Here is a 288358-nt window from a genome sequence, read left to right on the forward strand (position 1 = left end):
GAATCCATTCTCTTTCCAAATACTCATTCTCTTTCTCACTATTTCTATTCTCTATTACATTTCCATTCTCTATTATTCACTCCTACCAAACACCCCTTATAGTGAATACTTTTTATTTGATTCTCATTATTATACATCATGAGTTAAAATCATGTACTATTCAACTAGTTATAACAGAGTTTCTTTTTTCAAAATAAAAACTTCATAATGTTTTCGTTACTTTCTTACTGCAATTTTGGAGATAATATTGATTATTACAGTACTTTTTTAATTCTGAAATGTAAATTGTGTGTTGGAGACATGTGATTTTTTCTAATAAATGTAGATACATGTATGGTCTTATATCATATATATATAAATTACACTTCGTATCACCAACCAAATGATTGTAGTCCACCTAAATTGAACTATCGATATGACCCATTATGTACAATTTTTCATGCAGATTAAATGAACATCATTTTATAGTCTTAATCTTATATAAAGACTAACCCAACTTGTAGAAAATCATTGACTTTACGCCGCATATCGAAGACGAGAATAAATATACGGTTCTGTAGAGAAGATAGCTTAACTGTTAATTTGTTACTTATATTATTCTAACTTAAGCTGGTTTATTTGGTTTTATGTACGTATAGATAACACGATCAAGCTTTTCGATTCATGGAATGTGAAGTTCAAGGGCCTTTTTCCGATGTAATCATTTATGGCAGTTAGGGTTTGTTCATTCAAAATATTTGTATTAAAACCCCTTTTGTTTAAGTATTTATCATATGGTTGTTCGTTATATTGTGTTCATGGACGGTTCTACAATGGGGCAGTGTGGGCAACTGCCCCTATTCCAATTTTGATACAATATAATTTTTTAGAGGTATATTTGTAATTTTTTTCCCAAAAATTTAAATAATTAAAAAAAATACATACAAATGTCACCATCATTGTGATAATCCTCTTATTTAGAAGTATGTTACTTATGTTGGAAGCATTAATTTTGAGATAAATCCTTTATTGTTGTAGTAAAAATTGTATATCATTGATTTCGATATATTATACATTGTTAAATAGTATAGCTGTCTGTAAAAATGTTATTTTCTTTTCAAAGTACGTACTATATAAAAGTAATCACAATATCCAGGTGAAAATTTATGTAGAGGGTTAATTGTATATCATTGATTTCGATGAACTTATTTTATGTTATTTAATATAACGCAACTTCTGGGTTACCACATGCTCCAAAATTGCAAAGACCAATGTTCATGTTAAAGATAGATGTTCCCATAACTGATACTCACCTATACTAAACTCGGTTTTCTCAACACCGATCGTTGATAATTAACTTAACTCGATGTTAAACAAATTATTTTAGGGGTTCATTTTTTCTATTAGGTGAGGGCCAATTTTTTTATAAAGATTTTTCCCCAGAGATGACTCTAATAAATATAATAAGTGACATTTAAATTTGCTCCCTCGTACAAAACGTTTTGGCTCCGTCCCTGATTGTGTTCTTGTTACTGAATCATCTCGTATCCTTTTTAGGTTATATATAAGTTTTAAATAATTTTACATGTTCTTTATCGCTTATATTTGATCATAGGTTCCAAAATGATCCATAATGTATAACTTTTCTGAATTTCAAATAAGGTTGTTTCAACTTTAGTCCGATAAACTAAATGATCACCGTTTGGTTCTTAGAGTGTATAAGAATAAGGTGGAATGAAATTTAAAACTTTTTATGTTAACCTAACATGCATGTCATAAAAAAAAAAAAAATCAAAATTGCATTTCATCAAATTAACCAAACGGCCCAGAAACTTGTGAGACAATTTTCATGAGATAGTCGTAAAGTGATCGTGTGTCTTTTGATGCATTTGGGGATTTTCACTAGAAAGGGCTTAATTAACAGACATGATTTGTCACATGACATTTGATGCGTCTTTCATTCTCCGAAACTATTAGGGCAATAGATAGTTTCAAATAACATAAATAAGAACTTGTTTGAGTTTTAACTTTTATTTAACTTAAGAAACGGATAAATATTTATAAACATGTTTTAATATGTTCCTTTACCTTATGAAATATATTACCCTTCTCCCATTTAAGTACAACTAACGCAAATAACAAAAAATACCATTGGTGGTTTATTATGAGTTACCTAGCTACATCCATATAAAAAAAAATCCTCATAATAAAATAAATTATAAAATCATTCCCTCTACTCTTACAATTATAACCTACGCTACCCGTCGCCGTTATCATACCATTGTCGTCACTACCACGACCATCGCTACCATGAGTAGTCATCGCCGCCTCCACCACTATTAGTCATCGCCGTTGCCGCTTCACCGCGCCGTTTTGCACTATTTCCCTTTACTAAAGATTGGTTTGTTCATTTTGGATTTGTATCGATGAAAGGAGACAAACACTTACTAAGAAACACTACAACACAAACACCTAATTAATAAGAAACACTATGATTTAAATTCAAGAGTAGAAAATATTCTTGGAATATAATTATCTAACATATTTAATTGTGACATCAACGTCCTATTGTTGTTGCTAGACATACCTTGAGTCCTTAATTAAGCTCTCATTTTTACACTTTCAAATATTTTCTACCAATAATCTATTACAACTTATCGGGATCTTTATTTACACAAGCAGCTCAGTTTTCCATTTTGAGTGGGCTTCTTCCTAAATAAGGTGGCGTGACATGACGTAAGTCGCTCTCTTGTGAGGAAGCCTATGCCTCTTAGCCTTGAATATTAATATTTCATATTTTAAGAAACATCGATTTCATTTATTATGAGTAAATATGTGCTTGTAAGACATAAAACTAGACAATTGATAAATGCAGTCGTTTAGTGCCGCATTTAACATAAATATAAAAAAATTATACCTTACATATCTTAAACTCACCCTTGAAGTTTATTATAAATGCATAACTGTTTAATGCAATTTAACTATTGTACTTAAAGTTGCTATTAACAAAATTCATATATCCCTAAATAGAATTATTCTAGTTACTTACACTTTTCTTATCTATTATGGTTACAACAAAACCCATAAAGAGATAACATAGACTATTTTTAAGAAGGAAGTGATATATCTACAATTACTTTTTGTCATTTACAACAATATATGCATAAAACAGTTATACACTGTGCTGTAAAATATATATAATTATTGTAAATAGTTAAAAAGTAATGTACAACATTTTTCTTTATCAAAAAAATCTAGAATGATTGACAATTACATGAAGGTACAGGTTACATAATATCGTTAATTCTTTATCTTATCTTAATATATACTATAAGACAGTTGAACTAATGACTTATTAACCAATCAAATCGTTCAATTTTATCAAATTGACTCTCGCTTATTTTATCATTTAGATAAACTATAAATTAAAAATCCTAATAATAATTATCCAAATATATTATTATATTAATATTTATAATAATTTGTAGAAAAAGTCTCATTAATTTACACTTTTTTGTTTTTCATAAAAAATTTACACTTTTTAGCCCTCAATACTTAATTTATATTTTTTTTAACCATCAACTTGAAAGGATTTAATTAAAATTTTCTTTAAAAAGTTACAAAAAGTATTTATATTAATTTTTTTTAAGTTACAATTGTCACTCAAATCAAGAATCTTAATTGTTATCAAAGAAAGTGAAAACAATCATAATTGTTATATAATTAAGTGATTGAAAATGAGTCTGCGTCATGAGCACATACGTATACTTGAATGTCAAGTACAAGATCACAAGTATAGTTATATTTTAATTCTGAATTATATTTTCATAATAATATTACATTATGAGTATAACTGATTTCAAAAACTTCTATGATATGGAAATTATTGTAGCATGTGCCTTATGGAATGACTATGTCGAACAATTCCATCAATATGTCTCAGCTAATAATGACAGTGACGAACATGCGATTATTGTACTACAACTTGCACATTATAACACTTAGAATCGTATATCTTCAAAATTATAAGATTTTATAAATTAAATGTATGAACATCTAATATTAATAATATCGTAAACTCTGTATCCAGTGTTGAACACGGGACTAAAATCTACTAATGCTACTAATCCAACTTGGAAAAAAATTATAAGTTGCCGCCTATACAAAGCAATAATTATTTTGGATAAGTCTTAATTTAGGTGATAGCGTGGAATTAGTATAAAATTAATCTCTCCAGGCTGTCAACAACTTGGGCCCCCACGAGCCCTTCCCACTAGCAACTCAATATAGTAGTTTACTGGTTTTACATCTCACCGATTGAATATTTTTCTCGTGTTAATATCAAATCCAGGTAGCACAGAAAAAGCATTTAAATATGAGACGAACATGGTTTTCGCGCGATGCGATGGCGGTGGTGAAAAAAACGGTCTAGTGATGTCAGTGATGGTACTATTGGTGGAGTGATAGTACTATTGGTGGCGGTGGTCTTAAGTGGTATAGGTTGATGTAATTGTGATAGTGAAAACTTTTAAAAGATAAAAGCTTAAAGTGTTAATTATTAAAATAAAAGTTTAAAGTGTTGATTATTAAAATAAAAGTTTAGAGTGTAAATTATAATTCATATATTTTACAGCTAACATATCCCGAGTGACAAACACTTAATTATATTGTTATACACCACCACACACAAAGTTTTTATTTACAAGACTTCAACCACGGGTGCATAATAGTTATGAACCTTCGGCAAATTATGATCAACAAGATCCATAGTTAGCATTGAAGCCCTAGCTTTAGTACTAACCGGGCTATTGAAATAATAATTATCAACCATCAACGGTTTGTTCAAAGCCATGGAAGTTGTTCGTTCGACGACTCTAAGCCATTTAGCTTCAACATAACGTTGTTTTCGCCACGGTCCTAGATGCATTTTCTTTTCCTTCATGCAACGTTTCGCGGCATTACTTAATATTTTAACTATATTTTGTAGTCTCTCAATTTTCCCGACAAACACATCGGGGAGTTTTGATACGAGATCATTGTACTCCACGCTTCCTTTCTTCATCTCGAATTGGCCCCGAAACTCTAACTCGATTATCACCCTCACTTCTCCTTTTTTGCAATTAGAATGATCGATTACGTCTACAAAAGTGTGTTCACCTATAAATAAAGAACAACAATAATTGAAACTTTAGTGAAAAAGGTAATATATAATAATAAGTTAAAAGTTAAGCTAATACTAATAAAAATCATTTTACCAAGGCCCACATTAATGGATTTAGTATGTTACTTTTACTACTTTATGAAAGAGATTTATGATCATAAATACTTTAGATATAAATATGAATCATCTTTCTTTATGATAAACTTAAATAAGGATACATGATAGATATTGATACGGATATGTGATCTCGACAATTATAAAATGGACTACTTGTTAACAAAGCTAGTATACATGATCATTTAATTAGTACATAAATATTTACCATAAAAGAAATATATTCACTAATACGCACTTTTTGGATTTTTTATGAATAAGGAACAGTAGTCATTTTTAAAGATTAATTTATCATATTGATACATATCATTTTACTATTATGTTATGTCATGAACAGCGGAATTCATTTTTTCTTTATTTGATACATAATATTAATAGTAAAGTAATTATACCCGATGGGATATCGAATGAGCTTTTCCATTTAGACTTGCAAATGGCAGAATTGTAACCGGAATCCTGTAACCGGCGACAGATTTCTGTCATTCGACAACTTCGACAGCCTGTGGATATCGGTCTCAAGCAAGAACATACATTGTTCTCGGCCGCCTCTAGTTCCGCAATTGCTTGTTTTGTTGTAGTTCTGATTTTCGATTCTAATGATGTTGTTCTATACAACGTTGTCTGCATATGATACCAACAAAATGTGCATAACATGTTAATTAGGATACAAAAAATATGTCACACCAAGTTTTTAAAAGGTCAACTAAAATGAAACTTACATGTAAATTTGTATGTTGGGTCTCCCAAAATTTAACTTTGTCCTCAATGCCTTCGGTGGCTTTTTCGATCTCATCTTCGTCTTCAAACTCTTGTTGAATTTCGGAGTAACCTTGGGATTCTAGGGACGAAAATATAGTATTTTCGTCCTCAAGAAACCCGAAGATCGAACCGGATAGTTGAATAGCCGGTTGATCATTAGGATTATTTTCGGCGTAATTGTAATTGTAACTTGGTGACAAGACACGGTGGCTCATCTGAATTCTTGTGGTGGCTTTGCCCATATTTGGACCTACCTTCACGTTTTCGATTTTTTTCTTTTTCTTTAAAAAAGTATTTTTGTTGCAATGAAAAACAATAATGAAAAAGGGTTTGTTTATATACAAAGAATGGTAAAGGGTGCGGATGATTGAAATGCCACGTGGATATATTGCCATTTGATGGTCCTCATCTTGACAGTCTAAGAGGTGGGCCCACCAGCTATGATACACGTCAGTGTTGAGTCATTAGCTTCTACAGGGGCTAGGGGATAAAGTAGAATATTCGGGAGTTTATTTTTCTATTCTTTCTAAATACCCATTCAACCTTCAGGTTTGGCAATTTTACATATCTTAGACATGAGGTTTTTGACAAGTTTTATATGCCCCCTTCAAGTGAGAAACATGTTCATCGCTTAAGCTGGTAAGCACCAATGTTTACATTGTGTCGAGCATTCGGAACATTGTAAATACACAAATAATACTGTAATATAAAAAATATGATGAGATTGAACCTAAATAAAAAGCGACTGTAACATCAATTCTTTAACACGTAAGCTTGTATATTTGTATTAGAGATAATAAGGTCATTGAACTTAAATTTATGCTCTTTAGATTTTTGTCTTTTGATTAACCTTCTATTGGACTATTTTTTAATTTTTGCCTTAAGCTTTTAGTCCAACATTTAACTTACATCATCTTTTGTCCAAAAAATCTATATGTTATTTTTCTTCTGAAAGCGGTAAAATTATTTTTAAACAATCAGAAATCTAGCATACATTAATACAATTTCGTAACAAATATATCAATTTGTATGTATATATTAAATGATGCGTAAAATCTTACAAGTATTTTAATTTGTATGGGCTTGGATAGGTATATATTGTTGGGGAAATTCGTAAATAACGAACAGATAACCGATAACCGGACATAATCAAATTCTGAAAGGCGTGTAATCACTTTCAGATTGAATCAATTTGGCGGTTCATCCAAACTATTCAATCGGATACAATTCAGATAATTTAGAATTTTCTGTGTGTTGTTATTTGAGAAAAGAACCATAAAGAAGAAAGAAGAAGAATGATCAGCAATTGTATTACGGGATGTTTTTATCATTATGTTGGCCCATAACTTCCTAAACGACACTTCATAAAAGATTTCAAAATTGCCACTTTTGGTCCCTCAAATTTAAAAAAATAAATTTTCGGATGGATTTTTACTATAGCAATTTAATGGACCCCGTCAGGAATTTTTACTATAGCAATTTCGAAACGATAGTTCATAAGGGATTTTTACTTGGACCCCGCTCCCATGGGTGTTGCCCCCAGACCCCCATACCATAGGGACAATAAATTCAAATAGGCGTGCGTTTCGCACCTTCAATCTTATATGATGTATTACTATGACGTAATTAATCAAACAAGTAAATCTAATTAAACTAAAATATCAAAGATATATTCCCTTCAATAATTATTGCATGTAGACTAGCCTTCTTTTTTCTTTTCTTTTTTCCTACTCATAAATATATGAGCATTATACGAGTATATTCTCATTTTGTCTGTATGATCGATCCGGTGAGACTACTCGTGGTATGGTACTATGGACCCCTGTGACAGCCTCATAACGAAGTAAATGAGGCTTATCTGATGAATGGTTGGTTTGGGGGTGGGGCCCAATTAATTATATCTTGTCGAGCACTTTCATGAATTTAGCGAATGGATTTAATACGCGGCGTAAAGCCAATGGTTACAAAATAAGGAAAACTATGATTAGACTATATTAGCCTTAGTCTACTTTTAGATTTACAAAACAGGATTTTTTTAAAAATTTTGTTTTCCATCGAACTATTTTTGGAGTTTACCAATAATGGTGATGACTGATGAGAGAAAAGACACCACTTTAGGAGTAGATCCATGTTCTCCACATGTTTGTAAGGGAATACATTTGAATATAAAAATAAAAAATAATTGATAAACTTAATTGACAAGTCTACAAATAAATTTATCTAGATGAAAACATATAACATGATAATTATTAAAAAAAAATAAAAATAGAATCATATTGTATCTGTAATATAACTAAAAAAAAGGGGTTGTGGGTGCACTCACATCCTTAACCTTCTCCTTTAGCATAATCTTTCATCCTTATTAATCCTTTAATTTTTTAATTTTAATCTGAATTAATTTACACTTTTTGTTTTCTATCACCAATTTATACTTTAACCCAATCTAAAACAATTAATTTACTTTGTTTTTTTCCATTACCAATTTACACTTTTACCCAATTTAAAAATAGTTAACTTACACTTTTTGATTTTACATCACCAATTTACACTTTCACCCAATTTAAAAATAATTATTTATACTCTTTGTTTTCTATCACTAATTTACACTTAAAAATAATTAATTTACTCTTTTTGGTGTTCCATCATCAATTTACAATTTCACCCCATTTAAAAATGATTAATTTATACTTTTTGTTTTCTATCACCAATTTACACTTAAAAATAATTAATTTACTCTTTTTGGTGTTTCATTATCAATTTACAATTTCACCCAAATTAAAAATGATTAATTTATATTTTTTGGTTTTATTGGTAATCTATAATATAACTCACGTACGACAATAAAAAAAAGAAGCTACGATCAACTACAAAAGGGTTTTTCTTTTTATATACTTTGCACATAATTAATCATCATTATTATTTTTTAACATTAAATTCTTATGTTATTGTTGTTATTATTATTATTCTTTTTAATTTAGTTTATTGTCGATTATAGGTTCATTATGGCTTTTTCTTCAACAACAAAAAATATGACCACATTAGTTCATCTTGAAGATCTTAAGCCAACACATGTTAACCATCATTTACGACTTCGTGTTGTGCATGTTGGACTGTTTCGGAGTGGAGCAACCCGGAGAAAATTCAAACGTTCGAGATGGTCTTTATTGATAAACTGGTATATGATGGATATATAAGGCTTTAGGTTTATGATTATCTGTATGCATAACTGTTAGTACAGTTTTGAAAACATAATAGAAAGTTCAATAAAAGAAACAAGAATTATTTATGTGTGAAAAAAACATTTATAAGAGGGAGCATAAATCTTATTGAAAAAATAATAGATATTTATATATAACTGTATTTTACAGTTTTACATTTACACTGTGATCATTTTACTTTTTTCTCCATGGATAGTTAAGATTATGAATTATAGTGATATATAAACATGTTTAATTCTTATAATTTATGTGATTTACATTTTCTTTTAAAAATTTTAATAAAATAGATCCAAACTGTTTATAGTTTTTTTTTATATTGAAAGTGAATTTTGTTTGAAATTTCGTGTCGTGATTCGACAACGAGAGGTTTAGCATACGTTGTTTTAACCGGATCCACGCTAAAGAGCTCTTTCGAAATAAAAATGCATATTTCAAATACCCAATTGGGGGGAAACTCCCTACTAATCCGTCCAAAGGCACAACGATTAATAGAGGTAACCCTGCCCTTTTAGACTTGAAACTGGGTATACTAAAGACAAGCCGTCATAAAAGGACTACCTATATCTCAAAGTTGATAGAATGAAGATTCAAACCTAAGATCTATAGATTACCAGAAAAACTCCAAACCACTTCACCGACTAGTAAAACCACTCCACCAACTATGTCACCTGAGACCTATAGTTACCTGAGACCTATATCTCAACTGTTTATAGTTTGTTCATGGCTTAAACGAGGAAAGGAATCAATCTAGGTACACGTCACATCCTATTCATTTACACTTTGAAACATATATCCTAATTATTAATACGTGGAAAATCGATTATCAAATAAACACATGTCCCAATCAATTTGGGATAAAGGAATTATTGTGTCTCACTCTTGCTCCACATTATGACAGCATTAAACGCTTGAAAACAAAAAACCTTAATTTGTACAATTATTGTTAATTTTCCCATGGTTATCACATTAAACCTAACTATATTCATTGATTAAAAATATGGGATGGATATTGAAATTAGAATGATACTCGCGTAATGTGACGGTAATGGTAGGAACAATGATCTATTGGTGGTGGCGGTGTCAAGTGGTGTAGATTGATGTAAAGATGATGTTGTAATATTTTAGAAAATAAGGGCTTAAAGTGTAAATTATTAAAATAAATGTTGAGAGTGTAAATTAGTTTATTAAGCAAATTTGGTAATTTATAAAAACTTTTTCTAAAATGGGTATTTATTAACGATAATTTAGTACTTTTGCATCTAACCATTTTCTAACACTTTCTAAAAATAGGGGGCTGATTTCTTATATAAATAAAGCAGAATTTTTATGATATCATTATTTTTTTAAAGAATGCTTATTTGTCATTATTATACTTCTAAATTAAAATTGAATCATCTAAATTTTTTTTTGAAACAACTATATGTCAATTTTCAAAAGTATTATCATCATCTTTTTTCTTCTTAGTATTATCAATCAGCACAAGTATCACCAAATAAATTAGAGTATCCTGTTTTTTATACAAAGCATTCTTTCTAAAGCTATCTTTTATATGTTATATTTTTATTTGAAAAAATAATTTTTTAATATTGTACTTTTTTTATACCAACTCTATTTTCTATTTATTTAACCATAAACTCTTTTTATTAAACGGTCTGGTTTTAATCAACAACATAAGTAACATTGATATATATATATATATATATAATTGCTTGCAAAACTTTTATTATATCAAATGGGTTAAACCCAGTATGATAGCTAGTACTTATTATAAAGGAGCATAGATATGGGATTGTCAAAATATTATACTCCGTATTAAGGTAATTGAAAGCTTTAATAAAAACAAAATAGGCCAAACAAACTTCAACTAGATGCGTAATTGCGTGATGTAGGTGGTAGGGGAGACAATAGGATAATGATAAATCAACTTAATTGATGTGTCTAAAGATCAACCGAATTATAAGATCACGACATTTGGAAAAAGCAAAGGATAAGATTAGAAAAGAGACTTAGTAGAATACACATGTCAAATTTATTAAAGTTTTAGGTTGATTTTTAGATTTTAGATATATATATATCTTTAAGATTTATTATTTTCCTTCATATATTTAGAAGATACATCATGTAAATTAATACATTAAAAATATTTTGATCGCTCAAAAAAATAAAATAAAAATATTTTGATCGAACATATTTATGTTAAATGAGTTGATTGTATATGAATTGGTTTGTTCAAATAGGAGACGAGGAGGGTCATATGTATTATAGATACTTTATCTAACTACCTTATAAATGAGAGAACAAATGTTTTAATCTTTTAAGTTTATAAGAATTTTTTATATATGAAAATATTCTATCTATTCTATTATATAAATAAAATAAAATTTTGATGACATAATTATTTTCAAAAAAAAATCTTACATGGCATCTTTAGAATTTTTTAAATAATTATTTCTTTTAATTTAATTGTTTTATGACATGTTAAGTTTTTCGCACTTAGAAATTGTGTACAAATAGTCTATATTAATAAGTGTGAAAAAAGTTACAAGTTTCATAATTAAAAGTGAGAAAAAAAATGTTTACACACTAATAAGTGTGTACAATATTAGATTTGTACATGCTTATAAATGTATAAATAATTTTTTTCGTGGGTGATTTTTACACATTGAAATGGTAATGATCATTACCATTTCTTACAATTTAAGTATGATTTCAAAAAACATATGGTACAATTATAAATTATATCCAATTTATTTTTGTAATCATAATTATGTTTCGTTATTATTATTTATTTGTATGAGTTCATTAAAAACAGTTAGACATATATAATAAACGAAATAATATGTAGAATTACCATCAATCTAGTCAACACTTTTACGTTTTTGTTTTACGTAAATACATTTTTGTCCGACTGTTGGTCACTTTTATAAAAAAAAAACAATTATAGCATGTTCACAGTCTTATGGTTCTTTAATTTTATTGTCTCTTTTTATAAATATGTAAAGTAGTGTTGTTTTTTATGTTTATCTTCTTGTATGTCATAACCTTTATATCTTTAATATACCCGAGATCACCCGGGTTTATAAGCTAGTATATGTAGTATTTTAGAATTGGAAATCTTGTTGTAAAGAGAAATGATAAATCCTCATAAAACAATAGCCTAAAAATCCTCTTAACTTTTAAATTGAGACATGTAGCAAAATCAGGGGGTGAGATTAGAAAAAAGAATTAGTTGATTACACTTGTTATATTTTAAAGTTTTTAGGAGGATTTTTATGTTATTTTTTAGGAGGATTAATCATTTTCCATTTTGTTCACATCACGATTGATCACTGGTGACTAGCGAAACCGACTATGTCAACTTGTGCGTTCAGTGGCAGAGCCAGTATTTTTAACTTGGGGTCGCCGAATAGTTTTCATGATACTAACATATGTAAAATTAAAGTACAAAATTAAATTATATGAGTACGGGATTTCCAATTGTCTTTAAACTTGAAAAATACATGAAAATAGTATTAGAAAAATAAGAATTTTATACAAATTGTGGGTTGCCATGCCAACCACCACATAGCTCCGCAGGGTGTTCCTTGAATCATATAACTTCACATGTTTTGCGAGAATATTTGTAGTCCTTTAAATGTATGGATAACATGACAACGAAAAAGGCTCGGAATCTTGGATTATTTCATTTTCGTACATGTATCATGTATGCTCACACAGTCACAAATACGCCATTAAACTGGGCCAGGCCATTTTGCACTAGACATATCTTTTTAAGGCCTAAACCTTTGATCATAGCCGATATGTTTCATAATCCAATCCATAGCCAACAACGCCTGGTAAGGAATTTGGATTGTTTGGTTCAGGCTATTTGATCTTTTAATTCTTTGATAGGTTATCTAAAAAGCAAACCCATTTTAACGTACAGACAGCGAATCAAAAACCAAATTTGGAATTGGACCAATCTAAGTTAAAACCAAAAAAAATAATAATTCAAATATGAATAAGGAAATTTATTTTCTCAATACCAAATGTGCAATATCTTCTTTTTCACATAAGTGGAGATTTTTATCGTTACTCATGTTAAGTAAAAATTCCTCGTAACTATCTAGAGTCGAATTGAAATGATTTAAGGGAAAGCTTGTGATGGTTGCAACAAGAGATAAGCATACTTAAGATGGATAGATGAGGATACTAGATAAAATTAGCTACCATTTTTGGCTTTCGAATAAATATCCTGCAGTTCAAACAATAATAAAAGATATAAACTTGCAAGTAAATCATATAAACATAACTTAAAACTATATATATATATAGTATATTATATTTGGTTTAGTTGTTTACAAAACCGAAAATAAATCATCAAATTAAGTCTTTGTTGAAAACTAAAATAAAAACCAATGTTGAAATCAATTTGGTTCAGTTTACATTGATATCGATTTAAATGAGCTAAACTCGAACATTATCCACCAATCCAACTTAACCATATTACTGAGTCATGTAACAATATATATTAATTTTTACTAAAGTGTTGATCATTGTTACCTTACCGGTCATCTTAACAATCATTCAATATTTCATCAGAGTATATTATTATGATAATATCTATCATTAAAAGAAGAAATACAACATCGCTAAGTGAAACGATAAAGGCAGAAAGCCCCGACGTTGCGCACGTAGTGAACCACGACGCTAGTCGGCATGGCCGACGTTATACCCGTGTTATCTCCTAAATGTACAGATACTTACCATTTTAGGAAATACGATTTAAGAAAAAAAGTATATATTATAATATTATGTAGACATGACATGAATGCGTCATAAAATAACATAAAGAAATCTTTAAAGAGTAAAAATGTTCCAATGAAACACCCCCATTCTCCTCCTCATTCTTCTTCTTCTTCAATCCAACCATAACCATATACATTACATACATACTGTCATTGTATATATATATATATAATATACTAGACCATTATATTATAGATTTGAATAAATTCAAACTCTGAAATCACATGAAAAAAACCAACCCCATTAGATCCGCAACATCAAAATCCAATGAAAGTGAAAACTTTTTTTTTTTTTGATTAAATATAAAAAATAAATAAATATTGAAGAAAAAAAAGAATTAGAATGACAAATGGGGTAGATGGAGGAAGATCGTCATCATCAAGTGTAGGAAGTTTAGGGTCATTGGTTGTAAGATCATCGAGTAATGGCAGTTTACAACCAAATGAGCCATTGATTTCACCACCACCAGTTTCTTCTAAGAAAGTTTTTATTGGGAATAAAGATAAAGAGTATTATAATTATTATTATTATAGCCATTATTATACTAATAGTTATAGTAATATTACTAGTAGTAATAGTTATAGTAATGTCTCATTTATTTGGAGTTGGATCTTTAAATTTGTACCTAGAAAGAAAGTTGGAATGCTGCTTTTGTCACTTGCTTCATTTGCAGCTATGTTATGGATACTTTATATTGCTAAAGGTATGCTTTTCTTTTCTATTTTATTTTAATCCAAGTTATTATATTTTACTTTACAAATATGATGAATTTTGTACTGCATTTTATGATAGGGGTATGACTGTCTAAATCTTACCTCCCCATTCACTGCATATCTTTGTGATTGAGTGTTGTTGTTGATGTTAAATTGTTTATCTATCTAATGTGTTGCTTTCTTTCATGGGATTATGTTTGTTGCACAATTTAGGAGTGATTATAAAATAGATTATGATAATGCAAATGCACACTAAAACACCCCCAAAGTTTTTTTTTTGTTCATTGTTAATGTTTTTAGGTCTTTGGTGCATTTCCTTCGAGTGTAGCTCAATGTACTCTCAAGTTTGTTTGATCTTCTAATGCATTTTGCGAAGTCAGTCTGAACATTGTCTTACCATATATTGTGTAGCTTAGTTGGTAGCGAGGATTTTCCAAACATGGTCTTGTTTCCTAGCTGGGCAGACCCTCTCCTAACGGGCCACTGAGCCAGTCTGACCATAGTCTTCCGTATATTGTCCTTATGGAAGGACATGTGGGCTGACTCAGGGTTGCCGGTTATCAACTCTTTGCTAAAAATAGGGAGTGTTTCACAGATGTGAGCTTAAAGTCATTAAACTCAATAATCAGCTTTGCATGTTAGGTTAAAAGCGATGACAAATCTTTGCTCATCAGGATGAACCATCAAAACATTATGTGAATTCCTATCTGTAGCATTAATCATATGACTGCCTTATAAACTTATTCTGCTTTGTTCAAGCTGTTACAAACTAAATCAACATGCACGTCTGAAACGCCCACGTGAATATTACTAAGTGGGCGTTTCTGAATATTACTAAGCTTCATTAATCAAACTATTTCAAAGCAGCATGAAACTACATTAAGATACACTTATAAGAAGTGTTGCAAAAAAACCAAAAGGATTAATTTAATCCTTTTGGTTTTTTTGCAACACTTCTTATAAGTGTATCTTAATGTAGTTTCATGCTGCTTTGAAATAGTTTGATTAATGAAGCTTAGTAATATTCAGAACATATCTATATGACCTTGTGCACTATGTGGGTCAACTACTTGTTCTTTGGGTTCATTTCATGTGGTTTTTACTCTAATATATTGGTTTGACGTGTATACATTTAATCAAATTTGGTATATGAGCTAAAGTTGTTTTTATTGATATCTACAACGTTAGTTTTGAGTGATCTTGAAGTTATAATGGATTACTTGTTAATGATTAAAGCATATTACTAAATTGCACCTTAAGTTAGATTCAGGACTCGGGGGTTCTGTGCCAACATCTTTTCCATCTTTATGACAATTTGTTGACCAAGGATGGAGTAAACATATGATGGAATTACCTAAACTGACCTTATGATAAAGGCTTACCAAATTTAGGGATATATATATTTTCCTCATAAATGGAATTGTATCTGCATTTTCTCAAGAACAATAGTATGTCTGCAACAAGAGTCAACGTTCACTCATGATTTGCATCAACGCGATAAAAATCATTTATGCCAGTGTCATCAGAATCTGTTACTCACGAATTTAAAACAACAATGTTGATAGATATATTCATTTTTCTTATTTATTATTAGTTCCTCTTTCGGCGTTTTTGAAGGTGAAGTTTACCAGACGAGCAATTCGTCTCTAAGATTTTCTGGATATTCACAAATTATTGATGAAAGAAGAGCTCAAAAGTTGAATTCTACTTTAATGAATGATCAAACGAGGCTCACAGTACATGATGATAACAGGATTGAACCCCACCCTCCTCCACCTCCAACCACGACCACCCACGCACCTCCGCCGCCTGTTTATTTCAGAGGATACACTCTTCCTCCTGGAAATCCTTGTGAGACCTTCACATTGCCACCTCCACCAGCAGACAAGAAAAGGACAGGCCCACGTCGTAAGTACTTTTCCCTTTTTAATCTTACTAATGTATCACTAATTCACTACTACATAATGCTGTAAATTATTTCCCCTTCTTTTTTAAACTTGAAATAGTTTCTTTATAATCTTTCAGCTTGTCCGGTGTGTTACCTGCCTGTGGAAGATGCTATAGCTTTAATGCCAACATATCCATCATATTCTCCGGTGCATAATCTAACTTACATCCATGATGAGAGTTTAATTAGAAGTGAATTTGGAGGATCGGATTTTGGTGGATATCCTTCCTTAAAGCAAAGAGCTGAATCTTATGATATAAAAGAGTCCATGGCCGTGCATTGTGGGTATGATTTTCTGCAGATTTATGGATCACAAGGGATGTTTGGATGTGTGTTATGAGAGTGGTTATTAAATGTTTGAATAATCAGTTAACCATTCCACGATGCGAATCCAATCACCCCATTAATCAGTTAACCTCACTAATCATTTCTTTTTTTTTTTTTTTTGGTGTACACTAAAAGATTTGTCAGAGGAGATAGGCCTGGGCGCAATTCAGGATATGACATTAGTGATTCAGATCTTTTTCATATGGATCAGTGTCATGGAGTGGTGGTGGCATCAGCAATATTTGGTATCACTCTATATCAATATGATACATATGTATGCGTATAGTGCACCCTTTTGAATCATGGGTTTTCCTAATGATTTAAGCTTTACAGGAGCTTATGACTTGATTCAACAACCAATGAACATTAGCGAAACTTCAAAGCAAAGTGTGTGCTTTTTCATGTTTATCGATGAAGAAACAGAAGGGTTTATGAGGAATTCAAGTTATCTGGATGATAGCAAGAAGATAGGCTTGTGGAGAGTTGTTGTTATCCACAACCCCCCATACATTGACCCAAGGCGCACCGGAAAGGTAAATAAGCGATTTTTAAGCAGAGTTTTTGTATGTTCATTCCCTTCCTTAAGTAGAGTTTAACGGATAAAGGGAATCCTTTGACCCAATCAATGCTTTCAATATGTTTTAGAGATCGCCCATTTTAGATATTATAATCTGAGAAGAACTGAAGATGAAAATGTGGGTACCATGTATATAGTCTGAGAGGAAATTAAAATGTGCATCTGGATTTACTTGATGTTGGGGGGAAATGGAGATTGGAACTAGTAAATGAAAAATAGTACAAAATAATGAAACACGAGAGTAACGGTTATATGTTAGACTATGATAACTAATATATTAAATTTTTATATATATTTTCTGAAGACATACTTTAATTGCAATATTGACTATCAGCGGATATCTGAAGTTGTCTCAACTGTAACAACAAATTGATGAAATTGGTGAATGTAAATCAGTATATTTAACAAGATCAAGTTTGTGGCAGGTTCCAAAGCTTCTATCACACAGGCTTTTCCCGAATGCTCGGTACTCTATATGGTTGGATGGAAAACTTAAGCTTGTAGTTGACCCTTATCAAATACTTGAAAGGTATTACCTTCTAATGCAATATTAATCTAATACACGCATTCTGTTAGTATCATTGGCCCACATTGCATCTATTATATTTTACTTTTTTTAGGCTTCCACACTTCATTACGGAAATATAGTAATTGCACGATATGTCATAAACTAGACCATGTTTTATGAATTGCAAATGCTTGCACACCCATCACCACCTTTAATACACCTTTGTCCCATTTGAGATCTGAATCCACAACCTTTTAGCTGTTGGGCCGCCGTGATGCTAGTCCAAAAGCCCCATATGTTAAAGTAGTTTTTCACTAATATAAACCATTATACGTACTTCCTCTCTCCGATGGTAAATCTAGGATTTTCGACCAGTGTATACACTACTATAATATATTAATTATCTACTCTACAATGGTTTTTAGGTATGCATATGCAGTTATGCATTGCTCCCCTTCCACGTGGGTCCATTTGTTAGTATTCGTGAATTGTCTCAAGTAGAGATACTGTAGCATTAGCATTTTGTGAGCTTTAGTATGGATAACTAGGTACTCTTAGTTCCAGTGTCAAGGAAATATTAATATGAAGTAGCCTAATATTTAGTACCTTAAACTATGCTGATACAACAAAATTTCTCACATTGCTTACAGGTTTTTGTGGAGAGAAAATGCCAGTTTTGCAATATCCAGGCATTATAAGCGCTTTGACGTGTTTCAAGAAGCCGAAGCTAATAAGGTGGCTGCAAAATACGACAATGCCTCCATTGATTTCCAGATTGACTTTTACAAAAAGGAGGGTTTGACCCCGTATTCAACTGCCAAGCTTCCTATTAGAAGTGGTAGGGCAATTTACTTTATTTTATATTATACTTTAAGAATTAGGAGGTGTTTGGATATGCATTTACACCACACAATAATCAGTTTGGAGTATTTGAGTAAAAGTGTTTATGATTTTTGGTTTTCTGGTTATATAGAGTCAATATGATCAGATTTGAAAAGCAGGTTTTACATGGTTATTATAGTATCTAACCTGGTTGGAATTGGCAGATGTACCGGAAGGATGTGTGGTAATAAGAGAACATGTTCCCATCTCCAATCTCTTTGCATGTCTTTGGTTTAATGAAGTTGACCGCTTTACTTCAAGAGACCAGATAAGTTTTTCCACAGTGCGGGACAAGATCAGGTCAAAGACGAATTGGACTGTAAACATGTTTTGGGATTGTGAAAGGCGAAACTTTGTACTTCAGGTATCCAGCTTTCCCCTTGTCCCTCTGTTATGCATGCTGGTTTTTCAGGTCAAAGCACTTATTTTCCAAATGCAATGTGGATATCAGTTCCCAAGTCTGGTTCAAATTTAACATGCTTTTCTTTGAAAAACTTGTAAATAACTTAATTCAAAAATCTAAATATATGTTTGCAACACTAACAAAAAATTTGTATCAAATTTATATAACCTTGAAAAATTTTCCTTCTGAGCCTGAAGTCACACTGTTCCAATTTGATACATTTTGGTATACATTTGTGATGTTCCAGGGATACCATAGAGACGTTATGGAGCATTGGGCTCCACCACCACCCCGTCCTGGCACACCTGTTATCAATTCTCGTTCTTCTCTTCTTATTGATGAACTACAAAAAAATTCCACAGTATTAAATGTAAGTAATCCAAAGAAGACACCATCAAGAAAACACCGACGAGACAAAAAATCAAGTTCTAGGGGGCACAGAAAAGTTGCTGCGGGAACAAGAAGCACCATTACGCGAAGTTAAAATTAAATGCAAGCAAAGGAAATCATTCTTACCTTCATTGTTTAATTAGAGAAGTCATTTTTGGTCTAGGAAAATCGATTGAAGATGAGAATTCTTCGTTATACATACATGTTTTCTTTTTCTTAGTTGACCAGTGACACATTTTTTTGCTGTATATACAATTTTGAAAATATTATAATAATCCGTTAATTGCACGTCTATTTCTTCCAGTTTATTGAAGCTGAGTTCTAAATTGTCTGATATGATCATGCTTTTTGAATCGTGTATACTTATGAAAATTTAGATTAAAAAGTCAGTTAAGAAACAAGGATTTTGGCATGTTTAATACGTAGAAAAGTGTTGGATATACTGATTGATCATTATTTTTTTAAGAACATAAGAAAGAAATGAAAACAAATCAAGAAAGGAAGTCAAACTTTAGAATATTAACTTTACACTTTGTATAATGATTATCATATACAATGCTAAGGTGTTTGAATGACCCTTGATTTTCATGCCTTAAAATCCATCTCTCTTTTTCTTTTCTCAATGTACCATTGTTCTCGTTATCCTTGATGCAGTGGCGGCTTAAGGTTTTTGGAGGCCTCAAACGAGATTAATTTTGGGGGCCTAGTTCATTACCATATAAACTAAAGTTAAAAAAAAAAAGTAGCTCGTCTTTTATTATTGAACTACAAGTAATAAAAAAAAATATGCAGATGTTGATGCAAAAATCAAAAAGACGTTACTGCAATGCAAATTATATAATGATACTTAATCCAAAATTCAAACACTAAATCTAATATACAAGATTTGGAGGCCTTAGAATTTAGGGGCCTAAAGCGATCGCCTACTCCCATAGTACTGTTGAGCCACCTCTGCCTTGATGAACACGACGCTCATAAACATACGAGTATTTCTCTAATGGTCAATGTGGTCATGGTGATGGTGAAAGACAGAAGCACGGTACTTGCTCGTGCTCTGATTAACTTCACATTCAATGTGCTCAAATTCAGTGCCGGCTATGAGGTGGTTCATAGGGTGCTAATAGGCCGGGCCCACTGCATCTAAGGGCCCACTACTTGCAAACCTTTCATCTATATTAAATTTTTAACTAAAGAAAGTAAAAGTTGTAGTAGATGAAAAAAAAAGATGCTTAAAAAGATGTATTTGAATTGACCTTTTTGACACTATATTTATATGGAATTCTACTTTCCTCCCTCCAGTTTACATAATATTTACATAAATTAGTACAAAATACTATAAATACTTTATTTGTTTATTCTATATCAATAGTTTATTCCGATTCTTTGTTAAGTGTATTCATTTTTATATATAACTTTTTTAACTTTGTCAATCTATATCATACGTTAATCACACATGATTAATTAGTTATACATATAAAAGAAAGATTTGTTTTTATATGTAATCTATAGCACTTTTTTGTGATACTTCATTTTGAACTTCGAAAACATTTATCGTCGTTATCGGTTCAATAATTTTGGGCCTATATTTTATGCTAGAGCCAGGCCCTGAAATTTTTTACTTTCTCTGCTCAAATTCATTACTTTGGGGTTTGTTTCACAAATACTTCCTCTTGACTTTCACCTGTCTTTGACTTTAACCAGCAACAGACCTTAAAGCTGACATCCTTGTAAGCTTGGCTACTATAATCCATGCACAGTGTACAACAACACTGCGAAATAAATTTTTGTCTGGTTGAAGCTAAAGATTATTTTTAGAAAATCAAAATCAAAATCCTCACATATACACAAACAAACATACATATATATAGTTCCAGATTTAGAAACAAAAGAAATGTAAGAATTGTAGCTTCACAAAATCAAGAATTTCAATGGGAATACCCAAATCTAAAACATGGGTTTTATTCCCCTTCATCAATCTCATTAAAATCTTTCTACTTTTCACCATTTTCATCACAAAATCAACCTCAATTCCATACTCAAAATACTGCAATAATATAGTTCAAGAAACACAAGCAACACAAACACAATTACCAACAAATAATTTCCTACAGTTAAATAAAGCTGTTTACAGCTTAGGGTTTCAAAATCCCCAATTCAATTTCAATCCCAATTCATCTCAAACTGTATCATTTACAACATTAAAAGTTTACAAAACAAAATCAGAAAATATTGTTAAAGTTGATTCCTTTCTTAATTTAAATGGCCCAGAAATTCTTGATTATTTTTCCGGGGAGATTTCACGGCGAGGGTTGCGGCTGGTTAAAGTTCGGCCACCGCGATTTATGCCTAGTCAGAATTCCGGAGCTGGGTTTCGGTTATCCGGGTTTTGGGATTCGGGTTCTGGGAAGTTATGTATGGTTGGTTCAGGATCTGTAAGTGCTTTAAATTCTGTTGATGTTGTTTTTAATTTGAATTATCCAAATTATACTGTTCTTGATACTAGTTTAATTAATGGTACATTGCAATGTGTGACGGATTCGCGGTCGGGTTTTAAGCCTGTTTCAATATTGGGTGTTTCGGGTATGGGGTATAGTTTTAGTTACATTGATAAAGAGAGTAAAGATGGTGGCTTTAGTGGTTATGATGGTATGGAGAATGTTTCTTTAAGTTTGCCTGATGCACAAATGGTTAATGGGAGTGGGATATGTTCGGTTATAACATGGGGTCTTAGGTTTGAGTTGGATTATAGTAGCTATGACTGTAAGAATGTTTCGTGTAGCTTTGGAACGGTTGGTGATGAAACGTTTCCCCGGTTTATGTCTATTAAAGTTGTGGATTGTTTGGAGGATGGGAAAGTGAGGTACATTTTGCAGTTTTCAAATTCGAGTTTTGATAAAGGGTTGTCGTTCTATCCACTTACTAGTTTGATTGCGGAAGGGAAATGGGACAAGGAGAAAAAACGGCTTGCATTGGTTGCTTGCCAATTGTTTGGTAAATGGGATCTTAGTGGGTGTTCGATTAGGGTAGCTTTTAGTTTCCCTTTGACTTTAAGTTTGAAACATAGGAGTAGTATCGTCGGGAAGATGTGGAGTACAAAAACTAAGAATCTTGGTAATGTTTCGTTTTACAGTCCAGCAAATCTAAACACGAGGCTTAAAGATTCGTCCTATGAGTATCTAGAATTTGAAAAGGTCGGAAGTTTGTGCAAAAAGAGTATCGACAGTAAAGGGAAGAAAGGGACTTACCCTGATGAGAAATCTCCAAACTTGAGATTTGACATGTTGGTGAGAAACAAGAAAGGTCAAATGGCGTATGGCTATGCATCTCCTTTGTACATAAGGGACAGATTATACTCCCCTTTTGCCAAGATTGAGTCTGAATCTGAATGGAAGCCAAGAAACGGGCATGTAAATGTTAGCTATGTTATGAGCTTCACGACCCGTGATGAATTTAAGTCTGGTGGTAAAGCTCCCGCATCCAAGATGATTGAAATATCTGCTGAAGGTGTGTTTAATACCAAAAATGGAGTTGTATGTATGCTAGGTTGTAAGCATATGCCGTACGAGAAGTTCCAGAGGAATGGTTCGTTAGATTGTGAACTTGTGATCAACGTCAACTACTCACCATTGAACGGAAAAGATGCAGGAATGGTTCATGGGACTATTCAAAGCATGAGAAAGAAATCTGACCCTCTTTACTTTGAACCTCTTGAGTTTGGTACTAGCTCCATAACAACCATCCAAGCACGGGAATCGATATGGAGAATGGATTTGGAGATAACCATGGTTCTGATCTCCAACACACTTGCCTGCATTTTTATCGGTTTGCAACTTTTTCATGCTAAGAAGAATCCTGAAATCCTTCCTTTTATATCTGTTGTCATGTTGGTTGTTCTCACTTTAGCTCATATGATACCGTTAGTACTCAATTTTGAAGCCATTTTTATGTTGAACCGAAAACAAAGTCTATTTCTTGGTACTGATCAATGGCTAGAAGTTAACGAGGTACTGGTTCGTGTCATTACAATGGTAGCCTTCCTTCTACAGTTTCGTTTGCTTCAACTCACTTGGTCATCAAGAAACGATGACTTGAGCCATCAAACCCTTTGGGTATCTGATAAAAAGGTTATTTGTGTATCGTTACCATTATATATCATCTCTGGTCTCATTGCTTGGTTAACACACTCTTTACAAAGTTCTCACACAAAAACACACTATCTTGGGCCACGACAATTTCACGCACACGAGACTTTCTGGGATGAGCTCAAATCTTATGTTGGTTTAGTTCTGGATGCATTCTTGGTACCTCAGATTATGTTCAATCTGTTCTCCGACACCCATGAAATGGCTCTTGCTCCCTCGTTTTATATTGGGTCAACCATGGTCCGTTTGTTGCCTCATGTCTATGATCTTTATAGAACACATAGTTCTTCTTGGTTTTACGACAAGATATATGCGAACCCTGGGATGGATTACTATTCAACGATGTGGGATGTTTTTATATGTTGCGGTGGAACGATTTGCGTTCTTGTAGTTTATGTGCAACAACGATTTGGAGGGCGATCCTTGTTTCCGAAAAGATTTAGGGATAGTGTTTTGTACCAGAAGGTACCTGTTACTACTAGAGAACAGCAAATTTTCTGAGCTCATTTGGCTGATGAGTATATGTTTTCATTTGGTGGTTGTAAAGAAAAGTCTTTTAGGGGTATTTGCCCAATCAGTTCATATGTGTAGTTCCTGAATTTTGCAACAATTTACAATACAAACGACAATATTATGTAGCCACTTTCAGTTATATTTTCCCTCAAAAATCATCTATAACGGAAATATTGAGCTTTGAAATTGAGATTATTTGGCAATTGGTTCATTTTGTACTAAATTCCATTTGTTGCATGACCAAATCAAAGAATGACCAATTGATAGACTCAAACGAAATTTGAACTTTGACTTGCACTTAATAATCTAGTCTTTTTTATTTTTAAGCAGCTTAATAATCTATCTGACACTTGTATTTTGCCGATAAAAAATATATAATAATAAAATAAAAAAAAATCTGACACTTAAACTTAATCTATCTGAGCCTCCAACCTGAACTTGGTTGAACTCGGTTGAGCCATGGAAAAAGGAGAGAGCATAGGAAAAATCATTGCAAGAATGAGAGTCAGGAAATTGATTGGACACGGGGCCTCCGGACTGATGTAAACACTTGAATTGTTTCATACAAACATAACCATAAAGTGTTTTCGGTTATTTGGACCCATCATTTATGAGTATTATTTTGTTTTGATTTATTGCCACCAACACAATTGAACCATCTACTTTCTCTTGCCACCTCTAACTTAAAACAACGGTTAGTTCATACTTCATAGCATGTAAAGAAAGGCAAGTACAGCCACAAAAATGTCAATGCATGTGAAAAAGAAATTACATAGCTTCTTCTACACAAATATGTACAGATTGATGTTCAATCATTGAACTGCAAAATTCTAATTCACTACTTCTAACTTCCATTAGGTCAAAAAATTTGAAGCAACGCTTTAATGATGCCCAACAACGCAGAAAAAAAAAACCCTTCTCCACTTCTTGAGTTTGTTCATCAAAAATGGGCTTACATCCAAGGATCTTTGTTGTGTGAAGACAAACTGCAACTACAACTACCAGCTTGATGGTTTCAAGAACAGTAACACCTTTGCATACTCCGCCTGAAAATAGTTTATACAAAATAATTAGATCTAATTAGAAAAGCCTTTATTGTCAAACACGTAGTTTTTCAGTCTTGAAGACCGTGGAGGCGGCTAAATGGACAGGTTGGACCAAATGTGTACCATGTCAAAGAATATATGTTTTCAGTGTGGGACAAAATGAGACGGGGAGGGTGACCAACAGACGCGTCTTGGTCTTGTCCATTTATTAGAGCCTTTAATAGATATTTCATAATGTTAAATAACAATATAGGGTTAAGATAATGAATGCATCAATACAAACTTTGGGGAACCTGAAACCCTGTCAGATAAAACACAGCCCATATCCGCTTCAAAAATTTATAAATCACGAGTTTGATATATAACTGATTACTGATGTTAATAAGAGAAGAATATAACCTCGGTATCATGACTCTGTGTTAATATTCTTCCCGGTGAGAATCCTGGAGATTTGAAGCCCTCGACTAAACCCTTCGTTAAACAACATCCTTGTTTGCATCGACTGAAATCCAGGCATCCACGATAGAAATGCAAGAGGAGCCAAAACAACCATCCCAATCAACATATCATAAAGCCGAGCCAACGACACAACTGTATCCCAAACAAGCGAGTTCTCTAGAAACGGCCTCAAAACCTGAGCAATGGATATGATACCCCATCCGGTTGGAATAAACGCCAATATACTCGAAAACAAATCCAAAACCGTTAGCTTTGTTAGCTCCAACAACAGTATTGTCACGAGGACTACCAAAAATGTCACCAGAAGTTGCACCAAGCGGTACTTGATGTGCTCCTTTGCAGCAAATTTGCCTTGAGCATACGCTATAACAATGTAAACCGATACAGCAACAATCATAAAGACCCACGAGATCAAGTACACGACAATACTCTTGCTGTTGTTTGCTATTTTAAGATGATAAACAACTCCATATTGGAAGAAGAAAAAACGAAGATCCAGTACTATTTCCAATAACTTTCCCCACAATCCAGTTGTTCTAAGATGATCTTGTTCTTCATACCACCACGTTTCCCAGCTCACATCAGCCTTTACTAATGAACCTCCATCGTAAAAAAGCCATCTCACAAACTCTTTGAAGTCGTATACAGTTTTCAACCAATCAAAACCCGAGGGGTTAAACACAAACGGGCCCATGATCCATGACACTACGAGAAACCAGCTCGATATGTTCAAAATTATGTAGATAAAATTGCTGATGGACAAAGGGGTTGTTGATGCATATACCGTCAAGATCACACCAAGCTCAATAGCCTTTACAAAATGGCTTCGAGCATATAACCTGTAATTCTCGGAAAAACTCTTGTGTTCAACGACAAACCCTCGTCCAGTGGCTCTGTACTTGGCTCCACCATGAAGAATGGTTCGCCCAAAGTAATGGCTACGGGTCCCCATTGAGAATGTGAAGAAAACTGATGCAAGTTGTAGCTGCATTGTTATGTAGTCCCACACAGCAGACAGAAAACCGTGTTCTAAGGAGTTCTCAACTATCATTGGGAGGGCTGTGAAAACCCCAATCTGGACCACGAACTGCTGGTTCAGGATTGTACCAAATGCTTTGTTGTATTTGGTGTTGTCCATGGCTGCACCCTCAACCCCACTCAATGAAAGATAAAGACGGCCCCATAAAAACGTGTACACCATCACAACCATTATCATTGTGTTGTAATAGAACCCGACGGTTGTATAGAAGAATGACAGCATACGAAAGAAATCTAGTCGATGACCTAACCGGTAAACGTCACGACTCAAAACCTGCTCGCCGTTTCCTGAAGCAACTTTGGCTTCAAACATCGAGATTTGGTTCAACCCGACATCCCTACCTTTTCCAACTTGAATATACTCGTGATGGGTCACATTACCACCCCGTAGAGTACAGTTAAAACCTGCGAATATGTCTTCACTAATATTTATAACTTTAGAAGCTTTACTAATTCCTCCCCGTGTCAAGAACCAGAACCGGTCAAAAACATCAGGGTGACCGTAGTGCATTCGCACTTTCAAAGGGTTCGCAAGAACCCTTTGACCGAGTGTCACGAAGCTCATTTCTTGAGTTGACATGAACCATGCGAGTGATGAAACTGAACCCGTGAAAATATTTTCACGAACCCCAAGAATGGTCGGCTTTCTAATTCCGTGATTGAGTTTAAATTCCTCCAAAAGATTTCTCATTTTTAACGCCTCCTCAAATGAATTGTCTTGGTTCATGTCAATGGTTTGAAGTGCATCCCCCCGTGTGAAAATAATAGCATGGTTTTGGTTTTCGGGTTTTCCTTCACCGAGCTTCATTGGACCCGGTAATTTGATTCGGTAGATCTCTTCTTCTTGCTTTAATTGACTGTTATACTTCACTAGAACCGAATAATACTCCAACTCACCCCGACCCAAATGAACTTCATCAACATATGCAACACGAAGTGCCTCGTTGTTTTTCATCAAATTTGCAATATCTTCTGCTTGTGACTCCCCTTTTTCTTTCTGGGACCCGTATTTCTGGCATGCAACAACATAGGTGAACTTCATTATCACAGCACCAAATTCCGTCATGGCTCTGTTTTGGTTTAAACTTCTTGAACCCCCAAGAGCCATAGATCCTTGCTTTATCTCCATCTCCGAAGCAGAATCAAGATATGCAAGAATCTCAAGGGCTCTATAGTAATACATCATGCCACGAACTGTCCGTGCCAATGTTTGACCACGATACGATGCCCAAGCACGAAGTTCTCGAGATCTTGTAGTGAAAATCTCTTCATCATCCTTCATTCCATCTCTACGCATTCGTTCCATAAAATTATCCCACTCATCCTCGTATATTTTCTGTAAATAAAACAATGTTGATATCCCATCATCGTTTGGTTTTCTAAGCCCTTCTTTCTTGTACAGAACATCCTCATCATAATAGGGTGTCAAAACGCAGAACGCAAACATCTTCTCCACTTGCGGGGCTCGTGGTATATTCATGAAGAGCGAATTGCTAAAAAAAGCAATCCGTCTCCGGGCCTCAATGTTCTTTGGGACATTTCGCATCGAGTCCCTAGAACTCAAAATCGTATGTAACCGTCTTAACTGTCGATAGAAAAACGCATCCTCGGGTTTTGGAAACTGAACTCTGTTCACAAAAAGTAAACCCTCCTCTGCAGTAGCTGGGTTCCTTGGGGCTAACCCTTCTTGCATTAACTGAGCAACAGGTTTCTTAGTTTTCGGGAGCTCTTTTACCATGAGCTCGTAAAGGGCTTGCAACACATCGACGAGTTTGTTCATGTTTTGATCCGGTGACATCAGAATTTCAACTAGACTTATCAACCGCGCGTGGATCCGAGGAAGTGCTTGACATTTGTAAAAGACAGTAAACTTCCCCTGCCCTACATGATGATCAATTTCACCAAATAGGTTTGAAACAATCCTGTGTTCTTCAGATTGACTTTGAATAATCTGAAGTAGCATGAACCGAATGCTGCAATAGGCTTCAATAACCGCACACCTTCTATACTCACTGTTACAAATCCTGAACCAAATCCACTTGTCTGGTGCACCGGCCTCGGCAAGTTCCCTAGCCTGGCTCAATGCTAGAAGGAGCTCGTTACACAAAAGAAAACATGGCCATCGAACAACCATTATATCCCAACAATTCTGCGGTAACTCAGTTAGCTCCACATCCCGGTCGCTGATCAAATCTTCCTCTCTCATTGTAAAGATTACTTCATTCCAAATCAAAGCAAACCGCCTCGCATCGACCTGACTGGACTCGAGTTTCTGAAAAGGTTGACCAAGCCCATACCGGAGTTTGATCCGGCGAATAGCATTTCGTAACTTCTGAACGAGATTATCTTTTGCAACCAGCGTTTGATCCTCAGGGATCAAATTAAAAGATAACGCACTACAGAAGAACTGAAAACGTAATCTGAGTTGCTCAATGTTCCGGATCTCACCCAAATGCGAGAATAAACCAATAATCGAACCAACAAAAGCCGAGATAACCGTGTACCATAACTGTGTATCCACCAAATACATTAAAACAATTGGAGTCCATACAAGAATAACTGCCATCCGGTTCCTGTTGTCAAAGAACTCACGCCAATTATAATCAATATGAATGCTCAAAAGGGCTTTTGTGGGAGCAACAAGAGGCTTAATTTGCAGAAAGTAGCTGAAGGAAAACTTTGATAGCAATATGACTATCCAAAACAGTGTATACTTAATGTTATTAACTAACCCTTCCCGCAAACCTCGTCCCACGTAGAGTCTGGAATGAAACCACCATGTTAACACATCAAAAAGTATAAAATCGGTATTTTCGATGAAATTTCTGACCCATGGCAAGGCAAAAAGGATCGTAGCCAGCACTTCAGGTACGATATAAACCAGACCCGTTTTCAAAAACACTATGATTTTATCGTTGGCTGCATCCGACCAACGCCTATCAGAATTCTTCTGAATCCAGATCTGAATGTAGAAGATTACAAACACAATCACCCATGTCAACGATACAAAGCTTTTCATTACCATTCTAAAAAGGAGCAACTTGGAATCTCGAGTAACCAGGCTATACTGCGTACCAGCATCAAGAATGGATTGACCAAAACGAAGACCGGCCCACGTTATAAAAATCGTAAGCAGTTCAACTTGCACATCACGGTCACTAATCGCTTCCCACGGATACGTAGTTTCTCTCCAAGCGACAATCATTGAGGCTTGGAAGAACAATATTAACAAAACCCATAACCGATCAAAGTTCCTAAACACATTCCAAAACGTTCTTTGCTCCACGAAGCCTGTTTTCCCAACCCGGTTAGTAACTTTCGGATCATCGATAATGAAAAAATTGCTAGAAAGATCCAATGGCCATTTAAGTTTCTTGAAGCATTTCCGACTCCAGAAAAACTCATTAATGTCGTCATAATTTCGCCAAGCCGAATGTGGTGCTTTCCCATCTCTACTTCTTTCAACCTCGTTTTTTATCGTTAGGTATATGGGTGTAATAATCTTGTTTAAAAATGCATTTTCACCAGAGATAGAGGGGTTAAAAGACCGGCCCGTGTTGGGGTCAGTGTCTCCACCAAGAACTTGGTTGAGTTCCATAGTCATATGATGGTAAATATAGCAAATGCATTCTGGGGTGAACCGGAGATTTCCGGCTTCACCCCATATCAATAGATACATAGCTACATATAAAAGTTCACGGCGGTGAGTATCCGGGTTTTGCCGGAAAAGTGGGAGGCGAACCTGAGATTTCCGGCGGAGGTAAGAGCACCAAGTCTCGTAGTTACGGAGGAGCTTACGGCGGAACTGGTTCAGCACTTTCGGGTCAAGATTGTCGGCGATGGCTGGTGGCGGAGTAAGGCGCATTTGGGCGTTTGCAAGGTGAAGAACAAGATGCTCTCTTTGGTTCCGAACATTGTCACGCTGAAACCCAAAAAAGGCACCGAGCCAATCCATAAGGTCCATTCCATCTCGCCACTCTCGAAACGGCGGTCGCCGGAGGTCACCCACGGCACGTAGAGCGGCAGCAGCGGCTCTTACTTCTGGGTACCGGAGAGAAGGGTGGTCTGAAAGTAGACTGTGAATAGGAATTATGTTGTAAGGTTCCTCTGAACCAAGTGGACGCGGCGGCGCGTGGGGAACTGCACGGCCGCGCGTGGGTACTTGTCTTTGTCTCAAATTCATCTCATTGGGATTCTAACTGGTTTCTTGATCTGGGTTTGCTCTCAAATCCACCCTGCAATACAAAATTAATCCATTTTTGAAAACAAAGCACAAACATATAAATGGTAGCAGAATCATCACTGCATTAAAGTATATACCAAGAAAAGTAAAAATGATGGTTTAAAAAAAACCAAAAAAATATAAATATAAAAACAAAAAAGTTGAAACCTTTACAAAGTTGGAGATTGCTTTTCTTTTTTAGCTTAATCACTAATCCAAAAAACACACACATACAAAAATACATAAGAATATATCTAGACAGATAGATACAGAATATTTGTTTGGTATATACTGAAAAGATTTTTGTTCATGTATATCTATATATATATAAAAAAAAAAAAGTTATATCAAAATTAAAGAAAAAGACAGTACCTTTATGAAATGATGACGATTGGAATTTCCTTTAGAGGGTTTAATTGTTGAGATATATGAAACGTGACCACAAGCTGAGAGGGGGAGAGTGGGAAGATGGAATAAGATAAGAGGGTGTGACTGTATAGTGTTTTTTTGAATGTGACCAAAATAAAGGACAAAAATTGTAACAGATATGTCACGTGCAGTGCACAATCACCGTATATTATTGTTCTGAAAGGCCGCCATTTGAGTAGGTGGTGCCGTTGTGGGATTGTGTTAATTTTTACGAGTATGTTTTCTTATTTTATTTATATTTTTTCAAATATTCGAATCTATATTGAAGTGCTTAACGTAAACTAAGGTGGTTGGGTACTTGGGGATCATATGTTTATTAAAAAAAAAATTGTATTTTTTAATTTTTTCATGTAAAGTCACCTACTCATCTTACTTTAAGAATAATGTAATATAGTTATAAGACCATTCTCATCGATAAAAATTCTGTTCGTTCAATTGTATATAATGGAATTTTTTGATGAGCCCAATCAAACATGCAGGCTGCAGCCGACTAGTTTGTGTGACCCAACATTGTTTGGTCCATTTTTTAATATAAATTTTGTTGCGGTAATACATATTGTGAGTGGCATATTTTTAATGCGCGTTACGGCGGTGAGATGGTGGGGGTGATAGCTATGTCAGAGAGTGTGATAGTCAAATGCCTACGATCTCCGCCCTCGGATTTAAAAATTCGTCGAATGTATATCGAATGACATCTCTAATTAAATAGCATGAAATTTTAAGAACACTCATACAATTTTTATAATTTATCGACGTATGATTTTGAGATAAAAGATTTTGAATGAATTGGAGGAATAAATGATTTATGTGGGAGAGAGAAAAAAGATGATTGGTTGAGATTTGAGGAGAGAGAAAGGGTATTATAGTTATTTTAGTTAAATATAAAATAGATGAAAGGGGTATTTTGGGGATGTACTTAAAATCAATATTGAAAATTTCAATTCAATGTTGAAAATCTGAAATAAATCTACTTTATAATATAGTATAGATTTATATTTGATATAGTTATTGCAAATATAAAACATTATTATTTGTTTTAAAAATAGAGTTTGGTTGGGTTGTTAATGGGGGTGTAAAAATTAATTTTAGTTGGGTTAAGTAGATATAAAAGAGAGATTATTTTTTTAAGAAATAGTATGGTTGGGTTGGGTAATAAATGGAGATAGTCTAAAGATATTACTAAAAGCATAAAACACGTTGATCATAGATGGATAACACTACCGTTTCTTTTAGCTTTAACTATACATATTATGGATTTATTTATTTTACTCTATCAAACTTTGCACGAAAAACCTAAAAAGGAAATTACGGTTATATGGATATCAAAAGACATAACACAAACAAGAGTTTTTTAGGAGTTTTAGCCTTATAAAGTGTTAAAATCTTTATATATATATATATATATATATAAAACTAGTTTTAGTTTTTATTAGAAAGAAAAAACTCCAAAATGAAACGCTACTTAAAGTAACGTTTCAGGAGCTTTAATTTTTCTATAAAACTTTTTAACCTTTAAAAGTTACACAAATATCTCTTGAAGTTGCAAATACAACTATTATACCAAACACTTAAAAAAAATAAAAGTTTTAGCTAACAGTTTTGCTTAAAAGATACAACATACCGCTACAACTAAAAGGTACAACTACACGTTACAACTATCGGTTACAATTAATTTTATCAACATACAACAAAACATCTTTCATTTTCTTCATATTATCAAATTTATGATGTTTATTTGAACAAGTATTTAAAAAAAAATCATCATCGTGTTAATTTACTGATAAAAAAAAAATAAAAAATCATGTTTCTTATCATATTTAAGTTGTGTTCTATATGCGTTTTGGCAATGGTTAGAAAAATAGTCAAGCCATACAAATGAAGCCTAATAAAACCATTACAAATAGACAACAATGACTTTCATACTAAAAAGAACCCTTGACCCAAAAGTTTAAAATTTGTTCAGTTAAAGAGCAAAAAAATTAACTTTAACTTATAACTATATGGTAGATTGAAGGTCTGAGATCCGTTGCCACTTGAACATGAATCTATCTTATTTAACTTATAATTCTTTTTAATTATTGATTATAACCTTTTTAATATTATGAAGTAATTGTAAAATTCGAATTTTGTTTTGAATGACAAAAATAATATATATTAATATATATGACAAATTAGCAAAAAAAAAAGGTACTAGTCGTCTGAATAATATAATTATAAGACTAGTCTATAGTAATTTCACAAGCCAACTAAAACTCAAAACTCTACTCGAAATATCAACTAAAATTCGAATTATTTATAATATAAACGACTGATTATATTAAAGGTGAAAAAAAAGTTTAATAAAAAACTAAGGTTTTTAACGCTTAAATGTTTTTAACCTTTATCACTATTTATGCTAATTTATACTATCAAAATCTATATTTTTATTTATAAACTTATTTAGATTAATTCTAAACCAACTTAACTACAAAGATGACTTGTTTAATCATTAATGTATCAATTACAACGTGTTTGAGTAAAAAAAAAGTAAAAATTCATGGAACATATGAAACACGAATTGTCGGCTACAACTGATGATAACACCACAAATGATTCATGGGCGACGGTGGTGAAAGGTGTCGTTGTGTATGAAGTTGATGCAACGCGACTGGTTGTGCCGCTTTTCACGTAAGACAACGGGTCGTTAAATATATAAGAAAATTAGTGGCAAATCTCTTGTTCATTATTTTCTCATTTTCCAATTCGAAATGCATCATCAAGATTCCATGGCAAATCTCTTGTTCATTATTTTCTCATTTTCCAACTTCTACTACTTTGGTTTTATTTTACGGGGAGTTTGGGATTTTGCTTAATTATAAGGGCAGTTCACTTCATGTATCTTCTTAAAAAATGTTTATTTCTATTAAAATAAGTGGTTTATTGTTGTATACCTACTTAAAAGACAATCGGTTTGGTTTAGCTAGCTTATCTTGGCTTATTTGGTTTTTTTTTTAACGATAAATTTGGCCTTAGCGGCATGACTTTTCATATATCCAACTCTAATTTCAAAAGAACTTCATATTTGGAAAACCTCTGTCTCTATTCCTGGAACATTCACTCACACCAAGATTTAAACCCAAAACCTTTTAATCCGAGACTTCACCATATACCCATCAATCTATTGATGATTTAAGTGGTTGGGGTGGGGGTGGGCTTATTTTTTAGTTTCTAAGCTTATTTATCAATGACAAGCCAATAAATAAGTAGTGAATTGAGTTTATCTATTTGGGGTGGGGGTGGACTTATATTTGAGTTTCTAAGCTTATTTATCAATGACAAGCCAATAAATAAGCAGTGAATTGAGTTTATCTATTCGAATAAGCCAACAACACCCCGTAAATGGTTTCAATAAATATGCAGTGAATTGAGTTTATCTATTCGAATAAGCCAACAACACCCCATAAATGGTTTCATACTATATATGAGATTTGATTTTAATCTACTATTTAATTTTATATTAGGATTTAGGTCTCATAAGATAATAAAATACATGAATGATTATATAAATTATTTGGGTGTTTATTATTTGCACTGAAATTTCAAATCTTGATTAATAAATGTATTCAGATATATGTCACAACCCTATAAGTTGTCACGCCCAATGCCATATTATTAGTTTACAATATTTTTATCGGTCGTATATATTTAATAATTAGGATTTAAAAATTATTTTATACAATGAACACCCAAATAACTCATTACATAACACAAATATTCGTGTATAGATTATTATATTTCGAGAACCTAAACCTTTTACGGAGTATATTATAGTTGGCAAGGTGGTCGAGTATACTAATTTTTGAAAAGTGTAGTGCTTTTTGTATTTGGAATAATTACATTAAGGGGTGTTTGGTACAATGGAATGAAAATGGTGGAAAGGGAATGAGAAAAACTTTTCATGTTTGGTTATAATGGAGAATGAGAAAGAGAATCAAGAAGTGAGAATCGATTTCATTCCCCCCATTCTCTATAAATTGTAGAGAATGGATGGGAATGATTTTTTTTGTTTTAATGATGTTATATGTATTAAATTTAATATCTATTTAAAATTTTGTATTTTTCATATATTCATTATCTGCTTGTACCAAATGACGGAATCTATCATCTTTTTAAATACTCATTCTCTTTCCAACTATATTCATTCTCTATTACATTTCTATTCTCTTTGATTCACTCTTATCAAAACCCCTTAGTTTATTGAAAGTTTATGCAATTATCTATACTACTATATAAAGATTATACACCTTTGTTGAAAAGTTAGAAAAAGAAGAGATGCAAAATGACCATTATACCCTTCATGAATTAACTTACACTATTGGTCTTTTATCTTTTAAAATATCTCATTACCCCATTAGATCAATTATCTCTACATCAGTTACATTTATATCAACCTACACCACTCGACACCGCCACCGCCACCACCACCACCACCACCACCACCAATAGTCGCGCCATCACCACTTGTTGCCGACACCACCAGACCACCGTAACCATCACCGCCGCATTGCGCGGGTACTGTGCTAGTAAAGAAAAATGTTAATAATAATTCGGCAACCCAACCCAACATGTTTGGAACTTACACGGCTTACATGTCCTTATATTTGATCTTTGGCTCTACTGTATATAGGTGTGTCGAAGGTGGGAGTATCATGGCTAAGTAGCAAACGTCATCATATTTATCGGTGTAACAGAGTTATAACGCAATGTTCCTTAAGTTATATCCTGATGAGCTTTCTCATACTCGATTGAAACTCGAAGAAGACGTGGAACAACTCAAAGTCCTTGAGAATGGTTACAAGATAAAGGTATGATTCTGTCAAAATATTTCCTTTGATGTTGACTTCTCTTGTAGAAGACAATTTGGTCTATAGACCGCAAATCTTATTCGTATTTTTGTATGTTTGCTTCTAGAATCATGCCCCATAGACACTTGGTCGTTTACCCTTTAAGTTCCACGAAATATTACCTCTTTGGTCTTTTACCCTTTACGTTTCACGAAAAATTATCTCAAATCGCGCAGTTTGAAAGTTTTCCGCAAGGTTTAGGTGTTTGTTTTTCTTGCTTAATATTAAAAAAAATTAGTGTGAACCTATAATTTCTTTTCAACATTGGTACTTTTTAAAGCACCGTCGATACGATGGTACATGTGCATATGATACTTTAGGCTTAATATCCCTTAGAAAGTAGATTGAAAATTACACCGTAGATTTTTCTACATAATTATAATCTAAAATGCAAAATAATGATCTTTAAAGTACGCTGTCTTTTGGACGTACGAATCTTATTCTCGTTATTAGGTACATATAAAAACGGTTTTTACCATTTAAAGTTAACTTCTCTGTAATTGTATGTATGTGCATGTCCAAATCAATAATCCGTGCACGCTATTTTTTTTATAGATATTTTCCATTCTTCAACAATTTCGCACACTATTTTTTTGTATGTAAGTATTTCCATTCTTGTAACAATTTTGCAAGCTAAAAATTAGGTCATCGAGGTTGATCATGATGCTCATGGCGTCGACACTCCTTATGATATCAAGAAAAATCGAATCTTTGATGCTAGAAAGATACTCGTTGTAGATTTTTTGTGGCAAGAGATTGATTGATCTTACAACGTAACTAGTACGAGTATATGTTTGGCTTCTTAGGCCAAACATACCATTATCCGAATTTGAACCTAATTAATTAATGTGAGAGTTCAAGACGGGTAATTTGTTAACGCATATACATAATGGGGGGAAAAAATACATGGTCGTGATACAAATAAAAAGAATGTAAAGTACATATTACTTTCATTGCATAAGATACAAATTATCATTATAGCAAAGTATTTGTGGATGACATGCTAAGATACAAAATCTCCATATATGGAAGGAAAATAACAATGTTATGTCCTAAACATTTCTTTGATGAACATTTGACATAATCTTAGCACTGTATATGTTACCTACTATTACATTACACTGTAAGTATTTTAGGAAGGATATTAGGTGACTAAAATGTGTAAGAAAAGGGAGATGAAATTTGCTATAATAGCTAGGCTTTAATAACAACCAGATTAAGAACATTGTTTAAGGAGTAAAGTATGAGCAAAAAGTAAATAATGACAGACACAAATCCGGCGATCAAAGCTACGGTAACATGGTTGCAAAACTTAGGAACTTGGTCACATATGGGTAGCCAACCAGCATGCGAATTCCCCTGCTTCCCCAATTGCCCTACTCCAACGGCTGCCGAGAAACTTGATATCAAAAACGACATTACAATCTACACGAAAACAACAAGTTAAGTTTATATATGATTCAACATTAAGTGGTTTGTGAAAACAAAAGGAAGAGTGTATTGAGATACCAAATCAAGAACAATAACATGACGCCCCGTCTTCCTTGGAGGAACAAAGAGTGCCCCCAAACTGTATATCGTCGTGATAATGCTAACGATCACAAAATATCTACGCAAAACGTTTTCAAATCGATCAACATTACTCCCAACAATAAAAGCATATCTCATTAGAGGAGTACTTATAGATGCACACACTAATTTGTAAAACTACCAAAGCACAAGTCCGACTTGTTTGTTGTATCAAAAAAGTTAAAATCCAACTCTCTCTAGCTAGAAAGTAATTACTATAATTAATACTTTGAGTGTCATATATAAACGTGAATTCATAGAGGCTATTCAATATAAATTTGTATTAACACTGCCAAAAAGAAGAATATGGAGACTATATGGATTTGACTTACTTGAGCGTGGGTGAGTTGTTATACTTGGCTTCAAAGGTCATGCCCAAGACTTTAGCCGAGTCGCGACTAGTGACCATTACAATAGCGGCTACAAAAGTTGCAATCATGGCTATTATCCTTAAGCAAACAATTGGGATCCATTGAGACTTGTTCATGGACCCTTTAAGCTAAATCAAGAAGATATGATGATAATACTCTAATAAATGAGAGAGAAATAGAAAGACACAGAGAGAGTTGAAATTTCACAAACTTTTATCAAACATGCATACATGATCAATGATCTTTATAATAAGGTTTGGTAGGCCACTTTAATTACAGAGTCAAAATTGTTAAATATTAAGTAATTAAGATACTATTATAAAATTATAATGTACAATTATATGTTAGCACTATTATTGTAGATTTAGAAGAAACTTACCACATGTTATGAATGGAATAAGGTAGATAACATGTTAGGCAAGGTTGGTACGTGTGTTGTTCTTTGGTCACCTAATAACTTGTTTAGTTCAAAAATATCCTCTTACTACACATACCATGTGTATTTTGAAAGAGTATAAGAGACCGACTGTAAGTTTTTTCTTTCTCGATCCTGCGTACTAGTTTAAGTTGACACTATTTCAATCATATACTATAATAGACGATGTGTCATTTGTATGAAAAAAAATATCTACAATCTCTAGCTCATACACATAAAGATATCAACACAACAATGATACAACACTAATGCCTACTTCATTTCTTAAATATATACTGTAATAACTTTTTCCATGCGCAAACAATAAATTTTCATCAAAGTAGTCACACTATTTTTTATGATATCCAAAGCTTTTAGAGCTTCACTTATGTATTAGAACTTGAAAAGAACTTTGTATATGCATAATACATCTATATGACTATTTTAAATCGTAAGAATAATATACCATTAATATTGGTTGAGAAAAACATAATGACATGTATGGTTAGGTTTTTTTTCTTTTCTTTTTTTTTAAAAAATCCTAAGATACCGTACTAAAGTTATTTATATAGTTTTAAAGTTAAGATAAGACATCTAATGTATTTTTTAAATTATGATAATGCGTATTTAAATTTTAATATTCTAAAAAGACGACATACAATATAATGGATATGTTATTTAAATATATATCATATTTTAATTTCAATTTCAATTAGAATCAATTATAAAACTTTGAAAGATCATTTCAAGAATTATTTTTTGACTTTTCCAATCACTTCATTTGTAGTAATTTTTTGTCAAAATTAAAAGTTGATAGGGTATCATAGTCTTTTTCAATCTAAACATAAAGCTAAAATTAACGTATTAAAAAGGATAAATCGATAAGAACTCCTTGATATCACGTATTACATTAGTACCTGTGAAACCCTCATGTTGAGTTTTTTAATTTGTTTTTCATTAATGGTTAGCTACCTTTTTCAGTCTTAGCCTTCAAGAAAATTGAACCGTGTCTATCAACTTAACAACTTTTAATGGCGTCATGATGACCTGTAACGTATTATAGCTATACATTGAGAAAAGTGTAGTCATGTACAAATTAACTTTAATCAATTGGTTTCAATGTGGTATTTAATTGAACTTTATGTGGGCTTATAAAAGTTGGATTAAACGATCACAATGAGTATTTTGTTAAGCCCCACTAATCTCAAATTTTGTGTAACGTTTATTCAATCTACACAATAGTCCTATAAAAAAAAATAATTTTCGTACAATATATAAATTTGATCAATTTTATTACGGGCTTCTTGGGCTTACAGCAATACAAATAATCTTTTTTTTTTTTTTTGGTTGACAATACTACCCTTAAACGCCGCCATTGTCATAACACCCCGTGATATATATCCAGCGGCTACAAAAATTTTCCCCACTTCTCTTCAGACCTTTTGCGGAGACCCAAAACACTCTCTCTGGTTTCCCTCTTCAATCGAACGAAAAAACAAGCCTTTGAGATTTAATTTTTTTATGTTAAATTAAAAACAACCATATATATAGATATAATAAAGATATAGGAATGGATTTAGAAGAAGAATATGAACAAGAAGAGCAGGAACAAGGGGGAGAGTATGATTCTGACGAAGAGGATATAACACAAGAAGACGCATGGGCGGTTATCAGTTCTTATTTTGAAGAGAAAGGACTTGTTCGTCAACAGCTTGATTCTTTCGATGAATTCATTCAGAATACTATGCAAGAAATCGTTGATGAATCTGCTGATATCGAGATCCGACCCGAATCCCAGCACAATCCGGGCCATCAACCCGATTTTGCCGAGGTGGATCTCCCCAATCCATCCTTCAAATCAATCTTTCTGTATTTATAGAATTAGGGTTTTAAAAATTAAAAATTTGCTTTTTTAGGGTTTTTAAAACTGACGTTTTGAATTGTTGGACTGGTTAGAATCTTGGAATCTGATACATTATAGATAGGGGTTTTGCGAAACGCAATTAAATAGGTGCCATAAAATCCAGGGGTGAACTTTTGATATGGAAATTACAATTTTATTATGCAGTGACATTTAGCATTTTCCTATAGATATATATATGCTAAACAGAACCAAACAGTTGGGTACATTGAACTGTATTATTATGTTTGTTAAAATAAGACTGAGGTTCTATGAGTCTTAAATACCGGTTTTAAGTAATCCCTTTAAGCAATTCTTCAGGTTCATTTTGTTTTGGTAGAGTGATGCTTAAGTGTGCCCAGCTGCTGATACTTTGTGATTTTATTGAGAAATTAAGTTGTATTTCTTCCGTTCCTATTTTCATGCTGTGTATTCGAATGATTGGGCTTCATATCACTATCTGTATATGAACATCATGTTTGGAGTTTAAAGGTCATGTTTTCAGCTTTGGGTTACAATTCTCTACAACTTGGTGGAATTTTTCACTCTTGTGGTGTCTATATTTGGAAGAAAAGTAGGTACTTCATACTTGACAAAATTGTTTAAAGTTTAAACTATTATACGCTTCTGTTTTGGAGTAGAACAGTTTGAAAATTGGTTGATTGAAATTCCTTGTGGAAATTGTAACCAGAGCTTGGTATCATGACTTTTAGGAATTAGGGTGTTGAATTTGGAGGAAATATACATATATTATATACACGTGTGGAACTTTTTTCCTAGAGTAGTTTGAGATTGTTTGGGTCTATGGAATTTCAGACTAAGAATACTTGGCAATACTTAAGGGGTGGTTGAGAGTAAAAGATTTAAAATCCCTTTTGATTTTTCCCAAAACTACATGAAGATGATTGTTTGTTTACTTTGTGGGATTTAACTCGCTCTATAAACAACCAATATTTATGTTATGTATTTCATGTATTTATGTTCAATTACTTGCAGACCATCTATAAGATCAGCTTCGGTCAGATCTATCTGAGTAAACCGATGATGACAGAGTCAGATGGTGAAACCGCCACATTGTTTCCAAAGGCAGCAAGGCTAAGGAATCTAACATACTCTGCACCGTTATATGTTGATGTAACAAAAAGGGCTATAAAGAAAGGTCATGATGGTGAAGAAGTCACTGAAACTCAAGATTTTACTAAAGTTTTCATTGGAAAGGTAGCTAAAACAAAGTTCCAGTAAATTGTTTGATGTTTTGAGGTAAAATGTGGCCTTAATCATTTTATATCAAATGTGTCAGGTTCCTATAATGCTGCGTTCAAGTTACTGTACACTCTATCAAAATTCAGAAAAGGACTTGACTGAGCTTGGAGAGTGCCCATATGATCAAGGTGGATATTTCATCATCAACGGGAGTGAAAAGGTTCTAATTGCTCAAGAGAAGATGAGCACCAACCATGTCTATGTGTTTAAGAAGAGACAACCTAACAAATATGCTTATGTGGCCGAAGTTCGTTCAATGGCAGAGTCTCAGAATAGGCCACCGAGTACCATGTTTGTTCGGATGCTTGCTCGAACTAGTGCCAAAGGGGTATACGATTTATAAATTTTTCTAATTTTCAATAGACAACTCTTGTTAGTTTTTTGTTGTTAATATGACACTTTTACTATTGCAGGGTTCTTCAGGTCAATATATCCGTGCTACACTTCCATATATCCGCACTGAGATTCCTATCATTATTGTGTTTCGAGCACTGGGATTCGTTGCTGATAAAGATATATTAGAACACATTTGTTATGATTTTGCTGATACTCAAATGATGGAGTTGCTGCGGCCTTCATTAGAAGAAGCTTTTGTGATACAAAATCAACAAGTAAGTTTCTGCATCTTTCTTTCTGTGTGAACATATATCATTTCACCGTTGCTGTTGAGTATAACTACATATAACCATAACCCCTTTTTTGCTAAATTTTCTGATAGGCTATTTTTTTTTTTTTTTGACATATAAGTGTGTTTGCATGTGGGCTATACTGTTATGAAAGTGAGTGTTTAGATGTGAATAATCAATCAATTGGGATTATCAGTTGCTTAAGCTCAGGGTACTCGGAGAGTTTTGCATTTATCTCAATAATCTGTGTACTTACAAAACTCCTTGATTGATTATCCCAATTTTTATGTCTTGAGCCTATATAGTCAGGACATTCGATCATAATCAAGTTTACCTACTACCCGTAGTTGATTATTGCAACTTCCAATTGCAATGATCAGTTGCTACAACAATTCAACATCTAAACATCACCCAAAAGTTATTAAGAATATTTGAATGCAGGAGCTGCTGCAGTTTCCAGTTATAAATGATTATTGTATATTATAGAGCCCTGAGTTAACAGCTTTTTCATTTGTAAGTTTAATAGTCAATCTCTAACCCATCTCTTACTTATCGCAGGTGGCGCTAGATTACATTGGAAAAAGAGGTGCAACTGTCGGTGTCACGAAAGAGAAGAGAATAAAGTATGATCTTTGTTTATCATATCTTAGATGAAATTGCAGCAGTTATTGCTATATACTCTTTTCAACATCTGTTGATTCACAGGTATGCACGTGATATTCTTCAAAAAGAAATGCTTCCTCATGTAGGTGTCGGAGAGTATTGTGAAACAAAGAAGGCATACTACTTCGGGTAAAATCGTATTTGTTTTTATTACGTTTTTTTTCCAGTAATCGTCTTGTTTATGTAGAGGTAATGTTTCTCAACTCTTATCAGATACATCATCCACCGTCTATTGTTATGTGCTCTTGGCCGGAGGGCCGAGGATGATAGAGATCATTATGGAAATAAGAGGCTTGATCTTGCCGGTCCTCTGCTTGGAGGCCTTTTTAGAATGGTGGATTTTGTTTTCTTTGAGACTGGGTTATCATACTAATAAGCAATTGTATTAACAACTTGTTGGCTTTTGATGCAGCTCTTTAGAAAGTTAACAAGAGATGTAAGAGGATATGTACAGAAGGTAATTACAAAGTTCAAGCTCATTAACAGCATACTGTTTAACTTTTTTAAGTGGTCAAAGAGCTTCATATTTCATGAATTTGCAGTGTGTAGACAATGGGAAGGATGTTAACCTGCAATTTGCTATTAAAGCAAAAACAATAACTAGTGGCCTTAAATATTCACTCGCTACTGGGAATTGGGGGCAAGCAAATGCTGCTGGAACAAGGGCCGGTGTTTCACAGGTTTGTTTGTTCAATTCACTTTTCCAATCACATCAATTTCATCGAAGAGTATGTTGGTTTTCTTAAGTTCTTCCTATTACATATGCTTTGTGAAATGTTCAGGTGTTAAATCGTTTGACGTATGCATCTACACTGTCACATTTACGCAGACTTAACTCTCCTATTGGGCGTGAAGGTAAATCTGTTGATTTTAATTAATGGTTTGTAATAATCTGGAATATCATAGGGTTGCTGTTTCATTTTGTTTTGTATTTAGCTTTACAGTGTTTAATTATTCAGTTGTTTTACATTTAAACAGGAAAGTTGGCAAAACCTAGACAGCTGCATAACTCACAATGGGGAATGATGTGTCCTGCAGAAACTCCCGAAGGACAGGTGCCTTTCTATAACATAAGTTTTACTTTGATACTGCACAGATTAATAACATAAGTTTCACGATGACTTACCAACTCTAATTGATCACACTAAATTATACGGTAGTAAATGCTGTGTTACGTTGCTGGATTCTATTTATTTGGTGATGGACATTATTACGGATATGCTAGCTTCTAGTTATATTCTTCACATATTTTTCACTAATTGAACAACAGAACAAGCATAATGAATTTTTTTTTATGTATTCTAGACATAAAGAGCTATAGATTGTTGTTTATGTTTTGGGACTAATGGTTGTTCTATGTGAATGTTGATAATAGGCATGTGGGCTAGTGAAAAACCTTGCATTGATGGTGTACATTACGGTCGGATCAGCCGCATATCCAATTCTTGAATTTTTAGAAGAATGGGGTACAGAAAACTTCGAGGTAAACATCATTACTTTGTTCAGAGGATTGTATATCTCAATATACTAATATTTATTGAGTATGGTTTTATCTCTGAATTAGGAAATTTCTCCTGCTGTTATCCCACAAGCTACAAAAATTTTTGTGAATGGTCTTTGGGTTGGGATCCATCGTGATCCAGACATGTTGGTTAGAACTTTGAGGAGATTAAGAAGACGGGTGAGTTTTAATAGATGTTATTACTCTTTGCCAAAGATTTGTGCATAGTTAGGTCAAGTATTCTGATGTAAATCATCTCAACTGTAGGTTGATGTGAACACTGAAGTTGGAGTTGTCCGAGATATTCGTTTGAAAGAACTTCGAATCTATACCGATTATGGTCGTTGCAGTCGTCCGCTGTTCATTGTTGAGAAGCAAAGACTACTAATAAAAAAGAAAGACATCCAAAAGCTGCAACAAAGGGTATACAAAAGTTATTTGTAAATAGAAGTTTAATTTTCTTTCCTTTTGTTATGTCTTAGATAACCTCCCCTGTGTGTGTCTATCCTTTCTCAGGAAACCCCAGAAGATGGTGGTTGGCATGATCTTGTATCAAATGGCTTTATTGAGTATATTGATACAGAAGAAGAGGAGACTACTATGATTTCCATGACCATTAATGTAAGTAGAGGGGAAAGTTTTTGACCCATTTATGTGAAAATAATTCAACTTTGGGTGGAATGGTCTGCTGGTCAAACGGCTAAATTAGCAACATTAGCTAAAATGAAAATGCAGCAAATGGTTTAATAGTCTGCTAAAAGCGTATTGAAGTCTTCATGAGCTTTTAAATTGCTTTATTTTTAAGAGAGGGAGTCGGTACCACATATTTAGTTATTGTCATCTCCCCATCTTATCCAATCTTCTAGTTAAGTATGCAATTTAGTGGACAAAATAAACTGTTCTGCCTCGAGTTTATTTGAATTTCTTGGTATCTGCGATCATATTAAGCTGCGTTTAGCGGCTGATCTTTTTCATCCTCCTTGTTAGTTAGTTCTATGTATTAAAGTGTATTTTTGATGGGCGTAGGATCTTGTAAGTGCAAGGATAAATCCGGACGAGTCTTATTCTGACACTTATACCCATTGTGAAATCCATCCATCATTGATCTTGGGTGTCTGTGCCTCCATTATACCATTTCCTGACCACAATCAGGTGAGTATTTATAGTAAAAAGATTCGTCTTTACATTGTTGCACTGACATTTATTTTGTGGAATGACTATATTTATTATTTCATGTGTGAACAGTCTCCACGTAATACATATCAGTCCGCCATGGGTAAGCAAGCGATGGGGATTTATGTCACCAACTTTCAGTTCCGCATGGTATGTAATATGTATTTCTCCACGAATTGAATTCTTGTGGTTTTTCCGTTGCTACTTATCTCACTGTTTTGTTGCAATAATGTTTGTTTTAGGATACATTGGCATACGTTCTTTACTATCCTCAGAAACCTCTTGTAACTACTCGAGCAATGGAGCACTTGCACTTCCGACAGCTCCCAGCTGGCATTGTAAGTATCTAAGTTCTTATAAGATATTATATTTTCATCTGAATAGCGTCCTTGACATCTTATATTGCTTCTTTAGAACGCAATTGTGGCAATTTCTTGTTATTCTGGATATAATCAAGAAGACTCGGTTATCATGAACCAGTCATCAATAGACCGTGGTTTCTTCAGATCACTTTTCTTCCGTTCATACAGGTGATTTGTGAATCCATTCGTCTATTCTGTTTTGTAACAGACATTCCGATGTTTTCCTCTCTAATGTTTGTATGTGTTGTACAGGGATGAAGAAAAGAAGATGGGGACACTTGTTAAAGAAGATTTTGGTAAACCTGATAGATCTAATACCATGGTAAACCTTGTGTTATCTCAGTTACTTTCAAAACCAGTTGATGGGATAAAATGAACCCAAGTATGTTAAAAATGGAAATTTGAATTACCTTTCTGTTGATAACGGGTCAAATAGGCATTAAGTTTTGTCAAGTCGCCAAACTATACTTGAACGCTTACAACCTCTGATTTGCTTTATTCTGGAAAAGTTGGATCATATTTTTAGTAAAATCATTTGTATACAATTCTTACTATATTACTAGTTCTTTATGAAATTAAGGGAAGTTGACGAGGAAAGAGTTTTTGGCTCAATTCAACCCATTTGACCTGTTACCTGAGGTGTGTTTGGCTTCTCTTCTTTTACAGGGTATGAGGCATGGTTCTTACGATAAATTGGATGATGATGGTCTAGCTCCTCCTGTGAGTGCCCATGTTGTCGTATTAGATGCGAATTTAGTTCTTATCTGCTTATTTGCAGTTGTTTTTTAAAAAGCACAATCATTGTAATATAGGGAACACGAGTTGGAGGTGAGGATGTGATAATTGGGAAAACGACGCCTATCGCTCAGGATGATGCTCAGGGGACAGCCTCACGATATACTCGCCGTGATCACAGCACAAGCTTACGTCATAGTGAAACTGGAATGGTTGATCAGGTATGCATGTCTTCTTTGCTGGTCAACTTGACATGTATCATTCTATACAAATTCTACCTGTATTGACCCTTTTCCAGTCCATCCATCTTGTCACTTTTATTGCTGATGCTAAAAGCTTGACCACAGGTATTGCTGACGACAAATGCTGACGGGTTAAGATTTGTGAAAGTGAGAGTGAGATCCGTGAGGATACCCCAAATCGGAGATAAGTTTAGTAGTAGACATGGGCAAAAGGGAACTGTGGGAATGACTTACACACAAGAAGACATGCCATGGACGGTGGAAGGCATTACCCCCGATATTATAGTCAATCCTCATGCTATTCCTTCTCGTATGACGATTGGTCAACTTATCGAGTGTATTATGGGCAAGGTTGCTGCACATATGGGCAAAGAAGGAGATGCTACTCCTTTCACAGACGTTACTGTAAGTAACTCTGTATCCTTTCTGTCTCCTGAGAATATCTGAAGTTGGGTACTGGAGTATTTGTCTTGACGTCATCTGTTATCTGGGTGTTGTTGTTTGTGTTTTTGTACTGATTATCAGATTATTTCGATTAATTTCTGTCGACTCTATAAACAGATTCTGCTCATGAAATGTCAATTTACATCCCTTTTAAGCCTAGTTTGAGGGAGGTTCACTCCCATTTAGTAAAATACCAAAATGTATATTCCATCTGTTTTTCGATCATGGCTTTTTTGCATTGTACCCATTCACTTGAGGTAATAACACTTGCCATACATTCTAAATCTGATTGTTACAACTCAAAATAGCAGAAGCACATCACAACACTAAATCTGACGTTTTTGAACCGACCTTTTTGTTACAACAGATTATCTGATTCTCATGAATGAACAACATATAATTTATTGACTGATTGGCTAATGTTGCAGGTGGATAATATCAGTAGGGCCCTTCATAAATGTGGTTACCAGATGCGTGGGTTTGAGACTATGTACAATGGCCATACAGGCCGAAGGCTTCCTGCTATGATATTTCTTGGGCCGACTTACTACCAAAGATTAAAGCATATGGTGGATGACAAGATTCATTCACGTGGACGTGGCCCAGTCCAGATCCTGACCCGGCAACCTGCTGAGGGACGGTCACGTGATGGTGGGCTCCGGTTTGGAGAGATGGAACGAGACTGTATGATTGCCCATGGTGCTGCTCATTTTCTTAAAGAAAGACTCTTCGACCAGAGCGATGCATATAGGGTTCATGTGTGTGAGCGATGTGGTTTGATCGCAATTGCTAATCTTAAAAAGAACTCTTTTGAGTGCAGAAGCTGCAAAAACAAAACTGATATCGTTCAGGTGATTGTTCTTCTTTTCTTTGATTTATGATACTCTTTTAATGTTTGGGTCAATTCGGGCTTGTTTTATCTCGGTTCAAATGAAAAGACAGACTATCTTTACAAGAAAATGAGCTCAAACAGGCCAAACCTGTCAAAGTTGCCTGGGTGTTAAAAATGCGTGAAACTTCTGGCAGCGTTAATTTAAATAATAGAAATCTTAAAAAGGTCAAACAAAAAATGTATCGTTATTCATAAGTTATACATTCTGGATCTGTGGCCCAACCCGAGTGGCTCCTTGTGCCACCTACTTGATGGAGACATGGAGTTAACACACATATAACTCAATGTCGTGTGTGTACAGGTACATATTCCATATGCATGTAAACTGCTGTTTCAAGAGCTCATGTCCATGGCAATTGCACCTAGAATGCTTACAAAAGACGTCAAACAAGCTAAAGACAGCAAGAAGAAAGGCGCTTGAGATTTTTTTTATATATCTGTTGTGTTTCTGAAAGAGCAAGAATACAAAAGCTTTGACGTGATTACGGGACCATGTATCGTTTCTTCTGTGTCACGTACTCATATAATTTTGATTTAATATTGTAATATGTGAACGTATTCATATCATACAATGCAGTTGAGTTCTATATGCGGTTGACAGATTAGTAGTAAAGTGTCCTGTAGTGCAAAAACGAGTGAAACGCTCTACGATAAACATTCTTTTACATTAGGTACCACTATGATTAGTTTTCTTCCAATTGTTTTTGATGAGAGGAAGACCTGAGCTGAAACTCGTTTCTAAAGAACATTTGGAAACCAATTATGAGATTTATCTAGCATAATCCTTTAGTCCAGTGATCCACTGATTTAATTACAGATTAATTCTTTGTTGTAAATATGTTAATTTGACATGATATCTTATTTTCTTTTGCATAATCCTTGATTGGAAACCATCGTAGAATGTGGTAAAGCCTTGTTTAGGCAGAAAGTCACAATAAAGACGCCGGTGAACTAGTGAAGAAATCACATGTAAATGTAATGTTTAAACATAATCAAAATTGAATGCATGATGAAAAGATATATTTTATGTATAAATAAAAATTAACTACCATTGTACCCGCGCAATGCAACGGTAATGACGTCGGTGTGATGGTGGTTACGGATGATGATGGTGGTGACAACGTCAAATAGTGTAGGTAATTGATGTAAAAGGGAGTAGAGATAGTTTATAGAGAAACGCTATAAGAGACTCATGGTGGGTTGGTCATTTGTGGAGGTGTTTGAATCAAGGTTGGAGAACTCGTGACTCGGACTCGACTCGGCGAGGGGGGGGAGTCGGGAGTTTTTTGGAGACTCAGACTCAACTCGGGGAGAACTCGGATTGGAATTTTACATACAAACATAAGTATTTGTGAAATTATATGTAATAGAACTTTAAAAATATTTTTCAAACTTCATAGTTTAGCATAATTGTTTAAAAACGGTAACATAATAATTCAAAACTTGAAAATTAAACGTATGATTAGTTGATAGAATCACGTTTTATCATCATTTTGTGTGTATCGAGGTATGAGAACTTGTGACTTGGACTCGACTCGGCAAACTGGGGAGTCCGGAGTTTATTTTGAGTTCTCGGCCGGCTCGGGTGAGTTTTACAACCATGGTTTTAATTCATTAAGGATAGTTTAGTCAATTCACGTGTTTCATTTTTTAGTAACTTTCAATATGGGAAAAATGTCGGTGCAATGCGTGGCAAAAACGGCAATGAGTGGTGATGGTGGCGAAGGTCAAAATATATGTCTAATAAATATTTTCGAACTTTTAAGTCAAATGTTGATGATTTGTAAGTTCTTTAAATCAAATACTCAAATGGACATTTTCTATCTTTTATAAATCTCTTTATATATCTTACATGAGGTAAAGCTATATACATTTACATTGTATTCTCGAGTTTTTTTTTAAAAAAAAAGATAAGAAAGGATAGGAAAACTTTTCTATTTTGCATTCTTGAGTTTTTTTATTAAAAGAAAGGAAAGGGGAAGAAAAGAAAACTAAGCCCTTTTTAATGTGAAAACTTTCCTCCTATTTTTGGGAGGATTTGGATGAAAAGTTTTTAAGTTATGTGTATATTTACTACTTTACCCTTTTTAACTATTGAAAACTTTATGATGAAAAGGACATAATTGTAAAGTTATAACTTTTTTCTTTTCTTTTCTTTCTAACTCAAGAATGCCTTTTTAACATATAATTTTCTTTCATTTCTTTCCTTATCCAATCTTCTCATTTCCTATCCTTTGAAAAAAAAAACCTCGAGAATACAGTGTTAAATTTTAATTAAAAATCAATGAAAATTAACATTGGATATCACTTATTTTAAGAAAAAAAAAAAGCTTAACACGACTGATAAATGGTGGTTTTGGATTCAAAATTTTTTTCTCAGTATCCTTCGACCTAAACGCGCACGATTAACAAACAGTACACCCTGATTATATAACGAACAGAAGACAAGACGTTTTTTTTATAAAAATAATTATAAAAAAAAAAAAAAGTGCACTTCAGTCCCTCTCCCTCCTACTGTAGTTGTATAATCAGACGTCCACGTCGGCGGCGTTGTATGCTGAGACGATCATCTGATGGAGAAAGAAGACGACGGAGCTCCACCAGCAGCAGCAGCTGATGAAGTAGAAGGGGAATATGAAGATGAAGAAATGATTGACTACGGTGACGATGATGACGACGACGAGTTTCCTTATCCAATATTACCTCCTACTCCCCCACTCCCTTCTTCTTCTTTCCCCAATTCACCAGGTTTCCTCTATCTTATATATTTATTAGGGTTTTAATTCTTACTCTGTCTCTCTTGTTTGTGAATTTATTTATTATATAAGTAAAGTAATAAAAATGTGCTTGAACTCAAACTTAACCTTGAAGCTCAGATTTCAATTTTTATATATTCCATGATTAGATATAAAGATGGATGATGTCCACCAACATGAAGAATCTCAGGTGCATCCTATTCCCGCACAACATTTAGTTACATCAGGTAATTTTTATTTATTTTTTCAGTATTATTATTTTACTTTTAGTGGGCAACATTCATTTCATATATTGAATCTGTTTTTAGCTTTTGAATGAGAATTTGTAAACAGATATAAACGAGAATCAACAAGATTCAGATGATGACGGACCTCCGCCCGGATGGGAATCCAAACGTCAGCCTGAACCCGAATTACAAACGGCATGTCCAACACCTCGTCAATCAGGTGACTTAGACCACTCTTTAGTATATTAACTTCAGTCTTGGTATGAATTGGGCATTGTACAAAGCGAGGAGCATACCATTATATATAGATATTGCTTCCAAATTACCCCTCATATTTAAATGTTGACTTGAGTAATAATCTACACTTGTGTAAATATGTCAAGAAAATGTTGCCTGTAAGTGCTTCTAGATCTTTAAAGTGCTCTTTTTATAACATGTGATAAGGACTAAGGTGCATGTGTCCTAACAAGTAAACATCTCACTATCTCAGATATAAAAACAGAGGATGTCCCAGAAGCTGCCAAGAATGATGAAGATCAACCACAGTCACAGGGACATCCTAGTCCAGCACCAGAACTAGACCTATCAGGTACAAAATTAATGTTTGTAACCATCATAGTAACGGTGGTTCATTTGTTCGACTGCTTGTAATACTTTATTGCTAGTTACTATTTGGATATTGAAAGAGAGTATGTATATATTTGTAATAATCATAATTAGCTTCATGATATGTAAGAATTGATGAATGAGAAAACAGATACTCAAGTGGAACAGCATGACTCCGAGGACGATGGACCTCCTCCTGGATGGGATCCTAGATGGCAGTCTGAACCCAAAACACAACCATCACGTCCAAAAACTCCTGAATCAGGTCAGTTGGAGATTCTTTCTAGTTGATAAATTTAAGCCTTTTTTTTTTACTTCTTTTTTTTTCCCAAATAAAATTAGTGTGTTTGCGTTTGTGAAGTGTAATTTAGTTATTTTGTACTTAGCATGTTTAAAGTTGTCGGAACTGTTGTCTCGAATTCCTTTCAAAAATTAAAGTGGTCTAGTTGTGGTGTGATGTATGTGTCCTAACAAGTAGATATTTTAGATATGAAGACGGAGACGAATGATGGACAACAAGATGCACAGAATGGAGATGGTCTCCCACCAGATTCTAATGCACATTATAGTCAAGTACCTGAAATAGTTTCATCAGGTATCTTTTTTACATTATTGTAGTTACCGAGTTTCATTTGAAGAACTAATCATAGTCTTTTATTGGTAGTTACCGTTTGTTTGCGTTAGAACATGTAAATAGCCATAAGTCGATAACTTTAATAACTTACATGATATTCTATAATTAGCAACCAAGAAAACAGAAATATTAGTGGACCCACAAGATTCAGAGGACGAAGGACCTCCACCCGGATGGGATTACAAATGTCAGCCCGAGTCCATGTTACAAGTGGCACATCCGACAATTCCTCAAACAGGTCAGTCAAAGAACACTTATTTCATCTAGTTTAGAAATTTTCTTACAAGAAAAATCATGAATGAATTGTACGAAACATCTATAGTCATTATTAAGAGGTATTCGATGATAAGTTAGTTTTGTTGAATCTCCATTCATTTAGATTCACTAGAGAGTAATTTGGTTAGTTTGTACATACCATATGGAAGATTGTTGGAAAACATTGTTCTAGATCCCTTTCTGATACTAGATCAGAATACATTCGTAGTGTTGAAAGGAGATTATGTAATCTCAGGTAAGGCATGTGTCCTTATGAGTATATAACTAAATATATCAGATTCAAAGATGGAGGATGTACAAGAAGATACCCAGAATAAAGATAACTCCCAACCACAACCACATACTTATGTTAGTCCAGCACCAGAGCTACTTTCATCAGGTAAATCCTTTTGTTGTTAATGTAGTAAATGAGATTCATTTGAAGTAATGATCATAACACTTTATTGCTAGTTATTGATTATGTAAATATTAATCGAAATTTCAACAACGCCTATGATATGTGAAAACTCAGATATAAAAGTTGAAGAAAAATATTCAGAAGGCAGTGGGTCACAACTCGTAGGTCCTTCTGAATACCATCCTAAACCGGAACCCGCATGTTCAACAACTCCTCCATCAGGTCAGTCAGAGAAATCTTTTATTAGTAAATCAAGTTATATATGTTTTCTTCATATTTTCTCGTTTGACAACCTTGTTAACATGTTAGACTCAAAGATGAAGGATGATCAACAAGACACACATGGAGATGATGGCCCCCCTCCAGGTTGGGAATCCACTCCTCAACAGCAATCAAAAATTTCTTCAAATCCACCATCACCATTGGTTCCTTCAGGCAAGTCTATATTCTATCACTTTACCGTTTACTTGGTGTGTGTGTGTGTGTGTGTTATAAAGAGAGTAACAGTGAATGCTGAAATACCATCAGATTAAGCCTAAACTTCAAGAGGCAACATTGATTGTCAGATGGTACATTATTAACGTTTTTTCCGAAGTGAGTTAAATGATTCGTCTGAGTGTATGAATTTGTTCATTTTAAGTTTTAATCTAATAGTATGATTAATTAATTATTTGATACATTTGAAATGTGTATATCCATTAAATGGTATTTAGATCTTATTCTTTTTGTTTAGGCTTTTTAGCATAATGAGTTAACAATTTTAGGTCCATTTATTCTTCATGGAAACAACATGTGGTCCCTTGCTCTCAATTCAGTGACCACTTTCACCTGATGTGGGTTTTTATGGAGATTTTCAGAGATCCTTCTAATGATGTCTTTTAGCTCAATTTATTCTTCGTGGCTAAACAGATATGCACATCTGTTTGTTGGTCGACTCAGTAGACAAAATATTTAATACATTCATTTAAAAGGGGTTGATGAAATAACTACTTTTGTGTACCGCATGTTGTATGACATGTTAAGTGTTGACTAGGTTATACGGATGCAAAATGAAAAATATGGACTTGGTCATTGTTTGTTTTGTTTGTTTTGTTTTTTTTAAGATTGGTTTTAAAGTGAGGCCATGGGGTTATATTTTTATAGTTTATATGGGAAAAATAAAAGCTAAAAAATTGAAATCGGTCGACTGGTGTGAATTCTGTTCGAGGTATACTCAAATGCTAACAATTTGAAAGATTAATGGATCATTATTCTAAAATATCTGTTCGAACTTAGATAATACTACATTTATGAAATGTTGAGAAAAGGACAATTTGTCCGTGGGTGAACCCATCTCGATCCAAATTAACCATATGAAGTTGTCCCCGAATATTTGCCATTTTGGCCTGAAGCTGATTTGACCCTTCCCATGCTCACTTTGCCTCGTGTTTTTTTTTTCAGATAGTCTATCTAAACATGTTCATATGCATTAGAACTAACATGTGCACATGTTTAGGTGCAGGAATTGGGTGTGACCAAAAGAATGTCAACATTATTGAAGAAAGCTCTCAACCACCTCCAAGTCAGGGGTCAATACCTCCAACTAAACCACAAATATTAGTACCAAAACCACCAAGTACGATAGATCATCATGGTGAGTATAAAATGAGTATTCTTACATTGGTCTTTTTCTTCGTGAAATGAGCTCTTTTTTAAGTGTTATAGTGATTAACTATTTCTTTATCTATTTATTGTGGGGTAAAATGATTATTTCATAGACCTTTAACTTCCACGTTGATTTAGGATTGAAAAGTAGTTTGTATGTCCAATGTGGATTTTGTGGTACAATGAAGCAACAATAGACTCCTTTTCTAAGCACAAGAGATTCCTTTGAACTAAAATCACATAAACTTTGTTTAAAAAGATAAATAAACGAAAACTTCTATTATATATGATTCATGTACTCTTATATATGATTACAGAAATGGGACAAATGGTGTGTGGTTCTTGCCGCCGGTTGCTTAGCTATCCAAGAGGTGCTCGATATGTTGAGTGTGCTTGTTGCCTGGAAGAAAATTATGTTCTTGAAGGTACATTCTTATCCCTATATGCTTATACATAATAGATCAACAATGTTCTTTTTGTATTTCTCCATTAGCGGTGGCATCTTAAACAGTATAGACTTATGCCCGCGCGAATGCGGGGGTGTAATGGTGGCGGTGGTGATGGTGGTGACGAGTGGTGGTGGCGCGGCGGTAGCGGCAGGGGCAATTGGTGGTGGTGGCGGCGGCAAGTAGTGTAGGTTATTGATGTAATGTGGTTTTGATAAATTGTTGAAGCTTAAAATTCAATATTGAAACTTAAAACTCAATTTTGAAACTCAAATGAGATTTACTGTATATGAGTAATATAGTATAGATATAGAATATAGATATTGGTTTGTTGTTTCTGTGTTTTTTCATCTTGACATTAATGTTATTTTGTAGAACACGAAGTAGGGCAACTCATATGTGGAGGTTGTAATGTGCTGCTTATGTACCCCTATGGAGCACCAAAAGTTAGATGCGCAAATTGCAGCGGCGAAACAGAAATTGGAGTATGTTTATATACCTCCGTGTTACACTTTCAGCCCTTTTTTGACCAATAGTTCTTCCTGAATGTGGCAAGGGTGGGATGGTAATTAGTAGTGGTCATAATGGGTATGTTTCATGTACAGGTTGGACTCTGTTGACCCAAAATATTTTATATTCTGGAAGTTTTAAAATTACCTATGACTTTATATTTGTGAGTAAAACCAACGAAAATGTTTTACACACCATATATACACTTTGGATGACTCTGGTTCAACCCATTTTATATGTTTCCTATATTTATTCACTTTTACATGTTTGACCAGTGAAGAAAGTATATACCCGATGACCCACTCACAGCTCACAAGTAAATTTGTTGAGATATCCACCGCTATATTTTCTCATGATCTTTCCGGTCTAATACTATGTGCCGTTAAAATCTGTTTTTTGTATTCTATTAGACACTTTACGTTCCCTGTGCATGTGCAGGATCAAAATCGGCGCCTTCCTCTCTCTGAGCACAAAAGGCGAGCCAGACAACATCTGAAGCGTGTGCAAGCGATATAAATAACAACAAAGGTTAGTTTTGACAGCGCATTCACAAAATGCATCAGTGTCACAAAGAAAATCAATTTGGATGCTTCTCGAAGCAGTATCACCAAAAACTTGTATATTGACAGTTGACTGATGCGAGAGAAAATGCTGTATTCTAGAAAAGGCTAATTACATTTGACAATTGGGCCATTTTGTAAAATATCAGATTTGTCACTTCTCAATAATTCGCCAAAGTAGAAATTTATGCGAGTTGAAAGTGACACGTTTAAAAATGTGGTCTTCAATACTTATATTTTATCTTATATTATATATTTGTAAAAAAGGGAAAATAATAATTATAGCGACGTGGAGTTCAATTGATTGTCTACAACAGAAACGAAATGAAATATGAAATCAGATTTACGCCCGGCATAAAACCATGTTTAAAATTATTATATTGCGCTAGAAGTTTAAACTTTGTTTTTAAACTTATCAGTAATTCATGTACCAACACTCATAAAAATAATACTCGTATTGCACTTGTCTATTACTCCGTATAAAGGTTTTTTAGAATTAAATTGTTTATCTTACTTTCGAATAAATACGTTTAAAATATAAGGAATGCAAAACATAACAATCTCTTTTAAACACATGTCACATTTTAAAATGTATTTATGAAGTTAGATTTATGGTTTTATAAATGTAATAATATATGTTAGACAAATCTAAATAATAATAGATGTTAGACAAATCTAAATAATAAGGAGAAATGTTAGGTAAAACATGCAGTACCTATATTAGGTAAAGTATGGAGGATTATGTAAAATTCAGGGGCTAAGTATATTTATCAAATTTAAAAGTTTAATTTGTAACTTTTTTTAAAGTGGCAGTACTTAAGCTTAGATAAAGTCTGCAGTACGGATCATCTTTCCATAATAATAATATGTTATGTATGTCAAGCCAATTATATAACGATTTCTAATGCCAGTATGCTACTATACAAGTTTGTTTAAAATTAGCGTATTTTACAAAATGTCCATACTGGCAACAGAATCCACGATTTACAATATCATAACAAATTTTTCGGCAAGTTAATAAGATGGTATCTAACATCTTTTTATTGTGACAATATTAGAATCATAAACAGAAAATAAATTAAATACAAGAGTTATAACTGGTAGTTGTAACATTTCAGCCATTAGTTTTTGTGTGGTTTACGTTTTTCAAATTTTCAGCTTGTAAGTAGTTTAAATTTTGAAACTACACGTATGGTTCACATCAATCAATCAATTACTCTATGTACTCTTGAAACTGAAATTAAGCCTAATTGCCTTTCTGAGTTAACTCGGAAGCTTCTACTTTAGATAAAAGTATGTATTTATGAGAATGCCAGCTTACATGGTTCAAAAACAATCGCTCACAGAACAAAGAATGGATAACTAAAACAACTTAAGGAGAATACAATTATTATAATTATTCATATTCATAAACTTAATGAATTTATGTGATACTAATTTGTCTTTACTAAAGAACTCATATTAGAGTTTGGATTCATACTTGTTAATTACGGAACTATAGGTTTGGGTGATGAATAATATTTTTTAAAAAGTGATCAGTTATATCTATCTCTATTCTCTAATAAAGCAAATCTCATCCCCTTATTAAATATTTCTGTCTTTGAAATACCTTATTTGTCTTTATACCATTTTGTTTTTTTTCTTTACGTAACTACCAAAAATCCCTAATAAAGTATACCGTATTCCCCACTATTACCGCCACATTGCGCAGGTACCATGCTCGTCCATTATAGTAGATGTCCAACTTTTACATTACGTTTAATAACGGATATATGCATACACTTGAAAGAAAATATCGTAATAAACTTAGTTTTTACAAGTCTTCATAATCTAATAATCTATTTATATCTATCTCTTATATTAATAAAACAAATTGTTTTCAAAAGCTATTTTTTTAAAAAAAATATGACATCATAAATTTTTGTATTTTTATTTTCTTATATTTTTTTACCCTAAACTCAATGTTTATTTTCTTTAAATACTAGCTTAGTAACCCGCGTATTACGCGGGCAGATAAAAAAATTTTACTTTAATTTACCAAAAAATGTTTGTAAAAAAATGTATATATATAAAACCCCATTCACATGTAGCAAATTAAAATATTTAAAAGTAAAAATATTTAATGAAGGAATAGAAAATCAAAATTTAATTAGATATGATGTCATAAGTTAATTAAATAAAAACAAATAATTAGTAAGAAAATATCTCACAATGACACGTAGGTTTTCCTTTAATAAAGATGACATCATCACAATTTTCTTTTATTTATATAAGAGATCTCAAACTTTCATCCTTTTTTCTTATATAAATAATTTTTAATATATATATATATAATAAGTGAATAGTCATCAACATTAACATTCAAGTTTTTTTTCTAATATTGATCCGAATTTTTCCCCCGATATTAACAGAAAGTGTTCGTGTTATAACTAAATTAACTTTAAAAACCCGGGTTTCATCAACTATATTCATTTATAAAACAAACTCTCTTTCCCCATCCTAAATTGTGAGAACCTAACATGACATATCTACCCTTCATCTTTATATATCTTTATTTTTATTTTATAGATTGTGACGAAAATGCCCTTAAAAAAAAAATTCAACCTTCGTCTTAATACATATTTATTTTTATTTTATAGATTGTACTAAAATGGCCAAAAAAAATCAACATGTATATTTCCCTCACGCATAAACACATAGCAAAAGCCTAACCCAAAATTCGTCCCCCTCCTTCCCCACTTTCATATCCCACGCAACAATTTATCACATCTCCGACCGCAACGAAATTAGTTTTACGTTAATAACCATACCATCACCGTTACCGCCGCTGCATTGCGCGAGCACCAATCTAATATTGCAAAAAAGCTCTCGGACTAACTTTTGTAGATTAATCATGAGTTATATTTATTAAAAGATTAGTAATAAGACGTTTTAAAATTAAAAAGTCAAAACTCAAACCCTTCAAAGTAAAGAAGAGGACATAAATTTAAGAAAATGATTAATACTTCTAAATATTAGTATAAAATCCTCATAATACTTTATGAGTATGACAAATCTCCTTTTTAAAGTTTTTACATATCATCGTCCAGTAAATTAAAAAAATATTTAGACTAATAAATTAAAAGAATTAATCAATCCCCATGAATTTATCTTTAATATATATTAAAAAAGAAAAATTAAATAGTAACATGAATTAATCTTTACCCTCCATTAAAATTTCATCTTTATTCTCCACCCTTAGATCATATTACTTATATCATCTTTGTCTAAATTTATTGCTTACATCATATTTGACTAAATTTTTAAAAAAGATAGTATTAGTCCTTCAACTTCAATTAATTTGCTTAAACTAAAACACAATATTAATTAAACTTTCAAACTTTTTTTCAGAATAATAATATCTATCTTCTTGTATGCTTAATAATTCGATTCTTTTTATTAAGTCTTTTCAATCGTGAGCTCATGTTACAGAAATATCTTCAAAAATATATTCAAAAATGAGAATTTGTATAGTTCAGAGATTGATATTATAAAATAATATATTTTTGTGTATGATGATTGGATAATGTTATAAAAGTTGTCACTAGAATCATGATCTCGTGTTATATACAAATTTTATATATATGTTACTTGGTGTAATTTATTCCGAGGATTGACTAATACATATTTACTTACTAATATTAAGATACAAAATATTTATAAATTTTTTTATAACTATGTTATATATATATATACACACACACACACACACTTGAAGGTGATCAAAGAAAAAATAAAATATCCGATTTGTAGTCTTTCAAAACAAATGAAGATATAGAAATGTATTTCTGTTTTTATTGTTAGTTCGTGTAATTGTTTTTATTTTATTGTTTATTCTTTCAATTATTAAAACCTTCAATGTTTATTATTATTATTATTATGTTAGGTTTTTGTTTTTTTGTTTTTGTTTTTTTTTTTATAAATGTATGTATTTTTTTATATGATTCTCATACGTTTACTGCAAGTTATAATCTAGGGGTATCTTCTAAATCCACTATGTGGGCCCCAGAGGTGAGTTTTCCCCAAGGTTTGGGGTTCGAGTCTTGGGTTTCTTATCTCAAGGTATTTTCCATGAGGAAGGGGTTGGAGGTCCAATGAATTGTTGGTTAAAATTGCCTCCAACACATTTAAATCGAAATTAACTTTACAAAAAAAAAAGTTTATCTTTTGTAACAACTACTCATATATATGTAAAAAATACAAGGAGTCAGACTCGGAAATAGGCAATAACCGCATAGGCATAGGCATCGCCATCTTTAATGGGACACGTTGTGTTCACATGTGGAGAGCTACGTCGAGCGAGCCTTCTTAGATTTGTCATTTGTTTGAGGTCTAAAAGAAGCTTCCAATACTTTATTCAATTCCTAACCAAACAAAAACAATTTTAAATTACTTGATGCATTTTTTTCTATATAGTTTTTTAATAATATAATAAGATTATTATTCTATACATATAAACTTAACACATGAGTCTACCTTATTATAGGTTAATAAATAAATACTTAGTGTAATATTAACTTTCCTTGCAAGAATAATGTTCAGCTTTTGTATCCATCAATATGATACTATGAATTAAAGTATATAACCTACTAACATTGCTGTTAGCTAATTTTGAGCATAAAAATCACGAGTCCATGTGACCTTATAGCTAGGTTTAACTTTTGACAATCATGTATTTTTCAAATACACTGTTGATTTAACAAATTTTCCATCTACTTAAAATGACAATGGTTGTCATAAAATGACAAGAGTAAGGGCGCGTTTAGTTCACAGAATATTTTTGTGAGGAATGAAATCTTGCAACGGAATTAGATTCCGAAAGAATGGAATTTGATGGAATGTTTTTTGTTTTTTTAAAATTCAAGAGAATGAAGTAATGAAATTCCATCCAATAACCCATGGATTGGAGATTCCATCATTTGATGGAATGTTTACATTCCAATGGAATGAAATTCTATCATCTTTTGACAACCAAACGTACTACGGAATGGAATTCAATTCCAATTTCATCAGTGATGGAATCTGTGAACCAAACGCGCCCTAATGTAATACGGAGTAGTATGTCATGAGATATTATTGACTTATTGTGGATTTATTCATAAAATAATGAAAGGTGATATCTTTATAATATATTTAGCCATACATAACATATACAGTCGACTCAGTAACTTTTAACTCTACTCAAAAATGTGATTTTTAACTCGTGACTCAAAATGTGACTCGACTCGTAAGAATTAAGACATTTCTAAATATTACATTAATAGTATAATTATATATATTTGATGTATTTATAAACAAAGTATAAGTTCATTATCTTAATAGATTTACCAAAGTATTGCATATTCAATAGTTTTGATTCATAAACTTACAATTTATCGTCAAATATGCAATAAAAAGATCAAAACTACATAGATAACACATAAGGTAATGTAACAATAAATATAATAGATATTATATATAACCATAGTATTAAACTACAATATTTATAAGTTTGCGATTCGTGACTCGGTCCAAATTCACACAGCGACTCGTAAGAGTATGGACAAAAACGAGTCACCTAGTGAGTCAACTCATTTTTGGTGTAAATTAACTCGACTTGTAAAAATCGACACATCACTCATAAGAGTTTAACAACTATGTATACAACATTATATTATACCATGTATGTGTGAAGCTAAAAGTGAATATTAGGTTCATCTAAGTATTGATGGAACCTATATTTGTTGAAAAGTAAATATATATACTTTGAATCCCATGATTTTTATATATTAAAAAATCAAGACGTAAAATGTTTTTAGATGGGATACAATATCATATTCACTTCTCGTACATATAAAATATATGAGTATATATGTATTGTTTCGTATAGTTAAGCTAAATACCCACACTTGGTAGACTGGGGTGACCTACAAACATCATCTTTAGGTTGGCTATTTCTTTAAAAGAGGGTGGTGTTTTGTACACAAACAACTTTTAACCGTATATCATTAAATATGTATTAATGTGGTGTTGAATATAATATTATGAAACATGTTTAATGATATATAGTTAAAAAGGTAATAGTGTATAAATCATCATCCTTTAAACAAAACATTACATGGCTATTTATATGGACAGCCTTAGAAACACATATTTTTTTTTCTCTTAAAAATGAAAGAATTTTGTTGAAAATTTAAATTTTCATAAAAATTTAAAAAGAATTTATGAATATTTAAGTTTTGTCTTCTATTAAACTTTTTTTTTATTGACATTTTTATTATTTTATGAATTTTTCTAATATTATACGGAGTACATGATAAAAAAATTAGGAAAATAATAAATCCTTCTAACTAAATAGCCTAATAATCCTCCTAATACATTAATAAGGTGATATGTGGTATCAACTCATTTTCTTTCCCAATCTTGTACCCTGATTTTTTCACATATCATCATCTCATAATTAGTAGAATTATTAGGTTATTTCGTTAGGAACTCATTTAAATATATATATATATATATATATGGGGGATGGGAATATAAGGTTGTCGGGTATCTAAGCTTAGGTGTGGAACACTCACAAATTGTTTTTTTAATCCATAAAAATCATGGGGGCCCATGCATTTATTCATTAAAGAAGAAATAATAAAATATTAGTATGTGAGGGTTTACACACCTAAGCTTAGGTGCCGGATAACCTTATATTCCCTTTTCCCTCCCTCTCTCTCTCTCTCTATATATATATATATAGATATATATAGACTTTCCTTATTTTGAGAACCATTTTTTTTACAAGAACCATGAGAACTCTCAAATTATGTATTGGATCACATGTTTTTTTTTGTTTATTCACATGTGAAATGATGTAAAAAAGTATGTTGTAGGAGAACTTTTTTAAAAAACCCTTCAAAATAGCCTTTTGTGACATTGTGAATGAATATATTCACGTTTTCGTTCACATGTGATCAAATGGGTATACATAAGGTTTTGAAAAAAACTTTCTTCTATAACATACATTTTTATAACGTTTCATATGTGAACGAATAAAAAAAACACATGATCCAATATATAATTTAAGAGTTCTTAAGGTTTTTTAAAAAAAAAGTAAGTTCTCAAAAGTCCCTATATATGTATATATATATTATAATATCTAAGAAGTGGGTGGTGTGAGTGAGGGGACCACATGAGATAATACTACTACTCGCATAATAACTCCATTCACTGTATAAAGTCTTTGTCTGTGTTTGTGTGTTGTGTTTATAAACCCATCCCCCCAACCCCAAAACCAAAACCAACAAAACAAACTTTCCAAAAATCATTCATCCCCAGTAACCTCTTCTCCTTCCACCGTGTCTGCTCTGCTGTTGAATTAAACACAACCTCTCTTTCCTTATTATTTATCATCATCATCATCATCATACATATATATCTTCCTTGATATCATTATTATTGATATATATTAATCAGGTAATTCCTCACTTTTCTTAATATTTATTGTTGTTTTTATTATTATTATTATTATTATTTCATTTGAGTAACAACGGTCTTTCAGATTTGTATTAAATATATATATGTAGCTATAGCTATGATAATATAAAATGAAATAATAAATGATGGATGAGCATCGTGTTATATCTATCATTTAAATTTAAATTAGGAGCGATATTTTATATGAGACACGTTGACACGTTGTGATGTTTATCATGAAATTGATTTCTATTAATTAAATATTACTCGTATTATTATTATTGACTCAAGGAACTAAGAATTGTCGGTGCGTTTAAAATTAGTAAATGATGATATACTACTACTACTACTTGTTTCTATGCAAGGGTGTATTAGTAAACAGAGGGTGTTTGGGATTGTGTTTTTACCTACCTAGCTATTTAAAAGTGCTTTTTTTTTTTAAAAAAAAAATAATAATTAAATTAGCTTATAAGTAATTTTATTTGTGTGCAAGACTGTTTGTCATTGCTTATCTTCTTAAAAAAATGCAATAAATTAAGCATAAACCACCAAGGGGGCTAGCTATATTCGAGGTAAACTAATATCCAAACGCTTGTATAATCAAACACCAAACCTTTAGACGCGCACTACCACACCAAACTTGTGTCTTAGTTCCTTTCCAGCTACCTTCGTGAGCCGACACATTGCACGGGTATAAGACTATTTTTAATAAGTTTGTATTTTTCTTAATATGTGACATCATAGGATTCCCTTTCCTTACTATATATATATATATATATATATATAGTATGAGCAATTTGAAGCTTTTCTATAGCGTACTTTTGTTTAGATGTTGTGTCTTACTTGTTATATAGAACCATAAGCTAGCTGCTTAGATGTTGCTCATGAAGGTTTCTAGTCATCTATCAACACGATAACAAACTTAAACTTGTAAGTAAGTAAGTAACTGCTCAGTGCCGCCTTCCGCGGGTTTTGAGCCCCAATACCTTGACGGTGTATGGGGGAGGTTAAGATGTAGGCAGACCTTACCTCTACCTAAGTAGAGAGGTTGCTTCCAGTTTCTACCTAAATGGTAGAAAAGGCCCTCCAACCTTTGCATGGGATGAGGATCGAAACCATGACCTCTGTCTCCAGAGGCAAGGATGTTTACCATTGATCTAACACGATAACAAACTTAAGCTTGTGTTTGTACTAAGCCTGAAATGATATATAGTTGTGTAGTTGACAAAAATAGCAATGAAACTTGGCCATCATGTTTTCCACTTTTCCGTGTGAACAAATGAATAGTGAGTTGTGAATATGGGTCTACCACACCTCCTCGAGCTATCCGTTTGTGAAAAAAGTTGTGGACTAAACTTAATTCAAGGGGATGATGATAGAGACCCATTGTTTGTGGAAAGTTTGCTGGTTTATTTTGTTATATTATTTACTTTAGCAAGTAAAATCCGTGTACTGATGTTGATACGTGTAATCGCTTTTTCCTCAATTTGAAGTATTGTCATGAAATTGCAAAACATCACATGCTATACAGTTGTTAAAGATACTGTAAGGACCATATAAGTTGATTTATGACATGCCACCGAACACGGTATTAGTCATGTCTATGTGTTATCGTAAGGGGAAAGCATATCAACATTCCACAAAATAGGGCCTGTCGTCCTGTTTATGATCTGAAAGATGAGATCTAGGTGCTAAGATACAGTCTTCTTTACTTGTACGTGATATTGGTTTGATGTGAGATAATTCCTTTGTATTTGCTGCTAATTTGCCAGCCATTGCACAGAGTAAAACTTTGTATAGTTATTATTCAAGAGATGGTAGTTGGAGACTCAAAAAAGAGTTCCTTATTCAATGAAAAACTTTGGCAGTTGGACTTGGGTTCCACTTAATTATTGTTTTAGTTTGATGTACCTTTCGATCTACATCGTTTGCTTGATTGCTTCTATGCACATTTGTCTTGATCTATGGAACACGTCTTCTTACCGAACATTATTTTCTTGCAGGAGTAAACAAGCTTGCAAGCTGCATCAAAATGGCAATGGAATTTGAAAACTATGTAGCCAATGAATTAAAACCTGAAAGGTCTTTGCCGTGCTTTGACTGCAGTATCTGCCTTGACTATGCTAAGGACCCTGTAGTCACTCTTTGTGGCCATCTCTATTGCTGGCCTTGTATCTACCAATGGCTATCTTCCCAGGCCGCTTCTACCGAATCAGATAACAATCCACTCTGCCCTGTTTGCAAGTCTGAAATATCTCAGACCTCAGTGGTCCCACTTTACGGACGTGGCAAGACGTTATCAGACAATGAACCTGACACCAAACCATCAAATACAGTTATCCCACCACGACCGCGTGCATCTATCGTGTCCACACCCAACCCAACCCGACAGCTTGCTTATCGCGATTCTCATCAAACACCATATGCAAGTTACAACTCTACCCCACATTTATACAGTCAGGGTATTGATAGTAATAATCAGAATGTATGGATGTATGGAGAAATGATTTATGCTCGTGTTTTTGGGAACTCACAACGCTTGTACTCATTTCCAAACTCGTACCATTTAGCTGGGAGTAACAACCCTAGATTAAGAAGGCAAGAGATGCAGTTACATAGATCTCTAAACAGATTAACCATCTTTCTTTACTGCTGCCTATTTTTGTGTCTTTTGCTCTTCTAGCTATGGGTCTTCAGGGTTAGCCTTTTGACCCATCTTGTGCAGTTTTGTATGCTTGTTTATAGCATCATGTGTACATTTGAGACTACAGATATATATTATATATATGCTTTGTATAAGCTTTGTATAAAATGAAGTTTTGCCATTATCTTTATCATCGGGAATGACTTGTGCTGCTAGGACCACGGATCTTGCATACTACATATGTACACTTTTAAAACCTCACGCATAGTTTGTGTTATTGGGCAAATCGTGATAACGTGTTTTTGTGTTAAAACTTTTATCAAAAGATTAAAAGCTTGCTATAAATTATAGCCTTGGATATTGTTATTTAATATATCGTGTCTTAATTATAACATGTTGATGACATGATTGACAATTAAGTATTCCCAACTATCAAATGCCACTTGGACACTACATGCTATAAATTCTTATGACACGAAATCATGCATTTGCTCGGCAGTGCTTTAATCAATCATTATCTTAAATCCATTTGGATGTATCAGATTCGTTTCATATGTGTGTCTGTTAAGTATAAAATATGTAAATATCAAGCAATATATTGCTTGTAAAGTTTCGATGCACATTGATTGGATCACTAGATACTATTTTCCTATAACGTGTTTGGTGCAAGATTCTCTACAACTACCTTTTATGGGGAGAGGAGTGGCAGCGGCATGAAGGCAGGGCTGCTCAACCCTTCGAGCAAACACCATCGCCATCCTTGCGGCTTGAAGGCGGGCTCGAGTTGGACGGCTAAAAAGCCAGCTGCGGCTTGGTGATATTCGAACGTTGGGGGAGCGTATGGAGTGTGGGGAATTGTGCTTTTGACGGTTGCTACATAAAAAAAAATGCTTCTCCCTAAGACTGTGAGGAATAGCCCGTTCCCTCTCTCTTTTTTCGTGCGTAACGCCCTGGAAAGCCCTCCCTCGGCCCCGGGGGGCGTTCCGCCTGTTACAAAAGTGAGCCTTTCCGATTTTGAATGCGTCGGATTGCCATGCTTTTTTTTGTTTTTTGCGTGCAAGCCCACTTGTGTCTGCCACCTTTCCTTGAGCAGGTTTGTCTTCATCCTTTGTTTCAACCTTTATTTTATTTATTTTTATTTTTTACCCTATAATATATATATATATATATAAAGAGGGGAATGCCCCTATATGGGAATGCTCTACTCCAACATAATGAGGGGAATACCCCTTATGATTAATGGTGGACACATGTCATACAAGGAGTGGCGGAGGGGCATTCCCTTAACCTCCACTTCTCTTAGTCTAAACTATTAAATTTGCAGGCGTTGTATCTGTATATATGAGATCTGTATATACAATAGGGAAGATGCAGTCAAATGCCAAACCTATTAAATTTAAAATTTTCATTTAGCTCCCTTAACTTTTACTTTTTTTACAAAAAACTTATCCTAGATTTCAAAGTTGTATTTTTATACCTTTTATTAGTATAAGTAATGTATTTTGTTTAAGATTATGTTTGTTGTTATTATCAATAAATATATATTTCTTTCAAAGTTTAGTGAAATGATATTTTTTTTATTAATTGTTTGATTAAATTAATTGTAAAAGAAAAATAAATAAATTTGGGAGGGTTGAAAAGGTGATGAATGTCATTGAACATGGTTGAGAGGATTGAAAAGAAAAACTGAGTTAAAAGTATTTGATTGGTGGAATTTGAGAGGGATGAAATTTTCAACCACACCACTCCTCTCCCCCTTAATTCTGTTAAAGTCTTAATCTTATTTACCTTGTGTCTTCATAAGGTAACACATGTATAATCAAAGGTAAAGACTAAAAGAGAAAATTAATAAATTACACTTGACATGAAACAAAAATATTAAAAATATTATAAGAAGGATGAGTTAAAAAGATTTATCATTACCCATTAAAAAATAACAACTTGGGAATGGCTAACAAAGTTTGACCGGCTTCTCAACAAACTACGTATGCTTAATTAGTATTGGTGATATGTTTTTCAAATGTTACACTTACTTAAATATGTCGGTTCGACCACCTTGGTAGGGATAGGTCTGCCTACATCATAACTTTTCCTATATACCGTCAGGTATTGAGGCTCAAAACCCACAGAAGACAATAGTGAGCAATTTCTTTCTTTCTTTCCTATGTATATGTAAGTATCTTAATCGATTGATATTTTTCACTGTTCACGTGTCCTTGCAATGTAAATGACATAAGGACTCTTGCAACGTAGTTTCACAAACCTAGTTAAAATGATGTGCTTGTATTATATTTTCTTTTCACAAGTATAAGACAACTGTATATAAAAATGAGAAGTACGATATATCTATAACAAATTTTATCATTCACAACAATGTATGTTTTATAATAGTTATAAACCGTATAGTATAACATATATATTTATTATGAATAATAAAAAAAAACTGTTAGTAGATATATCACCCCTCTGTACAAATACATGGATTTATTGCAACAGTATTATAACACAACTGTATATAAAAATACATGGATGTTGACATTCAAGTACTTAGATAAGTATGAGCCCATACTGACATAGTGACATACACAAAATGCAAAAAACACCCATCTCGTGATATGGGTGGGTGTGTATCTTCCAAGTCGTTGTATAAATTTTTGCCCCCCACTCTATTTATGGTGTATATCCATTAATTTCTATATACGTACATACATACATAAATTCAACATCTCTGTCTCTAGCCATAAACATATCACATTTTTTGATATACCTACCAAAATATATAGCTTTTAGAATAAAGTGTACAAATCTATGACACACAATTATCATAATTTTATCAAAATTTGTAATATTGCGAAGAAAATGTCAAGAGATAAAGTTGGCCGACATAAACTAATCCTCAAAAGAGTGCTAAAGGGTTCCTTCTAGCAGATTAAAAACGTGAAATTATTTTATGTTGTTTCACACAACGACCAATCATGAAAGAACAATCTTTTTACAACTTACTCTAATTATAAATTTATAATAACATGTTGCAATCGTGACAACGTAGATTGCCATATACCAATATCTATATCTATTTATACTTCTCTGTCTATATTATTATGTAAAACATCAAACTCCCTCCCCTCCTTTTCTTTCAAATTGCAAGTTTCATGTACCTAAAAAACTCACCACATTCAACATACTTATCACTTAACTTATTTGGTTTACCAAAAATAGTCTTAATGAAATACTTATAACATTAATCTCTCAACTTCTTAAATAACAAAACTAACATTTTTTAAATCAATTATCTTTACATTAATAACTTACGCCGTCTTCACACCACCGCCTGACGCCTGTCGCCGCCACCACTATCACCGCCGCATTGCGCGAACATGACTCTAGTGTTTACATAATTAAGCTCTCGATTTCTACATTTACCTATTTATACACTAGGTATAAGGATATTATGTCGCGATTAAGAATATCAAATTGCTTGACATAACAATTATCATCTCCATTTTCACTTAATTCAAGCAATAATATGGTGGATTGGTGGGATGTCCAAATCTCTATTAAGAGTGCCGGCCCACTTTCATTTAAGTAGCATAAAATCTTGGGGCCCTTGTAAACATTAGTATTAAAGCATAGCATAAATATAGTAATCCTGTCAACTATGATAGACTCGTTGTTCATCGACTATGTTGATATTGTACAAAAGAAGTATTATGTATGACCAAGCATCATCCAGAATTTGAAAATATGTTACACTTGACATATAATATCGTGTGGTTAATTCTTAAGCTGTTCTGTTGAATAGTTTACTATATCAGATTTCTAGATTGTAGTTTTATGATTGATCTAAAAATGTAATCTTATTGGATGGAAGGTCATATGTCAACCATCTCCATCCCCATCCCATTTGGTTTTATATGTATATGTTGGAATTAATAATAAAGAATGAATGGTATGTTAGGTAAAAATGTATAATACGCCTAACATTTTCTATCATATATGGTTATGGTGATGATGACAACGATGATGACACTACATACATTGTACATATATAATAATAATAATATGATACGAAATGCAATTTAAAATTGAATTTTTGAGATGGACATGTCAGCTTTCATGCCTAAAATAATATTTTGACAAAGACGTAAACATATGGAAATTGGTTAGCAATTCTTTTTGATTTGGGTGTGCTTGGGCCAATGGGCCATTAACTATTTTGGCTTTTATATACATATATGTGATTGGGGTATTTCCACATATTTTTTTTAACCATAAAAATTATAGGGGTCAAACATTTATTCAAAATATTTAAATGTTAATATGTGATAGGTTTTTCACCTAAATTTAATGTATAACAGCCTCATACTCATTTTTTTCATATATGATATACACTCGGAAGTTTTATGTGAATCTAACTATCTAGAATAGATATACATTTATATTTTTTTTTATTTAAAAGCATATTTAAATAACTTTAATCAAAAACAACAAACTTTTAATAACTGAGATTAAAATTTATCATAAAAGTTAGATTCCCTTTTACGCATGAAATACAAATTAAATTAAGGTCCACATTAGCTTTGCTTGATCTTCAAAGAAATTGAGATACCATCGTCGATTCCTTATTTTATACTCGGAAGTGTTTTTTTTTTCTTTCTTTCTAGCAGGAGGCAAACTACAATGCCTAACTGAGTCGAGCTTTTATCCCTTCGGAGATCTAGCGGTTTAAGTTTCCAAAGTCTCGATTGCGATGAAATTAAGCAATCTTCCGCACACAGTTGACGAGAAGATACCTTCCAACTCAAATACATTCAGAAATCCTTCTAATTCTTCTACATTTAGCCGTCTTTCCAAGTACTTCAAAAGTATCACTAACTTGTCCTGAAGGAGTTCCTCAGAAGGCGAGAATTGATGAGCCAATGTTGCATTCTTCAACGCTTCGACGCCTTTAGGAATCTGATCATCCTCAAAATATCCGATCATTAGACGATACCATGTATAAAAACTAGGAGAGCCCCCTTTCGCAATTCCACAGTTCAAAAAATATTCAGCCTTCTCCAAGTTGCCCAATTTAGCATAAACATCAATCATAATATTTGGTATCCGTATATCACAAGACAAATCTTTTGCTTCCCATTCTTTAAAAATCCTCTCAGCACCTTCAAAGTCATCAAATTTCAACAATGAGCTAATCATGTTTCTATATCCCGTATTATATATCTTATCATTCCCTAAAATCTTCCAAATCCTATGCACTTCATCTTTCTCTCCTATATCTGCGTACAATCTAAGCACGGAATTAAGTGTATTGTATCTACCCTTTGTTGTCTTAATGGCCATTTTTTCTACCTTTTTTAGTAATTCAAAACATTTCTCAGCCAATCCCGCTTTTGAAAGTGCATCTGCTACCATAAGATACCTGCTACAGTCCATCTCAACACGGGGATCTGCTTCAATTATCTCCAAGGTCTTATTAAATCCCTGGATATTACCATTAGCGGCATAAGCACATAGCTGAGGGGTAAATGCAAACTTGTCTCGATAAAGACCCATCTTTTCCATCTCATTAGTCAATTCATCCATCCTTTCCCAGTTTCTAAAATTGTAGTAAAGATTCAACATGATAGTGAAGGGCAAAGGAGTCTTCAGACACCCTGTTTCACGTAACTTCTGCATCAAGGCCTCAGCTTTATCGGCTGATTTTTCAAGAGAATAGATGTTAAGAAGGGTGGTATCAACCCCATAACATTTAAACTTCTGTGAGATGTTATTGTAGAATTCCTCAGCTTTCCCTAAACCATAAACTTTATAAATCAAATGCAGCCTGCTCATAATGTCACCCTTTGTAGGGGGTATATATCGTTTATCAGCCATCCACACTGATATCTGAAAAAAAGAAAAAAGAAAACTAATATGAGCAGTGTAAGTAACAAGCACGAAGTTTTTCTTCACAACATTTGAGATTTACCCTTCTGGTTACATATGTGTATATACACCTAAACAAATTAACTAAGTGCCAACATAAAAGTAACCAAAACGCTGGAAGGAAAAGAAAAACAGGTCAACTTGGCAAGGCTGTGGAGCGGTGAAGAAGCTATTTAACTACCTGAAATCTAAGTAACTAATGGAGAATAAACGAAAATGCATAAGATTACATGTAGCTACTGAGGTTAGCGTATGGCATATGTGTTTCTGTAATGCATAACATGTGGAACCGATTAATAACCACCCAAAGTGAAGCTCCTAAATATACACTAAAAGTCTGAAAACAAAAGAAGCGTTGGCAGGGTTGGCTGGACATGTTTTAGTCCATAACTCAACTTAATTGCTCACTTTTTTCATCTATAAAGAAAATGATATCCAAATTCTGACAATATCTTTGAGCCGATTACTTAGATTCAACTGTACATTGGCTACACAAATACGTATTTAAAATTACACATTTAGAAACAGTAACTAGTTTTAATGACATATACGATGGCAGCCATAAACACAAGTCAGATACTTACAACAAAAATTATAGCACGATTGCAAGGTCAAATATATATATATATATATAAATATATAAAGAGAAAGAAAACCTCAAGGGCATGTTTGAATCTTCTGTATTTGGAGAGGGTAGTAATGATACGATTAAGAGAATGCTGCTCCACTTTGTTTCCTTGCTGAACCCATTGATCCAGAATTGGTATAATGGAAATGTTGGGATCACCCACTGGCGATATTCTTTTGTATAATGTTGATGCTTCATTTTCAAATACTCGTTTCTTCTTGTTATTTTCTGTTGCAGTGGTATTAATTACTGGAGATGATGTTTGTGAATTGGGTAATACAGTTGATGATGATGATGATGAAGAAAAGGTGGTAAAAAAGTAGTGGTACTTCTTCAAGGCATTTTCACAAACACTTTGCGTGCGTGAACTTAAACAAAAAAGCCTCTTCATGTTGTACGGAAGTAATTGGAGCGGGTTTTTGTTTTTTCTTAATGGAATCAATTGGTCTGTGTAGTGATGGTGAATTTTAATTTGAAGCATTTTGTGATAAGAATATACACTTCTTGACCCAATACCTTATAATAATAATAGAAGGGTTTTGCTAAAAGAAAAAAAAGTTTAATGAAGTTGTATTAAATAGTTGTATAATTACCATAAAATTCAAGATGCGAGCTTTTGATATGAAAAAATACATTTTTTTTATGTACGTTAAGTGAAGCATTAAAAGTTTTGTTTAACATTTTTCATAATAAAGTTAAACTATCCAAAACATAATATTTTTTTTACAAGTAAAAAAAAAAACATAAGTACTATTATTCTATAAACAATGGTAGTTTTAAGTTGTATCTTTTTCCTGAAAAGCAAGACACCCAATCAGCGCTTGAAACAAAGCTATTAGGTATTTAGGTGACCTATAACAATATATAGCCTGTTAGTCCATATAGTTCGTTAAATTAGTTAATAGGAAAGTGTTTGTAACTATAACAATATGTAGCCTATTAGTTAAATTATGCTTGTCTTTGGAGACATCCATAATACGAGTAGTAAAAATCTTTTCCCTTTTTACTCTTTTAGGCTTTTTCCATAGACAAAAATCAAATAATGGATCATTGTGATGGGTATTGGGCTCACTGTCGTTGAAAGCCCATAAAGTATAATAAGAAAACAAAAAAGTACAAGCTGATTAACTAAGCGTACAGGTCCTTTCACAAAACCCTGACTCACTCATCTCAAAACCCTAATCAAAACCCCCGGATGAATTGAAGCAGCTAATTTGATTGAATTAGATCGACAATGTCAATCATGTTGGGAATGGCGAGTCGATTAAGAAAACTGCAAAACATGAAAACCACCGCCGCCGCCCTTGTATTTGAAACCACAAGAAGATCATTTGGTGATGTTGCAGTTGCTGGAAATGAAAGTAATAATATTAAGAAGAAAAAAGTATCATTGTATTCAAAAATAAGTCCACTTGGAAACCCTAATCTGGAAATGACGCCTACATTAGATGATTGGATTCAAAAAGGGAATAAGGTCCGTGAATCAGAAGTTAAACAAATTGTTCATGATCTTCGCAGGCGTAGACGCTTTCATCATGCCTTGGAGGTCTCTTTATTATTACTCCATTATTATATATTATATATATTGTATATAATTTTTACATATTGTTATTATGTTATCTATATGACCAGGGGTGGAACTGTGTGATGGGTAGCTGTAATTTTTATTTTCAAAAACGGCTGTATTCTTAATTGGTGCTACGGGTGACGTAGCTAACTTTAAAAGTTGGAAAGATTTTCTTAGCGATGAAACTTATGAAGTGGTATTTGTACAACTCGATGAGAAATGAGAACCCCAAAAAGTGCCAAGAATTCTTAGAAAGCCACTAAAAAATTGTATTAATATATTTGTTGTCATCAACTTTGCGTGGATTCACTTTGAATCCTTGTTCAGCCACTGAGCCTGACCAACTAAAAACTTGTAATTGGGTGACATGGCACCCGGTTTATAGCATACAATAACATTTTACAGTATCTGAAAGTTAGATTAGATGCACACAGTATATGCATTTAAAGTTGGATATATAGTACAGATTTTCGGCTATAGTTTGATACATTTAACTGAAATGTGGTAGATATGTTTCAAATATGTGCCTAAATAAAAATTATGTTACTTTTTGCTTCTTTTATAATTTGACTATTGTTCATGTTTTCCCCCTTTCCTGTGTGTGAACTTGAGCTAAACGAATTTGTGTATGTTTAAGTAGAATTTAGTGTTTTTATATTTATATATCTGTTGTGTTGGAGTTGATGATCATGAAGTAATGATGTGTCGGGGCTCAGTTGACAAACTAAGATTTTGTGGAGGAAACAACCAAGTGCCAACTGTTCCAACTCAAAAATGTTCGTAGTGGTTACTAAATTAACTTTGGGAAGAGACTTTCGTAGTCTTTTGGACTGTTATTGAATTTTTTTAATTTGTTACAGTGTGTTACGATAATAAGCAATGTAGTATGAAAGCGTTTGTAAGAGCAACTAACTAGAATGAAAGCGTTTGTACACTTTAACATAGTGTTAATTTACATTTTTCCTTGTAAGTACGCATCTACATATTTTAACTGTTGTTTCATGCTGTGTAGGTTTCAGAGTGGATGAACAAAAAAGGAATTTGTGCATTCACAACAACAGACCATGCGGTGCAGTTGGACCTAATTGGTAAGGTCAATGGGTTCCTCGAGGCTGAAAAATACTTCAATGGTTTAAATGACCAACATAAAACCGATAAAACATACGGTGCCCTCCTCCATTCTTATGTCCGTCAACGTGAAACTGATAAATCTCTTTCCCACTTTCAAAAAATGAAAGAAAGAGGTTTCCTATCACCGGTCGCATATAACGACATCATGCGCCTGTATATACATACAGGTAAAAGCGATAAGATTAATGATGTCTTGGAAGAGATGAAAAGGTCTGGAATCTCCCCTGACAATTTAAGCTATAGAATGTGTATAAATACCTTTGGAGATAAGATGGACATCGGGGGTATGGAAAGTATGTTAACGGATATGGAGAAAGATCCAAATATCATAATGGATTGGAACACGTATGCGGTTGTTGCAAATCATTATATTAGAGGAAAGCTAAAAGATAAAGCGATTACCGCCTTAAAGAAAGCTGAAAACCTAGTTGAGAAAGACGCGCTCGGGTACAACCATATAATTTCGTTACAAGCACAATTAGGAAACAAAGAGGATCTCCTCCGACTATGGGGACTTCAGAAGACACAGTGTAAGAGACAGATTAATCGAGATTACATCATAATGATGAAATCTTTGGTTAAGCTTGCTGAGTTTGAAGAAGCCAAAAAGCTTTTAACAGAGTGGAATTCCTCTGGAAATGTTTATGATTTTCAAGTCCCGCGTATTATCATCGATGGGTATCTTGAGAACAATTTGTGTGGCGATGCAAAGGACTTGCTTGATAACCTGCTGAAAGACGGAAAGGCGACAATGCCTGGTAGTTGGTGCTTGGTGGCCGTGGACTTGTTGAAGAATAAGGATATTGGGACATGTATCAACTGTATGGAAAGTGCATTTACTTTGCCCTTAGAGAGAAAAGATTGGAAAGTGGACTCAAAAGTTGTGGAAAAGCTGCTACACGGTGTTGGTGAGTATGCAAGCATACAAGATGCCGAATCCTTTGTGCAGAAGTTGAAGAAATTTGTGGAACTTGATAGAGGAATGTATCATGCTTTGTTGCAAGGTTATGTGTGTAGTTCTAAAGAAACAAGCAAACTTATGGAAGATATGGAAGCTTGTGGCATTGAACAAGATGCAGAAACAAAGAAGATTCTTGGCTTGTGATTTTTAAAAGTTTGCTAATGTTGCCATGGTCTTGAATGGTCAAATGACAGTTACCCCTAGGTTACAGTAGTACTTTGACATTCGAATAACAAATTTGGATCTCTTAATATAATGTCTATGTTTTTTCGCCAACTTTATATCTTTGCTATATGACTGCTTCTAGGTCGTATTCTATAGATGATTTTATGACACACTTTTGCTTTTGAATCGGTTAGAGAAATTATTGGCTTACATCAGTCCTACAGTTATTTGAGTTACTAACCTAGTAGCATGCAAAACCTTCTTTTTATAATAAAATTACATCAAATACCAAACAGGTTAATCCAGTCACCTACATTTGTGTAACATCATCTAACTTTAATTATGAAACCTTGTAGCTTTTCTAAGAAATAAAGCTTAAATCACAAGGAGTAAATGCAAGGAGTGTTCAATTCCTGTCTTGCCTCAAACTGGTGACCAATTAAGGTTCCAGATAGGGATGGCAACGGGACGGGTATTGTCGGGGATCTCAATCCCCATCCCTGTACCCAGTTTTTACTTGTAATCCCCATCCCCGTCGGGGAACTAAATTACATCCCTATACCCATCCCTATCAGGTATCGGGGATCCCCGTCGGGTATCGGGGATACCTTTTTTTGAAAGAATATGAATTTATGTTAATAAAAGATATGTAAGAGAATGTGTATTTCAACATTTTCTTTCTATGTATAAACTAATATATATGTTAAGTAATGATTAATAAAGTATAACACATCAAAAGTATTAAACAAAAGCTCTAAACTTAAAATTGATTCTAGAATATAAATAAGAACTTAAAGTGATTTTTAGAAAAATATATAGAGTATTTTCGGGTCTGGGTATGGGGGATTGACGGTTTCCCATCCCGATGAGGATTAGATTTGCATCCCCATACCCGTCCCCATCCCAGTCAAATCGGGTGCGGGTATCGGGTTCCCCAGCAGGTACGGGTAATTTTGCCATCCCTAGTTCCAGAACGTGCTTCTTTTGGATCATGACCAAGGCTTGATAAAGCACCATTCCACAGCCCTATACATCACACACAAGAACTTGCAATTTCACAAGGCCTCATAAACACACCAAAAAAAAACCATAACAATTTCAAGCTAAAGCACTGCATAAATTTACCAGAGTACACCATGAACAATGCCACAAACACCACATCAAGATTCAACAGTAGGTCAAAATTGAAAAATCCCAATCATAATGAACTCAAAGCACTGACTGGTTTATATATCAATAGTCATTAGAAAAATAACTCCACTAGAAGAAAAAAAACCTTTTACTCCGACAAGGTAGATGCAAGTTCACCATTACTTTTAAGCTCCAAAATGATATCACAACCTCCTATCAACTCGCCTTTATAATAAAGTTGAGGGAAAGTAGGCCAATTCGAAAACTTCTTCAAACCTTGCCTAACTTCTTCATCGCTCAAAATATCAAAAGAGCCAAACTTCACACCTTCGTCATTGAGGGCATTTACAACCTTTGAGCTAAAACCGCATCTTGGGGCATCTGGGCTACCTTTCATAAAGAGCATAACGGGTGTGGAATTAACTAGCTTTTTCAAGCGTTCCTCAAGAGAAATAATACCTTTTTCAACAAAAATCTTTTCGAGTTCTCCACTCTTTTGCATTTCCAAAACAATATCAGATCCACCAATGAGTTCACTTTTTATGTAAAGTTGAGGGTAACTAGACCAGTTTGAGTATACTTTTAGACCTTGCCTCACTTCCTGATCGGAGAGTATATCAAAAGTCTTGAAATCGACCTTTTCTTCTCTGAGAATTTCAACTACCTGAAGAACCACAGATATCAGTTATTATTGTGAACCAAAATACGCTTCAACAATTCATCTATATTCAAAGAGAACTAGTAATACAATAGTGTATGCACGCTTCTATTATTCATCTATACGTCACCTTTCGGCTGAAACCACATTTAGGTTCATCTGGACTTCCCTTCATAAATAGCATAACTGGAGCGGAATTGATGATACTTTCAAGGCGAGAAGTCAAGGCAGAGCTCAAACCAGTCGAATCTGTAACTCCAGCCATTTGACCATCGGATTCCGTCACATTTGACTTGCTAACATCGTTTCCAACACCATGATCGGAAAAAGCTTGTTTCAGTTCACCCCCCTCATGCATTGCGATTATAATATCAGACCCTCCAAGAAGCTCTCCATTGCAGTAAAGTTGAGGATAAGTAGGCCAATTTGAAAACTTCTTTAATCCCTCACGAACCTCATTGTCACTAAGAATATCAAAAGTCCCAAATTTAACGTTTTCGGCCTTCAAGATTTCGACGGCTTTTTTACTGAATCCACACTGGGGTGCTTCAGGAGTTCCTTTCATGAACAGCATAATGGGGTGAGCACGGGTGAGCTTTTCAAGGCGGTTTTTCATTCCATCACTAACGCCACCTGGTGGTGGAGAGAGAGTGTTCCCACTGGGAGAGTTGTCGACTTTAGCAAAATTTTGAATTGCTTCAAGAACTGAAGGTCCAGCAGCCATCCCTAGACTTGCGGGTTCTGCGGGATCCCCAGCATGGATCGATCCAGCAACCTTCGCAGCTTTATTGGCTAATTCAGATGGATATGCACCTTCCAATGTATCAACCTTCTTGCCGTTCTACAACATAAAAATATGAAAAATTTCATAACCCTAGTTTATCTCAATATTTAGAAAATCAAAGCAGCCTACTCTCTAGTGGTGTAAATTTTGACACCACAGTAACCGTCAAACAGACCAAACTCCACTCAAAGTGTCAAATTAAATAGGCCGATCAGAGTTTGGCTCAAAAGGGTCAAATTAAAAAGTTCATCTGAAAGGAAAATTTGTCAAACAGATCAAACTGCACCTGAAGTGTATATCTAATGCTTACAGTCTCCTTGATATACTACTGGCAAGTATTTTAGATATTTGTAATTTGCCTACTAATATATTCAACTAGGATTGAGATCCTCTAAAGTTCAAATGAACTTTATAGGTAAAGTTAGGGGTTTTTGACCATTGTATTAAAATCAATGGTCAAGATTAAAATATCAAGTTTAAATCTTAACCTTTAATATTAATGCAAGGGTCAAGATTCCCTTACCTTTACCTATAAAGTAACTCGAACTTTAGAGGATCTTTGTCCAAACAACTATGTGCCAATACAAACGTTCCATTAGACAAAAGGATGGAGAATATAGTTGAATCTTTAACTTAAGACAAGATAGATATATGATGAGTTGATGACTTTGTCTTAAACAACTATTCGAAGTCATTTGAAGAGTGTACATAAGGACTTTGCTTCTAAAGCTCCCGAGAAGCTTAAAAAACTATATTGGTCTCAATAATATTGTGAAAAGATAATGTTTTTCAGCAACAGTTACCTTATAGAAAGCAAAGAAAGGTACAGCAGAAACAGAATGTGCCTCAGAAATTTCTGGTTGTTCTTCAGCTTCAACCTACAATTTCATAAGCAGGAAACAAAGTAACATGAGTCTTTAACATACTAGAAGATACATAATGCACCAGGTAGCTACAAAAGAAGAGTACTTTTTGCCTACTTCTCATACAATGAGATAATATCTGTAAGTTATTCCCTAGAATTTCTAGTTTCTTCTACAATGTTAAGTAGACAAGTTTAAAGGTTAGCAACTCTTTGTCAATGATGTTCTAAATATTGCAAGGTTACATCTAAATGCCAAATAATGAAAGTTGGATTATCAAAATAACAACCTATATAAGACAATAGATTGTTGATCTAAAAGTTCCAGACTTGAGAAGTTACACCTAGCTTCGAGTCAATAACAAACAGACTTCATAAAAGGTAGCAAATATACCTTTGGCTTATAAGTGAATGTTTTATAAATTATTCATAATTTAAGACCAAGAAACACAGTATCATTTAACAAATCCATCAAGCAAGTTGATAACTAATTGCATGATTTAAATCACACCACTTCTTCCTTGACAACCAGACCCAACAAAAGCACAGCTTAATTCCATCATATACAACTCTAGTCCAAAATCACCAATGCACAGTTAACCTTTTTTATACTTTGTTTAAGAATTACTTCCTCATTAACTCAATAGAATTTATATTTTCTTGATTAAGGTGGTGTTGGATTATTTTACTTTCTGGTCTTATTGACTTACTGAAACCTCGGAAATAATAAGTTCATTTTTTCTGCGTAAATGTCAATAGTCCCAACAGAAGTCCAAGACAACTAAAACTAATTATGAAGCTATATGTAACATATTCACATGGAAAAAAAAAAGATAACATGAGTATTTAACTAACATTCAAATATCCAAAAAATCCCTAATACTCACTAACTATAAATCTTATACATAAAACACAAGCATTTCCACACGAAGAAATAAACTACAAGCCCTAGTTTCCATGTTTAGCGAAATCCAGAATATAAATAAAGAAAAATTAAACAATAAAACAAACAAACCCAATTAAAAAAAAATCAAAACTTAATAAAGATGGTAATAATAAACATACTCTTAAGAAATGGGCAAGTGGGAAATCAGTAGAAAGATGAGAAAAAACTTGATCCATGTGTTTAGAAGCTTCACACCAAGATGCCCAGAAGTGAATAATAACTGGTTTTCCTTCTTTTACAGCATCATCAACTTCTTGTTTTGACTTTACATCTTTTACTGCCATTTTTTTTTTATATCGAAAAACACTCAAGATATTCTCAAGATGATGAAAGGGGAGAGGGGGGATTTTTCAGTTTTTATAAGGGAAAATAAAACCTAAAAGAAGGTATAAAGATTGTTATACGCTACTTTTTCTTTGTTTTTGGTCGTTGATTGTATCTGGCAGCAAGATTTGTTTTTATACCGAGCTACCTACCGACCTATGTTTTAACTTTAAATAATTATTATTATTTTCAATATAAATATAAATGGAAAAATGATAAATCCTATTATTTAAACTAATTCATAGTCTAATCTACTGGACATGCTATCATTCAAAGTCACTATTATTTAAAAAGAAAAGAGATACATTTTAGTGAACAACAAATTATCATTGTCAACTAAAAATTGTGTTTTTTAAAATATATATTTTTAAATATTTGTTAGGACTTGCAATTTATCTATAAAATTTCTCCCTGTAATTATGCCTGTTTTGTTTTATTTGGGCTATCAAAAAATTATGTACACAATTGTTAATTAATTCAGTAGACGAGATGGAAAAAAAAAAGGCAAAAAATAAGAAATAATAATTACTTTCATGGTTGAAAAGAAAACCCAGACGATGGAATACAAGATAGAAAATGAAATAATTTTGACTAAAATTAACCAAGGAAAGTTTAGAAAAATTTAATATATTTTAAGGTGATTAAATTTTTTTATTTTTTAAAAAGGTGTATGTAGAGAGTTAACTACATGAAGTTGTAGGGAAGATATCCCCAATATAAATATAAATATTACTGTAAATCTGTAATGTAAAAGTAGTTGACGTAAAATGATAGAATAGATAATGAATACGGGGCACTTGTGAAATATGAGATGTGTGAAAATGTTTGATTTTATGTAAGGGTGTATAGGGTTTAGGATACATGTGTTTAGGGATGAAAATTTGGATCGAAACTCGTGACCCGACCCAGAACCGGCCCAAACGAAACGCTAACGGGTGGGTCACGGGTTGTACGGGTCGGGCCATGCCGGGTGAAGCCAAAAAACTAAAAACTGTGAAGGAAACTCGTGGCCCGCCTGAACCCGACTTGAACCGACCTGACCCGGAACTTCACGGGCCGGATCGGGTCGGGTCACGGTTCCATTTTTCATGCTTTCACGGGTCATGTCGGGTTTTATCGGGTCAGGTCGGGTTTCGACCCATGTACATCCCTACATGTGTTAAAAGATTAGGGGTAAAAAAAGTAATTTAAAGGCTAAATTGTTTTTTTAATTAGTCTTTATCTTTATTCATAGTATAGATATAGATATCCTAAATAAGTAAATATGTCGTATTTTATTTATACTCCTTCATAATACATATTACCTTTTAAAATAGATAATACAAAAAGGTAAAATACTCTTAACTTATCATTACCTCACTACTTGCTTAGATGATGTTTCGATATAATTTAATAAAATAATTTACAAATTATATTTCTCAACTTCTAAAATAATACACTACTTTTTGTTATATCATTTTCCTTAATGGTAATAACCTATATCACTCATCACCGAGAGCACCGATTGTTGCCACCACCACCCCGATGGTTGTCACTGCTAGCCATTGGCGGCGTCATCATCATCACTTCGTCTTAACACTTTGATGTTACACAACTGAAAAATAATAAGTTACAAATCAAAGTTTTTTTAAGTCTGACATAGATATAACCCGAAATACAAACTTATGTTTCAATATGTTAATATATCGGAAGATCTTTATTTGAATTCAAATACGTAAGTTGTAGTTTAAATTCAAGTTTAATACCTTTTGTGTCATTGAAAAATCAAAGTTTATTTACAGTTTTTCTTTTAAGTCAAAGTTGCTCATTTACAAATATAGAGTCATTTGATCTTGATTGAGTTCACTTGTATGACAAATTCAATTAATACATTTCACTCCACTTAATTAAACGAGCTTTCAAACAAGTTATATCTTACAGTGGAGTTTCATTTTAGCTTACAGCAAAACTTAAATCGTAGATCATGAAATCCTGTGAGTTAGATTAAGTTCAAACATTCGTAACATTCACAAATTCAATCATTTAAGTTCATATAACTTATTAATCGTTCCGTTCATTAACGGCTCATATAAATTTATCTTTCTTAGTTTATAGATATAGACTAGTCATCCAAACTTACCTTTAATCAAGGACCACCTCAATATTATATTTGGTCACATGAACCGTGACATTAAAAAATTCGTCCCATTAAATTTTTCAGAAGATATTACATTTACTTAAAAACAATAAATAAAATTTCCTTAAATTTCGGTCAGAAAAGTAGTTCACTAATGTTGATTACTGTCTTCTTTTTAAGACACAGAGAATTCCTAGATTTTTGTCCAAGCTTTCACACTCCCTTCTTTGCTACTACTCTCACACACTACTTTCACTCTCAAAAACACATACACATTATTACACACACACACATCTTGTTCTTCAAGTTCATTCATCTGTATAGTCTGCTTACATGTTGTGATGTTTAGTAAAATGAAGATGAGGGTTCCATTAGGGGCAGTCATTGGAAGATTTCCCTTTTCTTCTTCAAGTAATAATAATGGTGGCCAAGATGAAAATCTTGAAGTGGGTGATGTCATTAGGCATGATAGAAAGTGTAGAGACATACCTTTTCTTGTTCTCTTCATTGCATTTTGGATTGCTTTTATTGTTAATTCAAGTTTTGGGTTCTATAAAGGCAACCCTTTAAGGTAATACTACTATACTATCCTGTTTCTTATAAATCCAACTTCATATGTATCTGTTTGTGTATTGTTGACTTGATCAATATCATGTTTCTTGAAATCCTATTCACATTGTTGATTTATGTATCTGTGTTTATTGATTAAGGGTTCTATAAAGTTAAAATTTTGTATTTTGTCAATAAACTTGATCAAATTATGTTTCTTGAACCCCCATTTGCCATTTTGGTTTGTATATTTGTGTTTATCAGTTAAGGGTCCTATAAAGTTGTTCCCTTTATTGTAATTTGGTTATAATATTGATGTTTCTAAAAACCCCTTTTCACCCTTTTGATTTCTTGTTTGATGTGTACTAATTCTGGAGTTTAAATGAGATTAGTGCTGTTTTCATGGTAAAGAACACATGATATCCTATCTAACTCTAAAGATTTGATTTTGGTGCAGCCTGATCCGGGTAGGGTTATCCAGTTTTTTAATTAGTGTTGCTATTTTCAATCATCATACTTTCTTTTTTGACAATACAAACTATCACTCCCGTGGACATGTAAAAGAAAGTTTATAATGAGCTATTACGGTTAAAAACTAAAAAGAAATGATATTCATAATTTATCTGTTACCTTTTAATATTTTATTTATCTCAACTACTCTTTTGCTTTAGTTTACTTTAGGGTGTGTATGTGTGAAATGGAAAGCCATAAAGCTTCAAAAGAGTTAAATTACTTCAATGGCACTTCTAGTATTTATGCTTCAGACAAGAACACTAATAGGAACACAATTAACCAAAAAGTCACAGGATTTCTTTATTTAATCATAGAATAGACAAATGCATCAAGATAAGAAGCACTTCTAGATTCTAACTTTTGTTGACAATTTTAAGACACATACAAACCACCCAATGTTTATTTACCTAATGAAAGTTCCAGCATTTGAAGTTACAATATTAATAATAATCATCTGTATTGACTTGGGTGTTCACTGTTCAGTATTAATTTAGTGCGTGGTTGCTTAAGAAATGTGACTAAAAGTACAACACTTAGATTATGTGTAGAGTCTAACTTTACAATTTAGTCGAGAAAAGGAGTAGTTGACATAATGACATCTGTATGATATACGAGGACTTCAAGTCATTTAGACCAGCCAGAGGGGAAATTGAATTACTTAGATGACCTCTGATAAGAGAAAATTGTAATGCTTTTTATATAGTTTATATTAGCTGCATGACTTGTATCTTTTCAAATCAATTTGTAGGAAGTCTTAAAACTTATAAGATTAAGAAGTACAAGGAGAGCCTTCAATCAGAATTACCTTATGGAGATTTCTTTACTCGTCTGTCTTGTAAATTACAATTTACAACAAACTATTTTTTTGTCAACAGTAAGTCAAGAAGTGATTGTTTTGATTATGTTGCATTCTTATTTTGTGGGTCCTGATGATATTTATAAGTTGTGAAAAACGATGAAGATGTGACTGTTGATCCCATTTGACGATATTAGACTTAAATGTAAATTGAATCCAAATTCATGATTTCTAATTGTGTAAGTTTACTGACAAGGGACGTCCTGCTTGCTTTGACTATTCTACATTTTGCGGGGTCGGGATTATACAGTTGAGGTGGAAGATGTGAACATGGCTTCCCCTTTGGTTGCTGTATGGCAAGTCTGGGTAACCAGATAATCATATTTTATTTTTGTTTTATGCATACTAAAGTTAATGTATTCATTAGGCTTACTCATGGTTTGGACTACAAAGGGAATCTATGTGGTGACAAGAGTGGACGTCCCAATCTTCAGGGGTTGGGAGTGAGATATTGGGTGAACCCTAATCAAGTATTTGAAAGTGGCTTCAAAGATATGCATGCAGACTTGGAAGATTTTAAAAGCATTTGCTTGAAGGATTGTCCTGTGCCATCTGAAGATACTCTCAAGTGGGTGTGTAATTATCCAGAAGGTGATGATATTCGACTGTCAATGGATCAATGGGTGACTCGGGATTACGATTATTTTTCCTTTTTAACCCCTGATATGAGAAAATCTTCCCTGCAACTCCTTGGTCCATGCTATCCTGTGCTTTTTCCAAGTGTAAATGGTAAGTATCGTGTTTTGAACATATTTATAGATATTATTTAAGTGTCAAAGATGTTTAAAATAAAAAAGAAACTGGTCTAAAGTCGCTCAAAGCCTGGTACTTGTTAGATCATGTCATTCATTATCATCTATATCATTTGAGATATTCAGTTTTTCAAAAATAACAAAAGAGATTTGAAATCTGTTTGACACCACTTCTATATGAACAAACTAATAATTCAAGGCAATAAGTGGTTTGGGTCAACCCAACACGTTTCAAACAGTACCAAAGTTATCTGTTACCCAACCCATCTAACCCCACCCATTTTGCCTTATCTAATACTAGTAGTTTCTTATAGATGATGACTGTGTATGTCATCTCAATGAGTCATTTTGCGTTGTGATGTGAATAAATTCCTTACCCAATCACAGCTTCATTTCTTCTGTAGCCAAGCCAAACAAAATGAGAACATTGAACATTTTCATTGTCTTTAATGGTTGAGGAAAATAGAACATCTTATTGTGGACCCCACTTGATCCGAGGGGAATATAGATTGGATGCACAGATTACTCACTTTGTAGTTGATCATTATATCAAATGTTTGTAGTTTTGTGGAGTTGTGAGTTCATGGAACGCAAATCAAACGTATCTCTTCAACAGTGGCACCAGATGGGTGGACAAACGGTTGATGACGGCATGAATTTAGATAAAGCAGTTCACAAGTCTATTAACTCGCAGTCATCCGTCTTCAAGGTACTAGATCTGTTTCAACCAATTGCTATATAGTTAATTATCTTAGTTCAAAGGTTTGTTCCATGATGAGCTAAATACAATGCTACATATATGTTTCTGTAGCGTTATGTTGCGGATATTGGAAAAGCATGGCCAGTGCTCATTGTCTGTGGAGGGATCATACCTCTAATTATATCAGTGGTGTGGCTAGCCATGATTCAACGTCTTTTTGCTGCAATGACTTGGATAACTGTCGTCCTTTTTGATGTTCTCATTATTTCCGTCACTATGTTCTTTTATTTGAAAGGTTTGCTTCGCATCACAATTTCACTTAACCTCTTAATATACTAATTCCTTGCTAGAGTTTATATTAGTTTATTACTCCTTGTTAAAAAAAAAGAGTTTATTACTCTATCGTCGTACGTGCATAATAAGAACTGTGTTTTACCACCAGCCAAATCGTCAAAACTCTCTTTCCTAGCGATAGTTGTTTATGGAATGCACATCACAATATCATATCAAAAAGCCTTGGTGTGCTAGGTTAGTATATTTTCCTTTTTAGACTACAATAGTTGCGGTAGGGTAATGAATGTGGAGAAGAGAAGATTTCTTTTATATAATATGGAGCTAACTCCATCATTTTATGCCTAAAAGTTTCTAAACACAAAAATGTTGCAATCTGTTGTTATATAAGCATAAATAATACAGAAAACAAGAACCCGATCAAAGTTACAGAGAGGATTTTTGGTGGTTTTTCTTTTTTTTTCATATTACTTCTCTGAAAAGATAATACATCAACTTGAAATAAAAGACTTAAAACTAAAACTGACAAACCCACTACTTCAAAACTAACATAAAATACGGAAATGAAAAACTACTGCTAGACTTTGTCAACATGTAGATAAGGACATAAAGTTAGTCTAGTTTATTTTGACCACGTGACCATCAAACCAAGTTGAAGCTGTCCACCAAAAGTTTGGTTTAGAATTATATATGCAACACTCACCCCCCTAATTCTAAACCCTTCTTCTTGATCTCTTCAACTCCCAACAGTTCTCTCATCTCCATGAACTTCACCCTTGGAAGTGCCTTAGTAAGGATATTAGCTCATTGCAATTCACCACTGACATGTTCAACAGTGATTTTTCCATCTTCCACACATTCACGAATAAAGTGGTACTTCGTGTCTATGTGTTTGCTTCGACCATGAAATACCGGATTTTTCATAAGGGCAATAGCTGACTCGTTGTCTACATATAACTTGACGGGGTGAGCTTCTTCACCAGTGAGATCAGACAGTAAGCTCCTTAACCACAAGGCTTGACACGCGGACGATGTGGCTGCCATGAACTCTGCCTCACATGAGGAGAGTGCCACTGTTTTTTGCTTCTGTGATGACCATGTTACCGGGTTGCCTGAGAGGTAAAACACCATTCAGTGGTGCCCCGACGATCATTGACATCGGTTCCGTGGCTACTATCACTATAACCCACCAATTTACCATTTCCACCTTTCTTATAAATCAAACCATAGCTGAGTGAACCTTTTACATACCTGAGTATTTGTTTCACAACTTTCAAGCGAGATTCTTTAGGTGCTTGCATGAATCGACTCACCACATTAACTAAGTAAGCAAGGTCGGGCCTGGTGTGTAGTAAGTAACGAAGGCTACCCACTAAGCTTCTGTACAACTTCACATCAACCTGCTTACCATCATCATCTTTAGTCAATTGTAGCTTTGGCTCCATGGGCCACTTAGCCGGGTTGCAATCTTTCATTCCTGCAGCTGCTAGTAATTTCCTTGCATACCCAGGTTGAGAAATCGAAGTGTAGCCTGCCTCCTGTTTCACTTCTATACCCAAGTAGTAATTCAAATTACCAAGATCACTCGTTGCAAATTGCTTGTTCATTTGCTCCTTATATTGTAACACTCCTGACTCGTGAGACCCGACAACCAATAAATCATCAACATATACCCCCACGAGAATACAATTCTTTGTATTCAACTTCTTGTACACAGCTTGTTCTTGAGGGCATCTAACAAAACGCAATTCCTTTAGCGTTTTGTCTAACCGAGCATACCAGGCCCTCGGGGCTTGCTTAAGACCATAGAGTGCTCGGTTTAACTTATACACCATGTGTTCCTTCCCTTTAACAACAAAACCATCAGGTTGTGACACATAAACTTCTTCTTTCAATTCTCCATTTAGGAAGGCCGTTTTAACATCAAGATGTGACACTTTCCAACCATTCATTGCAGCAAGTGCAAGAATAACATGAACAGATTCCAACCTGGCCACTGGTGCGAAAACTTCATCATAATCGACACCTTTCTTTTGCACGTATCCTTTTGCAACCAAACGCGCTTTGTATCTTGTTACTCTTCCTTCAACATCTTTTTTAATCTTGAACAACCATTTTAGACCTATGGTGCTATGACCCGGTGGCAAATCAGTGAGCACCCATGTGTTGTTATTTTTTATAGACTCCAATTCTGCTTCCATAGCTTTTTCCCATTCTTTATTACCCACTGATCTTTATATGAATGTGGCTCCTCACCTGTTAACAATAATCTGTCTTCATTTTCAATAACATCACATCTTGAATAAACATCAGCCAATGATCTTGCCCCACGTGTAGGAGTATCATCATAACCTGATAAGTCTATTCCACTCATGCTTAAATTTTTATTTGTTGATTCACCAATAGAAGACTCATCTTTAGAGGTAGAATTTGTAGTGTAACTTGGATAGGGTGTAGGAGTTGTCACATTGATGGTTGACTGTACTTCACATGATTTTGGGGCCCCTTGAGCTTCTTCTGGAGCATTTGGGTGACCTCCATGTGATGGAGTGTCTTTTTCAAGTGGTCCAATATTATGTGGAAAAGACACAATACTCGTTGGCTCCTGATCATACACCACACGACCCCATACACCTTTTGATGTTATATTATCAACCTCATTTTTGTCATTTTTCTCCCAACTCCATTTTATTTTTTCATCACATTCAACATCCCTAACCACATGTGGTTTCTTCCTTATAGGATCATACAACCTGCAAGCTTTGCTTCCATGTTCAACACCAATATAAACCATTGGTTTACTTCTATCTGCCAACTTCTTCAAGTGAGTGCCCACTACTTTCACATATGAAACACAACCGAATACCTTCAAGTGATTAAGTTTCGGTTTTCTATTCTTCCAGCCTTCATAAGGAGTCATTCCCTTCACACCTTTTGTTGGAACCCTGTTCAAAATATATACAGCATGTCTCACCGCTTCTCCCCACAAAATATCAGGTACATCCATTGTCTTTAGGAGTGAACGAGTCACCTCCAACACAGTTCGGTTACGGCGTTCAACGACCCCATTTTGTTGAGGAGAATACGGTGCGGTAAGCTGTCTTTGAATCCCTTCTTGTTCACAGAATTTCTGAAAGTCAGCTGATGTAAATTCACCCCCTCTATCCGTTCTCAACATTTGAACCACATACTTTCTTTTCTTCTCAACTTCTTTTTTGAAATACTTAAACTTTTCAACTGCTTGATCCTTGGACTTCAACATATAAACCCACATGTATCTTGAAAAATCATCCACAACAAGCATAAAATATTGATTACCTCCTGGTGTTGTGGGTGTAATTGGCCCGCACAGATCGGCATGTACAAGTTCGAGGGGCTGACTTGCTCTCCATTGGGTTTCCGACGGGAATGGCTTTCGAACATGTTTTGATACAAGACAACCTTCACATAGCTGTTTAGGATGTTTGATATGGGGTACTCCTTCAACCAGTTTCTTTTCTACCATCGACTCTATCACCTGAAAATTAATGTGTCCTAAACGGGCATGCCATAGCCATGGTTCTTCATTCATATTCATCATCAAACAAGCGGGTTTCACAGTATGTAAAGTGATCTTGTATAGTCTATTACTTGACCTTGGTACTTTCATAATAAGTCTCCTAACATCATCATACATTCTTAGAAACCCTCCATATAAACGAATATCATAACCCATTTCTTCCATTTGACCAAGACTAATAATATTACTATGAAGTGCGGGAATAAAGTAAACATCAGGTATCATAGTTTGGCTAAATTGAGACAATATTGTGATTGTCGTGTGTATATTGATTTAGGACAGATTACAAGGGAATATAAATAAAAAAATAAGTTACACCTAGTACCCTCTAACTAATGACATATTATAACCCTAGCATAACTTGGTTAATGTACTAGTTATACAAGTGATCTGCTGACTCTAATACGCCCCCTCAAGCTGAGGTCGGGGAACGACTTGTAGCTTGGATCTGAGAAAGTTGAACCGATCAGTAGGAAGTGGTTTTGTGAATATGTCTGCGATTTGATCTGTTGTAGAAATAAACTGAACTCGTAAACCCCCCTTAGCAACCTTCTCCCGAACAAAATGATAATCAATTTCCAGGTGCTTTGTACGAGCATGAAAGACAGGATTGGAGGAGAGATAGGTTGCTCTTAAGTTATCCTACCAAAGAACCGGAAGAGAATCGGAATTAAAGCCAAGTTCTCGCATCAAGGATTCAAGCCACATGATTTCAACAACAGTGTCACCCAGCGCCTTATATTCAGATTCTGTGGATGAGTGAGAGACTGTTTTCTGTTTACGAGTCATCCAAGAGACAAAATTGCAGCCTAAGTAGATTGCAAAACCACCCGTAGATCGTCTATCAACTGGGCAGCCTGCCCAATTGGCATCAGAGAACGCAGCAAGATGATTCCAGGATGTATCAGTGAACGCATGAAGGGTGGAACTAGAATCATGTCTAATAAGTAAACCGTAGTGTATGGTGCCCTGTAGATATCGTAAGATGCGTTTGACTGCGCTCCAATGATTTTCTGTGGGAGAGTGCATAAATTGACATACCCGATTAACTGCAAATGTGATGTCTGGTCTAGAAAGAGTTGCATATTGTAACGCACCAACAACCTGACGGTATTTAGCCGGATCAGAGAATTTTGGAACTGTCATTTGGAGTGAGAACGGTTGAGCTGCTCATGGGAGACGGCACAGCTTTGGCAGCAGATAGCCCGGATCTATCAAGTACCTCGAGAAGATACTTCTGCTGCGAAAGGATAATGTCTTTTCCACGTCTAATAATCTCGAGACCTAAGAAGTAATAAAGATCTCCCATATCCTTTAAAGCAAGTTCAGAACTGAGGGCTGAAATAACATGATGAATGGCAGCGGTATTGTTCCCAGTAACAATAATGTCATCGACATAAACAAGCAAATAGAGAACCGTAGTACCATGTTTATAGATGAAAAGAGATGGATCAGTCTTCGATCCAGTAAACCCCAAGCGTTGTAAAGTAGATGAAAAACTCGTAAACCAGGCCCGGGGGGCTTGCTTAAGACCATAGAGAGATTTGTGAAGTTTGCAAACATAATCAGGATTAGTACTGTCCACAAAACCCTGTGGTTGTTTTAGATATATAGTCTCCTCTAGTTGTCCATGTAGAAATGCATTTTGGACGTCAAGTTGACGAAGTGGCCATTGACGGGTAATTAGCCAAAGAAAGAACAACTCCAATAGTTGTAGCTTTTACTACGGGGCTGAAAGTTTCCTCATAATCAATACCTGCAGTTTCAGTGTAGCCCTTAGCAACCAACCTAGCTTTATAACGAGAAGGAGCACCTGTTTTGTCTCTCTTAATCCTGTAAACCCACCTGCAATCAACAATATTAGCCCCATGAACTGAGGGAACAAGAGACCATGTACCATTGCTAACAAGAGCGGAAAACTCCTCAGCCATAGCACGACGCCATTCTTTAAATTTGTTGGCAGCGGAAAAGGTGGTAGGTTCAGTGGTAGGTGGGTCAGTGTTAGTAGGTTCAATGGGCTTGGCGGTAGTGTTAAAGGCTGAGGGATCAAATCTGGAGGTTTGTTTTGGATTTGGTCTTAGGTTAGATGGTCTCGGCCTAGGTGGTTGGGAAGGTTGGGAAGGGTTCGTTTGGTGCTCGGTTGTGGAGGGTGTAATAGTAGCAGAAGGTGTAGGATTATCCGGTTGTGTTGAGGATAGTTGAGTATGCGGCTGAAGGCCATCAGGAGGAGCAGGTTGTTCAGGAAAAGGCATAGGAGGATTATGCAAAGATGAGTAATATGGTTCAGGTGATGGTGTAGGAGAAGTGGCAAGTTTAGGTTCAAAAGGAAAAATGGTTTCATTGAAACGAACATGACGAACAACATACGTCCTGTCATGAGAGGGATCAAAACAACGATACCCATGGTGGACCGGACTATATCCAAGAAAAATACACGCAGCAGAGCAGAAATCCTTTCTGTGAGAATTGTAAGGACGTAAATATGGAAAACACTGGCATCCGAAGACTTTCAGAAAGGAGAAATCTGGAGAATGCTTGTGAATACGTTTAAACGGAGATGTAAGAGAAGCTGATGTGGACGGCATACGATTAATAAGGTATACAGCAGTGTCAAAAGCATAATGCCAGAATCTTTGAGGAACAAATGATTGAGCTAAGAGAGCGAGACCAGTCTCGACAACGTGTCGGTGCCGACGTTCAACCGTGCCATTTTGTTCACTTGTGTGAGGGTAAGATCGACGATGGATGATGCCAAGTGAAGCAAAATAGGTAGATAGATTACGAAACTCTCCACCCCAGTCAGTTTGGACACTTTTCAATTTTGTATTAAATTGACGTTCAACCATTTTGACAAATTGTTTAAATAGTAAATAGACATCAGATTTTTGTTTTAAATGAAAAATCCACATATATTTGGAATGATGATCAACACAAAGCATAAAATATCTATCACCATCAAAAGATAAAGAAGGGGCAGGACCCTAAACATCGCAATAAATCAAATCAAGGATATTATTATTATGAAAAGAGGAACTGTTTAAGGGAAGTTTTGAAGACTTCCCAAATTGACACGAAGAACAAATAGTCTTAGAAGATTTTTCTGAAACAGGTTGTAAATAACGAGATAACATAACTTGTAAAATCCGATGATGAGGATGACCTAAACGTTGATGCCAAACTGAGGCAGGAGCACGTGTGGCAGAAAAAGCAGTCTTCGGGATTGAATGAAACGAAGGAAGAGCGAGTGAGTATAGACCATCCTTACTTGGACCCGTGAGTAGGGTAGTGCGTGTAGATATGTCCTTCACACAAAAGAAATAAGGGTGAAATTCAAAGAAAACATTGTTGTCAAGGCAAAATTTTTGTACAGAAAGAAGATTATGTTTGATTCGAGGAACATGTAAGATATTAGTTAAGGAAAAGGTTTTAGAAGGGGAATATATTTTTCTGGAACCAATGTGAAGTATGGGTAAACCTTTACCGTTACCAACATGAAGAGAGTCATTGCCATGGTATGGTTCTTAGGTCCCGATGCTTGAAAGGTCCGGTGTAGCATTGTTATTTGCCCCTGTATCACAAAACCAATTGTTGTTGGAGACTTGAGACCTGTTATCTGCATAGTTGGCTTGAGGTCGGCTTTGAAGTGTGGAAGCATCCCGATTTGGGCAATCATTTGGAAGGTGGCCAATGCCACAACGATTGCAATTACCATGAACCTGATTGGTGATGGATGCCCATTCAAAAGACCCGCGACCACGCGGAGTAAATCTGTATGTTGTTTGTCTTCCACGTCCTCGAGTGTAAGAGGACCCACGGCCACGGTTTGATCGATTTGTAAACAGGGCTTGTGAAGATGTATTCGGTGTAAGAGTATAACCTAACTGAGAAGCCAATTGTTGTACGGCTAAAAGTTGAGCCGGAGATTGCTGTGATGGTGTACTTGACACATTAGATGATGGTGGATGTCTGTCAGATGGTGGTGTATGAGTGGTCGGTTGGTTTTTATGAAGCATGTAGTCGTGGTCGGATAAAAGGGCAGGTGAGGGAAATAAGATTTTCTCTCCCAAGAAGGTTTGATTTAAGCCCATTATATTCGTCCCGAAGGCCTGAGACAATAAGCATAAACAGATCACCATCGTCCATAGGTAAGATTAGTCGCATAAGCCATGGCTCGGTTGAGGTAATCTGTTGACTGTTCATCTCCTTTCATCACAATCCGCATGAGCTGGGATTTGATGGTGTATTCACGAGCATGAGTTGGTGGGGCATGGCCACGTTCAAGATTTTCCCAAAGTTCTTTCGAAGTCGTTCCATTAACATAATGGAACGATTCCTCAGAAATAGTAGAGATAAGAAGAGATCTGATGTGAGCATCATTAAGCCGCCAAGCGGTATAATTCGGGTTGGGTTGAGTTGTTGTTGGACGAGCGTTGTCACCAGAACCAGAAGCAGCAACGTTGATAGTAAACCGTGGACAAGGAATAGAGCTGTCAATGTAACCAAACATATTTGTAGTTTCAAGGAATGGTTGAAGCATTGTTTTCCGGTTGTTGTAGTTTTTGGGTTTGAGGGTGAAGGGAAATTTGTGATTCATATTGGATGTCTTTTCTTGGGATGAAAAAGCTGCTAGAAGGGCCATGTTGGAGAAGGAGGGAGCAGTGATTGGTTTGTGATCGTAGGGTGTGATCGTAGGGTTTGGAAGGGATGAGGGTGGCGGCAATTGTGTGCCTGGCTGTGATACCAAATTGAGACAATATTGTGATTGTCGTGTGTATATTGATTTAGGACAGATTACAAGGGAATATAAATAAGAAAATAAGTTACACCTAGTACCCTCTAACTAATGACATATTATAACCCTAGCATAACTTGGTTAATGTACTAGTTATACAAGTGATCTGCTGACTCTAATAGGCTACCATCTTTACATTTAAGTAGAATTGTACCTTTTCCTTCAATTTTTACTTTTGACCGGTCACCAAAACGAACCAACCCTGTCACCATCTCGTTTAACTCTGCAAATAATTCCTTTTTACCCGTCATGTACCACCCATTGCTGCTGCTTTCATGACGATCAGGAAAGACTTTTTCTTCATTTAAGAGTACCATCGGTGACTTTTCTTTTCCATGGATTGCAAACATCAACGCTGGTTCATCATCTTGATCTTCAGTGAGATGAGCCTCTTGTTCATTCTCTCTTTTGGTCCTGCATTCGTTGGCATAGTGACCATACCGATCACACTTGAGCACTTGACATCCTTTTTGTCATGTGTGTTTTTCTGATTTTGGTTACCATTATCGCGATGATAACTGCCTCTACCTCGACCACCTCTTCCACGGTATGAACCCCTTCCTCTGGATCCATTACGACCTCCCCGGTCATTAGAAAAACCACGACCCCGACCATTTCCATGGTAGTTTCTGCCATTTCCTCTATGTGGCTGATTCTCTGATCTCGTGAGCAACAAATTGTTCTCATTCGATGTACTTCCCTGTCTCAATTTTAACCGATCTTCATACACCTTCAAACGCCCTATCGCTTCATCAAACGGCATCTTATCGGTATCCGGAAACTGTTCGATAGACGCCACAAATGGAAGTAACTTGTCGGGTACGACATCAAATAATCTTCTAACAAGTGTACTATCCTCCAAAGTCTCTCCAAGACTACTGTATTTCGACTTTATGCCACTCAATTTCCCAGCAAACTCATCTATTGACTCACTGTCTTTCATCTTTAACGCGTCAAAATCACTCTTGAGCGCCGCTAATCTCGCCTTCTGGACCCGATCAGTCCCTAAAAACCTGGTCTTTAGAGACTCCCATACTTCTTTCGCCGTCTTCTTCTTCTTCGACACTTGAAGAAGAATGTCTTCCGGGATAGCCTGAATAATAAACGCCCTCGCTATTTTATTTTTCTTATCATTAACCGCCTCCCCGGCCGGTTCTATGGCTTCCCAAATCCCTTGAGCATCCATGATGGCCTCCATTTTGATGGCCCATGTCATATAATTGGCTGAATTGAGCATGGGACATTGGGACGGGAACGAAGTTTCTTTTGATGAGCTTGATGATGGATCAACCAACGACATGGTTTCGTGTTTGATTACTTTTGGCATAAACAAGATCGATAAGGCTCTCTCATACCAAGTGTTGTTATATAAGCATAAATAATACAGAAAACAAGAACCCGATCAAAGTTACAGAGAGGATTTTTGGTGGTTTTTCTTTTTTTTCATATTACTTCTCTGAAAAGATAATACATCAACTTGAAATAAAAGACTTAAAACTAAAACTGACAAACCCACTACTTCAAAACTAACATAAAATACGGAAATGAAAAACTACTGCTAGACTTTGTCAACATATAGATAAGCACATAAAGTTAGTCCAGTTTATTTTGACCACGTGACCATCAAACCAAGTTGAAGCTGTCCACCAAAAGTTTGGTTTAGAATTATATATGCAACACAATCAGCGTATAGTTAAGGTTTTAAATAACAAGTAGAACGTCGCTTAAGAACTTAAAGAACATCCGTCTTATATTTGAAATCTTGATTTTTAAACAGCTATAAATATCAAGCTGAACCTTGTTATTACTTTCATACCCTTCAGCTGGATGGATCGGAAATGATGCGATCTCCCCAATCATTGGCCAGCATGACCCGTACTATCACTTATCTGGTCGGGTATGTACTTCAAAGTTATGAATTAACCCCTGTTTTGCTTTAATACTAGTATTTTGAAGTTTCGAACTTGCATTTTGCTTCAGGAAAGAGGCCATCTTCATTTTGCTGCAGTTCTTATGACGATTATTATGGCGGTAGCCATCCTTACATCTATTGCAATTGCACGACGTATTGTTATGGCAACCTCTGTACTCAAGGCAAGCATTAGTGCTGAATGGCTACACAAAATTACCCTTGACTTCAAGAAAATTTCTAAAATATTCTTGATGTGCAGGTTGCGTCTAAGATCATTGGAGAAGTAAGGGCTTTAATTATTTTCCCAGTTATGCCATATGCCCTTCTTGCGATCTTTTATATGATTTGGATTTCTGCAACTCTTCACCTCCTTAGCTCTGGTCAAGTTATCAGAGATAGATGCAATGCCAATTGTTGTGCTTATGATCTCCAGTTGAAGCAAGTGAATTGTGAACGTTGTTGTGGACATACCATCCACTACACTCCTCATATAGGGCTTGCTATTTTATTTCACCTCTTTGGGTGGTATTGGGTCACACAATTTGTCAAGGCTTTCTCTTCAACTGTTATTGCGGGATCCGTTGCTTCTCATTATTGGTCCCGGGGTGAAGTTCTTGTAAGCCATTCTACCACTTAGCTAGTTAATCACATTTGGCATACCACTAGTCATCAGTTCATGCTTCTTTAGTAGAGCTGTAAAGGTGGCAATTGGGTAACGGGACTAGATGGTTTTGGATTGAGTTGATCTGAAACACATGGTGTCCAAATTTTAAAGGTTTTGCTATAAATAATGAGTGTCGAATGTGATTACAAATTAATCTATGCGTAAGTAAAATTACATTTGTGGTGTTTCCGTTTAGCTGCCTAATGATTGACTGACCTATTGAATAGAGTAACCGACAAATGATAAGAGTCGTAAGACTAAATGATTATGGTTCTCTCATTTATTTAGGATTAAGGTAATCACATTTAGAGAAGCATGTAACGGATTGCTAAAAGGAAAATGATTCTAGAGATAAATGTAGAATTAATTAAGATCCCTAAATTAGCTGGTTATTTGATTATGATTCTTTTATGTCTTTGTAACCACTTCGTAGATGTACATCCAAACACCCTTTGGTGGTTATGTTTTGAATACATCATATTTTATGCAACAGCTTAATGTAATTGACATCACACTATTCATGCAGCAAGAAATTTCATTCCTTCCTATATTCTCGTCGTTAAAGAGGCTTGTGCGGTATAATATTGGATCGGTTGCTATTGGTTCTCTTATAGTTTCAGTCATTGAGTCGTCAAACCGGATACTAAAGCCGCTTCGCCGGAAACTCATGGATATTGATACCAGGACTCACAATCGGGTCGGAAAAGCTTTATCTGTTTCCTCCCATTATGCCCTTATTTCAATTGAGTGGATCATCAGATCAGTGAACCACAATGCTTACATAATGGTAACCACTAACCATTTATATTTTTTCTGTCTTTCTTCCCTTTTGGGTCCCTATATCATTTTTTACAGTTTGTGGACATGATTTTGTTAATTATCTTTGGAATAGATCTGCATTCACACATGTTAATCGTATTTCGGTAGTTGGTGCTTATCTGAAAATTTCCATTCAGTTATGTTGAATATGTTATCAACATATCCTCTCTTTCACCCAAAAAAAACCTAGTCCCATAAAATGAAAATGTTAAAGAACCAAAGTTGGATAGATTTCATTAGAAAGCAATATCAGTATTTCATTAGGAGACATATCCTCCAAAAAATCTTCCTAAACTATATGGCGGAGTGACATGTGGGTTTCATTAATTCTCTTCCTCATTCACTCTCTTGATTTCTCCAAGTGTCAATATCTTGTTAGGAGAATTTTTGAGTTAGAAGGATATATTATAACTCTTTCATGAGGTGTCACTTTCTGTTTCTGGAAATCGTAGATCGTACTTCTGAAATTGAAAAGTTTTTAGACTGCCCATTTATATAGTTTTTTGAAGTTGAAAAGTAGTGTGTTTGACTTACAAACGTAAAAAAATACTCACTTTGCTTTTCATGCAGATTGCCATCACAGGTGAAAGCTTTTTTTCAGCATCTGCAATGGCGACAGAGTTAATTAAGAACAATATTCTTCGAATAGGGAAAGTGAATGTCATTGGAAATGTTATTCTTTTCCTAGGGAAGTTATGTGTTAGCCTAGCTAGTGCTTTTTTTGCATTCCTTATGTTGGAGACTCACACATATAAATCCGCACACGACAAGGTCTCCTCACCGCTGATTCCGGTGCTAGTAAGTTCTCTAACAACTCCAAGTCAAGTTTATTCCGTAAATGACCTAAGAAAATAGGACATTCTGATACAATTTATAGTAAATTAAATCATGGCCGAGGAGTTAGCTAGAGAAGCAACCAGACATTATCTTGAGAGTCTATTGTTAATGGCAAAATAGTACATATTAGCCTGAAAGTTATTCTGAAAAGGGAAATGTTTCATTTTTGATATACACCCCATTAAACTTTTAGTAACTTCACTTGATAGAGGGAATTTGGTTAACACTGTTTTTCCTGATAAGTTTATGGTTAAATGTCTCGAATATCCTCTGATAATGGCAATTTAAACCACCTAGTATCTAAAAGTATAACTTTCTCAATAAGTTATAAGTTATAGAGAATCTATAACAGAACGTAAGGACACTAGTGAGTTTCGAACAATGAACTCAAATCTCCAAGTAACAGTTCGATAAGTCGATAAATAACTATTATAAACGCGTCAAGTATTTTCTGGTTATAATAAAGTATTATAGTATATAACCTATTTACAAAAAGTGTTAATTCTTGCAAGTTTTTATAATTCCCTCTATTATAGGGTGCTGTACTGCTGTTAGTGCATTTTTAAAAGGCATAATTCTTATAAAAAGTTACTAAATAAATTATTATATCTAATAGTAACATATTAAATGCTAATTTAATATAGCCAAATATCGATGAGGCATTCATAATAGTTGGTTAGCTAAATGTTAATTGGAACTTTGATTTCAAGGTTCGAATCTCACTAGTGTCCTTACGCTCCGTAGGTTTTGACGTCTGGTTACTTTTGGTAGATCATGAAGCTTTCAGAAAAGGCAAATGACCGAACATCCTAAATTAGAAAACATTACCATTTGAACAGGTTTAATGTGCTTTTATGCGGGCATGTCTCATTAACACAACTCGTGATTCTTCAACTTGTACAGGTATGTTGGGGACTTGGTTTCGTGGTAGCAACCCTCTTTTTTGCTGTGGTAGAGGTATCGATAGATACCATCATACTTTCGTATTGTCAAGATTCTGAGGAGCATAGAGGAAGTACACAATATGCTACTCCTCTTCTCATGGAACCCCTTAGTGACCATAATGAGATGGATAGACATGACCAATGACCAAGTAATCTTCTGTTTTTGCTATAAGATGTTATCTTTGGTGATATTCACATGATTACTGTTTCAAAGTTTCTAATGAATTTCAAAATGTGTAGGTTGATGATTATGGCATTAGAACATGAGTAAGTATATCATGATTCATGAACGGTCAAGACCACATGACATGGTGATGCATGTGCATGTGTAGAGATTAGAGAAGATCACGGCATCATGCGTTAAGGTCACACAGGTTACTGAAACTTGAGGTTTCGATTATTAGGAATTACGCAGAGTTTATCTCTAGAATGTGTTGTATGTATTATAAGGTAATCATAGCTTCCATCTTGTCATTATGTATATGGATTTTGCACATTTCGCTCTAAGTTAATGCAGTTCTTGATTTAGTTGCAACTAAACAAAAAAAGGACTAACCTATCTTTAGGTGATGCGTAGAGGTGGCAAAACAGACAGGGTAGGCCAGATAATGGTTCAAAATCGATAATTACTTTTATTGTTTGAAATGGGTTGCAATGATTCAAAACCATTTCTTCTTCAAATTATTTATGTTATTTTTGAATAGAAATTATAGAGTAACATCTTAATTCGAGGATTTTAAAAAGTTTTACGAATTAAATTTTTTTATGCCAGTTAGAGATGGCACAAATTTCCCATCCATAACTAATGGGATGCAATGCAGCCATTGAATTTTCAGACAACATAGTGCAAATAGAAAAGTTGATGGGCAAAATAACATTCTTATAGAAAATTATTACATGGAGCGAAGAACAGACAAGAACTAGTTTTAATATTTCCGCACCTAGACTAGTTTTCACCTTCGACAACAGTGATGCCTGACCAGTTTGCATCGCTACCGCTACGTGGTATGCTATAGAGTCTAGTGAACAGATCCACCTGGAAAATCACAGCGGTGCTGAATCCTTCATCATCCTCTCTCACAACCCCTCGTACTTTGTTAAGTGGGTGATCAAAACTGATCAACCCTTCTTCACTCTTGAACAAACAGCCTGGAATTGGAACTTAAAGCTAACATCAAAAATGAACTCGTAATTGTCTTAAAAAGAACAAAACATATTACCTGGAGGAAAAGGTGTATATCGATCTCCACAACCTTTCCTCACTATTTTGGGGTCGTCAGAACATACTAAACTCCCATCAGCCAACACTCCCCAGTGAAGTTGTGCAGATCCATCACGGTCCTGCAACAACAATCCAATTTACCAATCCAGGCTATATTTGCATATCTAAGAGACTACTCGGCCAAATGGCCAATAGCATGTTGTGAGGGATACCATAAAGAAGAAATTACCCGAGCTAGAAAGAGTTTTGCCGCTTTAGCATCATAGAGGACGAAAGAAAACTTCCCATCAAGCTCTTTAATTACTTGATCAGCAGGATAAGGTGCTCGATCCCTTAAGACTTTATAAGCTTCGACAACAACCATGGCTTCTGTTGCTTGTCTTGAGAGCCCATACCTTCGACGTAGGTCACATGTGTTGCGTAGATAGCCGTTGAAGATGCAAAATATGTTATCTATAACAACTGACCTGATATCACCAAAACAAGAAAGTAATTAAGATAATCTCTACTTGGTTTGTACCCTATTTTTCATTTCACCGGGATGAGACTCGCAACAAGCATCTATAATTCAGCCCACACGCTCAAACGCAAATCACTGTTAAAAAATAGGTGTCCTTATAGTAATTTAGTTCATATTGGATTGGATGGGCTTTTTTTTAATTACATTTATAGCTCTATAATATATGTATGGAAGCTGGACAAGATTGTTTTGGATATTTGGATCAATATATTTTGATACGTGTATGATAGAAAGAACTAAGAAGAATTAAAGATGATATCTTTTCTGTCTAAATTTAATGCAAACATTTTATTTTACATACTTGTAAGCAAAACTTAAAGCAGCAAATTTTGCAATGAGTAGATGAATAATAATGCAAGTAATGTTCACTCCAAACAATCCACACTTCATATAGTTTCTGACTTCAATATTGATCAAACTCAGAAGTTCTAGGAATTGAACACAGGTGAAAACTGCAAATCATTAAATGGATAAACAACTCATTGTTGGCCAGAAAATTAAGATGGTACCTTGGACATGTTGCATACTCATCCTGATTAGACAAAGCCATGAAATCCCCATTACAAAACTTGTACCAAGTCGAGTCAGGCTGGTCCAACCCGAAAATAGAAGCAATCTCTTCTCTTGTTTTCAGGTCTCCACTTCCTTTGAAAGGAAGGCTCAACTCCACAGGTGGGTTAGCAATCATCTTCCCAAAAACAGCCAACATTTTTGTTTGCAAAATCTTCAAAAGATTATAATTCTAAGAAAGTATAATAATTTTACCATGCTATAAGAGGGGAACAAATATGTTGAATATTGAAGTCACTTGTTCCAAGTTTATCTGCATATAATGTCCAAATATTTAACAAACATTTGAAGGGTGTTAAGCTAGGTGGCAACTTTCTGCTTTACTTTGAGATACGTGTAATGAAAGGTGTGACATAAGATAAGAGTGCATCCAAAACAAAGTTGCCCCAGTTTCCTTATTATTTTAGTAACATAAGTATAATAGATATATATAGATATATATACACAAGACATGATATTCACTTATCAATTTATCATAGAATCCGTTAATGAATTTTTTTTATTTAGTGTTTCTAAATAGTTCCAGATTTATATGTTTGCTATTTTTTCGCGAGGGAAGTAACATTTTTGAATCAGCCATAACATATACATACATATGAATGAGTAAACTTCGTAGCACACTATCTATATTACAGAGTCTGACTTTTTCCTGTAGTACAACTGCAGAAGCTGAATATGTTCGTGGGAAAGGACCACAGATGGATATGCAGCATGATCCGCTAGGAAATATCACTATGAAGAGCTAGATTGGTTGAAAGATAGTGACCAGCTGGTGACGATATGTTGTTTAGTTTCATCGTTTATCATGCTAGTATAGTGGTACCACATGCACCAGGTGCGTGTTTTCCATCCTCAAAAACTAAGTTTCCGTTCACAAAAGTTGCTAAAACTTTTCCAGCAAGTCTTGAACCCATGTATGCAGATATGCTCTACATAAAGAATGTGGTTAGTTAAACTTTGGCATTTTGAAAAATCAAACTGTACTAAAGAAGGTAAGGGAAAGTCATACAGGATGTTTAACGTGTACGGAATGGTTTTCGTCAAGGTCAAACTCTTCTTCAGGTTCCCAAACAGCAATATCTGCATGCTTTCCACTTTCAATAGCTCCCTGCAAATATTTGATAATGTCTGTCATTTTAAATGTATATGCCGAGTCTGTAGAGTAGGGATTTCTGTTTCTTGAACACTTGTATGACATGGTTGGCCAGAGAATGCGATCCCGAACATGATGAATATGAAATATAGGACTCATTAGCAAGATTAATAATAATAATAATAATAATAATAATAATAATAATAATAGCATCTACCTTTAGATCTTGGCCAGCAAGTTTAGCAGGCTTCTCGCTCCACCAAGAAACTAATTTCTCCAAAGTAACACCATATTTAAGCCCATATGACCATGTCACAGGAAGAACAAACTGAAACAGAGTAAAAAGTATAATGTTTCACCCATTACCCTTTCTTAGAAGGACCACAAAACATGTTCTGAAGCAGATTATTCAATACCAATGAACCCTGAGAAAAAAACAAACCTGCAATGAAGATATGCCTCCCCATGCCCTCAAAAAGTCACCTTCAGCAAATAGTTTGAGCTCCGGTGCAGATGGTGAATGATCTGAGCTTAACATGTCGATATCGCCGTCCTAGAATTTATAAGAGACCTTAACATAAGATGACCGGTAAGTTGGGGGGATTTGCGACTAGTGAATGCTCTACCTTCTACAAATAAAATTCTTATAATTGCACTACCAAACTTTCACAACATACCCTACTTTCCATGTAGGTCTGTGCATGAGCAGTAACAGCCTTGTATTTAGGTATGCACCACAAGAACATGCTTTTTATTAAAAAATTCGTTTTCAGGTAGGCACATGCATATTGTAGCTTACATGTGGATCTGCCAATGTGAAGATATATGGAAGTTAAATTTACCATCAAGGCCTCCCAAAGTTTTTCTTTGTTTGGTGCATCACGGATGGGTGGTGCACACTTGAAACGAGTATCGCCATCTGGGATCGCTTCTGCAGAAAAGGCTAGATAATGTGGACAAGTTTCGACAGTTATGCTGTCACCATTAACTTTTGCTTCCTACACAAGAAGAAAGATCCAATAGCCACGTGTCAGCTTAAGTGGTATTACAACCTAGTTATACTTAGAGACATGTACAAAGATCTACCTTGATCAATTCTAAGGAAGATCTTGAATCCGAGAGATGAACAACGTGAAGATGGGCTCCTTCAGCCACGCCACCAATTTTAGTGTCTTTTGATATCGTTAGCAACTCTCTAATGGCCGTCTCTTCCCTAGCCAAAATACAGGCATTTCTAAGAGACGTATTGGGGACATTTTACCGTGCAATTTTGGCCCAGTGTAAACGAACACATTTAAATAGTTGAGCCTCCTACTTAAAACTTTTGTGATAGTTCCATGGTCAATAGACTTCTTGTGTGTGTAATAAAAGTGCAAATATTACATACATTTGTCATGTTCGGTTAAGAAAACTAGACATACATTGAGGCGGGCCTGGTTTTGAGATAGGTAGAATATAACCGAGGATCATCAGAGCCATCTTTCAGTTCCACTTCTTGTTGTTTTTCGGCATGGACAAGCAAAGGTCTCTTGTACTTGGCCAGCACCGATAATCCTTCCTGTATGAAAAGATAAGCAGGGCTAAAATACCATCTAGAAACACAACTTTAAACAGCAATAGTGAAAGCTTTACAAGACCGATATAATTTGAGTACCTTGATATGGCTGGCATCTGTCATAGGAAAGTCATTAATTCCTGAAGGACACATGAAAGACTGAATATGGACCACACTCAGGAAAAATATGTAAGATATGGTGATTAGGGGAATATCGTATTTTATGTATCCAATGAATCTGATAGCTTCAGTACCTTGAGACCAAGAGCACCCGCATTTAGGAGATTTTCCAGAATACTTGCATTAAATGCATTTTCAGGCACTAGACCTCCCCAAAACCCTGCAAAAATAAAAAAGTAAATGTAGGATTCACCCAACAGAATATCATATTTCATTGCTATCGGGGTTGACCCATGAATTGGTCTCTTTTGAAGTATAGAAAGAAAACACAAGGAGTCTTGGTGCACCAAAGTCGGCCCTTTTTCTGTTTCGAGTCAAGAGTTTACCAACGTTAACATATATACTCCCCTTTGCAGCTTCTATCTGTCCTCAGGACACAAATGGAAGAAAGTGATTCAGCATTTCATCTTATGATTAAGAAACCTAAAAAACCAGAATAGAAAAACAAGAAATAAAAAAGCATTTGACTGAAGTGTAAATTAGACTTATTCACCTTGAGTTGTAAGGTCTCCTCAGAAACGGTAGATGGAAAACTATTAAGAGGCATATCTATCAACGTTGTTATCCCGCCTGTGTAAACAAACATGAAACATAAGCCTCTATTCATAGTGCATTTAGGATAGAATTCTTTAATTTATGACATTAAACTGAATTATATAACACATGATAACGTACCGGCAGCAGCAGCTTTTGTTCCTGAAGGAAATCCTTCCCATTCCGTCCTTCCAGGATCATCAAGATGCGCATGCCTGTGGTCATCACACAACAAATTGCATTTTACATGTAATAGTATTAAATTCTATTTCTCTTTGATAATAAAAGCTCACATCTTTGGTATCACTTTCAATGACGAGCATGTAAAAGGGGCGACAAATTTTAGAAGGAAATCGAGATAGTTTATCAGTATTTCTTACACATCAATTAAACCAGGCATCACAACAGCTTCTCCATAATCAATTAATGGTACATTCTTGACTTTTCCTGGCATATCCTTTTCTTTAATCACGGATACGATGACTCCACTATTGATCTCAACTGCCCATTTGCAAATTTAATCAGCACAATAGACCTGAAAATTTGTTGACTTTATGTAGTCCTATTACTTTCCCATGTTCAGAATTGATTGTAAATTTGTTACAAACTAAACATGTTTTGTGTGTTGATTTTCAATAGTTACATCAGTAGACATCAAGTTTATTTATAAAAAAAAAGATACAAGCCTTATAAAACTGAAATTTAGCTTGATTGAGTCAAACAAAAAAAAAAAAACAGTTTTAATTGTTTTACACTACCAAAAATAACATAGTCCTATGGTATATTGGCTTAAACAGAGTGTTATGACTATTCCATTGAGTACTTGACACGGAATAACTTTTCCCTCTCCTCATCATTTCCACTGATCTTGCCATAGGACTTAATGATATCCATAGGATCCATTTCGTGGCACATCAATTAGGATTTAGGCTTATCAATCGTCTTTTTAGTTGAGATATATATGTGGGGTTAAACTAACCTGCACCGAAAATTATCTCATGTGGTGTCACAATGCGTTTGCTAGCGATCCAGTAATGATCATGAGGAAGAAGGCTGCATCCCCTAATTGCAGGCTGTTACATTAGCATTGCAGCGTATTTAGATTACTGTGAACAAGACTATGAAACTTTGAGCTTATGATAGAAAGCAATCATTACCATGAAAATAGTATGTCATTTGATGAGGACACATATATTTACGTTGTTCATTCACAAGGACTTCAAATTTGAATTTTGCATATTTAATGATCAGTTACATAGCATCATGTGAAAGCATATAATAGATCACATAACCTAGAGGTACTTGCAAGAAGTAAAATCTCAAAGCTACGGAACAACTCAACATAATTTTTAGATACACTTCGAAAATCTCACCATGATTTGGGTGTAAGTTTGTATGTTATTCACTCACTTACGCACTCTACATAGTTCACTGACCACTTACTCAACTGGGTAGTATGTATCAGTCTAATGTAACACTTATTAGATTTGCACTACATCCAAACACGAAACAAGTCCAAATATTTGTCATAACATTTTTTTAAAAAAAATAAAGCTCAAAGGCTACATACAATGCAACAATAGAGACAACTCATTATGTCAGATATGCGTTGCTTGGACCCAGTCAGTACCTGAAGTGCATGTGACACAGAAAGATACAACACCAGACTCACCTTACCCCCACCCACCCCAGCACACACGCGGCCCATTTGTTTGGAATATTCTGGTGTAGGTGCATACAGATCCCCTCAAAGATTCTAAAGAGGGCTCCAGTCCAAAAAAGAAAAGATTCTTAAGAGTGTAGAAAGATCCAAAGAGTAGAAAAAGGAAAATAGCAGAGAATTGACATTGATATCCTTTCTAGACATATTTAGGCCTAAAAACTTTAGTTATATGCATCATTTTTGGTTCTATAAACTAATGCTATCACTTGATAATCATTTATTTGTGTCACATAAAAAGCTGCTTTGAATATAACTATGAAAAGAAGCAAAAACTGAAAGGATGGAAAGAACAGACCTTTGAAGAAGTATGGACGTTATTGGTATAGATAGCAAAGAAAACATATAGAATCAATGGCACAACAGACAAAAGAAACCTCCATGATCCTGATTCCATGTTTGGCCAGAAAAGAAAGAATCTTTGGCCGGAATCTTTAGCCCAAAAGTAAGGTTCTGATCAAAGTGGCATGGGGATTCATATATATGTTTTATGGAAGGCAGTGACCAATAGGAGATAGAGGATACAAGTGGTAAATGTGGAGTGACTGGATTGTGGGCCCTATTTTAAGAAACAAAAAATGACAACCTCCTTTGCTGATTTTTTATATTATCAACAAAATTTATTATTTATTATGCAAATACTTTGTCTAGTTTGAGTGAGCATAAACGTATCTTGGACCATGCCTCACTCACTGACCACTTTTAATAGTTAAACGTACTAATGACAACAATTTGTTCCCATTTTTCTTGGTTTTTTTTTTTAACTAACGAGTTAGTAATTAGTAGTCAATAGTTAGCAAACAAGATACCACATTGACATCCAATTAGGCACTATGCGGTGCTCGAACTACGCATGCCTAAGATGAAACCCAAGACTCTCGAAAACCCCCCTAATAATCCACTCCTACAAATGTAGGAAGTGAGATTTGAACCTTGATGGATTTCCCCAAAGTCAAAGACCTTACCAATGAGCCACCAACCCATTGATGTGAATTGTTTATGTTATTTGCGTGTCGGAGAGGCCCGGAGGTTGACACATTTATGAAGGGGGACAAGTGTATATTTGATTCCAATAACTAGTTAATATAGAAATTATAAATACTATGAATTTGTTATTGTTATAAAATCTCATTAATATACAAAAATTTACTTATATATCTAAATCCTCTACGAAATAAACTCGGTCTGGACACTTGAAAATTCAGGGCCGCCATTATCGACGATGATCTGTTATTTGTTCTTAACAAATTCTGCCATTTTTCTTTCCATCGCTTGACTTTTTATAGTGATTGTTAGTTGCGCGTCATCGTGGTGCAAGAAAGGAACGTGGCATTGTGGCTTGTTTATCATGCAACCAGGTTGTCAATAGAATTTTAATTGTGAAGATTTTGATCATACAAGAAATTAGAACTCTCAACCCATTAGAGCTCCACTCTGCAACCAACTGTTGACAAAAGGAGTAGCCCATAAATTTATATACATGATCCAATGTGAGATGAATAGCTCTTAACCTAAGAGATATATTAAATTTTAAGAATATAGAATGGAAACTATACAAGTCAACAACTAAATCAAATTGTAGTCAAGTGAACAAACTCATCAAATTGCACTTACACATCCGGTACAAACAATCTTAGAGAGATCACTGTAGTTGAAAGTGATCTATATCGAAAGCTACTTGGTTCATCTAACAAGAAGCAGCAAACACCTGAACTCTCAAGTGAGCAAATCTACGACGACCACTGTCTGACCAATTCCCCCTAATAGAAAGACTTGTGAAAGTACCACACTTCTCATGATCAAATTATTAAGAGTAGCAAGTTTCTTGAAGGTATTGGTGATGTTGTAAACTTGTGTCTACAAACAGAACGGAAAAATGAACCTGTATGTTTGTTGTTTTGTCAAAGCAACTGCTTTTTCCCTACCTCACATGAGAATAGTAGGTGTCAAAGAGCGAGTCGGGAGCAACGAGAGGGAGCTTTTCAATGTACAGGAAGAATCTTTTCAGATTTTCCCATGTTAATGTGGCCATATCAAGCACTTCTTTCTTGTCAACATACACCCACAGTTCACAGGGGTCAATTCTTTCTAAGCTGACACGGCAAAATGGACATGACATTGACCTTGTTCGCCTGCAATTTGTTTCGGAAGAATTTAGGGATTTTAGCAAAATGGTGACAGGCCCTTCTACAAAATATGCAACTAATGAATAGTAATTTAAATAAAATGGCAGCAGATAAGACTATGAGTACAACCAATACAAGTCAGTTCTCCTGGGTAACACGCTCATGACATTGCTCACTCATTCAGATTATTTTTTTCTGATCACAATAAGCATAGTGATGATCTGTTAAATCTCTATAGTAATAAGGTAACTTTACTAAGCAGAAGATTAACCAAGGTGAATATAATGATTTTAGGCCCACTTGGGCGGTTGGGCCTAATATTATTTTAAAACCTTTTTTTAGAATTGTCCTTACTGACCAAGCAATTGCACCAAAATGTATCAAGCTTGTCACGTTTTGTTATTGTGTGAATGGAAATTCCAAACTATCATTTGCTTATATTGAACTTTATGTTCATTGCTATTGTAATCTCCTATAACTTGCAAACTGGTGATGTGGGGCCAATATATATGGAATGGCAAATGACGCACAACTAATACGGCCACTTAAATATGATGTTGTTTTGTAATTATAAAGAAAATATAAGATATTGACAAATAAGGGTCGGCAGCATGCCTAGCCCAATGTGACTTGCACAAAGATCACCCACTTTGACCCTAAGGTGTTCCAAATTTGACATGTTGCCAAACCAGCCGAAGACCATTAACCTCTACTTAGTGTGGTCAACCTTGACCCTAACTAATTTTGCCAACAGGGCATTTTGAGTAAGAGATATTTTGAAAAACTTCAGACTAAAGGACTGAGATGCTTAGTGTCACCATGAACTATGTAGAGCATAGAGAAGCTTACCAGTCATTATAGCATCTAGAGCACATCGCATGGCTACATTTTGGTAATATGAGTTTCTCCTTAGCTTCCATGCAAATACCACATTCATCTTCTGATTCAACTTCAAGATCCAGACATTCACTTTCATCGTCATCTTCTCGTTTTGAATATCGTTCAACACATATCTTATGCTTTCTATCTTCCAAAATAGTGACTCCATTTTGAAGTTGCATCAAAGATGGATATATAATACCTGTTGTATCACCATAATTATCAATTTCACATAAAGTAAAAGTGAAAAATCAACAAGTTATTAATTAAAAACATACTTGGCCATACCATAAAATTCTCTAATGCTTGCCTTTCTTTCTTGGGTTGACATTGTTGTGGTGCCATCGACATAAACCTGTATTATATAAAATCAAGAAAGCTTATAAAAACGAAAGCCAGGTAAAATAAGGAGACCCCGGTCCATCAAAACTTCTCAGCTTTGCCTAGGGATAAGGTTGGAAGTCTTTACAGACTCAAATCTATGCCTTTCAAATTAAAGAGACAAACATGATTATCAAATTATGAATCAATGGACAACCATCACAGTATATCTAATAAGTTCCAACTTGAACCTTGTAAATTAGGATCCTCAACAAGCCCAGAGCACCAGCAAGGTGGCAGTCGGACCATTGAACAAAGAAAAGGAAGAACTGTGCCGCCACGCTATAAGACATTCGCATCTGTACGCATGCCCCGTCGTATTCTCTTCTAAAATCTGCTGCTCTGCAACAAATCATCAAGATTCAGGAAAATATTGTTGGTCCTATGCACCTACGTGTCTGTTGTGAGAAAAAGACGAATAAAGAAACTGCTGGATAAACAAACAATGGTTCTACAAGACTACAATTATACAAAATCACCCATGCAGTTACAAACAATTAGATAACTAAGGTCAAACAAAAATCTTAGTTTATCTTAATAATATATGTGAATCCTCCTAATGTTTGTAAAAGTTTGTATTGTTAGGTAAAAAATTTAGGATGAACACAACCAAGAAGTCCCAGGTCACAAGAACATGCCAATACACATACCATTTCTGAACTTCTAATGTAGCATATTTGACCACCGTCGGTCAAAACGCATATTTCGTTTTTCATTGATGCCTATGAAATTAATTCACAAGAGTTGGCATCAAAAGTATGATAATCATTAAGAAGAGCACTAAACTTTAGCTTACTAGTAATAACATTAATCAGTAAACACGGTTATCTTAGCTATCAATGAGTCGCGAGCCTTATTGAAAAGGCCCTTTACTAAAAACATAGAGGATCCTGTGGAGATGTCTATTAGACTATTACAAATTTTAAAACCTGTCGACCAACTTGTAGGTTGATGGGCCATCACACATACCACGTTAGCTAAAAGCTCAAGTGTCCACAATTTCTTTTCTGTATAGGACAAGATATATGAATAGGGAGATTATTAATCATCCTAATTCATTAGCCTAAACATCTAAGGAGCAGCCTTATACACCCGTCCTCGACTAGTCTCGACTCGTCCTCCGTGGAACACTATAGGGTTGGACTCGTCCTTGGTCATTCGTCCCCCCATGGAAGAGTACTTTAAAGCTTTTTGTTTTTTTGTTTATTTTTTTTATTTGTGGGTGTATATTAAAATAAATGGTGGATCAAAGACTAGTCCTCGTATAAGGTTGGTTTTAGGATCTGCTGATGTGGCAGTGATTAGGACTCATCCTGGAATAAGGCTGCCCCTAAGAATCCTAATGGCCTAATTTGCAATTATGTGCAAGAAACTAGTACTTTACCATTAAAAGCTATATTCAAATAATATATACCCTTTACTTAAAACTCATCAAAGATGCATTCTATCAGTACTAGATTTAGTATTAGCCTAAAAAGGTGCCACCTTTATTCATTTTACAAGTTATTAACTACGTAAAACTTAAATCAATTACAAAATTAGAGCAAACCCAGATCAAGAATTATTATAAGTTAACTCAAATAAAAAAACCTACAAAAATTATAATCAATATTCATAAAAAAAAAAACCCTTAAACTTCACCAAAAAACAATACAAAAACACACACACAAAAAAAAAACAGAGGAATATGGTTAAAAATTCTTACAGAGTATTAGCATGTTGAATATCTGCTTCAAGAACTTTTAAAGAATCTTTAAAAGATTTTTTCATTGACCCTACATACATCTCTGTATCTATACATATAACCAGTACGTATATAGTCCAGATTTTCAATCATAAGCCATTCTTGATTGCTTTTACATATATATAAGGAAAAAATTGTACGGATACGAAGTTTTGAATAGGACTGTAGGTTGGGTTACGTGTACATTTTTATTCTCTCACTATGTTGTTCTCGACAGCATTGAATAAGACGAAGTGTGTCAGTGTCAAGATGCCACGTGGAATTAACACTAAATGGGGCTTTTATGTTTTCATTACAAGATTTGCTATTTGTGGGACTAGTGAGCGTTACGTGTATTGGTTTTCTTTTTGAACGGTATTTGTGGGACTAGTGTGATAAATGGTGGCTACATCCTTACCTCATTTTTCGGGTTTAGGAAACACCCTTGGCTTTATTGATTGTGGCAAAAAATACATAATTTTTTTTCTATTTCATCATTAAACTTACCCGAACAAACCTATATATTCTGACTTAAATGGGCCGACCACCTTCCGTTTGTGTGATCAGTCAGGGTTAGGGTCGTCCCTAAAGATTTATAGATATTGGGCGAGCGTTAAAAAAGAGCTCATAGGTTAAGCGCAACAAATTATATATATATATTGAACAGAGAGTTTATAATATATAAGCTAATCTTTAAAAACGATGATAAATGTTATATCACTAAACATAGCAAAAGTTATTCTTCAAGAAACTAAAAAAAAATGTAAAATCAAACTATTGACTTATTGTATGCTAGCCAAGGATTCGAGTATTTTTTATTAATAAAATTTTTCATAAGTTCAAAAATACATAAACAACAAATCATAAAATATTAATAAAATATTCATAAGTTCAAAAATACATAAAAAAAAAAAAATTTGATTTATAAACAACAAATCAAACTATTGTTTTGTTAAATTGATACTCATGATATTATTTATTTATATATATATATATGTATATATTGTTAATTGTATAAAATATTATACTTTTTTTAATAATAAATAATATGTAATAAAGATAAACATGACAAGGCTTCCAATTAATCATTATTTTTATATAAAAATTAAAATGAAAAGAAAGAGCATTGAAGTTTAGCTGCTTAGCACCTGCAAGTTCGAACTGTGGGGACAAATCAAATCACTTTGAGTCTTTGACAGCACCGCTTCAAGGTTTATTAATAATGACTGCCGACTGCGACTTCTTTCTTTTTTTTCTTACGCGATTATAAATTTAATTATATATAATTATAAAAAAAAAATCGGGCCTCCTAAAAAAACAGGTCTCGGCCCGTTGCCCACTTTGTCCACCTCTTAGACCGGCCCTGTGATCAATGATGGTATGATGGTAGCGACGACTAGTGATGGTGATGGCGGCAAAACAATATAAGTAATGTAATGATATAAAGGTAATTAATATTAAAAAGTAGTTTTGTTAGAAATATTAATAAAAGAGTAAAAATAATAATGATATTATGGTATTACTTTGTTTTTCTCCTTATCAAAACTTAATGCTCCATCCGTCTCATTACAAGTGTCCTATTTTGAAGATTCAAAGTCTTAATCTTTAAACTTTGACCTTTAATATATATTTTTGTGTTATATAAAACTTCATGAAAATTATATAATTTGAAAACATTTATAAAACATAATCAATTCATATAACTTTCATCAAGTATCATCTAACACAAAGAAATTTATTTAAGGTCAAAGTTGCAAAACTTAGACTTTGAAAATTCTAAACATGACACTTCTAGTGGGATAGAGGGAGTATAATACAATTACGTACAAGGGCGATACTAAGAGGGGGGCAAAGGGGGCTAATGCCCCCCTCAAAAAAAAAATTGTCATGAATTTTTAATTTTTTTAGAGGTTTTTCACATTTTACTTCCTTTTAAATTTGTTTTTCATGAGTTTTTTAATTTTGCCCCCTTAGAGATTTTTTTCAGGTACCGCCTCTGATTACGTACATAATCTACTCTAAATTGTGTTTTTACTAAACAATACGCTGGTTATGACATAAGCCTCAATATGTTTAATGAGATCAATGGTGGATGGTTTGGGGGTGATAGAGAAATAATATAAGCACCAAAGTCCAAAGAATTCTAGGTGCATTAAGCCGATGGTATTTATGTTCTTTTGAAATTATATTTTTAAAATAATGTTTTGAAAAAGCATGTTTGTAACTTGTTTTTTTACACTTGTGTTTTCTTTCAAAATGCACTTTACGGATCATTTTTATAGTATAAATGCGATAATAATATATTGGTCCTCTCTTTTAGACATCAGATGTTGATATGATGTTCGAAGATTGAACATTTGAACTATATGTCATATAAACTAGACCAAAGAACTCGAAGCTAATTAAAAAATGGTTAAGGAAGTAAAATACAAATGTCACAGGGAATGTTACAAATGTCACAGGACTAACAAAATTGGATAATACAATAACAATGCATAATCTTACACATTACTCAAATCCATCAATGTTACAAAATCAATTTATTGATTCGAGTACCAGCCATACGCCGAAATTGCTTCAAAATCTCTACAAAAGTCACAATTCCAACCAATGTATAATCTTGTTGAACTACCCAAGCATAACTAACACGAAGCGCAATCATTTGAACCATAACTGCCATCAACGAGTTCCACGGATGGCAAATAATGGCCTCGGACCGCCTCCCTGGATAAAACCGGCCCACACAACCATTTTTACTTGACCCAAATTCTTCATCTGACGAGCAACATAAGGATGATGATGATAATGGGTTGTAGTAGTCATCCATAAGATCCAACATTGCATTCAAGTTTCTCTCTTGCAGCCTAATCTTGACCAAGTTGACCAAATCGTCTAACGGGCCAGTGTAGTCAATATAGGCCATGAGATCCCCAGCCGAGAGGGTCGCAATGGCAGCTGCTGCAGTTTCGTCACAACAAGCAAGAGTACAAGGTGATATTTCACCTATCAGATGATTATCTTTGTTAATGACACCTATAGAGGTTTGTTCCATAAGTGAGCATTTTATCAAAGGTAACATTGAAATGGCTGGGTCGTCGTAGTGAACCGTGAGTATGGACTTATCGATTATGTCTAGCACGTCAATGGTGAATGTTGGTATCGGGGAGAAGACGCCTATGGAGTTCAAGAAGAAGCGAACCACGTCTTCTTGAGTTAGCCAACAGAATTCTTGGTTGCTATCATGAAGAGTATCAGAAGGCTTGTTAAGTTGGTTTTTCCTTATACAAGTTGTTGAATTGGTGTATATTGGTATGACCAAGTTTTGAGCACCTTCAAGTATGCAATCTATTGCCTCCAATAAACTGAAAAATCAAAATAAATGTTTATTATATACAGTATGTAGCTGTAAATTGAACAATTTCAATTCTATTATATCCAGACCCCATACCCAAACCATGACATACGAAACATCACCTAAATTGCGAGGCACATTAGCTTTTATTAGTATATATTTTTCTAGTGTGAAGTTATTTTGATTTAAGAATTAACTTATAGTAATCATCTGTCATTAACTATACACATAATTTATTTCAATCTAAAACCTAATTACAAGATTAAAACTGTTATAGTTAGTGTTTTAGGTCCTGAATACTTTAAAGTTTAATCTCCGTGTTTTATGTTACACACTATATATAAGGGGAAAAGGGAATATAAGGTTGTCTGACACCTAAGCTTAGGTATGAAACTCCTCACATACCAATATTTTATTATTTCTTGTTTAATGAATAAATGCATGGGCCCCCATGATTTTTATGGATTAAAAAAAATATATGTGGGTGTTCTACACCTAAGCTTAGATATTTGACAGCCTTATATTTCCACCCCATATATAATTACATTGTATAAGGAAAACATAAAACTTGAGTTCACCATAACAAAAGACTCTAATCACTTTCAAGATTCAAATCCTACTAAATACAAGTCTTAGAGATATTAGGTTCAGATCTTACTAGTTATAAGCTTAGAGTGGTGGGAAAAAAAAAAATCAAAATTAGCAATAGAATACTCCAATTCTTTTTTATATATATAAAAAAGTTTAGTGATATTAGGTTCAGATCTTACTAGTTATAAGCTTAGAGTGGTGGGAAAAAAAAATCAAAATTAGCAATAGAATACTCCAATTCTTTTTTATATATATAAAAAAGTTTAGTATCTCAGAGTTTTAGTAACTTTGCAACTTTTTTTATTATATGTATAGTAAGTATCAAAAATTTTATACATTTTATGTAAGTATTTCACTAAATTAAACACTTAATGTAAAATTTTTACATTGACCAATCAAAAGTTTTTACGTGGGCAACTCATATGGTTGCCACGTATACATTTTTAAATTAGGCGTTCAGTTTAGTCAGATACTTACATATAATGTTCAAAACTTTTGATACATACACACAATAGAAAAAATTGCAAAGTTACCTACACTCCGGGATACTTAACCCCCAAACAAAAGCTCTCTCCAAATAACTTCACATAAAAATTTAGAAAACATACATTCTTTTAAATATAAGTTTAAAAATAAAAAACAAAACGCCGTAAGGGCTTTCGTTAAGATGCATTAAATAGTTGTACATTTACCGTAAAATTCAGGGGTGAACTTTTATAATGAAAAGATATAATTCTTTTATGTACGTTAAGTGAAGGCCTACCAATGAGGTTGGTGGCCCATTGGTAAGGTCTTTGACCTTGGGAGATCCACCTGGGTTCAAGTCCCACTTATGGGGGTGGATTAATTGGGATTTTTCGAGAGTCTTGAATTTCACCCCATTAAGTGAAGGCCTAAAGAATTTATTTAATATTTTTCTAAATTAAATGAGGTTTTACATAAAACCTCATTTTATATGTAATAGAAAACTCGTCATTATATTTCCTTACTAAATTTTGCAATACCTTGAGAGTCCCTGGGTTCATATCTAATTATCTATCGAATCCAACCTCATGTTGGGATCAAAATTTTATTAAGTCGAGAACTCGAGCCCATGCGGGATTATACCTAACTTAACTACGCCAATAAATATTTTCACAATTTGAGATCTTAAAAGTAACAACTTGACTCAATTTGAAAATGATGGATTTTGGTAATCAAAAAATAATCCCTTCTAGATAGACTAATAATCGATAGTCAAACTCCAACAATATTCAAAGAAATACTCCGATCCGTAATTAATACTAGTACCACAATAGATAAAATAAAATAATAAAATGTCACTAGCAGGATCCGCTTTTTACCTTTTTCCTGTACGGTTGAGACCCGTATTACTTTATAAATATTTAATTTAATGAGACCGACCAATACTACCTAACCCCGTCACTATCTTACGTAGAAAATTAAAGATCGAGATCATCTAAACTTTAAATGAATTTTATAGGTAAAGTTAAAAGATTTTGACTATTGGAATAAAATCAATAATCAAAATTAAAAAATTAACTTTAAATTTTAACCTTTGATTTTAATCTAAAAGTCAAAATTATCTTAACTTTACTTATAAAGTTACTCTAAATTTAAAGAATCTTTATCTGCAAACCAATCATTTTTAAATTTTAATGCAATTTATTTTTCTTCAAATATATCATTCCTAATGTAAACAAATAGCACTCAGTATCATTTTTCATAAATTTAAGTCCTAATACTATAATAACTATGAGAATTGTTATAATATAAATAGTTTCAGAGGTGGCTCAACAGTACTATGAGACTAGGCAATTGTTTTAGGCCCCCAAATTTCTAAGTCCTCAAAATCTTGTATATTAGACTTAGTGTTTGAATTTTGGATTGAGTATCGTTATATAATTTGTATTGCAGTAATGCCTTTTTTATTTTTGCATCAATATCTGCATATTTTTTTTATTAGTTGTAGTTCAATAACAAAAGACGAGCTACTTTTTTTTTTACTTTAGTTTATACGGTACCCAAAATTGATCTCGTTTGAGGCCTCCAAAAACCTTAAGCCGTCACTGAATAGTTTTATCCTTAGATCAGGTTTCATATATCTAAGATAGAACAAGACTTTCAATTTTATAAACTATTTGAATAAACACTTAACATATGTCTCTTTAAAAAATAATGTTAATCACTTAATTCAACTTTAAGTTAATGCAATTTGTTTTTCTTAAACCATATAATGGGATTTGGTAACTAGTGCTAGGTATTAGTTAGTATGCATTTAATAAAGTAAATGATTATTAAATTTTAACTTGATTTAATGATTATTAAATACAATTTTAATAAGTACATTAAATATGTTTATTAAAATTTTAAGAAACTTGTAGTTCATTAAATAATGAATGTCCCAACCAAAAATCAGACGACTGTTATTCAAGATTGATTGACGTCTAAGGAATGCTCGACCGAATAAATAATGACATTCGTTAGCAAATTCCAATTATAAAATGCCATTTGTATAATATGATGTATACTACACTTTAATCCCGTATAGCATATAGATAGATATTAAAACAAAAGGTATATATTAAATCAACTACATAGACAAGTTTTTAATAACCTTATGTTTAATGATATACATTAAACTTTTGTGTGTGAATTAATAGAGAAAATAAATCAAAATATACTCAAATATTTAAGAGTTTTAACAAAGTTAAATAGTTTACATGATTTTGCAAATGAGACAACTGATACCATATACAATTGGTATTGTGGCTAATCAACATATTGTCGGTAACGTGTCTAATTTAAATCCTCTATGAAAATATACAGTAGTTTTACTGAGTTGCTAATTTAATTTATGTTAGCTTTAAATAATATTATTTATGGTTTATATATATAAAATAACAAAACAATAACAATACTCAATGATGTAAGACAGTTTACCGAAAATTATAAATGGAGCATTTTGTTCATTTAATTTAAAATCATTCTAACATTTCATAAGTCAATAAGTCATTAACGATGTATAAATAAAAAAATAACAATAACAATACCAAATATAATCGTAGAAACGACAAACCTTGAGTTGGGTTCCAAATGTCGAATTTGGGCAGCTTTCACATTATTCGCAAGTAGGAGATCCAAAACATTGGATTGAAGAGCGTCCGATGGATTCAACAAATTCTTGTAGTCATTACACAGAAACACAATCACATCAACCATACATATCTTCCCCACGCATCGACAACAACAACATTTCGTTACGACCTCGTAATCCTTATCATCATCATCATGGGCCGATCGATCACAACTCCATATGCTTACGTAGATATCACCAGACTTTTTTAACGCAAACACCGCGTCCGCGATAGTAGCGGTGGCCGGCAACGACCTCAATGGTGGCTTTCCGAGACACAAATCGGATATTTTGGTTGCAAAAAAGGTAATTGCCATACAATATACAATTCAAATATATTTGAAAATATATGAGATACGAATATTCGTTGTTCCTTTTTGCGATGAAATGAAGTGTCTAGATGGAATTTATATAGGTGAAGGGAGAATCGCACGATATTTTGATTTGTCCGTGAATTTCGGTCCTTTGTCTTTTCAGATTTGTTCAATTTCCGCCATCAACTTTGCCTTTTATTTTATGCTTCCTTCAGTCAAAGGGGTCTATTGTGAAAATTTTGTGGTATCATAACATCTTTAGTCATTGCATTATGTTACATAAACGACTTAGTGAGTTAATGATACACAATATAATTGTCAACGTGAAAATATTAGTAAATCAAATAGGTGAAATGGTCAAAATTCAACTCGAATCAAACCTAAACTTTTAAATGCATTCAACAAATATTATACATTATTACCTTTACCGGTTTATAAGAGATCTTCACCCCTGTTTCTAAAAATAGTTTTAAAAAAAAAACTTAATTTATTATAAAAAATAATTACTCAATTTTTTCTTAATTAACTAATTTACATCTTAAGCAATTGCCTTACTAAATTATACCCTAAATGCTTATATTTTAAAACGAGGGTTGGTGTTCGTATATTGCGGCGGTTAAACGGTCATGATAATACAAAACAGTGGTGGAAGAATTGATATGCGTGTGTGTAACTAGGAAGGAGATAAAGAAGTTACTGTGTGTTAGATCATAGTAGGGTGCTTGTCTGATTGTGTTTAGAGATATAGAATCAGATATAATGTGTGAATTAGGAGTAATATGAGAATATTGAAAAAAGTGCTTAAATTACTTAAAATAGAGTTTTAATATGTTTTATAAGGGTTTATAGATATATTCACTACCATATTTAAATCAATTACATTAACATTAATTTACACTACTCGACGTAGCCGCCGCCACTAACAGTTCCGCCACCACCAAACCACCGTTGCATTGCATGAGTATTGTGTATATTTATTATTTTAATTTAAACAATACATCTACATGAGTATTAGGACTTTAGGAGTAGTGCATTGCGAGTGTAGGATGGCTGCTAGTGTTTGGCATGCGATCAGCAGATGGTGTAATACACCTTCGTTTTTTTATCTTTGGCATCAAAGATTTACTTGAGTTTCACGAGCTACAGGGCAAGAACAAATTCGATAAGAAGGCGTTAAAAGGTATTATAATGATAAGTTGTTGGTGCTATGAAAGGCGAGTAACGACATTATCTTCTCTAACTCTAGTACCAGTGCTACGAAAGTCATACAAAAAATTAAGTCGTTGGGTTTTTTGTGATATAAGAATAGAGGGAAGCATCATAGTATATCTTGGGGAAATTAGTGTAAATTTAAGTTATTGTAAATCTTGTACTATATACCGCCGGTGATTTACCGGGGTACATGGACGAAACTTCATTAAGACCAAAGGGGTTTGTAGCTCCTCCAAAATTTACTTTATTATGTCTAAATTTATTTATAAATTTACAATTTATACTATGAAATGTAATAGAAACTTAGCTTTAACCCTCCAAATAAAAATTTGTATATTTTATCCCTTCAAAACAATAGCTCAAGTTTCGTCATTGCCGGAGTAGGTGTGAATATAAAGTTTACTTTTCAAAATAAAAAAATATATATATTTTTATTTAGAAAAACACAAACGTCTGACCCATCTAGATATGCTCTTTTTCAGATTGGCTGGTAGAGGAGATGGTCTCCAGTGGTCCCAAATACACATTTAAATCTTGAATTTCGATCCCAAAAAAAAAAAAAAATTTAATTTAAATGTTGAATTATTATGATGGGGGTCCATTTAGATTTTTAGTTACTATTGGAGTAGTATTAATTAACCAACGAGCCATATGTGTGTTATGTGGGTGACTTCGAACCAATGAATTTGTCTGGGGTACGTTTACATAAAAGACTTGTCATTTATTATATGACTAGGTTAGCTTATACATCCGTGTAGTTGGCAATCCTTTCAAAGAAAATTTTTGTGGCTAGTTGCATTTGGCAAATACAAAACACGCACACTCGCACAGTAATGGAATCATACTTATTATATCATACTCCTAAAGGGGTGTTTGGTACATGTGAATGGAAAAGAGAGAATGGAAATAAGGGGTTTTTCTTTTGTTTGGTGGATAGAAGGAATGGAAATAGAGAATAAAAATGGCATTCTCTTTCCACCAATTTTATTCTTTCTAAAAAGCTGTAGAAAGGGGAAGAATCAATATTTTAACTACACCCATTACCCCTTTGTAAAATCAAGAGAATCAAAGTTATGCCTTAAAAAAACAATTATAAAATATGAGTTTCACATTATCCCCAAATCAAAATGCTTTCTCAAACCCTAGATATGACGATTGAAATTTGAAAAGTTTTTTCATCATCATCATCAAAATATCATCAGATCTTACACAAGGTATTCTATTGATTCTTCCTATCTTCTTTCAAACAAAATAGCGGTGAATCTTCTTACAAAGGATTGAAACTTTATCAAGTTTATTATTCTTTCTTTATATTATCATTTTTTTTTTATCACTTCACTACTTGTAATCACTAGTTGTAATTACTACTTCTTATATTATTTTGTTACTATTTTGATCGAGTAAGTCATGTAAATAAAAAAAAGTTTATTATTACATGATTCTAGTTATCCTGAAGCTATACATCATTACATGAAACAATATACTATTTTAATTTTGCAAGAAAAAACTATATAAGTATATTTTTATTACATGTTTCGAAGTTTCATTTTTTAGTTTTGGTCTTTGTAATTTGGGTATTATGTAGATGGCAAGAACAAATTATTTTCAGAGAAGAATCCAAACTAGGCAAGCTGCTATGATGGCCACTTTAGGAGCATATCACGCAATGTATTTTTCTGCACGTTGGTTTTTGTTGTGTGGTGCTGCCATGAATCATGTCATCGAGTCAAGAACATTAAGTTCAAAAATATTTTGTTAGTTATTATGAAAGAGGTCAGAATATGATAAGAATGGTATATGCAAGTGATGTTGCGAGTGTAGTCACTACAAGAATGGATATATGCACTTTTACAAAACTTTGTAAAATTCTTGAAAATAGAGGGGGGTTAAGTAATAGCAAAAATATGTTAGTCGATGAACAAGTAGCTATGTTTTTACACACACTTGCACACAATGAAAAAAATCGGAACATAGGTATCATGTTCAAAAGGTCTGGTGAAACTATATGTCGGTATTTCAAGTTAGTGCTAAAAGCGGTATGTCGAGTACACAAAGAGTTTTATAAAGAACCGGTACCAATTCCAGACAATGAAATAGACGAGAGGTGGAAATGGTTTAAGGTTAGTCGGTTATGAATTTATCTCTAAAACTATCCGGGTTTTATACTAGTCCCCATTTTGCTTGTTGTTATATATCTATTTTTGTTTTTGGTTGAAGGGTTGTCTAGGAGCATTAGACGGAACATATGTTAAAGTTAGGATCCCGGCTAGTGATCGAAAACCTTATCGGTCCCAAAAGGGTGAGATCTGTACAAATGTCCTTGGTGTTTGTACAAGAGACCTTCAATTCACATATGTGTTGGCGGGATGGGAGGGTTCTGCAACTGATAGTCGGGTACTTCGAGATGCTATTACTAGGCCAAACGGTCTTAAAGTACCTCATGGTATGTTATGATACATATAAAATAAAACACAACCATCTTTATGAGTAACAATCTAATTAAGACATGTTTCATTGGATCTAATAGGAAATTACTACCTTTGTGATGCCGGTTATATGAACTGTGAAGGTTTTTTAAGTCCTTATCGAGGTCAACGGTACCATCTTAATGATTGGAATCATCCGCCTACAACAGCAAAAGAATTGTATAACATGAGACACGCACAAGCAAGGAATGTAATCGAGAGATGTTTCGGGTTGATTAAGAATAGATGGGCAATTTTGCGTGATGTTTCATTCCATCCACATGATTCCATGTCACGAATAATAATTGCTTGTTGTTTGATAAATAATTTCATCCGTGCAACAATGGCAGAAGACCCTATAGAGCACGAAGTGCCAATTAATCATACACAACCTATAAATGATCACAATAATGTTATTACAACCGTGGAGACTTCACAAGTATGGAGTGATTATAGGGATAATCTTGCAAACGCAATGTTTACTGAATGGAATGCAAGGCGCGCTCATTAGTGTGATTTTTGTATGTTTAGATTTCTTATTATTAGTAAGTGCCAAAATTGTATTTTTGTGACTCTCTAGTTAAGAATAGAAGCTGAATGTATGTTTTTGTGACCACTGATGTATGTTCCATTATTGTGATATTCACATATATATATATATATATATATGGTTCAATGTACAAGTAAGTTATTTTCAATAAAATTTCTTACAATTTTTCCAACAGGTCAACTATATTTCTTGTTCAATTATATAGCCATAGGTATGGCAGATTCAAGTGTAGTTAGAGGACCAGGAAGAAACAAAATACCATGGACTACAGAGGAAGATGCTAAGCTAATCGATGCATTGATGGAAGTGCATGTATCTGGTAAGTATTCAGGTGCCGATAACGGATTCAAGCCCGGGTATCTTAAAGCTGTGGAACAACTATTGGAAAAAAGCCTGCCTAACTCAGGCATTAAAGCTGAACCTCATATCAAGTCGAGAATGAAAACTTTGAAGTCAAATTTTACCATTGTGCACGACATGATAGTAGGAACTAGTACAAGTGGCTTTGGCTTTAAGTGGGATTCTGGGAAAGGTTGCATTGATGCAGAAGAGCAAGTGTGGGAGGAGTACATCAAGGTTAGTCAACTCTAATATAGGCTCAAGCAAGGCCTCTATATATTGTTATTATTATACATTTATTTTTAGTAGTAACTTTTTTATATGTTATGCAACAAAAACTCATAAAATGCACTTTTTTGTTTGTTGTAGACTCATAAAAATGCTGCCGGTTTTAAAGGTAAGCCATTACTTTTTATGAAAAGCTTTGTACCATTTTCGGTAAAGATAGAGCTACCGGTTCTCATGCTGTTGATCTTGGAGAAGAAGATGCTGTAGAAGAGACACCAACATCACCCATCGAAGTTGATATGGACATTTCACAATCTGGTGGAGTTGCGGGAAGTGCAAGCAATAAACGAAAGAGAAGCAAAAGTGACGACTTCAGTGAAATCTTCAAGGAATGTTCGAGCGACTTGACAGAAAGAATCGAGCATTCCATTGGTTCGTTGGGTGAAAAAATTGTTGCGAGTGCTCATGAAACCATTGTTGCTGATGTTCTTGAAGAAGTTATCACGGAGATCCAAAGTTTACCGGGCATTAGTGCACATCAACGTCTTAAAGGGATGGACATCATTGGTTGTAATACAAGCAAGGCCCGCATATTTCTACGTTCATCTGAACAAGACAAAGTTCTCTATATCCAAATGCTTGCAAATGATGCCTTGGATTAGATGTTTGTCGGAAACTAGTATTTTGAACTTCCTCCATGTTACCCCTCAAAGTTGCTGAATTATGGTTACAATCTTTTGTTCAGGATACAATACTGATGTGGGGATGTATATTTTGGTAAACTATGGTAGATAGTACTATGAAGTATGAACGATGGCATGGTTCGTCTTAATGGCTATTATATGCATTATAATATAACGTACGATGTTAATGTTTTGTTTTTAAGATATTTAATTAATTGATGTTGTGACAATTTGTTGTTGATATAATTAGGAACACTGTTATTTCATAATAAGATAAAGCAACCTAATTATAAAAAAAAAACATTTAATAAAAATAAAGTTTATAATGAAAAAAGTGCATTAATATAAATAAGCTGTAACAACTCTTGAAAAATCAATGTGGATTATACATAAATAAATAAGTAAAAAACCATATGAAAGTCTTTTCCATTCCATCAAATAAAATAACCAAACAAGAGAATGATTCTTTTCTTTGTTTCTTGTCACGATTCTCTAGTTATACCAAACAAAATAATCATTCCTTTTCTTATTATTCCATTCTCTTTCCATTCCCTCCTTTAATTCCATTCTTTATGATTCACTCCTACCAAACACCAAGGTTGCGTTTTGTTCACATAATGTTTTTGAAAGGAATGGAATGAAATGAAATGAAATTTGATTCAAAGAATATGTTTGGTTGGTAAAATTCAAAAGGAAAATATTATTTCATATGCTAGTCAATGACACAAATACCCTTTATCTATTTCATTTTATGTTAATGATGAAATAGGTGACCAACAAAAAAATTCAGTCACTTTTTTTTAGTGCACTTTCTTTAACCAAACTCCCTCATCTTCTATTACTTGAAACCACCACCGTCATCATCATTTCTTCAACAACTTCACCCTATTATTCTTATTTATTACTAATTATTAAAATTATTATTATTAAAAATAATCAGGTTATAGTTACAGATCTATCCATCAAATCTTATATATATATATATATATATATATATAAATGAGAAAAAAGAAGTTTCCGATTGTGGGTAGTGGTGGTTCGTTTCCGGTTGGGGTGGGTGGCGGTGGTTGTTTTCGGCTATGGGTGATTGAGGTTTGTTTTCGGTTGTGGGTGGTGGGGTTTTTCCCGGTTGTGAAAGGTGAGTTGTTTCTGGCGGGTGGGTGACGGCAGTTTCCGGCTAGTGGATAGCGGTGGCTGTTTCTGGCGGTTGGTGGTTGTAGACCAGAAGTTGGAGTGAGTATGTGGAGAAGGTTTGAAGAAGATGATAATTGTAGGGCTAATATGGTATTTTGTATATTCAAGGCTTCATGGAATTAAATTCCATTACACCCTCCTAAAGATTTTGATTCATATGAATGAAGGAATCTTTACATTCCGTAGGAATTACTCCTTCATATTTTTACAACCAAACATGAAATGGAATGGAATTTACATTCCAATTTCATCAAATTCCTTTAAAATATGTCAACCAAACACGCCCCAAGTAGTTATAGAAATGAAAAACTAACATACCTTTTTGGATATATATATATATATATATATATAACCAGTGTTTTCAATAAGACTCGTGAATAGTTGAATACTAAAATTTATGAAAATCGTAGAATATTTACATTTAGGGAGAGGCAAAGGACTTCAACTTAACTCTTCTTTAATTGTATCTTTCGTCTAAAAAACAAAAGTTAGATGCTATATTATATATCATTGTTAAACACACATGTGGAAAATGATGTTCATAATGTAAAAATGAAAAATGAGAAATGAAAAAGGTCCTACCGGGAGTCGAACCCAGGTCGCTGGATTCAAAGTCCAGAGTGCTAACCACTACACCATAGAACCTTGCTTGTACGGACACTGCCATTTTACTTATTTATACAAATAAATGTATATATTGATGAACAAAAATGTAGGTACCGTCATTTACACCCCCCATTGAAACTTTTTGGAGGTTTAATGATTAGAAATTTGATACTATTTAATTTGTATGTTTCAGAAAGCGTAGCTTAATAAAGAGTTCTAAGTTATGACAATCCTGTGGGATTGGGTACCCATGTTGTTGTATTTACGGGTTCTTTGAATTAATAATTACCCTATTGATATTCATCCACAAAGTTCATTTACCATATCCGATTTGACCCAAACTTATTTAAACTGTTATATGCAATGCATCGGACTGGGCTCATTTTGGTCACCTCCTAAGATCATTTATTGTACGCATAGTCGCATAGAGAAGGTTTCATGAGCCTTGATTTACCATTGTAGTAACACCGTTAGCTTTTATCACTATAGCTTCTCTTTGACATCCGATTCTAGTCAGTTACTCGTATTTGGTATCAGATAACTGATTCTAAAGCACACATCTAAACCCGTCTTTAATTTTGGTCTCAATATTTGATCAGCCATATACAACCAAAGAACCAAACTGAGACCAACAACATCAGTTTGGACCATGAAAGAAGATTACAACCAAGTTGGTTAAAATTTTATTTTTATCTTGTGGTGTTATCACTTTCTAGAAATTCAATACTATCCGATGGCGAAGTGTGAACAATACATGATATAAACATTTATTGGCTAGTGATAAACATGTGTACGTTGCCTAAAAACCTATCAGTTTATCCTAGAGTCCTTGCAAGCATAGACGCAGCCCATTTCTACGCTTATGCAGCCCGATGGCATCACCAGACGTGAGGTGACACTTCAGCCATGTCATAATCCTTTAAGATTACATGGAAGTGCAAGATGCATGTTGGTTATGCCATTAGATCTCCTTTCAAACAAGTTAGCTTATAGGTCTGAATCAACGAATATCTGCAGTGTATTCAAAAGGGTGTAATTAGAATGATTTGTAAAATTAGATCAACGATGTTAATAGCTACTGCATTTTGATATGAAAGCGTGTATTCAAAAGGTTGCAGGATAAAATATCGAGGAAGAGAATAATAATGATAAATACCGAGGAAAAAAAAAGAGCATAAAACTGACCTCCATATCCGGCATAGCATCATAAGTTTTCTTCTCCACTGTATCAAACACTGTAATGCCAGTGATTTTCTGTACTCCAAGTTTAGCAGATATTAGATTCTGCAGAACCGATCGGAAGAATGAGAATTCACGTAGAGGACAAGAAATGGAATAATGTTATGCACCATAAACTCAAGTAAGTGGCTTTACATATACCTATGGAGAGTAAAGCCATCCAGAGGTTAAAACATATATACAGTAACATTTTTTTAGTACATTTTTGGTTAAACTACCTGGAAATGGGTTAAATGTAAATATTTACCTTCTAATGGGTCAAAGGGTTGAAAATGACCCAAGATGCTTACAACCTCTTAAACTGCTTTATTAACCATATTTTTATCAGTATTTAGTACTTAATAATATAGGTTCTAGCTGTAATCAAATGTCATTATTAATTACCAATAATATTTTGAAAACAAACGTAACTGGTCAACATATTTGACTGTTCTACTCTCCCCATAAACAAAGGCTTTAGTTTGAAGCAAGTTATAGAAAAACATCGACTCAAGATATGTGTAGTGAGTTACCAGTTGAAACTCCAGGGATGCAAATTCCTCCACCACAGGTAAATCCTGCAAAAAGAAAAAAAAAAAAAAAAGTATAACTAGTTAAGAAGTGGTCAGCATGCTAAGAAAAAAAATTTAAAAAGTATATTTAACTTAGAAGTGGTCAGCATGCTAAGATTCATTTGGCATTTTTTGTGGGGGGTTTGGTTTTACGAAATGAAGATAGGCCTACAAAGTGCAAAAGTAAATGGTACAAATTTAAAATTGAACCTGAATGAGTAGAACTAGTTAAGAAGATATTAAAAAAAAGTGCAATCTATTGAAACAAACAGATCAGCAAGTCAAAGAAATCTGATCGAAGATTTACCATTCTTTGAAGTCCGCTAATCATAACAGCCTTTTCCTCCTTTGAATCATTTAGCGGTAAACAAACTTCAAAGGGTCCAAGCTTCTTCCCGGTCAGGTTTGTAAGACTCAACTGTACCTAAAGAAGCATTACATAATGATTTGTAATCAACTGGTAATTATAATGCCACAAAACAATTTTTAATAGTTTCTTGAAAAAGAAACACTCACGGGAAATGGTTTTTCTATGATGATGACAGATGGCACTTGCACAGCTTTCAAATCAACCTCTTTCCGCAAGACGGGCTACACTATGATAAGTAGTGTTAAGAGACACCAAAGAGAACTCACAAGGCAATAAGAAGATGGGTATTTTCAGAAATAGTATACAGATAGTCCGCTATTTGGCATTATAGTTTGTATCATACTTCATGATAAGAAAGATGTACAAATACTTTCGGTGCATTATAACACACACAGACAGACATGTGCAGAGAAAATAATGCTCTTCTTACGATATTGTATGAGTTGGTTGACTCACATTGCCGATTATCTGTTGTGTTTGCAGGCGGCCAGGTTCACCCAAATTAGTACGCCATGTTATTTGGAGTTTACCTAGGAAATTGTTCCCCTCAATTTTTGTTGGCTGAGGTGACATTTTCAGCGCATAGAGATAGTTATAAATTCCTCCTCCTGATCTAACAAGAACAGGGGGTTTGAATATTTCTCTGCAACACCGATGAATACAATTAGAAGTTGCTTCAAAATCATTCATCTAGATGATGAGAGATTCTGTTTAGACACGAAGTTTTTGATAACTTATTTGTAGCCTCACCTAGTAAAACCACCTATTTCTGAATGGTGTACATCGGCTTTAAGCATTGTTGCACTCCACCGTGGAGCTGGCTCAAATTCCACTTGGTCCATAAAAAGGTTTGATTTTGTATTATTTTCTAGGCAAGTCTCCAAAAAAGTAGTTTCCTGACATATAGCATATGATGTACAAATTCACATCTATTGTTATTGACTTATTGTTTACATGACACAAAGGCAATACACATCAGCCATAGATAAACCATACGTTGATGATTAAAATCAGGTATCTTGGCTTAGTCACATTATATTCAGAACCAGAGACAGATTCATTTGGTAGAAATGATTGCGTAATTAAGCTTATGTGGCTATAACCTCATCGTTGATAAGGTCTTTGTATCATTAGTTATGTATACACACATAATATAAGCGAAATGTAGACTTACCCTCCTTTATATTTTAATCAATATGAACGTACCTTAACAACACGAACCTGCACAACAAAGTACATAACTGAGATCAATGTCAAATACTAATCAGTTTCAGAGCGCAAATCCAAAAGAGTTTAAACCATGTATTTAAACGTTTACTTTGTAATTCTGTTTATGCAATATAATCACTTTTAAAACCTCCCTATTTAAAGCCCGATAATGCTTGATTGACAAGACGGTTAGTACCTTTGTCCTGACTGAGAGTGGATTTGAAACGATGAACTTGAAATATTGTGGAAGATACTTGCGGTCAGCATCACCGTCGTAATATAGAGCAGTACAAACCAGTCTAATGATTGTAATTAAGCATAAGTAGACGGTGAAATTAGACCAAATTAAGAATGTATAACAAAAGAAAATGCTGTATATAAGGAATGTATCATCATATATGACCTACGTACGTACGTGTGTGAACCAAGCTCCTTGACATCATGTTCGACAATGAAATCATAGCGTCCTCCTGCTCGGATGCTCTCAACAGGTGATTTTGTTGTATCTAAAAGCAGTATCCTCTGCCTTTCTGTTTGTATTTCTGACTGCGGTAAGTCAATTCCAGTACTTGTCTAATTAGTAAATATTTTCTTCAATTACAAATGAAGTTGTCAAGTTAATTGATGAATGATATTCCAAATATATATATATATATAGAAATTAATGAAAGAAAAGTGATAGACCTTAATAATTATATCTCTGACTTCAAAATTTGAGCTGTTGTTGATGCTTATATAGCTGCAAAATGTCTCCCCAAGATATATTGCCCTTCAAACAAACAACACGCATAATTAAAACCCATTTTTTCTCCATATTTCTAGTGTGATTTAATTAGTGTAAGTATTTGAACCCATTCAATTCCTTAAGTTAACAAAAGTCTTGATAATTAATTTTTCTAATGAATTCACTCAGCAAAACATATTGAAGTGAACGCTAGCTCGATCACGCATGCATGGTGTGCATGCAGTGTGTGATAAAAGAAAAAGAAAAAAACGAATGTTAGTTACTAACCCAAAGGACTGAGGGAGGACAAGGAGGCCGGGTAAGCCCATGGCATCGGAATCATCGTGAAGGAAAAAGCGGTTACGGTATGTGAGATCTGATCCACCAACTGATGATGATGAGGACTCATCCGAATGATCATGACCAGGGCGGAGGAGGTGGTGTGGTGCAACGGAGGGGCTGTCAAATAGATCTTCCCCAATGACAAGATCACATGGATCAAACAGGAGCGGTGTTTCGACGTGGAATGTGGGACGGCATAGCCGCATTACTCTGAATGCCAACGAGTGCACTACTGGCTGTGTGTTGCTCATCTTGAACACGTACGATAGATGGTACCAGTTGGGATAAAAATAATGGAATAGATCGATTATTAAATTTAGGGGTGATCTTGAGCAGTTACGTTACTATAAGGACTGGTTTTGCATGTACGTAGATATAACTTTTAAAAAAATTACTCGTAATTTTTACATATAGATCATCGATCGATCTTTAATTATTTCCGGATCCAAATTCATGAACGTGTCATCTTATCTTATCTAGTCTAGATTTGTGTTAAACTCCGAATATTAATTTGAGATAGCCTTTGACTAGCAAATTAATTAAATTCGTTACAACTAACGCGTCTCGATCACTGCCTCTTTTTTTTTTTTTTTTCCCTTTGTTTGGGCTAGAAATAGTCGGTCAAGAAAATGAAATATTGTGATAGACGAATTTTCCTTGTCTGGCTAAGTCAGTATAAGATAAACCAAAACCAAAATTCTAAATTCCAGATTTTGGGTTTGATGTGATTGTAAATCAAATTCCCATATTGAACCTCAAGATAGTACACCCTTTTTTTTTAATGACGTACACGGTACACATAGTGAGAACCTAGCTAGCATAGGTTGTCAACATTCACGGTATATATATATATATATATATATATGATTGTCCCCTGTATGGATAACACTCCAGTGAGAACAGTCTTAAAATAAGAACGGTGAGAACACTTAAAAAACATCATTTTGATGCATTAAAGTCCATAAAACTAACATAGTGCATAACTAATTATCATTATTCAAGTGTTTAACAACACATTGATCCGTCAAAATAAAAAAAATCACGTTTTTTGGCGGATGCATCATTTTGAAGAATATGTATCCAAGATAGATGCACAAAACAAAAAACATGATTTTCTTGATTTTGACAGGCCAATGTGTTGTTAAACACTTTAATAATGATAATTAGTTATGCACTATGTCAATTTTATGGACTTTTAATGCATCAAAATGATGATTTTAAGGTGTTCTCACCGTTCTTATTTTAAAACTTTTCTTATTTTATTGTCCCCTATATATTTACCTAAAACATATATAGGGATTGGGTATTGTAAAACAAGTATTAAAGTATAACAAATAAGACAAGATCTTGACCATTAGATCATGGTTAAATTGATGCACGAAGATTCATGAAACAATTGATGTCCGATGATTTTAATGATACACGATGATTTTTAGTGAAGAGAAACCTATTGTTTTATTTGTTTTACTTTAATATTTGTTCTATTTTACCTAAAACATATATATATATATATATATATATATAGGGATGAGAATATAAGACTGTTAGGTAACTAAGCTTAGGTGTAACACTCACATATTGTTTTTTTAATCCATAAAAATCAGGGGGCAGTGATTTAATTAAAATTCAACAAATATTAAAAAATTAGTATGTGAGGGGTTCCACACCTAAGCTTAGGTGTCGGACAATCTTATATTCACTTTTCCCTATATATATTATGGTAAATCAAATTCCTATATTGACCCTCAAGAAATTAACTTTCGTTCATGGTATATGTTTAGGAAAAACTAATTTATTTCGTTCATGGTATTTAATGCTACTATGCTAGTAATAATGGTGTTATAAAAGGGATTGTTCTGGGTCAAAATGGACCTATTATATAAGTAGGGAGAAGTTTGCTGACAAGTGGGAATGGGAGCGTGCCTCTTTTAACACTTCTGAGAAATCTGAATTGATGGATCTTATGGCTCTTTTAGATGATGTCAAGCTATCCAACAGCTCGGATGGATGGACTTGGATTGGTGGGACTAATAAAGAGATGTCAGTTAGTCTGGTCAAAAGGTTCCTTTTAAGCAATCAGGTGTCGAACAGTTATGTGGGATATAAATGGACGAGATGGATCCCTAAAAAATGTAACATTTTTATGTGGCGGGTGTTTTAGATAGACTCCCAACTATGAAGGCTTTACGTTTTAGAAACTGTGCTTTCGGGGACTCGAATTGTGTTTTTTGTCTTAACAGGGAGGAATCTTTAGAGCATCTTCTCTGTTGTTGTGAAGCGGCCACACTTGTGTGGGGATATCATAGATTGTGTTAAGATGAGCAGGTTATATGTATTCAATGTGCAGGATCTCATTTCTATTCATGAGTATTTTGGCTTATCGGACAGGAAGAAAGAAGTATTTAAAGGGGTCGTCACAATTACGTGTTGGGTTATCTTGAAAGCTAGGAATGAAAGGCGGTTCCGCAAAGCTAAGATCAACAAAGAGAAGGTCGTGATTCGTGCAAATGTTAAAGCATTGGGGTTTTTATGGTATTCCAGTAGACAAAAAAAAAGCAACATTTCTTGAGAAAGTTGGTGTAATTTTGATTCTCCTGTACGTTGTGTTTTCATTCGCCATTTTGGGGGTGTTAGTGAATAAAAGTTACCTTTCAAAAAAAATAAAAAAACTTAGAATTGATATGTTATATCACTTGTATATGTTGATATTTACTGGTCTTACCGATATATTGTTTGGTCTATAAGATGTCATATTTATCCAAAACTTTAAGCTAGGTAAATGAAACTACCTTATAGCATGTAATTGGGATATTTGGAAAACACAAAAAGAATTCAACATGAAATCTAAAACTCTTTTATCAAATTTCCTATGAACGATATTATTACTCGTATTTTTTAATTTAAAGATTGATTTTTCTTGAAGAGTTCTTTCTGTCCCTCCGTCCCCCAATTAGCTAGTTGTCCCGTTCGTTGTCCAATCCCTCACTTCGTTCTGATAGTCCATTAGTAGTCCTTACTGATGAGCAATCTAACTGCAATGGAGCTAGCATTGAAATGAAAAGAGTAGAGTGAAAGTAGGACAAGGTCTGTCCTTACACTTCGTGTTAGTAAGAGTAGATGAGTTAGAATATCTCAATACAAATTTTGTAATACCTGGACAAAGTGATATCGGGATTCATATTGATATTCGGCTTATTGAAACATATTACCAATTTATAGATAATACAACACTTTTTGTATTCAAGTATCTCGTAATGGATTAGAGGTTGATTAGTGTCGGCGGATTTTCTGATGTAACACTCACATATAGTCATGGACGGATCTACGGTGCAGTATGGGCCATTGTTCCCACTCCAATTTTGATAAATGCAATCTTTTATTTTAAGTTTATATACGGTTTTTGAAATTTTGCCTATACAATAAAATTAAACATAAAATACATACAAATGTCACATTTATTGTAATAAGTTTTTTTTTTTGGAAGTCAATGATCATGAAAGCCGCATTAGTTTTGAGATAAATTTTTTATCAGTAGAGTAAAAAACTTTGTTTTAATTTTTAATGGAAAATAAAGTTAAAAAAAAATGTTTTTTTGGTTTGAGTTAATGTATAGTACATTAATATAATTGTATGTGAAAAGTTATTTTTCTTTCAAATTTGATTAAATCGCGCATAGAATAATGGTTGATTAATGATGGAAAAGGAATTACTAGTGATTTAATTATCATGTGTACATTGATAATTTTCTCGATTTCTCTTTTTTTCGTATTATATAAGTACGTGCACTAGCATGTGGTTTCGTAGTCTAGCAATACGTCGTGAACTTTGTACTAGGTCGTTCTTCGATCCCCAACCAAGTGGGAGCTCCAAAATTTGGTGCCTTGGTTATCATTTCTGTACATCTAGTTATCCCACCGGCCAGCATTATTTGGTCATCAAATTGTTTCGCTGTTGGCTTTGATGCCGTAGATGTTCTAGATTTGGTTTTCTTGATCAGATATCTTTTTCAAGTCGTTTTCATATATAGAATGCCATTTTATGTGGTGTCAATTTAGTCGTTTGATGATCAATCATGCCTTTTGGTTTGTTTCTCAATATTTCCAAAATGCTTTCGTCAACTACATGTGTATCTTACTAATATGGAACCGATTAACATATTTTTAAAGATTTACCATCATCGCGTTTATAAGAATGTTGTATTCATTATAAATGTAGATTGAACTAGGAATGTGTGACTCGCACATCATCAAAGTTATCTCAAACATCACAAGTTGTTGAGTTACAATCTTTAACATGAATAATTTATGTGTAATTCATTTGATTAAACGTCAATTTTAAATGCAACAAATTTATAAAACAGTCAATAAAACTTAAAATAATCTACCAAGTACCTTAATACCACATAATATTGTTTTTAGTAACTACATTGAAGGTTTTTTTCGAACATTTAGTCGGTATACGACATCGGGGAAACTTTACCGTATAATGGTGAAACCTTGCATGTACTCTAAACAACAAGATGTTGACCATGAGCCGTTACAAGTTTTTTCAGGGGGAAAAACCTCAAGATTTTGTCATCACTGAGGATCGAACTCAAGACCTTAGATAAAACCAAGATTGCCTCTGACCAATTGGACTGACTACATTGACGTTAAAAGTTGTATTTAACATAATCAAAAATTCAATTTTGAAAAGGCAAATGAGATTTTTTAATTTTAGGTGAAAACCAACTGAAACGGACAGAGTGTGTAATGTAAGCGTTGACAAGAAATTATTTTAATTCCAAAAGGAAAGAAAAAATGGTGGGAACATAGAAACTTAGACGGGGAGTGAGAGAGAGAGATTGAGGGCTACCTGGCTGGAACTACTTACTACCACCAACGAACAAAACAATATATGTATGTATATATATATATATGGTATGGTATGACCGTTTCTCACACGCGCATTTTCTCAACTTCTTCTTCAAGATATAAAATCCAACACGAAACAAACTCAATTTACAACAAAACTTATTATAATATACTTCAACTCCCCCAGTATATATATGTTCCGGTCACTTCCTTCTTAATCGGTTATTTCTCAACTCTATTCCCTTTTTTATATATATATCTTTATTATTATATATCTACTATATGTATATTGATGAATTTTTTACAAGTTATTTCCGGTTATTGATCGATATAGTGGATCTGTGGTTGAATTTGCTGTTACGAAGTTGTTTATCGTAAAATTATAGTTTTAATTACTGGTAATTGATTGATTAAAACATGATTAAAGCTGAATAACTGCTTGTTTTTGTGTTAGTTATTTAGTATTATTATTAGCAGATTAATGAGAACCTTTTTTTTTTATCTTAAGTGAAAATTCCGATAATTAAGGTATAATAAAAGTAGAAGGAAAACAGATGAAAGTAGAAGGCAATCTGTGATTTGTGCCAGCCTGTACTTGTTGTTTGACTTATGTTGACTTTTTCATATAGTCTTATTAAGGTGCAAGTTGTATTGCATGAGGTACAAGTGATTTATAGTGCATCAGCATGAGGTAACTTGTGATGATTTGGCTGTCTGTATATCTGGCTGCTGCTATATTTTATATTTGACTTCAATTATCACATTCTTATGACTTTTCTGCATAGAAAGGATTTTTTTGTTTACTATATAATTATAATAAATTAATAATTATTATTTAATAAAGGCCTGCAAATTATGAGCAATTTTGGTCTAGTGTGTAGTGTTTCCTTTCTGCATTTACATTTGCAAAATTTCTCCAACTATTGTAAGCCATCATAGGTTTCGTTGGCAACTTAGTAAACGTAATATTTAAATTATGTTGCTTGTCTGTTTTTGTTTTTATAAATGAAGGGAAATTTAAATTACTTGATCACTGTTACGACGAATAATAACAATCAATATATCTGATGCCATTTTGTTTTTTTCTGTTAGGTTGAGCTTCAGATAGTAAGTGCTTGTGAATCAAACAGACATGAGTTGTAGCTGCTTTGGTTCATCGCGTGTACAAAAGAAACCGACAAGCCCTCACAGGGAGCTCGAAGGTAAATACTTAATCCTAATTTTACCTGCTTTAAAATATGGATATTAATAGTCATAATCCATAATATCTCATTTTTTTAAGACCTTGAATATAGATCTTAATAATCAGAGATCCCTTGTCTTCCTTTCCTGCACTTTTCCCGGCTTTAAATTTATTAACATTTTTAATCAGCTTATTGGAACAATATAAAGCTAACTTTAAGTTGTTGTACAGGCTATTCTCTTGATAATATAAGGAAATTTTCATATAAGGATTTGAGAATAGCAACATATAACTTTGATCGAAGTACCAAGATAGGACGGGGAGGTTTTGGAGTGGTTTACAAGGTACTCATCCCCATCATAGGTCATTTATTCATAGTTCTTTCACCTCTTGGATACGTTATGGTACTAATAGACTTGTACTTGCAACATTATCACATCTTCAATTCAATCTCATATAACTAAGTGGACCAGAAAAAATAGGGCATATGACTATATTCTTCTGTCTTCATGATTAGAGTTCATTGCTCGTAAGAAAGTGTGTACCTTTCCTTTTTTGGGTAGTGCTCCAGGCATCCTACACTTGTGATTATGGTGAATCTGTATTGTTACTTGTGATACTTTTATAGCAGCAATATACTATCATGAACAAGTCCATTTGATTGTGCTTTATCTCTAGATGTGTGATGTGTCAAGTGGGTCGAATGTACCCAAGTGTATATTTTAAGGCATGCAACATTTTAAAGTGTGTAATTTCTATATCATCTCTGTCCCTGCTTTTTCAACCTTATGATCAATCAAAATTTTAGGGAATCCTCAAGGATGGATCACAAGTAGCTGTAAAGGCTCTTTGTGCTGAATCAAAGCAAGGGGATCGTGAATTTCTAACTGAGATCAATACGATATCAAATGTCAGGCACCAAAACCTTGTTGAGTTGATTGGATGTTGCATAGAAGGAACTCATCGTATTTTAGTATACGAGTTCCTGGAGAATAACAGCCTTGACCATGCACTATTAGGTAAGCTTGAAGTTAAAGCTTGGTTAAATTATGCCTAGTTTTATAAATTTGCAAGTTGCAACCTACCTTTGTTCAGTTCTTGACTTGTAGTAAATATTTTGGACTTTCTGTACAGAAAATAGGTCTATCATCGTCCCTTTCAGGCAATATACTTTTGCCTTTATATAGCAACAGACTTTAGTTTTTGCTACTACAATACTTAAATTATGCTACATAAAAATGAAAATAATCAGAAATAGGTTGCTATTATCCTTGTACGAAAAAGAAGTAAATTCCTAAGACGTGAATTGAAAAAAAGTAGGTTGCTATTTTATGTGACTTGCCCTTTTCACTTAGTAGTATGCTATGACTTGCTTACAGGTAAAAAAAGCCATACCATAGAGCTTGATTGGAAACGGAGATCTAAGATTTGCATTGGTACAGCACGTGGTCTTGCTTATCTTCACGAAGAACTTGAGCCACATATTGTGCATAGAGACATAAAAGCTAGTAATATACTTCTAGGCGAGGGCTTCATACCAAAAATTGGAGATTTTGGATTGGCTAAACTTTTCCCAGATAGCATCACTCACATAAGCACAAAACTAGCAGGAACAACGTAAGTTACTAAAATTAGTAAAATTTCAAACCATCATTGTATTTTTGGTTCAAAATATCACTGGTCTTGCAAAATACCAAAAAAAGTAACACTATAAGATGCAAGAGTTAGACAAATTTGGTCTTTATATTGGCCATCTTCTTTTTTGCAAAATGTAGATTCTTCTCTTGTAGCTATTTATGAATGAATGTTTATATGAACAAAAAACCAAGTCAGTTTAAAAGTCAGGAACTCTGATCCAATTCGGAGATCTTGAAATTGCAGCAATTGACTTTTCAAATCGTCGTACTTTACTTTTCATGTCATAGAATGAAACAATGATTCTTGCAACATGTGATGATAGTGGACAAAAAAGAGCAGAAAGATGATGGTTTTCTTTGAGTCTTTTCGGGACCATATTTTGTCCAAATTTGCTACTTCTTACATAATTCTTTTTTTCTTTGATTATTCAATGAAATCCGAGGATGGATAAGTTAATAACTCAATAAGTATCAGCCAGCTTGATGTTATGAAGATTGACTTTGTGAACTTTTATGACTAAGAAATTGTCATTCTTGCAGAAATGCAAAAGGAACTCTACATATTGCAAATAAGTGTTTTTTGGATCAAAAGGGTCAATAATGACGATCCTTTTATCCTCAACTTTTGTTTTATATTGTAATTATTTGGCGATAGATTTAATTCTTGAACATTTCTTGACAAGGTTTTTCTGTCTTCCTCCAGCGGTTATTTGGCCCCTGAATATGTATTGGGCGGACAGTTGACACTAAAGGCTGACGTTTATAGCTTTGGGGTTCTCATTCTTGAGATAGTAAGTGGCAGGAGCAGTTCAATATCAAGCTGGGGTACAACACAGAAAGTTCTGCTAGAACGGGTAATTCATTTTCATGACAACATTCATACTTCTGAAGTAATGGGTCATTTTCTAGTACGGGTCTAAATGGGCCGGGTTTCCTTGACACGTTTTTGTCTTTTAACTATTAAAGTTTAATGTGTCAATAGTATAATTATAATAATAATCCAATCAACAACGATACCCAATCCCACCTGGGGAGGAGTGTAGGCCGTAGGGGAGGTGAGATGCGGCCATGCGGGTAAATAGGTTGCTTCCAAAAGGACCTCCAACAAACGCTTTATTCTATGCATGAAACAAACTTGTGGGGTGACTTTCAACACATTTAAACCTTCCCCCTTTTAAAATTTATTATGTGATCATTTTCTTACGCTTCTTACTCAGGCATGGGAGCTTTACGAGGAGGGGAAACTCCTAGAACTCGTGGATCCTGACCTTAAAACATACCCTGAGGAGGAAGTCTTAAAGTATATAAAAGTAGCCTTTTTCTGCACGCAAGCAACCGCGAATCGTAGGCCTATGATGAGCCAAGTTGTCGACATGCTCTCAAGAAATATTCGGCTCAATGAAAAAGAACTTACACCTCCGGGATTTTTCCAAGAGTCTAACGATAACAAAAAGGTATCTGAAGCTTCCACGAGTCGCCAAATTAGTTCTTATCCTACCACCATTACACAAGTAACCCCTCGATGAAGTCAACATTATGGTTGATGGAAATTCTGTTAGGGATACTAGAATTGCATGGAGAACTAAAGATGATCCTTGCATTGGTTCTGCATTCATCTAAGGGCGATGCTAGCTTTTTATGATATTTTGTGTATTCCTTATAGTAACAAGGTAGTAGTTGGCACCATTTATCAGCCAAAATTTATATAGAAGGTAGATAAGGTGGGTTAACTGTCTTACCCGTCATTTGTTCGGCTTATTTTGTGGTGTTATGGCTTTCTTCTCGCAACTAAGGCTCTCTTCCTGCCATCAAAGAAAGAGGATTGTTGTCGATGGTAGGTTTTGGCGGTTGGCATAGAGGATAAACCATTAAAAGCTATTTAATTATGGGAAGTGATATTCGTACCACTTCTTTTGATGGATATACCACAACTGTGCATTATTAACTTGTACAATCAGCTATACGACTTGTTCATTGTGGTGTATTATTAAAATATGTTAGGTACGAACATCACATCCCTTTAATTATATGATAACACTCGAGTCAAAGGCATTGGGTTGTAAATAAAGATCTTTATGGATGTGTACGGAAAATTTCTGAGGTATTTTGATGTGCTCAAGTTTACGGAGTATAACTAATTTAATCTTGACGGATTGAAAGGTGCTCGACTAATATGAATATCAGAACAAAGTTTCTGGCTTTGATTCCGAAGCAAAGTGATAATTAACATCTGGATTACTCAATTGTCCCTCAAGCCCGTGTACTGCTAATCCTGGAACTCTAAAGTTCATACCTTTATCGTTCCCATTTATCGATCACTTTCTGTAGCCAAAAAGTTATAAATCTTGTTCTGCCATTGCTAATTACTATACTAGGGAAAAAATGCCTTGTCTCGTTTTTTACACCATTAGAGACGCCCTGCGTGGCCTTGACAAAAGAGAGACGTGTTCTTGACAGAAAGATGATTATCCGACCAATGGTGGCAAAATGATAAAAGAGAACAATTTGAAAGATTAAATGAAAGATGGATGTGTAATGTGTTGCCTTGAGTCCTTGACAGAAGTGGTTGGACAAGAAATGGATTTCGTGGTTTAACCAATGGTAAGTGTTAGAAATAAACTTCCTTTCTAGACATCTCAAAAAAAAAAAAAACATTATTATTAGGAGTTTAGGACACAAGAAGTAGATGTAAAATACCACCTATACAATACATTCCGAAGTTCGTTACTTCAGATTTAATGCTTGGTCAATTCATAGTAATCACGGATTTTTAAAAATTGTGCGAATAACAAAAGGTTGGACATTTTAGACTTATCAATCATGCTTCTTTATATATAAAAAAAAAAGGATCAATTTTAGTGTCATGATACTTTCATATCAAGACATATTTGGTATGTACCACTAACACATTTCTTATCCATTGTTTTTTTTTTTTTGAACGGCTCTTATCCATTGTTTTAAAGCACTATTCCGGTATTACATATAAAAAGCATAAAAAGCCTGTAAGTGTCATCCCCTATTACTATCAAGGAGAATATTTAAAGGAAAATGATAATGGTACCATTTTTTTTAATTAATTTACCAATATCATGTATTAAAAGCTTGAATGGTATGCTTTATAAATTATACAATATGGTAAATTAATCAAAAGAGATGGTACGGATATCACTTCCCATATTTAAAACATGTCCCCGAACCATTAACATCATCATATAATCAAAATAAACAGCTCTTCTTACACCAAAGGTAATAACATACTTGAAACACAATAACAGTTATCTGTAAACAAGCAACATGTTGCAGTTGATTATGAAAATTAATCCTCTGAATCCACACCAACGAAAATTATACGTTCTTAGACTGAGAGCTAACCTAAAATCTTTATATTAAAGAAAATTTAGGATTCAAGCAGCAGATTGTTCAACTGCTGCAGCTGGAGCTTCAGTACCATTTGAGGCAGAATCTTTAGCAGCTACTGTTTCGCTAGTTGACGCGGCTGCATCCTTTCCGTCCTTAGCAACTACTTTCCCATCTTTGCTGGCTTCCTTTCCGTCTTTAGCAGCAGCAGGTGGTGGTGGTGGAACCATGTGAGCAGGTGGGGTGACCTTGAGCTTCACCAAGATGTGACGCAACCTTGAGAGATCTGTGGGTTTTCCAGGCTTGGGTCCTTGAATCACCGTAATGGATGGTTTCTTGTCTTTATCCTTCTTACCTCTCTTTTCAATGTTTGGAACCTCGCGAGGAATCAGCTCGGCTATCGCTTTCCAGTATTGTTTATCAGCTTCTTTGTGGAATTTTTCTTGCTTTGCTACATACATCTGTTACAAACAGAAAACTCTGGTTATTTAAAACATTACAGAGTGCGACCATCAAAGCATTCTATGTTTGTACAGAGCCAATCCTGAACACAATAGCGGCTTTTACTCCAAGTTGGACATTTCCAATGATGCATGTAAAAAAAGCCGATGTGTGTTATATCATAGGGATAAGTATCTTGGAATGTAACAAACTTTGAACGAATGTCTATAGTAGGAAATAACTAAAGTTGTGTGTATTGTATGTAAACAACTCGAAAATAATGTTGAAAATTATGTTTATTGTATGTAAGAAAATGTATTCAACCAATTAAAATCAGACAAGTGGCACCTCTATATGGTTGCCACGTATGTTTTCTTACATACAATAAACATTTTTTAAAGTTGTTTACATACAATACACACAACTTTAGTTATTTCCTACTATAGACATTCGTGCAAAGTTTGTTACGTTCCAGGATACTTATCCCTATATCATATTTACAGGTTGAGCGGGTAATATAAAGAAATTTAGCAACAAAAATATCATTGGCAAACGGAGTAACATGCCCTGTGTATTGACAACCACCTGGCTGCTGTATCGATAAGTTTTGGATAATATATTACAAAAAAAACTAGCTTAATCCTGTTTATAATACTAGCTATTTATTTAAGTAATAAAAACAAAGTGTTGTTAAATCAAGCAACTATGATCCAACTCATTTTAGATTTTTAAGACACTACCCATCCATTTTGCCACCAATGAACTTCTGTGGCCGCGGAAACAAGTCTTCTTAAAGATGAAATGGATTATGATGTGGTTTAATGGATTTACCTTCTCGCCCTCTCTATTGGTGAGTTTGTTGGTCTCAATGTTTTTCAGTCTCTTTTCATGAAAAGCTCTAATATAATCTTCACCTTCCTGGATGATCTGGCTCCGTAATTCCCTCTCTTTGCTCTCTTTCTCCTCAAGACGGAGTGCATTAAGTCTGCACATGGAAGGTAAAGTATGTTAAAGCAGTCTTTTTTGTATCATGTATACTGAAAGTATCCAAACTTTGACCAGTCAACATATGGAATATTAATTTATTAATCTAGAGGCATACTGGTTCCCTGAGTCTCATGTTCTTTAGGTATCTAAAATAAACTCACCCATATAACATAAAACCAAGTTATGGAAAATGAAACAAACAATACTTGATCAGATGGAGGGGACTAATTTGAAAAGGCCATGTCTTTTAGACCATTACCTAAGCTCTCTTTCTTTCCTACAATATTTTAGTACCGTTAGAGGTGCCAGCTTTTGGTACAACTTAAACTTCTCAAATATCTGATTCAAACATGACTTACAAAGACCATACATCTAAACATATATGTTAACTTGAGAGACAGACTATGAGATCCAGCCATTACGGCAGCTTCTGTACGCACCACTAAAATCTAAATATCACTCTAGCCATTAAAACATCATTTTCTTTGCACAACTTGACAAGGTATATACTGCAGCTAGTATAGATCCACTTAGAATAACTCAACACAATGTTAGGCTTCTCTAATGTTATTTGACCTACCATTACTCAATATATTTTTGACTTGTTAAAGCCCCCTACGAGCTACAAAGCTTGCGAAAACTTCTGCAGGCATCACTAATACCAAAATATGACTCTTAACTAATAAATAATATAAATCATCTTTTCCCGCAGAAGGTATACTTGAGATCATGTTTCACACACAGCAATTTTCATCAAGACATTACCAATACTTTTAATCTTGTTTCTTGTTCTCTGACAAATCCAAACTTACAATCACAGAGCAAAGTTAACCAAAATTAGTATAAAGGATCACCCCTATACAACAATCATTCTCAGTAATAAAGTTGTAGACTTCCACTTTGCAATTAAAAAATTTCTCCAAGAATCCAATCTAAAGCACAAACAATAAAAGATCACCAACTCCTAGTTTTCTGATACTACCAATCTAATTAAAGTTAATGAATTTCTTATAAATCGGTTTATTTAATTTTTCAAAAACTAATTCAGCAAAACCTAAAAGCAACACACACACAAAAACTATAATCATATATATCTATCTATATTATATATATATATATATGTTTGGATCAGATCTAGTGGATAGAAAGCTGACCGACGCCATTCACGAAGAGCAAAACCTTCTTCACGCATCTCACTAGGCGGTGGAAGGATAGGTCCATCTGAACTGAATAAACCGTCATCGTAATCCTGATTCACACCGTTAGAGATCGGGACCGATGTTGATGAATCAAACGGTGAAGATGACTGAGGCGGTTGAGAATAAGGATCCGGATCCTGATGCGAATCGAATCCGTACGGATCTGGACTGTCTACTGATTCACCGTCGGCGGGGAACTGATACGGCGTCGTATCGGCGGCGGTGCTGCTGTTGTCGAAGTAATTTTCATCGAATTGACCGGTGGATGATTGGATCGTTGCTGATTCTTCGCCGTCGACGCTGAAGGTATCGAACGACGATGACATCTTTTCTCTCTCTCTCTAGATTTTCTAACTTTCTCTCTCTATATCTATATCTATATTCAGTCGCTAATCGCCTGTGTGTATCTATCTGCGTGCGGCTTGATAGTTTCTTAGCCTGTTTTCAATGGCTGTAACTTTTTATATTTTCTAATTCTCATTTTGGCTAAACAAAGCCTCGAGTGCATTAATAATTACCATAAAATTCAGAGCTAGACTTTTAATATGAAAATATATAAATTTTTTATATACTTTAAGTAAATTCTTAAGGGCTTTATTTAACATTTTCTAAAAAAAATAATTGATTTTCTTTCCTTTTTCCTTTTAGTGCATATTAACAACATAAAATATATTATTACGATATTTATGTTTATTTATAAAAATTATCATCTACCATATTATTGCCATGTTTTATATTGTCAATTAGACCATTCGTAACCGTTTACCTTTTTACCTACACTTTTTCCTGCTACATCAGCATCACCTTCACACCTTTTTTATCTTCTATTTTTTTCTTAACCATTCACCTATTGTTTGGTCATATCTTTTTTAATTAAAAATAAAACTATATTAATTAAAATAAAATTTTAAAAAATTGACTTTTCTTAAAATAAACGTGAGTTTTTAAACTTAAAGAAAAATACAAACACAATGAGTTTCTGTAAGATTGACAACATATAGGAAAGGATTTGCAATTCTAAAAATAAAATTATTAGAGTAAATGTTAGTATAACCATCCATTTTATAAGTAAACAATAAAATATCAATATAAGTTAAAATTAAAAAAGTAAATAGGTTGATGAGATGAAGTTATAGCAGCAGGCTCCACCATGACATATATTCTTTGTTTTCTTGTACATACTAACCCACCAAATAGCCGATGAACAATTTAACCGAGCTAAGTTTCACTTATTGGTATCACCGACTAGCCTTAACAATTCGCTGGTCTTCACTTTCATTTCATCGATATCCTATCACCTACCCTTACGAATGGTCTTACTGCATTAGTTAACAATGTCTTGAACATTGGGTTTACTGATTTGTCTTTTTCGAATTGTCTGTTCAAAATGCCAAAATCATTTAGTTTGTGTTTTAAACTGTTTTTGGTTATACCAGACGGTTTTTTGTTTTTAACAATTTGTGTATTTGAATTCTTACTGTTTTATTTTTTTTATTATTATCACTAATATAATGTGTATATTTTAATTTAAATTTTGGTTATATTTGAACTTTAAAACTTATATTCTCTATTATTTCAACTATTTGGCATTACTTTTTTATGGATTATGACTATATCTTGAATATTTTTATTGGATATCAACAAACTTAGTAGTTATTTATAAATAGAATTAAAAAAGGTTTAAAAAAAATAATTATATGAGTATCAAACTAGTCCAACTAGTTGAATCAGATTTTTTGGTTACGTAGTCCGGCAAAAACATTGTTAGCTAATTATATATCAAATCAAAATTTAATACATAAGGTTGTCATCATGTATCTATTTTAGATATATATATATATATACATCTCTCACATCTTAATATTAAAATCCACAAAAAACATAAAGCTTAATCGTTTATTTATTATACAATAAAATTTTAAAAATTAATATATAAGCAATTCTATACCTACATAACAGTATTATCGGGTTACTAGAGTTCAAGACCACCTCGATGGAGTAAGAAACGGGAAACCACCTTGCCAAATGCCAAATGCCAACCACCAAACTTACCCTATGCTGTTCTAGAAAGAAGATAAGTTACTGTACTATAGTAGTTTGGAAACGGTTTAGGCTAACATTGGAACTTGGAAGGGCTGGCGGCTATTTATTTTGGATTTTATTGTCTAACTATTATGAGCTAATATGCGTCTTAGGCCCAAGCCAACATCCATTAAACTAGGTTACTCTTCCAATTCCAATTTAATTATTTCGATACATTAGTTAAAATAGTGCATTTTTTGGCATACTTTACCATCGTTACTCTAAAGTCAAGAAAAATCAACTTTGGAATGGCACTCCGAACCCACTAGTTTCCAACCAAATTTAACAGAATAATTATACATTCAAATTCCTAAAACCATGTTCGTAGTTTTTGCGAAATGTTTTAATTGGTTGCTTTGATTGATGGTTTGCTGCCGTTGGCGCTATTCATTAGTAACTAAACCAAACCAAAAACACAAACAAAGAAAACCGGGTTTCTATCAACTATACCAGAACAAGATCCAATAACAGAATCAGGATCCAATAAGAGGACTGTATATACACAACCTTAGCTCCGTACCTGAGTTTTGTTGAGAGGTTTAAACTAAAAAAGAAATCTTCCCAAAAAATTGATGGCGACATAAGCATGGCCAATCGCCATAAAGAATTGCTTAGCTAGAACTAAAACTATATAAAGGAAAAAACTCAGACCTCCGATGGCAGCATCTACCAATTACAATGTTACAGGCATATAATAGTTTAAAACTGGGAAACATCATCTTTTAGCACCATGGTTGCTTTCTAGTCTCAACCCACACCAATCATCAATCATGCCAAATCAAGTAACCGTGTTCCCAAAGTTGACAGGGCCATTGGTGGTTTTCCCCAATGCAGCAACATAAGCCGATAAACAAAAGATGGAGCAAAGAAAACTGGTGAACATCCAAATGAATAGTCCGAATGGGAATTCCAGAGAATCAATCTATTTCCTCATCCGTGTAACAACTACTGGTGGACTTCCCCAAATCCAGCATCATCATATTCCAATAAACAAATGAGAGCAAAGAAAGCTCGAGATAGCCAGGTGAATAGACTGAATGGGAATGCCAGACAATAAATCTGCTTCTCCATCTTTGTACCATTGGATGGATAGATGGATCCAAGTCCACAAAACAACCAAACCGTCATTGGCCCAGATGGTTTCATTCACAGATGGGTCAGCAACCAAGTACAATAGGATCGTTGAGACAAACCAATCAGGATAGAGCATCTTATCTAGTTAGGGATGTTAAAGATCCAGTAACTTTGTTGGAATTTACCAAGAAGATTTGTAAAATGTCAAGGAACAGGAGAGGCATTCTTGGGGTATCTTGCTGACGATGGCATCCGTTGCATGACTCTCGGGTACTCTGGTCTAAACCGTTTGGGTGGCATTCCTTGATACGATCTGTGACAATTGAGCAAAAACAAGTTCATGTAGATATGTCAGTGAGTCTTTAAGATACCAATCAAGATTTTCAGTAGATGTAGCAAAATGGAAGTCTTAAGTGGGTTTGCATTTAAGCGGTCATAAGTGCTCAATTTATACGGGTCAGATCGAATTAGCCTGACCAGTAAATAATTGTCCATATTTTAAGAACTGAATTGTTTTGATAATACTCGAGGTTTTATGCATAAATGTCAGGCGACTTTCAACCCGTTTGACCAAGTTTCCCAAGGGGTAGGGGTTTTATTTGAAACCCCTAGAAAGTTAAGGACTCAAGAAACCAATCCTAGCTATCCTAATATTTGATCTAAAGGCCAAGAACAATTGTCGTTTCTATTAATAAATTAAAAAAGGTAAAATGGTTGAATTAGAAAAATCCCCACATCCATTTAAATTCTTCAAAGTAAATACATCAAATTCGGTAAACAATTGGAAAAGGAAAGTAAAGCAACCTGGGAGAAGGTTGACGTTTTTGAGGATATTGCCCCATCCTTGCTTTTAAATTCATGAAAGCAATTTCAGCAGCCTGGAATTTATTAAAACATGAGAATTTACGAAATATCATAAAGCAAATTATAGCATGAAAAAAAAGGAACAGACACACACCTGCATCTTAGCTTCGTCCCATGTAAATCCAACTCCCTTACCCCATACTTCCCCTTCTATTTCAACCTGTATATAATGACCAAATGATGGAACCACTAAGCGAGTGAGGGAAAACAAATAAGGTTCATAAAAGACCCTATAGAGATTGCAGATTTGACCCCTCTGATTAAGAATATATCAATTTGGGCCATGTTTTATCACAAGTTTAAATAGCATTAAGGGGTCTCCATAATGCATTTCTAACGCATATATCGTTTTATTCTACACACTAATTCAGTTTTAGTGCATTTATGATTTATTAAAATTTATATACATTAGTCACAGAAAATACTCTGGATCAACCAGAACCACCCATCCACCTAGCCCAACCTGACAAATTGGCACAACTACTATAAAGTAAAAACCAGTACTACCTGCGCATATAATTCATTATTCTGGCCCATATTTGCTGAAAGTTGAGGCTGAGGTTGAAAAGCCATGCCCAAACCCTCCATCATGCACTAAAATAATCATAAAGGTAGATATAGGCCAATTAAAAAAGGTTTAAAACAATCTGAACAAGAGAACACAGGGACTAATGTTTGAGATCTTACTAGTTCATTAAGGGCAGCAATAGGTCCTTTCTTGGGAAACTCCATCTTTGTATCAAGAGACCTTGCTGGTCCCGATGCAGTAGAAAATGCCATTGATTCTTCTCTCAATAAAGGCTGGTGCCCGAAAGAACTTCCATCACCTATGGACCTTCCCTCATCTTCAGATTTTGGTCGAGATAAATACTTGTCTGCAACAACATTGCCTATGGTGGTTAGAATCGTTTTCGGAACAACAGGAACATAAAAGGGTGTCTCGTGTTAGATAACAATAGGAACTTGTCAAATATGGACCGAACTATGGTCTTGCATAGCTTAAATGGAGTATAATGTAAAGGGGAAACAAACTGAAAACATTGATTTTCAAGTAATTTTGCAGTTCCAACACAAAAGAGCATAAGAAAATGATTACCAAAGTGTCCTCCAACAGAACATGAAAAAGATGAAGCATAACAAAGAAAACGTTTTCCACTACATATATTTACCAAAAAATGATTATCAATATATGGCCCACTACAACAATACCTAATATACACAAGCTCTAATATGAATTTTACCAGCCAAGTTCATAAGAGATGCCTCGGCAGCGTGATGTTGAGCTTCCCTTCGGGTCTTCCCCGTTCCTTCCCCGACTTTCTCTCCAGCAAACAATACCTGTAAAAGACAGTCAATAATTTGACAAAAATTTAACGACTCGGAAATCGTCCCGCAAGTAATAATATAATAAAGCTTAAAGGAACTTCATATACCTCAAAAGAGAACTGCAGTTCCATACTGGAGACCAGAGCCTGCCTGAACTCCACCTACATATAAATTTTAATTTAGTTTATCGTTGTTAATTACAAACGTAATGAAATCTTATCAAAAGATATGGTAAATGAGCATTGCTCATTCTTATCATACCTTCGCTCCGCACTTGAAGGCAATATAATGTAGATATTCAGCTGGGGATTCCACATACGTATCACTGCCACCACCTTCAATATCCATATCCCTGTTGCTGGATGAGGATTGACCCAGCGAACTTTCTTCACCTTCAAAATACAATCACCTTGTTAAAAAGCTAACTTCTGATTCCTAGTACAATTGTTAGTAAAGGCTCAAGCTCATACAGCCAACTAAATATCTGTTACAAGATCCAGTGTGTTTCTGGACTTATGGTCCTTTAAAATTTTAACTCTCTAAGAATGTAGTTTGAATCTACAGTAAAGATAATTTAGAATTTTCAGTTTCAGTGTTAACCAAAAATCTAATTGGTCTGCAAGAACGTTTTCCTAACTTCTTTAAGCACTTCAACAGAGAGGTAAAAATATTAATGCCGCTCATCAAATTTACAGAGGAAAAGCATTTCCACAAGCAATTATACTTTAGTAAAAAACAAATCAAAGATCGTTAACATAAAGATTTTATATGCTGGTCAAAATGTTACAGCACATGCATCTGAGACGTCCATATTCCATTACGAGACAAGTTGAAAATTAATCATTACCAGGAAAAGAGGGATAAACAGGCGGTGAACGGCTTAACAGCCTATCCTCCCTTTGAAGAACCTGCAAATATATATGCATGCATTTAGATTCACATATAGCATATAACTAGTCAAATGCATAAGAGCGGTGGAAACATTAATTACCTCCTTAGGAAGCCTCTGGTTATCAAGAGCTCTTTCAGGCAATATAGGAGTTTCAGCCTTGTTAACGAATGGTGGTGCATGAATAGGGTGTTTAGACTCGATAAGCATAGGGTCCGAGTGCAATGGAAATTCTTTAGGAGGTGTGATTTGGTTCATTTGTCTTGTACCCATCTCTTCTCCCATTGGGAACCACCCTCCACGTGGCTCAACTCGAGGAGCAATAACTGGCATTGGAGGCCGGACAGGAAACTGAGGCGGTTCACTGATTTTTTGTTCTCGCATGTCCATACCATGTTGCAAGATGAGAAGTCTCCTCCTTGTATCCGGATCTAGTTCAGATTCTGGCACCTCACCCTCTTCTCTTGCAGGAGAACTATGTAAGCTTGTTTCTGGCAGCTTCACTTGAGCCAACGGTTCAGGTTTCACATGACTCAGTGGTTCAAGCTTCACTTGACTCAATGCGTCAAGTTGCACCTGACTCAATGCGTCAAGCTTCACTTGACTCAATGCGTCAAGTTGCACCTGACTCAATGCGTCAAGTTGCACCTGACTCAATGCGTCAAGCTTCACTTGACTCAACGCCTCAAGTTTCACCTGGTTCAATGGCTCTAGTGCAGATGGCAGTTGCTTATTGGGGTATTGGACAATTGGCCCCGGAACTTTTGCCTGCAAGACGGGCATTGATGTGGCTGCAGTATTGTACTGGAAACTCGTTTTGATTACTGAATCTGGTTTAGCCATAACTGGGGGGACGGATGAAGATGCTATAGCTTCCTGATTGATCACAAGATATGAATGTTAAACTATCGATACTCATAAAATTCTGAAATTTAAAGCAAGCACTATCAAAATGGAGGAATATAAAAAGGTAGTTTACCTTCAATCTTCTTTCTACTTCAGCATCAGCCATTCCATCAAAACCACCAAGTGGATCTTTGTTCCCATTGATAGCAGAAGCATCATCCTGGACAGCAAGCAGATTATATTATATAATCATACGTCATAATAAATGCACAAAAAAAAAAATATGAAACTCAACTATTTCACATCACTAACCTCAGAACTCAAATAAGTGCTCACATCTGGAGGCAGAATATCTTTGATTTCATCTTCATATGCAACTTCATTAATTCGCTGCAGAAGACCATCATCAAAGTCTCTGTTCAAAGATAAAGCTTGTCATGCCATAAGAACGGACGCAGCTTTAATATATCTAAACTTGGATCTTAACCAAAACCACAGAATATAATGCACTTTCTTACCTGAAAAAACCTCCTCTGACATTGCAAGCAACATTTCTAGCAACACAAAGAATAGGAACAGCACTGTTTGCCTAAAAGATCAAAGATGCACAAATAAGTATTATATCATAATGAAGGATACTAAAAACACAGACACATTTAAATTTTAAATTGAAGAAATCAAATGAGTGACACATAAATATTAAGAGGGTAGTTAGTACTTCAGCTTGAGGAGCATAATATGGAGCAAAAGCGGGAACAACATGAACACGTGGTTGATCTCTCTCCTCCCAGACTTTCAGACGATCATCAATAACTAATGCCATCTTGGGATGACAGTTTCCATCTTGGAAAACATTGAAGAGTGATTTCTTCAACCCTGATAGATTAGAAAAATTGTATGACCATAAAATATAACCTTTTTAGAACAAGGTAATGACCAATTGCCACACAGCTTACCAGATTTCACACACACAATGCGGTTCAAAAGTTCTTTTGCGGTTATTAGATTTGAATCAGGATCCAGAAGCCTCCACATTTCCAAAGCATAGTCTCTTTCAGCCATCGTACAGACATAGACCTCAAAACGCTTCCTTCCTCTTGCCATCAAGTAGCTTCTAAGATCCTCCCAAGCAGGTCTCAATCTCACAAGGACACTGGTATCACGAATCTGTAAATGCACCAGTTCAAATGAAATATTAAAATATTGACGTTCAAAAAAAACATGAAATATTAAATAAATACATAAATTGGAAAAGGGATAGCAGATTAGTAGAAATACATACAAGTGGGTTGATGCGCGTTAGGATGATGTTTTTCTCCTGTAATCTTATGAGTGGACGGACAAGAGGTTGATGATTGTCTGACAACGCTTGGACAGCCTCAGACTGTGCTTTGATTATCTTGCCATTGTCAACAACTTGATCACTCTCTGCATACTGTTTCAAGATATTTCTATCATCTTGATAGCGTTTTATTTCAGAAAGCATACCAGCAACACGTTGTGGATCAATTTCACCGACAACTTTTCTTTGTATGGCTTCGATTCTGTCTTCAAATGACCGCAAAGTATTGGCCACTATGAGCGTTTCATCAAGGTCAAATACGATGCCAAGGCATCTCAGGTTCAGCATGACAAGGCATGACTCGTAAAGTCCTGGCGCAACACTAAACCCCCAAAAGCAGGGAGACAAATCATTTCTCCTAGAGCGCATGGCTACCAAATGTAGCTCCTCTCCACCAAGTGTGACAACAGCAGTCTGCACGCAGGATATACAGTCAACAACACATTAAGAGAGAAAGAAAATCGATTAACGCCACAAAACGTTCCAAAAATGCAATAAATGACACTCCTGAATAAATTCCAAGATATGCATAAATGTTATAACAAGGCAATAAATACTACAAATAAATGCGCAAGTCAACATGTGAATGCAAATAGACTGGTTTTTATCAGAGAAATCATTAAAACCCTGCTTGAGCCATAAATATCGAGACACTTTGTATTGTATTGTCGCTTGCCATTACACAGATGAACTAAACAACTAATATTTCCAGGAAAACCAATCAAGAGTTTTCTTTAGACTGACTGCATAGTCAGAAAGAACAATAACCCGTCAAGTTTCCAGCAAAACACAGGCGTCTCGAACTCGCATTGGTTAATTACTATGTATTATTCTTTGGGAACCAAAATTATTCAAAGAATTATCATCTTATCCTAATTACAAATTTAGGTATACCCCAACAAAACATTCCAGTCAATAGTTTTCTCTCAACAGAGTAACATCCAGTATAGTTTAAGATAAGATACAGTCCAAAAAATTCTGCAATTTGAAGTCAAATCAACAAAGGTCCTCTGAAAACCAGTCCAAAATTTCCTTGTAATTTTCTTTGTAACTACTGCAAATCATAACACCGAATTCATCAACAGTCTTTACAATTTTCTTGAATAACAGTCCAGAAAGGTTGTTCATCATCAAGATTTATTTAAGGTTTTTGATTAAAGGTCTCATCTTTGTCCATCAAAAGTCCTTACAACAAAAGGGTTTCAGTTAAAATTCCATATTAACTAATTTACTGTCATCTTTTTTTACTTTTATTAAAATTTATTTTTTAGTTAATTTTAATTAATTAATCTTGTGTTTGAAGTTGTGGGTAGTAATATTTATACCTTATTCTCCCTGAGACAAGTGGAATGCAAAAGACTGAGATGTGACTTGTTTGAAGATGAATTGCAGCACTCCATTTTGAAGCAAATTCCAGTACCACTTGTTGTAGAAGAAGTGGTGATTGTGTGAAGAACAGCAAGTGGTGGACATCTTTCACTTGGTGTTGAATAATATGATATCCTGATTTTATCCTTCAAATTCTCTCTAATATTTGTTGTTGAATTCTGATATTGAGGATTATAACATACTTCGACATCACCAAGTAATCTTTCACCATCATATACTGCCACCACTGATTTATACATTTTTTTTTTCTTCCTTCAAAAAATTATCATCATCAAAATTAATTAATTGTCTGGTAAATAAAAAAAAATTAAAAAAAAAAAGTTATCAGATTAAATTTGTTACTAGTTTATATTTTTTTTACCCTCTTGGTCTTCTTGAAATTATTGTTCAGATCTATGTATCTATCTCATCAATCAATCAAGTTTTTTTTCGTGGTTCGATTATGACGTCACAATTTATAAACAAAAAAATATAGTAACAGATCTTGATCTTTGTGTATATGAATTTGATAGCAACCAAAAAATTAGGCCAAAATTAGGGTTAGATCTGGAAGGACGGATGATGACGGATCTGTTCGTACAGCAAATTTATAAGTACATATATAAGTATTTTGTGTATGTATATATTTAGATCTGGTAAGTTTTTTGGGGAGGAAATTATAGATGGATAACTGGATATTGATGATGGTTATGTGAACAAGAAACCCTAATAAACGGCCGCGATGAGATCTGAGGAAGATAATAATAATTATAAAAAAAATCTTATTTTTATTTTTTTGTTTGATTGTTTCTCTCTCTCTAAAAATTGTTTCTCTCTCGCTCTAAATGATCACTCTCGTGGTTTTTGAGTAATGTACGTTTTTTTTTTGTGTGTGTAGAGGTGAGGAGGGGGTGATGTCATTTTATAAGACGTGGTTAGGGAGAGTGGGTGGGTGGTGGGTGGATATAAAATAAAGTAAAAGATGCGTAGGTTTAGGGTTAGCCCAATTCCATTGCGCCGTTTGTTTTAATAACTCTACCAGTTCTTTTTTCTTACCCTTCTCAATCAAACATTTTTACACGACAAACTCATTTTTTCGAACATTTAGTCTTTACTTCTTCACTATTTAATAAATCAAAAGTTAATTTTTTCTTAGTGACGAATCCAAGATTCCATATTAGGTAGGTCGTTAACTTAGCTTAAAAATGACAAAATGAAATGATACAATAGTGGGTCAGGTTGGGTCATTATTAGAGAGCATAAGACATAACTAATAATAGTATTAAATCTAAAATTTAAATTATTTATCACTCTATTTAGGCATGAGCATGGGTTAAAACCCGAACCAAACCCGGTATGGCCTAAAACCCGAAGTGACAAGAAAATCGGAACCGAAGCCCGACCGGTGGTTCGATTCAATCCCGAATTAAACATGTTTTAGTTGAGTTAAACACATTAATTTTTTGACAGTAACAAAAAGAGTAATCAGATGATAATAGTCAATATTCAAGAGTAAATTAAAGATTTTTAAAGAAAAACATATAAAGTGAAATTTTGAAATATGTAAACTATAAATTAAATCAAGAGTAAATTACACTTTTCGTCTCTAAAGTTGGCATTTTTTCACTTTCCGTCCTTCAATTTTAAAAATTATAATTTTGACCTTAAACTTGGCAAATATTTTCAATAATCATCCTTTGGCCATACGGGGTTAAAAAAAATGGCCGTTAACGAGCGCTTGTGTTAAACACGTGAGGATAAAATTGTCTTTTTCTCTTTACACTCGAGGGACTAAAAGTGCAAAACATAACATGTTTACGGATGAAAATTGCAATTTACTCTAACAATAACTTATATGTGTACATTACAGAAAAATTAAAAAAAATAAATATAAGCCAAACATCACCACTAACCGTCCTTTCTTTTCCCCAAAATCAAAGTCTCTCATTTTTCCCCTAAATCTAACAAAACCACCAATTCCTCTCTCTTGAACTCGCAAAAAACAATCACTTAAACCAAAACATATATAGTTAATTAATCATATCAGTTTCAATTCGAAAAGATAATTCAAGGCAAGTTTGAAAAGAAAATCAAGAAACCCAATCCTTGATATTTTTCGCTCCACAAGTATACAAGGCGGCGGCGGTGACTGCTTTATAGTACGGGTGGTGGTCGGCAGATGGTTGTGAGTCTGGGAGAGATAAGGGTGGTGGTCTGCTGATTTAAGACGGTGGCGGTGGGTTTCTCATCCGACGGTAGTGGTGGGTTTGACTCGATCTTGACTGGCGGTTGTGAGGGAGGCAGTGGTGGTTCGAACTTGACCGGTGGAGTTGGGTTTACTTTTGATGTCCTTCATTTGTATGTGTTCCATTCTTGTATGTATGTATGAATATGTGATGCTACATGGACGATTTATTTCAAAAAAAATATAGAAATGTTTGGAACTTTCTTGATAAGGTTAGGTTTTTTTGTTGGTAAATTATTTTTGTTGACTTATAAGAACTGCCAAAAAAATTTGATGGGTTAAGGTTTTTTGTTGATGGGTTAGGTTTTGTTTGTCAAATTCTGCTGCTTTCTGTTCTTCTCTTTCTATTTGTGTTTCTTCCTCTTTTCTATCTTTGTGTGATTGTGTGTACGAGGGACCAGCAGCAGCAGCATATATGTATATGTAACATCCTGAACTTTTTATTAAGCGGTTGACTTGAGTCGTTAAGTCAACAATACGTGTTTGTTAAGCCTTTAAATGATTTAATGACTATATGTGTTTAATGTGTTATACGTGTAAAGCTTTAGTGCCCTAATGATTGATGTGTTAAATTGTTTAAGATATGTTTTATATGCCTTTTGATGTGCTTGAAGTGTTTAATGGGTTGCAAGTATTCCCCATAAGTGTTTTGAGCTAAATATGAGTCGTTTGGAAGCTTAGGGACTAGTTTTGACTTAGGGTTAAACTCAAAAACAGGTTAAGGGTCTTGTAACCTATCATTAGACTCATAATACAGAGATTATACTCTTCCTTTGAAGCCCTAGCTGTCCCCTTGGTTCCATAGCATTCTATTGTTCGATTTCATCGTTATACGGTTGATTTGAAGAGGTTTTGATCCATAGTTTGCATCCTTCTTGTAATCTACAGGTATTTGAGGTATTATTACATTGATTCCATATCCTTTCAATCCCTTGATTCGTTTCATAACTAATCTAGGTCTTTAGAGGGTTGATTGGAGTCAAAATCGTGAGTTTTAATCGATTCGGTAACCTAAAACGTTTGTTATTGTGATGCAAATCAAGAAAGGATTAATCAATGATTTCATTGCATCATTATGGTCTTAAAATGGTGAATTTTGAGGTGCAAAAGTCGTTCATAAGGTTTGGGGTCGGTTGGGGTGTGTTTGGTTAAGTTTTGGAGGTTAAACAATGAGTTTTGTGCAGAATCAGGACTAGCTGCGGCGCAGCTACTAACCTGCGGCGCAACCAAAAAACAGTGACACTTAGCTGCATCGCAACTACCAAGTTGCGACGCAATAGCAACAAAATTTTCAAATGGCCATAACTTTTGAACCGTAACTCCGTTTTTGACAAATAAGTTATCCACAGAATCGTGAGAGAGTCTACTTTCTAATGGTAATGCTTTTAAAAGATGACGATGATGTCAAGTTTCCAGAAATGTTAATTTAGTGAGTGAATGTCGAGTTTCGTCGAGTTATGTAAGCCCTTAAGTATTAAATGAACCTTCGATGCATCAAGCATTGTCTTGAGTCATGTTTATAGGTATTTGGACTTGAGTCATGACCATAAGTAAGTGAGTACTTGTTAGCTCATTATGTTGTCTAATGAATATAGGTAGTCGGGAATACTTGCAAAGCTCGGTAACTTACGTTATCATTTGTTGTACGCTTCTACGAGGTAAGATACATGACTTTTCTCACATTGGAGGCACAACAAAATGTGGTTTTCTATAATTAATTTCTTAATCGGATTATCTTATGTGTTTGGGGTTTTCCGGGTTATGCGGGAGGTTATGTGGAAATGTATGCATGTTGAAATGATTTATATTGATGTGATGATGTTTAAAGTAGAAGTAAATATGTGCATATGAAGTATGATGCTTATAATTACGTTGTCATGATATGTTCAAGATATGTGTTGTTGATAATGTCATTGATATGCCTTGATGTTGATATGTGATGGCTTATATGAGGGACTTAAGTATGATATGTCTAGTTCACTAGATACACGTGGGAATTGTTATGAGTTGTGCACGTTAGTTGGATTAAATGCAAAAGTAGACGTGAGACTAATTAGGTAAGGATTGTGCTTAATGTTAAAGTAAAATGTGAGATGTGGGAAACCGTTCTAGCATTAGTGTTAGTGCGTAAAAAGTAAGAAAGATATAAATACGTGGGAAATGTTATAGCTAAATATGTGAGATTGACGTGGGAAGTGTTAAGCTTAACCCGTGCTAGTTTATGCCAAGCTAGTGCGTACGTGCTCGTTTGAGTGGCTCCTTGCGGCATAGTTACGTGGGACTAGTACTTCCGGGTGGAGTGACTAACCACCAATGTTAAAAGCATAACGGGATATTATGGAAATGACATTGCCTTTCCAAAAAGTTAAGACGTGGGAAATCGTGCTAGTTGTAAAGCTAGTGCGTAATATGTAAGATGTAAGAATAAGTTGATTTAGATAATTACAATAATATGTGAGAAAGATGTACATGTAATTTAAGACGTGGGATTACAATATGATGTGAGATTAAGTAAAATATGTGAGACGTATGATTTAACGATGGATAGGCACAATTAGGAATAAATACTCTACATGTGCTATACGTATATATGTGATATGTTTATGTGAGATATGTAAGACCTGACATGTTGATTAAGTTGTATATATATGTTGATATGATATGATGTGTTGGGATGTGGGAATAAGTAAAGATGGGATTATCTATGATTTTGTGGATGATACATAATGTGATTATGTTTTGAAAAGTAAAATATGACGAAGTTTTATGAAAGTAAAATGAAGAACGTTTTATAAATGTGTGTATCTTACTTAGCTAATATTAGCTAACACTTGCTTTTATGAAAATGTTGTGTCCTTCAGGATAAGCAGGTTTGAGCTATGAAAGGATTAGCTCGGTGAAATGGGTAGATGCAATAAAGAAGACTAGCATAGTTTGTTGAATGCTTAGACTTCCCCTTTTAGCCTTATGTCTTGGCTACTTTCATTTACGATTCATGAACTTGTAATCATGATGACATTTATGTTGATGCCATAACTTGGATTTCATTTATATTGTTTTGATGATGCATGTTAGTAACACCATTTTATAAAGGTACCCTCCGGTTACGGATGGAGCAGTTCTAAAGTGATCCTTTTCCGCTACTTTTTAAACGCCGTTTTGAAAAGTTTTTGAAATCCAGGTTTTTAAAATGACAGGTGTTACAATATACATACATATTATATGAATAAATTCGTTGGTAGTTAAATTCGTTGTGCTGTATTCCTTTCTCATTTTTGTTCTTTAGTCATGTTGGATGGTAAAAGTTTATGTGATGGTGGGTTGAAAATCAACCAGATCTGGGTTTTTATGTTAAGATGGAGAATAATGATGTTTAAAGACGAAAATACCCTCACATGTTTGTCACATGTGGCGTTTAACAGTAAAAAACTCACGGTGTTAGGCCAAAGGACGATTATTAAAAAAATTGGCCAAGTTTAAAGTTAAAATTGTAATTTTTAAAGTTTAGGGATGAAAAGTGAAAAACGTGGCAACTTCAAAGACGAAAAGTGTAATTTACTCTTAAATCAATAGATTATTATAACAAGTTACTAAATATGAATTTTGTTGATCGTTTGGATGTATAATAATAAAACACTTAATAATCTCAAAAGCATAATTAATTGATAGTTTATGATAGAAAACATAACGTTAAAAACTATTGGTCAATTTTAGGTGCATTTTATACATAACATCATGAGCTATTTTTAAAATGATGTAAGAATTGTAAATTTCAAAGTCCAAGAGTTAAAACTGAAGCATTGCAATAAGTATAAGGTTGCATTACAATATACTAATAGATACATTAGAACTTGAGTCATCTTCTTCATCACTACCCTCTAAATCTGTAATGACTTCCATTAAAACCCAAACCCAAACGTTCTTGTACTAAATCAATCAGTAAGGTAGGTCTTTACCAAATCTCAACATAGGTCCTCTACAAATTATCACACCATCTCTAAACATTTTTTGAAACTTGAGTAGGTCCTAGGACCTAACTAATACAACACTAAATCCGCCCTTGTGTGTGGTCCAAATATTAGGTGAATGGTTAAGGTAAAGAAGAAGGTGAACGGGGTGAGAAGATGATGTTGATGTAACAACAAAAAGTGTAGGTGAAAAAGGTGAATGGTTACGAAAAATCTAAGACTGATATGACATAATCCTAAGGTTATCTACGTAGACATAGACTAGCATTGTACCCGCGCGATGCGGCGGCGGTTTGGTGGTGACGGCGATTGGCGATGGTGACGGCGGCCGTGGTGGTGTTGTTCATGGTGGGTGTAACTGTGTAAATAATTTGTGTAAATGTAATTGATGTAAAGTGATATTAGATATAATTTAGAAGATAATGAATTAATAGTGTGAATTAATTTATTAAGGGTAAAATGGTAATTTTTCTATCTAACACTTGTATGAGAGAGAAAATGATAATTATTACTGTATAAGATAGTATAGATGATGTGAATTTGTATCTAGACCACTAAGACATAATGATGTGAATTTGTATGTATTCATGTATTGTATCTATTGAATATTGTACAAGAATATTTATATCCGTTAGGTACTTCTTAAATAAAGTAATGATATATCATCCGAAAGTTTTTATCACTGGACAAATGTAACCACATCGTTGTAAGTACTACAAAGATATTCATTTCTATAAAATGCATGTATTGGTTAGTTTTTGGATACTCATTTATGTTATTGGTCAATTCATCACACATACAAGTTTAACATATTCTCTTTGAGAGTTGAGTCCCTTTTTTGGTGTCAAAATAAACTTTGTCACCATATGTATGCTTTATTAAAGAACTAGCTAATCAACCCGGGTGATACCCGGGTATGAGTAGCAAAATACATATAAAATTTTATATATTGAAATACTTGTAAGTGCGTTTATCCAATTAACCATAATATTTAATTAAATCACCTATAATGATTCCATACGTAGTTTTTTGGGCGACTCGAAGTTCCATGAAATCAATAAAATAAAATTGTAGCGAAACAATATATTACTAAAATATGTAAAAGGTAAAACATTTAAGGAAAACATGAAACATCAAATGGGTTCTTCAAGTAGGAGGCGTGTTTATGAGAATTAGTTTTGTAGCTTTGGAACTTTCATTTTATGAACATCATCTACATCTTCATGTTCAACAACTTTCTTAGAACCTGAACTTGAGGCAGTACCGGCTGTTTCACTGGTCCCGAACACAACATCCTATTTATGTTTAAAATTAGAAATAATTTTATATATGTATAACAGTTTTCGTGTTTAAGTTTAAGGTTCAATAATAAAAGTTTGGTATGTAATAAGTTTTACCTCTCTGTTAAGCCCAATACTTGATGGCAGTTCATTCAACACTTGGAGATCAACATCAGATGAGCCATCCTATTTTAAATTAGTTTAAATAATGTGTGTTAAGATAATTGAAATAAAAGAAAGTTAATTTCAAGTGTTACGTGGTACTATATTTGATAAATACCTTATCACCTGATGCCCTATGGAGTATAGCCTCAATAACACTAACATTATCTGAGAACTTGTAAACTGAACATTATCTGAGAACTTGTAAACTGTGTACAAATCAGACTTGTGCTCGATATTGTATTTTGATACGTTGATTCTCCAAGCAAATCTCTTTCCGAGGAAAACGTTAAATTCAGCTGGGAACATCTTTGAGTGTTCGCCCTATACATAAAATATAAATGGAGCTCGGTCCTTGTAAGGTGTTGCAAACTCATCAAATAATAATATCATATGCACCTGGCAAAATTTTAGCGTTAAATTCAGCTGGGAAAACGTTAAATTGTTTTTGTTTTTTTTATTTATTTTGACGTTAAAACAAAATTTAAACAAAAATTAAGCTAATGAAAGGGCAATGTTGCCACTTGGCAAAATTTTAGAAGGCATTAGGCTAAGGAACCTTGTTTTATTAAGGAAAGAGAAGATTGCATTGACACTATAAAGGACTCGCTTGTGCTAGATTTGTTCATGGGCTATTTTTCGGCATACTACGTTAATGATCATGCACTTGCAATTGTTTTAATTAACGTAGTAAATGACTAAATGCACATGCCATGCTTTTTAAATTACTATATAGGGCAATGTCCATGTTTTACTAATGATGAGTTGATAAAGTTGCTTAAAGATAATTTATAGACTTTAAGGTTCGATGCAAATTTATATAAGATAAGACATGTGTTTTCCATGAATTCTCCTACAATTACTCATTGCACTTATAAAATAGTTTTAATATAACCCCCTTATATCATTCAACATAAATGAAGCAAAATAGTATTTTAATATTTTTCAGATTCGTGTGTTATTACAAGAAGGGTGTTAGAAGGTTGCTCATGTGTTAAGTGTGTCGTGTATGGCGAAGGTGATTTGTGGCTCAGTAGTTAGCTTAGTGCGTGTCAATGCTCTAATATATTCGTGAATCAATTGGGGGGGGGGGGTGGGGGGGGGGGGGGGGTTGTAATGATCGTTCATTTTGTGATAAAAACCATATCGAAAAGCCTCATTTCAATGTCTTAAATGAGTTAATATTCCAGAACTATCGGTACTTAATGGATTCTATGTTTACGCAGGTTCACGGGAGATGCGAGTGAAGGTAAATGGCATCAAGTGACTCAAGATGAAGACCTATGAAGTTACAAGACACAAGAAGGTGATTCGGGAGTTGAACGAAGTGAAACGAGAAGCAACAAGAGTTGCCAGCGCCGCTGGGTGACCCATTTCAGCAAACCGACTTATGCCTCTATTTAAGCTGAAGCAGCCCTCAAAACCCTAAGAGAGAGCCGATTCGGTAACTCTAGCCGCCCACATCAAACCCTAGGTCGACTTTGGATTCCAAGGAGGTTTTGGTTCTTCTATTACCTTCCGATCTTCATCTTCTAACTAGATATACTCTTTTATTTTACTTTCAGTTGGTAAACAATGTCTTTCATCTTTTTAGACTTTGTTATTCCTTTAATAATTGTGGGCGAATAGACTGAATACTTGTTTGGATCGATGTGATCATGTAAACGTTTATTCATTTTACTTTATTTGTTAGATCTGTTGTAGTGTGTTTTACTGTTTATCACAAATCTATGTTTTACTATTTTTTCATATTATTATCAGTTCTATATCCGAATATATTAGTTTAACTCTGATGGTTGTCTATGATCATACACTAGGACTAATATGCTAGGATGGAAAACACTAGTCGGTCTATAACTAGATATAAATGAGGGATCCAGAACCATAGTAATTAGGATGAATAGAACATGATGCTTAACAATGTCAGACGCGATCCAGTGACATGGAAACGTGCACTGTGGTCACCAGAGAGAATTATTATCTGGTCATGGCTTAGGAGCCGGGTAACTTAAAGATGAATTAGTAACACAACATTTAGGTCATTAATGCTTAAACAGTGAATCTAACGAGAATTTGTTTAAAGAAGTAGTGTGAGTCTATGGACAACACTAGTTAATTAGGCAAAGTGAATCTAACAAGAATCTGAGCCGTGATTAAGTTTCCAACAGTCTAGCAAGTAGGTAGAATGAAATCTGGTCGTACCATGAGATCTGAGATGCCAAACAAGTATTTTAATTTTATTATTGTTATTTGCTTTTTCAAAACTATTTTCAAATTAAGCCTCTCGTTGAATAAGCAGTTGTGGCTTCTATCTACTTTTCAGTATTTTAATTACTTTAATAGGAAATCGTGATACCCCACAACCGCTAAAATTACACGTATTACTAGATTAAGTAAAGCAATGCGTCTCTGCGAACGATCATGTACTTATCACTTAGCTATATTACATCTGATCGGGTCTCCTATCCATTAAGGGTGTGTGTATGTGTGTTTTGAGGTAATTACTTGTATAACTTTTATAAATTTAAATACGAAATAAAAACCACCCATCAGGGGGTTCATAGATGATAGGTTGTTGGTGTCTCGCCTTTCACGAAATGTAGAAATTTCATTATATGAATAATAAAAGTTTTTTTTTAAATTGGGGGACCTTTTTATTATGGGGGATCAGGTTTGGATTGGATTTGGTATGAGATGATCCCTGACCCCAATTAATCGAAATCGCATCGTATACATATACCCGACGAAAATCCATTTATATATTTCTTAATATAAATAGAGAAAGTGTAACGCCCCAAAAATTATGACTTATATATATATATATATACTCTACTATCTTTCATATAACAAAAACTCAAGTATTATTTATAAAATAACAACCCAAGTATCATTTATATACTCTTTTAAGGATATTAAAAACATTTTAAACATATATAAAGGACACACAATAAGACCCGAACTCAAAACGAAGAACGCGTGAAAAATTATAGCTGGCCGTAAAATTTAAGTCAGATGGCCGTAAATTTATGGCTGACGGCCGTAAAATTACGGCCTAAATTATAACTGACCGTAAAAAGCAACCGTAAATTTATGGCCTAATTTATAACTAGTCGTAAAAACCCACCGTAATTCGCTCCTAGATTATTTTTGCTTCTGTTTGACACACGAAAATTTTAAAAAGGACCGTAAATTTATGGTCCCGGGTCGTAAATTTACGGTCAGGCCTACACATAGGATTTTTGACATTTTGACACTTCTAAGCCATTCCGTAACCAAAAACTCATTCCAAACTTCACAAACCTAGAGATTTTAAGACATAAACATAATAAACATATAAAACTTGTTCAAACCTCTTTCGACCCAAAATACTATCAAACGGGCCAGTGACCCAAATGACTAGTTTTTACACTTTATACTTACATATCATAATCATTTCTTCAAACCCTTACACAACATCTCCATGACATAAAATATAACATTTACAACTATGACACAAGTTAAACGACACCAATCCACTTGAAAGACACTTAGACAGGTAACGACCCAAAATATCAACATAGTTACTACGCAAAATATAACTCGGGCAAGTTGGCACGTTCAAGAGCTCATGAAAGAGATGTCTAACCCCGGAGTTCAAAAGTAACATCTACATGTACTACTACCTCAAAAGAAACTTCTACGCAATGTCATCTAATCCACTTTAATCTTTTCACTTGCACTGGCTTCTCCTATAAATGAAATACAACTAAAATATAAGCAAAAGCTTGGTGAGTATAGTATTATATATAATTATATACATATATTATGGCAACTCATAATAACTTGATAGGATCGTTATTGCCGCCCAGGTCTTACATAACGTCCTAACTTTATATACTCAAATATGGATCCATACTTTACCACAAGTTCTTAAATCGTCACCCAAGACTCATGGTCTATACTCAACTCATAAAACTTATACAATACTCAACAAATTCTAAAGTGAACATGAATTGTTTCCAACTCATGCTAGATTACGATCATACAAGTAATCATATAACTATACTCACCTTAGCCACAATCTTATAAATAAGTCAAAAACCAACTTTTATCCACTCTTGTATGCACCTAGCAAATTAACCATAATCTCATTAAGTTACTAACTCATATTTTCTTCATTAGCCTACTATATAATAATTCTTGAATCATGGTGTTTAGCTCAATTCATTTTATTCTCAAACTCATTATATCAAATATTATTATCAATTAGCCACTATCAAAACATTGACTTTATTAAAGTCAAATAATTTCATCTAGTTAATTTCTATCAAAAACTAATTTAATTAAACACCGAAATTCAATGATAGAACTAACTAAAAAAACACTCAATATAAATGATGTCAATAACATCATTATCACCAACTTTGCCCCAAATTACTTAGGGTTTCAATTTAAAATCTCATACTAATAACATCCCCAAATTTTGTTAGTAAGAACCCTAATTGAAAATAATATCTAATAGAAATCTTACCTCAATTATGTAGCTTGGACTATGAAAATCATTAAACTATAAATCCCCAAATTTTGTTCTTCTCTTTTTCAACCCCACGTACACACCACCACACCACCACATCACCAATACTTGTAATTTAAGAGAATTATTATTATTATTGTTAATTACCCTTCAAACCATTTTTTGATGTTTCTAGATTTGAAGAAAAGAGATAATTTGATTAGAATAGAGATGAAGATTAAGATGAGATGGTGATGAGGATTTGGAGAATATGTCTCGCATTTTTCTTCACAAGGCACGTGTGGTGGTGATTTTATGTTATAATTATCCTCTAACCATTAAGTTTTCAACTACATAATACCTTGTATTTAAAAATACTTATAATTTATCTATCTAGAAACAATTAAAATTTACTTTTTAAAATGTTAGGTGTTACCAAAAGTGAGTATGGGGCTGTTATGTACTCAACTTAGGTGAAAAACCCCTCGCATATCAATATTTTAATATTTTGAATAAATGTTTGGCCCCCATGATTTTTATGATTTAAAAAAAGGTATATGAGGGATTTTTCACCCAACTTAGGTGCCTAACAGCCTTATATTCCTTTCCCCATATAAATATACTAATATTATTAAACAATATTCTTTTAATAAAAAAAGCTATTCAATATGATGTTTTGTTTCCTTTTAACCTTTTTTATCTACCATAAATGAACTCAATGACTCGATCTTTATACTAATTTGTCCAACATGTGTAGTAAGTAATAACAATATACATTAAAAATTATGTTTAGTAAATGAAGATTAATTCATTTACGTGTCTTGAAATTTCTTGGTATCGTGTATGTTTACGGTACTTTTGTATATATGCTCCCTTGTAATGCATTTATCTGTCTCTCCTTTCAATATCTTTTCTCCCCAAACTTATCTTATCAAATTTATGTTTTCATTACATTAGAATAGGTCTTAGTATAGTTGGAATTTACATGGAAATATCAAATTTATGTTTTCATTAGAATAGGTCTTAGTATAGTTGGAGTTTACATGGAAATTTAAAACAAATAGGCAACAAGGTACCACTGTTAATCCCCTTTTAATAGCAAAATCAAGACATTTAAAAACTACATTCATATATTTTGATATCAAAATTTTAACTACGCATGATCCGTTGAACCTTTCGCAACAGTTTAATGGTTGCAGGTGCAAGAAAAGCAAATGTATCAAATGGAAATGGTATAAACACGTGTTGGTTGTCAAGACATGTCTTCTGGTGTTTAGATATTTTGTATGAAACGACATGACCTGCCATGAAGATGCACGCTAAGCCCACAAGAGGTGAGACCCCTATTAGATCCCACTCATAAACTCATACATGTCGTTGCCATTATCATCACCAACACCAAGCAGTCACTCACCAATATAAAATATATCACCATCGCACATATTTATAATTATTGCTACAATGTGTGAATACTATGCTAATTATTATTTTATTAATACAACTCCCCACTCAACATATATTTTGGACATGGTTCTTTCAAGTTTCAACTATACAAGGCCATGAGTAATTTTTTTTTTTTAAATCTTTAAATATCCTTACTATATTGAAGTAAATCATCAATGATTTACGGGTAGTATTTTTGGCTTATGATGTCATCATTAGACATCCTTACATTTTTTTAATTTGTATATGAAATACGTGGAGTAATATGAAAAATGTAATGATATTTAAATTCATTTGTATGATTAAAGATAACATTAAAAATGACATGGCAAATTATGTGACGGTTAAGTTGGTGTAATTTTAATTTCTAATATGTGTAACCTGACTTTGCTATCCCTGTACGTTTTTTTACTAGCTCTTCACTAGTCTTATTTAATGAATCGTTTTTTTTTAATATTAAACTAACTGTCAAAATTTCTAATTTTATTAGTAAAGCTCAACTTGAAACCATTTCAATCCAAAGAATATAAACATTCGAGATGGGGTTTGAGCCAACAAGTGAACAAACCCTAATACAAATTCAAAATCAAATCCGTTACAAAACGGTTAAAGATACCAAACCTTGGCCCTTATCAATTCCAAAACCCCAACACTCTCATACGGCTACATAAATCCCAACAGAACCCAACCCGACCCGAAACTATCCTCCATCTAAAAACCTTCATAATTTCCCCAAATTGAATTTTTTCCTTTTTTTTTCATTCAAACTCACACACCCAGACATCAAACAAGATCTTTCACATCTTCAACAAAAACCCAAAATTTGAACCAACCCAATTCAATTAAACCCGAATTCAACAAAACCCATATCTCATTTTCCCTTGATTCCATCTCAATTTCTCACATGACTGTTTAAGTTTTGAAGGAAAAAAAAAAAGTAAAAAGATGATCGTCAGAACGTACGGAAGGCGGAGCAGCAGCAGTAATAATAGCCGGAGCAGTAACAGTAACAACAGTTTAAATTTCGAAGATAACAATAATAATAATAATAATATAGATATCGATTTATTCAACGATTCTGAAGAAAGCCCAACTGGCGATATTTTCAATTTCTCGTTTCTATCTCAAGATTCAATCAAGAACAATAATTTTGATGATTCTTTTCATGATTCTTCAGACCCATATAGTTTTGATGATGATTCCTCTTCTTCACGTAAATTTACTGTTTTACCCCCAAGATCAAAGAAACCCAGAAAAGATATTCTAAAGAAAGTGAAGCTGGTGACCGAAACGAGTACTTTAATGGAGACCCAAGAATTCGGTGAAATGATGGAACATGTTGACGAGGTTGATTTTGCTTTAGATGGGCTAAGAAGAGGCCAGCCGGTTCGAATTCGACGAGCCAGTTTGTTGTCATTGTTGATGGTTTCAGGGAGTTTACAACAAAGAAGGCTGTTAAGGACTCATGGGTATGTTTTTTAATTTGGTTTTTGAGAATACCCCTTTGTGAATTCATTAAGTTATGTTTTTTGATGTGTTTGTATGTATAGCCAATGTCAAATTGTGGATTGAATCTTGAATTCGCCAACCCGTTGTACTAAAATCTTGAAGCCCGAAAGTGGTTTGCTCAGTAGTAATATTTTTTATAGGATGGCAAAGATATTTAGTTATCAAGAAACCCGTTGGTAAAATAGTTAGAATTTTGATACTTGATGTGTTTGAATGGATAACTAGGTCGAACCATGGAATAAATCTTGAATTTATTAACCTTTACTGAAATCTTTAAGGCCAAATTTGGTCCACATTGTTGTAGTTTGTAGTTGACATTTAGTAGATACTCCACTTGTTGAGAAATGTATTTGTGTTCTCATAATCTGAAGCTCATAGGTGATTTGTTGGAGTAACAATCCTTAAAATGTTGCAGGATGGCAAAGAAGATTATTGATGCTGTATTGGGGCTCAATCTTGATGACACTCCAAGCAATCTGGCTGCCGCGGCTTTGTTCTTCATTTTGACGAGTGATGTAAGATGCCTGGAGTGCCCCCTGTTAATCAACAAGTAGCTTTTTTGACTATTGATGTGTTTTTGTTATATATTAAGGGTTGTGCTTAAACTGATCGCCACATCCTTAGGTTGGAATAGCCACTGTGAATGTTAAGCAATATGGAGAAAGTGATTATGATCTCGATTATTGCTTTTTAGGGATCAGGGTAAAGATAGTTAGAATTTAAGAAAAGAGTACAGGAAAACTAATTAGTGAGATAAATACTGAACTATCCATGGCTGTGATCAACTGATCTGATTTTTCAATTTCTCAATAATCACTTCCAGAATGTGCTTCCAAACGCCCTCCTTGATCTATCTATGTAATGTTATGATACTTTAGGATAAATGTTCAACACTTTTAAAAACTCATTGTCTCATTCTTAAGCTTTTAGAAGCTTGATATTTTGTATCCCTGCAACATAGTGGATTAGTGATGTAAGCTTACCCTTCCTGGTTATCTTTTTTTATTTTATTTTTTATTTTTTTTTAGACTAATATTATGCTTTCTTAGAATATGTGTTTGCTTAATATACTTTTTGGGTGTTTGTGTGTGATACGGGTGCACCAAATTTTATTAGAAGCAAGAGAAAATTTTAATATACTTATGGGGTTTTTGGGGTGTGTGCATTCCAAGGGATTAATGTGACTGTAAATACTGATAGTCAGTTGGCAATGCTTATCGAGATTAATGTAAGGAGTCGCCAGTGGAAAACTGGTTATTGAGGTAAATGCAACTAATTAACTGTTCTAAATTCTGATTTTCTTAGCGTGAAACTTCAAAAAACCCCCTTAGATCTATTAGAATTAGTTCTTTGTATTATCGGTTCTGTAATATTTTTTTGGATGGACACACGTGTAAAAAATCCTCTCATTTTAGATCTTTTAGAATCTTCATATACATATGTCCCTGACATGTATCCTTGCAACATAATTCTTATTTACTGTGTCTTTATTCTTTATAATTCAAAAGAAATCCAAAAAAGTCATAAAGTTTGCCCTCAACATAGTCCTTGCAACATAGTTTTGATTCTTATATATCTTTTATTATGTATGTTGTGGACCGACACTGTGACATAATTGACCATCTCCAATCTTCATCTTATTTCAGGGTCAAGACGATTACCTTTTTGGATTCACCTAGCACCATTCGTTTCTTGTTAAAACTATTGAAACCAGTCACTACACAACCTACTAAAAGTAAAATTTCAACCCTTGGTAGCAAACTTGTAGCTCTTAGCAAGGATGCTTCTATCTTTAATGATGGCAAGGGAGACGAATCTACCTCTGCTGCTATTTCGCAGAAAGTAGAGGAAGTTCTTGTGAGTTGCAAAGAATTGAAACCAAGAGGTGCAAGTGATAGTGAGATAAAAAGGCCCGAGTTGAATCCAAAATGGATTGCTTTGTTAACAATCGAAAAAGCTTGCTTGTCGACTGTTTCTCTTGAAGGTACTTGCAAAATCTTCTTCTCTACCGGCATCAGTTGTTTTCTCCTTTTTTTTAAAAAAAACATTGTCCTTATAAATATATCACTCCTAAAGGAATTGAAAGCTCACATTTAAGTTGAGAATAGTTATAATTCATGTAATTTTTATTATTTCAGAGACTACCGGGACTGTTCGAAAGATGGGGGGAAACTTCAAGGAAAAACTTAGAGAGCATGGAGGATTGGATGCTGTTATTGACATCATAAGGGAATGCCATGGCGTTATGGAGGTAGATCTACCAACTTTACTGTAGTTTCTTTATCAAGAGATGACAAAAGATCATTCACTATAAAATGGTAGAGGTGTATAACTTATTATTTTCGATCCAATCTTTCTTGATAAGTTACTGAGGTAGAATACCAAATTCTCCATTGTCGCAATCACAGTAGACGATGAAATTGTTTGGGTCCACAAGGTTTCATCCGTGTCATCATTAAATTGTATTTTGGACATTTAACAAATAATTGAATCCTTTGCGGAAACAAATTAGAGTAACTTTTATTTGGGGTTGCGATATCCAATTGGCAAAAAAGTTTAGTACATAGGTTAACGAAGTTGTCCATTGTCACAAAAAGAATAAAAGTTATGGTGGTACACCATGTATCTTTTATCATTGAAGGGTTCTTTGGACACTTGACCATAGTTGAACAGTTTTCTAAAACTTTAGTCCATCGGGGTAGCATACTTTATGGGGCGGAGGGGAACCATTTATGCATGAATTAATCACTGATTCACAGATACCTAACTTCATTTTGTAAGGGTAGACTAATATTTTATCATTTCTGATGTGCAGGGATGGCTAGAACGGTATTCATCCCCGACTCCAGAGTCACAAAATACTGCTAATCTAGAAAGCGCGATACTTTTATTGAAGTGTTTGAAAATTATGGAAAATGCTACATTTCTTAGTAATGATAACCAGGTAATGGTTATAAGTATATGTATTTCATGAAAAGTTTTGTAATCAAAAGAAGTTATGATGTAAACTCATGATCTTACAAATAACAGAGCCATTTGCTTGGAACAGAAGATGACTTTGGTTATCAAAATCCTTCCCAATCCTTCTCAAAACTTATTCTTAGTGTCATTAAAGTTCTTTCAGGTATCTTTTTATTCTTCTATACATCAAATGAACATAACTTGCTTTAATTAGATTATTTCCGAATGAAATAATATATCAGATATTCTTCTTAAACTTTTCTTGTTGTATCATTTATCCACAGGCGTTTCTCTACTCAAAAGCTCTTCGTTCAATTTCGATATTAGGAATACACATAATCTTTCCAATGGGACTACTCACACATCCAAGATTCCATCACTGGCTGACGACATAGGTAGTGACTTCGAAAACTAATTTCCACCAAGTATTTTGGGGGAACCTGTTGAAAACTTCAAACTTTTATTAACACTTCATTAATTTATGTTTATCTTGTTCATAAACTTGAATACCTTTACCAACCCTATGAATCCATAATTGTGGCAATTTTGTGCTACACCAACTTGTCTAAAATCAGTTTGTTTCAGAGTGTACTTTTGGGGTACTCTGAAACTGTTTGATTCACTTTGTATTTAGCTATTTTTATTCCAAATTTACCCATTTCACTCACTTCCAATTTGACCTCTTCTCAATATAATAGCCCAATATGCCCCCTTTCTCATTAATGGGTTCAAATACCCATCTACATGCAATATTTGCTATTTCGGTGGTAATTTCAACCAATTTTGCTAATGATGGTGTCAATTTGGGTTATGTTTTATTTTTAACAGGTCAAACAGACAAAGTCAGCTAAAAATTGAATGGGTCAAATAGACCGTTAGTCACCGATAGTATATTGCTAATGCATATAACCTTTCAAGTAACTTTATTAAGAATGGTAGATATATGTGATGATATAGTTTTTGCAATTAATTTTCATATGTCAACTATATTATGAAAAAAATTAAAAAGTGGACGCAGAAGTGTTTGTTGGCCAAGCTGACTCTTACAGTCTTACTTAATCCCGTTCTGCTATTTGTAACTGTCATGTTTGGTTTATTGATTGACTTGTTTTCCTAATCAGCAGTTGACAACAATGAGATCATATATATCAGCTCCTCTGTAGAGAATTGCAGCATGGATCAGATCCCTTCCCAGAACACTTCTAGTTCATCTCAGAAAAGTAAAAATTTGTCTCATAATCAGTTGGGTTCTTCAAAAGCTGATCCTATTTCTAGTTTCAACAGTCATTTGCTAAAGACAAAAGCAAAATCTTCAATATCTAGATCGAGCAGTGGTACATCAAATGGTTCAAAGAACAGAGGTAACCATGGTTCATGGAGGCAGTTAGGTAAGAAAGCTGAAGCTAGTCAACGCACAAAGTCTACATTTGACTTTGAGGATACTCAAGATCCTTTTGGCAGTGAAGATCCCTTTGCTTTTGATGAAGATCTAGAAGAACCCTCTAAGTGGGACATGTTGTCAGGGAAGAAAAACTTGTCCCAAAGTCAGAAAAGCACTTCAGCAGTTGAAGAAGATGAGTATGGGAGCAAGGATTTGATGATCATGAGCCAACAAGAATCGAGCAATGTGGAGAGGCATGATTCTCCTCTAGCATCTTGTTCGCGCGTGGAAGATGATGAAGTATTCAATCTGTCAGCTGATTGTCTTCTTGCTGCAGTGAAGGTATTATATCTTCCCTTATTGTGTTTCTATATCATTTGATTAATTTCAGATTATAATCAGTATTGGAATTAGAAAACCTATGAAGCTGTGTCAGTGATTACAAAGTACGAGTATAAAGTTTTGATCTAACTTCCAATTGTATATAGTACAAATGACACATAATAGCAGAGGTTACAAAATGTGAGCAGCTTGGTGGGGAACCCTTTTTGCCGCAACTTTGATGTCTTGTGTTAAGTATGATTACCAAATTATGTAATTCGGTAATAATAAAATTCTATGAACAGAATGATTTATAGGAAATCTTGTGCATCAGTTTTTATGCTGCGGTGACTGTCGACCTGTTTGACCCATTAGACTCACTTGACGTGCTTCCTTCTAATACTTTTTTTTAAACCACTGTGACCCATTAGAATAAAGCATAACTTAATTAACCCACTCATAAGTAATGGTATTGCAACCTCTAATATGGTGGTGATACATAAGTGCAAGACCTAATTCATTTTTGCGGGAATGGCCTCTTCTGCAATCAACATTCTATCACACTTCACCTGGTGGAAAAACTTTCTTCACCATTGTTATCGTCAGTTCATACCATCACAATTATTGCTGATTTCTATTCATCATGAACAATTGAACATAAAATGTTATACTACCCTCTTTCATTTGTTGTTTTACTTTGACTGTTTAACTATCTTCTATTTTAACTATGCACATATTTTTTTTTTGAGAAATAGCCCGTAATTACATATAAAAGTATGCAAGTTTTTAAAAAAATAATGGTACTAGGAACTGTAGAAGGATTACCGTCAACTATTCTCAATGTGAAATCTTATTACAGGTTTTGATGAACTTAACAAACGACAACTCTGTGGGGTGTGAGCAAATTGCTGCATGTGGAGGATTGGAGACGTTATGTGGTTTAATTGCAGGTCATTTTCCATCATTCAGTTCATACCTGCCAATTTTTAGTGGTCAACGAGACAAGTCAGTTTTTCTTGAGGTTGATAATAAGCGCCTTGATGATCAAGAATTGGATTTTCTCGTTGCTATTCTCGGACTGCTTGTTAATCTAGTCGAAAAGGATGGTCATAACAGGTAAGTCGATATTTGTAGTCTATAAATTATCTAAAATGATATGAATGTAAAGTAAAATTTTTCTAAATGAGTAAATGACAGTACAAACAAGTTATGAATTATATATCATTCATGATATTTAAAATTTTACTACAATTTAATTTGATTATTTCAGTAAATGATTGGTTCTTACTTAAAACTAAACGGATATTCTGCAGATCACGACTTGCAGCTGCCAGTATATCGATACCCAGTGTAGGTGGTCTGGACTATGAAATTACGGATGTAATTCCCCTGCTTTGTTCGATTTTTTTGGCAAATCAAGGGGCTGGCGAGGCAGCTGAAGAAGGGAGACAATCGGCTTGGGTGAGTATATTACTATATTTACATTTTTGTGTGTGTGTGCAAAAGAATTGCTTTGTTTGACTTTGACCATATAGTGATTGAAACTTGTTTATTCTTAGCTAGATGACCAAAATGCCTTTGAATCAAACTGATTGATGTGGACAAAGACTTGCCCCCATGGCCCCATATCTACATTGAATATTTTCAAACCCCGCCAAAATGAGTCGAGTTTAGCTAAATGAGTAATAATGAATTTTCGTTGCTCTAAACATCTGTCCACTTGCAGAACGATGAGGATCCTGTTTTGGAGGGAGAGAAAGAAGCCGAGAAAACGATTGTTGAAGCGTACTCAGCCCTTCTTTTAGCCTTCATATCAACAGAAAGGTTGGGTGACATCTTTGTTTTGCAATACATTAATAACATTTACGTAATGGTCTCATGGGAACACATGTTCTTTGTCTTATCACAGTAAGAGCATACGTAATGCCGTCGCTGAAATGTCTACCAAATCGTAAGCTGGCTGTTCTAGTGCCCGTCTTAGAGAGATTTGTGGTATGCCATTTTTACCCTTCTAATCTTTGTCAATAGAAGAAATCTGAAAGCATGAAATGTTTCGTTGACAAAATTATACTTTGCTAGGAATTTCACATGTCATTGAATATGATATCAGAGGAGACTCATTCAATGGTGCTTGAGGTAATTGAATCATGTAGGATGACATGAAAACATAACTGAGTGTTGTAGGATCGACGTCTTGTACAGCTTCAATCTTCCTCTCTATAAGAGGAATCAGATAGGATCATGTTATAGTCTTATTGACCACATTGACAACAATTACATATATCTTTTTTTTATATCTTTGGTCAAATATTCATTTTATGTGAATTTTTTCTTAGCATAAGCCGTGTTGACACCGCCTTGGTGCTATATGATTGTATGGGTCGACTTTTAGAAGAGCATTTTTTAGTGTTATGTTGTATTGTAGTTTGTTAGCCTCCCCCTTTCTCTGTGACTCGTGCGGTGTATTCATCTCATGTAAAGTTATTTTGTAATGTGCTGAACATTTTACTTATTTTTCGAGCAAAGGAAGCATTAAGTCGTGAATTTTGAGACTTGAACTTGCATCTTCTTTGCTCTTGGGTCCACTTTTTAGTCTAATCATCAAACAAGGATACAATCTAGGTTTATATGGATTATGGACAGCAACATAAGTGCAATTTTAGTGTTCAAACTATACTCATTGAATTTTCAGATGTCTGAACTATTTTTTTACATTTAAAAGTGGTATTTAGATTCACACAAGACGTAAAAAAACAAACCTGGCTTAAACAATTAAGAATTTCTAGTCCTCAGGAAATTAGTGTTGTGCGCAAGAATCAAATCATTTCAAGAGTATTTCTCATAACTGAGGATATTTTGCACTAAACTTGCAAGATTTATTTTTTTTGTTGGTTATAAAATATGATCATAACTAGCCAGGGTGAATCAGAATCTGAGCTAGTGTGCTTCCAGGTGACAACAACAAACGGATCAATAAACGATCCTACAAATCAAAAAGCAAACTGAATTAAACATCTATGGAAATTCATGAATCAAATAAGAAACAAGTTCTACATATATATGATACCAACTTGAGTTTATAAAATTTTCTGGAATACTTGCTTCATCAAAACCAGGCAACATATTTCCAGATTCAGTTCTCAATGTAATAAAAAATCGTTACTAGCATATATGCCTTAATGCGCAAACACCGTGTCGTCTTGTAGGTGGTCTATCAGGAATAGATCAGGACTTGAACTTAGAAGCCTCATGATAACATGATAACATGTTGAGTAACGAGATCAGTAGCCTTCCCTGCAGTTCCAACCGTAACCACAACAGGGTTCCTCAAGTACTTTGTAGCTAGCCTCTCCACAGCAGCAGGCATAGTAGCACTAAACATACAAGTGGTTCTATATCTTCTTCTCATCGAGCTCTTCATCTTCATTCTCGGTTTGAAGTTAGTTGATGGCATTGCATCAAGAACACCCACAACTTGTGGCTCGAAACCCATGTCAATCATACGGTCAGCCTCATCAAGGACAACATAGTTGCACTGATTCAAAACAGCATACCGCCTCTCCAAACAATCAAGCAAACGACCGGGGGTAGCAATGACAACCTCACACCCTTGCTAATCTTAAACCCTTGTTCCTCAATCGACTGGCCACCAACTACGGAGACGACTTTAATACCTAAATAATGAGCAAACTTAACAGTCTCTTTCTCAATCTGCTGTGCAAGTTCTCTAGTAGGTGCCAAAACAACCGCATAAGGCCCCCCTTCAGTAATAGGAGGCAACCTAGTTATATAAGTCAACAAAGGAATCACAAAAGCAGCAGTTTTACCCGAGCCAGTCTGTGCAACCCCGATAACATCACGCTACTCAAGACCAAGCGGAATGGCAGCCATCTGAATAGGAGACGGCGTCTTGTAACCGGCCCTATCCACCACAGCTTTCAAAAGCTGGGGACACAAGTCACTCAACCCACTCTCAGCCCAACTCCTCATAGGTCTCGGAATCTTGGAGCCCTTGTATGATATATTAAAATCCTCCCGAAAAATTCTCCAATCTCTATCGGTCATATCTTTCAGCTTCTTCTCAGACCAGTGCCGATCAACACGTATATCAAACGCGTCATACATTGCATCAGCAGCATCTTGCTCTAGTCGATCCATACCGGCTTGACTGTCTCTGTCACGCCAATCTCGATCACGGTCCCGGTCAGCATAGTGATAGAATTCGCTGTTTGGGTTTGAGCGAATCGAGTCGTTGTTCCTTTGCGATCTGGGTTCGATTCGGTTAGCGAATCCAGACATTATTACCTGCTGTTGTTGGAATTTAACAGCTTGTGTTTTGTCAAGTTGAAAACCAAAGGATCGATCGATTCTGCTAGTGCCTACGAAAACAATTATCAGGGATGTTTTTCGTTTCGATCGATATATGGAGGGAGATTTGTGATGATTATCTATTGGTTTGGGTTATTAATTTATACATATATGACGTACGGAAGATCGATATAGCTTTCCAAGTTTGACTTGGTTTTGCATTTGAGTGACATGGATGATGTATAAGGTAATTTTTGTTTACTATTATTATTTTTGGTTATCATTCTAATTCTAATTGAATTTGTGGTTAAATTTGATTTGGAAAATAAAAATAAAAATGTGATCTTAGTAATAGAAAATTAACCCTTTTGTAGTTTTGACATTTATTAATTTAATTGTATTTTATTTTAAGTTAGGTGATGTGTGAAAATCTAGTTAAACTAAAATCCTTAAACATACTCCGAATCGAATACCACACACAATCGGGCAGTGGACCCGTTCGTATGCAATATAGATTAAAGTAAATAAAGGTTCGTTCCACGGAGACTACAAAGAGCTAGCAAGTTTTAAGTAGTTAAAAAGAGTTTGTTTTTTTAAAGACACCACGTCATCTTGATTTTATATTAAAAGTTAGTTGATTGAAAAAGTTAGAAATTTCAAAGAATTTATCGAAAAGAAAATTGTTTTATATCAAATAGGATGAGAAGATCATCCACTTCGACTCCATGACACACATTATTTAGGTTGCATTTAATTGAAGAACCAATTCAAATATGTTGATTAATAACCGAGAACTAAACAAAGACTCACCCCGTACCCGTCAAGTTCGTTACTTTATTCAATTCCCTTAATTAACTAGTTCCATTACTAAGACCGGTACCCTAAGACGCCTTTCATAACTTTCCTAGTCAACTAATTGTTTTAGTTATTTAGATAACAATTGTGTCTATTGATTGTACCCAACTATTAACCCGTTAACTCTTATTAACTATTAATTACTTTCTACCGCACCCGTCATAGAAACAATCGCTTCTAACCAAGCAATCAAAATAACTTTTACACAACCTAGTTACCACTAAGATCATGCAAAAACTATCCGCAATTAAGAGTTAAATAGCAAAGAATTAATAAGCTAAGATTACGACACAATGTTAAATCAAATCAACTTGAATTCAAAAGATTATGCAACCATTATTCAATGTATCACTTCATCTCAGTGGATGACGAATTATTTAGCTACTCATAATCATAAACAAAGCACAAAAAGTAAAAATATAGGAGAACATATTGTACCAATGTGTAGAAAACAAGTAAACGCTAAGAAAATCGATAACCGAATGCCTTGAAGCTCACGAACAACCCTTGGACCTTAATGGACGAAAAAGCTGCTGAGAATAGCCCCAAAGAACCCTAAAATCGACTAGAGGTGATTGTATATCGAATGGGAGGGTTATGGTCTTGTATTTATAGAGTTTACAAAAAGTCTTCACAAACCGACCTATAGGTGCGACGCACCAAGCTTCAGGTGCGGCGCACCTGGCCTTGTTTCCAAAAATATTCCTGCCCGATATGCGACGCACCACAGGGTTGGTGCGCCGCACCTCCCTGCTTTCTCACATCTTCCAACTTTCTGAGAAGAAAATGCTCCGCACCAATCTTCCAGCTGCTCTGTTTTCAGCCAAAACTTGTAGTTTTCATTCCGTCTTCACTCGTATGCGTCCATGAACCATCCTAGTGCATCTTCTAGTCATCCGAAAGCTGTTTCTAACCATTTCACTTGTTCTAAACCTGCAATCACTAACAATACCATCAAAGCATCGAATATACATGTAAATTGCTCATAATTAAGCTCAAAACGACTTAGAAACGATATGGGAATGTATATATAAATGGACATATCATTAGGTTAATTTAGTTGGAACTCTAATGGCTAGCGGGTATTTTACCCACAAAATGTAGTTGTGGGATGTGGCTATCTGGGGAATAAGCCGACCACATTTCCACTTTTTTCTCCTTAACAAACTTATTCCACTACTTCTCTAATTCTTCTTGAATCTTCAATCCATGCAATTGAAGCTCCAAAACTCAAACTAAAGAATTGTAATCTTAGAACAATAACAACAATCATCTCCTTTTTGCATTAGAAATTGAAATTTGGGGCTTGCATTGAGGTGGTGGTGACCGAAATTTTAAGGAAGAAAAATGAGAAGAATTTTAATTTAAAAACCCTCTTTGTCTTTCATTCTTGAGGTATTGATTTTCTTAACCCTAGTTTTTATTTATTATTGAAAATTAGGGTTCTTCATCTTACAATTGGGGATTTTTGTTAATTGAGATTTTCAAGTAGAACCCTAATAAATTTGATTGAGAAATGGTTAGTTTGATTTAAAGAGTTTGTTGATAATGAAATCCCCCATAGTAAGATTTCATATTTAGTGGTGTTTGGGTAGTAATCATAAAAAAAGAGTTCTATTATGAGAATTTGGATTTGTTGGAAAAGTTTGAGTAACCAAACACCATAATGTTGAAATTTATGAATGCAAGTAGATACTTGTAAGAGAGTTGAGTTTATAGAACTCATATAATGTTATGTGTTGGTTATGTATAGGTGGTGAAGAATAATTTGTTGAAGCTATTAGCCTTGTAGTGCCAAGTAGCCAAGTTTGAGATGAGTGTGTATACATATAATCATGTTCTTGTTATTAGAGGTCATAGGTGGGTAAATTCCTATGGCCCGTTATTTGATTGATTGTGAGAACTAATAGATGAGTACATTCTTACTAGTCATATTGTTTGTAAGAGCTAGTAGGTGGGTAAATTCCTACTAGCCACATTGTCCATGGCCATGTTGAAAATGAATGTATGTTGTTTCATGTGAATGAAATGGCTAGCTTGCTAGGCTTTATGTGGTGCTTGATGCACAATGTTAAAATAGCATAATTATGATTATATGTGTATGCATTCACTAAGCGTAGCTTACGTTTTAGTTGTTTAACTCTTTTATAGGAGTTGGTAGTAGCAAGAGCAAAGAAACGATCGAGTGAAGTTAGAGTTGGAAGCTCTTGCCGTTTAGAAGGTTGGCATTTTGGGTAACTTGGGTAGATCCCTTTGGTACTTAATGGCTCTTGATACAAGTCCTTTTGGTTAGTTTGCTTTGGTAATTTCTGGAAATTGTGGCTATGGTGGGAATGTAAATTTTGGAAAGAAGTTGTGAATGATTTGATAGTTATCCAAGTTGGGTAAATGAGCCACTGGTTGAACAATGAAATTTGTAAATTGTGTTTAGATGGTAAATTCCCTTGAAACGATGTTTTATATATTTTAAAAGTCATGGTTTAGTTCTGGAAAGTTTTAGTAGTGAAATGGTATTTTGGTTGAAGCTATCTTGAGTCATAGTGCAGGAAAAACTTAGTTTTGATCAAAAGGTTTTCTACAGGTAGTCCCACTGCGCCGCAGTGGGAGTCTTTCCAGCTCACTGTGCTGCAGTGGGCTGTTGGCCTTTTGTTTCCGAGAATTCCCACTGCGCCGCAGTGGGTGTGTTTTGCCTCATTGCGCCGCAGTGGGGTACTGATAAAAAAAAAAAAATTTCTATTCGATTTTGATTTAAAAGGTTTGGGTCCTTACAAGCAGTTATTCGTTTTTCAAATTCATGCTCCCTTTTCTTTCACGTTTATGAACCAGATTGACTTATAAATTTCATGTATTTGGGCGGAAGAAGCAATTGCATTCCTTATTTTTTGATCTGAAGTTGCTTAAATAATAGTATCACAAATGCAGTTCAAAACAAGGAATGTTGAAATTGACAATGGGGTGTCGTCTACCAGGGAGTTCTTCTATAGAAGGTAGTCTTTCATAGAACTTAGTCTGAATGTGAGTTAATTTTATACAATAAAGAGATCTTTGATTTTTGCAGTACGACATGGTTGGTCAACCTCACTAGGTGCCGCTTCAAAAGGGTTTTCAATGAAGAAGGTTTTTTCTCAACTTAAAAGGGTAATGAACTAATGAAGACATCATGACCTATTTTAAAGATTATGTGGTCTAAAGGCATGAATTTTGAATTCAACATAGTGCTAATATTTGTTGGGTCTTATTATACGAACTTTTAAAGAAACAAAACTATTGTAATCCTATCTTACACTAAAAAAAAAAAAAGAAAAAAAAAAGAGAGAGACAGACTTCAAACTCCCTTACATTCATTTAAAAATTTTGAAGGTCTTTTACTTTTTCCGTTTCTATTTACCAATCTGAAAATTTTGTTTATCGTTATGCAATAATAAACATGTCATTTTTTCATGAAAACAATTAAGTTTAGCCATATCATGTAACGCACGAGTGTTAAGCCTTCGTTCTATAAATTTTCAGGATCACAAGTCACATGTCGATATCAATCATATATCCTTATTTAAAGTTATCATAAAAGGTATACAGAAAGTTTTTACACCTACCCTAATTGTAAAATACAAAACTGTACAATCAATATAATAATCATAAATGATAATCCTAGATGGATAAGAGTATAAGACATTATTTTTGGTGTAAAGAGACTAATTTAAGACTCTGTAAAAGTAACAATATATTTTAAAATCCGTTTGTGGGCCTTAGGTAAATGATTACTATTTCTTAGCTTTTAACTTATTAATTATAAAATCACTCAAAACAATGTTGTATACCATGATCAAGCCACCCAAGAACTTTGAGGATTTTGTGGTTGGACATTTTCACAATCATGGACGTGATATATTAATGACAACATGTAACAAGAAGCCGTGCTCAGTCGCGTTCAAGAATGGATTGGTCACAGATTTGAGACCTGTTGTAGTTGCGTTTGGGCAAGTCGAGGCATTTGTCCGGACGATCTTAGAGGTGAAATTGATGGAAAATGAAGTAATCCTTGAGATTACAAAGGGAACGATCTAGTAAGATCCCATTGGAACTAAAGAAATTGTGTCATAGAACCAATCTTAGTCTTGAAAAAATTATTTAGTGCTTATATAATTTATATTTTTAGGAAGTATGTTATTTTTCTGTGAGGACAACATCTTACAAGTTATATGGATATGGACTAAGTTTTATGATGAGCAAAAACTTATAATTATTATTATATATGATCTTTTTCACTAAAATTTTAGTTATTGTTCTTTATCTATAGTTAGGTGAACACACTTTTATAGACGTGGTCGATAATTCTAATAGCAAGAAAGGAGAAGTGAGGGTGATGATAATCGAGTAGAGACTACAAAATATTGAGTAATGCCGCGAAACGTTGCATTAAGGAGAAGAAATTAAAATGCATTTAGGACCGTGGACCGTGGCTAAAACAACGTTATATTGAAGCTAAATGGCTTAGACTCGTCCAACGAACAACTTCCATGGCTTTGAATTGAACAAACCGTTGATGGTTGATAAATTTTTATTTCACTAGCCCGGTGAGTACTAAAGCTAGCTAGGGCGTCAATATTAACTATGCATCTTGTCCATAATTAATTTGCCGAAGGTGCACAACTATTATGCACCCGCAATTGAAGTCTTGTAAATTACTAAAACTTTACGTGTGGTGATGTATATAACAATAATGCCGTGTTAGTTGGTTAGTTTCAAATTCTATCACTGACATCCAAATAGACAATATGAAGTTGTAACCAAAATCACCCGTGGAGACCAAATTATACCTTTGCTAGGAATTTCACATGTCATTGAATATGATATCAGAGGAGACTCATCCAATGGTGCTTGAGGTAATTGAATCATGAAAACATAACTGAGTGTTGTAGGATCGACGTCTTGTACAGCTTCAACCTTTCCTCTCTATAATTAAGAGGAATCAGATAGGATCATGTTATAGTCTTATTGACCACATTGACAACAATTACATATATCTTCTTTTATATCTTTGGTCAAATATTCATTTTATGTGAAGTTTATATATATATATATCTCATGTAGAGAAGCATAAAGTCGTGAAATATATATGAGAGTTGAAATGGCAACTTCTTTGCTCTTTTGGGTCCACTTTTGAGTCTAATCATCAAACAAGGATACAATCTAATGTTTGAAAACTTGAAATACGTACACAATGCAGTCAAGCTATGCTCCGTACTACAATTTAGGTTTAATTTTTTGTTGGTTATGAAGTAAACAATCCTACAAATCAGGAAGCAAACTGAATTAAACATCTATGATAATTCATGCAATCAAATAAGAAAAAGTACGTTTTGCAAATAAATTACACTACCATCTTAAGCGTACAAAAAGTTTTCTGGATTACTTAGCTTCAACAAGAGCAGGAAACATTAATCCACGTAAAGTTCTCAATGTAACAGAACATCGTTACTAGCATATATGCGTCAATGCGCAAACACCATGTCGTCTTCTAGGTGGCCTATCAGGAATCGATCAGGACTTGAACTTAGAAGCCTCATGTCTAGCAAGTTCATTCTTGTAATATTATTCTTATAGTGGAGTTTAAGTGGCCCGATGGTCCCGTGGTTTTTCCTCGATCTATGTTGAGAGAGGTTTTCCTCGCTAAAAGTGTTTGTGTTGTGTTTCATTTTTTGTTTACATTTTAGTTGGCTTACATGTGTGTGTTGATTTCTTACGTCTTTGTGGTGATTGGTGGTGATCGATCCTATCACGTAGTTTATAACATGAGCCACATCCGGTATATCAATCCCACGTCCTGCAATATTGGTGGCAACTAAAATATTAAATCTTTTAGTCCTGAAACCTTCAAGACGGATTTCCCTTTGCTCTTGTCAATTGCCAGCGTGAAAAGTTGTAGCACGGTAACCCGCCTTTTCCAAAGTCTTGGACACACGATCAGCAGATATTCTAGTGTTTACAAACACAATGGCGGTCTTATCCACAAGTTCATCCACCAATCTTAGAGAGATTTGTGGTATGCCATTTTTACCCTTCTAATCTTTGTCAGAAGAAATCTGAAAGCATGAAATATTTCGTTGACAAAATTGTACCTTTGCTAGGAATTTCACATGTCATTGAATATGATATCAGAGGAGACTCATTCAATGGTGCTTGAGGTAATTGAATCATGTTGGATGACATGAAAACATAGCCGAGTGTTGTAGGATCGACGTCTTGTACAACTTCAACCTTCCTCTCTATAAGAAGAATCAGATAGAATCTAGGATCATGTTATAGTCTTATTGACCACATTGACAACAATTACATTTATCTTTTTCTTTATATCTTTGGTCAAATATTCATTTTATGTGAATTTTTTCTTAGTGTAAGCCGTGTTGACACCGCCTTGGTGCTATATGATTGTATGGGTCGACTTTTAGAAGAGCATTTTATAGTGTTATGTTGTATTGTAGTTTGTTAGCCTCCCCCTTTCTCTGTGACTCGTGCAGTGTGTTCATCTCATGTAAAGTTATTTTGTAATGTGCTGAACATTTTACTTATTTTTCGAGCAAGGAAGCATAAAGTCGTGAAATATGAGACTTGAACTTGCAACTTCTTTGCTCTTAGGTCCACTTTTTAGTCTAATCATCAAACAAGAATACAATCTAGGGTTATATGGATTATAGACAGCAATATAAGTGCAATTTGCACATTTTTTTTAGTATTCAACTATACCCATTGAAATTTCAGACATCTGAACCATTCTTTAATATTTAAAAGTGGCATTTAGAGTCACACACGAAGTAAAAAAACAAACCTGGCTTGAACTTTAAGAATATTTCTAGTCCTCAGGAAATTAGTGTTGTGCGCACAGCAACAAACAGGTCAATAAACGATCCTACAAATCAAAAAGCAAACTAAGCTAAACATCTATGGAAATTCATGAATCAAATAAGAAACAAGTTCTGCATATATATGATACCAACTTACGTTTATAAAATTTTCTGGAATACTTAGCTTCATCAAAACCAGGCAACATATTTCCAGATTCAGTTCTCAATGTAATAAAAAATCGTTAAATCATTACTAGCACATATGCCTTATGCCCAAACACCGTGTAGTCTTCTAGGTGGTCTATCAGGAATCGATGAGGACTTGAACTTAGAAGCCTCATGTCTAGCAAGTTCAAGAGGCACATAACTATTGCTATCTATAAGCATCCGCTTGAGATCATAAAAAACCTTAGAATCTTGAAGAGTCAAGAATGTTGTAGCTGTGCCCGTCTTCCCAGCACGCCCTGTACGTCCTATACGATGAGTATAATCTGCAATAGTCTCTGGCATATCGTAGTTTATAACATGAGCCACATCCGGTATATCAATCCCACGTCCTGCAATATTGGTGGCAACTAAAATATTAAATCTTTTAGTCCTGAAGGCTTCAAGACGGATTTCTCTTTGCTCTTGTGACTTGCCAGCGTGAAAAGTTGTAGCACGGTAACCCGCCTTTTCCAAAGTCTTGGACACACGATCAGCAGATATTCTAGTGTTTACAAACACAATGGCGGTCTTATCCACAAGTTCATCCAGCAATCTTTGCAGCCTAGGCATTTTCTCCGATTCCTTCACCATGATAACATGTTGAGTAACGAGATCAGTAGCCTTCCCTGCAGTTCCAACCGTAACCACAACAGGGTTCCTCAAGTACTTTGTAGCTAGCCTCTCCACAGCAGCAGGCATAGTAGCACTAAACATACAAGTGGTTCTATATATCTTCTTCTCATCGAGCTCTTCATCTTCATTCTCCGGTTTGAAGTTAGTTGATGGCATTGCATCAAGAACACCCACAACTTGTGGCTCGAAACCCATGTCAATCATACGGTCAGCCTCATCAAGGACAACATAGTTGCACTGATTCAAAACAGCATACCGCCTCTCCAAACAATCAAGCAAACGACCGGGGGTAGCAATGACAACCTCACACCCTTGGCTAATCTTAAACCCTTGTTCCTCAATCGACTGGCCACCAACTACGGAGACGACTTTAATACCTAAATAATGAGCAAACTTAACAGTCTCTTTCTCAATCTGCTGTGCAAGTTCTCTAGTAGGTGCCAAAACAACCGCATAAGGCCCCCCCTCAGCCCTTTCAGTAATAGGAGGCAACCTAGTTATATAAGTCAACATAGGAATCACAAAAGCAGCAGTTTTACCCGAGCCAGTCTGTGCAACCCCGATAACATCACGCTGCTCAAGACCAAGCGGAATGGCAGCCATCTGAATAGGAGACGGCGTCTTGTAACCGGCCCTATCCACCACAGCTTTCAAAAGCTGGGGACACAAGTCACTCAACCCACTCTCAGCCCAACTCCTCATAGGTCTCGGAATCTTGGAGCCCTTATACGATATATTAAAATCCTCCCGAAAAATCCTCCAATCTTTATCAGTCATCTTTCCCAGCTTCTTCTCAGACCAATGCTGATCAACTCGCATATGTTTGTTGTTCCTGAGAATCTCATCTCTCAACTCCTTGTGAAGCTTCTTCTGCTCTAGTCGATCCATCCCGGCTATAAACCCTGTCCTAAACAACAAGGTGGGAATCGGACACAACACGGTCATATAACTAGTACGAGATGACGTATCCTCCTCCTCATAGTCATAATCGAATGAGGGCCTAAACTTGTCACTAGGCTTGATAATTCGCCTCTTCTTCTTATTCGGTTGCCTACTTCCTAATAAATACTGTTCCTTAATCGCATCGAGTTCCTGTTTGCGTTGTCGCTCCGCTAACTTGTCTATCCTTGCCCTTTCCCTTTCCTCGTCTCTTTCCATATATCTCTCTGAATCCCTCTCCCTCTGTCTGTCACGCCGATGCCGATCATGGTCAGCATAGTAACAGAATTCGGTTTGCGATCTGGGTTCGATTCGGTTAGCGAATCCAGACATTATTACCTGCTGTTGTTGGAATTTAACAGCTTGTGTTTTGTCAAGTTGAAAACCAAAGGATCGATCGATTCTGCTAGTGCCTACGAAAACCAATAGATTTGTGATGATTATCTATTGGTTTGGGTTATTTATTTATATAGATATGACATACGAAAGATCGATATAGCTTTCCAAGTTTGACTTGGATTTGGACGTCTTAATTAGTAAGTTAACATTTATTTATTATTTATTTTTAACAAAAACCTTCCATATCATTGAATTGAATTCATACCTAAAATAAAACATATTAAAATGGTAAATACACGTAATATTAATAAAAAATATATATATATTTTGTGGATACATCTATAAGATATAATAATGAGTTTTTCTTTTAATAAGAAACATTATTAACATAGTTGGATTACGATACTTAATCTAGACAACATTATTGGTTTTCAAATATTATATTACTAGTTAATTATCCCGGGTTAAACCCGGGTATTTCTAAACAAGTTTCGTAAATACATGTTTATTATCATAATGAAACATAAAAAAAACCGTAAGTAAAAATGTCTATATTTTAAAGGCAAGTAAGCAATGTTATTATACATTAGGTTTATTTTACATTAGGCTTAAAAGATTTAAAAACTTTTCATTATTATACATTGATTCATGTGTAGCTATATGTTTTCTTTTTACGTAGTCTATTTTAAATAACCGCACAACGTGTGGGTAAAAGACCTAGTATATATATATCTATATCTATAATATAATATAACTAAAAGAGGGGGTTGAGGGTACACTTGGCACCCCTAATCCCCTCTTTTAGCCTAATACTCTCTTCTCATTAATCCTTGACTTTTCTATATTTTTTTAAATTAAAACTTTGCTATGGCCGAACTAAAAATTAATAAAAAAAAAATAATTTATCCTTAAAACTCTCTCAAACCCTCACATATTCTTAAAAAAAAAATAAATAAATAAAAAAATTAAAAAAAAAATCTACGACTATTCTTTAAGTGATCCTTGCCAAAAGTTTGATTCATATTCTTCTCCTCAATTCATATATAGTAGCTGCTACTTCTTCTTCTCTTTTTTAATTTCTGTTTTTGTTATATAATATTTTGAATTTTATAAGAATAATTTATGTATGTTGATCTTATTAAAGAAAAGTATGCAACTTGATTATATATCATGATACGCAAACTAACTACGTGAATCGGACTAATGTTTGTACTCTTTCATTCATCATGATTATATTGCTATAGAGATTAATTGTATTAATTTATAGGGAAACCGATGGAGGCGGAAATAATGGAAGCCAGCATTATAGGAGTTTGAGGTAGGTTTACAACCTCATAAAGAGCTTAATTCAACAAATTTGATTGCTATAATATTTTAGATTATCAATATATTTACTACATTAACTATCTATGAGATTTTATGCTATGGCAGGTACGTGGCAAATTAATCTTGTGTATTCTGTTTTGCTCAATTGTATAGAAATTTGTATCTTATCAATGTCCATCCCTACTTGAATAAACAAGATAATGGTGTTTCGAAAGTCTAACAGCTCAAAATTGTCTAATATGTGCATTGAGGTGAATGACTTGACAAAGACGTTTCTATCTTTCAAGAATCGTCAATAGTCATTGTTGAAAGGGTACATATATTATATCAAAACATGGTTTTCCAGGTAGATAGTTCAAATGTTTCCCGTATTGGGAAACAAGATCGTCGCAAAATCTCTGGAAGGTTTGTTTGGTAATACGTTCATAGCTTATAAGGTGATGTACAAACTCTTTAAAGATATAATTGCACCGGTGATTAAAACCATTGACACTTTAAATTTACTTCTACCAGCAGCAACAGGTATGCATCATGTCCTTTCCTTTCCTAATCATAAGAGTGGTTACTATTTTGTGCATAAAGGACTGCCAACTTCCTTTTTAATTATTGACAAATATCACAATGAATGGGTACACACTACATTATTTTGGTAATTTGGTCATGCTCCTATAAACTTTTGAATAAATTGAATAACTTTGGCCTTTTACTGTAACATGTTTTATTTTGCAGTTTCTTTTTGTATAGCAAGTTGTTTCTAATGGTAAGATAATGTGCCCCCTTTGTTAATGAAAGAAATGATAGAGCAAGAAGATGTTATCATGCAAAAGTGGCAACAAGAAGTATCACAAAAAGTTGTGTAAAATTTTGACAAAAAAGAGCTATGATGACTACAAAAGGGTTCCATACTTATATATACTTTTTTGTTCATATTTATTATGTTATTGGTATTATTATGTTACGGTATTATTCATCACTTATAATTTATTTTGTTGTCCATTATATGTTTATTATGGCTATGACTTCTTCTTCAACAACTAAAAATAAGACAACATTATTTCATCTTGAAGATCTTAAGCCAACACAAGTTAACCATCATCTACGACTCCGTGTTGTGCATGTATGGACTGTTTCATAGTGGAACAACCTGAAGAAAGTCAAAACGTTCGAGATAGTCTTTGTTGATAAATTGGTATGTATTTTTCAAATTATATATTTGTACACTTTTTGTTGAGCTTAACTCTAAATCTTTTGGTTTAAAATTGTTGTTTGTGTTTGTAGTAAGTTTAAATATAACAAACTGCAAATTTTTTATTTAACTAAAATTGGAAAAAAAAGGGGTAAACTGAAATGAATATTTATATTGAGTTAATTTTCGTACGTTTTCTTCTTTCTTCATATGTTTAAATTCATATATGTTGCTTGAATTTGGGTTTTTGATAGATTAGTATATGAATGTTGAATGTTTGAATTTGGGTTTTTGATAGATTAGTATATGAATGTTGAATATATTTAGTATAATTGTACCTTTTGCAAATTTTATGAAATTTGATACATATAATGACTTTGTTTATGTTTTGGATTTTGTTCTATAAATAGTCGGTGGAATAACCAATATTTAACACTTTATCATAAGCTATTTAATTTTTTGAAATTTTACATTAGTTTTGAGGATCAACTAGATTATAACCTTGCGTAATACGCGGGAAATATATATAATTAATGACATGTTAAACTGGGTAAAAATTGAACCACTAAAAGAGCGTGAAGTTAGATTGATGGTCATTGAGATTTCGGTTAATAGTGACCAGCAGGTTGGAAATTGAGACATCATGTATTAGAGTTCTTGCTAAGTAATGTTTTTCGTTTAATTGGATGTCTTTCATGCATCCGAATATGTCTGTATTGTCATTATACTTGAGCTTTAACGTTTTGCTTCAATAATTTAGTTATTTACAAAGTTTACTAACTAATTTAATTATCAATCTATACATCACATGTTGTGCTAATGTAACTTAAAGTTACGCATAACATTTTTACGATTTTCATACAACCATTTTTTTGATACATAATTGTGATAGCTTATTATAGATTTGGTATTATTTATTTTTCCAAATCTTCATTAACTCAAAAATAGTTGACTAATTATTGAAAAGTTATGTCAATCTATGTATCGTCTCGATTAAAATGAAAATTTTATTTAAAAAAAAAAGTCAAAAGTTGATTTTAAAGATGAAAAATGATATAACATTTAAAAAATATTAGTTTCCATAATTATATCATTAAATAACATTATTAAATAATGTCTACAAATTTATATAAGGAAATAATAATTATTTAATTTATTAAATTAAATGTAGAAAAGTTAAAAAAGGTATATGACATCATCGTTTTTATCTAATGGCTATAATTAAAAATTGAACTTTATCCAAGGGTCCAAACTTCTCTATTTTGGAATTAAGGTTTCTCTTTTATATATATATTTAGAGATAGTCCTATAGAAATTTTATGGACTAGAACCATATTGATTTCAAAAATTTTGAGAAAATCATTAAGCACACCCTATCAAACAATCAGATCATTGGTACACTATGCAATTTTGCTTTTAAAAACGGACAATGATGAGGACAACAATGACGACGGCATTTTGTCAACAAGTGAAGCTGAAACGGATTCAGATTTTAATCTAGATGATGAAGATTCTGAAGAATCTGATGTTGATAATGAAATGCTTGATAGCGATGAATCCATTGATGAAGGTGAATGGAACTATTCAGATGAATCAAACGACGATCCTATGTTTGATATCGATTATTCTGGTAATGAGTATGATTTCGATATGTATGATATGCCTTCCCCGAAGGATTAGTTTAGTACGCATTTGAATCGTTTTATGTTTTATTCTAAGGTATTTTAATTTTGTTCAGTATCTATTTAATACACTTGAGTTCTAATTTTTTAGTTTTGGTTAATATATTTTGTAACTACCCGTCCAATGGACGGACCTGAACACTAGTATATATATAAAAGAGAAGGGTGAGTTATTTTGAGAACTCTTAAAAAAAAGAACTTAAGAACCATTCTGGACCACACATTCTTTTCTTTTTTCTCTCTCTCTTCAATTAAATAATAAAATTCACCCAAATCATTCAAAATGTTCTAACTCACAAACCGTAAATCATTAGACAAAACAAAAAGCATGGATAGTCATAAAATTTCGTCCTCTTTTATTAGAGATCCAATTCGATATACTTTTGACGATTTTTTAATTTTCGTTTTCTTTTTGGTAGTTACACATAACTTACACATGTGTAGGTTGAACTTACACATGTGTAGGTTGAACAAAAAATATGATTCGGAACGGGCTTCGCCCTTAAGGATATTCATAAACCAAAGCTAGTGGGGGTGATAGGTCATAGAGGGTGATAGGTCATAGGGTGATAGGTCATAAGGGGTGACCAATGAGGGATGATCTACCTAACGGGCTCCGCCCTTAGCTGCTATTCCTCCGCCATGGACTGACGGGCTTCGTCCTTGGCTACCATGGCTCTGCCATGGATTGACGGGTTCCGCCCTTGACCTTCATTGTTGTGTACATATGTTCATTTACTAATTTACATGTAAAAACGATGAACCTACACATGTGTAGGATGAACCTACACATGTGTAGGATGAACGCGATGGGAAAAAAAACGAAAATTAAAAAGTCGTCAAAATTATATCGAATTGGATCTCTAATGAAAGAGGACGAAATTTTAAGACTGCCCATGCTTTTTGTTTCGTCTAACGATTTACGGTTTGTGAGATAAAGCATTTTAAATGATTTGGGTAAATTTTTTTATTTAATGGAAGAGAGAGAAAATATAAGAAAATGAGTGATCCAGAATTGTTCTCGCGTTCTTTTTTATTTGTGAGTTCTCAAATAACACTTCCTCTAAAAGAGAAACCTTATATCAAAAATAAAGAAGATTGGACCTTTGGATGACGTTTAACTTTTAATTAGAACCATTAGATCAAAATGCTGATGTCATATACCTTTTTTAACTTTTTAGATTTAATTTTAGTTTAATAAATTTAAATAATCATTATTTTCTTATATAAATGTGTAGACAAAATAATTATTGTTATTTAATGATATAAATATGGAAACTAATATTTTTTACCTTTTACATCATCTATCATATTTAAAATCAAGTTTGTCTTTTTTAAATAAAATTTCATATTTTAATGTGATACGTTTTAATTAAATTATAGCTTTTAGAATTTTTATCATATGACGTAATATATAAATGTTGGTTATAAACAAGTTTTACGTCATTAGTATCTTATTATATTTCATTCAACGTTTTGAAAACCAAACCGGATGTCAAACCGACTTTCTTACCAATTCACTGTTCGAAACAGTCGGATCAGTCGAGGCGGATTAAAAAATCATATAATATAATATAATATAATACGCACACACACACACTATAGATTACGCCGGTGCGATGCACAGATTAACATACTTTTCAATAATTATTCGACGAGTTTTATGTTAATAAATAACTAAAAAGCATATACGAAAACTATAGTAAACTATCAGATTTATATATCAAAAGAATATTGTATGAAAATCGCAAAGATATTATGAATAGATTAGCACAATATACGATGTATAGATTGATAATTAAATTTGCTTAATAATTTTAATGGATAACTAAATTAATCAACGAAAACGTTAAAGAACAAACACAATGACAATGCACGCATATTCGAATGCATGAAAGACATCCAAACAAAACGGAAATCTTACATAACGAGATCTTTAACGAAGACGTATCCATTTTCCAATGGTATGGTCACATTAAACCAGAATTTTAACGACCACCGATTTAACTTCATGTTTTTTAGTGGTTGAATTACTATCGATATAAATATTTGTCAACTTATGATATTATATAAATTTAACATGTTATTGATTATATATGTTTCCCGTGTATTACGCGGGTAATAATCTAGTAATTATTTAAAATACTAATACTTCATGATATTCTATATTGCAAAACAACGATTTTATATTTGTTTACATATAATTAAATGAGTTAATATATATGTAAAAAAAAAAATTTGCATGATGTAGATATAAAAATGTGAACAGAGACTATAATGATCAATTCTCCACATACCTAATATTTATATTATATTTGTATCATATTATTTATTTTATAGCTAATAGGTTGGTGACCAATTGGTAATGTATTTAACATTTAGGTGTGATGAAAGATGTTATGTTGTAATGTCTTGAGACGTTTACTATACATTTACATATATATTATACTAGTCTTAATACCCGTACGATGTACGGTAACTATATAGATTGTATTATAAAAAAATTCGAATATGCCACATACATAATTCGTGAATATGAAACAAATTGTGGTTAGTAAACCGATAATCATATTGGATCTAAATTATAATAAACAGTAATGATAAATATAATATATGGCTAGTTAGAGTCTTTGATCTACCTTATATTTTTACAGCCACATCAAAATCGAAACTTGTAAACATATTGGATGACGACAAATAGTCTTGTAATTTTGGATCGTAAACTCAAAATTTTGAGCCTTATTGTTAATAACTTATAGATTTATAATATATAATATAAGTAATAGTAGCTGAAGAATTGATAAAGAACAAGAGACACCTTTACTAATAAGAAAACGCTTAATCAAATAAGGTTATAATGTTTTTTTTATATTTATGACAAGAGTTAAAGTTTAATTCTAAAGTCTTATAAGGAAATTAAATCTATATACAACTAAAAAAAGTTAATATCATAAAGTTAATTAATTAAAAGGTTACGTGTCGATAAAATTACGTCATGTGTCGTTTCAATAATATTTCAATCTTGTTTTAGTTTATTCCTTTTGGTATTTATATTTCATATCAAAATATTAGAAGTTGTCATTGTTATGTATTTAGATCACAAAAACACTTCAAAGTAAATAAATTTGTGCTAGATCAATTATGATTTGTAAATACATGCAAGAATGAAACAATACATATAAACAAAACATAACCTTCCATACTAATAAAGGACAGAATGTAAATCATAAAGTTAAATAAAATAACTTATAAAAAAATGTAGTAATACAGAACACATGTGAGTAACTAAGAGTATATAACTTATCAATGTTTTGAATATGGTAATTTGGTTATTCGATACGTCGACTAAAAAACTCAATCGTGATTTAATGAGAAACACAAATGTTATGAAGGGATATATATTGAAAGACCTTAATATTTGATTCCTAAATGTTTGGCAAATCCCAATTCGATATCTTCGTTCTATACTAATTCATATTTTTGGTGATTTTGATTTAATAAATAGAGATTACACCTATCTTAAATTATATTTTAATGATTATATCTTAGTGTTTGATAGTAATTAATTAACTTAAAATTAAGAATTTAAAAAGGAAACATGTCATTTAGATAATAAGCCAAGTGTCGATAAATAAAAGTATTAATCTTGTTTTAGTATATTGGTAGATAAGACGTGGACGGTGGATTGGCGAATTCACACCCGGCATGATCATAACCGTGGATACGAGTTGTTTAACCTACATTTGGACGATATTATATGTATATGGACGATTAATGGACGTTGATATTGACTTATGATAACGTGAAACCTTTTAGGGTTTCCTTGGTCGTGATTAGGTATTCTAATCCTAGGAACTGTAGAAGGATTACCGTCAACTATTCTCAATATGAAATCTTATTACAGGTTTTGATGAACTTAACAAACGACAACTCTGTAGGGTGTGAGCAAACTCACCATCTTTATGTTAACACGTTTTAGTACACTTTTCAGGTGAACAGGATAACCAATGATGTATTGAATGATTACTTGGTTGCATGTGCTAGGGTTTCACTCAGACTTGGACTTCTTGGATCCGTGATTCATTGTTCCCGATTATGGGTTATGCTTAGGATCATTTACCATCTGATCACTGTTAACCGGTATCTAAACGACTACTAATGTAACTTCATGTCATTTATTATATATGTTTCTCGCGTATTACGTGGGTAATGATCTAGTTCATACCTAAAATAAAATATATTAAAATGGTAAATTTACGTAATATTAATAAAAAACATTTTGTGGGTACATCTATAAGTTATAAGGAGTTTTTCTTTTAATAATAAGAATTAGTAACATAGTTGGATTAGGATACTTAATCTTGATAAAATTATTGTTATTCAAATATTATATTATACTATAAATATGTTACATGAAAATTATCACATCATTAAAATTTAACCAAATAAAGAGCACGTGTCAGCAAGGGTTACGTTACGCCGTGATTACTGCCATGGTCGTTGCATCACGCGAAATGCTTTTAAACAATTTTCCTACTGATATTAAATTATTAATTAATATTTAAAAGTGAAAATCAATTGGATAATGTCTCTCTTTCTCTCTCTCAACCCAAATTCACCCAAATCATTCAAAATGTTCTAACTCACAAAGCGTAAATCGTTAGACAAAACAAAAAGCATAGGTAGACTTAAAATTTCATCATCTTTCATTAGAGATCCAATTCGATATATTTTTTACGACTTTTTAATTTTAATTTTCTTTTTGATAGTTACACATAATTTACACACGTGTAGGTTGAACAAAAATTATGATTCGGAACGGGCTTCCCCCTTAAGGATATTCATAAACCAAAGCTAGTGGGATGATAGGTCATAGAGGGTGATAGGTCATAGGGGTGACCAGTGAGGGATGATGTACCTAATGGGCTCCGCCCTTAGCCGCTATTCCTCCGCCATGGACTGACAGGCTCCGTCCTTGGCTACCATGGCTTTGCCATGGATTGACGGGCTCCGCCCTTGACCTTCATTGTTGTGTACATATGTTCATTTACTAATTTACATGTGAAAACAATGATCTTACACATGTGTAGGATGAACCTACACATGTTTGGGATGAACGCGATGGGAAAAGAAAACGAAAATTAAAAAGTCGTCAAAATTATATCGAATTGGATTTATAATGAAAGAGGACGAAATTTTAAGACTACCCATGCTTTTTGTTTCGTCTAACGATTTACGGTTTGTGAGATAAAACATTTTAAATGATTTGGGTGAATTTTCTTATTTAATGGAATAGAGAGAAAATATAAGAAAATGAGTGGTCCAGAATTGTTCCCGCGTTCTTTTTTATTTGTGAGTTCTCAAATAACCCTTCCTCTATATATATATAGTTATTTTGAGAACTCCTAAAAAAAAGAACTCAAGAACCATTCTGGACCACACATTCTTTTCCTTTTTCTCTCTCTTCAATTAAATAATAAAATTCACCCAAATCATTCAAAATGTTATAACTCACAAACCGTAAATCGTTAGACAAAACAAAAATCATGGGTAGTCTTAAAATTTCGTCATCTTTCATTAGAGATCCAATTCGATATACTTTTGATGACTTTTTAATTTTTGTTTTCTTTTTGGTAGTTACACATAACTTACACATGTGTAGGTTGAACTTACACATGTGTAAGTTGAACAAAAATTATAATACGGAACGGGCTTCGCCCTTAAAGATATTCATAAACCAAAGCTAGTGGGGGTGATAGGTCATAGAGGGTGATAGGTCATAGGGTGATAGATCATAGATGGTGATAGGTCATAGGGGGTGACCAGTGATGGGTGATCTACCTAACGGGCTCCGCCCTTAGCCGCTATTCCTCCGCCATGGACTGACGGGCTCCATCCTTGGCTACCATGGCTCTGCCATGGATTGACGGGCTCCGCCCTTGACCCTCATTGTTGTGTATATATGTTCATTTACTAATTTACATGTGAAAACAATGATCTTACACATGTGTAGGATGAACCTACACATGTGTAAGATGAACGCGATGGGAAAACAAAACGAAAATTAAAAAGTCGTCAAAATTATATTGAATTAGATCTCTAATGAAAAAGGACGAAATTTTAAGACTACCCATGCTTTTTGTTTCGTCTAACGATTTACGGTTTGTGAGATAAAGCATTTTAAATGATTTGGGTGAATTTTCTTATTTAATGGAAAAGAGATAAAATATAAGAAAATGAGTGGTCCAGAATTGTTCTCGCGTTTTTTTTATTTGTGAGTTCTCAAATAAACCTTCATATATATATATATATATCTATATAGGGGTGGGTTATTTTGAGAACCATAAAAAAAAAGAACGCGAGAACCAATCTGGGTTACACATCTCATCTCCTTTTTTCTCTCTCATCACTTTCATCCAAATTTTTCAAAACGTTTTATCTCACAAACCGTGCATCATTAGACGAAAAAAAAACCATGGGTAGTCTTAAAATTTCGCCCTCTTCATTAGAGATGTGACTTGATATACTTTTGACAAACTTTTAAATTTCGAATTTTTTTTTTTCGAACTTCTTTTTTTACCTGCACATGTGTAGGACATACTTACACATGTGTAGGATGTATAACCTACACATGTGTAGGATGTGTATGATGTATACCCTACACATGTCCTGCACATGTTTAGGACGTCCTACACATGTATAGGATATACATCCTACACATGTGTAGAATTATCGCTAAAAAAAAAATTAAAAAAAAAATCGAAATTTAAAAGTTTGTTAAAAGTATATCAAGTCGCATCTCTAATGAAAGAGCACGAAATTTTAAGACTACCCATGCTTTTTTTTTCGTTTAACGATGTACGGTTTGTGAGATAAAACCATTTGAATGAATTGGGTGAAAATGAGGAGAGAGAAAATTAAATATCATCAAGATCAAAATCAATGGCCAGGATTGGTTCTCGCGTTCTTTTTTTTTAAGGGTTCTCAAACTAACTTTCCTATATATATATATATATATATATATATACGTACTAGTTGCACCAAATAATCCTAAACTACGGACTACCTTATTGCTATATAAGGATTTTGATCTCTATCTCGAGTGGAATGAGTGTGTTAACTCCACATTGACAAGTATATTGTATAAGAGGTTTGCTAATAACATGGTCTCTTATTGTATATGAGTTTTGCTAATAACATGATCTCTTATTGTACCTGAGTTTTGCTAATAACATCATCAGGTATTAACATGCATAACATGGTCTTTTTGTTGAATCCGCCAAGTCATGATCATCAACAACGAGCAGCATCCCTAGGCGAAATGATTTTTCTACTCACATTTTTCATAGGATTATTTTGATATAGCTAGGGGAGTGGGACCCGGATAGTATCACGGCTCCCCACTAAGTTTTTGTAACTTTTATGAAAATTTAATAAAAGTGTTTTTTTAAAATTAAAAAATAATAATAATAAGGGATTTTCTACTACGTGCCCCTACGCACATGATAGAAATTGAATAATCTTTATTGCATTCTATAAATAAAACATCATTAATACTATTATTTTTTTCCCTGTTGTTTTTCATTTTACCATTTTTATATTAGGCAATTATATATATGTACACTATCTAGTTATTCAAATTGATATATATATACACTATCTAGTTATTCAAATTGACTTTGCTTGATTTAGCCGATCTCTATTTTATTATTGTAATTTTTTTGATTTAAGTCAAACAAATTGAAATAGGTGAATGATGGTACTTTTATTTTTCCAGCTAGATGTACATGATAAAAACTAGGCAAGTAATATCTCAATAATAACTTTCAATTGCTTGTTCACATATAAAAAACTACAAATACAATTCCAAATTAAAATTTAACATTTAACAAATTAAAACTTCAAAGAGAAAATGAGATTTAAATTTTGGTTCTCCAACATGATTTAAATTTCTTCTGTTTTAGTTTATTGGTAAATATATATATATATATATATATAAACACAGACCAATAAGCGCATCCATTATCTCCTTCTTTTTCTTTTTAATTTCGCAACGGAACAGAGCAAAGGGACCCACATATCGACTTGGACGCTACGTCTAAATACAAAACAAACCCGCCGAACACCGCTGAAGACGCATCGGTGCTTATCATGTCTAAACTTGACAACACGTCGGATGCCAGTTTAGACGGCTTATAAAGAACGGTCTTAGAAAAAAGAAAAAAAAATAATAAAGAATGCTGCTTATCATTCCATTAAAAAGATCGATCTATGACATCTTCACTAACTTACTCTTTCCAACTATTTGTAAAGAAAATAAAAGACACAAAGTAGTCCTTAGCAAAGTTAACCTCCCGAGTCCACTAAAAAGACCTCGGTCAAACTATTTAACATTCCATATCTATACAATCTTCCAATAACTATAAACTATTTAACAAATTTACTATCACCATAATTTTTTTATTTAATAAAAGTGTTTTTTTTTAAATTAAAAAATAATAATAATAAGGAATCTTTATCTTAATTTTAATCTTAATCTTAATATATCTTATCTTAATATATACTATAAGACAGTTGAACTAATGACTTATTAATCAATCACATCACTCAATTTCATCAAATTGACTTTTTATGATGTCATCATTTAGATAAATTACAAATTAAAAATCCCAATAATCATTATCCAAATATATTATTATATTGATATTTATATTAATTTGTAAAAAAAGTCTCATTAATTTATATTTTTTTGTTTTCCATCAATAATTTACACTTTTTTAGACCCTTGAATACTTAATCTACATATATTTTTAACCATCAACTTGAGAGAATTCTTTAAAATCTGCAATCATTTAATTAATTAAAAAAAGTTCAACATATGAAATATTGTCTATAAAATTTTATTTCAAAACCTAATGACTATTTAACAAATATTAGATTAGATTAGATTTTTATAAATTATGAATATTAATATTTAGTTTAATATTTAATATAAACATAAATTAAACTCTAGATACATATCCCAAACATAATAACAGATGACGATATATAACATCATCATTTTAAACACAATAGAAATTGCAAAACATTTGATGATCACAGAACAAAACACGATTTAAAATAGAGCGTTACTTGAATACTTAATCCAAATCAATATGAACTTCATTCAAGATTTATTTTATTTCTCAATCAAGAAGGTACATAATTTTCTCCTTTTTTATATATTAGTTTTGCGTATTAATGTTTAAAGTTACAATTGTCATTCAAATCAAGAGTCCTAATTGTTATCAAAATATATAAAAACAATTCTAATTGTTATCAAATTATTATAGGACATGTGATTGAAAATAAACCTATGCGTGTTATGGGTTCGCATCATGATCAAATACATATACTTGAATGTCAAGTACAGAATCACAAGTATGTTTATATTTTAATTCTTAAATATTTTTTCATAATAATATCACATTATGAGTACACATGGTTTCAAAATATTCTATAATAGAGAAATTATTATATATAACATGTGCCTTGTGGAATGACTACGACAAACATATCTATCAATATGTCTAGGCTAATAATGACAGTGACGAACATATGATTATTGTACTACAACTTGCAAAATATAACACTTAAAACTGTATTTCTACAAAATTATATTTATGACTTAAATGTATGAAGATTTAATATTGATAATATCGTAAATCCCGTTTCTAGTGTTGGACACGGTTCTAAAATCTAGTTTTCTACTATGTGCCCCTAGGCACATGATAGAAATTAACTAATCTTTATTGCATTCTATAAATAAAACATTATTGATACTATTAATTTTTTCCCCCCTTTTGTTTCCCATTTTACCCTTTTTTATATTAGGCAATTATATATGTACACTATCTAGTTATTCAAATTGACTTTGCTTGATTTAGCCGATCTCTATTTTATATTGTAATTTTTTTGATTTATGTGAAACAAATTGAAACGAGGCAAGTAATATCTCAATAATAACATTCAATTGCTTTTTCACATATGAAAAACTACAAATACAATTCCAAAATAAGATTTAAATTTTGGTTCTCCAACATGATTTAAATTTCTTCTGTTTTAGTTTATTGGTAGATATATATATATATATACACATATATATAAACAGACCAATAAAAGCATCCATTATCTCCTTTTTCTTTTTAATCTCGCAACGGACAAGAGCAAAGGGACCCGCATATCGACTTGGACGCTACGTCTGAATACAGGACAAACTCGCCGGACACCGCTGAAGATGCGACGGTGCTTATCATGTATAAACTTGACAACGCGTCGGATGCCGGTTTAGACGACTTATAAAGAACGGCCTTAGAAAAAAGAAAAAAAGTAATAAAGAATGCTGCTTATCATTCCATTAAAAAGATCGATCTATGACATCTTCACTAACTTACTCTTTCCAACTATTTGTAAAGAAAATAAAAGACACAAAGTAGTACTTAACAAAGTTGACCTCCCGAGTCCACTAAAAAGACCTCGGTCAAACTATTTAACATTCCATATCGATACAATTTCATTTAAACGAAACTAAAAAATTCAAAACAATAAACCCGTCCCCCCCAAGTTTCCCAGCTGCTGAAAACGTATACTTACACAAACCTATATCTATACATTCTGATAACATAATCAATCAAATGATCACATTCTCCTATATATGTAGATATATCATATATCACATTTTAAAATCCAGTTACATTGATTCCCACCAACACAATCAATCATTCGCATAAAACCCAATAGAAAAACTGAGTTCATTAACGGATAATCAATCACAAACGCAGCAATCAAGAAAGCTTCCACGACAAAATCGATTCGAGTTTCTGTCAAGAATTATCATTCTTTCTTCAAGATTGTACCACACAAGTTGATTTCATTCCATTCTTGAATTAAAAGTACACTGTAAGTTCTTTCATTCACCCTGTTCTTGAAATAAAACCCAATTTTATTTCCCTTCTTGAATCAAGAAACCCTGTTCTTTCGTTTATTTCACCAAGAATTTCTAGAAAATAAAATTCTTTTTTATTATTAGTAAGCAATTCCCATTATATCTGTTTGCTTATTGTGTTTCTTTAATAAAGCTTTTAATTATTCTTATATTTTTACAAATTTCGTTAATTACACCAAGAATTTCTAGAAAATAAAATTGGGTTTACCATCTATAGCCAAATGTGGGCCCCCATGGAGACGAAAGATTCTTTCCGGAAACAAATTTGGGTTGTAGAAATAAAGTTCTTTTTTAATTATTTATTACTATTTTTACATTAAAATTCCTATTATATCTGTTTGATTATTGTGTTTATTAATTCTTTTAGTTGGGTTATAAAAAAAACCCAAGTAAAGCTTTTAATTAGTTTTTTTTTTTAAAAAGATCCGAAAGTTATGGGTTTAGGAATGCCCAAAAGAAAAAAGAAAAAAAAAAAAAAGAGGTTTCGGGCCGAGTGCAAACCGGGTCAAATCGGGGTTGGGTTTATTTTCGCGGGAGAAAAAAGGGTTCACATTTGACCAAAACATAATTGTGTAAACATACCACATTGTACATTCAATAATGTGAAGTGTTTTGATATGCAGATGGCAAGCACAATCAAGATTTTCAAGCCTCACATCGAAGCCCCAGTTGCTACCGTGATTGTGGATCGACATGATGCGATCCATGAAATTAAAGGCAAATGTGAAAAGCAAGTACAGATACCAAGATATCGGCAGGGACTGATACATAACGGAAGATATGTGCATGATGATGAGTTTGTTGAGGATCTGAGTATAGCTCAAGGGAGTAGAGTGTTTGTGGTTTTGTCTTATGAAATGACGATTTACTTGCGGATGGGTCTGCGCAATGGAGAGTGGAAAAACTGGACCTTAAAGGTAAAGCCAACGACTACACTGGGTGAGCTTGGAGATATCATTGAAGAAAGGGCTAAAGCAGAGAAAATTGATAACTTCCGATTATGTGCCTTGCATCACATTGGACGACCCATTGGTGACAATCGTCTCCTGGACCGAGACATGAGCTACTTTCACATCTATAATGGGGACAGATTACATATGTTAGATTTACCTAGAGGTAACATACCTGTGTTGGTGATGTGGCGTGATACACAGGAAAGGTTTCTAGTAACAGGAACAACCACGGTCGATGAACTAGCAAAACTGGCAATGGATGCCTTTGGAATATCAACCGATAAAGACCTCCAGTTCACATACGAAGGCCGCTGTTTAAAGAGATGTGATAAGCTTGGAAAGTTTGGCGTTAACAGTTGCTCAAAGATCGAGATATACGAACCACCCACCACCGAAGAGGACTACTTTACACTTACCATCGAAATCAACCATCACCCTGGTCAATCGATTCTTCATATGGATAAAATCAAGGCCTCCACAACAGTGCTGGAGGTGAAGAATCTTATATTAGAGCGTACGGGCATTCCGCTGCCTATTCAGGCTCTACACACTCCATTGGCTGTGCTATTGAAAGATGACAGCCCACTTAGTGCATATTATGTCAAACCAGAATCCACCATTGAGCTTACGGTTCTTGGGGTAAACCTAGGGTGGAAACACCCGATGGGGAGGATCTCACTAACGTATGGGCCACTTATCATGCCACCATTCACAATCTCAAGAAACTGGTCGCGAAGGATGTGGACATCCCCTTTGAAGACATGGTTTTAACCCTTGATGGGTTTGAGCTTCAGGACGGTGATACGCTGGCTCAGAGCAACATCCATTCAGATTTGACCTTGGTGTGTACCCACAAACAACACTATGTTCCTTCACCTTGATGGTTTGACGATTTTGCAGATTGTAGAAAGAGTAAATGGTTCGCAGATGACAAGAGCAGAGCAGAGAGTAAAGGAAATATAGTAGCTTTAGTGTCGTATAGAAAGAGTATAAAACATGGGTCTATTAGATATATTTGAGTGTCGTATAGAAAGAGTATCCAAATGGGTCTAGTTTCTTTTTTCTGAAAGTTTAACATGGGTCTAGTAGAGTGTTGTTATGACGTTTGCACAATGTTTCATGTCCTAGCTTGCATTTTATATACGTGTGTGTTTCTTTTATAAATAAAAGTTGTCAATAGTTTTTCTTTCTTTGATTAATTTGCTATGTTTAATGTTTCTTTTTATTTGCACAACTTTTTTTTACAAGTGATGATTAGTATTCACGATATATGGTTTTTGACTTCTTAGTAAACTTGATGTATGCCCCGTATTCAAGATAAGTTTAGTTTTTGTTATAACGAGAATTTAAATAGCCGTGCGTAACATATTAGTTGCATGTATAATGTTGTCGGCTATTCAAATCGGTAATGAAACTCAAAGGTTAGGACATTAAAATATTGTTGTGTACTTAAATCAAGTATGACCACACCCAAGCAATAGCAAAACACAGCTGCAAAATGGATCGAAACTGATACAATACCAGTTCCAAACAACACCTAAAGAGCTGCAAAAACAGCTCTCAAACAGCAAATACTCCTAGACAATACCAAAATAACGACAAAAAACACAGGAAGAAAAAAAAAAGGAAAGTAAAAGGGCTGCCAAAAAACAGCAAATAAAGCTCCAAAAAAAAATAAGAATAAAATGCAACAAACCATAATGTAAGCAGAAAAACATAGCCGAAAGTAACATCTCTTTCATTTAAACCAAGATAAATCTTTCCTTTTCATCAGAAAGCACAAATTCAGTGCTCATGTATCTACCATGGCCGTTGTTGTCCCACTTTCGACATATCTAAACCTTTAGATGTGAAGTATGAGTAAGCAGTTTCCATTGAGATGAAGAGTTAAGGGATGTCAAACCAAGAAGCATCTGATTTGAGCTTGTCTCTTCTTCCTAAGAAACCGGGTATGATGGTCTGCATGTCTGTACATTTTGCATAAGCATAAAACCAGTTAAAGTTAGTGTTGGATACATCACATGAAAATCCGACCAATTTACATATGAATAGGCCGATTTGACATATTTTAATCTCATACATATACATAATGAAAAGCATTCAAAACATGAATGAGTCAAATGAGTTGAAAAGACGGTGACAATCATTTCCCAAAAATTATTTTGTGATAAAATTTGGTCCAGTATTTATAAACAACGCATAGTTACGATATCTTACAAAAGAAAATGGCATCAAGGGGAAGCATCTACTTTGGCACACACAACTTGAATCTAACTAATTTTCTCTCTAATAACCTTTCCCTGTCCCTCTCTCTATCACGCCAATCCCGGTCTCGATTGGAAGTCGAGTGATGGAAGTCGCTGTTTGGGTTGGAGTGAACCGAGTGTTGGAAATTAATCGTTTATTAAGTGGTCTTTTATTTGTCAATTTAGGATGCATAGAAATAAGCTATGTAGCACCGAAACGGATACGGCAAATGGGCACAAGAACGATACGGGAACAGGGAACGGCAAAACTAAAAAATTTAGGATACGGATACGACAATGAAAAATTTTAAAAATATAAAAATATATTGATTTTATATAAAGAGAGACTTGAAACTTGAAACTTGTGAGATTATGTATAATTCTATATGTATAATTTTATAATATATGTTTGATGGTGACCGGTGATCACGGATTAAATTTTTACCAATCAAATTTGGAATAGAAAAAGCTTATAATTATCTCAATTGTATAATGTAGTTGGTTTGTGTTTGGGGGTATGCGTAGTCGCAAGATGACAATCGTTTTTGGAATAAAAAAAACTCACTGAAACCTCAATATTAATTAGATACGGTATGGAAGTTTCACAGAAACGTTTCGGTATATATGAAAACTTTAAGGAAACGTTTCTTACGTGTTTCGTACGAGTTTCGGTTCCCATGGAGTTTCCGAAACGAATACGCCGACCTGTTTGAAGTTTCGGTGCGTCGTAGGAAATAAGTATAAGTCTTCACGTGGGCATTGGCCATTTCATGAAGATTTATTATTAATTAGTAGTTTTATTATTTGATAGTTTAGTCAAGTGGAATGGGTAAAAGGCTTTGACCGAATTCTATGGAAGTGTACGTTTGAAAGATACACGTTTAGGAGCAGTAGCAATTTCATTGGTTCTAGTAGTTATGCACGTTTCCATTGTAAGGCGATCTATAGTCCAGCAGTTTATTGAGTAATACAAGCGTACTAGGGCGCGTTTAGTTCGAGAAAATGTTTTCAAGTTTTCCATTTCTAGTTTTTTAGAAAATGAAAAAGTTTTTCATTTCTAAAAAACTCTTGAAAATTTTGAAAACGCGTTCAAAATAAAAGATGAAATTTTCATTTTTCCATTTTAGAAAACTAGAAAACATGTTCAAATTCACTTGTTTTCTAATTTTAGGTTTATAAAAGGTTTGAAAAATAGAAAAGTGAAAACAAAAACTGAAAAAAACAGTTTTCTAATTTTAGTGCAAAAGTTGGAAAGGGGAATTTTCATTTTCTAGGAAAACTTTTCTAGAAAAATACAATTTGAACGCGTTTCTTGTTTTTCATGTTTTCTTGGAAAATGAAAATGGAAAACAGGGGAATTTTTTTGAACTAAACGCACCCCTAGCTTTTTCATTTTCCTTTATTATCTTCTCTGCCATTTTATATATCTTAAGTCTCTTATATAACTACATATACAAAACAGAAAGGTTTGAGTGTATAAATCTTGGGCCTGAATCCTACACCGAGTCGCTGTTCCTTTGCCATCTTCTTCGTCTCTTCCACTTTCGAGTTTTTTCTACTGGTAAAATTATATGGTCATTGAACTATATCTGTTATATTGTCAAATTCGCACTTCATTTGCCTCTGCGTCACCAATCTTTCGACAGCCTAATTCTTGTTATATGGTCTGCAAGGATGGTATTATTTAGGCATGAACTTTGAGCCCGGAAACCGAAGACCCAAACTTGACCCGCCCAAAACCGACCAGGCCCGGCCAATAACCTAAATGTTTGGGCTCGAACGAAAACCAAAGGATCAATATCGAAAGATTGTTGTGATATATTTAAACGTATGTATGTACGTATATTTTTTTATATAAAAAAGTCGATTTCCATATAAGTATGTATGGTCATTTCCTTTACTTGATTGTAATGGTGCTTGGTTTCCGTATAAGTAGCTTGTTACTTTATATGGTTGTTTTGGTGCTGTGCTATTGTGCATGGAAATTTTTGTGAATTTGTTGTTTTGGCTTTCTGTCAAGAGGCCTGATCGTGATGTGTCAATATTACATGCTTCGTCGATCGCGATCTAGATATTATTCAAATAACATCAAATTTTGACACGCATTTAAGTATCCGCCATGTCAAGGTATTGGGGCTCAAAACCCGCAGAAGGCAACCCCCATACACCGTCGAGGTATTGGGGCTCAAAACCCGCGGAAGGCGGCACTGAGCAGTTACTTTTTTTTCCTAGTAGAGATAGAAATAGAGGTATATAAATTATAAACAATTACTCGTATTAAGCTATTGTTTAACAACTAGTATTATTTCAAATATTTTGTTGTTTTAAGCCATGAAGTCATGAAAGGCATTGAAAGCTGTGTATCAAATATCATTCCCGGAAAGAAAAAAATAAACCGACCACAATTTGGCGGGAAAATTTTATCCCCAAATTAAAACAACTAGGGTTTTTTCCGAAAATCCATTTTCAATCAAGCCATCTAACCAAAAAATTCACTTACTTGATCTATATATAGCCAATTCAATTAAGCTTCCATTTTATGCAAATTGAAAAGAAAAATATGAGTAAAGAAGAAGAAAATAATCAACATCAACTTAACAAGATTATCATCATCATCTTTATCAGCTTGTACAAACAAACCTGTAACTTTGACACTTTCTGATCTTCTTGTGTTTAAAAATCCCACAAATTTTGATGATTTGATTTCCGCTTTACCCGGAAGAAAAACCCAAATTCTTGAAATTTTACGCCTTTTGGGTCCGGTAAATTGCCCAGTTTCTCCCTTACGGTGGGTCATCCACGGGTAAAACGAGTACCGTCCTTGAGGTTTTTTGATACTTGAATAGGCCATTTGTGTATTCTAGTTGCAGGACTTGTTACAATGCACGCCAACTGTTTGAGAATATACTTGACCAGTTGTTGTTGTTACATAGGAAATGTCAAAGTAATGGGTACTCGAGTAGTGCGAAAAGCAGAGTGATTTTGTTAATCTTTTGAAAGGTGGATTGTAGGGGTTAGTGGAAGTATGGCTTATTTGGTTTTCGATAGTTTAGAGCTCGTTAGAGATTGGGATAAAAGCCGTACTATATTGCCTCTTTTGTTTAAGCTTCATGATATTTTGAAGGTTAATGATGTTGGTTTTGTTTTTATTCGTAGCTCGTCGCTTGATACTTATCATTCGGATACTGGTTTTGTTGATCCTATACCTGTTTATTTCCCTGATTATACTGAAGAGGATCTTAGGCAAATATTTTTGAGAAACCAACCGAATTTGAAACTGCGTTCGGCTTTTCTTGAGTAAGTGATATACTGTACTTCTTCATGTCTTCTTATATGTTCTAATATATGATATGCTCTACATGTATTGTGATTTATGAAGTAGATAGCAATGTATGAGTTTTGATTGGCAAACTGCTACTTTCTCGAGCTTGATATGCTACTCATTTTTAACAAAATTTGAACCAAATTTGTTTCTAATTGTTGCAGCTCTGAAGGTTTTTACACAATATGATGTGGCTTACTCATTCCTTTACAATTATGCACAGTTTTAAATGAGTGTTTGGATTCATGATTAACTTGAGTCACATTGATCAATTTGAGTATTTTTGTATAGATGATTATGATTATGATGCCATACTTATTGATGACAAAATTTATAGACTTGGAGAGGCATGTAAGAAGTTGCTTTTCTATATTGTAACTGACTATTAAGATATTTGTAAAGCTACCTGCCTATCTCTGATTTGAGCATCTTATTATCTTATTCCAATTCTTTAACATTTAACAGCGATTTTGAAATGGCATAATGTAGTTCTAATAACTAAACTTGCATTGTTCTATTGTGTTTCAGAGGTGGATGGATGGTTACTAAAAGTTTGCTTCTTTTGTTCATGGGTCTTATGTTTTGACAGTGTGGTGTTGAAGCCTTTTTGTCGAGTAACGAGAAGGCTGATGAGCTATCTACTGCTTTATCACCATTATACAAGAAATATTGCGAGCCATTAGATAATTTGAGTGTTGTCCCTAATGAAGAAATAAAGCGAAAGTTGTTTAGCTGCTTTCAGCCTCATGTTGCTCCTGCACTGAATGAGATATTCAGAGTCACATCTCAGCCATCTATAGCAGCGGGAGGCAAAGACAAATTAAAAAAGAAGAAAGTTGGAGCTTCTGATTCTATTGATGAGATAGACTTCCATATGTCTACTTCTGCAAAATATCTTCTCATTTCTGCATTTATTGCGTCCAGAAATCCGGCAACCCTTGATGCATCATTGTTTGATTCAACTGGAGGTCCGGCCAATCAAAAAAGGAAGAGAAAGTAAGTGGTTAACCAGTGGTTATTTCTCATCTCCAATTTTATTATCGTAGGATCTATATTAAGAATCACATTACAAAAGTAGGACCCGTGAAATGGAAATGTATAAATGATTCGTAAAGTTATGAATTTTGATATAATCATATAAGCAATACTTAGACTGATTTAAGTAGTTAACACTTAATGAAAAGCATGAAAGTTTTGAAGTTAATTGTGATAACCGTCTTTTAGCTCAAATTTTGGCTTAACAATGAAAGAAAGTCATTAAACTTTTGTGGTTGTTGTGAAGATATTTTTTTAAAGTACTTATTAAAGGTATCCTGACAGTTTATGAACAATTTTATTATTTTCCACCTATAGAACATGGACTGTGATATATGTTACCACCACTTACTGTTATCTTGTTTTTAGTTCTGTTTGTGTGGCCCAATCTTTAACTATGCTTTCCTGTACAGGAGCTCTGAAAAGTCAATGGATCTGAAGGAGGCTGCAGAGCAAGAGCAGTTCATGAAAGGTCCTGGAACTTTTCCATTAGAGAGGTTGCTAGCTATATTCCAGTGTATCACATCAGTTGAAGAATATTCACTTGAAGGAGAAGAACCACAAGAAGAAACAAGTTCAGGTTGTGACGGTGGAGAAAACCGTCTTATGTCTGACCTTCTCTTGCAAGTATCAAGTCTTTGCAGTGCTAATTTTATAACCAAAGGTGGAAGCTGTCCGCTAGAAGGTTCAACTCGATACTGGTCAACGGTTAGCGAGGATTTGGCCTTAAAAAGTAATTTTCTTAAACCTATTGCTATGATTCTTCGTAAGTTTGTTTATAAGTTGTCGGTTGTGTTAGTTTTCTTCTCTGTTCAGGTGGCAAGGAGCCTGAAGTTCCCGCTTTTTAAGTATTTGTACAGAAGATAGTATGCTACAAGAGGATGCTCTGGTTATTTTGTTTGCATCAAAGGTCAGCAATAGTACTATGAGGTTTATGTATCACTTTATGAAATTATATGAAGACCATTATCTCTTTGTATTGTTCGCTACAAAGCATGTCCTAATTATCTTTAGAAAAGCTACAATTTCCATGACGTGTTTGGTCAAAGATTCTTGTTGTTTTCCCTCATCGATAGAGTCCCAGAGACCTTTATATGTTACCACTAGGATGTCATTCTGTGAAGCATTTGGTGTCTGGATAGTAATCAACTATCATTGGCTAACAGTATTATATTTTGTTCTGAAGGGCACTGGCCTAACAAAAATATGCCATGGGCATCTCTAGTAATGCCTCCATAACCTCTTCCTGTTTGGAGGATAAAAGATGGAGGTGTTCATGTCCAACCGTTACTCCAAAACTATGAGAAATCCATTTTTCATCCGTATTTGGAGCATACTATTCATTCATACAAGAATTTGATTGATCATTATAATCTATTTCTTTGTTATTTTAACCCATTATTTTACACCTTATGTTTACAGAAGATGAAATATTTATACACACACACACACATGATTTTCTTTGATATTTAGTTTGGCTATAAACTAAAATCTCTGTTAAAAAATGTTTTTGTTACAGAATAAGAAGTTGATACAAATTTGTAGATATTCTTACTAATCGAAAAAGAGACAGAAATTTGGGTAATATCTGCTGAGTTAATAAAATAATGTAGGTTGATAATTATTTTGTTTTGAGGTTAGACTTATCTTTGAACTTGAAATTGATGTGATGGTACTTCGTAAAGAATTTGGATTCCAAGATACTGCATTATGGCTTAAAAGATTGGAAATTTGCCTTTTCTTATCGACTGGTGTGGTGTTTGTTTCATGTGTGTGTGTTTTATGAGGACGTCTTTGTTTAACGTAATGAGTTTAGTCAGAATTAACGTCACCATATGAAAATAAAATGTATGTCCTTAACTTTTAAAGTTTCAGTTCAGTGCCTTGGAGTCCAAATTGATAACAAAGCATGATCAAGTGAAGATTGCATCTCAATTTCAACGATAAACACGGTTTGAACTCAATATTGTCATAGGAAGTACATTAGTTTGCCAATTCAGCATTATGTTCTACCCAATTCTGCGTCAGTTTCTTGTTCGTTCTCTATCTATCTATCCATCAAAACTCTAAGTTTCAATTTCTTTTTCTGTTCTGTAATCATTTAAATCTGAATTGGGATAAGCTTCTTTATGTTTCTCTTAATTATTTATACCCAAATCTGCGTTAGTTTTGTTATATATCATTTTGGAATGGGGGTGAGACATGGTTCTTCTGTTGTTGCTCATTAGTGTGCCTCTTTGACAACTTCAATCTATGTTGGATACTGTTGTTTACTATCTGATTTAGTGATTTGTTTGTTCAGAATTAATGTGTGTATTACCTTGAAATTGTGTAGCTTTCGATGGAGATAGCAGTTTCGTCTCATCCTTACTGATGGTAATCAACTGATTTACGGGTTTAACTTCTTTGCGTTCAACACTCATCCTTCTTTTTGTTGTATTTGAATATTATATGCTTACAGGGGTTGTTCTTTAAATCTCAAGTGATTGCGACAAATAAGCTTAACATCAAATGCAAGGATTTCCTTCGGGTAACGAAGGACGGTTCCAAAAGACAATTGATGTCCAGGGGTGGCCTTTAATGCATGTGTTTCAAGTTTGAGCCCGTTATTGGTTTGCAAGGAAACTGCATGTATTTTGCGGGTTCGGTTCGTTCAGTCATGGCATTAGAAGTTCAGCAAGAAACGTAGCTAAATAATGAGCAAACTTAACAGTCTCTTTCTCAATGGGCGAGTTCTCTAGTAGGTGCCAAAACAACCGCATAAGGCCCCCCTTCAGTAATAGGAGGCAACCTAGTTATATAAGTCAACAAAGGAAGCACAAAAGCAGCAGTTTTACCCGAGCCAGTCTGTGCAACCCCGATAACATCACGCTGCTCAAGACCAAGCGGAATGGCAGCCATCTGAGGGGATGTTTTGGTTTACTTTCGATCGATGGAGAGAGAGCGATTGTGATAAATTTATATGTATGTATTGTATATATATTTTTTTGAAAAGTCAGTTTCCATATATATAATTCTCTAAGTTTGACTTGGATTTGGACTTGGACTTTTTAATTTCAATTAAAGAGTAACATTTATTTAATTTAACTAATTAATAAAGCCGTGAATATAGAACTTGCAACTTTTTTGCTCTTTGTGTCCACTTTGGAGTCTAATCATCAAACAAGGATACAATCTTATGTTTGAAAACTTGATATACATGCTGCAGTCAAGCTGTGCTCCGTACTACAATTTTGGGTCATATAGAAAGCAACGTAAGTGTACACATATATATCTATTATAAAGCAAATTCACCTTTGATTTTTAACATTGAACTTAAAATTTCAATATTGATTTTAAGTTTCAACAATGTATACTATCTAATGCATGATGTACCATACATCATCGTCACATTACATTAATAACTTTCACTACCGGCGCCACCACAACCACCACCAATCTCCGCCTCCACCACCACCCTTCGCCGCCGTCACCACCCGTCACCTCCATTACACCACAGCCACCGCCCGCCACCTTCATCACCGCTGCAACGCGCGGATACGGTTCTCGTTTATTTAAGTATATACTCCGTATTCAATTAGGTGAAAATAAAACACGTGATACTCGAAAACGTGGTAAATAAAGCAACTTTTTATGAGACCTTGTTTCTGAACAACGTATATGGGGACTTATTATCGACCATACATTATCCAATTGAAGTGGGAATGAGTTGAACCCATGGGATTATGAGCAGCTATGCTTATGGAGGAACCCGAGAATTAGATTGTTTACTTTGTCAGGGAACTGTTCTTGAATGAAATGGCTTCCTTCCGGCACGTATTCTATCTCTAGATCCGTCGCAAACTGTGTAACCATTCCACTCTTTAGGAAATCTTCCACCCCCGGAAACTTCAAAAAATAATCCATCAACCCTATGATTAACAACATTGGATTCCTGATTACAGGATCTGCTATGTTATATTCTTCGTCTGGTGACCTAAAACAACATCATTCACAAGAAACTAAATTCAAATACTGTTTGGACAGAGTGTGTATGTAATGTAGGAAGCATCCCAAATCCCAAATCATTTATAAAAGCATAAAATTTGTTCAATAAGATGTTTTTTCCTCTTAACTAGTTTAATTTGAAGAAAAAATGTATTTAGAATCAACCAAAGCCAATAGTCCAATACTAACTAAAAGTCACACATATTGACTGAAAAATGTTTTGACCCATTGTCTAACTAGCACATTGCCCATTATACCACCTTTAGCTATCTGGGTTGATGGTTCTAACCCGTGAGGCCGTGACTATCCAAAGACAGCAGCATTTGTGGTTTTGGTCACCTACTTACCTGTAAGGAACTTTAAGTGGATTAAGAAAACCAGTTTTTTGGTAAAGGGCTTCATAGGCCGAAAGATCCTCCTCCATGAACCACGACGGTAAAGGGGCAGATGGGTTGACTAAATCCATAATCTCCTGGTTTTCACCAGAAATTGGAATTTCACTTCTAGAGAACAATATGTATATGTTTCGCAGGACTGTTCTCACATCAAGACGGCCAAAATCAGCTTCGGCTCTTCCAGGTTCCTGGCAGAAGAGATGGTTTGTGGTTTAATAGATTTGAAAATTCAACAATCATATAATCACTTTGAAAACACAATTTCAATCCAAATGAAAGTATAATAATATCAAAAAGCTGGCTTTCTAATTGAATCCGTACCCTCCATCTATTGATATAGAAACCTTCAGGCAGCTCTTTGTGGTACGTACGAGGTTTGAAGGACCTATGTGGTACACCAAGTGATATCACCACGGCTACTCTTGTGGGGTAGCGGAGTGCAAAGAGGAAAGCTGGCCTAACGCCAAAGTCTTTGGCAACTACAGAAATCTACATGGAAACAGCATGAAAAGCTCTCATGATCATATTAAGTTGGTGACCAATCACTAAAACTAATATATGGAACATTTGCAAGATAAATTGCTTTGAAAAAACACATATCACACAAAATGGTTATTTATATAGAATAACTACAGTACTCTCTTAATTGTCTCTAAGTACACTATTTGACTTTTTATTAAGTGACCCTAACCATGATCTATAAAGCAATATTTTGAAAAAATATAAGGTAAAGAATCCTGTCAAGTAGTATCTACCTTATGGATGCCTAGTGAATCAAGGATTGCGAGCAAATCATCAACGAGATCAGCAAATCCAGATTGGTGATTGTCTGGAGATGGTTGTGAGAGTCCATAGCCTCGAAAGTCAAGAGCGATAGCTCGGTAACCGGCATTGGCGAGGGCGATCATCTGGTGGCGCCAACTGTACCATATCTCAGGGAAACCATGAAGGAACACAACTGCCGGAGATGACTGGCTACCCATCTCGGCTAAGTGAAGCTTCAGTCCGTTGACTTCCACATACTTGTGCACTATTTCATCCATTAACTAACTAACTAATTAACTAACTGCTTTTTCTCTCTTCAATTGTGGGTTGTTATGGACATTAAAGAGTGATCTGATGTAGAAATCTAGTGTTAGAGAGATGGTTTTAAAAATGGCCAGTCATAGGATACCCTTCTGTTAGATTCTAAAATGTCAAATCTATTTTTTGTATTAGAGAATATTGCACAACTTACTTTATTTTATATTATTTGATCAAAATACTCATTAAATCTTTAAAATTTGTTTATATATGCATATCATACTTTTATATAAATTTCTAAGCTTTTTTTTTTTTTTTTGAATACCACCAAACTCTTAGATACTGAAAAACAAAATTGCTCATTAACTTTCTAAATTGTTCCGATATGATTATTAAAAAAGTTGAACAATATTCGAAAGTTGATGAGATTACATGGTCGGTTTTGAGTCACAGATGTTAAAAATGATGAATTGACCATTCTTTTACCCATATTTGTACCTTGACTCAACAGGTATGCGTGAACAAATAACAATCTTCAAGCTACCTTTTTTTAGGTATCAGTTTTCGTTTAGGACCCAAGAAGCATATCAAGGCTTTTACCTTTTACCACACAATACAACACATTAATAGCATAAACAAGTTTACTCAACAACATGATACATAAAACAACCTTAATAGGTTTTTTTTAGGATGAGCTTATTATGAAGCATACATCATCCTAATGAAGCAATAGTAGTTGAACCCACAAGATCATGCACGATCAACAATGCTTACTGAAGAATGCGAGAATTAGCTGGTTGACCCTTTCCGGAAACTGTTCTTGAACAAAATGGCTACCTTCTGGCACATATTCTATCTCCAAATCCGATGCAAAGTGTTTAACCGTTCCACTAGTTATGAAATCTTCTATTCCTGGAAACTTCAAGAAATAGTCCTTCTCTCCCATGATCAGCAACATTGGATTCTTAATTACAGGATCTGCTAAGTCACATTCTTCTTCCAGTGACCTAATGCACAAAGGCTTACCGATTATTGCAGAAATGGAAATTCCTATGAGTTTACTTACAAATGGGCCAATTTACATTATGCTATATTGGTAAAAGTTAAGCAGGCGCCAAATAGGGTTAAACATGCCAAACATGTAATTTTTACTGCCCGACCCACCCACTTTGTCACCTCTGACTTTTTTGGTTTGTGGTAAGAACTAAGAAACTGCAGAGTGCAGCCTTTTACCGACTCAAATTACCTGATGTGATATCTTGTGTTTTTAGTTACCTGTAAGGAACTTTAAGTGGATTAAGAAAACCAGATTTCTCATATAGAGCTCCATAAACAGAAAGATCATCCTCAGTGAACCATGGTGGTAAAGGTGTATCTGGTTCAACTAGATCCATTATCTCTTGGCTTTCGCTAGCAATAGGATTTTCGCTTCCAGAAAACAAGATGTATACGTTTCGTACAACAGTTTTTGCATCAAGACGGCCAAAATCAGCTTCAGCTCTTCCGGGTACCTAGCAAGAAGAAAAGTATTGATCAAACACTCGCAGTCATAACAAAGCGACCCATTTGCTTATAAGTTGTTTGATGGAGGCTAATCTAATGATACTAATCTAACAAAGAAACAAGTTAAATTAGTGTCTGAAACATTTTCAATGCGTACAATGATACAATCTTTATACTGATGTATTATAGAAGCTAGATTAGTATTAAAGGTAAAATGATCTTTGTATCCACATACCCTCCATCTGTTTATATAGAAACCTTCTGGAGACTCTTTTAGGAATGCAAGGCGTCCAAAGGGCATAGGAGGTATACCAATTGATATAACTCCAATGACTCTCATGGGGTAGCGAAGTGCAAAGATGCAAGCTGGTCTGGCCCCAAAGTCTTTTGCAACAATAAAAACCTGCAAGCAACACAATTAAATTGAGAGCAAAGTTTATAACCCAAGAGATAAAATGATCAGAAATCAATGTTTTGTAGTGTCAATAATCATAAACTCTAAGTTGATTCAGGTAAAAACATATATAAAATTTAATTAATGCCCATCAAATTTAAGCATTAGTTGATATATACATATATATACCTTATCAATGGCAAGGGAATCAATAGTTGCAAGAAGATCATCTACTAGATCGGACATACAAAATTTGTCTGTCTCTGGAGGTGGGTCTGAGAGTCCGTAGCCTCGAAAATCAGGAGCAATAGCTCTGTAACCAGCATTGGCAGCAGCAATCATTTGGTAGCGCCAAGTATACCATATTTCAGGAAACCCATGAAGGAACACTACAACCGGAGATGACTGGCTACCAAGCTCCGCTAAGTGAAGCTTCACCCCGTTGACTTGCACAAACTTATGCACTATTTCATCCATTGTTACTTACTAGAGTTCTATTCAATATTCTCAATTAAGTCTTAATCTAATATATAACATATATTGGTGATTTTAACAAGAACAGAAAACAGTCAAAATGGCACACCTCAGTAATAAAGGTAGTGTTATCACTTTTGTGGCTACTTTTGTTGGCATCTTGTCCACTTATTATTGTTGTTGTTTTCTGATCCAAAATAGTACTAATTGACAATTACAAGAATTGGACCCATTTGGTATTTCTTTTCAGAAATGCTTATTATATGCTCCGCCTGCTTTTCCTTACTTTAATTTTTATGGTAAGCAAGTCTTGCGAAGCTTCCAATATTATGACGAAAGAGGCTAACGGAAAAGGTCCAAATTAATCGAACGAAAATATTAATGAATCATGGTTATGCTTGTAAGTTTTTTTTTTTGTAGTGTTATAGGCGCGTTGTAGTTTGCTTATAGCTGTTTACCTTGCAATTTCTCAATGAAAAAACACATTGTAATAAAAGAACACAATACATAAAGTGATAACGCAACTTCTCAAATCATGACCTTATTTGTTAATCATACATTATTCAGATAAAGCGATTGTGAAGTAGAGTCTACAGGAGTATCGTCATTTATGCTTGTTGAGGAATGCGATAATTAACTGGTTAACCTTGTCTGGAAACTGTTCTTGAACGAAATGACTCCCTTCGGGCACATACTCTATCTCCAAATCTGATGCAAAATGTTTAACCATTCCACTCTTTATAAAACCTTCCATTCCTGGAAACTTCCAGAAATAATCACTCTCCCCCATGATCAACAGCATCGGATTCTTAATTACCGGATCTACTATGTCATATTGTTCTTCCAATGACCTGATTAACAACACATTTCAAAAGAAATTGAGTTCAAGTGTGGTTCAGATAGCAATTTCAAGTAAATTACTTCAATACGGGTGGGTTCTAGTTATGTTTTATTGCTAAGTTTTGAATGGGTAATACTATTAAAATTAATTTACTTCATATTTTCTTAATGGTAACACCCTAACTGCAAATTAAGACTTTTTTGATTAAAAAGATTACTTTGGGTCAACCCAATGATTTTGCCTATTTAAACCCATACATATACTATACTTTGTTTTGTTAGAACCCGTGACCTACTTACTATAGACTAAAGCTGATGTATTGTGTACTTGATTAATTACCTGTAAGGAACTTTAAGTGGATTAAGAAAACCAGATTTCTCATATAGAGCTCCATATGCAGAAAGATCTTCCTCTGTGAACCAAGAGGGTAAAGGTGTAGATGGGTCGACTATATCCATGATCTCTTGGCTTTCGGTTGCAATTGGATTTTCACTTCTAGAAAACAAAATGTATATGTTTCGTACGACAGTTTTAGCATCAAGACGGCCAAAATCAGCTTCAGCTCTTCCGGGCACCTATTAGCAGTAATCAGTGATTGCTCAATATAGTGGTCATAACAAATAAATTCATTCACTAATAAGCTAGTTGATCCATGCCATGTTATATCTATAGTAATGCACATTAATTTCTTTGTACCAACCTGCCATCTATTGATATAGAAACCTTCAGGCAACTCTTTTAAGAAGGTAGGGGGTCCAAAAGGCGTATGTGGTATACCGACGGATATAACTCCGATGACCCTGGTAGGGTAGCGTAGCGCAAAAACACAAGCTGGTCTAACCCCAAAGTCTTTCGCGAGTAGGAAAATCTACAAGCAAGCAACATTATATTGGTCATCAAAGGATACATATATAAATACAACATAGTGTACCATATTACAGTTTTACAAAGTAATAATGTGCTCTATAGGCTGAAATAAACCAAAAAACATGTACAAATTATAACAATGAGATATAGCTAATTTAAGCATTAGTTAATATAATGTACCTTATCAATGCCAAGTGAATCGATGATTCCTAGAAGATCATTAACGATATCGGAGTACTTAAAGTTTTCGGTCTCTGGGGGTGGATCAGAGAGACCGTAGCCACGAATATCAAGAGCTATAGCGCGGAAACCAGCACTGGCAACAGCAATCATTTGGTGACGCCAACTATACCATATCTCAGGGAAACCATGGACAAACACCACCACTGGTGATGACTCGCTACCAATCTCGGCTAAGTGAAGCTTCAGCCCATTGACTTGCACAAACTTATGAACTATTTGATCCATTGTTACTTTACTTGAGTTCACTTTAATGTCAATTAACTCTTTGATCTAATAAATAATAATGGTGCTTTTAACAAGAAAAAAGTCAACGATATTGATGGTGCACCTCAGCCTCAGTGTTAGGTGAACTCAAAACAAAATATTGATTCCCAAAAGATCCATCTTGTCATTACTTTCATTCATTGGTCACTATATAAAAAATAAAAGGAGTATCTTAAGTTTTAAAATAGTACGAGTAATATAAATTCTGATGTACAAAATAATAAATTTAATGATTTACTTAAGAAAACATTATACTTGAAGAACCAATGTAGTAATAGTTTAGGTGGCCCTTTCTATTGTCTGCTTATTATTTACAAGTACTTATAGACAAATATTACTAGGTAACCTTTTAGGCTGTGCACCAGTAATTTTTTTAGTAGATTTTTTGTATAGTCATTGAGCTACATAAAAGTATAAGTAATGGATTCGAATAATCATCTCTGTGGCAACCTCCAGCCACGGATTTGATTTCCAGATTTGTCACATATTTCTTGACCTCTCCACGCTTCAGATGTCCTTCTATTCCAGCGAATTTGGTCGAATAATCCTTTTCACCCATGATCACCAGCGTCGGAGCTTCGATTGTCAAATCATTCAGATCTTGCTTTGGATACTCAAATTGCTCTCCAAGTGACCTACACGATTGAAAAAATCATATGGAACAGAAATCAAGGTTACGAAAACTGAAGGGGGAAGTTGAACATAGCATGACCAACAAGCTCTCTAGATTCCTTAACTATAGTTTGGGCATAAACTCAACAATGACCCTGTACTTCTAGAATTACTTATCACAATATAAAAACAAGCAAAGAGTTGATTTATATCTTTCTTGACAATATGCATCTCAAAGTAGACCAGAAAAGTTTTTCAGCTTTTATATGTAGTCTCTTACTTTAACAACTTACCTTAAGTCAGACACAACAGAGCCGCACACGAATATACAACGCATACAACATTACATATATATAATCATATATAATGGTATTTGATCCAATACACAAATCATGTTTACAAAGGCTACATAAAACCTTTTGTAGCATGGTTATTGACACGTACATTTTGGTGACTCTAGGCTACTTGAAAACACAGGATTCAAACTCAAGATCTTTAGATTAAGTGCTCAACCAGAGATCCAGCCAGCCACTAATATTTGTTGCGACTGAGAAAATCGACTAGGAGTTGGTTCACCTGATCAGGAGATTGCTCATGAACAAAATGAGAACCTTCAGGCAAGTATATGATTTCCAGGTTAGGCACATACTTTTTGACCTCTCCGCTCTTCAAGTAGTCCTCCATTCCAGGGAACTTGAGCACGTAATCTTTTTCACCCATGATGAATAGTGCTGGAGCTTCTACTTTCAAATTAGCAGGATCTTGTTTAGGATATTCAACAGCCTCTGTGAATGACCTGCAGCATGTTGGAATTAATTTTACCATAATGAACAAATCACAGCTATGTATGATAAATTTGCTATATTATTATTATTATTTTTTGAACGGTAGGTGGGAAGGACGTTCCATCGAGCTGAGCAGTGACATCCAAACGGGCAGTATGCTCAGGGATCGAGGCGCCTTACAACCGCTGGAAAATCCCAAAGGGATCCCATTTTTGCGTCCAAGAGGTAAATGCCCGAGGTCAATGGGGAGCCAAGACTCGATCCCATGACCTCCAAGCCGACATCCCCTCTCACCAAGTCCCCAAAAGGGGGCCCCAGCTGGCCACTACGCCGAAGCCTCATGGTTAATTTGCTATATTATTTTTTTTGGGTAAAGGGTAGTTTACCCGGATGAATTATATATATCAACAAAACATTAAAAGGTTCAGGTGGCATGGTTGAATACCATACCAGCTATACGTACAAGCAAAAACACTAGCCAATCAATCCAAGAAGTGATATGTCACCCCAAAACTAGAGCCCTAACTAGCCACAAGTATGAACACAACTAACAACCAATATACATACAAGAGGGGTTAAAAATCAGCTACTCTTAAGAAGCGATCTTGGTAGTCTCCAGACAGCCATAGTTCTCTCGACCCTTGCATTCTTTTTGAAGCGTAAAGACAACAGCTTCAGGCGCACTGTTTCAATTATTACCTCAACCAAACGGTTTTTGGTTCTCTTCCTCTTTTTGAATAAGCGTGAATTCCGTTCTTGCCACAAAAAGTACACTGTAGCACCCAAAATCAGCTTTGAAATTACACTCAAAACAGAGTTCTTCTTTGAAAATGGAATCATGATGAATGATATCATCCCATTCCACAGCATGTTGATCCAAACCGGCTTTTATGTTGACCTCATACCACACTTGTCTAGCATAAGGACATTCAAAGAAAAGGTGAGAGTGTGAGTCTGATTGCATCTGACAAAACAAACATAACAAGACTGAAGGTGAAACCATATGTTGCAAGTCCCAATGTCTAAGCATGTCTTGCGTCTTGAGTTTTTTCCTTATTGCAAGCCAAAGAAAAAAAGAATGTTTTGGAATGCACTGACTGAACCACACAAGATGATACCAATTAACAATAATATCTCTTGGTCGTATGTCCTCCCAAGCAGCACCTACAGAAAAATCCATTAGTCTCCCAAGTCTATCTTTCCATTGAAGAACATCAGGTTGCTCCATCATCAGGATGGGAGGAAAAACATTTAAAAACAAAGAGTTCCAGGATGTAGGCCATGTCCAACAACCATTCTCGACAATGTCAGCAACTCTTGAATTGAGACTGAGACCCGCATTAGTAATCATTCTCGGTGTCACCCTATTAATTAGAGGACATGAATTATCCCAAAGATCATACCAGGCCGAGGCTGTTCCGCCATCCCCAAACTTATAAATAAAATGACTTTGGATTAGGGGCCTAATTTGCAACAATTTGCTATATTATTGATACTTGCAATTGTTGTTCAAGGAAATTTACAGACACTTTGACCCTATATATATACATATTGAAAAGACACTATGAAAGGGTGTGTTGCTTCACTGAAACGATGCCCAGTCTTGGTAACCGACAGTAACCGCCAATAACCGACGACACCCTTTGATGAATCAATGCGTCTCTTCCTTTTTGGATGTTTCTCTTGCCAAGAGTCACGCCTTTTCATTTTTTACATAATACATAGTGTACTTTCTAATTTGACATATTTAAACCAAAGTGTAGTTTAAGGGGGAATGTTGATCATTGTTAAACCAAAACTTTGGTTTAAATGTGATGGTGAAAAGAGTAAAGAAATGGTGATTCATACCTCAAAAACTAAAGAACTTTTTCTTAACATTTAGATTATGCAAAAGGCTCAGCTCGTTTCATATCAGTGAAGAGAGTAAAGATATGATACATGGGGAATTTTATCAGTTACAAATAATTGTTGTAATAGCTAGGGTCGACATGATATTACCTGTAAGGAACTTGTAGCGGTGTTTGAAATCCAGACTTGTCATACAAAGCACCATACACGGCAAGATCCTCCTCGGTGAACCAAGAGGGTAAAGGAGTTGATGGTTCCACCAAATCCATAATCTCTTGGTTCTCAGGGGCTATGGGTATTTCACTTTTAGAGAACAAAATGTAGATGTTTCTCACTACTGTTTTTGCATCAAAGCGCCCAAAATCAGCTTCAGCTCTTCCCGGTTCCTGATGACATTATTTACAATTATCATCAAAAGCCCCAAAAGCCTAGCTAGCTGCTCCAATTGGGCTCAGGGGTATGTATGTGTATATATATATATATATACAAAAAAACAGAGAGAGAGAGTCAAGGAAGCTGTGTACGTACCTGCCATCTTCGGATGTAGAAACCTTCAGGGAGTGCTTGATGACGGGTCAGAGGGCCAGGACGCATAAATGGCACACCAAGAGTTATAACTCCTGCAACTTTCTCTGGGACTAAAAGTGCTACGGAGTAAGCCACCATAGCTCCAAAGTCTTTACCGATTACAAACGCCTAACAATATATGTCCAGCCAAACATGACGACCAAGCTCATTAATTTGGTGTCCAATTTTTGGAACACAAAATTGGCAGACATCATAACATTTTGAAATCCATTAATTGTCTTTTTATGATTAGAAGGAGAAATCATTAGTCATTGTAATGGTCATTTTCTTGTAAATTTATTGTTGTATTAGGATGTCAACATAGTGATAGATGCTAGATCTTTATAAAAATTAAGCTTCTTTATTGACATATTTCTAAAATCTTAAAGGATGTTTGCAGAGTGGTTGATCTACTCTAACAATTACTCTTAACATATCGTACATAGTAGAACTATAAACAAACAGTCAAATACACACACACGCACACACACACAAATATGTAGTTGAATTAGTACCTTAGGAATGGATAGGGAATCTAGGATGGAAACAGTATCATTGACCAAGTCAACAAAGGATGTTTTTTCAGGTTGAGAAGGAATGTCGGACAATCCATATCCTCTGTAATCAGGTGTAATTGCTCTGTAACCAGCTTTTGCTACCCCAATCATTTGATGGCGCCATGTGTACCAGATCTCCGGGAATCCATGAAGAAATACCACCGCCGGTGATGTCTCTGGCCCTATCTCGGCTACGTGGAGCTTTAACCCGTTAACTTCAATGTATTTGTGCTTTATTTCGTCCATTCTTTTTCTCACTCCAAATGCCACGTACAAGCAAGAGTGTGTGTGTGTAATATTTAGTTCGTGGTTATAAAAAGTTAATTGGATAAGGTTAAAAAGGGCAAATTTGCCACTTTAAATATATCAAAAAAGTTATTTTGTCACTCCTTGTTCTACAAGGCTTTATTTGTCACTACATCTAATACATAGGTGCAATTTTGTCATTTCTTTGATGACTGGACTGCTGACTAAGATTTTGGAGTCCAACATGGCATCTTATCTAATCATATTCACCATATTTGATGCACAAACACATTAGCACACAATCCGTATTGCCTCAAGTGTAACTAATTCCAATGGTGACCATAACATCTTTTATACTTTTATGAACCAACAAATTTAAAGCCCCACAAACATAGCAGCAACATCATCATTTACAACCACACAACGACAATATCATAATTTCATAGCAGCAACATCATAATTTCAAAAGTCATTAAAATAACTATGTTCTCATAATTTCCATTACAAATTCATCTAACCATATTTCTCATAATTTTCACTACAACGACAACAACCACTATTTCTCGATGTCGTTTTGTTGCTTTCTTGTAGGCAACTTCTGTCTAAATGCCCAAGGTTAGTACGGTGCTACTTCCGATTTTAACGGGGATGGTTCTTGACTGGTTCATAATTCTGGCTTTAGGGATGGATCGTTCATGAGTTAGTTTTCTTTTCTTTCCTCGAACACTTTGGGTCGTTCTCTACAAACATGAATGGCATGAGATCATTATTTCCTAGTAATAGTATATTCCAAGCAGAAAATAGGAATATGGTTACCTTTCCGGGTTGAGAACCAATCTCATTTGCAGCAATCCCCATTGGCATGGCAGGTCTTGTTCTCCCGAAATATTGTTGCTTAATTAGTCTTTGTCCAAATGTGGTTGTCATGTTGCGCAAAAGTACAAATTTGCGACATCCGTATTTTCAAGTTTGCTAGCCTGTATTTTCATGTAACCACCCATTGGCCAGAGATATTTCACTAAACCTGTTATGCGGGGCTGAGAGTTTGTTCCAAGGTCTTAAGTTCGAGCCTAGGTAAAATTCACTTGTCAGAAAAGCTATTATATTTTTATGAAAAATGATAAACCTACAACAAATTTAATCAATTTACAACAACACTATATATAGTTAGTAAGACACGTATATTTATTGTAGATGATTAATAATTATAGTAGATATATTACTCTAAAAATAGAATGGTTATTTAATGTATACCTATGACTAACAAAGTCCTATTTTTAACTAGTTACGTATGTCTAAAAAAGATTATAGGAGTTAAGTACGAGATACTACTTTACCTAAAATAAAATTAATAACGCATAATCAATTCATGGGTGGCGTGTGGTGTTGAAAGTAATAGGCTTAAGGACTTATGCTGCCTCCGGTTTAGAGTTGCTGCTATTATGATGTGTGCGATTCAAATTGGTTTGATGATTTTGTAAAAAATATTATAACTAAAAAGTATACTTTCATTTAATTTTTTTTCTGTGTGGTACACAAACAACGTAATTATAAACATAAACTATATCACTAATTAGAATAAGTTTTTTCATCATATTAGATAAAGCCGTCACTTTATGGAATCAATTCAGGTTCGATTTTTACCAAAAGCAAAAATTATTGAATTGGTTAAACTACCTTGACACTATAATTACTGGAAGTTATGTGAGTACAAATTTAATAAATAAAATCAAGGCTTCTCATCAATCTATCTTTTTTTCAAGTACCTTTTGTTCATAGTGAATTGAGTTATATTAAAAAATAAATAAATAAAGTTAACTGCTGGAAGTCATGATATCATACATATTAACTTACTAGATTTAATCTCGCGTTAAACGCGGATTTGTTAAACAATCAGAGGTATGTTGCACACAAAAGTGTTTGTCTTCAATATCTCTTTTGTAGTTTGCTAAACTCGGATTTGTCTAACACAAGTAATAGACTAATGGGTAGACATTAAAATTTTGACAACATTTTCCATGGAACATTAATCTTGCCATGCTCAAGTGTGTTTTTCAACATTATAATTGACATGAGTAGTCATTGTATACAAAGAATTCAACATCCAAGATATCTTTAGGAAGCTTGTTTATGTAATTGTAAAAGCATTTCTTATCCCCCAACATCACAGTTTCTTGGTCAACCACATCTCTTGTACATAGGGGAACCCATAAATCCTTCGAGTTCACTCTCTTCAAGCTTCCAGGACAATATCACTTTTGTATAGAAAAAATTTAAATCCCGTGTTAAACACGGGTGGAATAAAGAAAAATTTTTAATTTGTTTTTTTACACCCTTGTATAGAAGAAATAACCATGTTTTATTTGTTTTGTATGCGACAATAAAAATACTTCATAATGAAAACCCATATCTCATATCACCAACAGTCCAACATCTAATCGACATACACAACTAATATTCATAAAAGTAACAGATATAGATGTACAATTGGATAAAGAAGAGATATGAAATTAACAGGCTTATAAACTTTCTATCTCCATTCTCATACAACACACCTTTCTTTTAAATTTTAATTTTTACATAGATATAAACATATATAAAAAATCAAAATATTATAAACACCATAAAATGCTCTAAAAACAGTGAAGACCAACTATCTAAAAATCATTGTTCTCGATATTTGTCTATTTATATATATATATATATATATATTAAAAATAAAGGATGATAACGGCTCAAAATATCTTCTAAATCAACAAATTAATTACCCAACAAAGTGGGGTTGCACTTTAGAATCCTTATATTGACCCTATATATGCTGGTATTATTTATTTAGCTTCCCGTTGCAACTCTCTTGTGTGTAATGCCTACAAACTTAATGTAAACACTTATCCAAATCCAAACATATATGCAATAGGTTATCACGACTTACATAAGCAAGAAAGATTGGCGGACTATTTGTTAAAAACTTAACTATTACCACATTTAGAAAGTGCCAATGTATAAAACTTCTGTTTTGAAATTTATTTTTACTGAAACATATATATCCATTTTGACGCCGTAAGCTCAATTTCAAAGCGTTAGATTTGACACAACCGATTCTTGTAATCACTTACTCCTCTGACCATGTTTTGAAAGGCTTTGTGGTTTTAAGAGTGACAATGTAATCTTTCTAGCAATTCAGAATGCAAGAGTTATAATTAATTCCTTTTTTCAACATCTCATGTAATTTAGAGATACTTAGCTAGAAATTGAGACACTACAATACTATAGGCACTTAAAGTGATTGTAATTCCATAGCAGATTTTTGTACATACAACAAGAGATCTTAGTGACAATGAGAGTATTTAAAAACAAAGATGAAGCCACCAAAATCAACCTCGCGACCCAAACCAAACATGTCAAGCCACATCCGTTCACGGCAAACTCATCACATAAGCCAAACGCCCCTCACCAAAACCATCCATTTCATCTCCCAAAGTTCTTCACTCAACGCTAGCAAAAAGACCCACAATAACAGGTGGTAAAGAAAACGGTATACATAGCATATACATATCAGCTACAAAAGATGTATCGACTAAAAACAGTATTCAATGACATCCTTATACATAAATGATAAGTAAAACAAAAACATATCAGGTTTTAAAATATCGATCAACAAACCTTCAAGAAGTAGGTTGGCTCAACCATAAACTGGCCAGTTTCAGCCCATAGCCCCATACTAAAGTTACAGGTTTAGATTCATGACCCAACCCACCCATTATGCCAACACAAACCTCAAGAAGTAGGCCATGCGCTGCTGAAATTTCAAGCTTCCTGCATGGAGAAAAAGTCATGCTTAAGCTTTATATGCCCCTTCCACTAACAATAAGTACTTAATTATTTTCATCTCCAAAAAGCCCATTGAGGATTATAATAAATTGAAAGCATCCTGCAGTTAGGATATAGAGACATGACCCTAAACCCTTCTCCCTAAACAATACCCCACAAAGGTAAAAAAAAACCTTAACTCGAGCAAGAATATCAAATTTCATGGTATTGACTCTTTTAATCACTAAAACTAAGGGCCTTAAGTGCAATAGTCTGTAGGCAACCCATTTATTAAGAGAGTACTTAATTTTTTTATTACCAAAACCATCTAACTAAACTATTTTTACAACCTAATGAACGTGAACCAATATGGGAACCAAAGAAACAAAAACAAAAAGATAGAGTCAGGAAAACAAACCACAAAGCAAACTGGACCACATAGTGCAATGCTAATAGCGCCCTTGCTGATCGCTTAAACAACTGCTCCCCTGTCTCATCAAACAGGACCATAATAGTTTCTGCAGTTACATCGGTCAGACCTAGCTGTAGCCTGAACCTCTTTTCCATTCCAAGAAAGTTAAGTTTCATTGAGGAATAATTATTAGTCAAAGAAGCTAAAAGATACTTCTGTTAGGATGTTTCTAGTCAGCCCAACTTATATCCCAAACCCATTTGACCCATTATCCGAACCACCCAGCTTGACAATGGTAACTCTGTAAGATATAGTTCAACATGATGACAGTGAGAAATTGAAGCTACAATGTAAACTTTTACTCATGTATAAAAGTAGCATTCTCAAGGCAAGCATGCCGATAAAAAAAATGTAAAAAACAATACATGACTTCTGTTTTATATATAAATGAGATCAAAAATATAAATAAAATTTAAGATACAATAAGTACCTTTTTTCAGATCGACTGGAATTTATCCACTGCATCTTTGGTGGTCAATGAAGATTCGACAGTGCACTCATAACCCGAGAAGCTAAAGGTGAGGGCAAAGGCTGCCCATACACACCTGATTCTTAGCAAAAAAATATAAAATGTGTGTTAAACAAAGGGATAAGAAATGGAAAATTAGAATCTGAAACAACTCCATATATTATGAGATATACTAACTTTGGAAACACTGTCTGGTACATCAACTTCAAGGCTATATGAGTATATGATCTACGTAGAAATTCTAGTGCAACATAATATGCACTTCCAACACACGAAATCAGGACTTCGGATTCTTTCCCCTGTTTTGTATGTTATAATTAAGATGTGTAGAACAAACTCATTGTTTTCCTGCCATAAAATCGCTACTTTATCATAACCCTATTTATATATATAAATATACACGAAAACACGATGATGGTTAAGAAAACACGAGAAAAAAATGGATTCAAGATTATATACGATACAAAATTGATATTTATTGCAAAATAACACCTAATCAATTTCACCATCCAATGACATAAAAAACTGGCGTGGACCCCCCATCTAATTGACAACCACGGTATTATGACATCAGCCCAACTCCTCTATCTACCTTTTCTATGCGTATATACAATTTTCTATACGAATACAATTTTTCACAAAGTATAAACACCTCTAAATACATACCAATTTCATAATCCAATGACCTCAAAAAGTGACGTGGCTATCTATCTATTTGACAGCCATGTTTTCGTTACATCAACACAACTCCTCCTCTAGTCTTGTTACCAAATGGAAAAAAGTATAAACAAATTATTGTTAAACAAAATTAGGTTAACCAAAATTAGAACAACCAAATTAATACCCATAAAGATTAATGAAAGGAGAATGGTTGGTTTGGAAATACCTTTTGCATTACTCTTCACATTCTATATGCAATCTACAACCTTTCACAATGATTTTATAAGATTGTATAATTCATCTCATTCGGCTCAGACATGATCAAGTATGAGCAATGATTCAACATGGTTGCATCAAAGAAAGTTGTCATGCGACATCAAGGTCACATTAACATCTCAAATGTCACGCCAAGGAACACATAAATTCAATTTTTTTTGAGTCAATACACATCATCATAGCCAATAAAAAGGGACGTTTATTATCGGTGGGTTTTACTTCGGTCTATGAGGTAAAATTGCAAAATTATAACACCTAATCAAATACATCATCCAATGACAAAAAAAAACTGGCGTGGACACCCCATCTAGTTGACAGCCACGGTTTTGTGACATCAGCCCAACTCCTCCTCTAGTGAAGGAGGAGAAAAGGACCAAAATGACATTGGTACAATCAATATAAAAATTTTAAATAAGATATCTTCATGTTGGTAGTAAAAGGGAGGCTCAGACATGTTGTAACAGAAGTTTAATAGCCTAAGATCAGCCATGGCTGCAATTCACAGTTGCAATAAAGAATAAATTGCCGTCAGGATTGCCTAGCCAAGATACAGATCAGATCCGGTCAGCAAACTTCTAATTTTGCTCTAAAAACAAAAAACACTTAATCATCGTCATCATGACCTCTCTCATGTCCCTAACCAAAAAAAATTTAGAAATACTTTCAACATGAAATTGTTCATGGTCATGTGCAAAAATCCATTTTCATCAAAAATATTTGCCAAAGTCAAACCTGCACTATAAAACCCATTTTCATCAAAAATAAAGTGAAACTTAAACTATAAAACCTAATTCCATCAAAAATGTCATTACACCCATTTCTTGAAGAATATAGCTTTTACTAACCTTAAATGGCAGCTTTTTTAAAGAGAAGCATCAACAGTTTCATTGCTTATGAAGGCAACCGTTCAAAACCTTCAAAAAATATAGTATACAACAATGAAATTGATAAGTGGTCACTAACTTGCAAATTGACAGCTTCACACCGCCCATCATATTCATCCGGGGTCAATAGGTATTAGTTAATAAGCAGGGTTGATGTACCTTATGTCAAATCTTTGGGAAAACCGGCGTATTATAGAAAAATTGTTCAATATTTGCCACTTTATATATATATATATATATGGTGAAATAATTCATTTCTATGCTTTCTTTTGAAGTACTCAAACATGATAATTTCCCTCTTCTTGATCATTTTGTTGCAAAGTTGTAAAGGTTTGTCATCCCATAAATACTAGACCATTATGAAATAAATAACTCATGAAGCTTTCTTCCATTCCTATACAACCAAATGATTTCCAACAACTGTAATAGGACAGATCCACAAAACTAATTTATTCATGTAAATACTCATATCTGATTTCATTAACAAACTAATAGCAATGCTGACATAGAAAGTGACCCATTTTGTACATGATGAAAATTATCAAAAAAACATATTAGAAAAACATATATATGACATGAGTGCTTTCCTTTAATCCTACCAATGAACATGACTAAGTACCAATGAAGATTAAATGAAGATTGGAAACTGAAAGATAAATGAAGAGTACTAATTACCTCAGAGATCTTTTTCTCTTCTATAAAACTGATTGAAACCTCGGCATGGCCTATGATGATTTCCACTGCACCAGTACCTACACGAAACAAATCATGTGAAAAGTACATTACTTCATCCGTATAATGCATTTATATTAAATATATACAAGTAAAAACTCAAAATACAATACTCAAATATAAATCCATGATACAAATCTTGTTTAATGGGTTTCCGTCGATAATTCTCATAGTCCTTGTTTTGTCACCGTATTCTTGGCAGTTTTGCATATGTGACAATCACTGCCCGCAAACATTCAAAGATTGATGAAAGGATTTAATATGTGTTAAGAAGATAAAGATATTTGATTAAATTGACTAAATTCAAATCTTGAAATTTTGAAAAATTGAGCTTCTTTTCAAAAGATTTCAAGGTCGTCTAAAGATTTAATAGCCAAAGCAGAAAACAAAAACTTAAACATGGACATTATTACCTCTTTGAGAACCTCCACCCTTTTCTTCCTTGCTATTTAATTCGACAAAAACCCTAAGAACTCCACTGATTGTGGTTTGTTACTTGCCGACCATCAAGTTCATCCATCAGGTTCTATAGTTCATCCTTCAACTTTTGAGCTAATGAACTAAGAGAGGAACTCACTTACAAATAATTTAGGTTTACAACCAACTTTGAGCTAATGAACCCAATGTTTCTATGGGACCTTATAATTCATCATATATTTATTCGGCTCAGACATGCTCAAGTAAGAGTAATGATTCAACATGGCTGCATCAAAGAAAGTTGTCATGTGACAACAATCACATTCACACCTCAAATGCCACGCGAAGGAACACATAAACTTAAGTTTGTTAGAATCAATACACATCATCATAGTCAAGAAAAAGGGACAATTATCATCAGTGGCTTTGTTTTGGTCTATGAGAAAGATATGAAAAGTTAGAACACCTAATCAATTATCATCAAATAGCAATTGTTCAAGAAGCAAGAAAACGTAATCGGATCCATTTGTCACCAAGGAATCAATCACAAAATTGTGACCAAATTCAACCAGCATCAAAGGTTCCAATCAAATTGCAATTTTTCTCAAACGAAAAATAAACCAAAAACACTAATCATATTGAACTCCAACTCAGAAGCCACGTCAAGGGCTTCAGCCCGACCCACAAATTTCACATCACCCCTGCAATTTGTAAGTCAAATTTGTAAGTACAATAAACAACTTGATTTCCCAACTAAAAATCCATTTCCCCAAAAAAACATAATTTTTGAATATATGATGAATTATTACAAACAGCCTGTCACAAAACTTTTCACAAACACTTGGTGTGCACCCACATAAATTCAACAAAAAGAAATAAAATTTTGTAAAAAAAAAAAAAAAGAAACTCAATTCACATATAAATAACACTAATAACATCATAACAAACAATGATTCAAAAAACAAAACTGTGAAATCTATGAAAAAGATTAAACCCAAAGATGAAAAAGATGGTATGAAATTAAATATAAAAGCCCAAAGATGAATACAAATATATATGTCAAAAACAGAAAATACCTCATGATGAAAACCGTATCTCATATCAGCAGTATCTGATCAACATACACAACTCAGTTGGTATCTCCATACATAAAAAGGTAATAGATATAGATATACAACCGAAGAAGAAAGGGAAATGTGAGAAATAGGGGCACATGAAAGAAAGTGAGAATGAGAGAAAGAGGAGCACATGAAAGAAAGTGTGGAAGAAAAATAGATCTGACACTTATTTCTCTCTCCATTCTCCCTCCATACACTTTTCTTTCTACTTTCAAAATTCAAACGCCCGCCCACAATGTATACAAAAATATATACAAATACACATAGTATAAACACCATCAAATACCTAGCAATTTTATCACCCCATGACATCAAAATCCTATGTGGACTATCCCTCTTGTTGACAGCAGCTATTTTGTGACATCAGCCGAACTCCTCCTCTAGTAGAGGAGGAGATGAGTATAGATAACTTTTTAAAGGTTAATATTTGATGAAATTATTATATCCAATTTAGAAACAAACTATCAAAAAGTCTAGGTCATGATAACAATAATCCTACGGGTTTCTATCATTCTAGACTAATTTCAATCAACTCGGATGGTAAAAGTAAAAAAATAACTATCAATTCAAAATTAGTTATTTTCATTAAAATTTGTGGTAGTTATACAGATTCCTTTACTGACGCCATTACAAAGTCACCAACCTGAAAAACAAAGTCACCAACAGTTAAAAAGTGTATCAATTTTTTGTGTTTTACACTTTCACCCCATCTTTATCAAAAGTTTAGTGGAGAAGTAGTTTATTATTGCACCTCACCAAACTATGCAATTATGCATGTGGGCCTTTTTTCATGGATCAACATGACTTAAATACTACCAATTAATTAATCTTCTCCCACTCCCACTAAATGACAAACCAACCTTCATTCCCTCCCTCCATATTTCTTGATCCAACCAACCTTTTTCAGTTTTTTGGTTCCAAATATTTCAAAACATGAAGAAATAGAAAAAGCACACAAAAACACAAACACACACATTTCTAACTTTTTGCCGCCATCAAGAATGCTCATCTATACTTTCCCTACTACCCACCTTCTCAACAACACATCAAACACAAAACTATGAATCACACAAAAGGTTTTTACCTTTTGATGATAAATCAATGGAAAATAAGAAAAGATCCTTCTTTGCTGTTTTATCTTTTCTCTTGATTCTTTTAATTTCTTTCAACGGAGCTTCTATCTTCTCCATAACCATACCGGAAAATGTCGCCGGAGATTCAAGAAACTTGGTTTCTGTATCATCATCATCTTTGTCAAACTTGATGTACTCACTTGAAGAAGAAGAACAAAACCCATCTGTACTTTCAAATACCCATTTCAAATCACATGAAAACTCGGTCACCGGCGCCGGAGATTCTTTTGTACAACGACAAAATGAGCATGTTTTTGTAGTGAAAAAAGAAACCCCAGATGTAATTTCAAACACCCATTTGCCCCTTTTGCGTAAATCTCATAGTTTACAATTTGAACCAGATGCTTTTCCAGGAAAAAATAATAAAAAAGTATTGGAAGCGTTGACTTTTTTGGAGTCAGTTGACCGGCGCCGGCCAGGGGAATTCCGGGAAAGAGTGAAGGAGTTTTTTAGTAAGAATGAAACTTCTTGTAAGGTTCGTTTCTTTATGACATGGATTTCATCATTAAATTCATTTGGTAAAAAAGAAGTTAAATCAATTGAGACATTATTTAATACACATCCAAATGGATGTTTATTAATAGTTTCAAATTCAATAGATTCAATTAATGGTAGACACATTTTAAAACCCTTTATAGAAAAAGGTTTTAGAGTTACCGCGATTTCGCCTGATTTAAAGTACTTATTTAAGAACACGATGGCAGAATCTTGGTTTGTGAAGTTGATTAGAGATGAAGTTAACACTGGTTATGTCCCATTAGGCCAAAACTTGTCGAATTTGCTTCGATATTGTTTGTTGTATAAGTTTGGAGGTGTTTATATCGATACAGATGTTATTGTGTTAAAAAGCTTCTCAAAGTTAAAGAATTCAATAGGAGCACAAACTTTGGATTTGAGCACAAAGAATTGGAGTAGATTGAATAATGCAGTAATGGTTTTTGATAAAAGGCATCCATTAGTTTATAAGTTTATAGAAGAATTTGCATTAACTTTTGATGGAAACAAATGGGGTCATAATGGTCCTTACTTGGTTTCACGGGTAGTGTCAAGGCTGGAAGGTAGGCCGGGGTATAACTTTACGATTTTACCCCCAACGGCGTTTTATCCTGTGAATTGGAATAGGGTCCGAAACCTTTTTCGTGGGGCTAGAAATGAGACTGATGCAAAATGGTTAAGGGGTAAATTCAGGCAGATTAGAAGCCAGAGTTATGCTGTTCATCTTTGGAATAAGCAGAGTCGAAAGCTTCAGATCGAAGAGGGGAGCATTTTGGGAAAGATTTTATCGAATCGTTGTGTTTTCTGCAATTCATCTACAAATAGCAATGTAAGTACACAGTTTAGTAAAACTTGAAAAATCTTTTTATCTTTTTGTTATTAATGTGGTAACGAATCAAGTCAATTCAATCCACATTTAGATTAGAATAGAAATTAGATGAAAAAGAAGAAAAGCATACAAAGATCCAAGCTTGTAGTGTTGTTAATTTTTTGGTTTGGGTACAAGTTAAGTTAATTTTAAGAAAGGAGATTTGGTCATTTGTTTTGTATAATTTTGGAAAGCAAACATGGGATGTTCCTATATGGTTGTGTTTCTGCATCTTATGGATGTCTATATTTTTTCTTTTTATTAAGATTAATCAACCCTAGTGTGTTACCCATTTAGATGCAAGTATTTTATAACTATAAATATCTAAAGTAGTGTAGCACTTTTATGTGTTGGAAAGCTTTAAATTGTCTTATGAGCTAATAAGCTCAACAAGTAATTGGAGGTTTGAAGTATGAAATCTTTTACACGAACTTTACTTTCAAGTTTGAGATGATTGTATTTGAACCATGTGAATTTAGTAGGCTACAAGCACACCGTATTTTATAGCATTGCCCCTTTTTTAAAAAGGTTAAAAAATATGTACAAAAGGTACAACAATCATTATGTATTTATTGATATATGGTATGCATTCATCTTGTCTTCTATATGTACCTTCTATGTTTAGCATGACTTCAGTAACAACCAACATCTATCTATATAGTGCATTCTTCAGTTAGCTGGTAGTATTTTATGGTCCAAATGTTCTAACTAAAGTAAAATTTGATACTCAGTTATAGTAAACAACACTCACCTAAGAAGTTGTACCATCATTTTGAACCGGGTCACTTATTTACCCGTATGTTGGGAAGTGATTACATTTATATCATCACCGGACCAGAGGATTTTCACCAATTTATCTTCTTTTTTTTATTTTTTATTTATTTACATGTGATACTTATATCGCAATATAAGCAAAAGTCACTTTAAACAGTTTATATATTTATAAAAAATTATACATTATGGAAATATATGGTAGAATTATTATTATATATTACCGGAAACCTACCTTCAAGGCTTCAAGGTTAAGTGCATCTTAGTTTTTTGTGATTTATCTACCTTGTATAAATGGTTGAAAAGTTGGCGATATATATAAAGATGGGTATATAACACTAGTGTTATAAGCATGATTAATTGATATGTTAATGATCAACTTTGGTAATAAAATGACCCTTTGTTAGGGATGGTTTCGGTATGGTACCGGTAAAACCGTACCGAAACCGAATTCACCAAAAACTCAATCCCGATACCGTACCGAATCTACCGGTTTCGGTACCGAGATTTTCGGTATAGTACCTGTTTTTTTTTTTTTTGAGCTTTAGCTAATGACGTAGGCAATTTAGTTTACTTACCAACCATGACTTCCTGCAACTCACCACCATCCATGCGATTGCTTTCTTGCAAATCAAATACTATTTTTATATACATCACAGTACATTTGTATTATTAAGAAACCAAATCTAAAACAAATCACGAACTATAAGTATTAATTCTACTCAAAATTGGATGTGTATTTAAAAAGGTGATATGATCTCGATGGATGAAGTATATGAACTTCATTTGAAAGTTAATTATTTATGTCAAGAAATGGTATAGATTTTGTTTTTGGATAGGCAAATTTCATAAACAGAAGAAGAAATGGTATAGTTAGAGTGTCAAGTAGCCAAATGCTCAGACGTTGTCAAACCCACATTCTGTTGTATGTTATATCTTTTCTCAACAATGGAGTACCGAATAAACTATCCATGTTGTTGAAAAATCGGTATCCATATCGGTTTTCCTGTACCAAACCGATTAGTACCGAAACAAAAAATGACCAAAACTAAATACCGATACCGATACCGAATCCCTATAGGTACCGGTACCAGTCCGATTTCGGTATTTTGGTAATTTTGCTCTTCCCTACCCTTTGTAGACAACTCAGCTATATCTTGTGAGCTACGTACTGACTTGAAGTTAACCGACCCGTGCCCACATAATTGAAGTGGTCCATGCTGTACAACAATTACACCACATGGTACAGTTCAAGCGTCTTGCAAATGCTTATCTTGGATTAGATTTTGGATGTGACATTGGTTTAGTACCATGTCCACCATGATGTGCAGTGGCGGAACCAGGATTTTTAATTTAAGGTTGCCGAATAGTTTTCATGATACTAATGAGCATAATAGTTATACTATAAAATTAAATTGTACTAGTCTGAGGTTGCCAATTACCTATAAACAAAATAAATACATAAAAATAGTACTAGAATTATAGAGTTTTATAGATATTGTAAGGTTGTCATGGCCACCACATAGCTCCATCACTGATGACATGTGCAAAAGATGGGGTTTGTCTTCTCAATACATAGCTCCATCACTGATGACATGTAAACGATGGTCACTGCTTTACATTGAGTAGTAGGTTTGTGTTTGAGTTCGATAACTACTATTGTCGAACTCAATCACTTTAATGAGCTCCAAATCAAATTAATGGCTTGTTAAAAGCTCGGGTTGATCTCAACCTATACAAAGAGACATCTTATTCTGCCAGCTATAAGCCTATAACGAGACACTATATGTGGTATTGTGTTAACCATATGTGGAAATAGAAAATCGATAATACTAATGAAAAGATCAAGCAGTCCATACAATTACAAATTATCAAAATATAAAATCTATGAAAAAAATCTTTAAGATATGATACATATCAATATACCATAAGTTGAGATGCAACACTGAAAATATATACGGTACCAAACAATATGTTATGTGGGGAAAGAAAAATCATGATGATGTAGGGTTCGGATTCCATGTTCATGAACCCGAAAAAGTTGATGTAACATTGGCTTTATGTGACACTACTACAAAAGCGATTTCTTCTATTATTATTGTTATTATTATGGAGGAAAAAACTGTGTAAAAAGATCTATATCTATTAAAACGGAACTAATATTATGTGGAAACTAAAAAGTCCTTTCCAACCATGTAAAACTAAATTATGTCTTTTTGTAGTAGTATGATGATTTCTTCACCACCACTTTGAATTGTTTACACATGTTCATAAAGCATTGATTATCATAAAGTAAAAAAGAAAGAAAAGGGTATTGTTTATATAGTTGTAATAAGTCATGGTAATTATAACAATAAGAGATCTGCTTTATTAAAGGAAAAACGTTTGATGATGATTCCACACTGATTCGACCCAATTTCATTATCCAAAGGACTTTAACCAGATGATGATCTGTCAATGCAATAAGACGGTAAACATTTCAATTTTCTAGTCCCCAGGCTGGTAAATATTCACAAGATGTATGTATACAACTTTAACCCAATTAAGGACCAATCTATCGTTGAGAAAATAAAACTACGTACCTAGTTATATGATAAGGAAACTTCCCTTAAATAGCAAATGAATTTGGAAATCTCTCTTGAAGCATTCATATATCTCGACTTAACGCCTCTTCTTTGTTTAAATTCGATATCCCAATCCATCAAACGTGATACTATATGGCACTCTTCACCGACTAAACTTCTTAAGATTTTTTGATCGAGATGGCTCGTGATGTTTACTTAATAGTACTTATTATCGACTCTTTTACTGACAAATACCTATCGATTTGGCATTATATATATAGCATCTCATTGATTCCGATGTAGTCTATTAAGAGAAATGGCCCAGTACACTGAAACATACATAGCCCAATAAGTTATTCAAATGGCTTACAATTTTATTAACATTAAAACCCTAACGGAGGCCCAAGTAAGTTGGGCTGGAAGAAATAAAATAATCAGCCGCAAAATACGTTAACCCCGTTGTCAATTTCTTTACCGAAGTCTTCGAAACCCGCGTTTCACAAATGATCACTAATGATCACGAGCATGATAACCACGCAATGCGACGGTGATAACAGTGACAGTGATGTGGTGGCATCGACGGATGGTGACGGCGCTGACGACGCTGATGGTGGCGGCAGATGCATCAAGTGGTGTAGATATTTGAAATAATGATATTTGATTTAAAAGAGTAGTGAATATCTTTTAAAAAAATAATAAAATGATTGTGTAAGTTAATTCATTAAGGGTAAAAATGGTAATTTCGCATGTCCCACAAATCTTAACTTTTCAAGATAGGGTATAAGTTTTATATAGTAGTATTAGACGGATGCTAGCACGATGCGACGGTGATGGTGGTAGTGACAAAGGTCTGACGGCAGCTACGGTGGTGGTGGCGTGGTGGTTAATGTAAATTAATTGATGTAAGAGGGTTAATTTAATTCTTTAAGGGTTGGAGAATCTATGTTAAGGTATTATAGGTAAATAGGTGAAGATATTTAAATTAGTGAATATAGAAGAGGGATAATATGGTCATTTCAAAATCTTAAATATTTAAAAGGGGAGGAGTTAGTTTGCTTTATAAAGTAGTATAGAATTATAGATATAGATAGATGTATTTGTCAATAACTTTTCACTGTATATATAAAGACAAATTATTTTAAAGATTTATAAAATTGTAAAAAAAATTTAAAAATCTTTTTTGAATTAAAATTATTTATTATGATTACTTAGGCATGTTTATATGATTATATAATTGTTTAGAGAAACCATCGAGCCTATTGTTGAGCAATAATCGGGTTTGACCCAACCACAACTAGTTTTACCTGTTTTTGGGTCAAATGTAGATTGTTTTTTAGCGGTTTTTTCCGGTGTTGTTTAGGCAAAAAAAAAGGGGAACCTGGCTCGATTTGAACTAATACCTACCCGACCGAAAACCCAAAAAATTGAAACAGGTATTCAAACATCATCGAAAACCCGAACCGGTTTTGGTTAAACAGGATTTTCCCGGGTAAAAACCAATTTTTTGAAAAATCCAAGTTTCTGGACATGCTTATTAATCGAGCCTTTACCATTTTTTCAGGCACCACTGAAGAGGAATCCATTTTGTTGCAAGGTGATGGGGGCATTTACATCTAACAGAGTTAATATCACATGTAATATTAAGTACAAGTTTTAAAATAACCATGAAACCAAACCGGGAGTATAATCATACAACGGATTGATGGTCCTAAATATGAGATAGCTTGGTCTTTATGGGTGAGGGTTTTTCTCACGTCTCTTCATGTAATTGGTGTGAGTTTTTTTTATACCCTTTTTGCAATCTTCGCAGTTCATGTCTCAAGAGGTATTTAGGAGTCCACTTCTATTTCGTGTTTGTTTTCCTAGATAATTTAATTGTAATTGTACTTTTGTTATGTCATTGAGTGTTTTGCTTAATGAATTTTCCTTTAATACTATTCTACTATTTTAAAAAAATTTGCTTTCTAAAGGCTTTAAAAATCGGTTTCTATGATTTATTTTTTTACATTCTTCTTTCCATTTAAAGTGTCATGTTTTAGATTTTAAAAGTCAAAATTTTCTTACTTTGACCTTAGTTAAAATAGTTTGTGTTTGATAATACTTGATGTAAATTTTATGAATTTATTGTGTTTTAATTAGTATAATTTTTATTAAGTTTTATATAATACAAGAAAGTATATATTTAAGGTTAAAATTTATAGAAAAAAAGACTTTGAAAATTAAAAGGTGAAGTTGTGAGGAAGGAATAGCATGAGATTACTTAGAAGACAAGGATACCGTCGATTAGGGGCTGAATACACAACAACATGACATCCTACGGAATCCACGTATTTGGAATTGTCAATGTCATTATCAATCAAAAGGATTTTCACAAATGTGTCACTATCCTATCCTATCCTATTGTGACTGCACTTGCCACTAGGCGACCTTATTTCTCAAAAATAAATATAAATAAATACTCGTATTACGGAGTAATAAATCATCAAACGGATTTTCACACCTTTATTTCAAGGCAAACTTCAATCACCGCAACATAATAAAACTAGTATCATCTTTCAATTATTTCCTAACAAATCGAATTCGGCCTTTAAGTCTTGCATATTGAGGAGGTCTTATAAATTGATTGGTGGTCTATTTAAGTTTCGTAATGAAGGAATCTTTTATCTTGGGATTCATCGAAGCGAAGTCTTGTTTAATTCGATTAGCCCTTTTTCTATTGAATCTCCATTAAAAATACACTAATATGTTTTTCCTGAGTTAGGAATAATCCACTTTTAATTACGTAATTGTGTTCTTCCTGAGTAGGTTGAATTTTTCTTTATCGACTTTGTTTATAAATATTTTATGTTTTTAATAATATGTTGTTGTTCTAGAAAAAATAAAACCAGTATCACAGCATTTAAATTGGACATTGGACCGTCATTTATTAAAAAGTTCTTAAAAGTATATCTTTTTTTTTTCCTAACTATATACAATTTTTGAAATAAAGTTTTTAAATTAATTAAATTAATTTTTATTATTTTAATAATAAAAAAAATGTGACGTATTTATTTTAATCTCTTTAAAAAGTGTTCTCAATCTAACTTTATAATATATGGCGGAAACTGAGTGTGATTTAGATTAATTTTTAATGAGGTTTTAAATTAAATCAGCTTAAGTAGACTACGAAATCAAATGCAGCTTTGTTGAGCTTTCTGTGTATGTCAATACGAAAGATCCAACCAAATTCTGATTGTAACTTTATTAAATTTATTTTATTTCTTACTTCTAAATAAGCATATGGGTTTAATAAAATATTATATCAAAGACTCGATAGCAAGTTGCGGTTGCACTTTTGAGTTGGTTGAATATGACGATTTGTTAAAGTAGTGTATTAATGTACGCGCAATGCATGGTTAATAATGATTTTTCAAAGTTTTTAGATTATGGTGTAATCAAATTTCGATAATCATGAGTTTACAATTCATCAATAAATCGAAGGATCATCATGTATATATTGTAACAGATTTTTTTTTTTATTATTATTATTAACTGTAACATTGGGCTTAATTAAGGACATAACTCTTCGTATACCCGACTTCAGTTTAGCCAATTAAAAATCACACCCAATTAATTGGAAGAAACCTATATAAATGAGAAAACCCAAAACCCATGACCAAATGATGGTTTGTCGGCAACTTGTAACAATGGCTCTTGTGGAACACACGCCCACGTACAAATCAATGGTGGGAAGGTAGATAGTGAGGTTGCAAAAGAAAAACATGTTAAAAACTGACCACTGATCGAGACCTATAGATGATATTTAGCAATTTATTTTCTTTCTTATGATTTTACCCCACAAAACTTGAGTAATTGGAGAGCATGCCTTCAAATAAATCGATATGCCATTTGGCTTCATGGAGGATCATCATCAGTTCATAACATATTAATGGTATATATATATGTACTAGAATAATATCAGAAGTGAAACCACTTTTCACTAATTTTTTTTATTTCGAATAAGAGTAATGTAACAAATTATCTTTACTTTACGTGTTTTTTTTTAAAAAATAAATAAATAATGATTGCGTTTTACGAAAAACAAAATACTCATAATTCATACTCGTATTATACCTGTTATTTGTATTAACCAAGAATATATTACATAAGACAATATGTTTACATAATGTTTATCATCATTAACTAATTGATATAAAATTAAATTGGTGATCATAAACCATTTTATGTGTATCAACATTAAAGGAATGATTTGCTTATCTTAGAAGTAATTCGAAAATAATCATGAAAATATTTAGATTAAGCTCTATGCAACTGAGTAAAACACCATCACTAGCTAGAAAGATACAAAAAAAAAACTCATTTTTATTCTATATCAGCATAAATATTTTATTTGATTTAAATACGATCGATATATATGATTCTGTTAGAATAAAGTATAATAAAACATAAATTTTATACTCATAATAATATTTCATTTTTTAATATACAAGTGTGGGGTTAACAAGACCGACCAAGATTGATTTCCTGCAGTCTCATGTGTCGTTTTCAGAGAATTTTGTGTGTTAACAGATATACACAATTTAGGATTGCTAATTGATTCTTTCTTCCATTACTAATATAATTATTATATATATATATATATATATTGACAAGTGAATTTTAACTCAGACACATATGATGTGTGCTAATCACACAACGAAAGGATCTCATACTAAGCGGATCTTAAATAGTCTTTCTCACCATACCACATCCTTTATTGGAATTACCGTCGAGGAGAACCTACCAAGGCTTGAACTCGAGACCTTGGAGTAAACTCCTCGGGGCCCCGCATAACAGGTTTAGTGAAACATCCCTGGCCACTGGGATTTAACCAAGTGGTTTAATTATTGATTTACATAACTTTTAATTATAGATATGTTATTAATATATAGCAGCAAAAATATATTTTTTATATACATGTGTTATACAATTCGAAAACGATACCCATAACCTATACAACGATAATGGGAGCTCATATTAATATCACATGAACTAATAATTTATCACAATTGCTATTGTCAAGATATTGTTGTATATGTATCAAATTGTACATAGCGTAAATTCATAATTTTTCAAGTGAAATAAAATTGATGGTAATTATACTATTCTTTGTTCCGTTATTTATATTATATATATTACCTTTCTAAAAAGATAAAAAAAATTGATGGTACAAGTTTTAAACTAACACCAAATAAAAATTATGCTAGATATGCGGCGCGCGCGCGCACACACACACACATATATATAGAGTTTTGTTTATTTACATCCTTAATTTTTCAAGGATCTCAAGGGCTTAATCTTAGCCCTTGGATCATTCTCATCAATGGTGGAAATTAACATTGACCCCTAATTAAAAATAAAACACGGAGGGGTATATTCGTAATTTACACTAAAAAAAATAAGACTCTATCTTTCATTTATCTTCTTTTCTTTTTCTCCTGATCAAAACACACACACACACACACACACACAAACACACACTCTCTCTCTCTTCTACTCCTTGGACAGTAACCACCACCAACTTATCTGACCGCCGTCGCCGCCACCACCACCACCACCACCACCACTAAAATCTGGATCTTCATTTCAAACCACTAGCAACAACAACAAATAAAAGATGATATTTTAGATATTATTAAAGTGATATTTTATGTAGTTTATGTTTTTAATATAAAAAATGGACAAACAAACCATTTTTATCCATGATTTGTAGTCTTTTTCTCTTATTTTTGTTTTTTCATATGATAAGAAATTGTATTATTGGTTGTTGTTGTTTAAAATTTTTATAATGAGTTTTGCCCACAAAGTGTTTGATGAAATGTCTAAGCCAAAGTGTATGTACTAAATCAAATTTCGAATATGAAAGTGTATGCTTAAAATCATTTTTGATTTTATATATGATTTGTTTAAGGAAGTCATTTGCTTTAACTAAAATAAAATCATATATGATTTTGTATATGTTTTCCCCAATGCATACGTAAAATCATTCTTATGGATAATTCAAAAATGATTTTGTATAAATATGAATAAAATCAAAAATGATTTTGTATGGATAATTCACACTATGTTTAAAATCATATATGATTTCAAACGGTTATATTTTTATGCAACTTATTTTGGTTTTGACTCGATGTAATATACAAAATCATAAATGAGTTTCTAAAGTTTTCCTCTAATGTATGTGTAAAATCATTTTTGATTTTGCATAGGTTTTCTAAATGATGCATAAAATCATTTTTGATTTCGTATTGTTTTTTTATGAATGAGATGGAAGTTACCTAAATGTCCTACACAAAATCATATATGATTTGGTATACTTGGTTGACTAATTACGACTAAAATCATATATGATTTTGAATAGGATTAATGATATCGAACTCGGATTTTACTTTGTAGTTTAGGGTTTAGGGTTTGAAGTCGTAAGGTACGACTTCAAACCATAAACCCTTAAGCGTACCGTATGGACCCGTCCCCCTCTTGTAGGTTTTAGTATTTTAGGGTTGAGGATTTAGGGTTTTAGAATGTAACTTTCCCCTCGGGTTTTACTTTGTAGCTTAGGGTTTAGGGTTTGAAGTCGTAGGCTAACCCTACCACTTCAAACCATAAACCCTTAAGCGTACCGTATACATCTGTTCCCCTCCTGTAGGCTTTAGCCTTTAAGGGTTTAGCATTTAGGGTTATATTTTATAGGGTTTTCATATTGTAGCTTAGGGTTTAGGGTTTGAAGTTGTAGGGTTAACCGGGCTAACCCTACCACTTCAAACCATAAACCCTTAAGCGTACCGTATACATCCGTCCCCCTCCTGTAGGTTTAGCATTTAGGTTTTAGATTATTCCGAGGTTTTTATATTGTAGCTTAGGGTTTAGGGTTTGAAGTTGTAGGGTTAGCCCACTTCAAACCATAAACCCCTAAGCGTACCACATACATTTGTCCCCCTCCTGTAGGTTTTAGCATTTTTGTTTTTTATATGATAAGAAGTTGTATACATGGTTGTTGTTGTTTAAAATTTTTATATGAGTTTTGCCCACAAAGTATTTGATGAAATGTCTAAACCAAAATGTATGTACTAAATCAAATTTGATTATATATGTATTTACTGATTGTACAGTCAATCATATACTTGATTGTACATATATCTATTTTAAAATATGAATTTGTTAAATTTGTGTTTTGTAACTTTGTTTGTGCAATCAAATTTGATTATGTATTGAGTTTGTAGTTACTTGTGTGTTTGTGACTATATGTCTATAATCAAATTTGATTATGTGTTGATATTTTAGTGATTTCTATTTTTGCAACTTTATGTCTAGAATCGAATTTAATTATATATAGAGATTTTAGAGATTTTGATTTTGTAACTTTGTTTGGACAATCAAATTTGATTTTGTATTGAGTTTATAGTTAATTTGATTTTGTGACTATATGTCTAGAATTAAATTTGATTATATGTATTGATATTTTGATTTTGTAATTTTGATTTTGTGACTATATGCCTACAATCAAATTTGATCATGTGTTGATATTTTTTGGGATTTCAGTTTTTACAACTTTATGTATAGAATCAAAATTGATTATGTATAGAGATATTAGACAAAACAAATGAGCTCCATATCAAGAAACCTATTCAATATCAAATTTAATTTTATGCATATGGTGTCAAAGTTATACAAAATCAAATTTGATTTTATGCATACATTTAAACAAAACAAATTTAGCTCATACCAAACAACCTACACAAAATCAAAATTGATTTTACGCATACGGTTTCAAAAACCTATACAAAATCAAATTTGATTTTGAATAGCTTTAATGATACCAAACTCATTTCTTTTGTCTAGATGTATGAATAAAATCAAATATGATTTTGTATGGGTATTTCACACTATATGCTTAAAATCATTTTTGATTTTTAAATGGGTTTCTTGGTATGTAACTCATTTTGTTTTGTCTCCATGTGCTATACATAGCTTTTCCCCAATGTATGCGTAAAATCATTTTTGATTTTGAATAGTTGATTTTGAATAGGTTTTCAGACTTTATGAGTAAAATCAAAAATGATTTTGAATAAATTTCTTTTTAAGGAAGCCATTTAGTTGACTCAATGTGCTACACAAAATCATATATGATTTTGTATACGAATATTTTCTTGACAATGTATGCGTAAAATCATATATGATATTGTATACGCTTTTCACACTATATGCATAAAATCATTTGCCTTGTCTCAAAATACGTAAAATCATATATGATTTTCGATAAATTTTTCATAGTGTATGCTTAAAATAAACTTTGATTTTGAATAAGTTTATTTGTACGGAAGCATATACAAAATCATATATGATTTTGAATATGTTTAATGATACCGAACTCACTTTTTTTTATCTAGATGAATGAATAAAATCATATATGATTTTGTATAGGGTTTTGACACTCTATGCGTAAAATCATTTTTGATTTTGAATGGTTTTCTTTGTATGGAACTCATTTGGTTTTGTCTCAATGTGTTATAAAAAATCATATATGATTTTGTATAGGTTTTCTTCAATGTATGCGTAAAATCATTTTTTGATTTTGAATAGGTTTTGTCACAATGTATGCGTAAAATCATTTTTAATTTTGAATAATTCATTATATATAGGATTTTCACACTGTAAAAGTAAAATCAAATATGATTCTAGGCATAAGAACACAAGTAACTAAAACCTCAATACAAAATCAAATTTGATTGTACAAAACAAAGTTACAAAACACAAATCTATAGAATCTATATACAAAATCAAATATGATTTTACACATACAGTTACAAAAACAGAAATTTCTATAATCTCTATACATAATAAACTATGATTATGAACATAAAAGTAAACAATAACAGATAACAAATTGAATTTGATGTTACTCATACATTTTCACAAAACAAATGGAGTTTATATCCAAAAACCTATACACCAATTTAATACAGAATCATAAAGTTGATTAAATCATATTATCAAACATTGATTTAGACATTTCATCAAACACCTTGTGCAATACTCAATCAAATGTGATTTGATATTAAATCATATATAAGAAACTTTGGTTCAGACATTTCATCAAACACTTTGTATGCAATATTGTACCAAACAACAAAGTCAATTGAATAATTAATAAAATTTAACAAGTTCAAATGTTAGAGTAAATCTAATCACATATTATCAAATTACATTTGATTATCACCTGAGAAAATTCGAATTTACATAACAAAAAATCATAATGTTCGTATTCAATACATCCTTCAATGATATTAACTTCTCAAGATCCATTGACGATGACTGATGAAGATGATGATGACGACGGAAATGATGGCTGTGCCATTTCGATTGGAACGTGACGGTGACCTAAACACGATGAGGGTAGTGGTGGTGGCGGCGGCGATGGTGGTGGTGGTGATTTCCCAAGAGGGGGAATGAGAGAGAAAGAGAGATCTCTGTGTGTGTGTTTGGAACTAGAAAGGAAAAAAGTGAGATAATGTGTCAAATGACGAAAATACTCTTCTGTGTTTTTTTTTTTTAAATTTCAATGAGTCGTAGATCTGTTTTGATCCAAGGGCTGAAATTTAGCCTTTGGGTTTCACCAAAATTTGTGTTTTCACATGAATACAACTCTATGTATATATATAGTGAAAAGTTATTTTGAGAACCATTTTTTTTTTGCGAGAACCTTTAAGAACTTTTCAAATCAAGCCCAATCGATGATTATTCTTTACATGAAAATTGTTTTTTGATAGTTTTCTGAATAACTTATGTGTAATTTTGAAGTTTATAATTGTGTGGAGCATGGATTATCATCCGTTATACAATTATTTGGAGATTTGGATTCTTGATCACATGTGCACGAATATTGCTATGATTACATGTGATCAACTTGCATACATGTGATCATAGCAATATTCGTGCACATGTGATCAAGAATCTAAATCTCCACATAATTGTATAACGGATGATAATTCATGCTCCACACAATTATAAACTTCAAAATTACACATAAGTTATTTAGAAAACTATCAAAAAACAATGTACATGCAAATAACAATCATCGGTTGGGCTTGATTTGAAAAGTTCTTAAAGGTTCTCGAAAAAAAAAAATTCTCAAAATAACTTTACCCTATATATATATAGGGTAACATTCCAGTGAGAACACTTAAAAAACATCATTTTGATGCATTAAAAGTCCATAAAACTGACATAGTGCTTAACTAATTATCATTATTTAAGTATGTAACAACACCCCATCTGTCAAAATTGAGAAAATCACGTTTTTTGTTTTGTGCATCCATCTTGGATGCATATTCATCAAAACGATGCATCCAACAAAAAACTTGATTTTTTCACTTTTGACGGATCAATGTGTTGTTAAACACTTAAATAATGATAATTAGTTAAGCACTATGTTAGTTTTATGGACTTTTAATGCATCAAAATGATGTTTTTTAAGTGTTCTTACCGTTCTTATTTTAAAACTGTTCTTATTTGATTGCTCCCATATATATATATATATATATATACTTTACATATCAAAATCATCTCCGACGAAAATTGAGAAATATATATACAGTATATGTAGGTAGGGGAAAAGATTGGCATATTTGAAAAATGGCCACAATATCTAATTTAATATTCTCAAAGATTTTAATTGATTATGTTTTGGTGCTATCTCAATATCTACAGGTACCTTTTCCTAAAAATTTTGTTTATACATAACGACCTTTAGGGGGCAAGATGACCGAAACTGTAGGCTTTTCTGATAACGAAAGTTAAGAACTTATTTCCAACAGTAGTTAAAGATTATCAAGTAATTAATTACCCAAATCATGAAATATTAGAGGAATGTTATATATTCATCATTTTAAAATAAGAATGGTAATAACACTTAAAAACATCATTTTGATGTGTTACAAGTCCATAAAACTAACATAGTACATAACTAATTATCATTATTTAAGTGTTTAACAACACATTTGTCCGTCAAAATTGAAAAAATCACGTTTTTTGTTTCGTGCATCCATCTTGGATGCATATTCATCAAAATGATGCATCCAACAAAAAACGTGATTTTTTTTTATTTTGACGGATCAATGTGTTGTTAAACACTTAAATAATGATAATTAGTTATGCACTATGTCAGTTTTATGGACTTTTAATGCATCAAAATGTAGTTTTTAAGTGTTCTCATTTATTCTCATTTTAATTTGGTTCTCATTTGATAGTCACCCTATATATATATATGATGATTGTGCAATTATCTCTAAATCTATACTATATTATAAATCAAATAAGGTTTCAACTTTCAATTTCAACAATATACATATGATAACCATATATTAAGACTAAGAGGAGTGGGAAGAAGGGTAGGAGGGGGCGACTTGTGCCATGTGGCATGGAGGGTAAAAAGAGTTGCCCCTCAAAAAAGGTGGAAATGAGTGGGTTTTTAAGTAAGGGGCGACTTGTGCCATGTGGCACTTTCAATGATTGATTTTAATGATTAATTTTATTTTTGTTTTAATTTTTTATGATTTTCATATTATTATAAAAATAACAAAATTTCTATAAATAGTAAAATAAAATACTAACCATTAAAATTCAAATCCAACACATACAAATTAAAACATAAAAACCACACATCAAACACATAAAAAAAAATTATTCGATACACAAACACAAATAAATAACTAATAACTAATCATCATCGCTAAAGTAGTCATCGACTTCCAGTGGCACGTATGGTGGATGATTTCCCCTCTTGTTTTCCCAAAGATGATCTACCAAATCCGCTAAGAGCATGTTGTAGGTTTGGCTATTTCGTACGGCTTGTGAATTCGCGATCCGTTGCTCCATTGAAGTTTGTTGTTCCCAATACGTCGGGTCTAGTGTCGCTCGGCAAAGTAAAGGCGGACCAATCGCGCGTATGCCTCTTCACGTCGACGTTCCAGAACCGTTCTTCTTCTAGGCGAAAGTTGATCTTCCTCGTCTTCCGCGGCTTGAATCATAGTAGTAACCGTCAAAGCAACGGTACTAAGAATAGCGTCGTCGAGATCGATTGAATCATCGGATGAAGAGGGTGATGGAGGATCCATATCCGTAATATATGTATATATTTATGTAAAAATGGAAGAAGATTTATGTGTGTGTGTGATGATGTTTTGTATATATGTATATGTTTTGTTAAAAATGGAAGAAGATGAAGATATATATAGGAAGGGGAAAATTAAAAAAAAAATAAAATAAAATAATTAGCCGTTAATGGCATTGGAAAGGGGGAAAAATTCTTGAAGTTTGGAGTGGTCAAAGGTGGAACGGGCGAGGGGAAGAAGTCGGGCAAAAGGGAAGTCGGTGGACCGGGGTGGTGTGAAGGGCGACGTCGAGCGAAATGGGGCGAGGGTCGGGCAAAAAGCTAGCCACTCCGTTTAGTCTAATGTCCTACAACTTTCAACTTTCATATTCATCTCTCTACTTAAATTTCAACCAATCATTTTTTTTCTCTCTCATCAATAAATCATTTTATTCCCCTAATTCATTCAAAATATTTTATCTCAAAAATCGTACATCGATAAATCATAAAAACTACGAGTATATGGGTGTTTATAAAATTTCATTCTCTTTCATTAGAGATGTTATTCAATATACTTTCGACGAATTTTTAAATACGAGTGCGGAGCCCGTACGGCTAAAGAATTTGGCTATCACACTTTATGACCCATCACATCCTATAACCTATCACACTCTATGACCTATCAACCCACCATAGAGGTGTACAAAAAAACCGGGTTGGAACCGAACCCGAAAACGAAACTGAACCCGAAACTGGTCAACAACCGAGTTTGACCCAAACCAGCGGTTACAAACCGGTTTGGGTTTTCGGGTTTTATTTTCGGTTAGAAACTGGGTTGAGTTCGGGTCGGGTTCGGTTTTTGGTCAAAAAAACTGAGTCAAACCCAGCCAATAACCGGTCAAAGTTTGACCCCAAACCGGTTTCAAACCGGGTCAGGTTGGGTCAAACCCGGTTTTGGTTCCATTGGCCAAAAACCGATTCGGTTGGGTAGAAACCAGTTTTTGTTCAACTCTAACCTACCATCTCACCGCCGCAATGCGCGGGTACCGTTCTCGTATTTATAAAAGAGAAACCTTAATATAAAATAGGAGAAGTTTGGACCATCGGATACTCAACTGTTAATTAGAACCATCAGATCAGAATGATGATGTCATATACCATTTATAACTTTTTTAAATTTAATAAATTTAAACGAGATATGTCACCCGGGCGTTGCCCCGGGAGACATTACATTTGTTAACGATTTAATAAAAAATATTATTCAAGAGATAATGTGCCATAAATTTTTTGAAGAAAACGTGTATTATTCAAATTATTAAAAACTGACATCTGTCAATTAAAAAGTGAACTGTAAAAGTTTTGTTTGGAAGTGAAAGTCGTTCACATAAAAGTTTAGTGCTAAAAGTGTAAGAGACTTAAATGTTGTGGTGAAAATTAAAGACAATCAAAAAGTATAAAAACTTGGTGCTAAAAGTATAAAGGGTTAAAATGTTGTGGTCAAAATAAAATGAATAGAAAGTTTATTATTCTTTACAAGTTTTCTCATACATTTCTTTTTAATATATGTGTTAAAAATTTTGTTGCTAAAGTGTAAGAGGTTAAAATGTTGTATTTAAAATAAAAGATTATCAAAAAGTAGAAAAACTTAGTGTTAAAAGTGTAAGGGGTTAAGATGTTATGGTAAAAATAAAAAGATTAAAAATTTTACTATTATTAAAAAATATTTTAGTTTAGTGCTAAAAGTGTAAAGATTGAAAGTTTTGTGGTGAAAATAAATAGAACAAAAAGTTTACTAAAAGTTATAGTTTAGTGCTAAAAATGTAAAGATTGAAACTTATGTGGTGAAAATAAAATAAATAAAAAGTATACTATTCTTTACACGCTAAAAAGTATTATAGTTTAGTGTTAAAAGTGTAAAGATTGAAACTTCTATGGTGAAAGTAAAAAGAATAAAAAGTATACTATTACTAAAAAATATTATAGTTTAGTGTTAAAAGTGTAAAGATTAAAAGTTTTGTGGTTAAAATAAATAGAACAAAAGGTTTACTAAAAAGTATTATAGTTTAGTGCTAAAAATGTAAAGATTGAAACTTATGTGGTGAAAATAAAAGAAATAAAAAATATACTATTCCTTACACGCTTTACGATATTTTGTTTTTAATATATACTATAATATGGTAATTAATTTACAAGACTTGGTTTGTAGGAAAAAAAGCGGGTCGACCCACACCTGACCCGCTTCGACCCGTACCCGTTTGACCCGCATTCCTGAAATGACTCGCTTGAACTCGCATCTGGTTTGACCCGTTACCTAAACCCGTCTAACCAGATCATTTTGCCAGGCCTAGTAGTACTGCTATGACAACACCATACTTTATTTAACAAGAACATATATATATGTAAGCATTTTTTGCCATATTAAGTCTAAGTATTTTTTTTCCCCAGACCAAAATTGTTTCTATATGACACATTGCATGTTGTTGTACGTGGATTCTCATTAATTACAAAAAAAAAAACAAAAAAATCAATTGCCGGGTCCATTAGAATTATCGATCGATCTATTCTATTAAGATCAAATAAGATATATCAGCCTTTTAACTAACTCATGTACAAAATAAAATACCGTATTTCTGTAAGAAGGATGAAGAGAATATGGTCAAAGCTTCTTATTCTTTGTTTTCCAATGGTCATGGTTTTTAGAAATTAATAATGATATAAAAATGCATATGGTCATTTTTAAATAATCTTTATAGACTAGAAGAAAAGAGTATATATTATATACATACACATGGATCGGACAGTGTGGATGGAATGAGAAGAAGATATTGAGCGATCGAAATGGACACTTTACAGCCAACATCTATGAAACGAACACTATCAATGGTCTCTGTTCCACCTTAGTCTTTAAGTAATCTAATGTGTGGGGTGGTGGTGGTGGTTCATAATCTCCTCTCATCTTACACATAATACTAAAGACAACAGGATTGCATAATTTAGTTTGGTTTGTTGAATCAAATTTGACTAATCAGTATCCCTTTTTCAGTATTAATGTTGATTGATGTACTTATCTCTATGTTATAAAATATTTGTTCCTTCCAAATTTTTTCTAACTTTCAACTTTTCAACAATGTACACCTATTAATGCATAATGTACAATACATCTATATAAATTTCAACCACTCATTTTTCTCTCTCCTAACATCTCAAGCAATTATTTTTCTCTTTCTTCCATAAATCATTTTATTCTTTTAACTCATTCAAAATCTTTTATCTCAAAAACCGTATATCGATAAATTATAAAAATTATATGGGTGTTCTTAAAACTTCATGCTCTTTCATTAGAGCTGTCATTCGATATACTTTCGACGAATTCTTAAATCCGAGGGCAGAGCCCGTACGGTTAAGGCATTTGGCTATCACACTCAATGACCTATCACCTCTTATGATCTCATACTTTATGACCTATCACCCCACCATCTCACCGCCGTAACGCGCGGGTAATTTGTCTCGTATATAGTTAACTATATGCAGGTTAACCATTACTAAATGCGTTACTATATTGATTTAGGTTGAAATCGATGGCGTAGAATCATCTATACTATCTTATAATAATTATCACTTTCTGTCTCATTAAAGTGTTAGATGCAAAATTACCATTTTACCATTGATTAATTAATTTACATCATCAATCTCTTATATTTTAAAATATCTCTACTATATCTTTACATCAATTACTTACACCCACCACCAACAATAGTTCGTCACCATCACAACCGCCGTCACCACCACCACCAGTCGTCGTCATGACCAAACCGCTGCCGCATCGTACGGGTACAATGCTAGTAGCTTAAAAGTTTTATTCCGTACATTATTATTGAAAAGTGTAAATATTAGAAGGAAGGATTTTCTTCTGGTTACTATTGCATTTTTAAATTATAAACACTCCTACTTTGACCTACACACTCAAATAAATAGTGTAGCTAGCAATTAAGAGAGATTCTTAGACACATGCTCGCTCGATCACTTCTCAATTCTCAGCACCTTCCTAACTTACACATTCCCTGCTAGCTCTACCCCACCCGGCCTCCTCATCCTTATATCCTCACCTCATACTTTGTTTTTTCTCAGCATTTTCAACTTCTTTTCCCATATTATTTCCATTCTCTTCCATATTATTCTCTCTTTACTTTCATCAAATTCTGACCTCAAATTATTTTCTAACACAAATTATACCAAAAACAAAACACATGGGCATGAGTAGCAAACAAGTCTCTAGTGATCATCTTGAGCTCAGTTGGACTCAAAACATGTTAAACACATCAGAGACAACAACAACAATATTACCATCTTCATCAAACCTCCGCTCAACAAATACGAAACGATCATCGTTACAAACACAACAACCACCACCCGATGCCACCTTGAAGTGTCCACGATGCGATTCATCAAACACAAAATTTTGTTACTATAACAATTACAACAAAACACAACCAAGACATTATTGTAAAGCATGTAAGAGGCATTGGACTAAAGGTGGCACTCTTCGCAATGTCCCCGTTGGTGGTGGCAGAAAAAACAAACGTATGATCAAACGCCCCGCCAACAACGTTAACAACACCGCCACAATTGATCATCACAATTTAGGGCTGTTTGGAGATCGTCAGAAATACATATTTCCACAAGATGATAGTGATAAAGGTAATTTGTTATTTAAACAACCAAATAATGGTAGTAGTGAATTTTCTTGGGATTTCAATGGTGGTTTTGCTACTACTACTACTAGTATGCAACAACAACAAAATTTAGGGTTTTCAATACATTCAAGTTTGACATCCATGGATACAAACACTACTGCCACTATTCCAACTTCTTCTTATGCTCCATTATTGTTATCCGGTTTCAAAGATGATTCAACTGTCACCACAACAACAACAATGATGACGCCGAATTCTTCAATTTCCACGCAACCATGGACGATGCAAGCTCCAACACTACCAATTACTAACATCTTGGAACCAAATAATTTTTGGACATGGAATGACATTGATTATATGGTTCAAGGTGATCATAATATCAACAAACCCTTTGATGAAGGTCCTCATATCAAACACTAAAAATAATGGAGGTGAGATATTATAATTAACTTGACTATAAATTTAATTAGATGATTTTTTTTTTCTTTTAATTTGGGCTTTTAATTTGTAAGTAATTAATTATATGGGTGTACGTTTTGGATGTATACTGTTCTTTGAAGCTGTGGTTTCTTTTAGTATTTCAGCTTCATGGGCATTTAATTAATTATTTGTGTGATATTAAATTTATAAAATGTTTGTGTCATGAATAGATGATGACGAAAGAATACAAAATGTATAAGTGGGGTTACATATGGAAAATTTTGATTAAAATATAATTGGGGGTGATGTGCATGTGAAGGGACATGATCGGGGTCTTATTATACAGCTCAATTCATGGCCGGGTTTGAGTTGATGTTTAGATGAGAAAGAAAGATTCTTTTTGGAATTGTGTTTAATTTGCCCATTCTTCAATTGGAACTTGTGGGACAGTTTATGTTTTCGATCGATCGATCTGTTTTTATCTAAAATGTATATATGTAATCACATTTGTGTTTAATTAACTTATAAGTTATATGGATTAACTAAATATCATTTTACTTACGAAAAAGAAGCAATATATATAATAATGCACTTAGTTAATTAAGGTTAGAATGTTTGGTAATTATATACTATATATTATTATATATATTATCTAGCATGGAGCTTACAACACATATACATTACTTATAAAACATTGGTTCATTCCAATTTAAACATAGTAATTGATAACCTGCTTAAAATATACATTTTTTTTCCACTAATTTAAACGTTTTTAGCTAACATATCTATAATCTATGATACAAATTAAATTATTTATCGCATACATTTTTAAAGGCATCTCTACCACTTATTGTCGTTATCGTCACACCGCCGTATCACAAGTACATTTTTCTAATACATGCATTATCCATATGCACAACAATTATATATTTTGCAATATGATATGTTGGACTTTTAAAGTTGATATCAGAACATTTTCAAAGTACATAGATATGTGTAGCCAATAACACGTACACATATTAATTGTCGCTTCGCCTTTTACTATATGTGTGTTCAAATGAATATAAAACGACAAAAGATTGTGACTCGATATTTATAAATAACTAGGCAACCGATAGACAATATTAATTTGACACAAAAACTACACTCCGACGCCCATTAAAAAAACATAACTCTCATTTTATACAAAAATAATGATCGTTGAAACTCATTTGTGGAAGGACATAACCATCTGTTAGAGAAAAGAACCTAATTTCCAGCCGTTAGTGTTACCTCCGTTAAATATGCAACAAAATTTAACAGCCGTTAATGATGAGGAGTTAAACTGCAAGATATTAAACGACATGGACTAAAACTGTTGAAAATTTGACTTAATGGTCGTTAATGATGGGGATTTATAATGCAAGGTATTAAACGACAGGGACTAAAACTGTTGTAAAAGTGTTTAACATGGAAATCCATGCACGGTATTTATATATATACTAGTTATATACTCGGGCATTGCCCCGGGAGACATAATATTGTTTTCAGAAACTTAATACAAGCGGGAAATACAGTCATTTTTTGCTTATTAAAATGTGTGTATGAAAATAGAATGTCTTGTGTTAATCTTATCATTTACATGATCAATTCTATGAATAGTTGAGGGGAAAAAAAAGAAATTGTTAATCATATAACAACTATATAATTAATCGAAAAAAGTGTGACAAAACAGGAAAAAGATAATGAAAACACACTAAAATGATATTATTATATGTGAAATACAAAAAGAAATGGGAAGTACCATGTAAATCATGGTAGAAGTTAAAGGAAAAATGAAGAGAATATCATATTAAACTTGTACAATAAATTGTAAGAAACCAAAAATTAGTTAACAGTATAAGACAAATATAAAATGTAAAACAAAAAAAACAAACTCAGCTTTTTGTTAAATTAGGTGACCAATTGACAATATCAATTTGACACATATATTATATACTCCAACGCTCGGTACATAAATGGACTTGACTTGTAGTAGTTTTTATAACTCTCATCAGACACTAAAATAACATCTAACGATCATCAACATCCGTTAAAGAAAAAAAAATGATTTGCAGCTGTTATTGTGACTCCTAATAAACATCCAAAATAAACTTAATGACCGTTAGTGCCTATTAAAATTTTTAAATATTTTTTAACACGGGGGACTATTATTGCAAAGTATTAAATGGTAGGGACTGATATTGCTAAAAAGGAATGGTGCGCGTAAACCATCGCACGGTATTTATATATACATATAGAATGTGGATGTAATTTACTCCATCAAATTGTATCTATGCAAAAGTATTTATCTTTCTAATCATACGGCCGGTTGCATTTAAGAAACACATTACCAACTGTTAATAAAACTATAAAAAAAAAAAAAAAAATCATTTGTTCACATTTGGTTATAGAAAATGTGAAAAAAATTTATAAATTTAATCACATATAAAAGTGCGTAGAAAAAAATTACATTTAAAAGTGTGAATTAGTCTCAAAAGTTATAATTTTTTCACACTTATAAATCGGTAAACAAAATTTTAACACTTAAAAGTGTGAACAACTGTCTTTCACACTTAAAGGTGTGAAAGTCAATTTGTAACACATGATTTCTTCACAATCTCCATGTGTGAAGAAAATAGGTGTTAAAAATTAACTTTTACACTCTTAAGTGTGAACAATTGATATATTTTTTACACACTTGAAAGTGTGAACTTTTATTTTTCACATGTATAAGTGTGTAAATATTATGATTTTATAAATTTTTTCACACTTTTAAAAGTAAATATATATTTACACACTTTTAAATGTGATTAAATTATAAAAAATTTCACACTTTTTAAACGTATAAAAAAAACAAATGTGATGAAATGACACATTTGTTGTAATGAAAAAATAAATGTGATAGAAATTACATATTTGTTGTAATGTACATTAAATAAGGTATATATAAAACATATATATAGATGTACAAACAATATTGGTCGGAGACTTTTATCATTAGTAGTTCATGTGTACTTCTGGAGAATATCATTGTTTATTGTTAGATAAATAAAAATAAAACCATATGGTGGTGCAACTTCTGGTTGTCATGTATGAGTAGCACACCATTTTATTGTATATTAATCTCCTTTAAATTCTAGTTAAGATATTTAAAAATAAAAGTACAGCATGGACGGCCTACAAAATTACACTTGTGTTAATAATATACATGTGTATATATATGTAGGGTTGGGTTATTGAGAGTATACAATCAATTTAAAAAGTATAAAAAGTACAAGGTACCGTTGAATCTTCCTTACTCCTTATTCCTTCTTCTCTGGCCAGACTGCCGCCAGCCACCACCATCTTCTCCGACGACCGCCACACCTCCTCCTTCTTCTCCAATGAGACAACCACCACCACCACCACCTCCGACGACATCTCCGGCGACTTTAGTTATCCCCTTGTACTTTTTGGATTGTTTATACTTTAATTATTTTTTCCATATATATATATATATATATAGGAAAAGTGAGTGTGTGGTTGTTATATACTTAAGCTAGGTATAGAACCACTCACATACTAATATTTTATTATTTCTTGTTTAATGAATAAATGCATGGGCCCCTATAATTTTTATGGATTAAAAAAACAATATGTAAGTGTTCCACACCTAAGCTTAGATACCCGACAGCCTTATATTCTCATCCCCATATATATATATATATACATACTTCACAAAAATATTATTTTCAAATAGTTTCCATCATTCATGTAATGAGTTAGTGACATGTAAACACTGGTTGAACAGATGTTAATTGGTTAGTTTAGTTTATAGATCTTTCATCAACATGTTATCGTTATATTACTATCCAACAATGATAATATATAACAATTTCATGTATATAGTTCAAAGTTATATATACATACTAATAAAAATAGTAAGCATTAGCCAACGATAGGTAATAAGTAAAATACATATACATACTATACATATAATTGAAGGTTGATCATTATTCTAAGCATAATGGAATGATTAGGATTTGGTTTAGCCCCCTTGATGGAATTATATGAACATGTGCAACACATATTCCCCCACTACAAAAAGGAGAAAGGCATGTGAATGGTTGTGAGCCCACAAGTTTATTTCTAGTAGTCAAATCTTTGTTCTAAAGCTAGCTAGCTATCTAGATTGGTCAAATATTTGGGTTGGTTATGGAAATTCAATTCGTTTAACACAACATATTTTCTATGGTTGATTATTTTTATTATAAGGTCGGGAGACGCAAAGTTGTTTGTTGTGTAAGACAAAAAAAAAAACAATAAGAAGTTAAATTGATTAATTAATTTGAATCCGAAACTTTTTGTGCCATGAAACAATCTACTATCCGATGATTAGATAACTTATTTAAAAGCTGTATAGACCGTAACTAAACTAATGCGGTTAATTAACTTTAATTTATGATATTGTGCTTGTTAGGCATGCTAGCTTGGATGGTATTTGAAATAGGCATTTCTACTTCGAGGGAGCTCTTAAGCGCGGACCCGGTTAAGACAACGCATGTTATACCTCTCGATGTCGAATCGTGACACAAAGTTTCAAGCGAAATTCACCTTTCAAAAAAAAAGTAATTAGAGATGTTTATTTGCCACATTTAATTTGTTTTGAATCGTGACATGTCTAATCGTAGGGTTGTAATGAAGTACAGAGTTATTTAAGCTAAGTATATCAAAAGCTCTGACTTGCGTTGAGCCAGCAAACAACTTGAAACATAACTTTACAGAACGAGTGAAACAAAAAAGGTTAAAAAAAACAAAACTAACAACCGAGCTAACTTGGAACTCTCTTGATGAGCTTAACCCTTTCGTGAAAATTCTCAAGTTTAAATGATCCAAAACGTGTGGGGTTAGCACAGGGCAGTCGACTGCAGCTATTTTGGCTGCAGCAAGGTCGAAACTGCAGCTATTTTGGCTGCAGCAAGGTCGAAAAAAAGGGGTTGTATGTTTATAATTAAAAGGGCTATTTACTGAAATGGTACATGGGTTATTCATCATATTACTGGTTTCATACATAAAACTTTAAAATTACTCTCATCATACCCCAACTTATAAATTTTCCACTCGGGCGATACCTGAATCTGACGGGCGTCACTTTGGCCGTTAAGTTGGGGTATGACTACCGTAAATTTTAAACTATAGGTAGATAATCAGTAATATGATGCATAGTCTAGGTACCATTATTATTATTATTATTATTATTATTATTATTATTATTATTATTTTTAAAATTTTATAGATTATAGTATTTTTTTATATAAAACTCGAATTTATTGTTAAAAATAAATAAATATGAAAATACACTATTAAAATCATCATGGATCTATAATTTGATATATTAATAGTTTTTAATAAATTAAATTTTATATAAAGTTAAAGAAATTTTTATAAAATAAAAGTAGATATTTACAAAATATATCAACAAACTTTTTAAAATTATGGGAAAAGAATTTGTATATGTATGTAACTTGTATTCGGCTACTATTGTAGAAAAAAAAAATTTTTTTTTGGTCCATTGTATGTAAGTTTGTCTCAAAACCGAACGAATTGTGTAAGAAATCGGTCGGATACTAACGTGGCACAATCAAACATCTGATACGTGGCCCAATGAGAGACCACCACATGAGCATTTAGCAGATTATTTACATGATTCGTTCGGTTTAGTAGGTTACCTACATACAATGAACCAAAACAAAGTTTATTTCCTACAATAATAGCTGAAAACCATACACACACAGATTCTTTTCCCTAAAATTATTTATTCCTAAATAATACTTTATGTAATAATTAAAAAAAAAACAACCATAATATTAATAATAATAATAATAATAATAATAATAATAATAATAATGGTTAATTACAAAAATGGAACTTGGACTATGCACCATATTACTGATTACCTACCTATAGTTTAAAATTTACGGTAGTCATACCCCAACATAACGGCCAAACTGACGCCCGTCAGGTTCATGTATCGTCCGAGTGGAGAATTGATAAGTTGGGTATGATGAAAGTAATTTTAAAGTTTTAAGTATGAAACCAGTAATATCATGGATAGTCCAGGTACCATTTCAGTAAATAACCTTAATTAAAAAGATTAAGATGTAATTTTTTCCTAAGAACTGCACCTGCAGTTAGCTGCATAAATCATTTTCCCATATATTATATACCTTATTAAGAGGAACCAACCGATGAATAATGAAGCAGGCTGGCAAGTAGCTGTGCAGCTGACTGCTAGCTTGTTTATTAATTTTTTTAAAAAACATATATATTTAATGTGTCAAACTTTTTAGTAGGTTTATCATATTGTTTTTATTTAAGGTTTATTTAAATTTCGTCTATCTTTATTTTGATTTGGCTTATCCATATTAATATAATGGTTTTATTTGTTTGGTTTTTTTTTTTTTTAACTAAATAAAACATATGTGTTTATGCAAATTTTCTAAACGGGTTTGTTATACTTATTTGTGTTTGATATAACAAACGTAGAGATATATTTATGTTCTTTTATATATTTTTAGTTGTCTATTAACATGAATCCTTGGTTTTTTTGATATAACAAACGTAGACATATATTTATGTTCTTTTATATATTTTTAGTTGTTTGTTAGCATGCATCCTTGGTTTTTTTATGGTATATCGCAAACATTTGAACGTAATTGTGTAAGTAAATACGATCGATGAAGCCAGCCCGCAACGCGGGCTTATAGACCCACTAGTATACTATTAATGGAAAACGAATGATGAATAGTAACTCACCACGTAACAGCCCGTAAATTTTTACCAAATCACATCCCGTCTGATCTTTTTATAACGGGTTATTTATTGGTTTTTTGTGTACTCTTTTTCCTTTTGGATTCTCAAACAATATATTGCAACTTTTTTATGCGTATATCTTGTACCATTACCATTATTCGGATTTTGTCATATCTCATCCCGTTTGGGCTTTCTATTACGGGTTACTTATTGGTTTTTTTGCTTTTTTTTTCACATGGATTTCCAAACATTATATTGCAACTTTTTTATGGTCATATCCCTTAACGTTTTGTACCCTTATTTGGTTTTTGCACACTTTCTTTTTTGTGGTTTTAACTAATATATTGAAAACTTTCATTCGAATTTTTTCTGTGTATATATTATATATATGTATACTCCATACTAAAACTTTTAGACGAAGGTGTGGTATTGCTTTAAATAAATATATATTTCATATGGTAAAAGTTTTAAGCTAACATGTATAATAGCGACACATTATAACTATCAAAATGTAATCACAATAATTGACACTCCACAACACTCAGATTGAAGATAATGTGGTTTTGCATTAAATAAAATGTATATTTGAAACTAACTTTGACACAATAATTTTTAATTAAGAGGTTGGAGGTTCAACAAATATTCTCTAAAACGACACAACCATTTTAAAACGAAAATGTTGTAGGACTCGATCATACTAGTATATATATAAATATTGATAATTAGTTACCCAACAAAGTAACTAAAATGAGATGAACTCGAGCTTTATATCGAAGGCGATTTAGAACCCAAACTTAGCTCAATCAAGTCACTTACAAAAATGGACATGCAATAACCTATGAGAGGCATGGGTGCAAGCGAGAAATTTCTTCGACAAGTAGTGACATGTCGGCTTCATTAGGGGCAAGAGTGGAGTTGGCACCTTGAATCGGCTCCTTTCATCAGCAAGTATCGGCTCCTCCACTCCATTTCACCCCTTCTTTTGGCAAAAAATGGCAAGAAGCATCAATAAGAAAAATCGGCTCTATTAGGCTGATCCACATGAACATTAGATAAGAATATATGTATTAAGTATAAAGTGAGGACATTGACAAATTGGCTCCAACCGACACTATAACATTTATATTGGCTCAAATTGGCTCCAATTTGACAAAGTTTAATATTGCCACATGGCAAAGTTTAACAAATCGGCATTGTACACTTTCCGTGGGCTTAAATTGACAAGTAGCATTAGCAACTAACATCGGTCATATCTAGCCGATTGTGGCAATAAAAAAAGTACAAGTGGCATAAAGATTTTTGCCAATTTTTGAGTAATTAATCAACACAATGGCCGAGACGTCCAGCTCTAAGATACATCTCTCTCTCAATAAATCTGCCTTTTGAGTTATGTTTCATCAAAGCATTTTATTACAAAACAAGTATTAACATAAACAAATAAAATAAAATCTTACCCATTTGGCCAATTATTGATGATAAAACTTATTCACAAAAATTCAATACAAGTACAAGTATTTAAGAAAAAATGTCGTTTAATTTGTTAGAATTTAAGTGTTATCTAATTCGTCTTATAATCTACCATATTGAATTCACAACAATTTCAAGTCAAAATATTAGCTTAACATGCATACTATAACAATAAAATCATAACAAACTCAAGGCTACCAAGGCTTTTAATAACCTAACGTGTTCACATGAAAAACACATCATTGTTGTGTTTCCTACTAAACACTACAAAAGCATATGAACACCATAATATGCTTCAATGATAAATTTACAGGCCCTCCACATCAAAAAAAATAAAAAAAATAATAAGGATGCAACCCCCCTAATTTAGCATCCTTTCTATAACCCTAGTGTGGCAAGAATTTGACTTCACACGCCCCCCAGCAGCTGAGAATACTACATTTGGATGTGTGATGATAGCCTGAAAGTCCTGAAACTTGCCAAAACCTATAAGATTATCCATTAGCATTGTATTTCATAGAGGGTCAACTGATCCACTTTTAAGCCTCTGCATGCGTGCTTGAAGCCCGGATAGTGCCTTTTCATCCATGGGAAGGACACCACTATGAACAGGATGGGGATTGGCTGTACCACTTGCCTCGGCTGTTGGATGACCGGAGTCGTAGTCTTCATTACTACCATTAATGTGTATCATTGGCCGGTTTACAGGTTCAGGATTCCCGGCAGAAGCTGACTGGATGATCTTCAACCTCTCTCTAATTTCATCTATTTTCACGTTATTAGCTGTGAATCAGTAAATCAATCAAAGTATCATGTAAGCTAGGGATTGCGAGAAAAAAACCTTATCAACACAACCATGTCACATCCTAAATAAAAAATTGATGGGGAAAATTAATACATTAACTATTCCTATGTAAACACAATCAAGTTTTCGATAAACTAGATTGATGGTGAAATTGAAGTTGCATGTAAATTTTAAGATCGGCTAGAGGTGGCAAATAAACTTTTTCCATCATATACATGGGTCAATTTTGGTTGAATATTTTCCATCAAAAGATAACTTGGAAGTTTGGACATATAAATGTTTTTCATGCCACCTCGTTGCGCAACATAAAAACTTTTTATGTTTTGACCAAAATCAAATTTGATTCGTCACCCAACCAACCCATTGTGCAAAGAACATGACAGACGACAGTTAGAAAAAGAAATGTAGCAGAGATCAACCTCCAGATGGGAGTCTATCATTCCTTTGGTCTTCTAATTGAGCAGGCGCTACACCTCTCGGAGCCGTAGTATATTCCAACCTGTCATCTTCAGCATTTGACGGTGGTAGATTGAAACTTGTGGGCTTGTTTATAGTATTAATCGATTTGCCATCATCTAAAGAATTTGTATGTACAGGTGAAAGAGGTGCAAATTTTGGAGATGAAAGATTTAAGGCAGATGGGGGAGGTGTCGGCATAGGCACGCTAGATGGAGTTCTTCCAGCCGCTGCATTCTTTTCCATCTGGTAAACAAGAAGGCCATAAATTGCAGCAAAAGGATTAAAGCATCTTACAGTAATTACTCGAGAACATAATGTATTCAAACCTGTGCTAAACCATCTCTAATGTAAGTTCGAAAAGCTTCGCTTGCATTTTGAAGTTGAGAAAATATGTCCACCTGACATAAATAAGAAAGCCCAAGTTTGCATGGTCATGAACTACACTTTCAAAAAGACACAAAAACATATCATATATAAACAAAAAGGTTATATTGTCACCTTTGGGTACAACTGAGTTATCTGATATAGTTCATATAGACCAATACTGCATGTTTGCTTGTCTCCAATTTTCTTGAATATTGCAGCCAGTTCTTGCTGTGAACACAATAGATATCATATTTATAAGCAAAAAAGAGTATCAAAGATGGTAACTGCAAATCATTTACTTATGAATGGTTAATCTGGGTTAGGATTGAGTCAACTGGTGTAAATGAGGAATTTAGCAGAAAACAGGTGAAACGTGTCAGAAGTCGCCTAAATAGTAAATTGGTACATAAATGCTAAAAACCCTATTAGTCATTCTTTGCAAATAATTGAATTGCTTTGGAAAGACAACCCACCTTTTCAGATAGGTTTCAGTTTCTTTGGTTCAACAGAGATTATAAACTCACCTTCAACTGGGCATCTGCAGAATGAGTAGCAGGCATGGGATTATTCGCCATTGAATCGCCCCAATGTGCTTGGCCAGCGGGCCCAGTCGGTGTCAACATTCTAGCAGCAGCCAACGTCTAACAATATTCAATGGGAAAAGAATTAATAAAAAATGCATTAAGGCGAATGGCACACCTTCATCATGTTATATGTTGAAAAAGAATACCTGAAGATTAAGATCAATGTAGGCTAGTATTATAGGTTGGGGCTCCATGTCGATTGGAACCAAAGAAAGATGACCTTTTATTGCAGTCCCACGAAGCTTTACAAGCTCGTGTAAAACAGTTTTGACCATACGCAAAGGTTTATCGTCTGCTCCTGCTCTGTAAGTAGTTGCAAAGATAAAGGTAAAAATCCTCCAAGCAGTGACATGTATAATACAAACTAAGACATCAACAGTAGATAATACAAACCTCCGCCTAATTTCTTCCATCCCAAGTTCTTGCAGATATATATGAATGCTTTGAAGAATGCGGTCAAGGTCAACCTCATAAATGGTACTTTGAAGAACCTACATTAAAATGAAGCAAAGACAGTCAGTGCTCAAGTGTTAAATGTCAAACCAACCAAATCTACCGATATTGCCATGTATTCAGGATACTATAGTTGACCTTTGTAAGTTTAATTAAGCATTTGACAACCAAGTCTGAAAATTTCATATTTCTTGAAGAAAAAGACTCGGTTGATGGTGGAGATGGCCATCTAGAAGGGTCCAGTGGTTTTAAGAGATTGATCAGCACCACAAATGAAGATGTCCTCTCTGCATTATCCTACATTTACAACAGCAGAAACAACAAAATCAATAGAATTGTTAAAATAAATGTTCATGAGTTCAGATTTAGGGGGGCACGTTTACCAATATCTTAAGCATCAAAACATTTAATGCCTTCAATAGCTGACTGCCGTCATCCATCCTTGAAACCCTTTCATCTAAAAGCCAAAGCAAGAGCTCTGTAATAAGATTGTCGAGTGTTCTCTGGTTGACAGCATGAGCAAGCCGCTTATTTTGAAATGTCTGCATAAAAGCACCATCATGAAGCATAAGATACTCTGCTTAATCTGCTGAAACTTGCTGTAGAACAAAAATTATTTTGAAGAGCAGTATAAAGGATCACCTGCATGAGTGTGTTGAGGACATATTTGCAAGACCTTGAAGAAGCACCCATCAGGCTAAAGTCAAAAGTCTTTGCAACCTAGAAACAGAAAATCAAATCAAATCATGGTAGATGTGTTGAAAAGAAATTAAATATGGTGAAGCAACCAATTACTTTAGCTGCTAAACAAGAAACAAGCCTGTCAGCATCTTTGATTAGATCGTCCATCAAACTGCCCTCTGGGTCATTGGTTGCAGCTGCTAGCTCATGGCACACAACTTTCATGCCTTCAACCGACTACAAAACATCATTTTACTCGTTCAGTAAACGAAGAAAAGGATCAGGTTAATCAAAAAGCAAGTAATCAGAAAAATTATGCATTTTGTCATTGGCAATATGGTAACAAATGATTAGAAAAACTAGTTCGCGGCAACTTTTGCAGCCAACAAAGCATGTGTTGTAGCTCAAATAATCTTATCAAGGTTACACAGGTTATACTATGCAAAAAAATACGAGTATTATTTACACCTGCTCAGGAGAGCCATATGTAATGATATCTAAAGCTTCATTCCAATCTGTAGGTCCAGATGGCCTAGCCATTGAATGTCTTTCCATTTGAGACTCCGGGGGGGTAAAAATTTCCCTGGAACCACAGATCAAGTCAGCCACAAACACCGGAGCCAATTAGTTAACCAATGTATTGTTTCACATAAGATAGAAATAAAGAACAGAAGAATTTCATTACCTGCTAAAAACTGGCATGGAGCGTGAAACTTCACCACTTTGCTCAGCAATGTCCGAACTGTACATCAGTAAGGTAATTAATCACTAATCCAGTCCAAGCACATAATCCAAAAAAAAAATACAACCATATTGAAATTTGTATTTAAGTTGGGCCTTTTCCAAGAAATGGTGAAGTTACACATATAGGGGAAAACGCACGATGGACCAAAAAATCATATCACTTAATTTTGTAAATGACAAACACAGAATCACAAGGCAACACAGAAGGCCATTATTTTACCCATTATCCCTCACAGAGCGCCTTAACGCAGCTCTTGCTTCACCTGGCTTCCCTTCTTTTCTTTTTTCCATTTCTCGGGCCTAGAGAAAAAAAAAAAGAAACGTCAACGTGACATTATTAAAACAAAAGGAAAAAAAAAAGATTACAATGCTTCTCTCCCATATAAAACATAGTCATTGATGCATCACTTGTATCAAGGATCAATTAACTCTTTGCGTGTCCCTTGTGTAGTCATTGACCTGAAGAATGGAGATCAGAGCGAAATAGATATGTAGTATACCTTCCATTTAAATCTATCATCTAACATGCTTCTTTGTGCTTCAGTCAGCTTCCCAACGTATCTCCAGATGTCATCACCTTACATCAAATCGCAATCAGACATTCAAAAGATTTATTACATAATGAAGTTCAATTAATAATAAATGATTCCGTTAAACTCACCAAATATCTTATAGCCAGTCGCTAAAGAATTTAACGCAGCCTTTCGAAGTTCACCATCTCGTTCTGCTGTTAAACTTGCTACAATTTGCAGAGATTTCAGTTGCCCACTTATCTGTACAAAAGCGAATAAAAGTGTGATCAACCTCACCATTATAAGGTGAAAAACCATTGAGTGAATGTAAACAGTGTACCTCAGTCCCATGATTATCGAGCAAAAATCCAACAAGATCAACACACTCAATTCGTGTTCTGTTATTTCTAGAACGCAGACCTTCCAAAATATAAGGGAAAGTTTTAGCAGCAGAATAACTATGTATGATCTGCTTCATTAGTTCACGCAGCTTTTCTCTGAGTTTCTCAATATTGTGACCCGCCTGCAAAAGAAAGAAAATACAATGGAAATTTAACTATATAAAAAGTAACCAGATATAACCATTGGAATAAAGATGCTGAAAAAGATACCAACCTTCTCAACCAAGCAAGGGAGAAAGATGGATGCTTCGGATTCATTCATAGTGTAATTCTCATTCCTCAGTGTGTCAAACAGCTCGGGGAGAAATTCTAACACCTGTTATCATATTATTTAAATATAATAAGTTACAAATTCTATTGAAAGAAGGCCACTGAAATTAAAACATCATAGGTAATGAAACAAGAATACGCGATAGTATTAAAATCACCTTTAGTAGACATGATGTGTTGGAATCACAGAATCGCAAAACAAACCACTTTAGCAGTATATCTAAAATTTCAATTATTTCCTTGACCATTGTTGGAAGTGCCTTCTGAAGCATTTCGATCCCCTCAACTTGCTTTTTAAAGTCTGTGCTCAAAAGTCGCCTGTGCAAATCCTCCCTGAAGTACTTCATAATCTCATTCTGTTGCAAAACATAATATATATGATTTAAATTCTCAAAGATAACAACCGCTGATATTAATCAAGTGAGCACACAATAAGTAAATAAGTAACAACCTCAAGATCCTGAATCTGCTCCAAGCGCAACTCTTCGAATTTAAACCTACGAACCACAATTCTTTCCCGTTCATCCTGCAAGAGATGCTCATATTTTGATACTAATAACCAGTTTCGAATTTGGTAAGTAACATAACATACACATTCTCATTCAAAATACCTTGTTAGAGTCTTTAACATTTAGTAAAGCTTGTGACTGTATGTTAATATCTTGAACAGACATTATAGACTCCGGCTTTGAGCCCTTTGTGGAAATTGCTCTCTTCAACAAAAATAAAAAATAAAAACAAGTCAAGGTCTGTCATAAGTCAATAAACTAACATAGTAAAGCCAGCTATCTATAATACCGAAGGTACAGATCTGCTCCCATGCTTTGCTGCATATCCATTAGACTTTCCAGTCTTTGAGTTTGCTTTCACTGTGTGCCCAGTTGCAACTGTTTTGTTGGAGTCATGTGCTTCTGCAAATGTCCCATGTGACTTCAATCGTTCAAGTACAATAGTCAAAGCAGGACCTTGAATATCTCTAACATTCTTCATGACCTAAAGTGAGCGAAAAACATTGCTTCAGAAAAGGTTATCAAAAAAGATATAAAATAAAAAGTATCAGATATATGCAGTTTTACAGACCATTTCTGGTCCACAGACTCTAACAATATCTCCAAAGCACACTTCTGCGGCTTTACGAACATCTGCTGACTTGTCCTGGTGACAAACAGATCTTAATTCTATAACAGAAAAATTCGTGCATTACAAAAATAAAATAATGAATATAGTATTTGATGAGTATTATATACCGTCATAGCAACAGCAACAGGTCTCAGCAATTGAATGGCATCGGGAAACTCTACCATTCCTGATAGTTGTTTGGATAACCAATCAAAAAGGTCCTTACGCCCTTCCGCGCCAATTTTAGCATCAGTCAAAGAAGCAGTAATATATGGTACCTAAATGAGAACAAACCATTTAAAAGACACTAAATTGGTAAATGATATAGCTGCCACTTAACTTGAAATTGGGTTGTAAAATATCAAATAATATATAGTGAAAATTCAAATAATTTCTGCCACTTAACTTGAACAGTAAAAACACGATTAAACATTATAATAAGAAATCTGTATATAAGACACTGACCATCTTATCAAGGTGAGTAACAGCAACCCAAGAATCCAATGTCCCTAAGGTACATTCTCTCATGTGCTTTTTGTTATCACCAAGACATTTCACAACATCTGACAGAATACCCTGCAAAGAACAATCGAGAATTCAAGATATTATCATATGTTTTCTTAAGAAAAAGAAGATTATTATTGACAAATGGAAAGGTTGTAATCAATGCACCTTGCTGGATTTTTCTATTGCAGGTCCCATAGCAAGTGCAAGACCACTAATAGAGGTCAAAGTAGCCATGATTAAATTTTTGTTGCTGTCGTATAACCTACCTCGAAGAGCCCCAAATAACTCCACTAAACAAAATGTGAAAGATTATAAGTAAGTTATATCTAGTCATCTACATAATAAGGTATTCGAGTACACAACTTTACCAGTTCCAGTTGGCTGAATACGCTTATTAGCTTCTTCCACAATCTTATTTACAGCTTCAATAGATTCCAAACGAATCTGAGCACAATCAACAACAATGTGAATCTGGTTTTATGTGTATATAAATTATTAAATAGTCTAACTCAAGCAGCAATCACCTTCCAATCAGAACTCTCCAGTCCCTTTAAAAGGGTTGGTGTTATTTTTGCACTAATATCCTCACGTGGCAAGCCATCCAAACCACCACCAGAAACAGATGATGCAGAATCTGACGCCTTGACAGTCTTCTTTGGTGCAGCGGCTGCACCCTGCAAAAGAAAATACTTGAATAAAAATTTAGAATTATAAAACAAGCATAAGGATTGATAAACAGAAAACACAATCATGCCTCAAAAGGATTTTTTTCACATTCGGCCTCCACTGCACTAAGAAGGGCAGGCTTGACATCTGACAGGAACGCTTTAATATCAGGGCCAACAAACTTATGTAATACGCCAATGAGTTTAATTGTTGCATTTCTAGTAGCAGCAGCACTTGATTGTAAACCAGTATCTTTGCAGAAATCAATAACATCCTTTAATTTCAGATGTGTAACACCAAAGTCATCAACTGCAGAAACCATCCATAACAAGCCCTCACTAAGAACCTTAGGGTTCTTGTGCTCTTTCATGATCTTGGACATCTACAAAATCAAAGAAAAGTATAAGTAATAATACTTCAAGGCAAATGTCTAAAAATTAAAACAAAGTTATTGAACTCAAGACATTTCTCTGCACTTACTCTTTCAAAGATAAAACCAGGGCCCACAGCCTCAGAAAAAGTGGTAAGACATTTCATAGCTTGGGCACGTGTCTTAATATCAGCCACCCTTTCACATATACCTCCTATGCAAAGTACAACACATTTTTTAGGAAACTTTGACGCGGTAGAGGCTACATTGCTGACAACTTCAATGACCTGTTGCTGAACCTGAATTTAAAGCCAGAAGCATATCATAAGGTAAGGAACATCAGAAATAAATCAACAATAAAGCATGCCACTTTTAAATTTAGCTGCAAGTACCTGCACATTTTTCTCACTCCAACCAGGAACAGCACACAGTAGACGGATTAAAATTTCAACTGACGGATCAAGTTCTTGTAGAGCTTCAACTTGCTCTTTCAATGAGGTAATAGCTGCCGAAACAAAAATCACAAATGACATTTTATATACATGTAAAACATTATAAATCAGCTTTACATGACTCGATAATTAAAAAAAAAAGTAGTACATTTTTTTTATCAAAATCACTAGTAGCGGAGAAAATTCTATGTAACCATGGTTTTAAAAAAAAAAGATATTCTCTATACTTAACATGCATCACCCTTGTTTCATTCTTATTTATCCAAGTTATGAAAATGAGAAACCTTCAAGTCGTTCTTTCCACACAGTACTCTTCAATTGGGTAATAGTATCTTCTCGAATAAGAGATCCTAATCTGCTTTCAATCTCTTCCAGAGTCATCTCAGATGGCTGCAAGAAACATTCAAATAACATGCGTATCACCATACAATAAGATGTGTGTGTGTGTTAACATTTGAAAAGTAACGCACCTCAACATCTTCAGGTTCAACTTTTTTCGTTTGATTTGGTCCATCTACTTTCTTGCCAACGGCAGCCTTTGCGGGACCTGCCTTTTTAGCAGCAGGCTTGAGACAAAAAGGTAATGTTTAATGTCAATATCAAGTAACCTGATAAGACATATCAATAGTTCAATAAAAACCATGAGATACAATATTGGTGAAACTCACAGCAGCTGGAAGAGGCCTCTTTCCGCTCAACATGCTTGCTGCTGACCTTTTAACAAATCCTCCATCAGAAGCCTGCAAATAATGTCAAGTAAATTTATCGTATAGAACATGTTACTTTGAAAATATTAGTAATAAACAGTTAACACAGAAAATTAAAGAAATGACAAAACAAACATACATCTGCAGATAATACAGCTCCACCTGATGCTGGGACAACTACCCAAAAACAAAAATAAAATCAATAGGGTAACTTTTAATATCACATGGTATGTGAAATGTTAACAATAATAAAAATTGATTATTAAAAAAATCTAATAACCTGAGCCTGCCACAGTTGAAGTGCCACCTCCGGAGGCACCAATCAGTTCTGAGAGCTTTTTACGTCTGACATCATCAAGTTTCTCCAATGACTTCTCCAAAGGCCTCATGCCAACGGACTACAAAAAGTTGGCAGAAAAAGATATCACTTGCAGAAAAAACAATAGGATCGATCTTTAAGTTTAACCAAGACTATCAGTACCACTGATCTGGTTAATTACCTTAGCTATTGCTGCCAAGACTGAAAATGCAGCATCCCTGACTTCAGGTGTCCCGTCATTAAGACACTACAAAAACCAAAGAATTTCTTTCAATCCAGATTGTCCCATTGGCAAAAAAATTTGTTTGTAACACTGAATTATAAACATCAATGTTAAACTGCATGCACAAGTGAAGAAAATAACAGATCATATAAAAGTAAAAACTCTAAAGAGTTTCTTTAGAGTGGTCAGCAATCGTTTTAGGCTTGCTCATAAACTCCGAAAGATATTATAGTCAAATAAGGGTCAGCAATCGTTTTAGGCTTGCTCATAAACTCCGAAAGATATTATAGTCAAATAAGAGGTCAGCAATCGTTTTAGGCTTGCTCATAAACTCTGAAAGATATTATAGTCAGATAAGGGGTCAGCAATCGTTTAAGAGCTGGTCCAAGTTCACTAACCTCCATGCAGATGGGAACATAGTCCTTGTGCACTTTCAGAATGATAGCCTTGTTGCTCGTCTCAATGCAATGTGTCACCCAATTCAATGTAAGTGACCGCACGAGTGGAACTTTATTTTTGACAGCTGCTTTAACATCTGTTGTAAAACCAGTTCACCCAGGTGTTAGGGCATTGAAAAGCAATATATCATTGATATGACCACGTAAATATCACAATGAACAATAGTGTCCTATTGCCTACAATTCACAATCACGATAATATGTAATATCCTTATAGATCTTTAAGGTGGAATATGCACAGGTACTTATTTCCTACATGTTATTACAACAATACTATGTAATATGCACAACAATCATAAAAGTAAAAGCATATAAAACCACGGACTTCCTATTTGATAAACGGGATGGCATGTTGGCATGTAAATGATTAAACCTCTTACATCAAAAGATAGATCAAAATTCTTAAAGTGAAGAAGCAATCAACTTATTTTAGATGAGAACAACAGTATAATAGTGTAAAAATGTAAACACTATAAGATGACAGATACTCCTTTATAGATTCATATTAAATATAAACCCTACCTTCAACAATATCAGCCAGAGTCACACATCCAGCTTTGTGGATTGCTTGAAGAGTATTATTGAGCGCTTCAGTCATGGTAGGCTTCTTCTCTTTCAGTTTTTCCTATAAAAAGCAGAACTTGTAAAGCAAAATGACAAAATGCGCGCAAATCCAATACCAAAAAAAAGAAACCCAACTATTAACATAACAATGAGTTTCTCATTTGAACAGAAGATAGCTGCCATCACTGACAACTCTATGAACTTCTAAAAAAAATTCATAGAATGTACACTTACAAGAAGAACAGGAAGCACAAAACGTGAGCTTGCAGAAAAATTAGTTCTTAATCCCAAAGCAAGATTGCCAATGGCTTGAACTGCTTCCACTCCGACAGCAATATTTACATCTGTTATAAGCTAAAAAAGAAGTGCAAGTAAGAATTGCGACTGCATAATGCCAGTAAAGTCACTTACCACAAATAACAAATAACATTCAGATATTTTGGGAAGATTAAGAAAGCTATTTATATATACCTTCTTAAGAGTACGACAAATTTCTGTAAAATCTCCTGGAGCAATTCTTTTTGTTGAAGCAAGCTTAGTTAATTCTGCAACAGCCTCTTTTCGCTCAGACCATTTAGTAGCTTTCTGGAGAGAGAAAGAGAGAGAGTGCCAGAACATGAGGTTTTCGTGTGAACATAAACATTAACAGCAGAAAAGTATGCATGCTTGATAAAATCTATAGAACAGAAGGGGCCATCACTGACCACTCCATTCCAAAACCCTGACTTCTCTAAAGGTGTTAAGATATCAACAGGGTCAACAAGCTCATACTCGTCTATTTCCTGAGAAACTGCCAACACAATTTTACAGCATTGAAAAAATTAAATCATAAAACAAAAATATATATTGTAACTTATAGCATTTGAATTGATATCATACCCTCGGCAGCAGATTCCTCAGATGGACCAGAACCCACAGCCTCAGCCATAACTTCTTGTTCTGGTTCCTTGTCTTGCTCAGATCTGGCATATAATGGAAAAGATACTCATTACAATTATTGTTACTACAACTGAAACCAAATCAATTGCTAGAAAAGCTCAATAAACAAAGCAAGGTATGAATGTAAAAGAGTCAAAAACCTTATTTTGCGGGTAGGCTTAGCAGATCCCGTGACATTAGCAAGTTCAGCCTCCAACTCTTTTTTCTTAAAAAATGAATAAAAAGAAAGAAGCAGATTATTAGAACATTTAGAGAACTTAAATATTAATTATTCTAAAACCAATAAAAACTGATAACCATACCATTGTATCACGCATTTTCTCAAACAGTATGGACTTGACAGGGTCTCTACCAATCCAACGACAAAGCTCAAGTGTCAACCCTTTAGACGAAGCACGAACATTTTGATCTTGGTGATCAAAAAGTTCGGGAAGCATCTTTAATATTCTCTTTGGTGGCACAATCTTTGAACCAAATTCACTGATTATTGGCACAAAAGGCTTCGATATTACAATGACAGAAAATAAAGCAATATGAGAAACTTCTGATATTAAAACAATGATAGTTCAAAAGCAAACCTTAAGGCTTGAAACATGACATCTATCGCAGGAACAACAGCTTTAGCCACTTTATTTTTTATTGCTTTTTCCATAGCATCCTATCGAAAAACAACGCAAGAAGAAAAACGATAACACTTAGGAAACAAATATCCTGAAAAACCAACTCTAGCAATTTACCAACTATAAAAAAATAAGCAAGATAACAGCCCTTGAATTATATGTGCTGTTTATTGAATCCCTTCCAAGTACAACAAACCTTCACAAAATGAACGCACAAATACATACACAAATATGAGTGTGCATGAGCACCCTAACCTCTTGGCAGCTTGAAATATTGGTATTGTGAAATGTAATACACAAGATGACACCAGTGCTCTAAATCAAGCTTTAATGTTGTCAAAGTGACATTTAGAATTATATGCCAATGCAAACCCCTAATTCCATTTAGCAGTTGGTTAATTTCAAGACACAAGAAAACACTCTTCACAAAGAGTAACTCATTGTAACGTTAATAGAACTAGGGAGTTCTCCTTTCTAGTATCAACTACCTGGTTCCTAATGTCTGATTAGCTAATCATTCAGACAGCATTCCTGTAAATTCTAACTTTCTTGGTAGGGAGTAGATATTGCATGCATTAGAGAAACTATGCAAAGATCTAGGGAAATAAAGAACAAAGGGTTTAAGAAAAGAAGTTGCATGGCAGAAACGATAAAGTATGTTTATGTCACTAGATATTAAAGCTAGATAACATGATTGAGCATGCAAAACCAACTTGCAACCTTGAGATACTTAATAATATTATGGTATCTGCATGTCAAACATACCAGAAATACATCCACAGCTTCCAACTCCACCCAAAGCATAAACACAATTTGCGCCTTCTCCACTGTCTTTGGCCGCCCGTTCAGACATTTTGCCGCAACTGCATCGCAAACTTCCTTGGCAAACCTACAGCAAAGCACAAAAAATCACATCTCTACATTCACTATATTTCTTGCATTACACATTCACGTATAAATACAGTCTTGTATGCTTGTCAGTAACTCTACAATACAAGTTCAGATCTACAAAAACCGTCCTAACCAAAACATAAAATCTAGAAAACATCATATTTCAGTGATAAGCATTTATTAAGAAATACAAAATTAGCGAACCTTGAAGCATCGGCATCTGCGGCTTTTAAGTAAACAATTAGCGCGTCGAGGGCCTTATCTTGAACCGGCGCATTCGAATCCGAAACCGTCTTTTTAAAAAAATGCCCTAAAATCAAATAAAATAACTAATCAATGCGAAATTATTATAAATAAAAATACATTTACAAAGATCGAAATCATAAAAACAATCAAACATAGATCTATATATCGATAGATAGATATAGATAAAAATATATATATATATATATATGAAACCCTAAAAAGAGAGTAACGAACCTAATTCACGGAAACGGGGATCTTTAGGATCGGAAATGGAGTCAAATAAAGAGGCTAGATCAATATTAGCATCGTTACGAACCTTCCAGTTCTTATGTAACAATCGATCTTCCCATGGTAACTTCTTCGCTTCTTTTAATAACTTCTCATCTTCCGTCGACATTTCAATATATTTATATAATAATTATGTGTATGGATATATATATATACAGAGAGAGAGAGAGGGAGATAAAAAATTATTTGGATCGGGGAAGTTTGTGTAAGTTGTGAGTGTAATGTGTGAGGGAGGAAAGAAGACGGCACGGAACGGAACGTAATTTTTGAATTAGGGGTTTTGTTGTTTTTGTATCTTTTTTTCCCCTAATTTGAAAAATTGAAAAGATGAAGAAATATGGACAGAGAGAGAGAGAGAAGACGGGGGGTGAAAACTTTCGATTATTTTATTATGAAGAATTGGTGTGGTGTGGTGTGGGGTGGGGTCAGTGGTCACGCAACAAGTGTGTATGTGTGTGCCCTTTGCCGTCCGGGAGCGGGATATAGATGATGTTTTTCTTCAGATTTGGAAACCTCAACCAACATAAAACTATGACTTGTTTTTATCATTATCAATTATATATGTATATGGCTACCACTACAAAGAGAAAAAAATAAAATTATTTTTTAATCTAAGCCATTGAAAATAAACCTACAAATTAATCACCACCATTTAAATTGAAAGTCAATTTACTTATTAATTATGGTAAATTTTTTATAATATTTAATACACTTACCTTTATACCATTAGACATGCCTTTAGAGTTTTATTAGTCATAGTTTTTAATGCAATGTTCGTCCATTACTTTTATAAAAATCCTTTTCCTAAACTGAATATTTTGTGATAAACCTTCATGGATGAACAATTGAAAAAGCTTTAGAATAAACCAACTAATTGATCATGCATTCATAATAATAATTAAAAATCAATTAGTTATTAAGAGTTAAAAGATGGATATCTAATTGCCGTTTAGAAAAAAAAAATTGCATCCGTAACAATTTTTTTATTGTATCCATATGACCATACTCAATGTCATATTCACCAAATAAAAGGAAAGAAAAATATATAAATAAACAGATAAAATGGAAACAACAAAAGCTAATGAAGAAAAGAAACAATATGAAACTAGATCTCAAGGCTTCGTGTGATTGTTGTTAGTAAACAAATTACATATAGAGATGTTGAATTTTTGATATCGATTGATTTTTCTACATGGATTGAAATAATTTAGGAGCATATGAAAATTAAGAAAGAGGAAAAAAATAAACTCAGGGAGAGATGATAGGGTAATGACATGGAGTCATGGGGCTCACCTTATATTTATTATAATGCGAAAGGTATCCGTATAAAGTAACGGTAGTAACAACGACGATGATGGTTATGGTAACAGTTTGTTTATTAATGTAAAAGTTATTAATATAAAAGTATAATGGAGATAGTTTTTTTTTGGCAAAAGTTACAAAAAACTTCTGGTGAGCAATTTCATTCTTGCCTCGGCTTTGGTCAACCCCGGTTGACCTAATTAGTTATAATCGGGTTGTTTTTGGGTCATGTGGCTGATAGATCACATAAGTTTGTTTTGGGTCAAATGCGTTCTTTTTTAGTCAAATGGGTTGACGAGTAAATGGGACAAATAGGTTGGTTTTAAGTCAAGTAACTAAAATAGGTTGTTTTTTGGTCAAGTGGGTTGATGGGTTGGTAGGTTAAATGGTTGATTTTGTGTTAAATGGGCCGACATTTTATTATGGTTGTCGGATCGACCTAGCAACTTAAAAATCCAACCAAGATCTGATTTAAAATAATCAGGTTGGTGTGTTAAAAATTTATAATGATTTCAAGTAAAAATTCAGGTTGGACCGGGTTTCAATGTGTTTTAGATATATAGGATTATATTGTAACGTGGTCACCGACTAAATATAACGCAAAATATTAATGTAGTTAGTGTTTTTACAATGGTGGCAAGACACAAATTATAGTCTTTTACCATAAATTTCTTGCAATATCAATTTATTTGTTTGAACATCTAGATATTAATTAATTTCAACTATTATGTTTAGGTTGCAATGTTTTGTGTTACGTCTTATTAGTAAAAGTTGGATTCTTGCATTTTTTTTTTAACTATTATATCTTTGTAGGTAAAGTTAAACATGTTTCGTGTAATCTTTAAGTATATATGTGTATTGTCGATTTGTTTCTAACTCGGTCAACGACCGGGTATTGATCTAGTTAACATATGTAAAGACAATTAGATGTTGTACACCATCATTGCCGTTAATATTAACCTAATATTTTTAAATTTTTAACCTTACTTTTTTAACTTTCTCGCGTAATGCAACGGCGGTAACCATATTCTTATTAATGTAAAAGCTATTTCATTGCGACCGGAGATGTGATGAATTTTTTATGTTAAAAGGGGAGGAGTGTGATGAATTGTGAGTTAGGGTTAAAACTATGTGTTTCTTCGTAAATGAGAGATAGATACTGAATTTTTTTAAGGGCATTTTAGTCACCGTCTATAAAACGAAAATAAGGATGTATTAAGAATGAGGGTAAATTAGACATATCAAGTTCTTAAATTTAAAGGAAGTGGGTTCAGTTTCTTTTATGTAACAACCCTTAATTTCCAAATAGGATTACTTACTTATATTTATCTAGGTATCGATCTCTAGAGGTTTGATAAGAGAATTGACCTTCTAGATATTCAAAGCATAGTGATAATTGCCCTCTAATACAGTAAAATGTCTTAGAAATACCTTAGATGACTAGCTATCCTAGATTTGCCATAAACAATAACTAATCATTCAAGACAATCTTAAGCAATAAATTAGTTCTAAATGAACTTGATAAAATACCATGGAACAAAAATTTTATTGTTAATCAATCAAGTTATATAATTAATAATGTAAGACTCACAAGCCGTGATAACAATTAAAAATCTTATATACATATATATATACCCAACAAATTAATCATCAAGCGAATTAAAGTGTATGTAAACCTAAATATATATATATATATATATATATGATGACCATCTTAAAACATATTTATAAACTACTATGGATATAAAAGTATTAAATAATAATAAGTAATGTATGTATGTCTAATAAAAATGCAAGATTAGAACTGAAAAGTTAAATAACAAATTTGAGACACAAAAACTATATACACATACATATATATATATACACGACCACACATATACATACTTATGTACACAAATTATAATTGATAATTAAGTAACAAATGTATGAACACAAAAAGATAAATGTGTACATACGTACATACATATAAGCTCATATGTTTGCCTTAAAAATGTTACATAATTAGTAAATACTTATGCAAGAACATATGCATACAACAAATACATATACACAAATTAACAAACAAAATTAATCACCCACTTTTCAAATATTAAACCCAAAATTTCGGCCCCCATGCCCCATAACCATTTGTCCAATCAAAATTCAACTAGAGACTTGCTTCTTACACATCCAATGCATATTGGATACTCCTACACTCCAACCTTTCACTCCACCATCTTTTCTCTACACTTTCCCACACAACACACACACTTCTCTCTCAAAAACACACTTCTCTCTTTCTCATTTCTCTCAAAGAAAATCTGCATTTTCTCCCCCTCCTTCAACCATTTCGACCAGCCACAAATAACCAAGAAAAACAAGAGCAAATAAAATCTAAACAATAATAATAATAAGGGTTTACAAAGGATTAAACAAGGGTTGATTCAATCAAGGATTATAGGTTGTTTAAGGCTTGGAATAAGGTTTATGTGGAGCTTAATAGGTCACGAATTTTCTGCCCAAAACCACTCTTAAATCCGAGTTCATCAAAGGTATAAATATAAAATCTTCATCTCTTAGTTTAATCTATCTTGTTCTTGTATATTCAAGGATTCTTACCAAAAGTTCATGTTTTCTTCCAAATAAACACTTGGTGAGGGCAAAGTTGATAGGATCTTTCTTCCCATGCTCATGCATGTCGAATATATGAAGAAAAATCCAAGGATTCAACTAGTTTAAGACCCAAAGGTGTTGTCATAGATTAAATAGATTTTAAAGTATTTTTTTCTTTGAAATATGGTCATATTTTTATATATTTTGATGAATATATTTCTGGACTTTTTCATAAAAATATGTTTTTAAGTTGTTGAATTGAAGATGGATAAAGATTTGTTGTTAAAATGATGAGATGATTACATGCGTGCTTAGATTTGCACTTGTTTAAGTTGTTTTTGATTTGAGATTTGAGATGGATCTTTAATTGATGATTTCATATATATTTTGATGTTAAAATACATGTTAATAATCTGGGAATTATGAAGTTAGTATAAGAAATAAAGATTTTATAAGAATTTAATCAAAACTATGTCTAAAATCACAACCGAAAATCACCAACAACACATATATGCATCCACCATATTAATCAAGCAATCTATTCAAGAAAAATACAAAGAAAATCTGGAAATACACTAATGAAATGTTAATGGATGAGTGAGGATGAATAAAGCAAAATAAAGCAAATATGCTTTTGCGTTATCAAGAAAGTTCACAGAATCTGTATCTGAACTTGGAGCGTGTGAAAGTGGTTCAAAAAGGACGAACTAGGTGAAACTCATAAAATATGAAATGAATCCTCTTGAGTTAAATTTCACCTCCCACTGGAATCAGATTAAAAGACGAAGTAAAAGTCAAGTTATGAATTTTTAAGTGCACAGTGGTCAAACTGGTCAAACTGATTTTTATTCTTTAAAATGGGTCATGTTCATGGATTTTTAGATTTCAATCCGTAAAGATTCAGAACTTTTCACTTTATGGGGATCATATTTGATGTGTTGAGAAGCTAAAATAAAATCATGGGATATTTGAAAGCTATGTTAGACCTTGAACTTTTATAAAAGTTTTGGTTGCGCAAACAACAACATTTTTGAGTGGTTGAGTTCATGGAATTTTTATAGATAGTAATCGATGCTTAAAAATTCACCAAAAATAATAGATACATATAAGTCACTGTGTAAAAATCATGAAGGTCCAAATAATTCGTCTTGGCCCCAAAATAGTAGCCAACATTTCATAAAAATGTGAATTAAAACAGAAAATTTTGAAGTGAATTAATAGTTGGTGTAATGGGCTATGTAATGGACTAAAGACCATATTGGGCTAGCGCGGCCCAATTAATGAACCCATAAGGAACATAAATCAGTAGGCCCACTTGGCCCAACCAAACCATATAGCCCAATAACCAATATAACCCATTAAGCACATAACCCAAATAAGGTGAAGCCTAACAACTAATGTAAGCCCAAAACATTTAAAAACCCATGACACTTTAGGCCTAATTGATAATGGCCCATAACACTTAAACGAATTTCATGAACCAAGTAATCGCAAGACAAATCGATAAATATACGAGTTGAAGATAAGTGTAATCAAAATAAAACAAAGATAATTAAATGAGATAAACATAAGTAATTATGTTAACCAAACTATATATTGATATCACAAATGCTAATTTGTGCTAAAATCGGTTACACATCAAATAATGAATAAGGATAATATAACTTAATATGACATTTCTATATGATAACCTAATATGCCAAATGAAACCACAAATGAAGCCAAGTTATCGAGAACCTAACAACTTATAACTACGCATGTAATGAAAGTAACATTTTACACCATCAATCTCTACAACTAAAACGATGCGAGTGTTACCAATATACTTGGATCCCACAATTGATAGCAACATAATGAAAATGGCATTTCTAAGTGATGGCTTAAGATAGGAACTTACGTATATTAGTCCTATCGTAGGGATAGTCTTGGCTTGAAATATGATGGAGAAACATAATGGATATATGGTCAAGGAAGCTATAGATGGGAAGTACCCATTTTGGATAGATGAGTATAATATGTGGCATATCAAGGTGAGTCATAACCCCCTTTCAAACTCTTTTATGTGTTTTACTTTCGGGGTGAAAAGCATGATAAATAAAATTGCTTTATGAAATGATATTTGAAAGAATGATTATGATATGGAAGTTATATTGTATGTTCAACATGTTATATATTATATGATGAGATTGAGTACTGTCAAACTGTTTCACCTCGGTACACTACTATTAACTCTTCGAGAGACCTGTAGTTTGAGAGTTGCGCAACTAGGACTTGTCCCCTCACCCAACGCGTAACGGTGGGATGTTTGGTTTGCCTTTGTGAAGACCATCATTCCCAGTCCGACCACGCGGTGCTCTAACTACTATATCAGTTTCCAATCATATACCACGCCCCTTCTATTACTTTATTGGTCGTCTCCATGGCACGACCCCTTTGTTATTATTATTGCACGTGATTGACGGCATGTGCTTCTTATTATTTTGGACATAACCGGTCTTAGTAGTGGCTCAAGCACAAACTCATCAAATTATGCCTTTGGCTAAATGATATTGAGAACAAAGTGGCGAACGGGTGCGTAACGCGTGGGAATCTGCCGAACAGTTAGGGCCAAATCCTGAAGAAAGCTAAAAAGCGCTGTTTGATGAGCCTGTGTAGTATTAGGTAGTTGGTCAGGCTAAAAGAATGTGATAGAACACCTTTTTTGACATCAGGAGATGAAAGCAGTCAAGCAAGAGCAGCGTCGCTGCTTGATCGGCGGGGAGGAGCATCTCAAAGTACGTCATTTCGCCCGCCCGTTTCACTTCTATTCCGGAGGAAATGGGATTTGAACCCATGATACAATCTTCTTGTATGTCGATTTAGCAAACCAATGCCTTAAGCCACTCAGCCATACCTCCAAGTTTTTGATCGGAATGGAAATTATAATTATGGATGAATATTATGAATTGAACATACGGTTTGGGTATTGGACCCTATATGGAATCTTGAAAGTTGTTGAATTTGGTGATAATGGAATATTGATAACCGAATGATTTTGGGTATGATATACGATAAATCGATTGATATATTTCTCTCATAATGATTTTGATAAATGAGAACTTTATAAGTTACCATGGATTCTTC

The 288358-nt window shown here is 33.7% G+C and overlaps 30 protein-coding genes, 2 long non-coding RNA genes, 2 other non-coding genes and 2 pseudogenes across 42 annotated transcripts; 13 read left to right on the forward strand and 23 right to left on the reverse strand.

The window, feature by feature from the left end:
* Positions 1–4577: 4577 nt before the first annotated feature.
* Positions 4578–6307, reverse strand: LOC122593623. Its single transcript, XM_043766048.1, has 3 exons — positions 5974–6307; positions 5647–5875; positions 4578–5136 (listed from the first exon to the last, which is right to left on the reverse strand). The coding sequence occupies exons 1-3, from the start codon at positions 6253–6255 to the stop codon at positions 4679–4681; spliced, it is 969 nt and encodes a 322-aa protein (XP_043621983.1). The 5' UTR covers positions 6256–6307; the 3' UTR covers positions 4578–4678.
* Positions 6308–14322: 8015 nt separating this feature from the next.
* Positions 14323–20061, forward strand: LOC122593127 (probable hexosyltransferase MUCI70). 2 transcript variants are annotated; one of them, XM_043765486.1, is made up of 10 exons: positions 14323–14528; positions 14649–14722; positions 16350–16640; positions 16758–16965; positions 17143–17252; positions 17341–17540; positions 18010–18113; positions 18743–18930; positions 19139–19338; positions 19625–20061. In XM_043765486.1, exons 1-10 carry the CDS (start codon positions 14362–14364, stop codon positions 19859–19861), a joined length of 1779 nt encoding a protein of 592 aa, XP_043621421.1. In that variant the 5' UTR covers positions 14323–14361; the 3' UTR covers positions 19862–20061. The 2 variants fall into 2 exon arrangements, with proteins under 2 accessions (XP_043621421.1, XP_043621420.1); XM_043765485.1 differs by having other exon boundaries at positions 14323–14722.
* A 1586-nt stretch (positions 20062–21647) lies between these two features.
* On the forward strand, positions 21648–24561 carry LOC122590497. Its single transcript, XM_043762698.1, has one exon. It carries the CDS (start codon positions 21696–21698, stop codon positions 24408–24410), a length of 2715 nt encoding a protein of 904 aa, XP_043618633.1. The 5' UTR covers positions 21648–21695; the 3' UTR covers positions 24411–24561.
* Positions 24562–25105: 544 nt separating this feature from the next.
* On the reverse strand, positions 25106–31695 carry LOC122591134 (callose synthase 11-like). Its single transcript, XM_043763348.1, has 3 exons — positions 31560–31695; positions 25868–31200; positions 25106–25468 (listed from the first exon to the last, which is right to left on the reverse strand). Exon 2 carries the CDS (start codon positions 31146–31148, stop codon positions 25875–25877), a length of 5274 nt encoding a protein of 1757 aa, XP_043619283.1. The 5' UTR covers positions 31149–31200; positions 31560–31695; the 3' UTR covers positions 25106–25468; positions 25868–25874.
* Positions 28083–28162, reverse strand: LOC122594745. Its single transcript, XR_006323101.1, has one exon. It is a non-coding gene; the product is annotated as a small nucleolar RNA J33 (small nucleolar RNA).
* A 5980-nt stretch (positions 31696–37675) lies between the features above and the next one.
* On the reverse strand, positions 37676–38575 carry LOC122590599 (CASP-like protein 1C2). Its single transcript, XM_043762788.1, has 3 exons — positions 38401–38575; positions 38009–38108; positions 37676–37924 (listed from the first exon to the last, which is right to left on the reverse strand). Exons 1-3 carry the CDS (start codon positions 38553–38555, stop codon positions 37694–37696), a joined length of 486 nt encoding a protein of 161 aa, XP_043618723.1. The 5' UTR covers positions 38556–38575; the 3' UTR covers positions 37676–37693.
* A 1709-nt stretch (positions 38576–40284) lies between these two features.
* LOC122594656 (DNA-directed RNA polymerase II subunit RPB2) lies at positions 40285–49244 on the forward strand. Its single transcript, XM_043767084.1, has 25 exons — positions 40285–40685; positions 41751–41972; positions 42055–42345; positions 42431–42628; positions 43202–43266; positions 43349–43435; positions 43520–43640; positions 43719–43763; positions 43849–43986; positions 44089–44161; positions 44285–44361; positions 44682–44789; positions 44871–44987; positions 45075–45230; positions 45324–45428; positions 45834–45959; positions 46053–46130; positions 46223–46318; positions 46395–46510; positions 46595–46664; positions 47009–47062; positions 47155–47298; positions 47425–47724; positions 48192–48614; positions 48957–49244. Exons 1-25 carry the CDS (start codon positions 40425–40427, stop codon positions 49074–49076), a joined length of 3591 nt encoding a protein of 1196 aa, XP_043623019.1. The 5' UTR covers positions 40285–40424; the 3' UTR covers positions 49077–49244.
* Positions 49245–51046: 1802 nt separating this feature from the next.
* LOC122592826 (pollen-specific leucine-rich repeat extensin-like protein 1) lies at positions 51047–56962 on the forward strand. Of its 2 annotated transcripts, none has more exons than XM_043765140.1 (14): positions 51047–51403; positions 51561–51638; positions 51745–51858; positions 52129–52227; positions 52396–52509; positions 52732–52839; positions 52988–53116; positions 53432–53533; positions 53666–53773; positions 53861–53986; positions 55047–55184; positions 55513–55620; positions 56017–56126; positions 56590–56962. In XM_043765140.1, exons 1-14 carry the CDS (start codon positions 51229–51231, stop codon positions 56665–56667), a joined length of 1587 nt encoding a protein of 528 aa, XP_043621075.1. In that variant the 5' UTR covers positions 51047–51228; the 3' UTR covers positions 56668–56962. The 2 variants fall into 2 exon arrangements, with proteins under 2 accessions (XP_043621075.1, XP_043621076.1); XM_043765141.1 differs by having other exon boundaries at positions 55053–55184.
* A 7033-nt stretch (positions 56963–63995) lies between these two features.
* LOC122594058 (E3 ubiquitin-protein ligase RMA1H1-like) lies at positions 63996–67030 on the forward strand. The gene is made up of 2 exons (XM_043766537.1): positions 63996–64193; positions 66197–67030. Exon 2 carries the CDS (start codon positions 66226–66228, stop codon positions 66874–66876), a length of 651 nt encoding a protein of 216 aa, XP_043622472.1. The 5' UTR covers positions 63996–64193; positions 66197–66225; the 3' UTR covers positions 66877–67030.
* A 4280-nt stretch (positions 67031–71310) lies between these two features.
* Positions 71311–73900, reverse strand: LOC122593337 (pentatricopeptide repeat-containing protein At2g20710, mitochondrial-like). The gene is made up of 2 exons (XM_043765732.1): positions 73419–73900; positions 71311–72723 (listed from the first exon to the last, which is right to left on the reverse strand). Exons 1-2 carry the CDS (start codon positions 73869–73871, stop codon positions 71563–71565), a joined length of 1614 nt encoding a protein of 537 aa, XP_043621667.1. The 5' UTR covers positions 73872–73900; the 3' UTR covers positions 71311–71562.
* A 633-nt stretch (positions 73901–74533) lies between these two features.
* On the forward strand, positions 74534–77325 carry LOC122592856 (pentatricopeptide repeat-containing protein At4g21705, mitochondrial). The gene is made up of 2 exons (XM_043765173.1): positions 74534–74936; positions 75970–77325. Exons 1-2 carry the CDS (start codon positions 74625–74627, stop codon positions 77191–77193), a joined length of 1536 nt encoding a protein of 511 aa, XP_043621108.1. The 5' UTR covers positions 74534–74624; the 3' UTR covers positions 77194–77325.
* Positions 77326–78310: 985 nt separating this feature from the next.
* On the reverse strand, positions 78311–82023 carry LOC122591312 (monothiol glutaredoxin-S17). Its single transcript, XM_043763566.1, has 4 exons — positions 81715–82023; positions 80591–80665; positions 79134–79844; positions 78311–79009 (listed from the first exon to the last, which is right to left on the reverse strand). The coding sequence occupies exons 1-4, from the start codon at positions 81877–81879 to the stop codon at positions 78494–78496; spliced, it is 1467 nt and encodes a 488-aa protein (XP_043619501.1). The 5' UTR covers positions 81880–82023; the 3' UTR covers positions 78311–78493.
* Positions 82024–84207: 2184 nt separating this feature from the next.
* LOC122594575 (choline transporter protein 1-like) lies at positions 84208–101758 on the forward strand. The gene is made up of 11 exons (XM_043767013.1): positions 84208–84606; positions 86321–86682; positions 87269–87414; positions 87517–87700; positions 97871–97944; positions 98028–98141; positions 98219–98575; positions 99150–99410; positions 100013–100240; positions 101183–101372; positions 101464–101758. The coding sequence occupies exons 1-10, from the start codon at positions 84377–84379 to the stop codon at positions 101366–101368; spliced, it is 2142 nt and encodes a 713-aa protein (XP_043622948.1). The 5' UTR covers positions 84208–84376; the 3' UTR covers positions 101369–101372; positions 101464–101758.
* A 372-nt stretch (positions 101759–102130) lies between these two features.
* Positions 102131–103674, reverse strand: LOC122590649 (stem-specific protein TSJT1-like). Its single transcript, XM_043762827.1, has 4 exons — positions 103475–103674; positions 102675–102912; positions 102444–102564; positions 102131–102372 (listed from the first exon to the last, which is right to left on the reverse strand). Exons 1-4 carry the CDS (start codon positions 103672–103674, stop codon positions 102170–102172), a joined length of 762 nt encoding a protein of 253 aa, XP_043618762.1. The 3' UTR covers positions 102131–102169.
* Positions 103675–104004: 330 nt separating this feature from the next.
* On the reverse strand, positions 104005–109126 carry LOC122591273 (allantoinase). Its single transcript, XM_043763514.1, has 15 exons — positions 108916–109126; positions 107877–107970; positions 107278–107398; positions 107039–107112; positions 106857–106933; positions 106690–106726; positions 106438–106523; positions 106283–106342; positions 106050–106186; positions 105715–105841; positions 105471–105626; positions 105071–105181; positions 104846–104956; positions 104545–104643; positions 104005–104464 (listed from the first exon to the last, which is right to left on the reverse strand). The coding sequence occupies exons 1-15, from the start codon at positions 109012–109014 to the stop codon at positions 104339–104341; spliced, it is 1515 nt and encodes a 504-aa protein (XP_043619449.1). The 5' UTR covers positions 109015–109126; the 3' UTR covers positions 104005–104338.
* Positions 109127–109734: 608 nt separating this feature from the next.
* On the reverse strand, positions 109735–113922 carry LOC122593964 (E3 ubiquitin-protein ligase AIRP2-like). 3 transcript variants are annotated; one of them, XR_006322905.1, is made up of 6 exons: positions 113709–113922; positions 112195–112345; positions 111911–111977; positions 111593–111824; positions 110232–110749; positions 109735–110061 (listed from the first exon to the last, which is right to left on the reverse strand). XR_006322905.1 is itself a non-coding variant. In XM_043766440.1 (5 exons), the coding sequence occupies exons 1-5, from the start codon at positions 113786–113788 to the stop codon at positions 110539–110541; spliced, it is 741 nt and encodes a 246-aa protein (XP_043622375.1). In that variant the 5' UTR covers positions 113789–113922; the 3' UTR covers positions 110109–110538. The 3 variants fall into 3 exon arrangements, 2 of the variants coding, with proteins under 2 accessions (XP_043622375.1, XP_043622376.1); XM_043766440.1 differs by lacking the exon at positions 109735–110061 and having other exon boundaries at positions 110109–110749; XM_043766441.1 differs by lacking the exon at positions 109735–110061 and having other exon boundaries at positions 110109–110749; positions 112195–112401; positions 113709–113723.
* Positions 113923–116173: 2251 nt separating this feature from the next.
* LOC122594188 (CBS domain-containing protein CBSX5-like) lies at positions 116174–121168 on the reverse strand. The gene is made up of 2 exons (XM_043766657.1): positions 120749–121168; positions 116174–117088 (listed from the first exon to the last, which is right to left on the reverse strand). The coding sequence occupies exons 1-2, from the start codon at positions 121120–121122 to the stop codon at positions 116254–116256; spliced, it is 1209 nt and encodes a 402-aa protein (XP_043622592.1). The 5' UTR covers positions 121123–121168; the 3' UTR covers positions 116174–116253.
* Positions 121169–124121: 2953 nt separating this feature from the next.
* LOC122592245 (protein ALP1-like) lies at positions 124122–125307 on the forward strand. Its single transcript, XM_043764438.1, has 3 exons — positions 124122–124451; positions 124549–124774; positions 124859–125307. The coding sequence occupies exons 1-3, from the start codon at positions 124122–124124 to the stop codon at positions 125305–125307; spliced, it is 1005 nt and encodes a 334-aa protein (XP_043620373.1).
* Positions 125308–128363: 3056 nt separating this feature from the next.
* Positions 128364–128435, reverse strand: TRNAQ-UUG. Its single transcript has one exon. It is a non-coding gene; the product is annotated as a tRNA-Gln (tRNA).
* An 871-nt stretch (positions 128436–129306) lies between these two features.
* LOC122590481 (trafficking protein particle complex subunit 13-like) lies at positions 129307–133082 on the reverse strand. The gene is made up of 12 exons (XM_043762684.1): positions 132778–133082; positions 132450–132534; positions 132181–132311; positions 131962–132064; positions 131763–131777; positions 131307–131452; positions 131013–131199; positions 130703–130777; positions 130494–130610; positions 130148–130192; positions 129582–129680; positions 129307–129407 (listed from the first exon to the last, which is right to left on the reverse strand). Exons 1-12 carry the CDS (start codon positions 133080–133082, stop codon positions 129384–129386), a joined length of 1332 nt encoding a protein of 443 aa, XP_043618619.1. The 3' UTR covers positions 129307–129383.
* Positions 133083–137654: 4572 nt separating this feature from the next.
* LOC122594315 (cold-responsive protein kinase 1-like) lies at positions 137655–142427 on the forward strand. Of its 3 annotated transcripts, none has more exons than XM_043766795.1 (7): positions 137655–137905; positions 138777–138886; positions 139099–139211; positions 139688–139886; positions 140247–140484; positions 141208–141358; positions 141722–142427. In XM_043766795.1, exons 2-7 carry the CDS (start codon positions 138817–138819, stop codon positions 142028–142030), a joined length of 1080 nt encoding a protein of 359 aa, XP_043622730.1. In that variant the 5' UTR covers positions 137655–137905; positions 138777–138816; the 3' UTR covers positions 142031–142427. The 3 variants fall into 3 exon arrangements, with proteins under 3 accessions (XP_043622730.1, XP_043622728.1, XP_043622729.1); XM_043766793.1 differs by having other exon boundaries at positions 137656–137905; positions 139676–139886; XM_043766794.1 differs by lacking the exon at positions 137655–137905 and adding an exon at positions 138479–138609 and having other exon boundaries at positions 139676–139886.
* Positions 142428–143698: 1271 nt separating this feature from the next.
* LOC122593655 (clathrin light chain 1-like) lies at positions 143699–146926 on the reverse strand. The gene is made up of 3 exons (XM_043766086.1): positions 146444–146926; positions 145134–145287; positions 143699–144322 (listed from the first exon to the last, which is right to left on the reverse strand). The coding sequence occupies exons 1-3, from the start codon at positions 146812–146814 to the stop codon at positions 143909–143911; spliced, it is 939 nt and encodes a 312-aa protein (XP_043622021.1). The 5' UTR covers positions 146815–146926; the 3' UTR covers positions 143699–143908.
* Positions 146927–148990: 2064 nt separating this feature from the next.
* On the reverse strand, positions 148991–157158 carry LOC122591314 (RNA polymerase II C-terminal domain phosphatase-like 1). Its single transcript, XM_043763568.1, has 18 exons — positions 156662–157158; positions 156237–156552; positions 154852–155325; positions 154526–154736; positions 154288–154445; positions 154088–154158; positions 153882–153984; positions 153703–153789; positions 152826–153599; positions 152682–152742; positions 152096–152226; positions 151942–151995; positions 151750–151846; positions 151196–151383; positions 151016–151102; positions 150603–150668; positions 150449–150522; positions 148991–149957 (listed from the first exon to the last, which is right to left on the reverse strand). The coding sequence occupies exons 2-18, from the start codon at positions 156537–156539 to the stop codon at positions 149849–149851; spliced, it is 3048 nt and encodes a 1015-aa protein (XP_043619503.1). The 5' UTR covers positions 156540–156552; positions 156662–157158; the 3' UTR covers positions 148991–149848.
* A 6540-nt stretch (positions 157159–163698) lies between these two features.
* LOC122590971 lies at positions 163699–164111 on the reverse strand. The gene is made up of 3 exons (XR_006322655.1): positions 164053–164111; positions 163890–163958; positions 163699–163787 (listed from the first exon to the last, which is right to left on the reverse strand). It is a non-coding gene; the product is annotated as an uncharacterized LOC122590971 (long non-coding RNA).
* Positions 164112–170528: 6417 nt separating this feature from the next.
* LOC122593792 (wings apart-like protein 1) lies at positions 170529–178460 on the forward strand. The gene is given in 15 exon segments (XM_043766240.1): positions 170529–171338; positions 171794–171893; positions 173025–173039; positions 173041–173362; positions 173517–173629; positions 174194–174322; positions 174409–174502; positions 174624–174734; positions 175461–176062; positions 176901–177157; positions 177355–177502; positions 177768–177865; positions 177951–177981; positions 177983–178033; positions 178121–178460. Coding segments are annotated over 15 exon segments (2679 nt in total). The 5' UTR covers positions 170529–170814; the 3' UTR covers positions 178205–178460.
* Positions 178461–179288: 828 nt separating this feature from the next.
* Positions 179289–180514, reverse strand: LOC122592246 (annotated as a pseudogene).
* A 7512-nt stretch (positions 180515–188026) lies between these two features.
* On the reverse strand, positions 188027–189739 carry LOC122590574 (DEAD-box ATP-dependent RNA helicase 21-like). The gene is made up of 2 exons (XM_043762770.1): positions 188204–189739; positions 188027–188111 (listed from the first exon to the last, which is right to left on the reverse strand). Exon 1 carries the CDS (start codon positions 189703–189705, stop codon positions 188314–188316), a length of 1392 nt encoding a protein of 463 aa, XP_043618705.1. The 5' UTR covers positions 189706–189739; the 3' UTR covers positions 188027–188111; positions 188204–188313.
* Positions 189740–205965: 16226 nt separating this feature from the next.
* Positions 205966–215940, forward strand: LOC122592247 (annotated as a pseudogene).
* Positions 215941–216510: 570 nt separating this feature from the next.
* Positions 216511–218469, reverse strand: LOC122594190 (epoxide hydrolase A-like). Its single transcript, XM_043766659.1, has 4 exons — positions 218036–218469; positions 217602–217769; positions 217233–217468; positions 216511–216874 (listed from the first exon to the last, which is right to left on the reverse strand). The coding sequence occupies exons 1-4, from the start codon at positions 218321–218323 to the stop codon at positions 216622–216624; spliced, it is 945 nt and encodes a 314-aa protein (XP_043622594.1). The 5' UTR covers positions 218324–218469; the 3' UTR covers positions 216511–216621.
* Positions 218470–218904: 435 nt separating this feature from the next.
* Positions 218905–220793, reverse strand: LOC122593301 (bifunctional epoxide hydrolase 2-like). Its single transcript, XM_043765693.1, has 4 exons — positions 220390–220793; positions 220042–220209; positions 219579–219814; positions 218905–219310 (listed from the first exon to the last, which is right to left on the reverse strand). The coding sequence occupies exons 1-4, from the start codon at positions 220675–220677 to the stop codon at positions 219064–219066; spliced, it is 939 nt and encodes a 312-aa protein (XP_043621628.1). The 5' UTR covers positions 220678–220793; the 3' UTR covers positions 218905–219063.
* A 389-nt stretch (positions 220794–221182) lies between these two features.
* Positions 221183–222942, reverse strand: LOC122593302 (AB hydrolase superfamily protein YfhM-like). Its single transcript, XM_043765694.1, has 4 exons — positions 222563–222942; positions 222216–222383; positions 221855–222090; positions 221183–221525 (listed from the first exon to the last, which is right to left on the reverse strand). Exons 1-4 carry the CDS (start codon positions 222848–222850, stop codon positions 221279–221281), a joined length of 939 nt encoding a protein of 312 aa, XP_043621629.1. The 5' UTR covers positions 222851–222942; the 3' UTR covers positions 221183–221278.
* Positions 222943–223828: 886 nt separating this feature from the next.
* LOC122593303 (epoxide hydrolase A-like) lies at positions 223829–227549 on the reverse strand. The gene is made up of 4 exons (XM_043765695.1): positions 227217–227549; positions 226663–226830; positions 226285–226520; positions 223829–224297 (listed from the first exon to the last, which is right to left on the reverse strand). The coding sequence occupies exons 1-4, from the start codon at positions 227502–227504 to the stop codon at positions 224033–224035; spliced, it is 957 nt and encodes a 318-aa protein (XP_043621630.1). The 5' UTR covers positions 227505–227549; the 3' UTR covers positions 223829–224032.
* Positions 227550–231028: 3479 nt separating this feature from the next.
* LOC122591663 lies at positions 231029–235192 on the reverse strand. 2 transcript variants are annotated; one of them, XR_006322699.1, is made up of 6 exons: positions 234751–235192; positions 234037–234105; positions 232433–232603; positions 232217–232337; positions 231733–232027; positions 231029–231320 (listed from the first exon to the last, which is right to left on the reverse strand). It is a non-coding gene; the product is annotated as an uncharacterized LOC122591663 (long non-coding RNA). The 2 variants fall into 2 exon arrangements; XR_006322698.1 differs by lacking the exon at positions 234037–234105 and having other exon boundaries at positions 234751–235191.
* A 2012-nt stretch (positions 235193–237204) lies between these two features.
* On the forward strand, positions 237205–239008 carry LOC122591662 (lactosylceramide 4-alpha-galactosyltransferase-like). The gene has a single exon (XM_043763916.1). The coding sequence runs from the start codon at positions 237444–237446 to the stop codon at positions 238824–238826; it is 1383 nt and encodes a 460-aa protein (XP_043619851.1). The 5' UTR covers positions 237205–237443; the 3' UTR covers positions 238827–239008.
* Positions 239009–258418: 19410 nt separating this feature from the next.
* Positions 258419–259637, forward strand: LOC122593594 (dof zinc finger protein DOF3.2-like). Its single transcript, XM_043766024.1, has one exon. The coding sequence runs from the start codon at positions 258548–258550 to the stop codon at positions 259412–259414; it is 867 nt and encodes a 288-aa protein (XP_043621959.1). The 5' UTR covers positions 258419–258547; the 3' UTR covers positions 259415–259637.
* An 8237-nt stretch (positions 259638–267874) lies between these two features.
* On the reverse strand, positions 267875–281672 carry LOC122590591 (protein MOR1). 2 transcript variants are annotated; one of them, XM_043762781.1, is made up of 49 exons: positions 281285–281672; positions 281009–281114; positions 280679–280802; positions 279872–279951; positions 279596–279773; positions 279434–279498; positions 279234–279316; positions 279059–279144; positions 278826–278939; positions 278589–278708; positions 278313–278415; positions 277731–277867; positions 277291–277356; positions 277071–277188; positions 276930–276967; positions 276752–276823; positions 276554–276649; positions 276368–276473; positions 276024–276136; positions 275742–275930; positions 275350–275643; positions 275120–275269; positions 274964–275039; positions 274761–274885; positions 274554–274664; positions 274217–274366; positions 274050–274124; positions 273768–273962; positions 273581–273682; positions 273421–273495; positions 273128–273325; positions 272914–273015; positions 272639–272821; positions 272448–272559; positions 272287–272363; positions 272007–272086; positions 271728–271784; positions 271511–271625; positions 271157–271279; positions 271004–271081; positions 270745–270903; positions 270500–270658; positions 270302–270399; positions 270055–270211; positions 269849–269965; positions 269457–269552; positions 269285–269356; positions 268919–269201; positions 267875–268459 (listed from the first exon to the last, which is right to left on the reverse strand). In XM_043762781.1, the coding sequence occupies exons 1-49, from the start codon at positions 281445–281447 to the stop codon at positions 268209–268211; spliced, it is 6027 nt and encodes a 2008-aa protein (XP_043618716.1). In that variant the 5' UTR covers positions 281448–281672; the 3' UTR covers positions 267875–268208. The 2 variants fall into 2 exon arrangements, with proteins under 2 accessions (XP_043618716.1, XP_043618715.1); XM_043762780.1 differs by having other exon boundaries at positions 267875–268477; positions 281285–281671.
* Between the last annotated feature and the right edge of the window lie 6686 nt (positions 281673–288358).

This window comes from Erigeron canadensis, chromosome 3, assembly GCF_010389155.1.
Source record: "Erigeron canadensis isolate Cc75 chromosome 3, C_canadensis_v1, whole genome shotgun sequence".
Taxonomy (NCBI): domain Eukaryota; kingdom Viridiplantae; phylum Streptophyta; class Magnoliopsida; order Asterales; family Asteraceae; genus Erigeron; species Erigeron canadensis.

Bases quoted from the DNA above. Each gene is read 5' to 3' on its own strand.
- LOC122593623 (XM_043766048.1), bottom strand. From the start codon at position 6,255: ATGGGCAAAGCCACCACAAGAATTCAGATGAGCCACCGTGTCTTGTCA. The intron at 5,876-5,973 runs GTAAGTTTCATT...TATCATATGCAG, and splicing joins CCCAACATACAAATTTACAT to ACAACGTTGTATAGAACAAC. The intron at 5,137-5,646 runs GTATAATTACTT...CTTTATTTATAG, and splicing joins CTCATTCGATATCCCATCGG to GTGAACACACTTTTGTAGAC.
- LOC122593127 (XM_043765485.1), top strand. From the start codon at position 14,362: ATGACAAATGGGGTAGATGGAGGAAGATCGTCATCATCAAGTGTAGGA. The intron at 14,723-16,349 runs GTATGCTTTTCT...GCGTTTTTGAAG, and splicing joins GATACTTTATATTGCTAAAG to GTGAAGTTTACCAGACGAGC. The intron at 18,931-19,138 runs GTAGGGCAATTT...TGGAATTGGCAG, and splicing joins CAAGCTTCCTATTAGAAGTG to ATGTACCGGAAGGATGTGTG.
- LOC122590497 (XM_043762698.1), top strand. From the start codon at position 21,696: ATGGGAATACCCAAATCTAAAACATGGGTTTTATTCCCCTTCATCAAT.
- LOC122591134 (XM_043763348.1), bottom strand. From the start codon at position 31,148: ATGAATTTGAGACAAAGACAAGTACCCACGCGCGGCCGTGCAGTTCCC.
- LOC122590599 (XM_043762788.1), bottom strand. From the start codon at position 38,555: ATGAACAAGTCTCAATGGATCCCAATTGTTTGCTTAAGGATAATAGCC. The intron at 38,109-38,400 runs GTAAGTCAAATC...CGTTTTGCGTAG, and splicing joins AACAACTCACCCACGCTCAA to ATATTTTGTGATCGTTAGCA. The intron at 37,925-38,008 runs GTATCTCAATAC...GTTTTCGTGTAG, and splicing joins ATGTTATTGTTCTTGATTTG to ATTGTAATGTCGTTTTTGAT.
- LOC122594656 (XM_043767084.1), top strand. From the start codon at position 40,425: ATGGATTTAGAAGAAGAATATGAACAAGAAGAGCAGGAACAAGGGGGA. The intron at 42,346-42,430 runs GTATACGATTTA...TTACTATTGCAG, and splicing joins CTCGAACTAGTGCCAAAGGG to GGTTCTTCAGGTCAATATAT. The intron at 47,063-47,154 runs GTGAGTGCCCAT...ATTGTAATATAG, and splicing joins ATGATGGTCTAGCTCCTCCT to GGAACACGAGTTGGAGGTGA.
- LOC122592826 (XM_043765140.1), top strand. From the start codon at position 51,229: ATGGAGAAAGAAGACGACGGAGCTCCACCAGCAGCAGCAGCTGATGAA. The intron at 52,840-52,987 runs GTATCTTTTTTA...TTCTATAATTAG, and splicing joins ACCTGAAATAGTTTCATCAG to CAACCAAGAAAACAGAAATA. The intron at 53,534-53,665 runs GTAAATCCTTTT...GTGAAAACTCAG, and splicing joins ACCAGAGCTACTTTCATCAG to ATATAAAAGTTGAAGAAAAA.
- LOC122594058 (XM_043766537.1), top strand. From the start codon at position 66,226: ATGGCAATGGAATTTGAAAACTATGTAGCCAATGAATTAAAACCTGAA.
- LOC122593337 (XM_043765732.1), bottom strand. From the start codon at position 73,871: ATGCTTCAAATTAAAATTCACCATCACTACACAGACCAATTGATTCCA. The intron at 72,724-73,418 runs GTTTTCTTTCTC...TCTTTTTTTCAG, and splicing joins GATTCAAACATGCCCTTGAG to ATATCAGTGTGGATGGCTGA.
- LOC122592856 (XM_043765173.1), top strand. From the start codon at position 74,625: ATGTCAATCATGTTGGGAATGGCGAGTCGATTAAGAAAACTGCAAAAC. The intron at 74,937-75,969 runs GTCTCTTTATTA...CATGCTGTGTAG, and splicing joins GCTTTCATCATGCCTTGGAG to GTTTCAGAGTGGATGAACAA.
- LOC122591312 (XM_043763566.1), bottom strand. From the start codon at position 81,879: ATGGCAGTAAAAGATGTAAAGTCAAAACAAGAAGTTGATGATGCTGTA. The intron at 80,666-81,714 runs GTATGTTTATTA...ATGAAATTGTAG, and splicing joins CACTTGCCCATTTCTTAAGA to GTTGAAGCTGAAGAACAACC. The intron at 79,845-80,590 runs GTAACTGTTGCT...TTTATGTTGTAG, and splicing joins CTTTCTTTGCTTTCTATAAG to AACGGCAAGAAGGTTGATAC.
- LOC122594575 (XM_043767013.1), top strand. From the start codon at position 84,377: ATGTTTAGTAAAATGAAGATGAGGGTTCCATTAGGGGCAGTCATTGGA. The intron at 86,683-87,268 runs GTAAGTATCGTG...AAATGTTTGTAG, and splicing joins GCTTTTTCCAAGTGTAAATG to TTTTGTGGAGTTGTGAGTTC. The intron at 98,142-98,218 runs GCAAGCATTAGT...CTTGATGTGCAG, and splicing joins TGGCAACCTCTGTACTCAAG to GTTGCGTCTAAGATCATTGG.
- LOC122590649 (XM_043762827.1), bottom strand. From the start codon at position 103,674: ATGTTGGCTGTTTTTGGGAAGATGATTGCTAACCCACCTGTGGAGTTG. The intron at 102,913-103,474 runs GTACCATCTTAA...TGGTGATATCAG, and splicing joins GAGTATGCAACATGTCCAAG to GTCAGTTGTTATAGATAACA. The intron at 102,373-102,443 runs GTAATATGTTTT...TTCCAATTCCAG, and splicing joins ATATACACCTTTTCCTCCAG to GCTGTTTGTTCAAGAGTGAA.
- LOC122591273 (XM_043763514.1), bottom strand. From the start codon at position 109,014: ATGGAATCAGGATCATGGAGGTTTCTTTTGTCTGTTGTGCCATTGATT. The intron at 105,627-105,714 runs GTAGATCTTTGT...CTTCTTGTGTAG, and splicing joins CTTCCTTAGAATTGATCAAG to GAAGCAAAAGTTAATGGTGA. The intron at 104,957-105,070 runs GTTTGTTTTTTT...ACTCTGTTTCAG, and splicing joins GAGGCATATCTTCATTGCAG to TTTGTTCTTCCTGTGACATG.
- LOC122593964 (XM_043766440.1), bottom strand. From the start codon at position 113,788: ATGTATGTAGGGTCAATGAAAAAATCTTTTAAAGATTCTTTAAAAGTT. The intron at 112,346-113,708 runs GTAAGAATTTTT...GATTTGTTGCAG, and splicing joins ATTCAACATGCTAATACTCT to AGCAGCAGATTTTAGAAGAG. The intron at 110,750-111,592 runs GTAAGCTTCTCT...AACAAATTGCAG, and splicing joins TCTAGATGCTATAATGACTG to GCGAACAAGGTCAATGTCAT.
- LOC122594188 (XM_043766657.1), bottom strand. From the start codon at position 121,122: ATGGCAATTACCTTTTTTGCAACCAAAATATCCGATTTGTGTCTCGGA. The intron at 117,089-120,748 runs GTTTGTCGTTTC...TTGATTTTTCAG, and splicing joins CATTTGGAACCCAACTCAAG to TTTATTGGAGGCAATAGATT.
- LOC122592245 (XM_043764438.1), top strand. From the start codon at position 124,122: ATGGTATATGCAAGTGATGTTGCGAGTGTAGTCACTACAAGAATGGAT. The intron at 124,452-124,548 runs GTTAGTCGGTTA...TTTTGGTTGAAG, and splicing joins AGAGGTGGAAATGGTTTAAG to GGTTGTCTAGGAGCATTAGA. The intron at 124,775-124,858 runs GTATGTTATGAT...TGGATCTAATAG, and splicing joins CGGTCTTAAAGTACCTCATG to GAAATTACTACCTTTGTGAT.
- LOC122590481 (XM_043762684.1), bottom strand. From the start codon at position 133,082: ATGAGCAACACACAGCCAGTAGTGCACTCGTTGGCATTCAGAGTAATG. The intron at 130,778-131,012 runs GTGAGTCAACCA...ATCATAGTGTAG, and splicing joins CACAACAGATAATCGGCAAT to CCCGTCTTGCGGAAAGAGGT. The intron at 130,611-130,702 runs GTGAGTGTTTCT...ATGCTTCTTTAG, and splicing joins TCATAGAAAAACCATTTCCC to GTACAGTTGAGTCTTACAAA.
- LOC122594315 (XM_043766793.1), top strand. From the start codon at position 138,817: ATGAGTTGTAGCTGCTTTGGTTCATCGCGTGTACAAAAGAAACCGACA. The intron at 138,887-139,098 runs GTAAATACTTAA...GTTGTTGTACAG, and splicing joins CCCTCACAGGGAGCTCGAAG to GCTATTCTCTTGATAATATA. The intron at 139,212-139,675 runs GTACTCATCCCC...TCAAAATTTTAG, and splicing joins GTTTTGGAGTGGTTTACAAG to GGAATCCTCAAGGATGGATC.
- LOC122593655 (XM_043766086.1), bottom strand. From the start codon at position 146,814: ATGTCATCGTCGTTCGATACCTTCAGCGTCGACGGCGAAGAATCAGCA. The intron at 145,288-146,443 runs GTCAGCTTTCTA...TTCCATGTGCAG, and splicing joins GCTCTTCGTGAATGGCGTCG to ACTTAATGCACTCCGTCTTG. The intron at 144,323-145,133 runs GTAAATCCATTA...TGTTTGTAACAG, and splicing joins CCAATAGAGAGGGCGAGAAG to ATGTATGTAGCAAAGCAAGA.
- LOC122591314 (XM_043763568.1), bottom strand. From the start codon at position 156,539: ATGTATAAATCAGTGGTGGCAGTATATGATGGTGAAAGATTACTTGGT. The intron at 155,326-156,236 runs GTATAAATATTA...TCCTGCGTGCAG, and splicing joins CTTGTCTCAGGGAGAATAAG to ACTGCTGTTGTCACACTTGG. The intron at 152,227-152,681 runs GTAATGATTAAT...TGTATTTTGAAG, and splicing joins TGTTTATCCCTCTTTTCCTG to GTGAAGAAAGTTCGCTGGGT.
- LOC122590574 (XM_043762770.1), bottom strand. From the start codon at position 189,705: ATGCGAGTTGATCAGCATTGGTCTGAGAAGAAGCTGGGAAAGATGACT.
- LOC122594190 (XM_043766659.1), bottom strand. From the start codon at position 218,323: ATGGATGAAATAGTGCACAAGTATGTGGAAGTCAACGGACTGAAGCTT. The intron at 217,770-218,035 runs GTAGATACTACT...GTTTCCATGTAG, and splicing joins ATTCACTAGGCATCCATAAG to ATTTCTGTAGTTGCCAAAGA. The intron at 216,875-217,232 runs GTAAGTAGGTGA...ATGTTGTTTTAG, and splicing joins CCACTTAAAGTTCCTTACAG to GTCACCAGACGAAGAATATA.
- LOC122593301 (XM_043765693.1), bottom strand. From the start codon at position 220,677: ATGGATGAAATAGTGCATAAGTTTGTGCAAGTCAACGGGGTGAAGCTT. The intron at 219,815-220,041 runs GTATGTGGATAC...TCTTCTTGCTAG, and splicing joins TCTATATAAACAGATGGAGG to GTACCCGGAAGAGCTGAAGC. The intron at 219,311-219,578 runs GTAACTAAAAAC...TTTGTGCATTAG, and splicing joins CCACTTAAAGTTCCTTACAG to GTCACTGGAAGAAGAATGTG.
- LOC122593302 (XM_043765694.1), bottom strand. From the start codon at position 222,850: ATGGATCAAATAGTTCATAAGTTTGTGCAAGTCAATGGGCTGAAGCTT. The intron at 222,384-222,562 runs GTACATTATATT...GCTTGCTTGTAG, and splicing joins ATTCACTTGGCATTGATAAG to ATTTTCCTACTCGCGAAAGA. The intron at 221,526-221,854 runs GTAATTAATCAA...GTTGTTAATCAG, and splicing joins CCACTTAAAGTTCCTTACAG to GTCATTGGAAGAACAATATG.
- LOC122593303 (XM_043765695.1), bottom strand. From the start codon at position 227,504: ATGGACGAAATAAAGCACAAATACATTGAAGTTAACGGGTTAAAGCTC. The intron at 226,521-226,662 runs GTACGTACACAG...TAATGTCATCAG, and splicing joins TCTACATCCGAAGATGGCAG to GAACCGGGAAGAGCTGAAGC. The intron at 224,298-226,284 runs GTAATATCATGT...AACATGCTGCAG, and splicing joins CCGCTACAAGTTCCTTACAG to GTCATTCACAGAGGCTGTTG.
- LOC122591662 (XM_043763916.1), top strand. From the start codon at position 237,444: ATGGAAAATAAGAAAAGATCCTTCTTTGCTGTTTTATCTTTTCTCTTG.
- LOC122593594 (XM_043766024.1), top strand. From the start codon at position 258,548: ATGGGCATGAGTAGCAAACAAGTCTCTAGTGATCATCTTGAGCTCAGT.
- LOC122590591 (XM_043762780.1), bottom strand. From the start codon at position 281,447: ATGTCGACGGAAGATGAGAAGTTATTAAAAGAAGCGAAGAAGTTACCA. The intron at 278,940-279,058 runs GTCAGTGATGGC...TTCTCTCTCCAG, and splicing joins CAGGGTTTTGGAATGGAGTG to AAAGCTACTAAATGGTCTGA. The intron at 272,087-272,286 runs GTATACTACATA...TTTTTTCTCTAG, and splicing joins ATGATAGATTTAAATGGAAG to GCCCGAGAAATGGAAAAAAG.